Below are 288358 nucleotides of genomic sequence, written 5' to 3' on the forward strand. Positions count from 1 at the left end.
AATGAATACTCCCTTAGAAAAGTTCCTCTTATGCACAATTTTGTCTCACATATATCTTAAACTTAAATAATATCTAAATTGTCGTCTGAAAACTAATCCTCAAGAATTATTAAAAGTTTTCTAAATTGAATTTTAAAAAGTGGCTAATTGCAAATACAAAGATATGGAAATAAAAACGTGACTTAATGTGGTCAATTTCATGAACAGCAATTGTAATTTATGCTGAAATAAAAGAAACAAAAGTGAAAACATAAAAACCGACCAACAGTCTGACAACAAATGTCTTAAACTAGATGTCGCATGAGAAACCAGTGGGATTCTACTAAACGCACTTTCGACGAATGATTACTTTCGAAAGTGTGTCAGTTGATCAATATCATGTTCTGAATGGTAGAATGGATTATTGTTGTTGTGGGCTATCGCTAGCTGATAATCAGTAAATGTGAACATACAGAAGGGAGTTTGTTATGGTTTATTAGATTTAAGGTTATTATGTCAGATATAGTAATTTGTTCAAAAGGACATAACTCTCTGTCGTCGAGCGTATATGAATGATTTGTTTTTATATATGACTTTACTTTGGTAGAATAAGCTTAACCACCAAGACTGAGAAGCAATATCAAGACTACTTGATTGCACATTACTTATAAATAAACACAACTGAGTGTATAGTATGCTGAGAAAATGAGAGTTATGTGCATTTCATAATGTCCCATCAATGCAGACTCCATTACCGTAATAAACACGTTAAATGGTCTGTAAGTGTCAACAACACGTACAGATATGAACTGCATTATATCTTAGGGTGTTCTCTGATACACAGTCCACCACCAACAATTGCCATTCCAGTCTAAAGCTATAAGGCACATATCTACCATTAGCTCTATCGCCAGTGCTCGAGTCTACGTAGGAGCCGCTTATGGCGTTGCGTGCCACACGCGCGCAAAGGTTGTTGTGATCTTCACTCTGCCCAGTGGAGAAGTTGTAAACCAGGCTGAGAACAGACTTGTCTCTCGTAACTGTGTTCGGCTATCCAAGCATCTGATGAACGTTCGATCTTACAGTTACGATGCCATAGGCTGTGGAACCAATATCTCTAACGGCCGAAAGGGATGGGTCGTTGGCAAGGATGCCTATCTTGAGTGGTTGTTATTTAAGACAATAATCAACTACTAGACGTCCTGGTAAATGATATATATTTCGAATCCCTCCTTTGTGTGTACACAGACTTTCAGCTTTAGCCCCTGCATGAAGAGTATACAAAAGTGTTACTGGCTGGAAGTCCGCCAAAATGTTGTGAACTAATGTTGGACCAACTGTAGAAGATTCGTAAGGATGATTGGGCTATCTCAAGGCTGCTGCTTTCATAGGCTACAGTTCGCAGGAAAGTTTACGACGAACTGTATAGTTTTCGATCTCTCTGACACCTTTATGTTATAACTGTTTACCTGTTTTATCCACATATTTAAAAAACGAAATATAAACAGACCAGTAGAAAGCTCCTCCTCTTTAACTTGCTCCATACAAGTATAAAATAAAAAACAAGTTCCGCTCAACATAATTTTATAATACTGGATCTGAAATGGACTTGGCGTGATTTGGTGATTTCATGTGATTTACGTTGTGTAACGCTACTTCCTTGTATCCTCAGTGCTGCAGCTGAGAGCGAGATGAACAGGTTTGTTCAAACGCTTTGTTCTCCGATTTCTTAAACCTTGGTCGTTGCGCCCAGAATTCAGCACTTTGTAGCAATTAGCAAACTCATTTGAATATCAACTATTGTAGCCGTAGTTTCTTCCCTTTAATTATCTATCTATAGCTGTGTTGTAAATATTACGAGTATTTAGTTCTTGGTACAAACCGTCCGGTTTCATAAAAGTAACCAGGTATGCACCAATTTAAGTGTGTAATTAAATAGGGATAAAGTTTGTTCAAAACTTGCGGACATTTCTGTACCAAATTACAGAACAATTCCTTAGCTGCGTATGATTTTAATCTTGTGTTATTTATTATAAACAAAATGGCAATCTTGATCTTGACACGACTCAGTGAGTCTTTCTTACTGTTCTGCATTTTTTAAACTTTAAATACAAACTTTCGGCACCAAAGTGCTTTCTCTCTCCATATATATATTATGTTAGGGGTCGCAACTTACTGGTACTCACCTCTTCCTTGGCCCAACACTTGCCCTCTTTGCAACACCAACAGTACACATTTTCTAACAGTTGTCACACATTGTTTGCTCTGAAATTCCGAACGACTTTATGAGTAAAGTTGAAATACGGGTGCATGTACATATATATGTTTGACTAAAATTGGCCATAAATAAGTTTGCCTGATATGACTCAGGTCACAATTATTACGTCCGGTTTTGTACCCACAAATGTAGTCATTGTCTTTTGAATATCAACATTATGGTGTGCTTGTTTATATGTATATTTACGATAGTGCACAATGAATACTGAAGCTATGTTGATGGCCCTTAAGTGCAATTTGTGACACACTGCACGTTGTTTCGTTTACAGTCTAGCCTGTCAAAAATGTTCATCATAAAGATATGATTTATTAGAATTTGGACACACTGGAAAGTTCAATATTCACAAAAAATACAGAAAAAATAGTTGTGATCAGAGGCAGCATGTGGCAGTCAACTGAATCTCTTCATCGCTGATGGCATCATTCATCTGACGTATGCCATCATATCAGTTTAGGTTGTCAGGATTTGGTGCCACCACATCGAGCTTGTTCCAATTCATCCTGCGCGCTCTGAGGTTTAGAAGCAGCTGAGGTTTTGTCCGCATCCAGAGGGGTCAACGAGACGTGCCCATATTCGGTCTGGTTAGATTCAGTGGAGGTGCAGTGTAAAGGTTTAGCCATTACCAATGACTGAAAAGTTGATGATTTCCAAAAGAAATTATTTTCGATGACATCGCTTGCAGCTTTGGAAAGTTACCTGGGCTCGATACAGCTGCATCTGCCTCATCACAACCAATTCAGGCCCGGAACAAGAATTGCAGTTTTATTGGAAGCCTGAGCCGGAAGAAGTCCCAATACACCCTGTAGACGGTGCATGCTACCGACACTACCTAGCATACACTCGTTGCGGTGACCTCTGAGACCGCCAAAAAGATGAAACTCAGCGAATCCACGACTTAACCAGTATCAGCGGGTGTTATGGTAGTAACGCCAGAGTGGCTGGCTTGTTAACAGGGTATGCGAGCTGAGATAGTAATGAGTGGACGATACCAATTATTCATTGAAAGAAGAAAAGTAACTTAATGACGTCTTTACAAAATATATGATACATCCCAAGAGGTTACTGGAAAGGGTTTTCCACATTTAAAAAGCTGACAGATGCTGCCGTTGTCTCAGTTGATACTTCGAAGTATGGGCTCTTCAAGCAGGTCTTGTGGCAAATTTACCTTTCGAGGCTTTGTTTCTTACCGTGGCCACAATGTTATGTTACAACCCCAAAACAAGGCGCACCAAGCCGATATACTGTTTCAATTGCAGGCAGGTACATGTGATCTCTGACGGTGGTAGATAATGTAATCCGTTGACAAAGTGTCTGAGACAATGAACACAAAGAATACTTATATTGTTGCCGACTCATTTGCAATTATCTACCTCCATGGTATTTAAAGTAGCCCAAGCTTTTTCGGATTGACCCATGCCATGAGTTTATATTCAATTTGACCCCATTTTTGCTGTGACCGACTACATATTTTGCCAGAAGTCAGTCATCTACTATTCCATGAAGGGAAACCGTTCAGCCCTAGACAAAGAGCACGCTAAATTGCTCAGTCCACGGACAAGGCATTTTTTTCATTCAGCTGATACCGAGTTGCGGCAATACGTAGTATGCCCTTATGGTGACTCTGTCAGGAACTATCCATTATTGGTGTCTATCGGTGATAAGTTCATCTTGGTAACGATTAAAACCCCAATCTGGTGGTGGTCGCTGATAATAATAATAATAATAATAATTATTATTATTATTATTATTTAGGAGGATGACACATTTGATTATGAAAGAACCATCTGTCTTATGTTCCTCAATTTTTATTACAGATTATATTATAAAAAGTCAATTACGCACACTCAGGTATGCTCGCATACAAAATAACACACTTAAGATGGATTAATATGAATGAATACTATACTATACATAGTTACACACACGTAGTAATCTCAGAAGTCATATACACATATAAAAAAATCACAGATTCGCTTGGGAAAAAATGCTATAATTCTGTATAGGGAAGCTATATATATCATTCCAGCTGGCCGGGACAGAAAATTTACTGAGGTGTTAAACGAAGCAAGAGAAAAATGGAATTACGTACCTTAGGGATGAAGGATTCCCAAAAAAAACAACATAATGATAGAGTTAAAGAGTTTTTGAAGTTATTGGTTTTGGACCACGGAATCTGGATATCGGTGTAGTTGCTGATCGGAGATTATGTTCAGTATCAAATTATCTTATTTCACTTAGGTCAGAGATATCATCTGGAGAAACGTTTTTTAAAAGACTTATATGTCATGATTCCTTTAAATAAAGAATTAGTGTTTCTATAGGCAGTCATAATAGACCTGAAAAGTTTACATTCGAATGAGTCGTAATATGACGTTCATAACTTTTCGGTGACCCTTATCTGGATAGATTATAATTTGATTTTTTCCCAATATGATACAGCCGTTGCCTCTCAGTAGAAGTATTTATCCCAAAAAAGAAGTTCAAGCGACAGGAGAGGTAGAAATTTCGACTGTGATTGTTTGAGACATTCTTTTGACGATCATTGACATTATGCGATCGATATATGAATTCCATCTAAGGAGCTGATCAATGTAGATACCAAACATGTTGTTGAGTTTTAAAGCTAGGGACGTTTAAGCCATTTTGAGTGACAAGTAAATCCATGTTAGTGGGTTAACGCTACCTTGTTCCGATTATAAAGCAATTCATTTTCGTTAATATGCCTTCATTTTTGTTTACTCCAAACTGATATATTGTTAAGGTCACTTTGAAGTTTATTTTAATTGGAATCAACATATTTACCATGTGTGTGCAGTATCAGAGACCTGATTTGTGTTTTAATGCACTGGATACAAAGTTATGTCATTGATAAATAGTAGAAAAAGAAGAGGTTCTAATATACAGCATTGAGGTACACCATTTAAAATAAGACTTGAATCGGATGTGCATTTACCATTACAAACAATCTGATGCTTATTAGTGAGCTATGAAGCAAACCAAGTAACTAAGTATAAAGAAAACTTGTAGACTGATAATTTTCTAATGAGCACCTGATGGTCAACTAAATCGAATGCTTAATTAAAATAAATGAAATTGCGCCAGAATGTTCGTCCACTTCGATCACTAGTCTATAAGTCTTGTCATTGCAGTTTGACATGAACATTTTTGTCGGAACGAGATTGTAATTTCTGGAGTAGCTGATGCTTCTTGATATATCCGAAAAGATGCTTGCTAATCATGTTTTTCAATACTTTTTGGAAAGATAGAGAGAACGATATGGATCGGTAGTTCGACGGATCAATCCTTTCATTACCTTATGAATTGCGAATACTTTTAATAACTTTTGAAATTTACATGAAGTGGTACTACAGTTAATTACTTCACTGAATGATTAAGAGATTGGTAATGCAGGCATTTTCAGAATTTTGTGGTGAATTCCATCTAAACCCACCGATTTGTTGTTGTCTATTTTAGTGCCAAATAGTAATATCATCAGTTAATCCAATTAGGGTGATATTCAAAATAACATGATCGGGTACTCTTTCAATATGTTTATTATTGTAGGCTCTGTAACGGTAGACATGTCAAGTATGTGGGAAATATTATTTAAAGCGAGGTTAAATTGGCTTGTACTATCGTGATCATCAACATAACTAGTGCCATACACTATAATTTGATACGGACTCGTATGTACTGGTTTAGTAGCAGTTAATTTTCGCAAGTGATTCAAGTTGGAGCTGTTAACAGAATCTAGGGCTATAACTTTTTAAAAAAAATTAGCATTTGTTTTACAGTGAGTGATTTGACTCTGTTCCGCTACAAATTATATTTGGTAAACTATTGCCATTTATGATAGTAGTTTTATTTTCGTTGCGCCTCGTCGATTTCACCAGCATACTATTTTGGTTGTTTTGATCGTTCAATGCTTTGATTTGATTTGTTGTTGTTGTTGTGGGGTTTAACGCCATTTCTCATCACATGATAGGCTATACATGGTGACCAGTACAACTGGTAGAGGAAGAATCGCTGAAAACCCTGGCAAGAACTACTGGCAGGTGTTCTCACACACCCGCACCGGCCGAGTCCGAGACTCGAACCCAAGCGGACAATGGTGTGATGGAAGTGATATATCTAGGCGAGGACTTTAAACCACTCCGCCCTTCCGAGCCTCTCTTTTGATTTGTATGGGAGCGTATCTTTTTTAGGGTAGTAAGGAAACAGTGGTTTAGATAGACAAATCATAATCTGGTTCTGTTTGTGTGTGTGATTTGGATTTTTAACGTACCTTTAAATAATGCAGTCTTATCGCTAAGATGTCTGCATTGTGGCAGTTTATAGTGACGTCTAGCACTGAGGGATTATGCCGCAGACATGTAGCATGGTGTCCTACCCAGTCATATTATCCTGATACCAGTCCTAACACTAACCTCTTAATGCTGAGTGCCAAGCAAGGAAGTTGTTAGTACCATTTTTGTAAGTCTTTGGTATGACTCGGCCGGGGATCGAACCCACGAACTCTGTTTTAGATAATATTAACTGGCTAATATATTAAGACAGTTCAGATCGAAATTTCTTTTCGTAAATTTTATTTAAAGAATCTCTACTGCACATAGAATGTCAATTGATATTCTTTGCGCTCTGTTGATTAGAAGAAGCACATACCGGATAATCATAACTTATTGAGATACAGCGTCGGTTGGTTGTCTCCTTAATGTTGTCAAGATGGATTCTGTATATGTGGTCGATCGGGGTAGACGTACTCTCTGTTGCTCTTGTTTGAATATTGATAGCCAGTATTAGGGTTGTTAAGTTGTATCAAATGAATCAATTTAGTGTTAATATTGGGGATAAAATCAATATTAAAGTCTCACATTACAATTGCTCGTAAGTCTTAGTTCGTCGAGTTTTGTAAGATTTGTCTTACACTTAGGTTGAGAAGGTGCATATTTCTTTTTAAAGCCGAAGATGTACAATGTACATATTGTCCAATCGGTATAGAATCGAGGGCATATTTATTCTTCATTTGCGAGACAGAGGAAGAAACATTAAAACCTTGGCACGTAAAGTAAGAAATAATAGTTTGGACGATAAGACACTCAGAACATATATTAACGAGAACATGATTGAAAGAACGAGGATGGTAACTGAACTGACGCTAGATAAAAAGTATCGTGGTTTGATGTGTATGGTAGGTAAAACGATCTGCCAGTATTTGCCAATATGTCATCATAACGCATCATGTCCACATCCAGTTTTATAATAAAACCAGATAAAACGACCTCGTCTGCCTGGACGGGTAGGTCGTTGATAAAGGACTTGTAATTGATCTCAAACAAATTTGGGTCCAGAACTGTATCAGCATAATTTTATCCTACTTAAACATTAATTGTGTGGTATTTATTGAGGTCATATTTGTTCCATTCTGTTTTGAGACAGTCAGTGGTGGCATCAAGACATGATTTCACATGTAAATCACGTGAAGATTCTCCAGTGATGACTCCTTTCAGTATGGGTGATCATGTGATCAGGGTCTTTGTTGGCGGCACAGGGGAAGGACTAAACCGATTTTGACATTCCTGAAGCTATTCGTAATTTCTTTGGTGTGTGTTGCTTTGTCAGTTCCTGATTTAGTCCAGTTTTTCTGGATATTGGTTATTTTGTGTTCCGATATTAGCTTTTATCAATTCGATTACCCTTTGTGTTTTGTTTACATATGTTTCCTTATTTGTTTCAAATTTGTAATATAATGTCTGCCGTTTAATTTATTCAAGCTGCAATGTGGTTGATACATCATACACATACATGTGGTTTGTGATGCTGAATACTTGATCGTTTATATGTACAATTTGATTTGATATTGCTTGACAGAGTTTATACTTGGTTTAAAACAACATTATACACGCATGTAATAGATCTATCGACGTCAAGTTACTAGGTATTCTTCTACGCTGAGTACAGAGCCAGACTTCTACTGGGCCTGTTTTGTTAATACAGTTTTTTTTTCTGCTTGATTTGCCTATTGCTTTTGAGTTAGCTACATATATGTTAATTCTTAATATCGGTGCTATTTTATAGAGGTCTGGTCGATTCACCCCTTGAGTTTCGTTATGTCTCTTTCACTTGTGTCATACTGTCGTGCACAATGTTTGATGCATTCTGTTGCTTTTTTAGATTATTACACTATGCATCGATTCTATTTTCCCTTCGTCATCCAGCTCTGAAATAGCGGCATCACTTTCTGTGCCTGTGCAAGAAAGCGTGTTTGAAGGGGTTCATTCTTTCTCTTTTCGACGTACAGCTTTCGTTAAGTGTTGCCTCCGCTTTCGAGCTCTCGTAGGAGGTACCTCATAGTTGAACACATTGTAGATGTAATACTTTGCGCTTTCAAGAGATATTTGTAATGCTTTGTTCTAGAAATAAACATGTCAACACAAATCATGTCTTAAAGTTTGTTGAAGCAGTATAATTCGTTAAGAGAGAGAAAGAGGGATAACTGAGATAACCGATAAGGTATACATTTTTCCAAGTTTCGCAAGATCTGAATGCATTTTTAATGGTATAGAATGAATATCACATATTCTATATGTTGTGTTTGCAGATAAATTGTACTAAAATGCAACTCTAGGACACTCGCATATAATAGAAAGGAGTGGTTTGGTATCAGGAGTATATACGGTAATTTGCGCTGTTCAAGCTTGGCTACTGTCCTTACAATGAGTCGCCTTTTATTTACTGAGCATATGATATAGTGCGCTCAGTACGTTGAAACATATCCTTTGTTGAACAATGGACTTCAAACATAAATGACCTCGTATTGTTCAGGTGAAAATAACTCACTACTTCATCCAAATAAATAAAAATAACAAACAAACATAAAAATTAAACCGGCACATTTATCAAGCCAGAGTTTGAACGGTTACAACGTTTCCAACATAAAATAGCGTCTACCTCCACATTAGCTTTCAGAAGCAGAATTAGTCCGATCCGTTAAATATAGCCATCGTGAAGGTGAACAAATAATGATAAGCACGTTGTTCTCATGTCCCGCTGCAACACGTGTAGAAATGAGGTATGGCTGTCATTGTGTGCCGAAATTCTCTTGTTATCGCAGGAGGCACACAGAGTACAAACCGTGCTTCGGGTCTTTACTCACTACATCACTGTATCTATCTCCTTAGCCTTTCCACCCTCCTTAGAGCAGTTTTCTGTTGCACTAATCCTTGCAAATTCCGATAATCGTCTTGTTTGCCACACTTTGTAAAGGGCGAGCCTTTGTGTAATATATATATATATATATATATATATATATATATATATATATATATATATACACACACATATGATAAGATAAGATAAGAATTCTTTATTTCAGACTACAAAGCCCATATAAATTGAAATATAATTATAAAGTTAAAACATTGTAAACATAAAAGAACATATATATTATACATACAAGTATACAGATAAATCTACAACAATTAATTGTGCCATGCATTGTTAAGAATGAAATTAAATGGCACACTTAAAGAGTAATTTGTTCCATCTACTAATGATATGAGAATTTAAATGAATGTCATAGTTCCAAAGAGATTTCAATATACAGTTCTTACTATTAGCTATTCTTGTCATCATTGAGAAAACATACTTTCTCATTACCTCATCAAAACTGAATACATTATGATTTACAAACATGTTGGAGGCACTGTTCCACCTAGGAAGACCTAACAGAAAACGAAGACTATTATTATAACCAATAACTAGTTTTCTTTTCATACATTCACTAAAGTTTGTCCATAGAAGAGCACAATACATATTGCAGCAATAAGATTTGAATAATCTAATTTTGATATTCAATGAACAGTTCTTAAATTTACGTAGAAGCATGTTTGTTCAAGTACACACAAATCAGTAATGTCTCATCATATCTTCATTATCGGACCGATTGGATTTCAAAATATGACCCAAATACATATAACTGTTGACATACGTAAAAGCCTTGCCGTTAAGATGTCCAGGAGGAGGAGATGGTATTTTGAAAAAAGTTGGCTGAAAGACCATGCATACTGATTTTTTTGTATTATAGATGATATCATTCTCTAATGCGTATTGTTCAGATATCTTTAATAATTTCCTTAAACCTGTGATAGAAGGACTTATCAATGACATATCATCAGCAAAGCTAAAATTGTTAAGAAACAACACGTTTGGTGGCAGACGTAACCCCACGTAACACTGACCGAGCTTACGATTTAACTCGTCTATATATATATATATATATATATATATATATATATATATATATATATATATATATATATATATATATATATATATATATATATATATATATATTAAATAACAAAGGGGAAACAATACCCCCGCCTCACCCCATTGGTTACATGGAAAGCACTGGATATTACACGTCCCCATCGCACACAATACAACTGTTTGCCTTACCAGTTAACTAAAGTATGAACTATGTAGACAGGTATTTTAATATCAATCAACGTTTTAGAGTGTGTCCAGTGATTGACCCTATCAAATGCCTTGCTAGCGTCTAAAAAGCATGCAAACACTGGGCTGCCATTTTCTACATAATAGCTAACAGTTTCCTTAAAGGCATATATGCATAATTCTGTTGAATGCTGCTTTTTAAAACCAAACTGATTATCGGAGATTGTGACTTCACATCTTTGCAGTATGATGCATTCAAATATTTTTGAAATAATGGTCGTAAGAGCTATAGGTCTGTATTTATTTTTGTCCGCCAGGTTACCAATTTTGCTCTTTAGTAGCAGTATAATTGTAACTTTTGTGAAATCATCTGGTACAAAGTGATGCACAAACATACAATTAAATAAAATCATCATTAGCACATGAAATCTAGTATCTGAAAATTTAAAATGTTCCACATATAAAAAATCTGATCCTGGACATTTACCGCCTTTTTGTCTTGTAATTGCACTTTGGCTCTCAGATAATGTGATTACCTCAATACGAGCAGAAGGGGTATTCAATGCTGAAAGCACATGCTTCTTATTCGATTCATTTTTAACACTATTGAGTAAGTCTTCAAAATGAATTTTCCACAGCTTGCATATATTATTCTGACCATGGTTCCCATCAATGCTAATTGGTAGTTTATTGTAAGTTTGTAGTAGTATTTTGTTTAACTTGCTTCCAGAATTTACGTTGGTCGACATTTTCAAATTTTTGTGCTAGCGAGTCTGCTCTATGTTTTATTTCGTTCTTCTTACATAATCTAAGAGCATACTTAAAATGTGCTCTTGTTTTGGCGCATTTAGTTACTGAGATGGCCATGACGAGGTTTACCGTTATCATGCCACATAACGTAAGCATTTCGTGCAAATTCATGAAGTTCTCTGACACGGTCATTCCAGCCTGGTATAACCCGGTGACCGCGTTTGTATTTACTAGTCAAGCTATTATCAGAGCTCGACAAAGCTTTTACTATATCAGTATATAATCCATTTATCTGTTTCATATGCACCTGTTTATTGCAGCTGTGGTCATTACAGATCGCAACACAATGTGGAATCTCAGTCATGCTTAACAAGGATGCAGATGTCTGAGTATAATTCAGTTTTTCCTCAGAAGTAAGGTCTGATCAATTAATGTTGTATTTCAAGTCTAAGAGTTCATTGGGGCAAGAATCAAATCCGGGAAGCAAATCAGTCTTGATAGACATTAAAGTAGGACGATGGTCGGACCCTACTAGGGTGTGAAATATTCTCATAACACTTATAGCGGAATGAGCAGACTGTGTAGAGATACAATGATCCAACCAAGACACTGTATTGTGTGAACCACTGACGTAAGTAAAATTTGTTGTGCAGTCTACTATTAGTTCTAAGTCCGATATGATAAAACCATATTCGTCAAAATATAGGCGAAGTTCATCTCCAAAGGGAGTGGATTTGGGCGTATTAGCATGGTATGTATGTATGTATGGGAGGATGGATGGATGGATGGCTATATATATATATATATATGTGTGTGTGTGTGTGTGTGTGTGTGTGATTTGGATTTGTAACGTAGCTTTGACAATGTTTCAGTCATATCGCTACGATGTCAGCTATGTGGAATTTTATAGTGATGTCTAGCACTGGGGCATCATGCCACAGACATGTAGCATGATGTCCCACCCAGTCACATTATCCTGACACCAGGCCGACCAGTCCTAACACTAACCTCTGAACGCATTATCGGATAGGTGCGCATCATCCTACCTGTACACACTGCGGTTTGGAGACTCTTCCGGTAGCAACATGTATATGTTTTCTCCGTATCGAAACTTGATGCTATTATAGTACAAGACGTACATTAGCAGCTTTTTCATGTCGAGATCGGCTGTGAATGAAAAATTATATGGTTATTGAGCTTTAAGTTGGCCCTCTTGTTGTGGACCATCATCTTGTTACACTCAGGTACATTTCGAACTTGAAATGTTGCAACCAGCCGACTAAGATTTTCTTTCCCGCCTTTGGGTCTGACAAAATTCACCGGGACTTTTTCTTTCTGAAACTAATCCTTGTCTGGTCTGTGTTGAACTGGATGTTTTGGCCCACCCATGAATTCTGATTAATATTCAGCGTAGCAGCAGAGAGGGTGAACATACATTTTGCTAGAACGTCATTTTTGAAAAAATAAAGCTTCCTACGAAAACGAAAACTATAAACGTAAAAACGCCAAACCGTAGCATCTAAATTACCGAGAGTTTCTCTAATTGGATTAGTTTGTTTTGTTACTTTATCTTTGTCGTTAGTATTTTTCTAAGTTTGTATGTGTGTTTTGTTTACCCACCGGACGTTTCATTGAGGTCACACCCCCTCTGCTGCTATAATTAAATCATTATTATATCAATAATGGCACCGGGTGCGGGGTCTTATACAGCTTGATTAGCTAGAGAATTATTAGAAGCAATCAAAATGTTTTTATCTGTTCGTGATTCTCTTAGACAAAAACTTCAAGAACGCCAAGAAGCACAAGTTGAATATACAGAAGGTACATGAAGACTATTTAAACCGTTTATGAAGGTTGCTGAAAGAGTTGCAGAAGCTACTGAAACTCTTATTTCAGCAGTTGAGCAAACTGAAAAGATAGCAAAAACATATAAACAAACAAAAAGGATTTTAAGAGATCTTCCAGCTGAAATAACTGCTGCTCAACCTCAGCTTGAAGGTGCTGTAGGAGTTAAACCAAAAACGAAAAACCAAAAGAATTAAATTATTTGATAAATTTAATGAAAAAGTTGTTAATGCATTAAAAAAGCGAAAACAGCTAGTGACTTAGCTATAATTGCTGTTACGAGTTTTAGTAATAGAGATAGATTTTTGAAACCTGAATATGCTGATAAACCGGATTCAAGAGATGTTTGGGAAAGTTGGATATTTCGATTACAGAAAGGAAGTAAGCAAGCTAGGGCAGGTGATTTTGATTTTATTGCATATAAAGATGCAATAAGAGAAATGTTATAACAACTTAAAAAACAACCTAGACCTGGACTGTAATCGATCTTCAAGATAGATTTACGATGAAAGAGTTTAATGCTATTACGAATGCAAAACCAGAACAAGTTTATAATATTGCTTTAAAATATGAAAATGGGGGTAAATATGTGAGATTGAAATAAGTTGATTCTTTGACAGAAGATGATTAGGTTAGACATGTATATCTCATTTCTACTAGACGAAGTTCTCTCAAGGCTGATGATTCTGATTTTAAAAGATTTAAAAGAGGATTAGAAGAAATGGAACAACCTGAACAATCACGACAAGTTATAACTGAATATCGACCACAATCTCCTCCAATTCCTTTTCAACTTCCAACATCTCCTCCAATTCCTCCACGATTCTCAAAGAGGAGTCTATACGCGATTATGAGTTTTATTCTTACGATGCACGTGTACCAAATCAACGTGGTCGAATCGAATCACAAGTTCAAGATACAAGCAGATATTTTTTATTGATGTAGAAGGTAGATTTTCGAAAGCAGACGATACAACGTACGGAACTGGTGATCAAGTTGGTTTTGTTAATAATGGTGTTATGGCATTATTTAACCGTGCTGTATAAATGACTGACGGAAAAATATTAAACCATGTCTCGAAAATGTTGATATTGTTAGGACGATATTAGGTCTGGCAAAATACAGCGATGATTACTCGATATCAGCGGGTCCGTCAGTGATGTTCGCAAAAGATACTACTGATCAGCCTGAGAGTAGTAATGTAACACTAAATGCAGCTGGAACTGAAGTCGTATCGATGAACGAACATTTCAACTTAGGATTTGCCGCACGTAGATCAATGTTAAATGGAGAAGACAATTTTTCATGTGTGATTCCATTATCACATATCTTTGGATTCTGTAGAAATGTTAGAAAAGTTATATTTGGAGCTAAACACACTGTGATACTTGTGAGAAAAGCCACTGACAATGATGCAATCTGGCGACCTAACGCTGTTGATGCTGGTAAAGTAATACTAACAAAACTTACACTATGGATGCCAGTAATGACTCCATCGCTTGCTGAAGAACAAAAATTAATCTGTTTATGAATCCAGGTGGTAAATCATTGTTATCATGGCTGACAATGGCTACAGATAGCATTCAATGTAATGTGGCTGTGTTTTTTTTTACACGCCAAATAGCATCACAACAAGGAGTTTCTGCACCACGACATGTGTGTATTGCTTTTCAGGAAAATGCCCCAATAGATTCGCAGCAAAGAAATCCAATGGCATTTGACACACTTGGAGTTTCTGAAGTTACTCTGAGGATAAATGGACATCAAGAACCTTCTGAAGAAGTTTTGTTAAATTTTGATTAAAATCGTGCTGCACGTAAATGTCATCGGATGATGACATTTATGGGGCGTGATCAAAATGTTGACACTGGTTTGCAAATGTCTCAGCGGGGTATTCGCAACATTATATCCAATTTTTTACTTTTCGTTGGAATATTCAGATTTATTCAGGTAATCCGTTTTTGATATTCATTTTCAAACTCGTGTAGCTAGATGACCTGCTGGTGGTTACAGAGCAATTGCAGTCATACTTAGCGACAAAACAATGCTACTCGAAGGCGTTGGTAATCGAATGAGAGTTATTGACGCTCCAGTTGAGAACATGTAATTAAATCACTCACGATATTTATAAATGTCATAGCATCATGTTAACGTTACTCTGACTCCTAGTCATATTAAAACACTTCGATCAAGTTCAGCGGAGAATTGCGGATTAAGAATACATTAAAAAAGATCAAATCGCAGGTGGCCAAAATAAAGTATCGTTAAATGAACGTCAATTTAGCCATTTTAATAACGCCAAACAATCATGAATGGGAGTTCAGCTTAATCTTTCTCCCGGCGCTATTAAAAAGATCATTTACAACAAGCATTATAATTCCTCTTCTTGCAGCTTTACCAGCGTTAATAGCTGATGCAGCCCCAGCTTTAGCAAAATCAGCTGCACTTGGTGCTATTGGAACTGCTGCTGGAATGGCACTAAATAAAGCAACAGGGCAAGGATTTTAAAAAACGAGGAAGATGCCTGAGACTTCCAGGAACTCCTTGTCGATATGGAGAAGGTCTGAGACTTCCTTGAACATTTCGTTAAGTTTTCTAATGTCTAATTATGATTTAATCGAACTAGCCAAGAAACTGAATTTTAGAGGAGTTTTATGCGTGATCAATTACTAGAACAACCATATAATATTGAAACGGGAATTATTAATCTTGATAATAATTCTGGTCCTGGTACTCACTGGGTTGCATACTCATTTACTCCGCGCGGTTCTATTTATTTTGATTCATATGGGTTTCCTCCGCCTGTAGAATTTTTAATATAAGCATAAAACGTTCCATTTTGGTATTCATCATTGCCAACTCTAACACTTACTGATCCGACAATATGTGGTCGTGAAGCAATTAATGTATTAAATGGTGTTTCAAGATCTGATCTTCCTCCAAATAAAATTTTTATTGTATACACTAGCAGCAAATACAATGGTTGATATTACGGAAGATATTCTATCAAATACAAGAAAGAAAAGATATTATTGATTTATCAAATTACGCGACTAAAGATGAACTTGCCGATATTATGAACCTCTTTGGAGTTGACCGAAATGAAGTTGTTATTTTTAAGGATAAATACGGTGTATCAAAGACGAGTAATATCAAAAGGACTGACATAGTTCGTATAGTTCTCGGTGCTACTACGGATGATGTTCCAGTATTTACTGACGGCGCTATAATCAGAGACTCAAATATATCAAACGCAACTATTAAAAATGAAATTGCAAAAAGAGTTGCTAATCATTTACGATCTACCGATGATACAAGGACAGGTGAACTCAGCATGAATGGACATAAAATAGTTGTTTTCAGAGATCCACCATCTGATGAAGATGCCGCAACAACGAAATATGTAGACAATAAATATAATACAGTAGATGCTAAATTAACCAGGCTGCGAGCTGAGTACGACGTTCATGTAAATATGTTCTCCAAACATTCGTAGAAATGTTCGAAAACGTAATGAAATCGCAGAGGAATTCTTTGGAAGTCTGTGGACTGTTGATGTAAAACTCTCTGAAATTAACGCAAAACTGGGCGATATTAGAACAGCTATGTCAAACATTGAAACGATTAATAAACGATTAGGTGTTATGGGCGATCCTAGATAATTTTCAGAGTTAATGACGATAGTGTAGAGTAATATCGACGATATTAGGAAAAACCTAACAATGTTATATGTGGAATGCCTGATATCGTTAAAAAAATTAATCTGATTACAATTTCCCACAAGCAGATTATAAACGTGGTATACACAGTGTCATCAGGATTCTCAGCATGGTCACAGCAAAATAGCACTGTCAAACATACTGCAGAAGTCACTGGTGTGTATAGGCTGTCCGTCATTCAACCGATAGTTTTTTTCTGGAACCGTGTCTATTGTGTTAAATAAAGGAGACGAAGAAACATTAATGCTGGAATCGTTTGAAACAAACTTCACCGCAGCGTCTTATTGGTAATGTCTGGAATTGGTCGCTGAAACACCTCAGTTGATTACCAAACAGTATATACAATCAAGCACGTAAATGGCAAACAAAACTAAAAAATATCGTTGACGAATATATAGTAAAAGAACAAAAAATATCGCAGACGTGTAGTTTTCATTGACATAATTGTTTATTCAGCGTCTGTTGTTATTGCTGGAGACGGCGTATTATTATCAACAATCATCGCTAGTGATGGCACCAGCAGTTGTAACAATTTGTGGTTCAGCTGAGACAACAATTGCCGGTATTCTTACAAAAACAAAATTGCATGATTATATAATAAAATTATATACATTGACGTTAGCATACTAGAAATGAACCTCGTTATTATCAACAAGCCTTAGTGATTGCAAAATATCAGATTTTGAGTTCACGGAGATGATTAAAATCAACAAGGAAGTAAAGACTGATAGAATCCACGCCTGATTTAGAAAATCAGGATTTAAATAATCATGTCAACTCCAAACGAATTACTCCAACAGATTGTCGTTAATACGACTTTTTCAAAAGCTACAATGTTATCGGTAAGCTCAACTAATCCTGAATGTAATGTTAATTTTCCAACTGCAATTCCAGCGAAAGAAATGCGCTAGCACAATTACGAGCATACCATAGTTGGCCAAATATCAGATCAAAATCATTCCATGGATTACCAGCAAATAATTTGTTTGTATTTGCAGATAAAAATAAAGATGATGTAACTCCAGTTTGGCATGTTGTCGGAATTCCAACAGGCAGTTATCAGATCGAACAAATCAATGATGAAATCCAGCGCGGAATAAAATCTATATTCGAAAGAGAATCCAAAATAGCTATAACAGTTCATGAGTCAACTTTACCATCTGCATTTGTAATAAATTCTCCACATTACGTTGTATATGTTTATCAATCATCAATCAGACGTATTTTAGGTTGGAAAGAAATTCCTCCAGATTATCATAGACCACCAGCACCAACACGACATGATTATTTTACAAATGAGAAATTTTTTTATAAAAAACTCCAGAATATCAAAAAACTATATGGGAATACAGTGAAGATGTTACTGATCGTATTTTTTTTTACTATCATGAATAATGAGATAGATTATTATACTTCACCTGATAATGCTAATTTAGTAGTTGACAAAAAAATATCAAATCATTTTCCGACAATGTAAAATATGAGCACACACGTGTACTCGATGATCTACGAAATTTATTTTCCAATATTATACAATAGTATGATAATGATGTAAAACAACAGTATATTAATGAAACAATACAACATTTAGATCAGAAAATATCCGATCTTGAGTTTATTAATCAGCAAATCATCAAATTTTTAAATAAGTCGACGATATTTCTCAATCATTATAAAATAGCTAAAGAACAGTTATCAACGTCTGTAATACCAGAATTTAGAACTGACAAATTAAAAAAAAATCAGTCAACGATCAACAAAAAATTTCCTAAAATACTTGAATCATGGAGAAAAATAGCTCCACCAGCATCTCTTCTCAGATATAACTGTTGCGGCAGACATATTTCACCAGGAATTATAAATATAACTTCAACGATTGCAGTCAATGGCAGCTATCAAATCGATCTTGAAAAATTTAGTCAAGCTCAACAAGGATATATTTTATATACATTTTCACTTCAAAGTATCTCTTGAATATTTGATTCTAAATGAACATATTAATCCTGTTTACCTGCGTTGTCATAATCCATTATTATTAAGAATACATTTCAAACTTACTGACCAATCCGGTCACTTAAATGATTTAAGGATTGAAAACTTGAATATAAATCTATGCATAGAATCTTAATGATTTTTAATCATGTAGAGTGTTTTACAATTAATTTTTTAATAAAGAGGTACTATACAATGTACCAACATGTGATAGTTTTTATACACGACAAAGAGGTACTTGAAAACGCCATCAAAACAATAATAGCACCGCCCACAGTCAATAGAGATCAATTTAGTGTTAATATAAGTATTGACGATTACGGCAATGAAATTTTTTGTTGTTGACGCATGAACAATTAAATGAACTGCAGCGAGAATATATTATTATGATTACGTGCGATAGAGATCAGATTATGAATTATGCACATTCTTGTATTGAATTAGATAAGCTTAACAAATACTGTCTAATTCTTCAGATTGATGGGTATATTGCCATCAACTAAGATTTTAAAAAATTGTACAAATCAAGTCAAATTTTTATTTTTATTTTTCAGGTAGAATAAAAGTCAGAGGATAATTAACCACGACTTTGTCTTAACTTTCATTTTCATCAGTGACGTTGTCAATACTTTCAAGATCGGGGCCCCGAGTGGCCGAGTGGTCTAAAGCGCTTACCGTTCCGGATCACTGCCATCTCACCTCTGTCAGCGTGGGTTCGAGTCCAAGGTTCGGCTAGCGTGGATACGTGGGAAAGCCTGGCAGTAGCTTCTCGTGGGTCGGTGGTTCTTCCCTGGGTTTTCCAAGGTTCTTCCTCCACCAGTTATACTGGCCGCCATGTATAGCCTATCATGTGCTAAAAAATGGCGTCAAACCCTAGAACAACAACAACAACAACAACAACTTTCATGATCCTCTTTAGTATTTTCACTTTTGTCACTACTTTCACTTATAACTTTGTCATCGTTTTCATTTTCACGATTTGACATAAACGTTCTTAACTGCCTCACGCGCGTGTTAATAATTTGTATGTTTCGTATCCGTGATCTAGTTCTGATCTAATTTTCTCGATCACGCTTGAGAGAGATACGAACATTTTAACTTTCGTATCTTTTACAGTAGCCAAAGATTGGAACATAGCTTGCTAGATAATCTTTATTAATCTGTTATCTGCTGGTAGTGTATCTCTATCTTCAAATTTACGCGTTTGCAGTGATTCAAAATCACAAATAAGTTTTTTGGATCAAGTTTAAATTTTTTGCTGTCTTTTCTTTATTGCAGAAATAATATCATTAATATTTTCGTAATTCATCATATAGTATATATTTGTTTAAATTGTATTCCACATTGAAGACGATATAATACAATTGGTTAATATAGCACAAACACACATTCTAGATTACCACATACATATTTCACTTGTCTTAAATTCACTTCCAGTGTATTTCCAGACAGAAAAGACAATGAGTCTCGCTGTCTTTTATAGTCAAATAAGCTCATGCAAGTGTTATAGAAAATACTTTGGAAATTCAGTCATTTCTAGAGCACCTACTTAGGTAAATATTCCAGAAGATCACGTGTGTGAATATTCTGGAAACTACGTCATTCTGCGTGGTTGAATGTTCCAGAAGATCACGTGAGTGAATTATTCTGGAAACCTCGTCATTCTACGTGGGTTTATTTGACAATATAAGACGGCCAGACTCATTGCGTTTCTGTCAGTCTGGAAGTACATCAGAAGTGAATAAAGGTAAGTGAAATATTTTCTTGAATTAAGTTGTGATAATGATCACACAGATGGTCAAATTGTTATATAAAATTAGTTAGAATGATACATAAAAAAAAAAAAAAAATAATAAATATTACGTAGTACAAGCAAGGTAACTACTGAATTACGCTACCGGAGAGAGCTTTAGCTTGACAGAGTTATCTTCCTTCAACAATAATGAAAAAATATGTTTTGTTTATATTTCTTAGAGAAAGCAGATCTGGTAATATTATTTGCGACATACTGTATTGAAGACTTGCAAATATCGAAATAATTTCCAGCTTCGTCTATTGATTGAAATATAATTTCTTCACCAGTCTCTGTATTTATCGATTAAACCGCCCTTTTGACAAATATTTTACATCTACCAGTATTACCAGTTCTACAATTTTGGCTCTGTGTGATAGCTCGTAAATTATCTAAAGAGTTATTGAGTTTTTCTCCATCAATATGATCGATCAAAAGACCGTCTTCGATTACCCACCGGAAAAGTTCGTTTAGAATTTTATGACAAAGGCAATTTTTCTGTCCGACACTAAACAAGAGATAACCAGTATTATTGACATAACCGACTGGTTTTATAGTCGACAATTTCTGATTTCACCATCACGGGATACTTCAAATTTTTTGATGATACGAAGTCTCACAAAATATTTTTGCTCCATTTGTATAATAATATTACTTTTTAAAATTAGTATTAGTCTAAATTATAATTTTGAAAATCTAGCCAAATAGTCTTCAGGGTTTCTTATAACTTTGTCATTATTATCAGTATTACTTTTTTATCATAATATCTTTTGAGCTCTCTGTATATTTTACCACCACATTGCACACATAACTGATTTTCCTCTAACTCAAACAAAACACTTCAGACACGGTATTGGTCCTAAACTCACTTACCGTACACTTTGCAAATGATATCCGCAGAATTCTTTTACACAAGTCCTGTCACAAGGAGGGAGCTAGAACCTATCACGAACCAAATGCATTTGTTCTTTGTTTGTATGAATGAGTGTATATATATATATATATATATATATATATATATATATATATATATATATATATATATATATATATATATATACTTGTCTTAATTATAATATTAACGAACTGACGGAGTAAAATTAAGCCTTTTAAAATCAATTTAATCTTGACAGAATATCCCCTGACTTACCGATGCGAACTCTGGTTGATCCGACGAATAAATGTTTGATTAATACTATTCAAGACACCAAGAAAAAAATTAACAAAGATGGTGCATCTCATGTGTGATCGACGTTCAAAATCATAAGCGTCACCGATGGTGTCGACAAAGTCGTCGATGCTACAATGAATGACAAACAAGCGGCAACGATTATTAATTATCTCGACGATCAAAGATATTTTTCAGAGTAAAGTTTATTGTATTATCATAAACTTACAACACTTGGTTTATCAGTGAAAAATGTGACCCTGTCCTTCATAATGAAAAAATTGCCGTATTAAGTAAAAATTCCAAACTAGGAATGTTGTCTGGTATTCACAAACCGTATTATGAAAGAGCGTATCCTGTAACCTTGGTTATTTATGGAATTATCCGATAAATGATAAACCCAGCGTTAATAATCTAAAACCGATGAAATTTTCAAAAATAAATTGTGTTGCCGAAAGAGTAACGGAACATTTTACAAACACGATACGTGGAAATGGTTTAACGCATAAAAGAATAGACGTAAAATAATAAACGAGTGAGGAGAAATAGTTAATGATACCGGAACATCTGTCAAAGTCGTCGCTGAGCTAGGAAAGAAATTAAAATTCTCGATAATGGTAAGAACAATAACCGGAGAGATTTTTTTTTGTACGAAACAAAGTATAAATGGAAAGGAGCTTCGATTGAAATTATTGATCATATTGCGCATGCATGGGCTAATACAGTAACAATATTTCCACGAAATCGAACTGTTAAATTTTACGAAGGAGTTATCTGATTTTATTAACGAAAAAAGAATGATCATGTATCATTATGGTTATTTCAAAGTTCAGATAATGTATATTGTGATCAGATTGTACTGCCTAATGGAGATATTCATCGTACAGAATCTATCCATGAAGAAATGAAGAATATTGCGTTGAAATAAACCCATGACGACGCTGAGCAATTGCTGAGTTTTACCGTTCCTTCAGTTGCTGCTCATTTTGATAGAGAGAAAAATTCGTGGAAACCAACACGATTGTATTTTCTTGAAGAAATACAACGCAGTTGTGTCTAATACGGACACGGTGGATTATGGAATACTAAATGCGATTATAGAGATGTTATTTCGGTTTATATATATAGTTGCATGTTATCTGGGAAGTTTTCTTGGAATGGGAGAGTGTTCTAAGTATTTTGAGCGATTTGGACATCCCTCACACGAGATGACCAGAGTATGGATAAATGGACCATTACCAGATTTTGACCTAACTGGATTTGCTTGCCGAAGATCTTCATCCGATTTGTTATGTCTGGTTTGGCAAATAATTTTCAGAAAAAAGTGGACACCAAAAGTATTATTACGATATATTCTCGATGTAAAAATACTGATATCATTGATTGTCAGTGAACCAATTATGTCATATAGTTCGCAGAAATAAGTTTGGTTTGGTTACAAGTTTGGTTACCACAGCAAAAGAAATATTTTGATGATGAAAATTTCGATATGACTGATTTTGAGAATAAAATCGCAAAAGATCTAGGCAGAAAAACAATCGGTAAATTCACTCAAGGAGGATCATATGATCATAAACGACATTGTACAAGATTAATTATAAATTATGCTGAACTCTATTTTATAATTGCTGATACAACGAATAGAAACATTTATAAGTCGCAATGATGTTAATTTATCAGACGGAACTATATTAGGTACAATTGTGAGTTATATTGATGATGAGTAACCGCACTTTACTCATTTAAGATCTTCAATGCTCGCGTACGTTTCGATAAATCTTTTATCGATAATACTTGAATTTCTAAGTTTGCTGTGAGAGTCGCTACGGATTCACTTTATATCAATAAAAAAATACAGGATTGCTAGAACAACTACTTATCGGCACTTACGCATCATGGGGTGAATGGAGAATAAAACAGGAAAATATACCTAATTATCCGACGACATTGAAATTAACGGTATTTATTGCCTGTAACAGAATAGACCTGAATAGATGCGTGGATCGAATGATAACACAACACAATGTGATGAGTGATAAGAATTACCAAAAATGAATTAATAAAAATTATATATATATATATATATATATATATATATATATATATATATATATATATATATATATATATATATATATATATATGTATATATATGAATATAACAAATACAGTGAGTCTTTCACACTCCAAACATACGTCTCATTCAAGTACTCTCTCCAAACATTCACAAACAGGAAAACTAAAAATGATTCAAATAATCTCCTGGAATGTAAGTATGATTCACATAATCTCATGTAATCAAAAATAAAGATTTAAATAATCTTATGTAAACAAAATGGCTCAGTTGTACTAAATTGAAACAATCAATTGAAACAAACACGACTCAAGTCATTTACACAGCCGTATGATTTATATATATATTTGTAAAACTTGCAAAATGTGTCCACTGACGAACCACACAGCTCTCCCGCATTCTTGGGTTGGCCCTCACTTGTATTGGCCGTTCACACCCTTCATGGATCCACCACGCGCACAAGTTTACAAACTAGCGGTTACGTCTTCGTATGGTTTTGATGGTTACATCATGTTCCATATCGACACAGACTGCCAGACAGATAGCCCGAGAGACCCGCACACACCTACGCACCGATAGCAATCAGTTCTCCTAAATTGGGTTGGCCCACTCTTATTGGCTAAATGATATTCTTTTAGTTCCTGTCAGTGTTGTCGAGAGTACGTTAACTATGGACAAAACTCCATGGACGCTAGGATACGCAATGACGTTTCATTCATCACAAGGATTAACCATCTCTGATACAAAATCTCGGCAAAAAACGCAACATAACCATCTGTCGGGCTTGTCGATCAATGTTTGCAAACCCACGAGCATTTCATCGATAAATCTGTTCATGTTGTCCATGAAGAGCCGAACTCTTTGGCTCCTGGCGCTGCTCTTAAACATGACACTGTCACTGGTCACAAACTGGACGCTGGTCATTGTCGTGGAGCAGGCCAATACAGTACTAGCACTGGTCGCCTACGTGATGCTTGCAAGGATATTTAAGCTGACATTGGGCTATTTCATGCTACAGCTGTAGACCTTCTGCAAATGTGAGTGGAGTAACGTGACCCTCGCGCAATAACTGGGTAAGATGTTGTACAGGCGATAAGTCCATAGTGGTATATTGCATGTTAACTCCACTTTTAGCTAAGTGGCGAAAAATCGAATGCTCATATTGAGGCGGGTAAAAAATTTCATGTAAATAATTGCGAGGTGTCTATGCAGTTGCTAGTAAAGTCAGCTTATATCATTAATCAACTCAGCAAGCGTCTTTCTAAATTTTCTTTCCCGTCTTTTAATCGCAACGCGTCATGTGAATTGCCGATCATAAGTAACATATTTTTTATGTTTTGCTATAACTCTGTGCGTTGTGAATAAAGCGGTATGTTCCCAAGCATGGTTTTGGCAAACTCCACGATTTCCTATATTTTGCCATTGACACACATTTGGCACAGGTACAACGGCATCGTGCCTGTTGCATGTACTGTAAATATAATATTCTTTGCCTATAATTAGTATTAATTTATGTGGCAATATTCTTCATCGAGGGTTCCGTTGGTTGAGATTTTTTGGTGGGTGGGTGGGATAAAGGGTGGTCATTCTTCCCTTATCATCGAGTGCTTAATGCGCACTAAACTATTTCAGGCCGCTCAACCGGCAGGTTCAAGAGTAGATCAGGAGTAAATGTTGTTCCCCTGTGGATGTTTAGAGCCGCACACAGTGTGGGTGAGTAGGTGTGTGCGTTGAAGGATCGTCAGGCCGTTGGGAAATTAAAAATAATACATGCCAACGAATCTTTTGGATCAGGAAAAAAATATTATCGGAGAGGTTGGGGAGAATGATGGTGAATGGAACAACAATTTTTTTCACAAGATGATTTTAAAATGGTATTTTGCACATACGTTGCATCACGAGTACACTGGAACGCTCTGTATATGGGTAGCCAGTCAAATGTGTTACACCAATTTTATTTACATTAAACCTGAATAAAATCCAAAAGAACTAAATTTATATGCATCATAGGTAAACAATGGGTACAGTAGATGTACTTGATTAAGAAAAAACTTCTTTGGTATCAATTTTAATCTTGAAAAAGAAATCGTCTCCTGTAGACTTACAAATGTACAGATTCACTCGAGTTTGTTAAGAGCTGTTTTAAAGCGTCTACATGGCAGAAAAACTGAACATAGCTTGTGCTTTATACAGCGATTGAGGCATTTTAAAAGAATTTCCTCCTCTTCCTTCAACTGTTACTTCTATAACCACTACCTTTAATAAATGGAATATAGTGTGATAATAAAGAATGAATTCTGCTATCACTAGTAATAGTACTATTACTAATAATATAAAACTTTAATGAATCTATATATTAATATTGTTATTGCAATTATTATTATTATTATTATTATTATTATTATTATTATTATTGTATAATTATCATGTACGACATTAGAAACAACCTCACTTTTAATTATGGTGTTCTCCACTGGCAGTGGCACCCTGAAGCCTTTATTCAGCATGACCATTTTGTTCACCTTTGTATGAATTAACTGAAATTTGAAAGAATTTACACTGCACACAAATAACGAAAGATGATATGTTATGCTCATGACCTTTGTGACGCTCTATAAAAGCAAGGGATAAATGCTGCGCACTTTATTCGAACAGCCATCTATTAATTAATCTGTCCAAAGGTCCATTGTTTTGCCAGGTCTTTTAGTGTCATAGTAACGCTAGAAAACACACTATGATTCATTTATCACCAGGAAAACAAGCATACAAATATTAATTCTCTTTCAAACGGTAATAAATACGAGCACACGTGCACTTTTTCTATTTTTTTCTCTTTAGAAAATAAGTAGTCGAATCGGTTACTTCCCGAGACCTTGGAACTGACAGGGCCTTTGAAAATTAGTCCGATGTTGAAAAGAAAACTATTTAGATATTAACTTCTAAAGGCTTGCATCTGCTCTGCAAAGATTTATTACGGAAGCCCATTAGTGCAAAATCGATTTTTATTGCCAACAAATTTCTTAACTGACTGGCACGATTTTGCACTAATGGGCTTCCGTAGTATATAAATCCTTCTGTTTTATCAGATAACTGACGCTCAGTAAGTAGGGGACTCTCATAGTGAAAGTAGACCCTCATAGTGAAAACAGTCATGTGACTTTGGGTGAAATGATTGATGTGAGTGAATTTCCATATTACTCTGTCTCTCCATGATACACTTAATAGATACTCGTTAAAATGTTCATTAGACAGACAGATTGTCGTAAAGATATCAAATACAACATGGTTCTAGAGTATTTTAAAAGGGAATAAACTAGAGAAAGATGTGTGCATGGAAGGTATTTAACGAGCCAACAATTAATGTCTTTTAAAGCCTAAATACTAATTCCTCACAGATTGGCCAAACGAACGTATATCGTACTCATTAAACGGTGCATTACACAGTCGAACCGATATCTTACGGAATATGTGACAAAAGCAGGGACTACTCCACCATGAATTTGTTAAAGTTAGCTCCTTTTGTAAAATATAAGGCTTTTTATAATATGCCAATGTCTAATACCAAGTTTTGCCACCATATGATTTGGTCTTGGTGAGGGCCCTACTCCCACTCAAAACAAAAACAAAAAAAAACCCACCAAAAATCTTGTATTTTCAAAGTAAAAGTCGCCTTGAACAAGGCTTCAAGATATGTAACAATATTGCTCGCAGTTAGAATGCTATAAACATACTAGTGAAAGCAAATACACCACTGAATAATCGAATTAAAGAACGAATAACAAAATATTATTCCCTCCATGCGAAAAGTTACTAGATACTGTCTGTATGAAGAATTAACATCAGATATGGAAACCTCCTTTTATTATTGCGATATTAATGACAAAGCATCACTTCAGTGTCGGCAATTACTTCCAAATGCAACGCATCGAGGAAGCCGAAACTGCAGATAGAAAAGCGGTTTGGAGTCTCATGAAAAAATGTTGTTGTTGTGGGCTTAACTCCATTTTTGAGCGGATGGCGGCAACCATAACTGGTGGCGGAAGGACCCGGGCAATTCCCGGTAAGAACTACCGACCCATGGGAAACTACTGGCCATCTTTCTCTCACACTCACATGGACGAATGGTAAGATGGCAGTGATCGGTATTGGTGAGCGCTTTAGACCACTCGGCCGCCCGAGGCCCCCTCATAAAGATGAAAAAAAAGACAAACATGAATTGATTGTGTCAAATGGAATAACTAAGACGTTTATAGCAAAAGAGTAGTGTCTACATCAATCATACAATAAGCGATATGTGCCTATACCAATCCTTGAATTGGAACAGGGACAGACATATGTCTGTCTGTCTGTCTGTCTGTCTGTCTATCTATTTGTCTATCTATCCATCGATCCATCCGTCCGTCCATCCATCGATCCATCCATCTATCTGTCTGTCTGTCTGTATGTCTGTCTAGCTATCTATTTACCTACCTACATACCTACCTGAACTAACTAAATAGCAGCCAGAAACACAAGTATTGAGACCTCAAGAGCATTTCAAAGTATTCTTTATCTAGCAAAATATCTTTTGAGTAGAGAGATCGCAACGTGCGTATCACTGTCGGAGCGAAACCTTGTATGTGCTAACAGCTAGATTAAAATGTCAGTCAGCATCTTTGCAAGGACAATTGTACTAAATAGGAGCTGGGAAGATTTTTAAGCAAGTATAGTTGGGACTCCACAGGGAACATTTTTGTGGTATCGTCGATTATTTCCTTTATTGATTATATGCCTGTCGAAAATTAACATTTTGCTGCAAGGTAAAGGATGATTTTTATATTGAGAAGAAAATCTCTTTCTAAGGTGTGTCTCAGATGCATTTAATTCTTAGGTTATCTATGCTTGCCAGATAATAAAAAAAATGTAATACACCACGTATATGGCTCCCTTTTTTGTCGTTATTAAATGAATGAAAATCACGTTACACCCTCCCACCTGTCATAAGAGGCGACTAATGGAGGCACTATATTTGCTACCGTATGCGCCCCGTCGTGATGTTCCATCTAGATGGTCTGGAACATTTACGGAGTACAGTTTAAACAGTAAAATGTATGACCTTGTATTTTACTGACTTTATCCTTTCTTACCTTTATCAAATTATGCCGTTTTTAGTATGTTGTTTGTAGACTGGAATACCGCATTTACAACATAATGGCGACTTCCTAATAGTCTGCCCCTCATCGAATCTTTGATAACAGAATTCTGTGAAATGTCACTTGGAGCTAAATCAGTACTATGAGGAGGAAGTGGCAGGATCTGGATGATGTGATCATTTCAGGAAGTCTGTCACGACGCAGGATTTATGAGCCGGCGCGTTGTCAGGTCTCACTTGACAGAGTATCTGGTGAATTTTCATCCGACATGGAACTATTGAAGAAAATTGATTATAATTTTACACTGAAGATGCAAATAAAAACGAACTCATGATTTTTGTAGAACACATGCATGTGTGATTTTGACTGCAGCTATGAGGTTAATTTCTTATACAACTGGTGGCTTTTATATTCTTTCAATTTAAAAATTCGACCGTTAATTTAGATAACCTAATTCAAATCCCTAATTAATCGTTAACCTTTGTGTCAACTATCCAAGAGATACCTCTGCGTGTTGCATTATTCAATTTCCAGTCAGTAGGACCACTGGAAAAGCGCACAGAAATAGTTAATTTTATCATCAATCAGAATATCGACGTCTTTTTCCTGACAGAAACATGGCTAAAAACAACATCAGACGAAGCGTCCAAGTGCGCGGATCTAACACCCACCAGTTACTCCATCAAGTCGTTCCCCCGCCACTCTCGCGGAGGTGGAATTGTTGTCATCACAAAGAACTCCATGATCACGAACCAATCCATAAACATGGTCACATTGTAGACTGGATTCTTCATAGACCTGATGATAATATTCTACGTTCCTCCCTGGTATCCCACGAACTTGCATCAGATCACCTCTGCATTATATGCCATCTTGACGTATCAGTCCCTAACCCTCCATCTTTATTTTCTACTAAGAGAAAATTCCATATGATAAATAGAACCAAACTAATGCATGACATTCAAGGAAACCTAACAACTTGCCTACCTCCTACAGCAGAAGAACTCGAAAACTGCCTTCGTTCATTGCTCGACAAACATGTCCCAGCCACCAAGTGCAGATTATCAATTAAAAAGTGTTCTCCTTGGTATAGCAGTGTTAGGGACCAGCTTCGCACTGCTAAAAGAGACCGCCGTAAACCTGAGAGGCTTTGGCTTTCCACCAGACTCACTATTCCTAAGCAAATATATGAAGCCGCTAAGAAGAACGTCACAAACATGGTCCATGCAGCGCAATCAGCCCACTACAGTACTAAGATCATGGAACTTTCCATCTGCAAAGAGCTCTTCGAGATTACTAACAAACTAATGTCAAGGAACAAATGTACACCACTTCCAACTACCTTCTCTCTAGTCAGCCTTCCGGACCTGTTTGCAAATTTCTTCCGTGACAAAATACAAACCATTAGAGATAAGCTTGACAACACAATTTCAATTGACTCGTCGTCTCCATACAGATGGGATACAGAATTTTTGCGGCAACCAATATCAGCATTTGAACCTGTCTCTATGGATTTCGTACGTACAATCTTGATGACGAGTGCACCAAGGTCATCCAATTCCAAGATCACTGCTGCTTGAGTACTTAGATCCAGTATTGCCTTCGCTAACAGATGTTATTAATACCCCTCTCTCATCCGAGGAATTCCCATGATTTTTCAAAGCTTCCATTGTAAAGCCTCTGCTGAAGAAACCAACATTCGACCATAACGATTTAAAGAACTACCGCCCAGTTTCTAATCTCCCATTCATATAAAACAATCTTAGAAAAGGTTGTTCTATCCCAACTTGTATCTCATCTGAATTCAAACAGTCTTTTTAGCCATGTACAATCTGCATATCTCCCTTGCCACAGTACTGAAACTACTCTTTTAAAAGTAGTTAATCACATACTCTCTGCGTTGGATAGCGGAAAGATTACAGTCCTCACCCTCCTTGATTTGTCTGCAGCATTTGACACAATGGACCATGATATATTACTCCACCGTCTCCAGCATGTATTTGACATTCATGATACGGCCTTACTGTGGTTCAAGTGATACTCGGTCAACAGGACACAAATTTTGTCTGCAAATGGAATACACTCCAGCCCAGTTAATCTATGTTGTGGTGTTCCACAGGGGTCTGTTCTTGGACCTGTTCTGTTCATTATATACACTCAGCCGCTTTCAACTGTCATAGATCATCATTCAGTGTCTCACCAATGGTACGCTGACGACACCAAATCTAGCCGCCCAACTGAAGTTGATGCTACCTTCCAAGGTGTATAGAGGTGCATTTCTCATGTAAAATCATGGATGACATGTAACAAGCTACAGATGAATAATGATACAACTGAGGCCATTCTGATCACAACACAAAGACTTTCTCAGTCACATCCTTTACCTCAGACAATAAATATCAGTAACACCAACATTAAATTCACACAGTCAGTATGAAACCTAAAGGTGTTACTCTGGACAGTACTCTCACGTTGCACCAACATGTCAAGAACATATGCAAGGCTGCATATCTTGACTAAGACGTATCAGCTCCATTCGCAAATATATTTCAGCTGATGCCACTAAAACACTTGTATGTTCATTAGTACTTTCAAGACTGGACTATTGAAACTCAATTCTCTCTGGTTCATCTCAATGTCTACTTCAGAAACTTCAGAAAGTTCAAAACACAGCTGCTCGGATCATACTTAGAGTACCACGATCAGAGCACACCTACCCTCTGCTCTGTACCTTGCACTTGCTATCCATTCGATCCAGAATCAAACACAAAATTTGTTCTCTGTGCTACGTTTCACTGACGGACTCCAGACCAACATACCTATCCAACCTCATCCATGTGTATACACCAGTAAGATAGTACGCTCCTCTTCTGACAATCGTATATTCATTATTCCCATTACGAAAACGAAGTCGTATGGACAACGTTCTTTTACATACCAAGGCCCAGCAACGTGGAATGAATTGCCCACTGAACTCAGACACAAAAACCCAGTGATCCCATTCAAGAGTGCTCTTAAAACTCACTTATTTCGACTGCAAGAACAAACTTAAAGACCTAATAATGTTCCCTCTCTTAAAAAGTTTCAGCATGTTTTTATGTTGTTTTTTTTTTAAATTTCATGATGGTTTTTTTTGGTAATAATATCATTATATACGTTTTATATGTTACAGGTGTTGTCTAATGTTGTAAGGCGCTTAGAGCTTCTAACGATTAGGAGCTATACAAAGTCCTCATTATTATTATTATTATTATTATTATTATTATTATTATTATTAGTAGTAGTAGTAGTAGTAGTAGTAGTATTGTTTTTGTTGTTGTTGTTGTTATTGTTGTTATTTGTAAACAACATATTAATAGGCTAATTTGTGTCCACAGTTGTGTATTGTACTTTAAGATAATATTTATAACAATGTTTACATGGCCTTTTGAACTTTTGAAAGTTCTAGAATATGTTTACGTATTTGATGAGTAAATGTCCCACATCCTGGTCATTTTATTGTCTGAGGTTTTTCTATAAGGTTATGAGGTAAGCAAAATTCTTCATTTCTTCTTTAAGTTTAGCCTCTAAAATCATAGTTAGTTGTGTTCAGATATAATTTAAAAGGAATTATTTATTTAAAATGTATTCATTGATTTACAAAGTGCTCATTGACAAATGTGGAGTAAATTAATATTTTAGGGATTATTATTAATTTTTTAAAGGATATTTTGAATTATATCATTGTGATACATCAAGACTATTGGCAAAAAGCACATTCAATGCTGGAATTTATTCGGAACACTCAATACTTTTGGACCTGTGATAGATTATTTGGGATTTGGTTCACAAAAATATATGTTGCTTTTCTAAATCTTAAACTATTACTTATTTTCAGACCATGGAGTTGAAACATTGTTTACTGATCTCCTGGCGTAGGAAGGACATATCTTGAAGAAGGCTGACATGATGAAACATTTCTTCGCAGGGCTTACATGAGTAATCAGTGCGAATATCGGGTAATGTTGCGGTGTGTCGATACGGTAGGACTGGCTGGAACGGTAATGCACTGAGCATGACACGATGTCAAACAATATGATTTGGCTAACCTCTCTAATGGAAGGCAGCAGCTAAAGCTTACTTAAAAAAGGTCGATGTTGAACAGTATTGATGTAGATTTTGTAATTATTTCTTGATTGTGCACTGGTTTATTTGCCTGAATTACTGTGATGTTGTGAGTACTAAATTTGGAAGCGAATTTTCCTTCAATTTACGACTGGGTGTACAAGGAAAACGATTTGTCACTGATTGTGACATCGTTATAACTTGATTTACATGCGGCTCCTATTTGTGTTTGTGCATGCATTCCTGCCCCGATGATATGATTCGCTTGTCACGGATGCAGAAAAATCGGCCGTGATCTTGGCTGTCAGGTGGCGACAAATGTTCTTTGCTATCTCTGTGTTTCATGAATGTATTCTAATTCAAGGGAGAGACATTTTGCACCTGTACTCCCAAATGGTTCAAAATAATTATTTCATAATACCATTTCAGTCATCTTATAAGACATTGTCATTAATCACTGACTTAACAGCGTACTGGATACAGATTTTGGTCAAAGATTTCTCTGTACAACCCGAATTAAATTCGGTCAAAGTTTCTCGCATACCTAAGCAATATCTTATGGTTAATCCTTGTCAGGCAAATAATCGCTACCTTTCAATATTTGAGCATGTTCCAGTACATCTGTGTTATTGCACAGCCCATAAAAGCCCCTATGAATGGACATTTGTTAGTCACAAAACGCCGAGCCCTGTTGAGCGCCGCTACCTAATTCTAAGGGCAAGGACAAAGATAAATACTATCAGCATCGATCCCAACTTTCCTTGAATAATGTTTTCAAAACGTTCAACATAATTTTCTTTGTGCTGTTCTTCAATACCCCCACAACAGGAGGTTATTACGTGGATTGTTTTACTAAATATCAGTTCATTTGCATGCTAGAACTTTAAGTATATGAGCATTTTGTTCATAACCTCAATAACCTGATCAACGTTTGTATACGTGTCAAACATGATGGTTTTGTTTGATAACATTGGTGTACTTTCAGTTGTATCTCGTTCATCAGATTTTCTGCTAGCTGTAGGTCTCATTCCGGAAGAACAAAATGTACAGCTTCTTACTGAACGATGTTTCTAGATGAATACAGTTTTGTAGGTAAAGGTTTTGACAGCCAAAGCAACATATACACATTTACAACACTGACAGAATTTAAACGTACGTACACTGCTCTCACGTGCATGTTCCACTATCGGTCATATTTACACACGTTTGTAGAGATCAGACAATATTTAAAAAAACACAGATTGTGGAACCAAAGTTCTGAATGCTAAATAACGCATTGAATACAGATTTCTTGCGAGAGATATTACAAATCTGAGCTTTAAAATTAGCTTAAAATACCCTTTGCTTCTGAACAAAAATAAAATGTCCAATCAGAGGTGTGATAAAAATACCCCCTGCATACAGCAACATTAAAATCAAAATTGATGACCCTATGAAATCAACGTGTGTCCACGCGTATACCAACAGGGCTTTCACAAGGTGCAATTGTTAATTGCTGTTTCTGTTTGTTGTGGTAAGGGTTAGAGACCAGGAATGTTTCATGACTTTCGCTGCGATGACGTTGCTGAAGTACTACTCTCCTCAAAGCTTGAACATTTTTGCTATTGTAATCGAAACGCTAATCTCTGAGCTATCTAAACTAGATATAACTTCATTAACCTGTCGATTAGAAAAGGACAATCAAAATCGGTTAGTATAATCAGGACTTTTAAAAAACGCCGTTCATGACGGGAACCAGTCTGAATATTCCAGTTTCATCCATGTAAATCGTACAAAATCTTCCCATTCTGACACTTGGAAAAATATTTCACCAAATAAAAGTTTAATTTGGCGTGATACATCTTTAATCTATATGGAAATGTAACACCTTTACAGAAATGAAGAGGTATACAATTTTCCATAGATAGATAACCCAGCAGAGTAAATATGCATAATGCTTCCCATATGACAAATAAGCCTTCAAACACCAAACGGTATTCCGCAAAGGCTACTGAGGAATAGATAATATATTTGTTCTTAAATCAATGGTTTAAAACAATCTAAGTTAAAATTGAAGGTCGCCTGTATTGTTTATTCATCGACTATTCCAAAGCTTTTGATTCTATCGATGAAGCAACATTAATGAATTGAGCTAACAAGGGTAATGATGGAACGTTGCTGAAAGTTCTAGTCTCGGTATATGAGCATTTCCCTTCATATGGGGAGATATAAAGACAATGTACTGAATCTTTTAATTTTATTATTGGTACTAGGAAAGGTTGCACATTAGGTCCTGTTCTACTGTTAAGTCTCTTTATAAATGATTTTGTATCGAACTCTAACAAATATGACAAAGGGTATTTTTATTACACAATAATTATTTTATGCCATTTCTACGTTGCCAATTGTGCCGACATGGTAATGTTGGTACGCACAGAATACAGGAAATGAAAAACTATTTTCACTCCAATTCTGATAACGTCTTAAAAGCAATTTAATGCATTACTAATATTCAGTTACAAGTAAATCACTTCAAGGGTATTACTATAGTAAATTGCAGGATGTTTTCTCTGCCCAGTTTTGTAGAATAATTGATTCACCAATCAAACTATCTAATGCATGGCTAGAATTAGATATTCTGCTCATAAATTAGTTACTGACAAAGGACGGCAAATGATATCATTCTTAATCATTGTACAGACAAATAGAAGATCAATGTCAACTCTTTCTACAATGTTCATTTTATGCAATTCATAGAAATAGATTCATACCAGGGATTTTAGCGACAAATTCGCACGTGATTACGTCACTTATTCTTTGATCTACGAAACTTGAACAATTTGATCTATCGTAGCAGATTCGAGTGCATTGTTCTGCTGGCAGAAATGTCGGAGACATCGCAATTGAAACTTTAGAATGTCTGTTTGAGAGATAAAGTTGGGTTTTCTCCAATACAGAAGTTTACCAGATTTATTAGGACGATGAATAATATCGATACGATGGAGAAAGATTACCCCTCCTCCGAACAAAAAATAAATAAATAAATATATGTAAGATTCATGTTAAAAGGTCGTCTGTTTTTAACGCCTTCCTTTACCCAGACTGAATGTTCGCCAATCGATATAGTACATTATATCTGCAATAGTCTAACACACACACACACACACACACACACACACACATATATATATATATATATATATATATATATATATATATATATATATATATATATATATATATATGTGTGTGTGTGTGTGTTTGTGTGTGTGTGTGTGTGTTAGAATATTCAGGATATAATGCACTAAATTAAATCGAAAGGGACCATAAAATATGGGTAAGAGAATAGGTGAAAAACAGACTTGACTTTTTAGCATGACTCTAACAATGACATTAGTATAATCAAAAGTGTGTGTGTATGTATGTGTATGTGTGTGGGCGTGTTGGTAAAATAAAACCCATGAGCAAAGTATGACAATAATGTAAATACCCAATTTAATACTTTGTCGAATAAATCGGGGTAGTGTTGCACATAATGTGCCTGTTTAATTCCAACTTGACCAATACTTGTTTAACTAATTGCGGGAGTATTCCACATCATGTGACTGTTTAATTATAACTTGATCAGTACTAACACAAGGAAAAATTGGTAACACCATATTAAACAAAGAAATTAAAATTTCAAAATTTAAATTGCATGCCAGCAATAATACGTTCTTCAATGATGGCATTTTTTTTGAGCTGGTGATTTTACTTTTTTATTGCAAGTTACTATACATTATTAGTTGCTTTACGCCTTTAAATATCTGAAGTAACTGTATTGTCTTGTTGAAAATCTATCATCAGAAAATATTAAGTTTAATTAAAAGAATTGTGTATTGTGATATCCTTCTTACGCTTGAAAGAAATTTAACGCTTTCGGAAAACTGTTTGATTAAACATTTACCCATGGTTAGCTTGTTTGTTTCATCAAATTATATTTCCCAGTTTGATACATTCTGCCCAATGCTTCCCATGAGAATCTGACATTGATAAATAGCAGAGATATCAAATGAGACGTGTAAAGCTGATCAATTTAAAATCAGACAACTACCCAATTGATAATGGTTTATCAGATTTTAGGAACTCTACTGTTTACAAGTCTGACCAGAGTTTCACCAGAAACAAAGGCATCAACAAACATTAGTTCATTCTCCTCTTTACTGAACCAGATCTTTCGCGATATATATCAACCATTCTTTTATATCCCATATGCTGTTATTTGTTTAAGCTTTAGCACACACTAGTACTAAAGTTGTATTCCTACAGGGCCGCAATGTGCTTGGCTTATTAGTGTCATCAATCATCCCACACTACGTTTTTCGTGCATGCATGTAAACGTGCATGCAAATTTCAGTATTAGAAAATAAATTTGTTTTCATAAATATTCAAAAAGCGCGAGAATATTATGATACAATCCGTATGTACACGTGTACGCACTGAAAGGCATATGAAATATACATGCAAGGTCCTTGAGTGCATTAAAGTCATAAATATTAGACTTTGGTCAATGATAGCACTATGGGCGTAGATAGTGCCAACGCTTTTGGAATCTTGATCTCGCCTATTGTGGTGTGACTAGTTTATAGGAGTGATTATAAAAAGAATTTCGAATAACTCTTAAGTTCTTTGTTTCACAGATCTAAAAAATGGAGCACATGTTAGAAACAAATCCCTAAGTCATACCTAGCGTCTGTTTCTGTCCTTTCCCTGGATCTTAACCCTTAGGTCATACTATAACATATTGAAATCCCCACTTCATTTTAATATAATTGTATTATTGGGCAGAAAAGGCAATTCATTCATGCAGCTAATAATGCCCCTGGAATTTACCGCCTAAGATATATATATATATATATATATATATATATATATATATATATATATATATATATATATATATATATATATATATATATTAATAATTTCGTCATCCTATAGGTAATATACACATTTACTGGACATAAAAATCCATATATATGCATGTACATGACATTAAGCACTGGGTAATGAACTTGAAACTATTGCGATCGCCACCATTTAACCCTGTATAAGCTTGGTTGTCAAGAAAAGACGATCGTATGCATACAAATGACATTAAACAAAGGGTAACAAACTTAAAACCACTGAGATCCCCATCACTTTACTATATGTACGCTTGGTTGTCATTAAAAGAAAATCTTATGCGGGCACATTACATTGGCCTCTGATCCCAGTCAATCCACAGAGTCTTAGATCTAGTGTCATAGCTCGGAAACTACTATCTACATACAAACTCTATAACCATGTATATGTACATGGCATGGAAAGTCAAATCATACACCCAACTGACATTTGCCCTTGTGACATTCTGTGCCCTCATAGGCCAACTTAAGAGCTCAAATTTGGTGCTAAGAATGGGCCATGGAAGCGAGGAGAGAGGTAGTTTACACCTAAAAAGGAATTGTGGTTAATCTTGTATTTTGGCTGTAAATTGCACAACTAATCATCATACATTCCCAAACAGCAACGAAAACTAAACTTTATTAGAAATTCTGCTAACATTGTCTACATTGGCACTACTTCCCAGAAGTAATGTCTCCTCTGTATTTGTATCTCCATCAACATACATCTTAAATAAAATTGGCAGATAGTATAAGGGGACATAATTACAGCTAAGTACATGTGCGTTTTGCTGCTTGTCTAAGGAAGAATACATAATTTGACGCCGGGATAAGACCGCCATCACCTACGTATTCTGTACCTGCAAAATTTAAATTGTGCGTTTGCAACGTAAATATTATGAATAGAGAACCATGAGAGGGACATTTCAGTGGTGCCTAAATGAGATCAATAATGCTGAAGAAAACTCATGTTGTGAAAATTATCGTAAACGTGTCGTACCTACCTGTTTTGACAACGATTCAAAACGTTCCTCATTTTTCTCTAACTACCTTTGCTATCAGTCCTACTCAGTGTTTTCTCGTCACAACATTTTGCGGAGTGTGAGGGAGACTGGTGGACGTAATTTGGGTGAAAAGAGTGAACTAAAGGGATAAAGAAATCTTCGGCAGGTAAGAGCGTGTCCCATGTTATTTACATATACCTGTTATAAATGCAGTCTACCTTTTCCGATAACTAGCAGCAGCAGAGGGGGCGAACAGACCGACTTTGGAAGCGTCCAAAAACCGAAATAAGGCTTCTTTCGAGCTGAATATTTGCTTGAAATAAATGATTGAGGACTCCGATTAATTAGACCATTTATTTTTCTGATCTGAAAACTCGTGAAATTACAAAAAAAGGAACCAACTTGAGGTCATGCCCCCCTCTGCTGCTATTAACTTATCCAAATATTTTATCGAGTCCGATTCGATATCTTGTTCTAGGATCGTGCAAATTTATTGTTATAAACCCGTGCGGAGTAGTTTGCGCTCGTGAAAAGAAGTTTCTGAATTTAATTATATCCATGTCACCGCTGCACCAGGTTTGATGAATATTTCGCAACGTGTGTGTATCAACTCCATTAAACACAACTAAAATATTACAGTTATCTCTGATTACTTTTGGTATTTGTGTGTATCGTTGAGTAACATAAATGACATCGGTGGTTTTATGTCTACCACGGGAAAAAAATCCTAGCTGGATTTGATTGTTTGTCCAGCATCACATCATCGTATACAACTAAATTATTAATAAATCCTTCTATGGAATCAACTGATGGTGCTTCATCAATATCGGTTATAAACCCGATAACATCGTTATCCGCGTTTTCATTAAAATCCTTAAGTACATTATAACATCGTTGATCATCAACTGACCGGGCTACCAAATACAATTTATCCCACTTTAACCATCTCATTATAAGACTGAGTAACAACTGTGTCTTTCCACTTCCAGATGGTCCTAATATTATCATTCTGATGGAATTTGGTAACGCAGGATGGTGCTTGACAGGTTCTCGTTTTCTTGTCGTTGAGGAATCAATTATATCCATGCTATATAAAATATCCATGGATTTATATTGTGTGAAGTGCAGGATGCGTACCCCGACGGATACACTAACAACTATTACCACAAAAAATAACAGATCAGCGGTTACGGGTAAGTGTACGCGGTGTGGTATAAAGAAGTTTAAATTTATTCCCGGTGATAATTCAGGGACAAAGTCAGCGTTAAAAAAAAAAAAGCAACGCGGAGGTGATATTGCAGCAAAATTAACAAAATTACCCGGGACTACGTGGGCCAAAGACCCAGGAGAAAAACATCTACCAGGATATAATTATTGCGGTCCTGGTACTCGACTCGATATCAGGCTTGATAATCAGGATCAACCAAAACCAGGCGAGGAACCAATAAACGCTATTGATAAAGCATGCCATGCTCATGATGTTGCGTTTAAACGCAATGATCTACAACATAGGCATATTGCAGATGTGAAATTAATTCATGCGCTAGATTCTATAAAAAATAAAAATATCAAAGAAAAATTAGCTAATTGGTTAGCAAGATCCGCGATGAAAGGTAAATTAGCGCTTGGGGCTGGTAATATATAAATGGAATCGATTTATTATTCACCAATTGGATACTGGAAGGGTAAAGCAGCAATTAGTAAACTCGCTGATGCAGCAGCGGTTAAACATTCTACTGCTAAAGCGTGGTTATCCAAACAGGCAATATGGCAAATTTATCTACCGCCACCTAAGCAAATTCGATTTGCACATTTCAGTGTCAGTGTTCCTAATGAAGTTCTTCAAGCTGATATTCTGTTTTTACCACATGATACTGTGCGTAAAAAAAACGTACAAATACGCGCTAACTGTTGTTGATGTTGCAAGTAGATATAAGGATGCAGAACCGCTGTCAACAAAGACAGCTGCTGAAGTTGCTTCTGCGTTTAAACGAATTTATCAACGAGGTGGTCTACGATGGCCACAGCTGCTACAAGTTGATCCTGGCAAGGAATTTCTTGGTCCAGTATCATCGTTAATGAAGCAACATAATACCAAAATACGACGAGGACATACTGCGATTCATCGTGATCAGGCAATTGTTGAACGATTTAATCGAACACTTGCTGAGCGGTTATTTGGATATCAATACGGAATTGATTCAGGATACGAGATCTCGTGAATGGGTGGCAAGATTACCAAATGTGATAACTGCATTAAATGATGAGATTACTCGAACAACCAACATGAAACCTATTAATGCAATTGCAAGCGCGCACATACCTACACAACAACGTGATATTGTCCTTACCCCTTCCTGAACTTGCTAAAAGACACTAATAGATGTTCATAGGGGAAATATTTTTTTTTATTTTAATATATATATATATATATATATATATATATATATATATATATATATATATATATATATATATATATATATATACTAGATAATGAACTACGAAAATATTAATGATGTAATTGTTGCTATTAAAAAATTGGAAAAAGATGAAATTAATATATCCGATGAACTAAATCCTGAAAAAAATAGTTTCTGATTTTGAAATTTTACAAGAACGTAAAAACCAAGGAATACACACACTATCATCTGAATACAAGTTCATGAAACGGATTCAGGCGGCGATGTTCCGGTCGCTAGCTACCGTAGAAGATAATCAGGTGATGGAATTCGTTCCTTTCTCTGCCGCAGTAGAAAAAATTAGATTGGAGTTATCCCACGAGTACGAGGAAAAGAAAACAATTAGTACTCGCATAACACTATTAAGAAAAATTATGTTAGCGAGTAACGTAGCACAAAATAATTCTGGTGAAAATGAAAATGAAAGCTTCGGTTAACTGGGCCTGACCACATGTAGATCTTTGATCTTAATATTTTATTTTATCATAGATCTTTGATCTTAATATTTTATTTATTCTGAAATTATATCTATTCTGAAATATTATATATTTATTCTGAAATATTTTATTTATTCTGAAATTATATTTATTCTGAAATATTATATATTTATTCTGAAATATTTTATTTTTTCTGAAATATTTTATTTTTTCTGAAATTATATTTATTTTGAAATATTATATATTTATTCTGAAATATTTTATTTGTTCTGAAATTATATTTATTCTGAAATTATATTTATTCTGAAATATTATATATTTATTCTGAAATATTTTATTTTTTCTGAAATATTATATATTTATTCTGAAATATTATATATTTATTCTGAAATATTTTATTTTTTCTGAAATTGATGGGCTAGTTGGTACTCAGAACTAGGTAAAATGATCAATTTCGTAATTTTGATGGGTTAGTTGGTACTCAGAGCTATGTAAAATGATCAAATTTTCAGAAAAAATAAAATGTTTCAACATTTGTTATTTTTAGTCGATTTGTTAAGGAAAATTGATGAATTTTCCAATATCATCAGGTCAAACCTCAAGCGGTTATCTAATTGATTTATCGATAAATCTTTAAAAATCAGTAAAATTAGCTCAAAACATGAGATTTTTCATGCGATTTTTGTTAATTTATCTGGTAATTTTCGAAAAAAATGAGGATTTTTAACGATTTATTGATAAATGAATTAGAGAACCGCTTGAGGTTTGACCTGACGAAAAACTGTAATTTGACAAATTTTCCTTGACAAATCGACTAAAAATAACAAATTTGACTAAAAATGTTGAAATATTAAGATCAAAGATCTATGATAAAATAAAATAAAATAATAAGATCAAAGATCTATGATAAAATAAAATATTTCTGAATAATAAAATATTTTTTGGTAGTATTTTTTGCAAAACTAATCGATTTTGTTGATTTTGAGTACCTAAATACCCATCAAAATTAGCAAATTAATTGATTTGTATAACAAATAAAATATTTCTGAATAAAAACATATTTCAGAATAATAATAGGATATTTTTTGTAGTATTTTTTTCAAAGCTGATCAATTTGAGTACCAAACTACAAATCAGAGACACAATCTGATCGAATTCATAAGAATAAAATATTTCAGAAGAATAATAAAATATTTCTCTTCTGAATGAATTGTTTCAGATTATAATAACTATTTACAAAACTAATTGATTTGTACAATTTACACCATGAGAATCAACAATCTGATTAATTTACACGATTTTAAGTACCAGTCACCAGATCAGTAATAAAAAATATTTTATTTATTCTGAAATCTTTTATTTATTTTGAAATATTTTATTTATTTTGAAATATTTTATTCATTTTGAAATATTATTTTTTTTAAGTTGATCGAATTTAATACAGGAGTGTGCATAATTTAGAATCTGATCTCTGTTACAGATGATCGCGACAATATGTTCTCGACGGAGCTCATCTAACAGTTCTTGTGTTAATAAGAAATCTTCGTTTCCGTATTCATCAATAACTAAATTAACGTTAAATTGCTCTGTGTTTGGAGGTTGTAAAAACGCTGTTCTGATGTCGTTTTCAAGTACTTCTTTGTCATGTATAAAAACCCTCACGTGCTGGTACATTATATAATATTTACCTGATTAATTCATGGATCTTTAAGATTTCACATATAGATTTATAACAAGCTCTTCTTCACGTAGGTCAATTAAGCGATTAAGGTGGTCTGTGAGTTTAAAATTTATTCGTGTTAACATAGTATTATGACACCGCAGATAAACAGGAATGGTTGGTACTTGCACGATCAAATCCCCAGGGGGAACTTGTGGTGTAAACGTGTATAGGATGTATCCTTGTTGAGCCTGATTTGATTTTCCAAGATCTGTTTGATAACTGCCTTCGATTACGTCACAAACAAGATAGACTGCGATTGTCGATGTTATATTAACGATTCCCGGAGATACGTGTCTGCCGCCGCCGTGTGGATCATTATTATATCTGAGGACAGGCTCGGGTGGAGCTATTTTTTTTCCATGCATCGAGTATTTTAGGAAAGAACTCATCGATGATATCATTGACTGATTTTCTTAACTCGGTTACGTTATACCAAGGAAGTTTGAAATTCGGTAAATTCGCCTCTGGTATTCTAAAGAAGTCTAAAAATTGCTGCTTATATTTATTTTCATCGCTGTCAACATGATCGATTATCGCCTGAATTAATCGCTGGTTAAAATATTCCATGTCATATACGAGCTGATTTAATATCTCAATTTGTTTAATAATTTCGCTGCGTAAGGTTATATCAAAAAGATGTTCTTGGAAAAGTTGCCGTAGTCGCTGTAGTTGTCTTTTATGCTCTTAATCAATGAATTTGAAGTAATCATCGATCTCATCTGGACGTACATCAAAATATTTAGCTGTTCCTCTTTGGAGATTTTGTTCATAAGTAAAAAACTATATGATATTATCCTTACTGTGAAATTCAAATATACTACCCAACGTTGCGTTTTTTAGCTCAATTAAATTTTCCTCGTATAATGGTAAAACTCCGTGGCATGATTCATTGTCCGTGACATAATCAGACTTTTTTCGTTCTAGTACCTGTGCAGGTATTGGTGGTGATATTTCAGGCCGTCCTAGCAAGGATCTTATCGTGGACTGATAAATATCAACGACGTAATCAGGAGAGTTTATTTCGATTGCAGAAGACAGCGTTGGTTCATGAACATTAATCGATATTTTTGATTCTTTTCCTGTTATTGATTTTATTCTACTCGCAAATTCATCATTGGTTTGTTCGATCTCATAACTACCAGTTGGTATTCCAACAACAACCCAGTCAGGTGTTCCATCCGGTTTATTCTTATTAGCAAATACAAGTGAATTATTTGCTGGTGTACCATTAAATGATCTCGATCTGATGTTTGGCCAACTATGGTATACTCGTAATTGCGCTTGTGCAATTTCATTCGCGCGAATTGCAGTTGGAAAATTGATGTTAAATTCAGGATTAATCGAGCTTACCGAGATCATCGTGGTCTTGTGCGGGGTTGTGTTCGTCACGATCTGCTGGAGTAATTCCATCATTATTAATACTCGTACCTTTAATACCAGCACAGTTGTATATTTTAATCATCTCTGAAAACTCAGAATCGGATATAATTCCATCACTGAGACTCGCTGATAACAACGAGGATAACTTCGAGTATGCGACAGTTGCTATGTGTAATTTTATCATGTAATTGGATAATTTTTCATTAGTGCAAGTACATATTTTTTTTTTTGCAATGATATTAAGCACACCTGCAATCGTTGTTGCAGCTGAAATACAAATAGTCACAGCTACTGGTGCCATCATTGTCACCGCGGATAATATTATTCCAGCTCCAGCAACAACAGCGGATACCGAATAAACAGCAACGTCGATGATAGCTAATCGTCGCTGTTACTTTTTTATTTCTACTGTATATTGTTCGACTCGATCTTTCAAAGCTGCCTGCCATTCACGCGCTTGATTGTACCTAAATTTTTGAACGTCGATTGAGGTACTCATTATATTTTATGCAGTAACCAATTGAGGTGTTTCAGCTACAAATTCCAAACACCACCAGAAAGATGTTTTGCGTTTAATTTCTTATCAGCTGCTTCCAGAATAAATATTTCCTCGTTTCCATTATTTAATATAACAGCTACAACCCCGGAAAATTTATCAGTTGAATGACGCCATGGATACGTTGTAAATATTTCAAATTTTGCAGCACTAAACACAGACAGTCTGTACACGCCAGTGACTGTTGCGGTATATTTGATAGTTTTATTTTGCTGCGACCATGTTGCGAATCCCGATGATACCGTGTATACGATGTTGGTAATATGCCCGGGAGTTATTCCGGCTGGGATTTTAATCAGACTGGTTTTATTAATGATCTCAGGAATCTCCTCTACGATGTTTTGCTGTGTTTGTTTGATCGTGTCGATGTTTGTCTTGATATCAACGAGTTTTATGTCAATGGCGTGCGGAGTGCCGAAGAATTTATCTATGGATTCATCGGTTTTTTGAAAATTTCTTCAAAATCTTCCAAAAGCGCCAACGTGAACGTCATACTCGGCCCGCAACGTGGATAATTTACCGTCAACGGTGCCATAGTTGACGTCAACGTATTTTTTGTTGCTGCGTCTTCGTCGGATGTTGGATCTCTCAAAACTACTATCTTATTCCCGTTCATGCTGAGTTCACCTGTCATTATGTCACCGGTATTTTTCACGCGATTAGCAACACTTGCTGTAATTTGATCTCTGATGGTTATAAACGATATACTTGAATCCCTAATTCTGCCGCTGTCAATAAACACAGGTATATTGTCCGTAACTGCAACAATTACTCGTCGAATTATATCATTCCATTTGATATTGCTCGTTTTTAGTTTTCCGTATCGATCCTGAAAAATAACAACCTCATCTGGGTCAACTCCAGCCAGGTTCATAATATCACTAAGATCATCTTTAGTCGCGTACTTTGACAGATCAATGTCATCGGACTTTTTCTTAACGCGTGAAGAAGATCTTCCGTAAATATCAACCATTATAATCTAAGATCTCCTTAAAACGAAGCGGTTGCTTGTATAATCATGCACGACTTTGTGTGGCGGTTTGGATGATTTTGATATAGCGTTAAGTACATTAATTACTTCACGACCGCATATTGGCGGATCTGTCATTGTTTGTGTGGGTAGCGTTGAATACCAAACTTGCGAGTGAAGTGGTGAAACATACTTGATAAACTCACGCGGTGGAGCTAACCCGTATGAATCAAAATAAACGATTCCACGTGGATCAACCGCGTATGATACCCAATGAGTACCAGGTCCTGAATTCGAGTCAAGATTAATAATATCTGTTTCGAGTTTGTTCGGTTGTTTCGGTAATTGATCTCGCATAAAAACACCTCTGAAGTTTTTTTATTTTTAATCGTTTAGCAGCATCAAGTAAATCAAAATTTGATGCTGGAGCGTCTAACGAAGTGATCCTGGAAGACTCAGACCTCTTCCCCAACGAGATCCCGGTAATCTTAGGCCGCGTCCCTTTTTATATCCATTTCCTGTTGCTTTCTTTAGAGCCATTCCAGCAGCTGTTCCAACAGCACCTGACGCGGCTGCTTTTGCTACGGCTGGAGCGGCAGCAGCTATTAACGCTGGAATAGTCGCGAGAAGTGGAAAAATACCGCCTGTTTTAATTGAGTCTTTAACCGCACCCGCAGAGAGATTAAGTTTGACGCCTGTTTTTGATTGTTTAGCGCCGTTGAAATGTTTAAGCTGGCGTTCTGATAATGATAGTTTATTTTGACCACCCGTGATCCGATCTCGCTTTAGTGATATTTTTATTCCGCAGTTTTTTGCTGAATTTGATTGAAGGTTTTTAATCTGACCAGGAGTCAGACTGACAGTAACGTGATGATATGGCATTTTATGATTATACTCGTGTTTTTAAATAACATGATTAAAGATTTTCCACTGGTGCATCAACGACTCTCATTCGACCACTACCACCTTCAAGTAACATGGCTTTATCACTAAGTATAACCGCGATTGCTCTATAATTAACATTACCTGTATCTAATGTTGCTTTAAGATATATATCAACGACAGATTGATTTGATAGATCAAGATGCTCCAGTGAAAAATAATAAATCGGATAAAATTTTCTGAAATCATATTGTGATATTTGCAACCCAGTATCTACATTTTGATCATGAACCATGAATGACATCAAACGATGATATGCACGTCCTATATCATTTTGTGCATAATTTAGTTGTATATTTTCTGTTGGTTCTTGTTGTCCGTTTATCCGTAAGGAAATATTTGTGAGACCTAGTTGATCAAATATCATATGAGAGTGAGTTTGTGAGTTAAACGATTAGTTTCCTGAAACGCTATAAAATATGCCGTGGTACAGAAACACCTTGTTGTGATGCTATATGCCATGTAAACTGACCGTTAACGCCAGTTTGCATACTATCCGTGCTTGTTGTTAACCATGACAACAAGGATTTGCCACCTGTGTCCATGAAAGAAATCAACTTTTGTTCTTCTGCGATCGTTGGAGTCATTACCGGCATCCACAGTGAAAGTTTCGATAATATTACTTTACCAGCATCACCAATAGGTCTCCACAGAGCATCGTTATCATCACTCTTTCTTACAAGAACAACCGAGTGTCTAGCTCTAAAAATAACCTTTTTAACATTCCTACAAAATCCAAAAATGTGCGATAGTGGAATTGTACATGAAAAACTTCTATTGTCTCCTAGAGACATATTTCTACGCGCTGCAAATCCCAAGTTGATCCTTTCATTAGAACCATGAACCACCGGCGCCACATCAGCATCAGCGGTATTGAGATTGTTTCTTGGTCGTCTTATATTATACGGATCGCTTTCAGGGTTATTAGAATTATCTTTCACAAACATCATTGTGGGACCTGCTGATCTTGTATAATCATCAGAATATCTTGCTAGACCAATTATTGTTGTAGCAACGTCGACATCTTTCTGAATTGATTCAATATTTTTTCCATCGATCATATACGTGGCGCTATCAAATAATGCCATGATCCCGTTTTGACAAAACCAATTTTTACTGCATTTGCGTAATTAGTATCATCCGTTTTTATAATTGTACCTTCTACCTCAATAAAAGCCTAAGCGGGTAGAAAATATTTACTTGTGTCATGAACTTGTAGTTCAATTCTTCCACGTTGATCTGGTGTTTGTGCGTCATAAGAATAAAACTGATAATCACGTACCGATTCATCTTTAAGGACATGTGCTTCCATGTCAAATGCTGTGTCGGATACGCGCTTGAACATTTTATTGTAATTATTTTCGTCTAACACGTTGATTACCGCGTTCGGAAAATTCCACTTCGGGAAGTTCCACTTCCTGATATTAAACTTGAAATATTATTTCCCGATTCACCGAGTCCCCGATCTGCTAATGCTGCTAGTTTTTGATTTGCAGCTTGATTTATTATTTTACTTACGTCTGCGGGCATAATTTCAGTACTTGGTAATTTTACTGGTTGTTGTTTTTGTCTTATTAATCGTGCTAGTCTATCTTTGATCGCCGAGAACGCCTTACCAGCAACATTGACAATTGCACCAGGAGCTTTTTCACGAACAATATCAATAGCTTTCATCGATACTTGTTTTGCAATAGGCGCTGCTTTTGGGACTAACCTTGTAAATAATCCCTGAATAACTTCACCAAGTCCATCTCCGTAAATAACTTTATAGATTGGTAATCGTGAGTTTACCGCTTTGACCGATACGGATTTGCGATGATTATTGTGTACGATCATCTTATTTTATTTACCATTTATCTAATTGCGGTGACTAATCATCAACGAGCTCATCAATAAGTTCTCGGTAAACGCCAATATCCATGATACCACCTTGAAATAGTTGCCGACAAATATCAGCTGCTTCATTGGTTATTTCTGGTGAGTTATTTCCGGCACGTTTTCCCCCTATGAGAACTTCTAACCGTGACACGTCATTGAGGATATTATCAGGACAAACAAGATTATTTCCCAGACCACTTCCCGTTGCTCCTTGTTCTGTTGTCTCTGTGTCTTTCTTAGATAAGGATCTTCTTGCTTTTTTATTATACTTCTTTTTAAGTTTCGGCGAAGAAGACTGTTGTTGTTCTATCTGTTGCAGAGGTGGAGAAGACTGTTGTTGTTCTATTTGTTGCAGAGGTGGAGGAAGTTGATATAAAGGTTCCTGCTGGGAGAGTTGTTCTTGTTTTAGTCTCTCTCTATTAAGTCTTTTTACTTCTCCACTAAGACTTTCGTATTCTGGACCTCTAGCTTGTTTTTTGTTGTAATATACGCGATATATCCATCTAATAAAATTATCATCACTTACTTTTTCATGACGGGTTTTTAAAATACCAGATTTATTAAATATACCAAATAATATCATTTCGGGTAATTTTTTTTCTTCAGTATTCCTAATATCTTCGACAATCCCTTCGTTAAATCTTGCAATCAATTCTACGTTTTCTTTTACTGGTTTGGGTTCAGATCCAAGTTCTTTTCTCACGTCGGCGACTTCAGTACGAAGTTTTCCAATATTTTCAAGTATTTCATCATCGGCAGGTGGATGTTGAGCTGCAGCTATGTCACTTGGAAGGTCTCGTAAAATCTTTTTTGTTTTCTTGGTTCTCGCTGCTATTTTTTCAGTCTGAGCTGCAGTTTGTTCTAATACTGGAAAAATACCCTTTTTCCTTTTCTCAGCATCCTCAATATCTCCCCATATAGTTTTTTCAACAGCCGCTGAAGCTTTTTCAGTAGCTGCAGTGACGGGTTTAAATAGTTTTTCAGTGTCTTCTTCGTACTCAACTTGTGATTGTTGCTGGGCTTGTAGTTTTTTTTCTGAATGAATCTCTAACATGAAGAAGTTTTTTGATTGCTTCTAATCGTTCTCGAGCTATCCTTGCAGTATGAGATTCCGGATGTACCTTTTTATTATAACATAATGATTTAATTATAGCAGCAGAGGGGACATGACCTCAAGTTGGTTCGTTTTTTGTAATTTCACGAGTTTTCAGATCAGGAAAATAAATGGTCTAATTAACCGGAGTCCTCAATCATTTATTTCAAGCAAATATTCAGCTCGAAAGAAGCCTTATTTCGGTTTTTGGACGCTTCCAAAGTCGGTCTGTTCGCCTCCTCTGCTGCTCTAGCATTTAGAACGAGAGAAAAATCGTCACAATCGAGGTCATTAGAGAAATGCTGTTAGAGTCTTCGTCTGTTCTAGAGTACAACCTTCGAGACCCATTTGGAACATGTTGGTGGAATATCTTGCTGTGAGATACGCCGGTTAGGACAAATGCTCATCGAGTAATACAAGTTGAATCATTCATAACTGAACAATACCACTGACGTTTTATGACTATTTATTCACCAAATGTTCTCTGGGTAAGGCGATCCTGATGTTAGGTTTTAATGAGTTCAGTATATGCCATTATCAAAATCCATAAAAGCAAAACTGCCCCCACAAGAAAAGAAAAGAATCACACAAATAAATTAAGTTATGGCTAATTTCGAATGAATAAACACATACATGCATACACTTAACTGTACCTTATCTGTCACGAAACGATTGTGAGGGATCCTGTATTACATTCCATGACACCATTTAATCAACAAAAAGAAATAGGCATAACAAATGAAGGCTGTAATAACTTGCACCAATCGATTTACATTTTATTCTTAAAAGGCTCTTTACATTGAATTACTTCCGCTGAAAATGAATGCAAAAACTATACGCAAACAAAAAATATGCATACATATAAAATTAAAGCTTATTTGAAATAAATACAAAGTATTTCGCTTAAACGACTTCTGATGTTAATGAATAGAAGTTTTTGCAAATAATGAATAAAATCTGTATAAAATCATTTTTTTGCGATGTTTTGTGTATATGATATGAAAAGATACATTTAGCATACGAAAGATCATTATACACTTGCGCAGAAGAAATATTACATGATATCTTACGTAACAATTTGTGAATATTACATGTAAATTATTCATTGTCCAATATAAATTACCAATGTTACTTTTTGCAACGTTTGACAACTCAGACTTATTGTAGGTGTTCGAAGAAACGTTTGTTAGTTTAGAGGTGGTTTTGTAACTCATAGGAGGCTTGATTAGGCTATATATAGTGTACCTTAAAGTCCCTATCCTAGTGTGGTCTTTTACAGAAAATAAGAAAGAAGAAAAAACAATTCAGTCTATAAATAGACATGGAATAATATGTATCACAAAACAATATATCAATTCGTGTTTATAGCAGGTACTCTTTCCGCTACATGGGCTACTTTATAGTGAGGGTCATATTCTCGAGAATATAGCAGTACGTCAGTTGTAAATTACTGTCATTCATCGGCCATCTTATTTTTCAAAGGTACAATATTCGAAAAATAATTGAACCTATTTTCAAAAGAAATTTAAGTAATTCCGAATACTTTTTGTGCCACTGTAAGATATAAAAAATAACTGAGGAAAGTGCTGTCGGAAGCATAACAAAAGATAAAATCGGGTGGACGGACACAGAACGCACACTTAAAGAACGATGTTCGATGCTACAATTGTAAACTCGTAGGGAATTTGTCCTAAATGAAGACAATCTTGCAGCCTTGGCAAACTTACAGTTAGCCATTAGTTTTGCAGCTGACGCAAACTTTGCCCTATCTACCCAAGTAATGGTATATTTTATGATTTTAAAACGTGTTATTATTATTATTATTATTACTATTATTAAGATCTTGTCAATTATACCGACACACAACTGGTTTAATACATTTCCTTCAAAACATACTTGCATAATTCGACTGGGATATAATTTATGGTGACGATCTCTTGCCACGCTTTGTCTCTATCCCTTGTTCACAACTTAGAATTAGGTCAAAACATGCTGCCTTGTTCTTTATGTGTTAGACACAAGATGTTGTTGTTGCTATAAGGTTTAACGCCATTTTTTTCAGCACATGATAGGCTATACAGTATTAATGGTGGAGGAAGAACCCGGGAAAACCCCGGAAAGAACCACCGACCCACTAGAAGCTACTGGCAAGCTTGCTCACATACCCACATTGGCTGAGTCCGAGACTCGAACCTACGCAGACAGAGGTGAGATGGCAGTGATCCGTAACGGAGAGCACTTTAGACCACTCAGCCACTCGGGGCCCCTTATACACAAGAACCAGCTCATCTATTATTTCTGCACAACTTCCTATCGACATATCTCTTGTTGTAAATTGAAATAAAGAATCAAAAATCAATCAATCAATCAATCTCATTATCCATATAGGTAAGTTTGATAAGTCTTGCACTACCAATAAATTAATTTTGTTCCCTGACAGTATTCTGTTGTCTTTATCACAGCCAAACGCATTAATATTTTTAAATAGAAAAATTGAGAAAAAGTTAGAGACGCACATTATAATGGATTGATTGATAGTGAGAAAATGGTAAGACGGAGAACGGTACATATCAGTATAGAACTGGTATGCTTGAAGACAAGCTACATCACATGCACGCAGTATAAACCTTAATGCAGATGGGTTTGTGTCATCATGCTGCTAATTTAAACTATAGTCAGAATGAAATTCAGCTCGTTTAAAACGAAAATAAATCAAATAGTAAATATTTAAACGAAATTGGTGTCCTGTTCTTTTCTATAATGTAGTTATTTTTTGCTGTTCAACCCTTATCGACCCATCAAGGACTAAAAGCACGTGTATACGTGCACATTGAATCACTAGAGCATAATTACTTAAAAGTATAACAGTTACTTCATAACTCTTGTAAAACAAAAAGATAGAACCCTTTTTGTGGATTACACGTAATAGTTTGAATATGTTACGAATCTATGGTCTCAACTCATGAACAGAAAGTGACAAAACCAACAGGTTTTGTAAAATTCAATATCTAACTTGTTTTCCTAGGATACAAAGTGAATGTTTTCTTTAAAAATACTTACAGTAATGTGAATAAATCACAAATAGTTCTAAAAGTTCTATCACAAGTCCAAATTAGTAAATTTCCATTGAATTCCAGTCGTATTCCAAATAAGTTCCGATATTGAATGTATTAATGAGCCTTTAGCCTCGAATGTGTTTAATGCCAGTGGCCTGGATTGTGTCGATGTGCTAACAATCTTTTGATATATCACAATAACATAATCAAAAATGCCCTTATTAGAATTCACTATAATTCGAATTCAATGTTTCTGTCCACGAATATTATTGATGAGCACTTTATATTTCCAGTGAATAATAATTTGAATAAATAAATCTTCCAAAATGAAAAAAGCTGAACACAACAACTGATTCTGCTTCAAGATGTTCAGGCAGGAATTACTCATTTTAGATCAAATAATTTAAAAAGCAACTCCACTTAACCAAGGTCACAATTACCATTTTCTGAAAACACTCTGTCACTTTATGAAAACTTCCATTCTGAAAGTTTCTGTGGTCATCATCAAGACTATAAAAATGTTTACATCAATAATGATCTGAATATTTGATTCACACTAATAGAAAAAAGTTTAACTATGCATTATATTGTTTACAAAACTGTGTCCCTGTCCGGTACATAGTGAACTTGATTTTTGGACAAGGTCCAGTGCTAAATACAATGTATATAACATATAATCATCAAGAAAAGCCAACAACTAAAATTAGTTAAATATACATAACAAAGAGATTAGCTGAAAAACGAGACTACGCAATATTACAATTTATTATATGCTTATATTTCCCCGTTAACTTTACATTGTCAGAATTGTGCAGTATTACCCGATACTGAACCCGCGCACCAATACACATATAGCATTCACGTGCATAAAGGAACTACTTTCTGTTGTAAACAAACAATGGACGCAGACGCCAGCACTTTTGATTTGTAAACAAATCACATAAGCTCGCGTAAGAGGCGCTCATCGTTGTGGTTGTTTAAGTTTGTTTCTGAATGAACTAAAACAAATGTTTCGTGGACTGCCACATACCAGCTGCTTTGGCACATTCCGCGTTGTTACAATGTTTCGGATTTAGGCTAGCTATAGTATACAACAGACGCAAGAACAGGTTCTTACAAATAACATACAAATACAACTCATATACTGTCTTCTTTAGCTGGTGATAAGAATAGCAAAAACAAATATACTTACAGTTTTACATCCTGAAATTCCTCAGAATGTACTTTCTTAGTTCTGCAAATCCGAATTACATGAGCCATGTCATATGTTCTCAGTATTGATTACATATTTGGAAATTGTACTGTAATTTCAATGTCAAGTGCAATTACATCCTCCTTACTGCTCTCAAAATGAAATAAGCATTAAATTCCATAGCGTCTTTTTGATAATTGGAATTGAAAGACTACATATTTTCCCACATTATGATTTCAAACATTCATTGAGAGAAACAGAAACACATTTGCAGATGTCAACACGCTTCTCCCTAGCTTCTTCAATCTTATGTATTTCATATGGAATTGTCACATACAAATCCAGTCCATAATCACAAAATTTCGTAGAATCGAAAAAAATACCAAAATCTATTCACTCCAGATCAAATGGAAAAGTTATTGCAATGTACATTTATTCACAATATGACTCCAAATTTCAATTTTAACTAGACACGCCATTTTCTTTCGAAAGTTATGTCAAGCGCGCGACTGGGCGGAGTTATGTGCGCAGTAATAATGTTGTTGTTGTGTAATGGCGAATATGCGGTTGTGTATTTAGTTTGGAATACGGCATACATTCATTTACGTTGTATCTTGTAGTGTATTTTGTTTATATAATTAAGCGTTAGAAATAGGTTCAATTATTTTTCAAATATTGTACCTTAGAATAAAAAATTAGCATAGAATAAAAAGGTTACTGTATTTGTATGGGAAAATATGAACTTGTTTTGTCTGATGGATATACTGCACTCCCAAGGTCGTGCAGTATTCCATCCAAAAAATCGTTCATATTTTCCCATACAAATGCAGTAACCAATAAATATCGACCACTCCGGTGGCCTAAGTGGTTAGCGAGTCCGCCTCAGATGTGGGATGTCACGTATTCGAACTCCGGCCGAATAAAACCAAACACTTGTATAAAAAAAATCGTACCAGCAGTTGCCTCGCTAGCCGCTGAGCATTAAGAGGTTAGTATCATAACTGGTCGTGCTGGTGTCAGGATAATGTGAATGGGAGATCATGCTACATGTCTAAAACATGATGTCCCAGTACTAGACATCACTTAAAGTGCCACACTACAGATATCGTAGATATATGACAGAAAAATTGTTAAAGCTACGTTAAAATTCAAATATCACACACACGCACACCCATGCAATATATGCATATAGGTAAAAAGTAAAGCCTCGCAGAACGAGAGACGTGGGAGGATATATTTGATGGCATTAATAATCACGAGCAAGCACAATGAGATAATGTGATGAGGCATTCGCTTCTGAAAGACTGTACTGGAATGCAATGAAAATTTTCAGTAGAGATGTAGAAGATACGTCTCATATTAGTGAGGCCTAAAATGGTTCAATAACTCTGTCAGATATTAATGTCAAAACATGTCAAATAGAATTCTGCTTCAAATTTATTGCTTACAACATGTGCTTCAATATGACCTCAGACTACTATGTCTTTCTGAAGCTATGCAACTGTTATGAATTAAACCTTGAAAGATGGACAGATGTACGAACCCCTATCAGGATGCACGGACAGGGGTAATAGTATATAATGTATGAAACTTCCGTATGATAAAGTGGGGGTTGCAAGATGCTGTTAAAATAATCACTGAAATGTGCATTTATTTATGCCAATAACTATTTCAATATACCTCTCAAGCAAACATTTAGACTTACATTTCAGCATGAATTAAGTACATAAAAAGCAACAGTCTCCAAATCGTAAGAGTTCGTTGCAACTATGTCATTTTACCTAAACACTCTGACAGATCCAAAGATTCGTGAAAAACAACGATCCACTATTATGATGCATTATGAATAAACCTAAACTGGTTGAAAGAAATATCGACAAAAGCTGTCCAACGTTTCATGCAGTCGGTGATTTTTGCTGATTTCCCATTTGGCTTTACTGCAATTCAAGTTAAATATGTATATATTTTCAAAGATAACTGCCGTGTTGCCTTTTAAACCGAATCTATATATACATCGATCGTATCAGCATATTCAGACACAGGGACAAAATAACATGCCACAAGTATGCACCGTTTCAATATTTTCCCCCCAGCTTGATTAATTGTACTTGCAGCTTCAATCATACAAAGAAACCAAGAGGCGTTATCGATCGGCCATATAAAGTCTTGTTGAAAATAAAAGTATATCATGTGCAAGTAACTGTCTTGTTGTATTGTCTTATCTATCCATCATATATGCTAATTCCGCTGTGTGTAGATCTGTTTGTATTTTATCCTTTCTGCACATGTCTTTCCTGTCAGTCTAACTTAGGACCGCTCCGGCGGCCTAGTGGCTAGAGCATCCGCCTCAGATGCGGGAAATCGTGGGTTCGATCCCCGGCCGAATCATACCAAAGGCTTACAAAAATGGTACTAATAGCTACCTCGATTGGCGTTGAGCATTAAGAGGTTAATGTTAGGACTGGTCGGCCTGGTGTCAGGATAATATGGCTGGGTGGGACATCATGCTACATGTCTGCGGCACGAAGCCCCAGTGCTAGACATTACTATAAACTGCCGCATTGCAAATATCGTAGCGATACGACTGAAAATTTTTTAAAGTTACGTTAAAAATCCAAATCACACACACAAACAGACACACACACACACACATACACACACAGCACACACACACGCTCAGTCTAACTTAGTATCTTTTTTCATCAGTTGAATCACTTCATATGCTGTACATGTCTGTCTAGATATCTTCTTTCTAGTAATACACTTGTATTTATTAATATGACTCTTGTCCAATGGTGACGGTCCGAAGAACAAGATATTCCTAAAGATTAATGGACTTAATATTTAAATATAATATAATTAGGTCTCTAATTTGCTCTAACACAAATTATGAATGAAAACTCCTTTTAATAGTATGCACCCCTTGACAACTATTTATAATTTGAGAAAAGAAAACATGCTTTATCATCAAGAGATCTTTTCATATCCGATGACGGACTATACAAGAGGAAAAACTAGGCTGATAATTCATACAGCAAGGTGTTATAAACGTTAGAAGTCATGAGTACATGGCAATGATTAATTAGTTCCCACATTTGATATTCACTTTTCAAAAGTTATGTATAACCTTATTCTTCAAATGATGAAATTAATTAATGAATACTAATGTGTACAAACTTAAATATCTTGAGATAGTTTATTTTAGTAAACATCAATGTGTTTTAATCTACTTTAGGTGTTAAACATTTGCATATTTGTTTGATATTTTTTACTTGTTTATTTTTGTAACTGTTAGTAGTTTTTTATTTTTTATTCTGTCTGATTTTCTTCTTATTCTATGTTATTCCGGATACTTAGATGCGGTGTTCGACACTGTTCACTTACGACCTTTTGGAGCCTTGTTATCTCGGTAAATTGTCCGACTCGTAACATAAGTGTGGCGTGTGCAAAGCCAACTCGGACCACTCCAGATGGAATGCCCCAGTATGTATGGAAAGGTACTTATCTCCCATTTCCTTAACATGATATAGCCATCAGGGTGTTTAAAAGTGCCATTAAACCAACCCTGAAAAAGTTACGTTCTTTCTGTTTTTTGTCTTTCTCGTTTATATCAGAACTTAAAGATTCAACGGGCAAACAAGACAGTTCTTCAAATGATTATATTTGCCTCCAAATACACGTAATACACCAATCGCCGTATACGAAAATGCGGACAATAACGTACACGGTCGCCGCGTATACATATGTTCCGGATAATATATGTGTTTACACCATATGTGTACAAACAGTCCGCCCATATGCGGAAGGTCCAAACGTAGGTATATATATGCATATGATCAGATATAAATTACATAAATCTGTCAAATAAACTTCATTGTTTCTCATTCGATTTCTTAATAGTCACTTTTAATAGCACCACAGAAATTAAACTACATTTTATAACACTAAGCACATACTTTGATAAATTTATGCTTGAAAAAAATTACAAAATTTCCCAAAAGATTTACATCTGTAGCTTGTTTTGATATCTTGCACTACTACAAGGATTGCTGTATTATCTTTGTAAATTAATAAAGCAAGATGGAGTTTGATACAAATCAGACACTGGTTTTGTGGTATATGATCTTACACATCCATGTGTTACTTTCGGTGGCAGTCACTAGCATCCTTTGCTCTAGAAACCCTGTTTTTTCAATATAATATTCAGAAAAAGAGAAACGAAGATTAAAAGCGATAGAAAGTTAAGACAGGGAAATGAACACTAGTTTAAGTGTCTTCATAAGTGCCTTGTCGTGTACCAGGGGAAATAACTAGCGTTTTTACTATACATTTTATTTATTTTATTTTATTAATGTCATGTTTTTAATTTTATATATTATTAAAACTGTCGGCGTGGCAAGACTATATGTCTTCAGGCTGTACCTAGTTTCTCTGAGATTCAAGAGGTTGACTGCCAATGTACAAATACGCTGAATCAAAATAAAAATTCAAGTAGAACGGATGCTTCAGAGAGCTTGAAATATGCTATCTCCGTTAAGGAAAAAAATGGAGGGCTTTTATTCCATGCTGGGGCCGGAATGCTTTCGCCATCCCATACCCATTAGTGTCTGTTCCCGCATCAGCTTTCGGTAGCCTCGGACTCCAAAAGCTGTTTTTTTTTTCTTCTTCAAGAAGATAGTTTTGGTTCTGAAAGTATAGCCAGCCCCAAGGAGATATATTATTTTTCCTTATCTTTTTAACTATGTGCCTTACAACTGAATAATTCTTTAAAATAGAAAAAGGACTGCAAAAGATATGAGCTTATATAAAGTTTTTAAAGTTTTCAACATGTAGTTATATATTATTATTATTACTGCAATGCAAGTTGTCTTGATCCAGATTTTCTGATCCTGACAAAAAGACGTGATAGCAATCAAGATGCTATTTTTGTGATATACCTTTCAATTTGTAAATAAAACGATAAAATGCGCAAACCTGATTGAATGTTTTTTTGCATATTTGAATTTTTTTATGATTGAACCGTGTCAACAACAGTCACTTCCTATCACTACTGTCAGTGTTAGTGCGCGCGAGCGTGTGTTTGTTATTTTGATTTTTAACGTAGCTTTCAGGATTTTTCAGTCATATCGCTACGATGTCTGCAGTGTGGCAGATTATGGTGATGTCTAGCACTGGGGCATCATGCCGCATACACGCAGCATCATGTCCCACCCTGTCACATTATCCTGACACCAGACCGACCAGTCCTAACACTAACCTCTTAATGCTGAGCCTTAAACTATGCAGCTGCTAGTACAATTTTTAAAAGTCTACAGTATGACTCGGCCTGGGTTTGAACCCGCGACCTCCAACGTGGACGCTCTATCCATTCAGCCCACTAGAGCGGTACGTCATTGTTATGAACACTAATTTTTTGACGCAATGGGGCAGAAAGCCCGTGTATTTGACATCACAGGTGTTGTGCCAAAGAAGCTTTCCCCCGCGTCAAAATCTAGAAAAGCTTCTATCGTTACATTGTGAGGGGATCTGGCATGGAATGAAAACATTATTTTGACAATTATTTACAGCTGGATTGGAGGAATTGTTGGAACTTGATGACACACGTGTTAAAAACAACGCTACTCATTTCCATTTGTATGTGAGGCTACGGCATATTTATTTACTGTTGTTCTCTTGTAGAAAACATTGAGAAAAAGGTAATTCCATCTTAGTTTCAGATTTTGATAATATGGGGTACTTCTTTTGAGACTTGATGGTAAAATTCTTGTTTCATCCTTGTATAGAACATTGATAGGTATATAATAAATTAACTTATTTTGTGTAGCGTTTATATAACTCTAATCGTTGTGGAAGGTTTCTAACATGTGATTAGGTGGTTGACCTGGCAAGCAAGCACGAACCAACTGCTATCACGGGAGTGACATAGCCGGCCACTTCCAGTCTCCCCTTTGCAGTGGGTTTTACTTTGTTTCTCTCTTGTTCTGGATAACTAAAACTTTTTCCAAATCGAGCTCAAGATTATTTCCTCAAGGTGTGGACATTTCACACATAATGGTTTAAATGGAATTATCTTACATTCTTGTTTGATACTTCCCATGTTAGCCACCAATGTGCAAATAAGGAAATATTTTATATATCTGTTTCTTTTTTTTTCTTCATGCCTTTGTCATATCTTATTACAATTTAAGCGTGGCAGTTTATTTCAATGTTATTTTGATGTGCATTTTCTATCCTAAATCTTTGATATGTTTTTTTATTTTTCATAGTTCTCTTTTGTCACTGAATTATAATTCTACCTTTCTGGTATTTCTACAGATTTAATTAATATCTGATCTCGCCATTAGTTTCCAAATAGTCTAAATGCAATGTATATATACAGAATTATGTCATATTTTTGTCTCGTTTTATTATCCACAAGACTGGTTTTTATTTACAGTCCTCGTATGCTACGCATTTTACTATATAATAACATTTTGCACAGTATTTTATAGTCTGTATTTAATGGTTAGATAGATCGCCAAGTTCTGAGAGTATCTATCTTGTTCCACTTTCCTCTTGTAGACGATAGTTGTTATTCCTTCTCTCACAGATTTAGTATTTTCCTTATGAAAGCAGTGTTACGACTCTAACGATGAAATAGTGAATACCAGCAAGCTTTCTTATATTCAACAAATAAGTTATTTCCCAAGAAGAAAAAGTTCAAATTTAAAAAGAACTTACAGTTTTGTGAATTAATCCGAAATAGTTCTAAAAGTTCTATCGCAAGTCCAATTGTATGGAGTTCCGAATAAATTCCAATATTAAACGTGCCGATGTGCCAATAACATCGAACGTGCTAACGTGCCAACAGTCTTGATGCATCAGAATGATATTATCCAAAATGTCCTTGCATGAATTCACATTAATTCCATAATATGATTTAGTCCGAAAATATTATTGAAGACCTTGTAATTTAAGAGAATTAATAATTAAATCCTCTCAATTGAACACAACTAACATTGATCCCTCTACGAATGATGTTAAAAATATGGAATGGTTAGTTATGATATAATCAACCGTAATATAAAAACCTAAGACACAGTCTGAGAACCAGCAAGAGGACCAAAAGTCACATGTCCTTAAAATTGTCATGTTTATCCTACATGACATTAGTCATGCATGCCCAACTCCTATCCTCAGTTACGGATAAAGGTCAATCACACACACACACACACTATATATATATATATATATATATATATATATATATATATATATATATATATATATATATATATATATATATATATATATATATATATATATATATATATATATATATATATATATATATATATATTCATGAACAAAAGTCAACACACTGCAAATTAAATATACATAACAACATACATTATTATCTTCTCAGTTTCATTACTCAGGATCAATTCTATTTGAAATGTTTTATAATAATGTGTTGTAATGCCATCACTTCCTGGGTATTTATTCGTCTTCAGTTGGACTGTTACTATGGTTTCCGTATGGTGTGTTCTTTATAGGTTTGGATAATATTGATGGATTTCCTCGTTAACTGTATCTTTATTCTTCAATTTTTTTCTCATTTCGCACTTTTTTTATATACCGATTCTCAGTCTTCGCATCGTCTCAGTTCTTCTTGTTTATATAATCCTTGCCAGATGTTGCGGGTTCAAACACCGGTCCAGTCATACCACAAAGACTAGCAGCTGTCTCGCTTGGCGCTCAGCATTAAGAGTTTATTGTTAGGACTGGCGTCATGATAATGTGATATGGGTGGGGCATGACACTATAAACTGTGATATGACTAAAACAAAAAAAAATCTACGTAAACGAAAAAGAATTTAAATCACACACATACACACACACACACACACACACACACACACACACACTCCTTCCCCTTTTTGCATAATGTATAAAATCTCTGTGTTCTTATATTTTCTCTCTGTTCGATAGCCACATTTACTTTCATCAAGATTTCATTTGCTTTTTCTGACTGTTTCTTAATTTTAATGCTATTCGTATTCACTCTTTTCACGATTATTTTGTTTTATTTTACTAGACTGTTTACTTATATTAGCGATTTTTTTCTTTTGTCTCCCCTCCCCCAATCATGTCCTATTATATCTGTGCAGTTTTGTACTTTGTTGAATATATTTTATAAACCTCATTTAGGAAATCTATTACGTTTTATTATAGCAATATTAATTTTCCCTCGACATGTTTCCCATCATGGTCTCACTTTCATGGATATATTTGTTTCAATCAAGAAATGATCGAAACATATATAATTATATATATTGTACTTGTTTAGTGTTATACTACTTTCCTCCTTGTTATTATAATTATATGTTTATTTTCTTTTATTAGGATTTCTTTTCAATAAGATATCTAATTATGTTATATATTTTATTATGGACTTTCACAAAGATCTTTTAGTTTTGTTGAAGTCTGTTAATATACGATTTGTATCTCCCAATTAATGCTTTTCTTCCAGATTTTCTAAGGTCTTCCCAAAACAATTTTTCCTCTGCATAGTTCGTGCAAATATGTTTATAACACTACATTCTTGGATATGTATGTGTAATCCTCCCGTTGATATGTTGGTTTATATTTATCTAAGATTTTTCATAAACAATTTAAAGTACGATTGTATTTGTCACGAATGATATCCGTGTAAGTAGCTCAGCGAATATTTTCGTAAATCGTCTTTAAGGTAGATAAATTTACTTACCTCTTTTCGGGCAAGAATGCTTTCAATCCTGTTTTTTTTATTTTTTTTTATTTTTTTTTTGGACAAAGAATCATGAATTATTCAATACATGCTTAAAAGATGTGTTCAGTGTGCATGAAATCCGCCGTGTTGATACACGAATGCATATATTCGTCATATGACTGGAGCTGTGAAATGAAATCTCGTTTTCATCGACTTTATGCTACAAAATAAATACAAATATATATTCTATTTTGAACCAAAAATTCTTTGTCATAGTATGTAGGAACATCAGTTACATTTAATGTCACTACTATTACATTGGTCGTATTTGTTGATGGATACATGTATCTATACTTGCTTTTAATGCCATAATTCATTCATACGTATTAAAAAAAGTATAAATTGATTATATTTGTTCATAGATGCATGAATTTCTTATAGTGATCATATCTACTGACATATAGGATCGTTCGTGATTATTTGTTAAAATTCCATGCTTGGATCGGTTCCATCTAGGACCGCTATCACTACTGTTGAAATTTGTGCTCATGAGTACAGTGTTAAATAATTCATTCATCATTTACTGCTATTATAAATAAACATTTCATTCAAGTTATTGTGTCATGTGTTTTAAATAAATCCAATCTCACCCTGCTTCATCCTTTTCCAACGACACCAACAAATAAAAACTACAAACGTTAACAAAATATATATTTATATACAGTTGTGCTATTGAAACCCAAATCAACGAATACAATGGTAATATATCCCAAAATGGAGAAAAATGTAGATTTTGAGCTATTTACATTTCGTCAAATCGCGTATTTCAGCGCGTCATGAACATTTTCTTGCTTTCAGCTTGCCCGTAAGTAACCTATTTCCACTGAAGCAATAAAGGGGAGATAACTCGATACGGCAATGATGCTGATGGATGATAAGCCACATTTTATTATACAGCTGTAATTCAAGGAGTAAAGATAATGTGCTTGCGAAATTATTACTGAGATGTCATGCGTATTAGCATTTAACGAAACCTCAGTACAAAAATTGTCGTAGCTGCCGATTAAAAAGAAAGTTTGAGATATGTAAAGCAAGTAAAGAGCAAACATTTTGAATACAATCTAGAACATAATACTACATGTATTTCAAATAAATTCATTATCCAAGGCGCTTGGTGTGAGCGGTCTTGGGCGGCGAATCCAAAAACAAAGTTCTTTAGATTTTAGGTTTCGACTTTCATGGCTACATTTTTTGGATACGTTCATCATCCGCCTACATATCGTGTCTGGTGTTCACATTAACATCAGGATTAATCAGCTCAAATGAATTATTGCAAGCATCAATAAATAGCGTAGCTGTTAGCTACGGGATAAATGTATTTTATTGGACCTCATAGCATCAGTATATTAGAAGAGATTTTGTGGTAAAGCATTGTTTGCCTTAAATCTGATAGCGGATAAATACAAAGACTGTTTTCTTTACAAATATATAGTCTGTACAACATGACGTACTAAGAAAAAGCGCTTACTCACAGATAGAGTTACTGGTTGATGAGTGCGAAGGAACAATACAGTGCTGCGCGATTGTGGAAGAAAACATCGCTTTTAAACATTGTTTTCTTTTACATATATGATACAAAGGATTGTAGAAATGTCTCTCATCTTCATCCGTGAGCATCAAATAATTTGCATTTTCAGCCATTATTCCTCATATACTAGATTTGCGATCCTTCCCAACAAATTGCGTAACACCTGAATGCGATTGGCTTGTAATATTCGTGAATTGAATTAAGATAAACACAAAACCCTAATGGAATGTACTTAGGTGTTTGCATTTTCACATGATGGAATTGATTGTTGTATTGCACTATCATAAATTAGTTATGTGGCATGATAAAACTTTCAAAATCGCAATAAACAACATAAGGAACTTATAATTAATTAGAGTTGATCAGTTCAATTTTTTTTACAGCTGTCCCTTTTTCAGACGTTAGAACTTAGAAGGTTTAGGTACGGTAACATAGCCTCTTATGTTCAAATTTATTTTTTCTGCCCTGTACAAAAAGATGAAGAAACACATTTTTCTAGAAATATATTTATTCCTGTCATGCTGTCGTGTTTGTTATGACAACCAATTTAAAACTAATAATTCCAATGTAATAAACACCTTATACCCTTGCAATCATTAGAAAAACATACTGAAATTGTGTAGTATTGACCGAGGCAAATATGGTCAACATGTTCGTCTTTCTAAATCTTGGAAACCGTTACCGATAAAATAGATTCTCTCTCTCTCTCTCTCTCTCTCTCTCTCCAAGTATTTTATGCACGTTAACGAACATATTGAATACATCTTAAATTTTCTAGATGTCATCTTTTATTTTACTGGGCATCTATGAAACTAGCGAGCGTGTTTGTTTAAATTGTACTGTCATTGCCTATCTACACTATTGTTTGTGTATTCAATGCCTATTCTACGGCATAAAATAAATATACCGGTACGTCATATATCTTTTTCATATCAAGACCGACAATTTTTTTCTTCCCTATCCAGGCAAGTCTATATTCGGGTTTGCTCCAAGGATTCGTTATTTATCTATGTACTTTAAATTAAAAGAAAACATGAAAAAGGGTAGAGATTGTATTAGTACGATACTATATAAAGAAAGATGCTGTTGAGATCGATATCACATTATTTAATTGCAATATCTTTATTGTTGATTTTGAAGAGATGTTAATTAAGTGAAATAAAATAAATAAATACAAGGAAATACGTTATTTTAATTTACAAAGCCCAAATAATTAATTATATATCCAACTTTTAATTACATTAGCGATTACAAATGCTGGTAGATATTACACATGTAATATATATTGTACAATATTTACCAGATACTTGTTGTAAATTTCAATAAACTTAGGTACTAGTGTTGAAAATGCATTCAACCATTTTTACATTTATATTTAAATTGTATACTAGCCATTTGTGAAACATTATTTTGCACACAGATACAAGCGCATATAAAATGACTTCAAAAAAAAAAAAGAAAAAAAGAAAAAAACACGAACGCAAACATTTCATCGCTCAATCTATAATCCAAACCCAAACGATGAAGATCAAAAGGTTAAAGGCCACACACTTTTCTCACAGCGTTTTAAACTGCATCTACAGAATATCCGAGTTTTAAATGATTCAAAGTAATTAAATAATAAAATAATATCAATTCCTTGTTGATAAGATATATTTACCAGATACTTGTTGTAAATTTCAATAAACTTAGGTACTAGTGTTGAAAATGCATTCAACCATTTTTACATTTATATTTAAATTGTATACTAGCCATTTGTGAGAGGTGAGAGAGACAGAGGAATCATTTATATTTATTTACCTGCTTTTTATATAAGCAAGTATGCAATATCTCAAGGCACATAAGCACAGGTTTCATAAAATTAATCATAAATACTCCTCAAGTTCAAAATATTATATCATTTGTCTTGCTCTACTTCTGACAAACTGGAGATTTATGTCAGAGGAAAACATAATAGGTTGGTTGAAAATTTATTTCATACTCCAAATTGAATGCCAGGTATGAAAATATTATTACGAATAAAGTTGAGGACTTTCTCAGATTTGATGTTCTCAAAGTTTCCTTGGGAATACAAGAAGATTATCGGTAGGAGACTTCCTTACATTTTAATAGTATTTTTATCCTTGACACCTTCTGGATATATAGTTTTAAAAATTCTTGTTGCAAATAAAGCTATAAGAAACATGTAAATGTCACACGTGAAAACTGAAATTAAGATTCTAAGTGAAACTGAGACCTGTGCTATTTACTTTTATGGGGGCTGTTCAGTGAATTATCGAAACCATTTACGCTCGCTTGGTTCATATGTAGTCCCGAGTTTCGTCCATGGTTCTGGCATTTGCAATGTACAAATGTCATTAATGTCAGACTTCTTTAGGTTCTTCGGTTTACCTGCATTCAAGGACCCTTCGAGCCGTGCCTTTTACAGCGTATACTTTAAGATGTCAAAACTTGTTCATTAGCTGTATATAATAAAACAGACGTTAAAACGTGGCAACTGCCCCTCCAAAAAAAAATCTAGTCTCTGACACTCAGTCTTTCCATTCTCACATTCTTTTTTATATTCTTACCTGACAGTCACACGATTACCTACGAATAGGAGGCAAGTTCTTCAATCAGACATGTCCTGGCTTTTGGAGAACACTGTAAGTTATATTAGTCCGGTTCTACAATCAGACATATCCTGGCTTTTTGGAGAACACTGTAAGGAAAAATAGGCAAGTTCTTCAATCAGACATGTCCTGGCTTTTTGAGAACACTGTAAGGAATACTAGTCAGGTTCTTCAATCAGACATGTCCTGGCTTCTTGAGAACACTGTAAGGAATAATAGGCAGGTTCTTCAATCAGACATGTCCTGGCTTCTTGAGAACACTGTAAAGAATACTAGGCAGGTTCTTCAATCAGACATGTCCTGGCTTCTTGAGAACACTGTAAGGAATAATAGGCAGGTTCTTCAATCAGACATGTCCTGGCTTCTTGAGAACACTGTAAGGAATAATAGTCAGGTTCTTCAATCAGACATGTCCTAGAGAGTATTCTATGTATACAGAAGCCTTGATACTCTCGTTTTATTAATCTGTATTTCCTCGTTTTTGAAAAAATATAAATGTAAGATGCATTTATAGAGTGCATGCATGCCTATATGTATGTCTGTCTATCTGTCTGTCTGTCTGTCTGTCTGTATGTATGTGTGTGTATGTATGTATGTATGTATGTATGTATGTATGTATGTATGTATGTGTGTATGCATGTATGTGCGTGTGTGATCTAGATTTTTTACGTAGCTTTAACAATTTGTTAGTCATATCGCTACTATGTCTGCAGTCTGACAATTTATAGTGATGTCTAGCACTTGGGCATCATGCTGCAGACATGTAGTATGATGTCCCACCCAGGCATATTATCATTACACCAGGCCGACCAGTCCTACCACTAACCTCTTAATGCTGAGCGCCAATCGAGGCAGCTGCTAGTACCATTTTTGTAAGTCTTTGATATGACTCGGCCGGGGATCGAACCCACGACCTACCGCATCCGAGACGGACGCTCTAACCACCAGTCCACTGTATGTATGTATGTATGTATGTATGTATGTATGTATAATTCCGCGTACCTACCCTATGTGGGTATACGTGTCAATGGTGGTTTTTCATTTTACAATGCAATAAACTTATGCTATATTAACCATAATGAATAGAAAATGATTGACGTAACAATGGCAAAGCCAAGCCCGGTTTAAAGGTGGAGCAAATGAAGCAGTTTTCTACAATACCTGTACAAAATCTTTCACACGAGCACTACATGCGATGCAAATCGGATATTCGTTTGTCATTGTCACTAAAATGATCCTTAAAGCATATAAAAGAAACTGAAAGTAGGTAATGGAAACAACTTAATTATGGAAATATTAATCATTTCGGTATAATAAAAATAGTAAAAGTGACAATCTTTCCTTCACAATACAAAATTATATAGACACGAATGTAATAGGATATTAGGATACGAAATCTGAACTAATACAGCTCTGATTATATTTTTTATACGAGATTAATATGATAGAGTTTGTTTCATTTATTATACACTAGAATATTCATGCAGATCTAAACCTTTTCGTTCTTCGCATTCCCGCTCATGCTTTGACTTGACCCTATATTTTCCGTTTTAGTTAGTTGTTTTGCATCTCTTTGTATGATACTAGTATGCATCTAATTAGATAAGAAGAAAAGAAACAAGTCAAATTCACCTGTCTAGTTTGAAATCTATTATGATGATGGCGAAGAAACATTATGGCAAATACTCATCCAGAGATACCTGAATGATTTCGAGACAAAAAACACATTTCGAGTTTTTACTCCTGTTTAAACTTTCAGTTTTTCTTTTTCTGTTTTCATTTTTAAGAGTAAAACTAAGCAACAACTAAAGAAAATTCGACCATCGAATGCCAGTCCAACACGGGATATAAAAAATGACATAAAAATATAGCATATTCGCTTATAGCACCCACTGGACAAATAAATGGTCACTTAAAGCGATAGACAAAACAATGGCGAGGAAACCAGCCAGTAGGTAAAATATCTAAGAAAGGGAGTGTTTGACATATTTTAAAACATATTTGTAGGCCAAGAAGTAGAAAGAATGGGGATCTGGAGACCGGCACCTAAACAAGTATGCCCATGTATAAAAAAACTCTTAGAAAATAGAAACCTTATTCAAAAACAAATATCTAAATAAATGTTTCTTCAAAATCACGTTTGATTTTGTAAATAGCCTCAACAAGAGACCATGGGGGGACAGATATAAAACCCGTTATAATTTTCGAATCCAAACGGGTCATATCAAGGTTGCTTGCCCAGTAATTTGGCGGCAAATCTGCTAGGGAAGTTGATCCATTCCGGAATGTAGAGCAGGTGTGCAAGAGGTTATGTCCTTGTCTTATTCATACATGAATATTTTAGGGTGCCAGCAAGTGCAGCAGGGGAAATAGAAGTGGGAAGAAAGGAGGAAGTGGAAGAGTAGAAAGATGAGATTTGGAATACAGATGAGTAGAAAGGACAGACCAAGGGAGATTTACTCTCTTACAAACTGATCGTTGACTTTCGAATGACTTGTTATTGTGTTAGAGGGGATATCGAACAACAGTTGAACAAGGTGAAATACATGTAAATTTTATTAAAAAGAGATTGAGGACTTGCGTTAAATATATTTAATAGACTCTTTACTATTTTTTAGAAAAAAAATCTGGAATCTATTAAGTCTTGTGTTAGCACGTGTTTGCAGTGTCGGCTTAAGCTAACTGGAATTTAGAAACTACTTGATGCACACCTTACTGTCGTGTTGTTCATAATACTGTGGACGGATAGTGAGAAGTTGGAACATCAAAGTTGCCATGGGAAAGAATGATATTGGTTCTTTGGATATGGCAATGAGCGAAAATGATGGAATACAGATATGGAATGCCGATCACATTGCAAGAAAGACAGCCATTACAAAACTGATGATTGCTTCATTCCATCAAATGACATTATGCAGCTGAAGGGTCATAACAATATTCAATATGTGAACAGCTATGTTAGTGCGAACATAAAAACAGCCAGTCAAGACAAACATATTCTTTCCATTTATCAGTTCCACGTTCGTTTGATAAATGTCACAGTAATAAAGATTGCGACGATGAGTTACACCTGGCCCATAAAACAATTGTGGATGTTCTGCATAAATCAATGTGTCGGAAAGATCAGGCAACATTATAAATTTTACATTAATCATTAGTCCAGGTAACACATTGCAACTATAAACATAAACGCCTAAAAATATTTAAACCAGAAACAATTTGTTAAGATTGCACAGTCAATGTCAATATGCATATCACAATAAGTTTGAAATAGAGGTTAAATAAAAACGTTACACTTAATGTGCTTTCTGCATAAGTCCATTCAACGTTTGCTGATATAAACCGTGTAGAAATAAGAATCATTTAATGTTAAAATTTGATCGTATAATGTTTAACTTCATCTCGTCATAGCGATTGGGTGAAAGCGAGAGAAAGAAGGGATAATAAATCTAAACATGTTAACCTCAAATTGTTCCTTTCTATATCCTTGTAAATGACTCTATCTAACCTTTCTTTTATAAAATATATCATAAAACAGCTAACATGTGGCTTTGGCCTTATCACTGGCATTCTGAAGAGCTCGTGCTTGAAAACCTGCTCTAAACCCTGTAAAAAATTAAATATGGAGGCCAAAGATTTTCGCTTGATTCATGATTTTATGGTTCAAAACTAAAATCATTGTTTGGGAACAATGTCATAGGACAATACAATCATGAGTTTTGTGTTTAGTGGCTTCTTCACGAAATTCCACAACTTGAGTACACTCAAATTCGACATTTGCAAGCCTACAATACAAAAACAAATGAGATATATAATATTTCAAATTAAGGATAAATTTCAGTTTAACAAAGATGATACAAATGACAAGACAGTTTGATACAGTTCTGCCCAACTCAGCTATACGTGGACAGTTTCTGTCATAATTACCTCCCTTGCCTTGCGTATTTGACCAGTAATATTGGCAAAATATAATTTTATTTTTCATCTAAATTTGTATGGAAAAACAATCCTTCATAACAATGCAGACTTTTACATAACTGTATTCTGGTTGTTCTACTAATTTTCTATTAAAATTTAGTAATATGTCCAATCTGTATCGATGGAAATACACTCAATTACACTCAGTATACTCATGTGGGCAATTACTCAGTTACACTCAGTATACTCATGTGGGCAAATTACTCAGTTACACTCAGTATACTCATGTGGGCAAATTACTCAATTACACTCAGTATACTCATGTGGGAAAATTACTCAGTTACACTCAGTATACTCATGTGGGCAAATTACTCAATTACACTCAGTATACTCATGTGGGCAAATTACTCAGTTACACTCAGTATATTCATGTGGGAAAATTACTCAGTATACTCATGTGGGCAAATTACTCAATTACACTCAGTATACTCATGTGGGAAAATTACTCACTTACACTCAGTATACTAATGTGGCCAAAAAGCTGTTAGGACACACATTAGACCAGCTCTGCCCACCTAAACTAAATACTGATTTTATGTTTCTGACACACACCAAAACCCATGGTGGAATAAAACCTTTAAAGAAAAATACCAAAAAAGTCGTGTTCAGCCCAACCAAACTAGTTGTTGGTTATATGTTTATGACTCGCACAAATAACGTATTAATGGACACAAAGTTTGCAATACACTTTTACATTCCCCATTCTTTCTACTTCCATTCATAACCGATCAGTCCTGCTTAAATTTCTACCCAAACGTTCGATTCACTATGTTGTACCCTTCTAGATGTTAGTGAACTGATCTATTTGAGTCATCACATTTACAATGTTCAAGATAAATGAAAGATGTATAATAAAACAGCCAATTTAAACTGAATATTATTATACAGTACTTGTCCAGTACAGATTTTCCATTGACTTGCACTGTAGAAATTCATATTGCATTATTCAGTGTAAAATAACCTAAAACTAAAACTAGATAAAAACAATTTCCTATCAACACTTATTTCTTTAACATCATGTAAAAAAAACAACTACATTGAAATATGCTCTTTCAGATTTTGTTTAGTAATCTAACCGGTCGTGGTGGGACTGGGGGTGTGAATGAGGATCTCTTGCCGGAAAGGATGTACCTTGCACATAAATATGATTGGAAATTTCAGGTTACCTGGCTGCAACGAATACAAGAATACCCAAATACGAGCTGGGTACACATTATACTTAATGTTGGGTGCACATTAGGCTTAGATTTAAAACACTTGTTACTGTTTATGTATATTTAATTTGTATTGTTTGTTGGCTTTTCCCCATGATTATATGTTATGTACATCTATATTATGTGTCTGACATTGGTCACTAATCCTTTTCCGAGTTGGCATGCGCATCAGATCAGCTGATGTAATACGGTCGATGTACATGGGTATCGTTCAAGACAGCCATCGATGATCTTAAATTAAAAAGATCACTTTTGCGAATCGTTCAGTACAATATATGTTATTTCTGAAGAAAAAAATTACCAAATGTTTGACAATTTCATCATTTTGAATCGTATTCTTATTCAAACACCAATAATAATACATATCGATTAGCATGGAGCAGACAAATTGATTAAGTATTTTGACTGCGTCTCTTTTCAGCATTTTCTGAGTGAATACCGTACTGGGAAAGTTTTTCTCTTCTGTATGACTACAGAATGCAACATAATTGCATGGTTTCTGTTTATACACACACTGTGTCAAATGTAGTCATTTTTGGTAAGGTCCAGAAAGAGGATAAGTATAACAACCCACCAAGGCATCAATGCCACGTGAAATTCGACGTCGATACATGGACACAGTTACATTCATGCACTTCTTTCAACAATACTGCGTACGAAATTTTATATACGAATGATCATTGATTCTTAAAAATATAATCCACCTAATTCAATTTCAAAATATGAAACTACACACAGCGTTTCGATAAGTCAAAACTAAATAAGTTAATTTTAAAAAGTGGATAACTATCTTAGTAATGAACCGTATTTCCATGTTTTTATCTGTCGATGGCCATTCATCAGAATACGACACTCCCTTCTTAAATATCAGTGTATGATAAGACAGGTATGATATGATGATTTTAGGTCGAATTGCTCTATCAGTGTGAACCCATAAGGCATGTAAAGCTGTATATCAGTATGAACCCATACGAAATGTAACGTTGTAAGACACTGTATTAGTACTGCATGTTGAATATAAAAACTGATATATTTCTATTCCTGAATTACACATTTGGTGGAGAATTTTACCATTGCCTGTAACGAGACAGTATTTTACAGAATACAACAATGTTGCTTATTTAAGATGACAGTGTTATGTGGATATAAATACAACTACATCATGCCGTTTTCATTCATTTACCAAAAAAAGGAATCTGTTAAATAGTCTCTTATCAATATCTCCAGTGCCGCTGGTTTATTTTTAAATTTGAAAATTTACGCTCAATACCATTGTTGCAATCCACGGGCAACACTCTGCTATGCCCTTCTGTCTCTCGAGAAGGTTTTACTCGCTCTCTAAGTGATTGATTAGGTAGGTTCACGCAAATTTTGAAGAAACGATGAAATGTCTATACAGGCAAGTGTGTATATTAAAGGAGTCTGATTGTCTCCCAAGGCTTACAACGATGATTGGGTACTTCACCTTACCCGCTTCTGGCTGTAAAAACGGTCATAAACCATGTTGCACGCTATATTTGCATGATTTATGTTCAACAAAAAGCAAATTAATTATGCCGCATATAGCGTTAAGTTCACAACAATCTCTTAATTTTATGCAGCATAAGTTATCATTCATATATGATACAAATAAAAACTATTATATGACAGCAACTCAATCGGACGTTTTCTGATGTTCATCTAAAAGTTGTTGCAGCTGCTCGATTAGGTCATCAAAAATAGTTCGTCGAGAAAGAACTGGTTCATCAGGTAATTCGTACGGCATTTGAATTCCCATAGATTTAAGTTTTTCCACTACCTGCCTCCTTCTAAATCTAAGGGCTTCCGTTAACGGTTGCTTTCTGTCCCAAGCTGTTTTTGAATTTTCCACTTGAAGCATATCAATGTCTCTCTTTGTGAATTCTTCTGTTATTTCTACATGACCATATCTACAGGCATAATGCAGAACCGTGTTGTCCGTGAAAGTTCCTAATCTCCAATTGCTACTGTGGGCAAGCAATATATTGACAATATCAATGTATCCCCTCTGACAAGCAACATGCAATGGAGTTTTGCCATACTTATCTACGGCGTCAACTGTTGATATTTCGGCAAGGTAGTTTACCACAACAGTTCGCTCTCGGTAAACAGCAACATGCAGAGGTGTGAATCCATGATTCTCTGCAATATTTACCTTCGCTCCTCTGGAGACGAGAAGCTGAACAACATCTAAGTGACCAAAATTGGAAGCAATGTACAATGGAGTTTGCCCGAAACTATCTTTGATGTTGATCTCTGCGCCTGCCTGTAACAACATATCTGCGACATCAACGTATCCTTTTCTGGCAGCATAATGTAGAGCTGTAACTCCTCTTATGCCAGATCCTTTTTTTACTTTCTTAGAATTGCTAAAAGCTCTGTTATTGACCTGTGATCTATCATACTGGAGTAGAATGTTCACAATGTCTCCATATCCGTTCATAGCAGCACAATGAAGTGGAACATGACCTCGTCTATCCCTTCCGGCAGTTGGTGCACCCTTCTTTAGAAGAAGTTTAACTGTATTGCCAAGACCTTTATCTGCTGATAAATGCAGTGGTGTCTTTTGTAGCCTACTCATTTTGAGGAAGACATTAGCTCCATGATCAATCAAAGTTTCTGCAATCTCCTCATGCCTGTTCATTATTGCTCTTCCTAAAGGAGAGACTTTGTGTATGTCTATGACATTAATGTTGGCACCCTTTTTGATGAGGTACTTTAACATATCCATGTTTCCTGTTTTTGCTGCAATGCATAGAGCCGTGCTGCTGTTCATCATCTCAGCTCTATCATTAATGTCGACATTTTTTTCTTCAATAAATAGCTTAACAATGTCAAAATAGTTCCGATGAACAGCCATGCACAGACAATTACTGTCAATTACCGTTCCTGACTCGATCAATGTTTTGACCAATGACAGTTCTCCGGAACGCAATCCAAAGAGTAACGCAATGGTTTTCTGTGATGCTGCAAAATCCTTGTTCGAAATCTCATCGAGGATTCTCAGACCAAGTATATGCTTAGCAAATTGCAAGTTAATAACATTGTCGGCGGATGAATAATCTGAAGAGTGGGGAACAGATAAGGCATATGTAAAAATAGATATGTTTTCCATCCAAATGTCTCCACTATAAACAAACTGAATCATGTTGGTGCCGAAACCAAATATCTTATCAATTAATGCCTTTTCTTTCAACATGTTGACAAGTTTTGCAATAAACGCTTTGTCTTGCAAAATCTCATGTGCTAGCCAACCAAAGTACATATCTGCATCGTAATATTGTTTGGCCAACAATTCAATTGCATGTTGAATAAATCGGTCGGCTAAACAGGAATACAACCACGGTTCTACCATATGCACCATCTCATCGCTCGTTTGGTCGCCAACACGTAAGTATTCCAGGATGAAATCAAAATCACATTCTTGAAGTGTGAATTTCGGGTACTCGCGCATCATGATCATTCCCACCATATCTCTGACAGCAGCATGACCAAAGTCATAGGATCCATCCTTTTTTGTGTATGTTATAAAACCTCCACTTCCTGAATGACTGGCGTACGACTTTTCGATAGACCTCGAGTTTACGTCCTGCATATTCAGGTTGTGCAGCAGTGATCTCACCCCATCAGAGGACGATAGCCATTCTCTAGTCACCTTTTGACGTCTGTTTTGCATAATCCACATTACAGAAAATGGAAGAAACTCTTCTTCGCTGTCTCCATACAGTGTGTCTAGGCATTTCTTTAGAAAATGTAGTGGCTTTTTGAAAAACCCAGTACCGTGAATGTACAAGGAATCATGAAAGGCAAAGAGTTCTGCGCACTCTGGAAAACCAAGTAAGCCAGAATAATTCCGAACGCATTCACTGATAAAGTCCTTTGTCCAATTTCTGTTTCTACTTATCAGGTACTTTTCCAAGATCTGAGCCTTCTCCTGATCAGACAGGTCAACCGATGACAACCTAAGACAAAAATTAGACTGGAACATGTTGGAACGTTGCAGTTTTGGTCTACATTTTTCGAAGATGTGATCTCGCAGGGCTATTATGAATTTTGTTTTCTTCTGTCGAGCCATAGCCCACATGTCAGAGAGATGAGGCAGCCATTGATTTATTAATTCAATATTTAGATTTATTTCACCAAATATGTTGTCAATAAAAATGATGTCGAATGCGCAGGGGTCAATGTACTTCCAATCATCCGGGGACCTTACCACCAGACATCTTTCTGGAGTACTAGTGTACGAAATGACAGCGGCGGCAGTAACTGTTTTTCCTTCACCAGGGCCTCCACTCAGGACAAGAACTCCATTGTTTTTGAGAATATTCATAGCTTGGCCGAGATAACTAGTTTTTATGAAGTTATGGAGCTTCTCTTTCTTGATATTGCTCAGCCACAAAACGGACTTTTCTGGAATTAAGAACAGATTATGCTAAACCTACTAAATATCCAAATATAATTTCATAGCAATATAATGAAGCATACGATAAGAGGCATGTTTGAAAATGACACTTGTTTACAAAAATGGTAGTTGGGAAATGGAATGTATCTTTTAACCAGAATTCGAAGATGGTTTTTACACCATAGCAACGTAATAATGTAGATACACTAAAATTATCGATCATTGTGAAGGTAGTACAATAGACTGTAATGCTAACCGAGGCAGTGAACTGCTAATTCGTAAGTTACTGTACAGAATATTATATTTTCTGGACTGAAAATTATCCAAACAAAATCAACATCCCCAGTAGAATTAGGTAATCAAGACTTACTGTGTTTATTTAGATGTGAAGTATTGCATTTGGTTGGTGTATTGTGACTCCAAGATGTCTAACTGAATCGCAAGAGATATCAGATTAAGTGAAAAATATAAAAGAACATGCAAAAGACACTTGCATTTACGATAATATCATCTAAACTTTCCAAGGAGAGTCATTTGGTATAAAAAGAAATATATTCCATTAAACATACTGTACCCTCAGATATATGGCAGTGACTGGTTCAGAACCAAACGTATCTGTTTATCGAGAGTTTGCGTTAAAAGCATTAGGTTTTGAGGGGTTTCTATCATCTATGTTTCTTTGTAAACACTTTGACAGATACCAGGGTTGTTACAGCGCAGGCGTTCATAAGATATCATCTTCTGTATGGTATGAATAATGGTCTTTTAAGAGTGTTCAATTAATCGAAGAAAGCATGTCACAGCAATCGAGTAATGGTTCCACAAATTAGAAAAAGTGTGGAAATAGAGTAAACACATGAGTAAATGAGCACTTTACTTTTACGCCATGTTCAACATTTTAGAACGTATGTGGCAGTGACTCCGTTCCATTTAGAAATTACATTCATTCTTGAGCATCCTTGGTGTACGTTTGGTAGTGGTAGATCAAAAGGCACTGAAATTATAGCATTCACGTATCTGTAATAAATTGTATTAAATGTATATGTATATACCAACATCCACACACAATAAAAGTTTCCTTACATTGGGTGCAGCGGTATAGAAACTTCAGTACTATACAAATGAAAGGTGTACACAGACCTTAAGCAATTTTGAATAATTCATGGAAAATATGTTAGAGAGATCCAGTTTTCATGTACAACACATATTAAACCGTATAGTTACCCACATTTCTATGCGCAAATGAAATAAATGAACGCATTGACACTGTTGTTTTTTTAAATATATTTTGATGTTTTCTGGAAAGTTGGCTGTAGCAATCCCCTTGTAATGTCAAAGAATGCAATAGTATAGTTTTTTCAGATTTGAATGGTAAACACATTTTGTGAACAATTTTAGATAAATTCCGGAAAGGTAGGATATAATGATCCAGTTTTGTTTCTGCACGATACCTGCCCAATCCAATGAGACGCTTAAAGCCAGGATAAGATTGTTAAGCCATTTTCTTATTCTGGTAGATTAAGAGGCACTAGAACTGGGAGACATAGAATTGACCGATAAACAAATGTAAAGGAGGGACAAAGTAAATCATGGATATTACCTACTTCTTGAAGGAGGATGGGATACGTCAGACACATTTCCGATAAATACTTACTACGCATCATTTGCAAAACTGGATCCATATCATGACGTCTGACCAACTCATTTACTGTAAAAATACGTGAAAAACAAGTATTATTGTTTTGTTGATACATGAAGACTAAATGTAGTTATATAGGAGAAATCAATATTAATTATTCTTCTGTAAATTAATTTGTGATACATCAGACTAAATGTAGTTTTATAAATGAAAATCTATTTGAATCATTCTTCTGCAAATTAATTTATTTTTAAAATTATACACACGAGGGAGAGAAAGATAACGTACCCTTTTCTTCGATGGCTTTAGTTTGAGATGACTGATTGGCAACGACTGATAACAATTCACCATGCTTTAGTTGTTCTTCGCTCCAGATGGAGGTTGCGGAGAACTCTATTTTCCTCATGTCTTCTTCCATTTCATGCTGCCTTGTCACCATAGCATTAACCTTTTCACGTTCAACTTGGAGGTCATTTCTCACATAAATGATGTCACTCTCTACCCTCCTGATGACTTTCCCCATTTCCTCTTGCCGGATATCTACATGCTTCATCTTCTCATTCACATTAATTTTGTCATCCTTGCACGTGAGTTCCATTTTCTCTATTTTATCTTCAATATGTTGCTGAAAATGTTCACATGCTCTTTGTTTCTCTTCAAGTTTTTCTTGGTCTGCTTGCAAGGTATCGATAGCCGTGTTGTGGTTAGATATTTCTTTTTCTACGTAATTTGTTAAGTTTCTTGTGGCTGATTCCAACGTGGAAGTACGTTGGTCTATGTCTCTTAACATCATGTCTGAATCCCTCCATTTCATAAGAAGATCTTGATATTCGTTTTCCTTGTCCGGATCCCAGGGGTCTCTTTCGAGTCTATCTATAGAATCAGTGAGGTCAGGAATACCATTGCCCAAGCGAATCAATATCTGGAAATCGAGAATGGCATGGGCTTTACTCACCTAGCTCAACTGACAATGCAGTTTGCGTCTTGTTTAGTTTCCAAGCACATATCTGTATGCAGCATAACTCAGAATATTTACTTTTGAAAAACAGGTTGATTTATTGAGTTTAATTAACGTTTTTCAAGAATATAGATAAATGCTTCTCATTATAAAATTCATTTGATATCTCATTGTTATAAGGCATCTGAACTAGCATGATCCAACTGTGATTATCATTACAGGTTTCAGAGTGGTAGCAAACTCGATAGTCATGATCTCATATATTCTCATTCATATGCACAGATATTATTAAATATCAGATTAGACTCAAATTTAATATTAGCTCACGTACACAAGAAACAACCTCCTGCATTTTTAATGTAGTTTTAAACTACATAACTCGATCATAATCACCTAACTATATATTATATGATCCTACATAAAGTCGGGACCAGGGCACAAACTATACAGGGACGTGCATTCTAGAAGCAATTGAATGAAGTGTTATAGAACATCAATTGGAGAGCCCATTTTCTTCTCTCTCAGGATGACCTCCCTGGTTCAGACCAGGTGATTAGCACTCATCTAGTTACGCCAACTATGAAAAACATTGCTGTACTTTTACCATACAAGTGAAGCTCCCATGATGAAGTTTGAAGTGTCCCAGTATCAAGAAATGACCATTTGTTGATAATTCACTTAACAGTTTACTCAGATTTCATCACTAGTGGATACAAAAATGGTGTTGCCTCACCGCGTTCTACCATCATGCCACCTTTGTCTCTCAAAATATATTACCGTTCTGCCTCAGTAAGTCATATATATATATATATATATATATATATATATATATATATATATATATATATATATATATATATATATATATATATATATATATATGGCTGAGTTTTGCCTCAGCACGCTGTACCTCCAATAACTCGCCGGACTCAATATACAATACTAATATGGTAGGATAGCAGAGAAAAAAAAAGTATGGCCAGTCGAAACGAATGTGAGACAGGCTCAAACGGTGTCGTATTTATTTAGTTCGTACTATCATTAATATTCTGTCCAAAGAGTCTTTTGCCAGTCTTTTTGTATTCATTTATGGCATATGTGAACTTTCTTCCGAAGATTCTGCTGTTAAATGTAGCAAAGAGCACGAAGGCTCTGACCATGAGAGTCATCAAGTTTAATTTCTTCAAAGTGCGCGTAAATATTTCTTGTTCTGGTAGTCGACCATCTCTCCACTTCGGCGGATACACTGCATTTTGTCTTCTTGTTTTTCCTTAAAAATAAATCAATATTCAAATAGAATGCTAATGAAAAATAACGTCATTAATCAGGTATGAATAGCGGCGCGGTCTTGTTATTGACAAAATAGTGTATTATGCTGGAATTGCATTGGGAATAGGTCTCAAGTCAGGAAACTGTTGTTCCAATGGTTGAAACAACAACATTTAGTTATGACGAATTCCACACGAGCTTCAGCTTTTCGTCGTGTTATTATTTTGTTGTTGCTACCTTCTCGATTACAGTCTAAGTGTATGAACTGGACTATGCAGCTCGTATTTCAATTTTCATTGTATATTCACTGAACGGCCAATACTACCATCCTCGGGGAACATCACGCGCAGTTACTACTACACTGGTGTGGTATTTAGCGAAACGTCTTGAGTGATAACATTTCCTTCGGGATGTTTGGGTTCCCTATCACTTATGAGATTACATTATATTCTTATTAATGGTGCCTATTCGGTAGGCACCCGTTGGCAAGTTTACAGTTTTACAGGTGGTGCCATTGTCAGAAGAAAACCCTAAGGTATTGATGGCCAAAAGACCGGAAGCGAATGTAAGGCCAGCTGTAGTAGATTCGGAGAAGCCAGATTAATAACTAGGTCACGATCCTTGCAGCAACAATTAGCGTCGGACTATTTATATGTGATCATGTGGACAGTATGTTCTTGAATAGTTAGTAGGCATGCTAAGACGTTCTCAGGTGTCAGGCGTCTTAAATCATCTGCTTTAGTGTTTTGAGGGTGTCCTTTGTACTATCGACTGTTATAGACACCGTCATTATGTACTATGATTCACACTTCAGATGTCTGGCGGCCCATCACTTCTTGACAGGTAGTTAATCGTGTTAATGACATTAAGGATGGTATTTTCAGTCCTTAACGATCCCACCAGGTTTATGTAGTAGGGGATATTAATAGTACCTTTTGCTATCCCCTGGCAAGTGCATAGTGGTGCTTAAGCAGCTTTGACTCAGCGTCATAACGGCTGTCGAGACATGAAAAGGTCGTTGACAGTTTTTGCTCATGAAGCAGCATGAACGGTTGAAGACAACGGGCTCCCGAGGCTAAGTATCCAGTTAAATTTTGAAATTATGTTACCCACATAAAGGGGTATCTCTGTACGTAGTAGTGCAACAAAAGGTTAAGTTCCAAAAACTGTAAAAATGAATTGTACACAAATTAGGAAGATCAAGCCTTCCTAACAACTTATCACGACAAGATAAAATACAAAAATGCAAAGATTAAAATTCGTTAAAATGTATATAATATATCCGATAAAGATAACACATTTAAAATACTTGAAAATGATTACAGCTTATTGTTTAAATGTATTCTCTTTAAAGTTTCCGAAGATCATAGATTGTAAGTTTGGCGGGATACCTTTAAGGAGGTTGAACACGAACTCTACCCAGTTGTCAGAATCGAACTTGGACATACCGTTAATATACCTTTCGATACTTTATATGGTTTTCAAGCTATTCGAATATGGTAACGAGCCGCAATGAAGCTAGGAGAAGGACAGCGCTGAGTCTGTTGGGTAGATTTTTCGTGTGATTGACTCCTCGCTTTATAAAACTGCATGCTTTACGCTTTTGACAGCCTAAAGAGTCTGCTTGGTGGTCTTTGCAGCGCTTGGAGTGGCCTTGGAGTGATCTTGGATGGATTTATGAGGCAAAAAGATATTATTGAAGTCATAGGTGGCTTCAGCCTGTGCGAACTGATCTTTTTGTAGCATGTTGACAGCTTTTTGGTGTGGGCAATATACGTCTCAGTTATTCGTACATTGTATTGCATACTTGACATTTCGATAACTGACATTGGCCCTCTAGGCTTAGCATCAGGTACCACCTATTAGTCTTGCACTGCATATGTTTTTGCAGTTGTTGTGCTGACCTAAGGAGGCTAACGCGAAACAGTTCACACCTTATCATAGGCTGTCTGAATTTATATTGGACCTACGCTGGTCAGGTCTATTGTGGGGATGATGATGTTGTATTGACTTTACCTCATCAAAGAAGCGACGAAACCCGTGCCAGTCCATGTTGACGGCATATCATATGGTGTACACATTTTGCGGGTTATGACCTTTGGTATATGTGCGTAACGCAGAGCCATGTTTGCAATTCTTGTGCTAAAGAAACGTGCTGTTTTTCTTTTGTTTCTCTAGCATCGCGTTCTCTTTGACGATGACGTTGTCTTGGTCTCGATCCAGGTCCTTAGGGGTAGCGGTCTCTTCAACATTGGAGATGAACGCCACAGGGTCTTCAATAACGACAATCAGTACGTCATTTAGCTTTTCTCACGTGACATCTGCCTGCATCTTGACATGCTCCTTAGTTGTGGCGTTGTTGATTGCTGCAGGATGTCATATCATTTCTGACTGTCCACAATGGGAGCCAGTACCGTTTCATCCAGCGGGTTATGAGGTTCATGAGCAGCTTCGTTCTTGCACACTCACGGAGCCAGTTTACTGCGTCCGCATGCGGTCAGGTGGCAAGTTCTAAAAGCGTCACGACTATATTGGCTTTATTATAATTGTAAAGTCAAAGACGTTCATGAATTAAAGGATCGCTACACCTTTTAAAATGGTCGCATATTCTGTATATTGTAGGCCAGGAAAAAACAAACATAGACTGTCAGCACTCCAAAGAACTTTCACCGTATGCGAGATCAAAAACAATAATCATAATCGCGCGTGCCACTGCTGGAACATCACACGAGCACAAGCGAGGCTGTGACATCACCGTCATCCTTGAAAAGTTACTATCTTGGAACAGGTATCCCAGATAGAAGCATCTACCGTGCCACAGCTATTGAGAGTCAGGCGTAATCCTATTCGACTAGACGCCAAAGGTCAATTCAAACATTGCGAGGCTATCAATAAACTGTGTAGCTGTTATGAGAGAATTAGACAACCTGGTGTACACGCTCATCTACGACATCCACGAACGGAAACAGGCTGGTGTGTGACCTGATTCATGGCCTAAACTACATACAGGGCCCCGCAATAGCTGGCTTGTAAAATGTGGCATGAAGTCACTAAATATTATGACACGTTATTTTGTTCCATTGATTAAAGCATCGTTTTGAGCTGGCTTGTGAGTTGGGTGGTGGTGTTTCGGCTGAAGTACCTATGTTATCTTTACCACCAATGTCTAACCATTTTATACACTGAATACTGAGTGAAGTGTGGGAAGCCAGTGATGGTATGGAGGTACAACATACAAACATTCCAGATGCAAAACGGCAACACATTCTGAGGCAAGTCAAGCATCCAGTTCACTATTCGCTTTGCATACTGGTTCACCGCGCTGAGACACACCAACCTTTTATATTTTCTTCACCGTTTAACGGGTGACTAATCAATCTAGCGTTAGATGTTATTAACTATGGGGAAAACAGCAAAAGCTGCATAGGAAAATTTCCACTATTACCACATGCCCCTCGCCCTTCATCATGTAAAAAAGTAACAAGTAATTCAACAATACTCCAAGAGGGATCATGTTTAATTCATGACTCATATGAGCCTTAGAAAGAAAAAAAGTAAAACAACTATCCTTATAAAGCTGAATGACACAAAGCAAACAGCAGAATCTCCCAGGATCATCACATGTAGGATGTAGTTAAGAATAACTTTAACAAGGGACTCTGTTGTGAGTGGCATGAACAAAAATGGTCTTAGGAAACGAGCTCAATGTCATAGTATTTCTAGGATATCAATTGAGATTATCAATCAACGATGGAGGCTGTTAAGTTTGAAAGTTGAGTAGACTGCTTATTTTTGGTTAAGTCGAGATTTGAAAATGATGATGCTCTTTCAAGATAAGAATTAAAAACTATGTTTTTCAAGAACGTATAAAAAGTCAATGCACAACTTTTTGAAGCGTAAACGAAGGTCTGCATTTGTAACGAAATCACCTTTAAACTCGGAATTGTTCTGATTTAATTTTGCGCTTGTTATACAGGAAGAATGATAGCGATTTAGGCTTGCGGTAACCTCTATTGCAGTAACTTTAAGTAAGGTCAACCAACATGTAACTTTATTAGTCTCTGAAGACCTGATTTACTTTGTTTTGAGAGACAGGAATATTAACTGGTGGAAATTATCTGCTGGAGAATTGTTTCCATCAAGATGAATCCTTGTGTTGTGTTATCTTTACAGCTAGGACGCTTGAACAAACGGTTAGTTAATCTGCTAAATGATTTTAAAATGGCCTTCTACTTGGCTTCGTTGAGATAAATAAAATAGACATTCTGTTAAAGCGTTCTAAATCAATCGTTAATAAATATAGCTATGTACTACTTGTATGTTTAAGTCATGCCATGCTCTCTTCCCTGGAATTATGTCGACACTCTCGGTAGTGTCAAGAGGAATTATATCAACACTCTCGGTAGTGTCAAGAGCAGGACAATGTTTCTGTATATTCTCTAAAACCATATTTGATATATGTTAGAAATAAATATATTAAACATCAACAATACCTGCTTAATGTCAGTCTACTTTTTTTGAAATTCTTGATTGGAAAGGGATGCACTTGAGGAATGTTGCATCTATAAATGAAAGAGGGAACAAAAGTAATTTTCTACATTTCCAAACAAAAGTCGGTAAAATAAAAATCCCGTCACACGTTGTATTACATGTACATTATTTGACATTATAAAAAAGATCAGACAAGAACAATGAAAATCGAATATAGTCACAGTATCACTGGACCTCACTGATTCAAATACATGTAGTTTCCGTGATGACAATATTTCAAATTGTAAGCATTTCTATATAATGTCTCTAAGGAAAGGAACCATATGCAAGCTTAGTCTTGTCTGTCTTGATATTTCCGTGAAAAATGTTGTCTGATTTTACGTAAACATTTGTCAGAAAACCTGATGACATTGAATGATGCACAGTATTATATTTAAAGAGTTACACATATTATTACCCCCAGTAAATCTGCCCGCATGTTGATGTATAACAGAGGAGTCACAGTCACACAGGTTCACTCAGATAACACGTTAAGTTTGTTACAACTGCTACTGTTCAGGATGACTATGACGTTTTCGGACGCTTTTAAAGGAGTTAAAATTAAAAAGATCAAATGAACGATTAAATGAATTAATATAAAACCAAATTAAGATAATCATGGATAAGGTCACCAGACAAGAAAGCAATGCAAACTATATCACAGGGTAAATAATGACACACTACCTTTCTGTACAGTCCGAAAGATAGTATCAGACAAACGATGCCTTTGTTTGACTTGACTTCCACTGGAGTCAACATGACTGTTTCATTTTACACCATAGAGGTAAAAGACATATATAAACTACAGGAAGTAAAATCAATCAGTAGCACCTCATTTCAACCGTTCCGGTGGCACAAGTCGTTAGAGAGTTAGCCTCGGATGGGAGGTCGCGTGTTCGAACATCACTATAAACTACCAGACTGTAGACATCGTAGCGATATTCAAAAATTGTTAAAGTTACGTTAAAAAGCTAAATAACACACACAAGCATACATGCACACACAAACATATACGCACCTCATTTCGGAGGAGGCGGATGCGAACGATGTCTGCTTCTGGAGAAGTATCTCCTGGAAATGGCATGTTGTCCCAGCCGGTCTTTGGCTCCTTTAGATTGCAGATATTCCTTAGCAAGCATGTGAGTAGGCTGATATCAAAATGATCTGACGAGACTTCTTGTCCAGTCGATGGAGGATACAGTAAGTGCCATTGCTCTTCGTTTAGTTTTCCATTTCTTTTCATATCCCCGAGAATTTTCCTTATTTTTCCTTTACGAAGGCCATTTGATAATTCAGATGGTGGAAAAATTTGATTAAATTGGTAACGGAGAGCAAGTTGTCCTCCATCAATTAACAAAGCTATGGTCCTTGAGAAGTTCACTTTTTCCGAAGATGGTGCCAAAAGTGTACTACACGCCATTTGCACTATATTCTGAAAATAAAGACTGATATGGTAATCACTGAACTTTACTACTGGCAGTGCAGGTAAAGAGAAGACACAAGGCATGTAATTGCTGTCTTTAGAAAAATGTTTGCATGATTGTTTTCATGATTTGATAACAGAGTTTTCCCTGAGAATCTGTGCAAAAGTTATACGTATCTTATTTACATATTCTGTTACGACTCTATGGTCATAAACTAAGTCGAAGAAAGAAACAAAATCAAAACGTTTTGTAAATTTTAACACATAATTAATTATGAATGTTAAAAAATGCAAATTTAAGAGGAACTTAAAGTAGTATGAACTGAATCCAAAATAATCAAAAACGTTCTATTAAAGTCCACAAGAATGAAAAGTTCCGTATAAATTTCAGATCCACGAATATACGGGTCCGCCAACTATCATTATGTGTCAAAATGGCGTGGTCCAGAACTCCTTTGAATAATTTACAATAGTTGCAAAGTGTTATGGTCCAAACAGCACTATCTGTTTCCACCGAATAATCCAAACAAATATTTTTCCTCTCAGATTTTATCTAAATACGTCTGCAGACTTGATACTACAACAAGAACACAAGAAATAAAAAAGAACCCGATAGAGAAATGAATCTGCTTGCTCAGTTAGCTCCTTATATACACCTTCAGTAGTCTATTACGACTATGTAACAATATACTCCACGTAACATATCTTACTATTCAATCTAATATTTAAATACACCTATTCATGAGACCTCGTTAATTCAACAAGAAATAACTTAACTCTTCTAAGATACCACCTCACCGACCTATTCAATGGGAAAAGTCCTAAACTTGTAAACATATTTACTAATAATTTTACTATTAGTAATTGTAAACACGTACGTGAGCATATATGTATAGATCCTATTCATTTTTACGTTCTTTAATATCTTAAAATGGAATCTATGCACGTACGCTAACTCCGGGTACAGATAATCACTACAATTTACTGTCAGGAATTAAAAAAATACTCAAAATAGACAACATTATGTACCGGGAGTACAAAGAATATAGATATACATCAATGCATGTACACTAAGAGAAGCCATTTGAATTTAGCCATTATACAATAGCTCCGAGTCACGGATACACTATGCGGGATTAGTTTGAATGGGTCAGAATTGGGTCAGAATTCAACCACGTTATCGACCTTTTAGTGAAAAAATATTGCAGAAACTTAAGTTGCATTTCTAGTTGTGTTAGTAGGTTAAAACAGATAAATTATTTTATTGATAGTTAGTATAAATATGCTTAACAGAAATTATTGACTTTCACCGTGTCTGAAAGGAATATAAATATTTTATAAGCAATTTGTCGATATTCTCAGTTGATAAACGATAAAGGTCTTACGTTCTCATTAACAGTTAATATCTTAGTGTCTTTTAGAATGAACAAATTTTCGCTGTATAAAAGAAATGGCTGCTAGAGACAGATAACATTTACGAGAAAATTACCTTTCAGACAGCTCAAAACTACAACACTAGCTTGATCAAAAAAGTGGTCGTTATAGAAGGCTACCATGAATAGTCTAGAAGTCATGGTATCAATTGCTTTTTCTGAGAAGCTGCAAACAATCCCAATTGCTTTCCTGTAACTGCTACAGAAATAAGTTTAAACCTAACTGTCATGTTATATTTAGTTTGTATTTATAATTCAATAATGACACCAAAAATTTAACAGCGAAAGGTCGCCTCCAAATTTCACCTATTTTTTAATGGGTTTATGTTCCAAAGGCATCTCGTTTCCACGATGATTTTTTCTCGAAAATTAAAACATGAATCTTATGAAATTCAAAATTTGGTCATCTGTCGTACGAAAATCGGCTTGAAACTTTACTATAAGTATCATAACCGCCCCTTTTAGAATTGTCTTTTCAAACAGCCATTTTCTAAAGTACAATTGTTCATAATTGGTATTTGATCACGCTCATTAATATATCTCTCATTATTGTTCAAAATGGATATCACTTTGTGATTATAAGTCATGCAGTTCAGCCATCACTAGTGTCCACATAGTGCCAGTTGACTCAATAACCGACTAATGTCGATGAGTGGACAGTGGCATCGATTTGTCAAAAATCCATGGACTATTACTTGAAAAATCTATATGTAATATATGTTATTTAATTTTATTAATAAGTGTGGCGAGAGTACATGCATGATTTGTATCAATGTTCGCGTGGGCACAATCTTATGACATGAGAATGTATTCATAAATATTGGAAATATATTACAAGCACATGATTGTAGTTTGTAGTGCAGACCAGTAATATTGTTATGTTAATGTTAAGTTTCTGTCTTATTTCTCTGCATAGACTGGCTTTTGTATTAGGATGTATTAAATCAGATTTCACGTGCCATTCAATTACCAATGAGAAAATAGACTTAATCAAGAAATATATTATTCTGGCGTGCCAATATATGAAAGTGATATTTTACATTTCTTGTCGTTATACAAGAGTCAACCGAACGGATACTCGTCAGGGTGGAAGCTATTCAAATTATTGTCAGGTTGAAGTGCTAGCAAATATTTGAGAGACTTAACGTTATTATTCAAAGACTATGTATGCTTGTTATTGCATGGGACCGTGGATGGAGATGCATATAATGAGCCATATAATAGGAATTCACAATGGTGTAGCTTTTACATTGGCTTAATATAGGAAAGATTGTTTCCATCACACTTTAAAGTTCAATAACTAATTTGTATCATCTACTTACTAAATGCGACCCATGGTCTAAATAGTTATCATGCTATATTGCTTATCTGGACAGTGTTGGTACGAGTTACACTGGCGGAAAATAATATTTTTCTTAATCAATTAGTAAACTTTGAAGACCCATTAAGTTGTACATTACTAATAAAATTGAATTTGATGATGTAAAGTCGATGTCAATTACAAGTGCGATGGTACACATCATTTTTTGAGATGTACTTATGTTGAACAACCTCAGGACCTTCTAGTATGTCGTTGGCATGCTAGGGATCATCTGGGGTTGCTTTGATATGGACTACATACATTGGCTAGGTCGGAAGAACTTCACGTGTAATAGCTTAAAATTGGGTGCCTATAATCTCCAAGCTTTTGATTCACAAACAGAATTTGCGCGAAGATGTACCCGTTTTATTTCAACAATTATTGCACCATATATACTGGCATCAAATAACTAAACTAATAGTATGTTTATGATATTATGGAAAAGATTAAATCACTTTTTTGTTTAAATGTGTAATACAGATTTGTCAAAAATATTCCTAAGACATTGTATGAATTTTCAAATGCGTTTCCCGAGCATCATGATTAATTGATAAGCTTACTAATTATCTTGAAAGAACGACAATGTAAACTGTAATCAGAATGCAATAAAAAGCGTGAAAAAATCATTATTTGATATTGTGCAAGAAAACTTCAAACGGTTGAAGTCAGCCGAATCGCCAGTGAGTGCTTCTTAATTGATTACGTCACCACCGATAACAAAAATAAATACGATCCTCACATTGAGAAAGATACATACTGTATTAATATACTGGTAATGAGCGAGATTTGATGAACCCCTTCCAAGTCAAGAGAAGCGAAAACCATAAGTGATATATACAAACAATCCAAAATGTTATATATAAAAAAATGATGCTGCACATTTCTCAATTGGACTATGATTCATGTATAAATGAGCATGGAAACTGTGATTCAGTTAAGACAACTTGCTCAAGAGCATTAAATATGAATGCCAGCGGTATGAAAAAAAAAGAAACATAATTGTATTCTTATGACTTTCTTGAGAGTAGTCACGGTCAACTGCAAGGCAATTTCACGAAATGGCAGCGCACTATTATATCATGATTCCTACATGGGCCATGCAAGCTGAAATTGCGCAGGTAGTTAGTGATAAACACATACCTTTGCCAGTGAGGCTGCCACAAAATAATGATAATTACAAGTACATGAATGTAAGTTAAATATACGCTGAGTTGAATACAAGCCAAGTAAAGCCATGCTAAAATTTCTTCAAATATGCGTTAAAGAATCATGGCAGCATTTCAGCAAACATGTACGTCCGCGGTTAAGATGGAAATTATTGCAATATGTATTTGATTATGTCACTCGATGATAAATCTAAAATCACAAATCCTTGGATTTATAATGGTGGTCGTGTAATCTTCAACCGCTGAGATCCTTCATTATGAAATAAAAAGAGCGTACATATTTTTGAGACGATGGAAAAATGAGGCAATTAAGGGCCAGAATGGACTATGGATAGATGTTCTAATGCTAAGCAATTAAGGGCCAGAATGGACTATGGATAGATGTTCTAATGCTAAGCAATTATGGGCCAGAATGGACTATGGATAGATGTTCTAATGCTAAGCTGCATGTTTCCCCATTTGAATGGGCGCACTCGTCTGTGTTGTATCCTGTGGATGACAATGCAGACCAACCTCTGAAATATAAGCAACATCAGGGTAAATATAAGTTTGGTGACCTATAGTTCATCTATACAGATATCAGTTAGTTTGAACGACTTCATCCAGGCATGACTGTTAGTGTATTTATTTAGGAAAAACGGCCTGCATCCGATTTGGCAATCGATGTACACGTGCAGGCAGTTTGTATTAATTTGCTTTGTTTGCACATCCCATAGTCGTTATACATTTACGTATGGATCAGATATTTGCAACCAATAATATATAGGCATTGTAAGTACGACGATTAGAGAGTAATATGGAGACGACTCCTTGATAAGCACAACTATTACTGCAGTGGAATCAGTGAAAAGCCACAGTGCACTCTCATGCTAAAACCTGATAAGAATACTCTGAACTTTACTAAATTACAACAAAAAAGAAATGTACCGTGTATATCTTTTAGGCGGAATTTGAATGCTTGAGCATTCCTATCGGAAACCCTGCTTCAGCAACCGAAGTTTCCAGTGGCGCAACGCACATACAAATTCTGGTACGACATTAACAGTGATATCAGATACATTTATGTAGCTCACCTGGAGTAACCAAGCGTGCTCTCACAACAACCACAACGATTATCCTCTAGCACGTGAAGCAGTGTTGGTGCCCGGCGAATGGTTGTCCCCGTGTCAATGTCAGATTATGAATGATAATGTACGCATGTATACAGATTGTACAAAATTAGTACCTAACCTGGGAACTAAACACAACTATATAGTGTACATACGTAATTTACAATTATATCTTCAGCTATAATGTGTATGTGTGTGTATGTCATGGATACATCGGATGATTACGTTTCGTCAGAGCGCATCGATGGCCTCGTACAATCGAATGGTTACGGATCTGAGCACAAAGAATACGAACGAGTTTGAGACCAATTTCTTCACACTCATGAACAATGCTGTGTTTGGCAAGGCTACAAGGATCTTCGGAACGTATTCGCGTCGAACTTGTAGCTGGTAGTAAACAAGGCAAACTTCGAAGGTTTATGGTGGACTCATTGCTGTGCACTGTAAAACAAAATTGATGCTAATAATAATTAAGCCTATCTACGTTGTAGCATCAGCGATGGACTTATCTAAACATTTCATGTACGTGTTTTGTTGTGATAATATCAAACTGTGGCGTGGTAACAATGTAAAAGTATTGTACATTGCTGTATATAACACTTACTCGTAAGGGCTTGCGCAGATTACAAAATAAACCTTGGCGTTATTTCTGTGTCCGCGCGAACGACTGACAATTCCTCTCGCACAAAAACGTTTCCAAATATAAGCTGGACCTGGTTACCATTATAGATCTAATAAAGGAACCATACATTGTTGACACTTGATCGCTTTTTGCATGAAATCATTGGCAGTTATGGAGTTTGGTAAGTGAAACTGTCTCATTGCTGACGAAAAAGCACATATTACCAAATTTTGGAATCCATGTTATTTTGAAATCTGAACTTCAGGGTTCCTCTTGCTGTAAATGTGTAGTTTCCTCATTGAATCTTGAGTACAAACTGGATTTTTCAAACAATAGATTGTCCATTCATACTAAATTATTTCAACCGAGTGGTAGGCATGTATGCGAGCAAGTATATATGTAGGTAGGTTGGTATATAGATAGGTGGGTAGGTCTTGTTGAGTGTAACTATGTACTAGTTTGTGAAGGACCACTAGATCAAGAATCAGCCTTAGCCTTTCTGAAGACTGCTCTCAACATAATATACGTAACCACGTTGGTCCTCTAAAGCAAATGTAAACCTGATACAACGCATACAAGACAAAAATTACACAGAAATAAACAGGACAATAATTGGCAGCATCCTGATTGGACACAGCAATTCTTTCAGTAGCAAAGGTTTTAAAGGCATTCTGCATAATATTAATGGGCGCATACGTTGCGAACATGAGAAGCGCTCATTTCGGCTGGAAACCTTTTGGAGTCTGTTATCGTCTTCGTGTGTAGACTCCTTTGGCATTTCCCACAAAAGTAGTCCGTTTGTGTATGAATCACGTGGAGATTAACAGGTCAGTGCATGATGCCCTCACTAATATGCAATGTAATTTAGTCCATGAACAATGTGGTGGGGAAGTACCGCCGTGGGAAGGGGTCCAGGGACGAAGTTTCATCACGATGTCTGCTAAGATCTTGATCCGTAGAGAGAATACAGGTAGTAGCAGTGCATAACTCTTTGTGTTCTCGGAGTTCTAACCACTTTTTTCAACAACATCCACGAATTCGCCAGTAGCCAAATTCCCACAATTTTAAAAAATGATCTTTATGCCAATCTCCTAAACATTCTGTACTGATTAAATCAGGCCATTAAAATTAAAAGCAAAACCCATCACGCACTTGCACCTGCCAGTGTAAAGGCACAATATTCATTTATGTTCACTGGTTTGCCAATCGTAACATCTCTATTTGACCTCATCTTAAATTCAATTTCGGAACACTGTGTATCTAATATCTCAGCTCATTTTATAAGATGTTTTCAGTGAACTTGCAAGATCACGAATCAAACATCATCACACCTGAGATAAATGATAAGGAAATAATGAAACAATACTATAGCAATATCGTCTTTCTGATGTTGATCAATAATAATTCACTGTGCTAGATTATCTTCCATAGCTCCTAATGGGTCTCCTGGCTTGTGATCCTGATGACTAAAAGCCCTTTGAAATGGCCAAGATGATGATGCAATCACTGAATCAGAACAGTATATGTTCAATGACTTGTGGCCAGTATACCCCACCCCGAACACGTGTTTCTCCCCTACACTGCAAATATACTCAGTGTTGAAATCATAGATTACATTAAGCAAACTATGACATGGAGTTTCATGCTCACAGCTGAAAAAATTATACTGTGTCTCCGGAACCTTGCAGCGACCTTGAATCAGTAAATTCTTCTTCCATCCAACATTCAGCTTTATGTTTTCATAAATCTAGCCTGGAAAGGCATTTATATGCTGGAAGAGACGCTGACTGGCATTGGGACACTCACTGAGTCAATGACATTGCCGTATAAGCCAAAGTCTATGAATCATATTTTAATGAGCTTCTCTTCCCAGCATTAAAAAAACCCCAAAAGCAATGTAATATGACACCTAACAATAAAGAACTGACAATATATGTTGATAGTGAGAGGGTATGGCCATATCTAATGGCAGCGGCTCTGTAACCAAACAGGAATTCAACGAGTAAGCGAGTTATATTCGAAAAATCATGATCATGCTGGTTTCAAAGCTTTTAGATATAGGAAAACAGAAAATGCATAGTGAGATAGAGTTTAAATGAGTAATTTAGTACCTCAGATGAAACTATTGGCTACCTGCCTACCATCAATACCACGACTACTAAGTTTACAACTATTATTGCCTCCCATCAATGACAGGACTGCTAAGCTGACAACAGCCTCTAAAATTTGAAACCAGTAGAACTCATCAGGAGCAAGTATAACAACAAACAATCAATCTGCACATGTGTGGAAGACGTGAATGGCCTGGTGGAATATTTCTGCCAAAAACTCCTTTAGATCCTGCTGCAGAGTTCAGAGGTACAAGATATTTGGAATAGATTACTGTTGCCTTGTCGTCAAGAAAACGGAGATATGTCAATGTTTTGGATGTCATATATCGATATGGTTGAAATACCTCGGTGGCTTTGTTATGTGCTTCTTGTGAAGAAAGCTGGCGTTTACACCACAATGATTTACGGACTATCATCCCCTGACATTTTGCTTATGCCAAAGTGAAATACTTCATGTACTTTCCATAATGCCATGCTCAGATGACAATGCTTCCAGCGTAACACACAGAAGTGCACCAAAACTTCATCGATGGATAATAACATGTTTAAGTATCTTGCAACAATCCATTTTGAGCAAACCATTAAAGGCAAAGTAAACAGCAAAAAGCAGGACACTAGTTGGTACAAAAAGGTTCTTACAAGGCTCTGCTACTGTAAAGAGATATTAAATCACTGTTGAAAATAAGAGCGCCTTCCTGGCTAAGATGAGAGAAATGCTGCAATACAACAGATCTGATTTTCATCGTGCAGACGGTCACACACCAAGAGCTACAAAAGACTAGGATACGGTGCTAGTAGTGGTGAGTCTACTTCAAAGCTGGATACCTTTGTTATAGCCACAGCAAAAGCAGATCATCTAGAAATAAACTCTAATCTGATTAAGGCATAGAAGGAGGAAAGAAATGATATGCCAGCTTCGGAACGGAGAGGCTTGACAGCAACCCACCAATAAATACAGTACATTAATCAATAAAGATGAACAAGCTAAAAATCTGCAGCAATATGAGTTAGACGAAGAATGTGTAGAGCAATGGGGGAGATACATCATTTCAAATGCGGCCAGATCTGTCTTTTAGTCGCATCATTGTCACAGCACAAGGCCGAAACCCACAGATGGCAAATGTACTCTACCAACTTCATAGACCTTCGCCATGGACTTTGCCAAACTCAGAATGGTCCATTTGAAAGACCGACCAAGCTAAGTGAGTCACATGCCTGCAGAAGAATGTAACACAAGTTGAAAAAATGCGGGAAACATCTACCATTATTATCAATGGAATGACTGATGTTCAGAAGGTGAGAGGTGATCAAGCAGATCTGGTGAAGTAATCATGTTTCTGTTGTCCATGGCTTTGACAGGAGGCGGTGGATGTCGAGAAATGGGACACACACCGTGCGATATTTATAAAGAACAGTGAAAAGACGATTAGAGGTGATTGACATGAGCTACAGAGCATTACATCCTCGTAAATTTTAAGGCAGTGAAGACATTTCTGAGCCAAGCCATAAAAAATCACGCCTCGTGTCATTTTTCTGTGAATACAGGATGCGGTACAATCAGTAAAATTGCAAGCAAAGATAATTTAAGTGCTGCCAGATTCCCAAGTGCCTACATAGAGGGATAGAAAGCCTTTCAACGGTTGGGGGAGGATAACGATATGTCTATGGAGCTAATGAACCAATTGGAGACGTTTACATGCCTTGTAACTGCAGGCAAATCTGTTACAATGAAACCAAATTAATGGTGATATATATTCTGTGCAAAGAAAGGTGAAATTTAGAATCACCACTTGTCCCCATGAAGAGATTGTTGAAAGGAACATGCCATCGGACCAATTACTGGGTTGCGATATGAAGGCGTGTTTGCAAAATAACTCAGGAACGCCTGGAACAATACAGAGTGGCTGGAGGTGAGATCAGCAGGATGCAAAAATGCAGGAGGCAATCGACTAGATGGTGGGACAGCCGCCACTTCAGGCTGTACTGGATCTATTGGCCTGTAACAGTCCCCGGAGCTTAAAATGACCAAAATATCGCCTCAGGTGCACTGATATGTGCAGGCATTCTGACTGACAATAAGCAAGACAGGAGTTGAAACTAAACGTGATGGCAAATCCTCTGAAGAAGAGATATGGTTCATGTATCACATTGTTGTGATCAAGTGTATAGTTTATGAGCTTGGTTATATTACCACACATTGGTTGACAAGTTTTAGTAGTTTGTGTGAGATTAAACATATCCCAGTTGCCTTGTTAATGCTGTTATAAAGTCTGCAATGAAATGAGTGAAACAAAACTTATTCGACACAGTCAAGTTCTTACGATAGTCGAGTCCTTTGATATGTGGTGCACTCCGCCTGAATTAACAGAACTTATCACCGCCTGAGGCTAATCACCAGAAATCATCAAATTTATATGTATTTCTACAACTTCATTCGAGGTTGATTCTCGAGTTGACAGAAGGCACTCGGCATGTTCCGACCGTTCTGTGATGAAACATCGCAGTACTTTGTACATTTTGTTCTTAGTTTATTAACTAAGTATTGACATTTAACGTAATTGAACCTATTTAATTTCTTAATAGTAGGAATGATACGAAACTGAACATAAAACTTTACTCTTGTAACTTGCAAAGAATTTTGAGCTGTAATAAGTGTGGGCCTGTTACGAAATACCCGATAAGGCTCATTTAGTCTTCCATACTTTTCATATAATCAGGTTGTCTTGTTTCACGCGCCGTAATATTTCTGTAAATGTAATTTTTTGTCGTATCGCGTGACGCTTTTATTGTTCGCGTGGCACGTGCGAAATAATATATTATTGCGCACTACTATGTATATATCGGGTAGAGATATTGAAGGGCACAGCCAATATAGAGGGAAGCTCTAAACATATTCAGCTGTCGGGCAGGTGCCATTGTAATTTAGTTAGAGCCAAACAGTTGGGTGAGTCGAATGTTTTTTAGTCAACTCTTTTTATTATTTACAATAATTATTCAGTTTCGTAAAAGCACGTTCATTGTTGTATTATGTGGTCACATCGTTTATCGTATTTGCAATTCAGTTTATTAAGATATAACCTAGGCAATGTGGTAGCGAGTTAATTTCATCTAGTCGCTATCACGACTAATTTCGAAAACATATTATGTATGTATTAATGTCATAGCATTACGTATATTTATTTTTATTGCATAGCATTCCTATGTCATACTTCGTACCTATCGTATATTCTTAAAGTAGTTGCAACAAAACCCATTCCAATTAAATTAGACTATTGGAAAGGTGTTTATTTTCCATATTCAGCTCGCCGGTTATGAGCAGCAGGATGGGCTTGTGGATCAATACACTACTTGTTATTGTGCTTTACTTGTAGTCAAAACACTACTTGATTGGAAAATACATGTTGACACGACCTTCTCTCTGGCACTGTCACTTTCCCCTCCGCACTTGTACCCGTACGTTGGCACTGAATTGGTGGGTTATACTAGTAATGGTACACCAGACGTCATGGTATCCACAAGCCCATCCGTCGCTCTACCATCCATCCAAACTGAGCGAGTGGCCGAAGCCTTAGTGGAAATGTTTAGTAGGCTGGGGATACCGGAAGAGATTCTGACAGATTGTGGGTCACAGTTCACATCAGAACTCATGGCAAAAGTTAGCAGACTTCTATCGATCAAGCAATTATGGACCACTCCGTACCACCCAATGTGCAACGGGCTAGTTGAGAAGTTCAATGGAACACTCAAACAAATGTTGCGACGGATGTGTGCAGAACGTCCGAACGATTGGGACAGATATCTCCATGCAGTATTGTTTGCATATCGAGAGGTTCCTCAAGAGAATCTAGGGTTTTCGCCTTTTGAACTCTTATATGGCAGAACGGTGCGAGGGTCGATGAAAATTCTAAGACAATTATGGTCGGATGACGAGACAGATGACGAGATTCGAACCACATACCAGTATGTGTGTGATTTGAAGGACAAGTTGAGAGAAACTTGTGCAATAGCCCATGAAACGTTAAGGCAAGCTAGCAGTCGCGCGGCTCGCTATTATACTTCAAAAGCGCGCGATAGAAAATTCAAAAATGGGGACAGAGTTTTGGTTTTACTTCCGACTGATAGAAACAAGTTAATGTTACAGTGGAAAGGTCCATATACCATCGTAGATGAAAAGGGAGGTATGGATTATACTATTGATGTAGGTGGAAAGTCCCGCATGTTCCATGCTAACTTATTAAAACGCTATTACGATCGAGCGAATGCAAATACAGAACAGGGAATTTTAAACGTAGTCGGTGTAGCCATCATCGAGGATGATGAGGAACAAGAGTCCGTTCCAGGACTTAATTTGAATGGATTACTGATTTGCGAGATGGTAAGACTGGAATCAATATGAGTCCCGATTTGACGAAATATCAAAGAAAGGAGGCTCAGGATCTTGTTGACAAATACCCAGACGTATTTTCGGACAAACCCGGTCAGACAGATGTTCTAGAGCATAGAGTTGAACTTATGTCACATGAACCATTTCTGGTCAAGGGTTACCCTATGCCTCATGCATCCAGAGATATCATCGAAAAGGAAGTTGAAGAAATGCTTAAGTTAGGAGTCATAGAGAAGTCAGGCTCACCTTATGCATCGCCTGTCGTCCTAGTTAAAAAGAAAGATGGCACGAACAGGTTCTGCATTGATTTTCGCCAATTGAATACGCGAACGGTATTTGACGCCGAACCCATACCGGACGTAGAGAGCATCTTCGTACGTATGGCAGGGCACAAATATATTACGAAGCTGGATCTGAGAATGGGATATTGGCAGATACCGCTGTCGGTGGAAACGAAAGAAATGACTGCGTTCGCCACCGAGAGTGGATTATACCAGTTTCGAGTTTTACCGTTCGGGTTGGTAAACGCTGGGGCTAGCTGTGCAAGGCTAATGCGGAAAGTGATGCAAGGGCTGAAGCATGTGGAAACCTATATTGACGATATCTTTATATACAGCGATACATGGGAAGAGCATCTGCGCGATGTTGCCAGGGTTCTAGATCGATTACGTAAAGCTAAGTTAACTGTAAAACCTACCAAATGCAACGTGGGGTATGGAAGTTTAGAATGTTTGGGACACGTAGTTGGGAGGGTAAACGAGTTGAAACCCGACCCCAAGAAACTTGCAGCAATCAGGGAATAGGTAAATTCCAAACCTACCTCCATGGCCGAGAATTCAATTTGGAAACAGATCATCAGCCACTACTTTACCTCAATAAGGCCAAAATTAATAATTCACGGTTGATGCGATGGGCCTTGTCTTTACAACCTTACAGGTTCCGGATTGAAGCCATCAAAGGCACGGAAAATGTAGGTGCAGATTATCTCAGTAGAAATTGAACCATTCTGTTGACCATATCGCATTTCGTAACAGGGCCCCAATGTCAAAACCAGGAAGCTGAAATGGTCATTTCTTAATACACTTATATAAAACTGCTACTCCGTGCAAATGCAGATGTGATAAAATAACTACCTGTCATGACAAATTCGTCGTTTTGAAGGTATTAAACGAATTGAAATATAGATAAATATAAACTTTAAGTATATATCAATAATTTTTACCAACTAATATCAACACATTTGTCCTCATGTGTAAGCAGCTGGTCTTCATAACTAGAAACCTGAACATAAATTTAAATTTCTGACGTGAAAATCATTTAAAGGAGATGAAAATGCATTATATTTGCCCCCCCCCCCCCCATGGCTGTTTCACAAAGAATAAAAATGCACAGAATATTTACACAGTAGTTCATGTTTGCACGTAAGTGTCATCAAAACATTACAAAGTAGCAGCGAAAAATGATGAGGCAGAATCAGTTTATCTTACCTTTTCAACTCTATGGAGTTCTCATCGTCAAGATGAGGGTGTGGCGTAGAAGTACGCAGTATAGGCTCTATTCCATAGAGGTTTAGACTGCTGCTTAACAGGTAGGATATATACGTTTTCTGGCAATGTGCACTTATCGGCCCTCTTAATAGATTGTGTCAGTTGATGTATAGTTGTGCGACCGGCAACAAGCAAACACTCGAATTCGATCGCTAGGCGACAATGGCATGTAGGGTACATGCATTCTATTCATGTGATAAACTGACAAACTGTTCTCATTTAACACCACTCAAATGTAACTGTTCGCTCTCTCATCAAAGTGGTTAGGCAAGATAAATACTTCTTATCAACCAGGGTTTTAAGGCAAGAGATTATGTATGCATACTTAAATATTTAAACCGACAGGTACATGCATGTAGTTAGGAAGGCAGGTATATTTACCCGTGTAAGTGGTTAGGTCTGGATTGGTGCCACTAGGTGAGTTTATTAATGACTACATGTATGGGTACCTTGTCTTAGTTATATTGAAGGCTGCTCTGCAAAAATTCGACGGAACCAAATTGCTCCGGAAATGCAAATGTAAAACGAATACAACATATGTAAAACAAAAATTACACATGTATCAACATGAAAATAAATGGCTGCGTTTCTATAATGAAAGGATCGAACGTGATGGAACTTTCAACTTCGGCTGGTAACCTTTTACAGTATGTTGTCATCTGCAGTGGAGTTTAACATTTGTTGTATATAAGTAGTGAAGGGGGGGCGATATAGGGACAATGGGACTTATCATTAAAAACACCCCTGGGCCTGTATAGGAACTATGTAAATTTAACATGGAGAAAAATCGTGGGCCTGTATAGGGACAAGGGAAATTAACATGGAAATCTATTTTGGGTCAGTCTAGGGACAAGGGAAATTTAACATGGGAGAAAAAAAGAAATTCTAGGGACAAGGGGAATTGAACATGGGAATAGAGTTTGGGCCTGTCTAGGGACTAGGGAAAATGGAACAGGGTTGGGACCCTATTTTAATAGGGTCCCGACCTGAGGGGTCTCTATTTTTTTGTTTTAAAAAATAAAAAAAATAAAAAAGGGTAGGCAATTGAAAGTCAATCTCTTTTCGAGACCTATGAGTGGCCCTGAAAGGGGCCTTTGGGTTTCTTCTTCTTCTAACTCCTCCACTTCTTCCACCATCCCCTTATCTTTCCCAAAATTCCTTTCTTCTTCCTCTTCTTCTCCTCCTCTGTTATCCAGTCAGGATGGCACATCTCTCTAAATTTCTGTTGGATCTTCATCCAGTTGTTATTTAATCTTTCAAACTCTAATTTCTTCTTCTTATTCTCCTCTTCCTTTCTCTCTTTGCTCCATTTTTCTTTTATCTTCATCACTTCTACTTTCATTACCTCTCTAATTAGTTCTTCTGCTTTTATCAACTGGTTACAACCCCACTTTACGTACCACCAGTCAGTCCAATGAAAGCTATTTTCTAGGAAGCTCCTGACTTCTATGATATGATCCAAGGCTTCCTTTAAAGTACCTACTCTCACGTAAGGTGGGTCAATGAATCCTCTGATTCTTTCTACTTCTTCCTCAATCATTCCCCCTATTTGATCTTTTGCTACTCCAAGACTCTTCACATTGTTCAGGCTACCTTCAAATCTTCCTTCCTTATTCAATCTTTCTACTACATAAGTCCCATCCATGATCCCAAAAATAGCTATGTCTCAAATCGTTAAATAATTTTGTCACCTCCATCTTCTTTGTTTATTCCTTAGAATGGTGCGAACGACTAATACTGTGGGTTCTTATAGTGAAAGCGCGGACGTGATGGAAAACATCCCCTAAAACAAAATTGATCTTACCTAGATTATCACTTAAAACGCGCTGACGTGAAGGAAAACATTCCCTACTTCTCTCATTTCATATGATCTACTATCAACATACGTGAAACAGCAATAAACAAACCCCTAATCTACTATCCACACACGCAAAGCATTAAAATGAAACCCTAATCTACTATTCACACGAACCAACTTAAGCTTTTACATAACCCAATAATCTATTATCCACACAAACGTACGTGAGCGCTTACACACACACACACACACACACACACACACACACAAAACACACACACTCACACAAATAAAAAGAATAAGTGTTTATATTCACATTACTCTACATACACTCATTGGCAAATCAATTGTTATTTCTTTTCTAGAGTATTGGGTAGCCCTGAAAAGGGCTGGTTTTTTTTAGTTTGCTATGGCAATCTTTTAGTTTCTAAGAATGCGACGTCCTCTGAGGATAGACTTTCTGACGATAGGTCTGCTTCTTCGGAAAGAGAAGAAGAACTCTTTGGTGTCGATACGACAATCGACAAAGCCTCTGTCAGGTTCAGGTTGCTGCTGCTGCTGCTGCTGCTGTTGTTGCTGTTGCTGCTGTCTCTGAAGTCCGTACGTCTCTGTCCATTCTTCTTTCTCTCTATTCACTTCTTCTCTGAAGAGCTCTTCTACCAGGTCTTCAGCGACTTTTAACATTCTCACATTCTCTATCTCTTCTGGCTTCGGTATCAGACTGTGTCTGTCCCTATGCAAATTCCCGTAGGCTTCGTTTAGCTTAGCTAGTTTGGAGCACATCTTCGTAGGAGGATGAGTCGACAATGGATGGTTAGACTGGAAACTACCCCGGTTCTTAAAGTCAAAGCGCGGACGTGAAGGAAAACATCCCTCTACTGTTTTCGAGCCGCAACGTTCAATGAGTGTCATGAGAGGGATAGTAAGAAGTCAAAGAGGATGAATCAAGATTCTATAGCCAAACAAAAGACAAAGGCATTTTTTTCAAAACACATTTTTTTAATTCAAAATCACTTAACACTAACAAACAACTATAACACTTTTAATAATAATCCAACAATATAACATCAAACATTTTTTACAAATCACGAACATTTTTTTTCAATTAACACTCTACTTTAAACAGGGCTGAAAACGTTGTGAATGAAATTGTGATTTCCACTGTTGGAAGTCATTAGGCCATTGATGGACACTACGTTTCCTAGCTTGAGACAAAAGATAAGCATAATGGTCACAAAACCATTGATTTACTTTCACATCGTTTCTAGAAGAAGAATGAGGATCAAAATTAGTCACTAAATGTTCTAACGAATAGCCCACGCTGCGATGATGCAGAAAATACACACAGTACTGTCCACACACCAAGGAATCTGTGCCTTGTAATTTCACATTATTGAATCGGGTGGTCTGAGCATTTCTTCTCATAAAGTCAATGATATCGTCTTCCAAAGGGGGCAATCCATACGAATCAAAATATTCCACACATCCTTCTTGATGAAAGTAAACGGCTACCCAGTGGGTTCCTGGGAGATGACTGTCGTCCGTGTTGATGACATAAGCTAGATGGTCTTGAGGTTTGCGATGAGGGAGTTCATCTTTAGCACAGACGACAGGATTCCAAGAAGCCGTGTACGAACTGTGGTTCAAAAGGTAATAAAGTTCACAGGTATCCATTTGTATGGTTTTTTTCTTCACAGGTAATAATAAGTCGTCAATTCGATCCTGACTTTTTGCTTGAAAATGTCTGACAAATAACCGTTTCTTCGTTTCGTCTCCTCACTTTGATTCAGGAGAGCTTCGATACGATGGATCTCTTGAGTGGTTAATGGTGGACAAGAATGTTCACGCAAGTCTTTATACCACTGGTGCCACACGTCTTCGTCCGAGATGAGACTCCAAGCATCGTCCAGATACTCCAATTTTTCTTCTTGACTCAACATCAGGCATTTATCGTGTTGAATTTGACTGGGATGATCGTTTTGACATCCATAGCAATTTTTCTTGATCAATTCCGTCATTTTTTCGACCAAGTGTTTGGCAAAACAGGAGACTAAATGGGCTTCTTGTTCTGGCCATCTGGACTTCATCATGATAACTTCTTCTTCATTGTCTCCTCACATTCCATGTCTAAAGTTTCTCCACTTTGTAAAGAGGGATAACAGTCTTCCATGGTTTCTAATAGTCTAGAATGACTTCTCTCAAACTGTTGATTTCTGTCGTATTATCAAATTCTGCATACAGGATAACGTTCACCGTTTCATCAGGGACTCGGTTTGCAAACTGAATTTCCACACGAATCTGACCGGATTTTATAGGGTGGAAATGTCCCTCGTCGCTGCCTTGGTCTGGAGCGAAATCGAAAGCCACAAAGCATAGCCTCCTGCATAATCTTCGTACGTAATGCCGTGACTGGTATTGGTTCCTAACTGACCGGTAGCTTCGTACAAGGACAAGTACGACCTAAAGTAATTCTTCTTGTCAAAGTTAGGTTCGAAGGCTCGAGTACACAAGGTCTTGCCATCGCGACTTACTTCGATCTTGGACACACCAAAGTGTTGAAAGTAGAAAGGATTTTTATTGGCAGCTCCGTTGAAGGCTGTATTCTCGACGATACCAATGATCAAACGTTTGGGTAACTGTCCTTGGAACAGATGATCTTCGATCATGGATCTTTGCCCCTTGGGAATAGTGAAGGTTTTCACTTCTACGCGTCGTATCGGATACTTGGCGGTCGTTCTGCTCAACGTCTGACTGATGTCGTTACCCACTTTAGGTAACACTTCCACGCGTCGTACGTAGAACCTGGCTTCCTCGATGACAGTTTTGCAAGCAGTAGTACCTATCAAATGGAAAGCGGCACTGCTACGATTCAGTCTCAGGCGAACATTTACACCGTTCAGCAAATATTTCTCTTGCAACCACATGTCCAAATGCAAACGATCCATCAGTTCTAAACTCTTTCCATTTAATATTTTGTCTCTTCGTTCTAGAAATCCATCATTTTTTGGTTTAGTTTTATCCTTTGTATCAGTTTCGAATGTTTCAAATTCGCCCGCATCGTTAGCTTCCCATACCACACAGGCATCGAGATGGGTGTTCTTGGCGTCTATTCCGCACGTCAAGAGATTTTCCAGGTACGCTCGATAAGGGTAAGTATCCATACTGTTACTGACTAGTTTGTTATTCAAGTACAAGTCCACTCCACTGAACAAGGAATGCATGAAATTGTTGACGGGAGCTATTACCTCATCACCATCCAGGGGCGAATTGTCCTCATCGACAACTTTGACTTTCAGGTACAAGTAACTGCTATTCAGATCGATGTAATCTTCGGTCTGTCCTTTGATTTCAAACTCGATGGGAGCTGAGGCCAAAGAGGAGACGGGGTGAAATTCCACCCACTGCGATTCTTGCATGGTCATCATGGTGGGGGGCATGGCAAACAGATCCAGTTCCGACTTAGAACAAGCGCAAGATTCTCGGTGCATCATTTTTCTGTGTCTCAATACTTTAATCATCGAAAACGTCTAAGTCTCTGACGGTTCTTCTTTCCTTTGCCTTTCTAGCTTTAGACGTGTGAAGTCTGGTGAAGGGGTGTTTTCTTCGTCGTCTCTTTCTGCCTTGTCCTTGCTGAATGCCTGACTCGGTAGCGTGCAGGGCATTTATAGGTGTTTCTTGTCGGCCCAAAAGGTCTTTGCCCGTTTGCAGCAAGACATTTTTGCCTGCCCTCATGAAAGCTTCTTTGGGGTTTTGTTTGTCGATGATGACATTTTGGAGAAATTCTTTGCCTTGTGTCAGTGCCGCATCTTTCAAGGCGTGCAATCCTCGTGTCACCATCGGTTTCAAGACTGGGGCCACCGAACGATCGGCCGATTTTAACATATCTCCTAAGCCGTGTCCTCGCTGTCTAGCAACCCCTCGGTACACTGGATACATGACTTACGAGTCGTGAGAGAACCGTTTTCGAAAATGGAGTTTCACCGTGACTTTTCCTTTGGTGAATGGAATATTTTGTCCCAAATCTCCTTTTATAGCAATGTTGACCGTGTCCAAATAAGACTTACTGACAGGCAAATAATGAGGATGTACAAATTCGCGGTGGACGTGATAAGTGTTTCTACCTTCCTCGTCAGCGGCCGTGGCAGAATCCACTTTGAAAGGAATGACACGCAGTTACGGTACGGAGGTGTGTCCCACCACGTTATACTCCACCACATCGGATTATACAAACGTCAAATTCAGTCCTTGGTTCAGTTCTACCGGAGCACGAAATAACTTGCTAAAAGACTCGTTGTCGTAAACGACTGGCAATTCGTTTTTCTTGAGCATGACCATTCTCATGTCCATGTCTCCGCCCAACATGTCAAACAATTCAGGACAAAATAAAATGGACATGATTTTACGCCCCTCAGGAAATTTCATCAGGAAGCGACGAGCTGTTTTGTGGTACTCCAGGGTGACACTTTTATTGACACTCTCCAAAGCTTTCAGAAACACGACATTAAACTTGGAGGCTATGGTGCTGACCAAATGTTGACCACTAAAATAATAGCCTGGGGGAATGAACAAGTGATAGGTGGTGTACTTTTGATTTTTTGTGCCAGGGGTTTTCTTGTCATATTTGCTATGGGTATCCAAGTACTGTTGCAATGGCTCGTCATAAACTTCCACATCAAAAAAGTTTTGATTGGGAAGGACATTGAGGACTTGGGTCGGGTGAATGATTTCTACTAAAGCCACTTCCCAATGGGCTTCGTAATCTAATGGGATGGCCTGAGGTAGTTTGGCCGTGTAACATCACAACGTGTTCTTGGGAAACACCTCCATGGAACTGTCACTGGGTAAGGTTAAGTAAAATTGGTTTTGGTGACTCATAATTCCAGAGTTCTGTGGCTGTCTGAGGGGTTACTGGACGTCAGAGGAGTGCCTCCGCCCAAAATGGGGTTGTTGTTGTTGCTGTTATTGGAGTGGTGACTGGCACTGGCACTGGACACAAGGTTTCCGTGGTTCCCGTTCGAGGAGAATTTCAGGGAGGGATTGGGAAGCAGGTAACCGATGCAACTGCTCAATAAAATGGTCCACAACTGTTTGTCTCCTTGTTGCAAACTCAAATTGGCAATGGCTGCCCCGATGACACAATACACCACGAAGATTTGGCAGAAAAAGACAATTTGCGTTTTAGGCACACGTTCTCCACACCACACCCACAAGGGTTGTTTTTGTAAATCTTGCAGAGAAGAATTGGGTGAAGGAGGGGTCGACGTAGCTGAGTCTGTGCGAAAGGGCATGATGGTCACTTCTTTTTATTGTCTATGACTTGCGAAGCGTCGATCCAAGAATCAAAACTGGGTGGATATCCTTTCCAACGTACTTTGACTTCTTTGACACGTCGTTTTCCCACTTTACGGGTTCTGCGTTCGAGAATGCTTTCGATGTCGTACACGTCGTCTTCTTTTTTGGTCAAACGTTGTAACTCGGGCAAATAAAACGTTCCTTTGAGCACTTCTCCGTTCATGTCTTCCAATTTATAGACGGCAGGATGACGGCCATGCACTCGTCCAGTGACACGAAACAATTCGGTCGTTAAGTTAGGTAAGTAACCTTTGTCGAAAGTGCGTTTGGTTTTGCCAATGCGCACCCAATCTCCTACGGTCAACTCTCCACTTTTCTTGGAGACAGCCCTCGTCGGGGACGTACCAAACAGGCGCTCAAACACCAGCACTTTGTTCTCGGGAGTCACTTCTTGCGGGGCACGTCCAATGCTTCGTTGGTAAGATTGGTTGTACGCTTGTACCAGGTGCGGTAAGATGTTGATGTACTTCATAGTGTAGTGATGCGTAAAATATTTCCACATGCGTTCTTTCAAAGTGCGTTGAAAACGTTCCACGATGCTGGCTTTGGTTTCGGGATTCTCGGTGGTAAAAAAATGAATGTCAAGTTTCTTTAATTCTTTTTGGAAAGCTTGGTTCAGAAATTCGGTACCTTTGTCCGTTTGCCATCGAAGACGGTGACGACCGCTTTGTTTCAACACCCGTTGCAGGGCTCGCACTAACTCGCTGCTCGATTTGGAAGTCAAGGGCAGGACCCAGGCAAATTTGGAAAAGACGTCGATGACATGACTTCTGGAAAACTTGCGTCGAATGGGTTTGTGTAAAGTGTAGGTAGCTTGTTCTTGTAACCATCGTTGCACTTGAGGTAAAGGGAGACTTTTCAGTCGAGTGTTGGCAGCACGATACAATTTTTGAACTCCTGCGTAACCTGCAGGATGGGAGGGATCGTAGTAAATGCAGGCTAACACTTTTTCCATTTTTTGTTTGTTTGTGTGTTAATAAGTCACCCACTCTTCGGCGATGCTACTTTGGGTGGGACGAAAGGGTGGTTTAGAAACGGATTTACGTGTCCGATGGGCTACGGGAGTAGAATTCGAAGGTAGTGGTGGTGGAGGTGGCAATGGAATGGCTTTGGTCTTCTTTTCTTTTTTCACTTCTAGTTTCCCTTCTTTCTTTTTCACTTCTGTCGAAGGAGGAGTGGACATCATCTTTTTTACTCAAGCTTTCATTTCTTCTCGTTGGGATGTGGGGGACGGGGTCAACAAGGATGCTGTAATCTTACTTGAAATGGGAGCTGCTGACGGTGTTTGAAACACTTCTCGCATTTCTTCGTCCTCAGGTTTTCGTGGGGTAGCATCTCTGGTGACCCCTGGGGATGGTAGTAGTGGTGGTGGTGGTAGTGATGATGGTGCTGGACTTTTCATCAAGGTCTTAAAATCTTTCAGAGTGGGTAGAGCTGTTTCGTGTAAAGCTTTCTGGTGAAAGAGTTGCAGTCGTTGCAAGAGTTGACCGTACTTTTGCGATTTTTCTGTTTCGGACAAATCTTGGCGATCCATCAAGGACTGCAATTCATGTTGTAAATGGGACATCTCGCTCAAATGGGGATTGGGAGGTAAATGTGGGGTGTGTTGTTCTTGCCAACGATGGTATTCCATCCATCGTTTGTAAGGTACTAAAGCTAGTTTTCGTCCTTCCATGGGGTTGTCAGGGGTCGATTCTGAGATCTTGGGACTTCAGAGGGCCTTTTTATCTTGCTCCCTCCAGTCCTCCCAACATGGTTCCCAAGACTCCTTTCAGTAAGGGGCCTAACAAGAGGGGTAAAATGCCTCTACGTTGGACCAACATCTTCTTCTTTTGACGAATGGGAATTTTCTTTTGAACCATTTGGCGAAGAACGTGGCGATGTTTGCCTAAGCATTGTTTCTGGTGTTTGGACAAAGGGATCGTACCTTTCAAGACGTTCAAACAACATTCGCACACGGTATCGATGACCTCTTTGGAGGCTGATTGAATGAGTTTTTTTCGTAGGGATGGAGAAGCTTTGGACAGGACAGATAACATGTCCCCATGTTTGACTAAACATGGTGGCAGTCCTTTCCTTTTCTTTCCTTGGGGTTGTTTAGAAGAGGGATGTTTTCTGGAGGGTGACATCTTTGAGTCTTCAGGAGCACCAAAAACACTAATACCCCTACATAGTCACAGGCCTTTTTTATACTGGAACGCGTCACCACTGATTGTCTTTACGTCGTATCAATTTGAGGACAGGCATGACACGTCGTGCAGGGGTACGCAACCGACTAAATCGAGCCAGTTCTTGCTTGGACAAATCCAGTAAACTTTCTAACATGCCCGATCTTTCTTGAACTTTGATTTTGGGAGAAGGTACTTTGTGAGCAGCTTCCACTGCCACTAAATTGGAGGGTCCTGCCACTGGAGAAGTTCTTCTTGGGGTCATCAACGGAGATGTTCTTGGTATGATCAACGTCTCCAAGTACTCTTCAGTTCTTGGTGACATCAACGGAGAAGTGAATGAACCTGAGGCTACCGGAGACGCGGTCACTGCCTTTGCAGGTCGTGCTTTGCGAGTGTAAGGTTGCGTCCTGACCGAAGTGCCTCTCTTGCGACTAGTTTTCTTTTGCTGGGGACTTTTTCTCTGTTTCTTTTTCTGGGGGCTTCTTTTCTTTTTCCGGGGTGGTGTCTGGTAAGAGGAGGGTCCCGCCACTGGAGAAGTTCTTGGAGACACTGGTCTCCTTGGGGATCTGGTCTTGACACCGTGGCTCTTCTTCTTCTTGGAGCTTCGTTTGACTTTTTTCTTGGGGAGAACTTTGGGGGCATTAGGATCCCATCTTAAGAGAGAGCGAATGATGACCCCTCCTAGAGTACCGCTCCCTCCAGGTTTCAAAATGATTTGTTTTTTGGTTTGAGTGTCGATGCGGGGATCGGCCAGTTGGGTCAAAGCGACTTTGTTTCGATCAAAAAAGCGTTTGGTTTGATGAGGAATCTGAATGATCCCTTGGAATAACTGACGTGCCTTCACCGTGAACCATCGTAAGACTTCTTTGAGACAAGCTTCTAAGACACGAGCCCGTATTTGTGGATTTTTTTCTCGACTGATGCCATGCAAGGCACGAATCAATTTGACGGGAAGATGCTACTGAAGGGACGTCATGTTCAAACTGTGTGTGAGACAGACGAAAAGTGTCTGAGGTTTTCATAGATTTTTTTTGTGGAGTGAAGTTAAGTCGAGGACGGAGACGTGTACAGGACAGGCCCTCTGTCTTGGCCCCAGTGGTGAAACAAGTGGGTACGAAATCGCAAATCATTGGGGGTCGTAGGTTTCAAATCGACGAGTAAATAGGCTTGTGGAGTTTGAGTGGCATCGTCGTACGCCTGAGTCAGCCAAGGTGTCCCTAACTGTTTAGATAAGACTTGCACTTGCGATTTATCTCGAGGGCTTTTAAACAAGACCACGTAATGCGCATTGAGACTGATGGTGCAATGGGCTTTACTTTGTTGAAACAAATTTTGAGTGGTGTAAACGACACTGGCATTACGGTGATGCCCTTTGCGCGTGAACCACAGTTTAATTTCTTCTTCGTCTTCTCCTAACATGTCGTCAAAAATGACCAAATGGGTTTGACGGGAGTCAGAGACGATGCCGTCGTCTTCTTTAGGAATGCCTTCCACAAACACGATGGAATCGCCTTGACTTTCTCGCAAGAGGCTGTACGCCGATTGCCACTCTTGGTAACACCACACGATGCGTTGAGGTGGCCGATCGATCAAATGATGTTTATGTTCGATCAAGCGTTTGACGAATTCGGTTTTGCCTGAACCGCTAGGTCCAGCAATGAGCATGTTAAAGGGATGGCGAAGATACAAAGCCTCCCAACTGGCACGATCTAAGTGTTCGTCGATGACTTTGACAGTAGAGGAAGAGGGAGCAGAGACAGCTGAGGTAGCCGTAGTGTTAGGAATGTCACTTGTGACACGAAAACAGACAAGACAAGAGTTTATATACTTTTTTTCACGACACGTTTATTGAATGTTTTAAACTTGAACACGAAAGACAAAAATACATAAAAGCCAAAGGTTTAAGTACAACGATAAAAGGCACATGATAACCATCAACGTGGAATAAAAACAAGTGTCTGTACAACATGTTTTGGGTAATGTTCTGACCAGTTCTATAGGGGGTAAGGTCACACAAGTGTCCTCCCGAAAGGGTCTTTCAGGCATGTCCACAACAGTTCTGTCCTGGGTGACGGGTTCTTCTGGTACCGTCACTAACATTGGTTGAAAAGTGACTTTTTTCCTTGAACAACTCTCGTGCATACTGGGCCACTTCTTAAAACCCCCTTTTTTCCAGTCACGGACATCTGTCCAATGGGGGTGTAAGTCACAAGCTACACACACACATCGTCATACACGTCTTCGGTAGCTAAAAGTTGACGAATCTTTTTTTCCCGTAGATGTCGAGAAGTATCCAGATGAAAACGCAAGGCTTTGAGCAAAAGGAGTCTTTCGTGACCATTTAAGGCCATTGGGGTGGTAAGTAATGTTCGTAAAGAGTCCACAAGGAATCGGCTGGTAAACGAAATCCCAGAAAACAAGTCACTAAGACACACACCACTTGTCGACCCAAATTGAATGGATACAGTACTTGTAATAATCGATGGCAATGATCCACGGTTTGAATATGGTCATTGAGTTCCTTCCACGGAATCTGTTCAATTACATGTGACATAAGCCGTGGCATGGATTCCTGATTTTATAGTCCCTTTGTTTCGGAAGCAATAAAGGTACTTTCTAACTAGACATCTTCGTTCTCCAGTAGGGAATCTAAATCTTGCATACTGTAATCTACACTTCAGAGTTTGTCTAGATGTTTCGTCTTCCGCTAAGCAGATTCCACGTAACATATGTTGGTAATCCTTTAACTCGTCTTCCTCAATACGTTGCTCTAGGTGAATCTCGAAGTAACCAAAATTACGAACGTTTAATTCATTCACTAACTAAAAGTGTTCAACAAGGTCTGACCACTGAAACAATTTCTGACGAATCAGTCCTCTTATACCATTCAGGTACCAGTGGTTAAAGATCTGGTGACGTAACGGATACAACTGTTCTTTGCGTTTGACTTGTATTTTGACCAGCTCTCGGTAAATGTGTTCTCTCAACTCCACAGGCAAAGCACGAATGTTCTCTTGTAAAGTATCCATGAATAGGTCAGTCCGTACAATTCACAATCTTCTCCTAGAGCAAAAGTAATCCACATAGCGAGTAATTTCTGACCACTGCCATTCAGGGTAACGTCCAAGAATCTCACTGAACTCTTTTGATGTAAACGGTCTAGAGTGATATAATAGGACGAATGCACACTTGACCCAGAGAAATCTAACACACTGGTTGACTTTTTTCACTTTCCTCTTGTGAATTTCTCGGCACAAAAGTTCTACAGTCACCCATTGAGATTTCACTCTGGCAAACCCCTGCCAAACTTCCTTGTAAATCTTCTCTTGCAGTTCTTTAGGTAATGATTCAATATCGTTTTTGAAATGAAGTTTAAATACCGGTCTCTGTGATGTCCAACATTTCTCTCCTAGCCAATCTGGTTTCTTATTCGTCAACGACATGGTAAGTTACTTCAATGTCTCGGTCCCACTAAGGGTAAGTAATAACAATTCGATGACCATCGAGCATGTTCTACGTAGGCCGAATCTTGCGGTTCCCAGTGGTGAAGTGACACACCGCAACTGAAGCACTTGACTTTATCCCCTTCGCCCCAAGTACAAAAATCCGGCTCTGGCTAATTCTTCGGGGGTCGGTCCTCCCAGATACTTAGGCCATTTTCCTTTGAACGATTGAAGACGATTTTCAAAGTCGCAGTATTCCGACAAACGCACAGGAAACGAATATTCGTCTTTCACAGGTTCGTTTCGATGAGGGTTGGGTGACATGGACAGGAGTTTGCTCAGGGCTGGATGACATCCGTAGGTGGGTAGACGTGAAAGTGAACATCCACCTTTAAAACGAAACCCAGTAAAGTGTCCAAGAGGACAAGCGGCATCGCTTTCGCATCCCTCAGGTTTGACACGCACAGCATCACTTTCCATGATAGGGGTAGTGAGAACAAAGTTCCCACGATGCTTTACGGCATCGCTAAGGTCACAGCGTACAGCATCGTTCCCATCGCAAGGCTCACAATCGCATTCCACTTCAGAAGCCCCACACTTGAAGTGTGCCTGTCTGAACTTGTTTTGTGTTTCTCTGAAAGTATTCATCTTGTTCGCTTGGTCTTGGTAGTCACAATGAACTATCGATCTTGCCTAGGGTTCCTTTTTATATACAGACCAATACCGACGTGTCCATACGGTAAGTTGAAATGACTGGGAAGTCTCACTCGCTTCTGGTACACGATTTGATAGACTTTTTCCAGGGATCGACTGACGATGTGGTGAGTGGGTAAACGTACAATCTTGTTGGGTTGATAGGTGGTCACTTTAAAGTGTTCATCCTCTCCAGATTGCAAGACTTCTTTCAATACCCCAAAGTTGACCACACGACTGGTACGATAATTCAGAGTCAATTCTTTCACTTTACACTTCGTGTGCACTTCTCCTTGTGGGTCCGGTATTCGTAGCCGTAATTTTTTGGACCGCCACTGACGAAACTTAGAATCTTGTCCTCGGGATGCTCGTCTGTCCAGGCTCCTAAACGGTCTCCTTCGATGTCAGGGTGCTGTTGACTCGGGTGATGGATGTAAATGCAACTGTCCGTGTCAAAGTACAGGACGCGTTCCCCTAACAGTTCTAAAGCTTCGTACAATTTTAAGCGAGCATGAGCTGTCACGTAAGCCGCAATGATGACATTTCCAAAAGGGTCGTCTTGTACAAAGTCCAGATCTTCTTCGTAAGTGACCAAGATCAAATCCTCGAGAACGACGTCCACGTGTTTCATGAATTTGGTTTTGTCGTGAATCATCTGGAAGTAGCGGGAAGGTTCTGTCAAATACTCCGTCTTGGGTAAACACGGACGTTGAGCCATTTTACCCCACAAGCAATTTAACATCACTTTGGCAAACGATCGCCTGCCTTCGTTTTTCTCGATGTGATCTAAAGAGATGCCTTCTTGTTCCCGGTATTTCTCTTTGAATGTCTTTTGGTCTTCGGGAGTGAGACACCAGGAAGGATGGCCACTGGCTTCTTGTTTCAGTTTCAAAAAGGCATCCACGTAGTCGGCGAAAATGCCTTTCTGACTGGGGTCACCCTTGTGGTATTGTTGTGTCTTGGGAAAGTGACAAATTTCGTACACTTCTAACAGTTGATATCCCATGTCCAGAGCTTTGAACAATTCTACGCTGACCCACGTCCCCGTCAAGGCCCGTTCTTCCTGGGTGTGCTGGCAAGGTTGGTCTTGGTTGCACGTTTCGGCACAAGTACGGCACAAAGGAAACATCAGTTTGCCTTGACAATGGTGAGGAAACACGGGAAGGTACAAGTTCGTGGGAGGCAAAACTTTGCACTTGATCAAGCCTTCGTATTGTCGAATGTTTTTCAGGTCGATGTGTTCCGTGAACAATTGTGGGTGCCCTGCAGGAAAGCGACAATATTTGCACACGTAGGGATACAGCGAACACACGTCCAAGTATTTGATTTCTTCTCCTTTCTCTTCGTCGGCTTGGTACAGCAAACAGGTGGCATTGGTCCTTCCTCCGTACAAACTATCCCTCGGGTTCAGCGGGTCCATGAACTGGTAACTTTCCACGAGGCGTTTAAACTCGGGATCGGTTTTCAAACGGTGATCGTATTCATGTTCCCACATTTCCACCACTTGGTATCCTTCCTGTTCTAACTTTAGGCGTCACTGACAAGTGGCCTTGTACAAGTCTTCCATGGTTCGTTGTAAAAACTGATTTTTAGTGCCACGGTCAGGATAACAGACGGGACATCCGTGAAATAAGCAACCGTTAAACTCGTACACGATCTTGGGGTTTTCTAAGTCTCAGCCATCGACCGAATGCGTTCCGATGGTCTTTTCACCCCCTCCGTTGCGGGCATGCTGAATCCACTTGTCTTCCTTGTCGCACAAGTAATGTAACCAACGTAGGGCTTTGACCGAGTATTGACGTTTGACATAGTTGGTTGTTTGAGGACTGATGACAGCTACGGTGTTTTCAGGCATGAATCGTTGCCGGTACACTAAGGAACACGCTTTGGCAATGGTGCAAGCTTCTTTCAAAGGATCGACCCCTTCGTGTTCCATGAACAGTTCTCAAAATTTTCCACAGCAACGTCGTAAAATGTCCACGTCGGAACGACAATACTTTAACATTTCTTCCTCAAAGTCGAAAGGGTCCGAGGCGTGAGCCTGGTACCAAGCGTAGAAAGCTTCTCGTTGTTCGGTACGCATGTTGTCAGGGTCGTAATAGTGAGCCTCAGGCAAATGGGGTAGAACGGCGTGTTGATTGGCTTCCGTATTGAAAATGTGAGGAAAATAACCTTTAGCCATTTCTGTCATTCCAAACATTTTAGGCATTCGACTCAAAGGCATGGCCAAGTAACTCATCGAATCTTTAAACTGCACTTGTCCCACTTGCATGAAAATGATTTTGGCTCCGTTCAAAGTGACTTTAGGACGCTCGGTGCCTTGTTCCGTATAGTATCTCAAAAGAAACTGTCCATCGTGGCCGGAGAAATTGTGAGCCATCACTGTGGCATGACGATGACAATCTCCGTAACGTTCGATGTCCTCTTGGCTCCACGTCTTGTCGATGGGGTCTAAGACCCATTGGTCGAAATCGACTAACGTGTTCGGTCCTCGAAAGATTTTTTCACGCCCTCCGGGAATCTTGCTGCAGTAAGGGACTGAAGATAGGTTCCTGAATGCACTTCTCTCACGCTCGATGAGCCACGCAGAAATTAGGAATGTGAATACCGGTCTCTTGCATGCATTCGAAATCGAAAAAGATGAAATTGCCTTTCTTCTTGTGACCGTCCTCTTTCTCTGGTGGGGGTTGGTATTTTTGCACGTAGCATTCGTGTTCCAAGTCCACGATGTGGTGACAAATGTGACATTTGTTCTTTCCTGAACATGCGTGTGCCTTGGCATTATTGGTACGTATGCCTTGTCCACACGTAGGGCACAATCTCAGGAATTGACAAGCACATTTCTGCTGTGAACCTTGCGTCTTCAGATGTTGTTGGTAACAGGCAGGGCTGACAAACGTACGCAGACTAGCAGGACAATGCACTGGTTTTTGCCCTTCGCTCAGACAGGGTGGAGAGGCCAAACATCCTGAGCATTTCGATCCACAATGCTTGTGTTGCTCTCGATTGTTATAGCCATGGTCACATTTCTCACAGTAATAACTGTATCCCAGGAATGCAGTGATACTGGTAATGGTATCGAAATGGTCATCGTGATAATAGACATGAATGTATTTTCCATCCTTAAAGTCTTTCCCTCGAAACAACAGAGGTCCGCGCACTTCTTGAGGGTGCACTTTCAAGGTGTAGAATGGAGCTAGGACATCTTGCAATTTTTGCATTTCAGGAATGCCGCAGGGTGTGTCTTTGGACAGGACGGCTTGTTGCAACAGGAGTTCTGCTTCACTTCGTTGTTTGGCTCGGTTCGATTTTCGAATATTCTCCCAGTCTCTTTTCCATTCTGCCGTGTCGTTCTTGTCGGCATAGGTTCGTCCCACCACGATGGCTCGGGCTAAACACATCTGGTCTTGAGAATTGTGAATTTGGACGAGACTCTTTTTGGTGCTGCGAAGGTCGTTCACCAATAACACCTTATTGCGTTGTCCGGTCCCTTGAGGAGGAGAGACGTGGGTCGTGTCGAGTGTGGCTTTTCCATCGGTGATGTCAAACTGGTCATTGGATTGTTGCATGTGTTGAATCTTGTCCATGACTTTGGAAGCGGTCAATTCTGCAGGGCTGGTAAACTCGATCCAAACAGGGGATTTCAAACCGTCGTGTTGTATGGAGAGTCTCAAGCGATCGTCTTCTTTGGGTTGACATTGTCGCTTGAGTGTGGTGAGCAAAGAATCCCACACCCCAGTGATGAACCCTTCTGCTTTCTCTAACGGTACTTCGGACTTGAAATCTTTAAACTTCACCGTGTATTTGTAAGCCGTGGTTCTAAATTTTCTAGGGAGCGCTTTTCGGTCTCTCGAATGGAATAGTATTTTTCAGGGTTGACTAAGGGTGGCGAACTTTGTTTAGAGGGTTTGGATTCTGGTTCACTCATGTCCTCTTCAAAATCACTGGCATGAATTTGTGCCAAGACTTCAGCCCTGGTACGAGGCGATAGATCACGTTTCTGCCTCTAACTTTCTTCTTCTTTCTTCTCAAATGAATTGGATCGTTTCATCTTGAGTGCAAAACGTCAAATGACTCAAGTTTAGATACCATAGACTAATGTATAGTCATGGCAGACAAGTGTATATAAAAGGGTGTGTGTCTTGTCGTTTCACTATTCATTTCACTCTCAAACCGAGCACAACGATGGAAGAGACTAGCCAAATCGAACGTTTCATCAGAGCTTTGCGAGGGGTCATTAGAAAATTCTCTTCAGACCAGCCGACGGACTACTCTCCTTCCTTTCGAGATAAAAGTCAAGATACTTGCTATATCTGTCAAAAGAAAGGGCATTGGTCTTCAGAGTGTCCAGACCGTCAAAAAAGAAAAACAGGGGCTAGAAAAGACAAAAGTCAAGATACCTGTTATTATTGTAAAGAAAAAGGACATTGGTCTCCAGATTGCCCAAAAAAGAAACAAGAGGGGTCAGAAGAAGAGAGGGATTCTTCAGAGGAAGAAGAGGAGGAAGATAGCAGACAGGTGAAGAAAAAGAAACAGGAGAAGGAAAGAAGAAGGGAAGAAAGTGAGGAGGAAGAGGAGGAGGAAAAGACTGTGACGGTGAAGAAATTTAAAAAACAGAGAAAGTAAACAAAGAAACAGAAGAAGTGAATGTACTTTTTAAAGTGCTCTGTTGTGAATTGTGAATTGTATTGTAACTATTGATAATAGAATACATTAATTATATAAGGTAAGTGTCTTTGAGTTTTGATTTTAAATAAGAAGCTAAACTCACACACTCATATACACGTACTATGGGGTAAAATGTTTTTTTTTTAATTATTGGCAATTGAAAGTCTATCTCTTTTCGAGAGACGTGGGTGGCCCTGAAAAGGGCCTTTTATCTTGGTGTAGAGGTGAGTTTAAGCAATCAACTTTAACTGCCTTAAGCCTTTGCCACGGCCAAGGCCTACTTCTGATGATGATGATTGGGTTGAAATCACTAAGGGTGGTACGGTAGGCTTAGTCACAGGGTTGGCGTGTTTAGCTCGGGAAGGTCGTATTCTCTTCGGTCGTGATAAAGAAGTCTGATACATTTGTTTCGACTTCTTAACTCCGCTAAAATGTCTAACAGTACCGTGACCGTTTGATTTTCACCCTCTTGTTTCTTTGCTGCTGCTTGTTGTTGTTGTTGTTGTTTTTTTCTTAACTCTTCTTGCTGTTGTTGCTGTAGGATAAAAGCTTGTTCTGCTTCCTTTTGCCGCAGTATAAATTTCTCCAATTCTTCTTTCTGTCTCTGTCTAAAATTCTCCACGTGCGGTAATGAAGGTGACGAAGGTTCCGGAACAAATTCTTGCGAGGTAAGAAAATCCACAAAATCCCAATTTACCTCTTCTGAAAGTAAGTCCGGGTTCCCTTGGGTGGTCTCCACTGCTGGTGCACCCCAATGGATCGTTTTCTGAGTTTCCGTCATGTTGAATCACTGTCGCATGGATTGACACCGCACAGGCGCTAGCGATTCTATATAGACCACGTGACGTCACAGACTGTTCTCTTCGGATTGGATGCGGACTGCCTGAATTTTGTAACCCGTGTTTGGATTGGTCAATGAACTCAATCCGTTTCAATCCTTCCTCTACCTATAAATAAGCGCAGTTCACTGCATTGATTCACCTGTTCTCGGCGCCTCAAGATGTGGACCACAGTCGAATCATCCACCCTTGTTTCTTCAATGATGTTTAGGACGGACATGCTAATGTATGTCCGATCCAAGTGGACAGTTGTCCACAAGTCAGACACCAGTCTGTGGATACGAAGAGTCTATGTGGAAAGACAAGGATGCCTCAAGAGGACTCTGATTTATGGCCCTGCAGTAAGACGCAGCTTGAGGACAAGAAGATGCCGCAGATGCCCTTTATGTTAAGGGCATATTAACATAAACCCAAAGGTCCTTTTCAGGGCCACTCATAGGTCTCGAAAAGAGATTGACTTTCAATTGCCTACCCTTTTTTATTTTTTTATATTTTTTAAAACAAAAAAATAGAGACCCCTTAGGTCGGGACCCTGGGTCCCGACCCTGTTCCATTTTCCCTAGTCCCTAGACAGGCCCAAACTCTATTCCCATGTTCAATTCCCCTTGTCCCTAGAATTGCTTCTTTCTCCCATGTTAAATTTCCCTTGTCCCTAGACTGACCCAAAATAGATTCCCATGTTAATTTCCCTTGTCCCTATACAGGCCCACGATTTTTCTCCATGTTAAATTTACATAGTCCCTATACAGGCCCAGGGGTGTTTTTAATGATAAGTCCCATTGTCCCTATATCGCCCCCCTTCACTATTTATATACGATGTATTCGTTTTACTTTCACTTTGCCAAACTTGGTAACCAGAAGCTTAAATAATAGAACGAAAACAAATAGTTGTTACGAGGAGTCTGCAGTATGTCGAGTGTAGTATTTGCTGCAGGACATACAAACAATAAATAAGTTTCCATCTTTTTATATATTCTCTCTGTGGCGCCTTGAGAAATAAGTAAAATAAATCAAAAGAAACAAACAAAGTAGTTTTTCGAAATGTTGTTATACCCTCTGATTCCTAATTCAGTGATAAAAATACTGTTTTGGGCAATTTTATTTATCACAATCTACATCAGCCAAGTTCTAACTGGTTTAACTTCGAAACCTTAATCACTACGGTCTATGAAAACCTATGTTCAAAGTTATAAGTTAAATCCATTTAAAACTGGATTTATTTAGAATATATCGTTTCAATGAAGAACATAAAACAAATTAGAAAATGTGCTCGCTACATAATAACAAACGACATATGCCATGAAATGTCATTGACAATAGAACTATTTTAGTATGTGCGTTTTTGGTCCATAATAATGTTTTAACATTAAATCCTGTTAAAACCGAATTCTTCTTCTGTGAGGATCGGCCATCGGCAAGGAAACAATTGTTCAGATGCTGAAGTTGGACACCGTGGTAATAATCTGGTTCCCTACACCTTGTTTCACTCGCACCTCGTTGTATTGAACAGAGTTGGCTTGAAGAGGGATAAGGGTCAGTGTGCCATACTAACAACCGCAATAGCTGAGCGACGTTTTAATCGAACTGTGTTGTCTTAAAGAAAAATGTATGTTTAGAAACAACGTGCAGAACTAAATAAAAAGTACGAAAAATGTAAGGATTGTAATGAAAAACAAATTCTTCAAATTCTCTGTGTTGTTATTGAAGAGGATAAATGAAGACAAATAGGACAAAAGTTGAATAAAAGCGAACTAATGATTTAAGTTATTGATTTGTTTTTACTAAAATGACGTAGCCTACATTTGTAACGTTGTTTAACATTTCTGAAGAAGAATGATCTTATATTTTTGACTGTCGATAGCGATATATATTGTCAATACAAATCTGACTGTCAATAGAGATATATATTGTCAGTAAAAATCTGACTGTCGATTGTGATATATATTGGCAATACAAATCTGAACTAAATTCAGTTGCTTCATTTGGTATTTTAGCAACATCATACACATTACACTTCAAAAGAATCTATTTTATCAGCTACAAGACTTTGCAGTATTAAACATGCTATTGTTATATTTAAAATAGCAATTTAACAAAAATCAGTTTAAGTATTTCATAAAAGGATATTTTAGACGGTGATCTTGTCTTGTTCTTGACCACTGGGATGCTTGAAACTGTTAAAGTTGCTTCTAACGATGGGTAATAAATTATGTTTATTGTACTTGTTCCGGGCATTTAAGTAGTCAGAACCTATAACATATTAGCGATGTAATTATTGTTGTCATGATGTACAGTATAGTTTTTACGTTTATAAGTACCCCGTTTGTTTCATGTCACTAATGTTATTTTAGAAATCTTTCTCCATAGTTTACAACATCTTAGCCATAAACTCTTGTAAAATTCATTAAGTCTTTTAAATAACCTTCTTGAATTGTTAATTAAATTGTTTGTTGTTTTCACTACGCAGTGCTGATTTGTTTGACAACAGCTTGCGAGCCTCTTTTAGGCTCTTGTCTTCTTTTTTGTGGTTGTCATCTTTAGCAAGGATTTCGTCTACAATGCATGCATTTATACCCATTTTGTGGATAATTTTAAATAATATAATAGTTAATTGTTTATTAAGAAAGTAATTGATGTCGACCCCGAGGAGGAATTTAGCATCACATCATCGTCGTGTGATAAAAACATATTGCTTAGTAAAACAGTAACAATGACAGAAGAAATGCAGTTTTTATATTGTCTGCCCGTCAGCTGATCGCTGATAACGCGATTCAACCAAAAATCACCTGGATCTAAACCAGGGCTGTATAGAGGATATAACAAAGTCTGAATGACCTGCTCATTCAGAAAATCTGCCACAACGGCAGATTTACGTAAAGGTGTGTTGTCGTGGAGTAGATGGATACTTCGAGTATGGGTACGCAGACGGATGGTTAGGCAGTCATTCCGAGATCAGGAGAGGAATTAACGGAAAGTGAACCGACAAGGGATTTAACTTTATACAAATGTTTTCATTGTGAACCAGAAAAGTACTTTCCTAATCAGTGTGATTTCTGTCCACTTTGTAAATTGTTTTCAAAATATATGTTCTGGATAAGTCGTAATGTTATCAACTTCGTAATTCTTCTTACGTAACTATTTTACAAAAGTCGATTATAAATCAACATAGTTTAACTGAATCCAACGTGTTTGCAAAATGTTTACAATAGTCCAAAAGCACTTATCGTCATACTGAAGAAATGACTGAGTGATATTCAACTTGGGTTCGGAGATTCGGATTTTATTTTTAAGACCCAATCGGAATATTTATCCTAAATGTACTATGGGAATTTGCTATATAGAGGACTCCATGGATTTGCAGTAATATTTTGGAATTGTACGATGGCAAATTGTATTATATTCTTGCTAATAATTGTAAGTAAGTATCCTATATCTGCAATAAAAGTTATATTTTTATATATAAGAAATTAAATTATATATTTATTTATTGTTAGACATGGACACTTGAGAAGGATGATAACCTGCAGTAGTCTGCATGACTATAGCATGTATGTAATTCCAATATTTCTCTTTCTGAAATGCTTCATTAGTTCCTACTCTAATTAACGGTGACAAAAGTTGCAATGATCAAAATGAAGCAACGTTTTAGCAATTCTGTTTACATTACCGTCTATTCATTATTAGTATGCGGAGGTTTGTTATAATTTTAGGTTGATCCTTCTGATCAACGTATCTCAAACGCTTATAATATCAATATTTGTACAGGAAGTAAAACAAAAATTAAATTGTTAAACACATAGTCTTAATGACATTTCAAAACAACTTTTGATTTTAAAAATTTGATTACTGGAACATTTCCAAACAATCTAGAACTTATAATATGTTAGAGTGATGAACATTTAGCTGTCTCTTACAAAATTTGAGTGACTCATTCCTCAGGTGAGTCCTGGTATGTTTGAGAAACCTATTTTTAACCAAGGAAGTTGAAGTTCTTAATTTTTGCAAGGTTAAGCCAGTCTTTCATCCATACTCCTAAAAAAATATGAATTTGTTTAGCAGAATATTAGTGTCAACACATACGAGAATTATTTGGTGTTAATGCGCCTGTTAGTCCTACAATGTATGCCATCGACCTAGTCCTACAACGTAAGACACGTCATCCGATATGTTGTTCTGGGGGGTGATGAGTCTTACTGCCTAGCTAACGGCGCTTTATAGCATGTTTTGATGTCGACTAGCAGTGTAACGAAAGTCAGATTTTCAGGAATATCACACAACTGGCAACCAATAACGACGCTTTTCTACAAAGTAAAGTTATGTTTTTGTCAGACTTTACTTACCCTGATGTCTTTTCTCTGATAAATTCAAATTCTCACTAAAGAAATGGACCTGTTTTAAGGTTTTGTTGGCCTGCATTTCAGTTGGCCGGAAAGCGACGAAAGCTGGGAATGCCGAAATCAGGTTAAGTTGAAATATTGTTCGTTAATGAAACAAATAAAAATATATATTGCCAATTGGAACTGTAAGCAACATTCCATTTCATTCAAGAAACATATCCCCGACATGAACCTACTTAAACATACTTCGGCATACCTCAACTACCATCGCATTGCGACAAATTCAAATGTATGTCAATAGAGCATGAAAATGCATCCACTTGCTAGTGTCATGTTTTCATTCCATCAGGATAAAGACAGCACAGTAAGTATAATAATTACACATAAATTAGTGGAAGAGTGTTGATATAGGCTGCCAAGTGTGTGAGATATTCCTGAAACTTTGACTACTCGTTCCAATGTCAACTGACATCGGAACATGCTATACAAGGTCATTATTTGGATAGTAAGGCATAGCACTAAAACAAAAACATGTATTATGTCTTACATTGTAGGATTAGCCAACCACCTAGTCCTACAATGTATGACATATCTTGTGTTATTCGTGTTTTAGTACTATGTCTTACTGCCCAAATAATGGTCTTGTATAGTGTGTTCCGATGTCAGTTGACATCAGAACGAGTAGCCAAAGTTTCAGGAATATCTTGCACACTTGGCAGCCCATATCGACACTCATCCATAAATTGATGTGTAATTAATATACTTACTGTGTTGTTTTAATCCAGGTGGGCTCAAAATCTGACATTAGTAAATGGACACATTTTCATGTTCCATTGACATACATTTGAATTCGTTGAAATGCGACGGTAGTCAAGGTATACCGAAATATGTTCAGGTAGGTGCATGTGAGGGGATATGTTTCTTGAATGATACAAAATGTTACTCCTTACAGTTCCAATAGGCATACTATATTTTTATTCATTTCATTAAAGAATAATACTTCAACTTAACCCAATTTTGACATTCCTAGCTCCCATAGCTTTCTAGCCAACTGAAATGCAGGCCAGCAAAACCTGAAAACAGGTACATTTGCTTGTTGAGAATTTGAATTTCTTAGGAAGAAGAGATCAAAGTAAGTATAGTCTGATTAATACATTATAATTTAAATTTGTAGAAAAGGGCCAATATGGGCTGTCAGGTGTGTGAGATATTCTTTAAAAATTTGACTTTCATACAATGTCAGTCAATTTCAAAACATACTACACAGCGCCGTCATTTAGGCAGTAAGACCTTGACGCCTATAATAGAAATATAAAGGACTAGACATCATCCCTGATATTTATACTAATACTGAAGAAAATGTTTAGATAGCTTCATTTCATTCAAGATTATTATCATCCTTTAAACAGATTTCAGTATTCCCAGGGTCAGTATCTTACATTGTAGGACTAATACACCTGTATGAATTCTGAAGAAGACGAAGTGACTGAGAGAACTCGCCTGATGACTAGCCATGAGGAAACTACGCGCGCCAGAAGAGATTACCAGGAAATTGAAACAGGGAATAATCAGGTGGAAAATGGCAGGGTAAATATTTATGCAATATATATAGAGAGAGAGAGAGAGAGAGAGAGAGAGAGACATGCACATGGATTGTTTATACAACTGGATATTTCTTTTCTGCACAGATCAATCCAACAGGTATCTCTGTGACCCACAATTTTGAGTCAAATACATGTTAAATTCTCAAAGGATACACTGATTTTTCTATAATGCCTCCTCATGACATCTCATTTTCCCCCTGAACACTCAGTCTTTTAATACTCTGGTCAGCAGTAGCTAATGTGCAGAACAGCTAAAGGCTAGACTTAAGTACACATTCAGGCATCAAGCCAGTGTGACTAATTAACAGTTAACAATCCTTATCATTGGAGCAGTCCAGAATTGGTTATGAGTTGTGTATAAATCATGAAATTAATGGAAGCTTTCTCAGAGATTGATTTGGACAATATTGTGAAATCATCAATACACCATGATAATAATAACTGCTAAGTACATTCGATTTTATGGTGCACTGCAATATCAACAGAGCCTTTTTAAATGATTGCAGGAAAGTAGGTAGACTTGTAAAAATGAGTCAGCAAAATCTATTCATGTTTTGGGACACTGACCTGTGTTGAAAATGACACTAATGCCGACAAAGTGAATGAGAAAAACCAATAGGCTAATGTTCCATTAGACTGTTGATATCTGAGTATCAGTACCTAAAGTTTGTATAAATTCATCTTGACAAATTCACCTTTATTCCCAAGGGTCAGCTTTTAAGGCGTTTCAAACTGTTTACTAATTAACATATTTTATTTTGAAATATTATATTTTTTCCCAACACATACTAATTGTTTTATATATATATTCCTTCTTTGTTTCATTTAACAGTGGTAATTCATGTTTATATATTAGGTACATGATGCAGCCAGGTGTTCACTTGTGTTAGTTTCTTTGGTGGGAATGGAGATGCTATTTTACTTGCAGAGAAAGCTCTACAACATTCTAAATTAATTCTTGGGATTGAAACTAATTGTAGATAGTTTTATGTTTTGTAGTTTATTTCTTGATTTTCGTGTTGTTGTAGTGGTAAAAAAAATTTGCATGCATAATGTTTAAACTTTAGATTCTGTTTACTGAAAAATATTCATTTTTATTGTGATATTATAAACTGAAAAAAAATCAGTCCTGATGATATTAAATACAGAGCATGTGCTTTTACATTTTCCTTTCTATTCTTTTGAAAGTGAGGGACTCTCAAGTTTATGCCTGAAACTCTCAGAGATATGATAAACACTCCTGGGTAACCTGAGTGAAGAGTCCGCATCCCAAAATTCTGTTATGAATCCTGGTATAAATAGAAAAAAATTGTTCCAAATCCTATCATTAAGCTGTTCACTGATGATATTCCTTCATTCCATCCATTTATAATTGTCTCTGTATCTGTCCAAATGTTTCTGAAGAAAATCAACCTTTGTACAGAATAAATTGGCAAATTTTGAACTAACTACCAGGGGGGTATAACTTTTGGGGTTCTTCACCTGAGGTTCCTTGGAGCAGATGAAATACAAACAGTGCAACTGCAGTGACATTTTTTGAGTATTTTTTAAACAAAACTTTATAAAATCATTATAGCAGGAGGACATGTAAGAAATGTAACAGATGTAAAATTGTTTGGTTCTACACAGTAGGTCATAGTCTGGAAAGTGGGTAATTGGGATTGCATGGTGAAACCTAATAAAAGTTGTGGGGATTTGCCAAGCCAAGAAAGTAGAATGGGCTGTAGTTTTACTTTAGAGTATAATGATCAGAATACCTCAGTTGGTTTATTTTATGCATAATTACTCAGCTGATACCAGAAAATACGGGGGGGGGCCCTAGTGGCCAAGTGGTTTAAAGTGCTCACCATTCCGGATCACTGCCATCTCACCTCTGTCTGCATGGGTTCGAGTCCAAGGCTCGGCTAGCGTGGGTACGTGGGAAAGCCTGCCAGTAGCTTCTCGTGGGTCGGTGGTTCTTCCCTGGGTTTTCCAGGGTTCTTCCTCCACCAGTTATACTGGCCGCCATGTATAGCCTATCTAGTGCTGAAAAATGGTGTTAAACCCTAGAACAACAACAACAACAACCAGAAAATACCACACATCATTTCTTCTTTGAATACATTACCCAATCATAATACCTTAGGAGAACTCTCACTACCTCGCAGATTCAGCCCTCCCAGATACTACTTTTTGCTAAATGAAGCTAAAAGTTGTCATCTGACCTATTTGGTGGCTGGGCAGAATGATCTCCCCTCACATACAAGATGTAGCGGCACAAAGTAAGAATATTCCAGTTATTACTTCCGCTGATGCTAAAAAGCAACCTCTCATCACGAGAGACCTCGCAAAAGCCAGAAGCTACGTAGAAGATATGCCACTACAAGTTGGAGGAGTTTTTCACTTCTAAGGAAAGTATACTCTATCTATATTTCTAATTTTTTTTTCTCTTTTTTTATCATGACAAAGTTCTGCCTTTACAAGCTGCCACACTTTGTCATCATCACCCAGTTAGGTACCTGCATGTTGAGTCTAAGCAACTTCATTTGCTATACTTATTTTATACATGCAAGTCTCAAGTGCTTATATAACTCTGATATATTTATAATTTTTTTACAAACAGGTATGTATTTTTGAGTTTCTATCCAAGGCTTTAGTAGTGTTCAGATGCCATCTTTAATGTAAATAAGGGTACTTGTACAAGTGGTCTATAAGCCTTTTTGCTACAAATATTGCCTTATAATGGGTTTTGTCACACCTACTGTGTATGTCATACCTGCTGTGTGTGCCTCAGTTCTCTTTTACGTAAAGTTTTTTTTAGTGTAATGTAGACACTCTGGTACATTTTTGTATTTCTTCTGTTCTGGTCAGGCAGGTACAGCATAGCTGCCAAGTGTCCCATTTTTTCCATATTTGTCCTGTATTTTGGACCTGAATACGGGTGTACGTTTTCTTTGCAAAAAATACATTGTTTAATTTTAACAAATAATAAAAAATTTCCTTGCAATTTTCAGTTTAGAATGGGCACTCTGTTCCATTCTGATAGAAATGTATTGCATGTATATAGGAATACAGTTCTACAATATGATTGGTTCGTTTGAAATTGAGGCTACCATGCCTGTCTTTATCCATCATATTGGATTTTGCAAACAGTTACTGCTGTCATTGTATCTTATCTTCATAATATTCAACTTCTGATCATGTTGAATAGGAAAGCAGAATATTCAGAATTTACTTCAGGAAAGACAAGAAAACAACTGGAAGGACAATTGTGCTGTCTTGTTTAGATTTGTGAAACCTTCTATTAAAGGAGAAAACATTACATTTTGCAAATTGTGCTGTGTGATTGCATTATTGGGCATGGAGTAGGGATAACAGGCCAAGTTTAAAATTTCATCTCATGTTAATAAATATGGTATTTTTGAGAAGGTCAAAGCATTAGAAATAACAAATTAGCAAATAAAGTATACTCCTTTTCATGGGGTTTGCTCATAGCAGGTGCAAACAACTTATTTTATTGCCTGCAATAAAAAAAAGAATTCACCAAAAATGTGAGCATTTTGTGTACAGTGTATATATTGAAAACAAATCCAGTAATGGAATGTCTTTTTGGATTAATTAATGAAACAGTCACTAGAGAGTATAACCAGACTGTTCTTGAGGCATAATTTACAAATGTATGTTGTATATAAAAGGAAACTATGGGGAAATATGCCTCAGCCAATCCAGAATTTTCAGCTTTAATTACTCAGAATTTACAATTATGAGTTTATGCCCAATCCAAAAGCCTTATTATGTGTAAAGCTTGTTTTTATTCATGTTTTATTCATGTGAAAGTGAAAAACAAAAGGGATTGGTAACATCTGCCTTACTTTTCAAAAGAAATCTATCAAGACAATGTAACAAGACAATCCAGGTATTTATTCCTTCTAAATGCCTACCTGTATGAGAATTTGTTTAGACTAATTCATCTAAAAATATTGTTTTTATGACTGTAGGTTTACATAAAATAATTATTTTTCTCTAATATTTCCTATGAAAAGTTAAATACAGTACTGTACAAACGTTTTATTTTTGTTTATTTATTTTGCAGTTGCTTTATTGCATAGTTGGATTGTGTTGGCATTTTTTGTCATAACACTATTAACTTATTTTTAAACAGTATAAAATAACGATAAAATCACAGACAAATGAAGATGTTTATGCAGGGGGAATGGATGCTACAACAGCCTAAGCTGTGAGTAACCTGAAAAACTAATAAAGTTTCTTTTAATTATTACAGGGTGGGGGGGTCTCATTCTTCGGACAGAAGCAATCACATCTCATCTGTGAATATACAAGTATAAATTTGTATTAATCTTTTTTGCTTCTACATTAATTTCATATCCAAATGTATCAAGCAGGTTTTATACTATTTTGTAGCAGTAATATAAAAAAAACTGCTTTTTACTGGTACTGGTAGCAATGATATATATATATATATATATATATATATATATATATATATATATATATATATATATATATATATATATATATATATTCTTTGAATAAAAAGTTGCTACCAAAGGAGTCTGACTTTTTGTCAGTAAAGTATCTTATAATATACAGATAAGGTGATTTCATGTTGTCAAAGATTATGTTGTACTTTATTGATAAAACATCAGACTCTGTGCTTGCTACCTCTGCCAGGTGCTCAAGGGAGAGAAGTGACATGCATTTCCTGTTAAAGATGAGACTTAGGGTATGTTATAATACAACTTTATTCCCACGAAACAAAGGTAAGTACCAAAGTAATCTTGGCAAATTCTTTATTAAGATACATAAATAAAACCTCTCCCACTCTAAACCCTCCTTAAGCCACACATTTTGTGGATTTTTCATGAAAATTTTCTCTGAGCCATATCAAATTCTTACCAATAATGTATGGTTTAAAAGAAAAGTCAAATGGTTTCCTTTGCACAGGTTATGACATAAAACGTTACCACTATTCATGAAATTATCCAATCAAAGTTAAAAGAATGGGAGCCCTGTAAAGAGTGGTACCCTCTCTGTACAAAAATAGTAAGATGGTAACACTCAGCTAGACTGTTTTCAGTTATGTAGATGCCTTCAAATATTTTCTGACTAAGAGACCCAAATCTTTCATCTTCTTAAATGGATCCCTCTAGTTGTCATCACTACATGGAGGCGCCCATGAAATACAAGAGCATGAAAAAGCTAATAAACATCAGCTTGCTGCTTCATCATATACATCTCAGCCTGAACTTATGACATATATAAATACCAGACAGAACCTTGATGTAATTCGATCAAAATTCAGTTTATTAAATTTCTTTTAGAAATGAACCTTCCTCTTTCAGCTAATAGTGTTGCTGGTGATTTATTTCACACACGTTTTCCAGACAGTAAAATCGCAAAGGATTACTCGTATGCTAGAACGAAAACAGTTCACTGACAATAAGAAAATCACACAGAATTGAGATCATCAGTGAAAGTTGGTACATTAGAATCGATAATGGTTGGGGAAAAAAACAAGGTGTGAAAAATGCTCCTATAAACAACCTGTGTCTGATTGTGTTGCACTCTTGCACCTTCTGAATGGGCACCCGAATGGAAAATGGTGCCTGTCCAGAAGGTACAAGTGTCTCTACACTCTGTCATGAGAAGAGCCTCTTTACTCATTGGCTGTCTTGAAGTCACGGTTTATAATTCAGAGCATAGAGAGTTTAGTGAGCAACAGACCTCGTCCTCTTTGCCAGGTAAGACTCATGCATTACAGGGGACCGTAGCCTCACTCTACACAACCAAGATGATGATGCTTGTTCAACCAGTACCATCTTCTGTTCTACCCTACACGAGTAAACAGGAAGATTCTGCCTTCCAAACCTCCATGAGCTTTGTTATCTGATACAACACCATCAACAACATGCACCAGCACTCCAGCATCTGTTGATTTTACAACAAACAGATGGTTCTGACTTTAGTTATGTTCAAAGTCTGTGAAGGTACATGCTTTCTGGCCCACCTTCATCATCAGTTTGTTGGTGGTTCTAACATTTGCATTTCCACCAGCTAACCATTTGGAACCCTAGCATTGACAGTGTTCTTGCCATGTTGGGGATGAGATACCCATAATCCATACGTATGGATTGGATGGCCTTTGTTTGCACTTCACAGTTAGTGAGCAACATCGTTACTGTGACTTAATTGTTGGACTCTTGTTCCCACTCAGATTACCTCAGGGCATGCATGGGGAGTCAGTCTCAAGCTAACAACACAGCCTTTCTCCTCTGCCTTCTGTTTAATGTTTCGATGGATGAAGTCCGCTAACAAGCCATCAAGGAGACATGTTTCCCTCCCTCCGCAACCAGAGCATTGATACAGAGATAGTACAGGGAATCAACAAAAGGACCCATGGTTCACTCTGGACACGAACTTCTGAAAGTCATCCTGTCGAAGCTCCACCCATCCATACCATGCGGATTTAGCACCAAGAGGGTTATATTGTTCATTCCACACCTTTTTCTCTGTCCCACTGGCAAACAACTCTTTACATCTAGTCATCGGTTGAAGCACTTTCAATCCATTTATCCATGCCCCTTGGTTCCCATTGGAACACTAAAACATGTCTTGAATGATATCCATGGGGGAGACATTGCCATCACTGGGTTTAAATGGCACATGCCTTCATGTCTTTATTCTGAAGGCTCCCAGGATGTTCCTGCAAATTGCCTACGACATCATATATCAATTCAATGCACCCAAATTGAGGCTCACTATTGGCCCCGTGGTCTTCTCTTGTCTGAAGAATCGAGTAATGGCGAATGTCTGGACCATTTCTATGGCAGCAACCTCAGCTTGCCTGGACAACATCCTGCAGCAACATCAGTGAGTTAGCCCTAACCAGCCATGATAGCTCTTGTTACCAATCTCGACTTCTCATCAACAAGGAAAGATCCGACCTAGTAGCATCTCAACGATTTGTTCACCCATTTATGGACTTCAGTAAACAGGCACCATATTTTATCTCTCTCTGGATCAGGCATTGAAACAGCCCATGGTAGCACCTTACTTTTGAGGAATACCGTCCACACTGGATTGCTCCACGCAGCAGCAGATATCATGGTCCTAGGTTGCCTTCTTATGCATTGCTACTGTTTTGTTTTTGTCTGCATGAATAGAATCCTCAGGTTTGCCTACTGGACCATCCTCTTATCATCTGCACTCAGTTGAGGCACCATTGGTGGAATTGGGAGCATCCTAACCTGGCTCATGTTGGGTATGCATCTACGTGTCTACCCACTCGAGGTTACAGTCTGTACGGATGCAAGTACAAAGGGCTGGGGAGCCTGCCCACTACCCTCCTTTTGGGACACCAGTGGTGCATGTTCTCTCCAGGAACGACATCTTCATATCAATAACTCTGAAGAAGATGGTTATTGTGAAAGCCTTTTATTGGGGGCAAGAGTGCAAGCGAGTTCTCATTCTGTCAACTCTATAGTGGTGACTTATCTTAAGAACAAGGAGTATCTTAATCATACAAGGGTGACTTATCTCCAGCATGAAGGAGGACCCCAGTCCCCAGACCTTTGCATCATGGTGTGGGACTTATCTCAAACAACAAGGAGGAACTCAATCCTACAATGATGATTTATTTTCAACAACAAGATGGACCCCAGTCCCCAGACCTTTGCATTATGGTGTGGGACTTTTTGAAGTGGTGTTGTCATCAACAAGCCATACAGGTCCACTATTCCAGGACTCCTCAATGTCCTGACAGATCCTTCATCATGAAACAATTGAAACAATACAGAAGGAATGGTCTCTTCATCCCTCGGTTCTCACTCAGATCTGTACCCGATGATACCAACAGTTGTTGCGCCTGTTATCACCAGGAACGTTAACTCTAGGCCCAAAGCGAAATCTGTCTTGGGTATTGATCTAGCTGGATAAATAAAACACCTTTTGAGCCTTTTTCATTGGCATCTCAGGCTCTTCTTTTCATGCAAGACCTGCTTCCACATGGTATTAGCAACTGCAGCCGAATTCTCAAAGTACATGCCTTATCAGCAGACCCAGTTTACATGCAAGTTCAGACAAAACAGGTCAGTCTTATTCTTAACGGTATCCTTTTTCATTGCTGAACCATCTCTCATCCATGGGTAGTTAAACTTTTGTCATGAATCCTCTTTCTCATCTGGACACATCAACTAAAGACCACCTACAACACCCAGTCTAGGCTTTCAGGTGATTCATTAATATGAACCAAGCGTTGCATCGAGTGAGATCACACCTCTTTCTACTTCTCATAAAAGGACAGGAGTATTGATTGGAACAGAATATCACATCTTGGAGTAAGGGAGCTATTCACTCAACATATAGGGAAATAAGCCCAGCACAATGAACTTGTATGCACTTCAGCTCAAGAGGTTTGATCAGTTGCCACCAACCTAGCATCAGACTGAAAGTAATTGCTTACCAACATCATTCAGGCTGTGGGATGGATATTGGAGTCCACATTCTCTAGCTTTCATCTGCGAGATCTGTCATCCCAGAGGGTGCAGTTCGATCTGGTAGGACCTATATCAGCAGCTCAATAGGTCACACTTCCAGATCAGTTGACAGCTTCTTAAGATGTGGCTTCACAACTTCTGCTGGATTTGCAGGGGGGAAAACTTTTTTTCCTTTTAAAGCCGTGCCCCAACAGATGGAGTCTTCTCCAGTAAGGTTACCAAGAAGTTGTCTCACTATCTTAGGGGACTGGAGATGGTATCTCCTGGGAAAGTGGATGTAGCTCCCTCCACCCCTTACCTATTCTCCTATATTATTATGATTGGGTAACATATTCAAAGTAGAGACCAATTTTTCTACAGAAAAAATGTTTCTTTGAAAATACTTACCCAATCATAATACACATTCACCCTCCCTGCCTCCCTGCAGTTACATCCATAGGGAGCATGCCCTCCATTCCATTAAGAAATGGAATATTCTTACTCAGTAACACCAAGTCTTATATGTAAGGGGAGATCACTCTGCCTGACTGCCAAATAGCTCAGAAGACAACTTTTAGCTCCCTTTAACTAAAAGTAGTATCTGGGAGGGCTGGATTTGCGAGGTAATAATAGTTCTTTTAATGTATTATAATTGGGTAAGTATTTGTGAAGAAACATATTTTACTAGGAAAAATTGGTTTCTTAACAAATTACATAAACATAGGTTGTTCAAAATGTCCTAGACCACATTATTTTCTTGTTTGGTTTAGTGTTTCTTAACTGAAACTGTCTGCTTTTGCATGGTAGAAGTTTGGGATAATAAAACTTTAATTTTCTTTAAATACTCTGTACAAAAGTTTACCTTGCCTGGTACAATAATAAGTGATCATTCTTACATGTGTATTAGTTCATCAAATTCCTTGATTTTTTTAGGTGAATTCTACATGTACAGAAGAAGACACTGAAACGAGACCAGTCCCTAGACAGGAGAGAAGAGCTAGCAGAAATCGTGCAAGTTCTGAAAATGCAGAGGAAGAAGAGGAAACCTTGCAATATGGGGCAAAGCATGTCATTATGCTCTTTGTTCCTGTCACGCTGTGTATGCTTGTTGTGGTGGCCACCATCAGTTCTGTCACATTCTACACAAAGAAAAGTGGAACATACTTGTAAGAAAGAAGATTATTCTCAGAATTGTCAATAGTTTGTAACTTTCCAGTCTTGATAGAAAGCATTGGGGATATTGTGATAGTCTTTGTTTGTCCATCTGTTATCTAACTCCAAGGCCTCTAATAATCACTACGTGAAATCTCAAAATGTTTTGTAGTTATGTTGCCCTCGTGGTATATCATCATTGGCTTCATCCCTGGTGATACTTCAGCAGGGATGATATGTTATATATACAAAACTTTCAGTTATGTAGACACTTTCAAATATTTTCTGACTAAGAGACCCAAATCTTTCATCTTCTTAAATGGAATCCTGTAAAACATGCATTCTAATGACTTTAGCTTTGACATACGAGGTGAACGTGTTACATGCAACTTTGTTAGACCAGAACCATTTCCAGTTCAGATCTAATTTGTCTGTTGTCCTAATGATGCATAGCTAAGAAAAGATCGCTGGCAACAAAAGGACAGTTATTTGTTCACAATGGAGCAGGGAATTGAAACATAACTCAGCCTGTGTTTTCAAGTACTGCTTGAAGTGCACAGATAAAATTCATGGAGCCTAATATCTCTTTCTTCTAAACCATGCCTTAAGTACTGAACCATTGAAAATGCAGTTGTTTGCAAACACCATGAGAGGGATAGGCTGTGTAAGGGTCAATTTCAGCCCTTTAAAATTTGCCCTTCTCTCTTCCTTAAATAGGTATATAAATTTTATTCAGGACCACTTTTAATAAAAGGAAATTTACAATTAAATATCCAGTGGTTTTCTCTGTTGTGGTACCTACATTTGTGGATCATAGATATGTTGGCTAAAAAGCTCCTATCAAGCATGTTGCCAAGAAACATATTTCCTAAAATGTGCATAAATTATGTGTATATTTATAATTAGGTTCGGTTGATTACCTCTGACACCTATTTTTTCATTAAAACGTTTCAGTCAATCATTTATATGCTTAGTGCTGGCTTGCTATGAAAATCTTGCCAGAATTGCCCCAGAAAAGGTCATTTGTATATTTCTTGATAATAAAAAAAATCCCCAGCAAAATGTAAAGCATACACTTTGTGGATTAATAAATGCTGAATATTGTGACTGGGCATAGAGAAGAATTAAAAGTGTTCAAAACATCAGTGATGAATACTGTTTCATTTATGCGATATTCAGGAGAAAATTGTACTTTATGTTATTATTCATTTTAAAAATATCCCATATTATGATGATATATTCTGAACATTGATATGCAATTGTATCAGTTTTTTGAGAGGAAGAGTACAATATCAGTAAATTGTACAGCATGTGAGTCACTTGTTAAACATACATATCTTGGATTTATTACTTCATAAACCAAGGTTATCAGCTTTGATCAATTCATTGTCAAGATGACGAGTGAGTAAGCTGGCACTACTTTCTTTTGTAATATTAAATGGGTCTCTAGAATGTATGGAATGATAAAAACAAAAGAGGCATTATAGTTCTTACTCATTAAACTCATTAACCCCTGGAGGTATTTGTCATTTTCACCTGAAATGTGAGTAGGAAACACATTTTGGGTGCTATTTCTGAATATGTCCTAATACATCGACTTCCAAGAGATTTCCGGGTAACCTAATACCTAGTTGTGTTAGAAACATTGGTTTTCCTTGGCTCTCCCACTTGTGCATGAGCAGAAGGGTAAAAGTTGGAGTTCTTTTTTTCTTTTCTTTTAACAGAATCATCATTTTCTTATTGAGACCACTCTTTATTCCAAACGCCCATCTTATCCTACTTTTTGCAAAGGTTTACCTGTCTGTGTGCAGTTCAGACCAGTTTGCCTTAGATCTGAGGCCAAAAAGTCTAAAATTTGGACACAAAATTGGATTCCAAATATGGGCCAATTTTTGGTGTATAAAAAAAAATCGGTCCAAAAATTTTTGTTTTTCTCTGTGTTTCTTGTAGTGCAACAAGAACATCCAGATTATTTGGTATCATTGTAGAGCTACATCTGTCTACCTTTTTATAATACCACCCATTTCATTGTATCCTACATGACCTTGATGCTACAGAGCTCGAAAGTAGACTACTACCTCCTGACATGTAAACGATGCGCCAGGGTTTAATGAGTTAATCAGCATGAGAATAAATGAACTGACAGTATTGCAGATGAGCTTACTAATAAGACAGTTTAGTTTTATATTTTGGGAGTTATGGTAAATATTCACTTATTTTTCAGGATCTACACTCCATTTCATGATGCTGACAAACCTGGTGCTGATACAGGTACCAAGGTTTGGCAATCTCTGGCCAATGCAATGATCCTTTTGGGTGTTGTGGTTTTCATGACTATAGTCCTAATTCTACTATACAAGTACAGATGTTACAAGGTAATTAACCTATTACTGTAGGTCAGTCAGATTCTATAATATGTCAGTATCTTTAGATTGCTTACAAATACTACTGCAGCCAAAGGTTGGGGGCATCATGTAACCAGAAGTACACTGAAAACTTTTAGGACATTAAGACCCTATTTTTGTCAGGAGTGAGCCATATCTGCATGTAAGAACTATCGAGTACAATGCATATAGAACAAGATACTTTAAGTAATACAGTTGTACAGTAATATTGTGGGCTAGCGACATTTGCTAGAGAGATTGTCCATGATGTGTTCTTATGTTACAAAGATCTATTTCATGATTGGAGACCAGAACAAAATGGACTTTTGAAAACTGTCAAGATAGGACAGTTTTGCCATTCAAAGAAAGGCAACCTTTGAAGTAATAGCCTTAAAGTCAGAGATAAAAAAATATTAATTGTTATGATGAATCTGCAGTCATATCCTTGTTCAGAAGCTTTGTGAAAAAAAAGAGAAGAGTATTAATGGAATCCTTCACATGCAATAGTATAGGACAGGAAATTTTGTATTCCTTGGGTGGAATTTCAGAACACATCTTCTGAATTGTATGCACACAATGAATGGAGCTTGCACAAAGATACCAGTGAGATCAAGTAAAAGAATAAAATCTCGTTTGTACAGTTAATCAAGACTGACAACAAATAATTTTTTTGATTCCGCTTGATTTATGCTTCATAAATAATAACAAAAACATGAATTTAAAAGAAAATATCAATTGCTCAGAATCAGCCTGTATAACATGTATCTTAGGTAGATAGACCAGTGTGGCACACTAACTTCAACTGCTGCTCATTTTTAGATGTAAATAAATTGCAATTAATGGTTATCTTGATTATTGTGATACAATGCTCAAATGATCAGTGTTTCACTTTTAGCATATTTGTGCGTCAGGGATGCATACTGAAGAAAATTGACGTACACATTTGTTTTTTTGACACAAAGGATTCACATAATGTGATAAGGATTTATTTAATATCCAATGCTTGGATGAGGGATGGCATCATGGGATGCTTTGGATGAGGGATAGCATCGTGTATACATCAAGCATAGGCATAGTCTGGTTCCCTGCTTCGTATGCTCCTTGAGTTGCACTCTGCTATTTGTATAGCGGAGTGCAACACAGGGAGCATATGAAACAGAGAACCAGACTAGCATAGGCAATGTTATGACGGAGTAGCTTTCCCTAATCTCGGGAGCTCTCATGCGATTTCCATTGAGTTTATCAAGATGTCATCCAGATGTGTAACGTCAATGCTTGTTGCACTAGAAAGTGATCACCAGATTAAAACAATGTGGACTAAGAATCATTAACAAAGAAAGTGAAAGAAACAGAACACAAGGGAGTAACTGTGGATCTAACTTTAATAAAAAATGGAGAAAATGATTCACTTGACTGGAATACAGCACATCCATTATGATTACCTGTGTGACTTCTGATTGCATGATTGTGAAGACAGTAAAAGTGGATAATCATTTCATGACAGGGTTTAAGAATTTTTAAAAATAAAAGAAAGATCTTAAAGTTCAAGTGTAACTGATTAGAAAAAGATTAATCATTAGCCTTTTTGATTTTTGGATGAATGTGTTCTAGGATGAAGTACAGTGAAACTGATGATAGTACACATTTTATGACAGGCAGTGAATTAATTGCCATTTGGTTAAAAGTGAAGATCTTTTATATCAACAGCTCCTGTGGCCTAGTGTTAGAGCGTCTACCTCAGATACGGGAGGTTGTTGGTTAGATCCCGGGCCGAGTCATACCAAAGACTTATAAAAAAATGGTACTAACAGCTGCCTCGCTATGTGCTCAGCATTAAGAGGTTAGTGTTAGGACAGGTCGGCCTGGTGTCAGGATAATGTGACTAGGTGGGACATCATACTACATATCTTTGGCATGATGCCCCAGTACTAGACATCACTATAACTGCCACACTGCAGACATCATAGCGATATGACTGAAATTTTTTTAAAGTTATGTTACAAATCCAAATCACACATTCACACTCCATATTATATCATTATCTACAAATGCCAACATTTACAGGAAAATAGGCTCAACAGAGTTGTTATAGACTTTAGGGATTCACGTGGCTGTTGAGTTCTTTTTGATAATTATGACCAGAGCTAATTGTCAAGATCATAACACGGTCAACTAAATATAGCTTTTGTGAATTCAGACACAAAGAGAAGAGATATAAAATTTGAACAAAACTGGATACCACGTCTAAAAACTCGTGACAGTACATGTACAAAAAAGACATTTCATCTACGCCACAAAAGTTTTGTCTGCACGATTAATTTGCATTATAATTAGCAAAATATAAAATATCACAAAGCATTAACATATCGTCACATAAATGGAAAATTCAAACTTTAGAATAAAATGTGATTTGACTCAACAACAGTGGTGATAATTCAAGAGTTCTTTCCAGAAAAATTGATTTGGAAAGATTCAAATAGACAGTATTATTGAAGATAAAGAGAATATTTTGCAGCAGTGGGAAAATGGAGTAAATGAATAAAGAATAATTTAAAATGCCAAATGATGTATGTACCAAGGTTTTAATGACAATGTTTTTGAATGATTAATGATTTTGCAATGTGCATGCTAACAATACCCCATTCACATTTCACACTTAAGAATCAAGAACTATTAATGTATATTTACTTGAAGTAAATTTATTCTTAAGACAAGAAGGACCTATTCATAATTAATGTTTCTTTCAAATGAAAATATTAAATGCTTTGAAGTTGCATGTACCTTTCTTACAAGATACATATACACCACTCCCTTGATAACTTGCCCCCTGATAAGTCACTTATAATGTAGGGTCAGGTGGGGATCCATTTTTTAAACCAGAAAATACACCAAAAATTAATCCTATTTGTTGAACTTGAAAAAAATTGCGCTCAAAATTGGTAACAGAAACTTTGATGTATTGCTGGTTTTATCGTCGAAAACGGTAGATAGAACCTGGAAATTTTAATCAACACTATGAAATATCAAATTTAAAAATAGGTCATACATTTTGTTTACATTTTCTTTCCAAATAACATTCCTAGTACGTCGCAATTAATGATATGTAAGGAAATTTCTGTCAATGAAAATGTCACGCCCAGTGGAGGCAGTACTTTAATAAATGAATACAAATTAAATAATTTTTTAGTCAATTGAAATTTGTGTTCTAGTTCTATCTTTTAGTTCATTTTAAGTGTAATCATCATAAATGCAATGTGTCGTCTTAAAATTAAACGTAAATTGCATCAATCTACCATAACAGCTATGTCCGTGAGCGTTTCTCAGAGAACCTAATTAAGTGCCAACCATGTTTTGATAACTGACTTCCGGAAGTATTTGTTGTATTGTTGCACTGGATTAAAAGCTGGCCTCCTTTGTATTATCACATTAATTATGTCTTTTGAATTAAATAAAGGAGGTGGAATACAAGAAAAGTTAAAAGGCATGAAAATCTAACAAACTTAAAATCTGTTCGCTCATTTCATTTGATCAATCAAATACTTATGAATGTTATTGTGTATGAAACATAAACTAGCTTAAATTAACCGACTCTTTCATAACTGTGATCAAAGGTACAAGGCAGCCAAGCAAAATGAATGCTTTGTAAAATAAACAGCTTGATTTCACAGATACAGACCATTGTGGGCAGTGAGTTTCAAAGAATTCTTGAACTGGCACTAAGAGATATCCTCAAGGATGATAAGAAGTTTCATTATTACTTCCAGTGAAATCACGACATCAATATTGTACTAATTGAACAATACAAAAATTGAGTTTCAATGTAGACGATTGTCTCACAAAATAAATGTAGCGTGTTTTTGAAGGAAAGGAATCTATTTTGGCGGTGTATCAACAGTTTAGTTCCCTGCTGCCTGGGCTCCCGATTTGGCAGGATAATATTAAAAACCACTATGGGAACCAGACTCATCAAGAAAACAAAAAGCAGTGATGTAATACAGATTTTTTCGAGTACACATGATGGTTGTTGAAACCAGTTGGAACGATGTTTCATATGTTGGACATTTTGAAAATAAATGTTATTTAAACAAAAAACTTCATTAGAAAAAGCGCATTATTAAAAATTATTATTGACATGATTGTAAAATGAGGATTCAGTCAATAAACAGCCCAGTTCCCTAATGCCGCCACCCCCCCACCCCCACCCATTTTCTTGATGTCCAAGCGATTTTTTCCAATTTTTGGAGGTCCTTCGGTAACTCGCACCTCACTTATAGTGCTGTCTGTGTTTGTGGACCCTGTTGTGCACGAGTTATCAAGGGAGAGTTGTACTTCTCACAAATATCCCCCTCTGGAATGGCCACCTCTTTTATAATGCCATTTTCTCAGAAGCTGTGGCTATATAAGAGTGGGACCACTGTAATTGTTGATGATCTTTAAATTTGTTTAGTGGTTGGAGACTTTTGATTTAAACATTGGGAGAGGGACATTTTTGGGTTGTTTTGCACAACATTGAAATAACATCAACTTCTATTAAGATCCAAAGCAAGGTATAATTAAAATGGAAAAAAATCCCGCCTAACATGTCATTAATTTAGAAAAAAGAAATTGTATGTAAAAAATGATTGGTAAATTAGAAAAAGGTTACACATAATTTTTACAGCACAGATTTTCATGTTGAAAAAGAAAATTTAGGCATCTTTACACTTTTGAAGAATTATCCAGTTATCATTGCAATGGTGTCCAGATCCCACTGCAGTGGTATCCAAGTATCATTGCAGTTGTATCGAGATATTATGGCAATGGTTTCCAGTTATCAATGCAGTGGTATCCAGTTATCATGCATTTGGTATCCATATATCATTATAATTATGTCCAATTAAGATTGCAATGGTATCCAGTTATGAGTATTGTGGTATCCAATTATCATTACAATGGTATCCAGATAGCATAACAGTGGTATCCAATTATATTGCAGTATCACTGCAATTTTTTCCATTTATCTTTGCAGTTGTATCCAGATATCATTGCAGTGGTATCAAAATATTGCAGCAGTATCCAGATATTATTGCAATCATATCCAGTTATCATTGCAATGGTATCTAGATATCATCACAATTGTATACAGATATCATTGCAATGGTATCCAAGTATTGGTGAAGCAGTATTCATCTGCTGTTGGAACGATATTCAGATACTGGCTTAATTGGTTTTTTTGTCGTTGCAATTGTATATTTTATTGCTGCAGTAATAAGTTTAGTTCTGCAATAACAAAAATTACCATTACAGTGGTAAAATTGCTATTACACAGTAAAATATAATTTTACCATTGTAACAGTATTAATTATAGTTACAATGGTGACATTACCATCTCAACGATACAAACACCATGGCATGAGTATTTGAATATTGGTATTATGGTGGATGAATGAATATTATTGTAATGATTATGAATGTCATTGCAATGAGTTTAGTAATAAAATACCATTGCATCAACAAAATTTAGTATTGCAGTGATAATTTAATACCATGGCAATAATTTTTAGATATTGCAGTGGTATTGCTGGGTTTTGCCTCTGGTACACCATAGCTGAAAGGCTTAAACTTCAGAATGGTAGCAGTATGGTAAAGGATGAGGACATCTCTTATACAATCACAAAATACTTGTTAAATTAGTCAAGTCAGCAAATGTTAAATAAAATTTGTTATGATATGCTCAGTAAGAATTGTTGCTATTAAAATGTATTAACTCTTCAGATAAGTTGTCTGGTTATATTTTTAGAATTTTATGTTAAATTAATCATTAAATGGGATTATATATTTTTTTTGTTGCAGGTAATTCATGGATGGCTGATTGTAACATCTTTATTGCTCCTGTTCCTCTTTTCCTATCTATATTTAGGGTGAGTTTCTAAATAAACTTTATTTAACTGTTAAGATATTTTATATATAACATGATTTCAGTAAGTTATTTTTTTCATCGGCTGACATGGTGACATCTGATTTATGATAATTTAGAATATTGCATCATGTTAACATCATAACAGTTTTAGGACATCATACAGTTGAAATATCAAATCCATCATACTAAAGAATTTTGAATGTCAAAATCTGGAATGAAATCATGTAGCAATTGTTTCCATGAATATGAAGTTGTAAGAACCCGTAAATCTATCATATTGACATTTTTTTCATTAGTCACTGTAAGGTTTACTGGTTCATAAAACATCTTGTAATATATCTTTAAATGATACATAGCTCCAACTAACCATTTTCTTTTTCAGATTATGTTATCTAATCATAATACCTTACTACTACCTCACAAATCCAGCCCACCCAGTCTTAAATGTTTTAGCTCAAAAGATAAGGTTATCTGCCAAACTGCATGACACTAAGAGTGATCTGCCCATGATACAGAGATTGGTGCCAAATCCACTGAATAATTCAGTTACTGCTTCCAATCAAAGCAGGATGTGTGTCTGCTCTGTTTTGTCTTACAGATGTAGAGCATGGGCAACACCAAATGTAAGCTTTGTTAACATTGGAAACACAGGACTGACAACCACTCCACATGTGTGGCTTGCTCTCATTTCCAATTTACAAATATATGTCCCACTTTCTTATTATGGACAGATAGTCGATGAGCTGTAGTACTAGGGGTACTAAAGGGGAAGTGTAGAAGTACACCTTTAGGGATGAAGACATTATCAGTGTGTACACTTATGTCATGGCAGGGTATGACTGTTCTGTATGGGTATCACACTCTACACAGTTCATCAATCATAAAGTGATCCAAGCTATCATGGTCAGCAACAGCTCTGACTTCTCTCTCGCCATCACATCATGAGAACTCTTTCTTGGCAGAACCAGTAGGTCGTTTACTGCATTTGCTGTATAACCAATTGCCTTCATCACCTGCCACAGAGCAAGATTGAAATAAAAACAAACCTCTTCAGTTACTCTCTCACACTTAAGATGTACAGACTGGTTATGTGGATCCCATACCTCATCCCAGCTTAGTGAACCAGACAATGTCATGTTAGTTATGATGGTCCTGTTTTACACTGCCTTTACCCTTTGCACAATATTTCAGTACCACAGACGATCATCTGTTCTTAGCCACCAGACAAATGATCTTTGTCCAGTTTGCTATAGCCATGTAATACAGGCATTCTCATGGACCAGCCTAACCTACATAGTACCACAAGGCACTCACTGCAGATGATGCCAGGCTTAGTGCCTCAGTCCCCATATGGATGTGACTTAACTTTTTTCTCATGCCTGTGCCACTCAAAGGAACCTTTTCTTAGTGACCATTTGGAAGTTACCTTATCCCACTAACACGGTTGATTGTACATTGTAAGCCAATGGCAGTAGGCCTTTATTGAAACAAGATCAAGATTAAAAGCAAGCCTACTTAGATATTAAAGATTGGTACCACACAAATTTTTGTGCACATTATTTCTGTACCATGGTATATCATAAATATATTTTGGAATCAACAGTTCAGTGTTCTGGGGCAGAGGCCAGGTGCTTTTTTATTTAAATTCTGCCTGTCAGTAGCAGAAACAAATATCTTGCACTGATTTATAGCAAAATAACACCCAATTAGATCCATGGTACTATTTGGAAAAAAAAATAATTATCTTGAGAAAAAAGAAAAGAAATAAATTCAGCTCAAAAGAAAATCATAGCAGTCCCCCCACCCCACCCCGGCCCTAACAATTAAATGGCCAGTACCTCGTGTTAGATGATTTTTCTCTGTATTTGTGAATCATTGTATAAGTTGCAGTCTAAAACCTGTAACTAAAGTTGGGTGGTTAAGCTTACACAATTACTGATAATGTTAAAGACATTCAGCTGACATTAGAGAGCCTACTGATAGGAATGGGAAGTGTTCATACTGAAGCCTACAATATTCTAGCCACACTACCGATATAATAGGCATTTGAACTTTTGAGTGGGATGCCAGTGCCCAAGCAAGATATTTATCAGACAGGGCCAGTAAACATATAACACTTATTCAACAAACGAGGAAATATTTAGTGGACTTGAGAAATTAGGTATTGTTCAGACAAAAAACAAGTGCACTCCTGAAAATTGTAGGACAATTCACAGTCTTTCCAAGGATTATATATACTTAACACATTTTCCATACACTAGTAGATAACTAAAACATAACTTCTTTTTTAATCTGAAACTTTTCTGTTAGATGGATTTGGCCCTAATGTTTCACAACATTCCATCTAGCCACTACTTTGGCGTATGTGACACATGTCAAACCTGTGATTAAAGGATCATATAGGTAATTGTCTTTGTAACAGTCACCTTTAAATTGTGACAGATACAACCGTTTTGTAAAAATGATATTTTTTAACTATTTTGTCATGAAAGATGAAAACACACTGTTGAGATCATTGAAGATGTAAAAAGTTTCTTCTGGAATTTCTATTCATTCCTCTCTGATGGAAATTGCCAATGTATCGGTGAACTTAAAAAGTACCACAGGAAACAATTCTGCGATATACCATTAATACCATGCACCTCTATCATTTTTGTGCCCCATTACACACAGGATATGGAGTTACTACATTCTCATGCCTTTGTCACTCAAAGGGAATGCTCACTTAGTGATCAGATCCTAATCAGGACATTCTGTGAACATGCTGGGCCTCTCCTTTAGATAATCTTCTCCAGCTTCATTACAGATTGCACAAGTCATCGCCATTGCTACACACACCCAGTCACAATAAAGTATGCTCACAAGCTCAATCATCTTTATTTTGTCTCACTGACAAGAGGAGATTCTGCCTTCCAAGCGCCAATCAAGCTATTCTTTTGCTTGTTGCCACTAGAGTTTCATTCTCCTCATCTTCTTTCAGCAGCTTGGTCCAAAGTTACAGCATCTGTTGATGTGCTAATCAACAAAGACCAACTGGCATTAAACTTATATCATTGTTGGATTTTGTGGCTGACCGGGAAAGCATTACATACAGATAGCAGCCATGAATTTGCAAAGCCCTCCTCAGTAAGCACATCAGATACTGTCTTGCACAGTGTAATAGGGACCAGTTTTCTAGAGTACATATCCTGTAACCTGTTACAAACATGAGGAATTTTGCAAAGTTATGGAGGATACAATGGCCTGGTTCCATAACTATTGAATCAGACTGCATGAGGTCAACAGCAAAACCAGTCCTGCCTATTATGTTGAATTATGAGACAGCTCATGTTGATCAACATTCTGTATGGCATCCAAACATCAGTGCACTGGCATTCTCCAGTGACTTCTCAGGCAGGCACAATTTTTTAAAGTTTCTGACAGATCAGTGTCTAGCTCATTGACACCAAGATAGAAACTTTAGTTTTGTGGGTACTGACAAAAAAAACTTATAAACATTTGAGTGAGGATTCTTTTGAAAATCTTACGCTTAAAACCATTTTCCTTTTGGCCATTACTTCATCTAAAAGAAGAAGCAAACTAAATGCTTTATCATTTAAGAAGGGATGTTTAGCAATAATTTTCAGTGCGAATGATGGTTTCATTGTTATGTCAGCCAGGTTTCCTTGCAGAACAACCAACTTCCATCAGTATCTCTATCTCTGATAGAAATCCATTATATCAGTCATATCTCTTTTGTAGAGAAGGGAGAAGGATGGGTGGGAAATTGATAGTTCTCCCCTTAAGGGAATCAGCTGATATTTCAGCATCCAATATCACTCAAAGGGTTTTGCTTACCATCAAGAGAACTTATGCATATCTCACTGAAAGAGACTTTTTCTTCTTGAGGATAAAAGCATGTGAGTCAGGACTATCACTTCTTCCTGGGCATGTTTCAGTCACTCATCTTTAGACAATGTTATGAATGCTGAATATTTGCACTTACACACAAACTTCTCCTCATGTTACCTTGAGTTATTCGCAAACCAGAGCCAAGGTGTGTTTCATTTAGGTCATATAGCCACTGCACGATCACTGACCCAGGCTACTGCTGCATAACACCAGTTGAGTAACTGGGCTAAATTAATCTTTTCACATTTTACTCCTTCCAGCCCATCTATCTTACTGACAACTCCAGCTTAATAACAGTGGCCAGTAAGGCATTACTGGCAATATATTGTAGTTGTGTTGGGGAAGCAAAACTAATTTTAACCTTTTAACTATTACCTATCACCAGTGGATGTCACCCCCCCCCCCCCAACTCCACTCTGATGTCATTCATTAGCCAACATCCTGAAAAAGAATGTTGATGCACTATAGTGCACAGAACGATGATGTAGGTCTGACTGTGTCAGTGCAGACTGTTATGAGAAATTTCTAGAACAAGTTGATGCATCTATCACAGATGAGGTATTTCTGTTGCAGAAAGATAAAGCTTAATCAAAGTGACAGGTAACTGTTGTGTATATCTGTATAATTTATTTGTATTATTTTAATAATGATAGTTGTTGTAAGGGTCATTTTGTTAATGACATTTTTAATATTAATATTCCATGATTGTAGTTTGCACTATAAAGATGAGTCATTTGTCAAGTGCTTAGATTCATTCCTAAAGCTTCAACATACTTCTAGTACAAGTAAAAGTCACATGATCCAATTTCAGGACATGAGTCCTAGTGAAAGGCCAAGCAGACCTAATTCCTTATTTAGTCACTGTTAAAACAGCTGATTTGTTTACTGACAGAATGATTTTGAAATGCAAAGATGATTCATTCAAGCCTTATATTTTATTTTCCATATTGCATTTTAGTAATGTTTATAACAGAATTATTATGTACAATTAGGCATTCATAGTAGTAAACACTAGTGTTGAAAGTTATTCAGTTATATTGACAGGAATTCATTTATTTAATATAATCGTTTGTTGGAATTACAGTGCTTGAATCATTTAAGGTTACTTGGAATAATATCTGTCAAGGAAATACTCTGTATTTATTTAAAGACAGTGAGTCTTCTGTACTGTTGATACATCAGCACATTACTGACCATCATTTATAATACAGTTGGAACTCATGCAGACTGTAAGTTATTTTTAAATCTTTCACTTTGTATTTTAGGGAAATAAATTAATATTAGGGAAATAAATTAATATTAGCAATTATACAAAGCCGGTTGGTTTTCACTCTTTCTTATTACTATATACTACACAGTTGTATCATATTTGTATTATATAGCATTTAACCACCCCACAAATAACTACATTTTCATTATACATTCAGTGAACAACATTAGAAGAAAGGATCTTATTTGACCCAGAGTTCTTGGTTAACTACCCATTCCTTTTGCTATTAGGCAGATGTCAGGCAGATAAATGGTCTCAGGTGTGCTTGGATCTTTTGTCAGATGCAAATCATCTGAGTAAACTTCTACGTTAAAGGATGTAGAATTAGACTGCACTTTTTAGCAATGGTCGAGTGTGGATAGGTGAAGAAGGTATACAGTGAAAATAACCACAAATAGCTGTTGATAATGTGGGAATATGATGCTTATCAAAAGATAGTTAAATATTGTCTCCCATATTTTGCAGAGTGGTGTTGCAGGCTCACAACGTGCCCATGGACTACATTACAGTTGCCCTGTTGATGTGGAATTTTGGTGTGGTCGGGATGATCTGTGTCCACTGGAAGGGGCCACTAATCCTCCAGCAAGCATACCTCATCATTATCTGTGCCCTTATGTCCCTTATCTTCATCAAGTACCTACCTGACTGGACCCTTTGGGTTGTCCTTGGAGTCATGGTTATCTGGGGTCAGTTAAAATAAAGATCTCTGTTATTGTATTATGTATCTGTCATTACAGGTAGAAAATAAACATTGGCTGGAAATTGACCTTAGGCAAATTGATCATACCCATTAGTAATAGAAAGCATTTGTTATATCAGAGTATACAGGTTTGTACCCTATCATGCAAGGATTTCCTGTCTTGCCTACATATCATGGTGCCATTCACAATGAGACCTCACATTATACAGGACACTTAAAAATGTTATAAAAACACACAGTAATACAGTGGGCAGCTGAGGTACTGTTTCTTATAAGCCTTGTGTTTTATGCAGTCTTCACTGTACATGGTTTTGAAGAATTTCAAACGTGTTATCTTAATATTTTACTTTAAATTTGATCAGTCTAGACCAGGAGACAGTCAAGTTCATGAAGTTTATTTTGCTTGAAAAATAATTTTATTCATTTTCATGGATTTCAGTTTTAACGTGTTTGTGATAAATAACAACCCGAACCACAGAAGCCAAGAAAATTGGAACCCTATGAAAATTGGGGAATTCACAATATTTAGTGAAGTTAGATTTGACTGTAATAAATGCATCTTGCATTCTGAAAACTGACATTAACATATATTTCAGACCTTGTGGCTGTACTATGTCCAAAAGGGCCACTTCGCATCCTAGTGGAAACAGCACAAGAAAGAAGAGAGCCTATTTTTCCTGCCCTCATCTACTCCTGTAAGTGTATTATCATAACTGGGGAAATATGTAACTGAAATATTTTATTGGGATCTTTCAACAGCAAATCTACAGTAACACTAACCTAAACCTGCCCTATACAAGCCCTCTCTAACTTAACTTCTATTAACTTAAACCTTTTCTAAAAGAGCCCCTCTCTAACCCAGATTCCACTAACTTAAACCTGCCCTAAGCAAGCCCCACTCTAACCCAGCTTCCACTGCAGACAGACCACATATTTTGATCTCAGTAATGATGTTCTAATACTAATCTGTCATTTTTTTATACTTATTATCATTCTTGAATAACATATCATAGACTATCTAAATATGGTATAACAAGCCTATTTGGAAAGCAAATTACTGCAAGAATCTCGTGTTATCTGTCATGGCAGACGAAGTATGGTTATCATGAACATACCAATATAATTTACCTTATATAGGTGTAATAACTTTATCTTAGCCAAATTTCATGAAAAACATAATTCTACCTAGGTAGTAGATTTTAACTACAGTCACCTTTTTGTCTTTGACAATAGTTTTATTTTCTCCATTTCAAGTTATAGGATCAGTTCATAGCCATGACTCTGTCAAGGCTATGACATTGTAGCTACAAAATCCCATTGGACCAAATATAGGTTCGGAGTTTTTTTTAGTTGATTGAGATTCTCAGAGTTAACCAAAACAGCTATGTAATCAGTTATGTCCCTTTAGTTTTAACATTCTTTATATGTAATGGATATAATGATATTGTTTCTGTTTATATAATACTGTTAGTGTTTACACTAATTTTGTTTCACTAGAAGCATTGTTCCTAAAATGAAACTAGCGATAAATATGAGAGAACAAATCGAAAAAAAAAGTTGTTTTAGAAATAATTTGATGTCTTGTACCAGAAATAGATAATATGCAAATAAGCATAATCGTCATTTATTCGCACAAACACTGGCGCTATATTAAAAGCAATTAGGGGGCCTCGGGTGGCCAGGTGGTATAAGACACCTCTACATCTCATCTGTGTTTGTGTGGGTTCGAGTCTCAGCTCAGTTAACAGGGCTATATTTGAAAGCTTGTATGATTTTAACAAGAAATTGAGCTGACTATTCAAATGAATGTTGTTGTGATGTTAACACATCTCGTTTATTATAATTGGCAGAAGCAATGAATCTGCTAATAAGTGTTGTTGTGCCAAATAACTATTAAATTCCAAGGAAGCACCTAAATAAATCATTACAGAATTGCTTGTGGGCATTGCCAAGACAGTTGATTGACTATTTCATGTTTGAATGAAGAAAGAATGTCATGTTTATAATGATTTCATCGAAACAGAATTAAAATATAACATTAAACTATGTATTTCACTTGACAAGACTTGTTTATTTGCAGTTTATATTTTATTGTTGCCACCAGTAGGCATTTCCCAACATTTTTATTGATCAGTATTGCACATCATATATTGCTCTTTATTAATGGAATATTTTGCTAAAGAAATTTTTACCATTATAATTTCTTATTAAAATTTTTTCATGATTTCAACTCCTGTATTAATTGATAAAAACAAGTGGCATATTGGATGTTCCTTACTAATTTTAAGCACAGTTATTAAATGTGAAGAAGATTGGAGCATAATTTGCCTTGTCTATAAGAAAAGAACAAAGGGATCCACACCTGCCACCACATTACAAGCAGGTGTGTGAGCTATCCTGGCACACTTAAACAAGAGTTGGCTGTTGGAGGAATTTTAATGGCACTTGAATATTATTTACTTCATCATGCTGGGAGAATGGGACAGATGGTGCCTTTCCCAAAGACACATTGAGACAGCTGACCCAGGCTGACCTGGTGAGGTACTGAACTTATGGTCTTTGGATTATGAGTCCAATACTTGACCAAATGAGCTACTACATCTCTTTCTAAAATAAGGAAGCAATCTGTTTCTGCTAGACTGTAATTTCTTGTTTGCAAGTTGGAATACAGTAGAGAGCACCTGCTATTTATAATTTTGTAATTGTTTGTACAGCTACAGTAATTTACCAATCCATTCTGGGAGTCGAAGGTGATGGTGATGAAAAAGAAAAAAAATCGAAGAAAAAGAAGAAAAAGACAGAGACAAAAGAAAATGGACAAAGTAAGAAGAGTTATTGTTTATTAGACATTTACTACATTTACCTTCATATATTTCCTTATTTGCAATAATTACCATATTAAAATCTTGCCTGTGGATGGTGATGAGATATGATCCTCGCTTTTCTAGTGATGATGGCATAATTGTCAGTCATGTTAAGATTATGTTGTAAAATCTTAAGAGTTATGTGTCTTCCTATATTCAACTTTGTTTTAATATTCACTATATTTATAAGGTTGAATTGATAAAGTTTGCTGTATTGCCAGCAGAAGCAGAAAGCTGTGTTATCATAATGCTGTTCACTAGCCTGAAAATGCACTTCCTGAACCCTTTATTTCCTGTCAAACAATTGAGTAGAAAGTTACACCTGCCTGAAATTCTAGTCATATTTGCAAGAGAAGCCACAATGGACACAGCAGTTTATGTTTATTTACATTTATAATTGGTATTAAAAATGATTGTTGCATAAAAGTTTTGAAAACAGTAGCAGAAGAATCCTTTGCTCATTAGCCCAGGACAACTAGTTTTGGTTTTGGGCAACCAAGTGTAGAAAAGTGACAGCTCTGGTTTATTGTAAATGTTACAGTGAGCTGTCTTCAGGTCTTTTTTGTTGTTATTACTGACTGATGTTAATGTTTGTAAAATATCTTGATACCTACTTGGCAGGGTAAATCCTGTGTAATAATTACACTTCTTACCAGTTACCATCGATTTAGGGTTGGTTAATATGAGATGTCTTACTCACTATAAGAAGCTTCTTTTCTGACGCCAATAAGGGTATCTTAAAAAAACAACAGTTACCCAAAATAGAGACACCATAAGTATTTCTTTACTTAAAAAGACTATGCTTTTGTTAACCTCTTGCTTAGATTGATAGATACTTTAATTGTATATTTTTTCTGATCCATCCATATGATTCAAAGAATTTCAAATTAGTTCTTTAACTAACACAGGTATGGTTATATTCAAATGGTAATATCATGCATGTAAATGTCCAGAATGTCAAACTTTGCAGACACCATATTTTCAAAATTTGAAATGAAAATATAAAATATAAAACATTGAAGATGCAGTGTAAACATAGGAGTGTTTTACCCTTACTCAGAAACAGATGATTGACTAGGTGACTGTCAGACTGTGAAACTGCTTTGATTAATTTATTGCTTAGAAAAACTGAAGGTAATGTCAGTAAAACCAGACTATATGCTCCACGACTCATGATCATGCAGTTTCCTAAACAAAGTGGTCAGCATTTCTGACCTAAATTTCTTCTCATTTCAGTTTTATTTTGTGGTATTTTGGCCTTTTTTTCTTATTTTGGATGTAGTTTGTTCAGTCGTCAGAGCTGTAGCATCATTGTAAATGATTATATTCTGTGATTAAATTTCTGGACAAAACTTATTAATTTCTCTCACATGCATATCTGGGGGAATTATGGCCATTGTTGGTGTTTTGTGTTGTGTGTGGCATATTTACCATTCAGACTTTCAGATGTGAGATAATTTGAATGGATGTGTATCATTTTGGCAACACATATTGTATCAGACAATAAAATTCATGTTATAACTCTCCCTTACCAACAGTGCATAAATTATTAAAATTTAGGTCACAGTCACTGACAGATCAGATTCTTGTGACGATTAAGACTTTTATGGCTTTAGTTGATGTTATTAAACTATATGTCCATTTAAACAGATTAAGCAAGGTGATATCTGTGCAATAATTTAACCCAAAAGACTATCTGTGGTCAGTTACAATATAAGTTCATATGCAGTATGAAGGGATAATATAAAACCTAGTCAAATAAAAAGGTGTAAAACACAAAGGAAATTGTTTCATGTGCCTAAAATGTTTATTGATAACAAGCTTAAATACAGTACTTTTGAAATTAAAAGTGACTCTGAAGTTATCAAGAATGCTATTTTTTTCCCAAATACAGAGCACACTTTGACTCTAACACTTGAAAATGTACAGTATGGTCATCATAGGTACATGCATGAAAAGAATTACTACAGCCATCAATGTCCATGCAGTGAAGCAAATCCATCCACATCCATGCAATCTGCAGATGCTGTGGTCCATACAGATCTGTCATGACATGGTAGGCCACTCATGACTGAAGATCAGCACGCATATTAACGAATAAGCAAAATCAGATGATCAGTTATTTTCCTTAGTATGTTCAGTTATAATTATTGATATAAGTTGCTGGATATATCAGTGTACTAGAACGCTAGTTCTAAATACTTTCGCATGATTCATTGGTAGTTTTCTTAACCTGTAAACAAACTATACATTTTAAGGTTGTTGTTCAATGTGTGTGTTGTAGAAAAGTTATAAATGTCAACCTTTTGTGTTTCAATTATGGTGAAATTCAAATTTATTATTAAATATTTAATAAAAACATATAGCTGGGGGTGAGATTTAATTACAAGAATTATATGTATGATTCAGTAGTTTGAGCAAAAGAAGAAAAAATTCATCTGATTGGGGAAAAAATTATGCATTTTAAACACCATAGAATAGAATCCCAGTGACTTACCCCAGAGAATACCAGATACAGACATAATATAGAGAAGGTAATGAGTAAAAGATAGAATGTGTGAGAGATATGTGCAGGTAATTTCAGTTTGACTAAACTATAAGCTTACTGTTGGCAACGGGTTTAAGATAGCATGTATTTAATTTATTGTATGTGTTCATGAGATAGACATGAGAGGAAGAGGAAGAAAGTGTACTTGAAGTATCAGAACATTATTCTGAATTTTTACAGGGTTATCTCAAAGATTTGGCATAAAATATGCATTTATGAAATCTAAATTTAAAGGAAACAGTTAAGGCAAGCATTGAAATTAGCATAGATTCTGAAAAAAATCCACCATTTTCATGGCATTTTGATGTAATTACTTCATCCAGACTGCTTATTTCTTAAATATCAGGGATGTTTTGAACCAGTATGTGGTCAGATATGACCACTAGTACTAAAAATAGAATAACCTTATTACTTCTCTAAAAGTGTGACCGCTCCAGTGGCCTAGTGGTAAGAGCATCTGCCTCAGAAGCGGGAGGTCGTGGGTTCAAACCCAGGCTGAGTCATACCAAAGTCTTAAAAAAATGGTACTAACAGCTGCCTCACTAGACGCTCAGCGTTAAGATGTTTGTGTTAGGACTGGTTGGCCTGGTGTCAGGATAATGTGACTGGGTGGGACATCATGCTACATGTTTGTGGCATGATGCCCCAGTGCTAGACATCACTATAAACTGCCACACTGCAGACATCATAGCAATATGACTGAAAAATTGTTAAAGCTACGTTAAAAATCCTAATCACACATACTCTAAAACTGCTCAACAGAATTTGACCAAATTTGAATATAAGCAAACCACCTTGAAAGCATTTCAAATGTTTACAAGATGTGCCATTCCATTTTCAAATATGTCTGTGCTACTAAACTAAAAATGTAATTTGACCAGTTCTATCAGAAAGCTATATGGTTTTTGTTCAGTATTAGACAGTTTTGTGGGGTTTAAAGCCATTTATCAGGATAGGACAGTTTATTAATGGCACCAGTATATATTGTGGAGGAAGAATCCAGAAAGACCTTGGTAGGATCCACTGACTAGCAAGTTTTCTCACATGCCATGTTAGTCAAAGTAAGACTTGAATCTCTTTGGACACAGGTGTGATGCAACAAATGATTCCAGTGTGCTTTCAGCTGTGGATGAGGGTACAAAAGATAGAGTAAAGAAGTGTTTCCATAACATATGCATACAACAACATTGGAAGAAGTTTCTTCAGAAAGCATCCTACTGACCCATAATTGTTGAACTGCTGCTCTTGTATTTAGATATTTAATTTAGTGATGTCAGCCAGCTGAGTGATTTTGACGTCTCCACCACCAATCAAATTTTGTATGAACTGGTTAGGATGAAACACATAGTTGACTCTGGATTACCCCATGACACATACATATTCTTAATTAAAGTGCTTTCTAACACCATTTTGTAACATTAATTCTGAAGTCGCCAAGTTCTTAATTAAATAAAAGTGCCTCCTAACACCATCTTTTACCTTTAATTCCAAAGCATCCATAAGTAAGTATTTAACACTGCAAAGATGTTGCTTTATGATGATGACATAGATGAAGGAAATAAGAGTACCTGGAGAAAACTCCTGTCATTGGATGACAATAACTGATTCATATTCTTGCAAAAGTTAGGAATTCGCCCTGAAACACAGATATGATTGCAAAGTAAGAGTTTTACAATTGCATTATATTGTCTGCTATAGTCAAATTTGCAGTTATTTTGAGTAGTAAGGGATAAAAAAAACTCCTTTTCTTTCCATTTTTTAGACCAAAATACACATGGAGCAACAAACAATGAAAACTGTGAAGATGATGATGGGGGATTTAATGATGAGTCAGTAGTTCAAAGCTTTCGACAAAATCGTGATGATCAGCTTTCAGGCAGTATTGAAAACCAGAATGCACGCTCTGCAGTAAGTGCCCTTGGGATTCCAGGAAATGATCCTGAAGGTGAAAGCCAGACTAGAAGTAATCGGGATAGACAAGGACCAGAAGAAGAGGAAGAAGAAGAGAGTAAGATTAAAATATTTTTTTAAAATCATAATCACTCATAGGTATAAGAGAAAGTGATGGAAAATTTCAGTTCCAGTTGAATTCACCTCTAATTAAACTATGTTTTCACATAATTTGTAATGCATGTATTTAATATGTAACTTATTGGTCTCACACTTTCAAGCATAATGCAATTGGGTAACCCCGCTCCCCCTTTAAAATTTGTCCTGACCATTTGACCATCTAACCCTGAGAAGGAACATTGTGTAGAAATCACTCATTGTGGACATATCAATTAAGCATATCATATTGTTATGGATCTGTATATGACATTATTAAATTTTCAGACCATTTTGACTTTTTATAATCAGTATTTTACTTATTTTTTTTAACTTTTTGGACATTTTTAACAAAACCCTTGTCAGTGAAGTTACATGAAACAATTGTTAAACAGTTAACATTTAGTAGGCATATATTTATTCATATGTCTTTATATTGAATTGTCTTGGATTTATTTATCAATTAAAGTGTCAATTAACACCTTAACAAAGTAAAAGTCAAAGGTGATTTGGTTTAAACAATGTTTCTTTGTCAGACAGTCAGTACAGGTATAATTTTAGTTTGCCAAAAGTCCAACTGCTTGAGGGCTCCACAGATTAAATGGGGTTAGTTAAGGGCCACTTAATTGTTTGGTGAACAGTAGTGGGATAAATTTTAGAAGATTGCCTTGTCAGGTAAAGTATTTGTTTGCTACCCACCATTTGTCCAGCAAATGGAAAAATGGATGAAATTCAGTAACTGAATAATTGCTCCAAGGAAAATACAATAGTTAGCCCTACATACCTTTTGCTTTTTTTTCACCAATGTGGTAGTGTGTCAGCATACTTCAGATTGTTAGAATGAAGTATGTGTAGATAAGGCTCAAATTAAAGGATGCTGGTAATAACTAACCGTTAACATCATACTTCATATACATGTTTGGGAATCCAAGTAAATGAATGGCAAGAAAAATACCCATCATTTAAGTGTTACATATTTTCAGTCAAGTAAGTCTGACAGAAAAAAAATAATTTTTTAAAACATCAGACTGTCCTGAAATACTGTTATTTGGTGAAATTCTACAGAGTGGTTTACTGAAAGAATTTTTTTATATAATTTCAGTGTTTTCTTATTTATTACAGCATCTCTTTTTTATATTATATATTTTACAAATATCTTGCTGCCATGTTAATGAATTTGGAAAAAATTGTTTGATAAGAGCCATCATAATTTCAGGATCCCCGGTGTGTGTGTGTGTGTCTGTGTGTCTGTGTGTGTGTGTGTGTGTGTTTGTGTGTTTGTGTGTGTGTGTGTGTGTGTGTGTGTGTGTGAATCGAGGACATTCATGAGATCACACACCAACGTATTGAGGACATCCTTGGTTGGAAAAATGGTTAAATCTTGCTTCTACCAACTATTTTAGCCTAGAATAACGTAAAATCAGGATTTGCAAGAAGGTCCCTGTTTACATGCTTGGTGCTTTGTTCCCAATTTTGGAGTATATCTTTCCTCCACAGCTGGCAATACACACATCCGAAACCATGTCCCGATGGCCCGGTGGAAAACTTGTAGCCAGATTTCTGCTATCAAATTACATGTTTCAGAAAATCATTATCTCCCTTTAAATCCAAGCATCAAATACCAATAACTTAGCTAAACTGTAAGAAGAACAGCTGGACCAGGTGCAGATAACACTTCTTTATATTTTTATTAATATTTCATGCACATGAGACAATAGTGATGGGAAACTCACGATACATTCATGCTATACAAATCCAATGCAGGGAAATAAATCTGTAACATGTTGTATGAAAGGAAGTACATGAAACTGCTATTGGAAAAAAGATTGAATTCCTTGTATAGTTGTACCGAATTGAATAATTATCCGACACATCTGTAAAATTAAAACGTCCTATTTGTGGTGAGGTTTTACACACATAAAGATATTGAAAAGACTTCTTGATATGCATAATTTATTTTATGATTATTAAATGAACTACCAGTATATCCGCCACATTTCATTATTTGCCTACTTAATGTTTAAACAGGAGAGAACAGATGTGAATCTAGTGAAAGATCCTGTTATTATCATGAACTGAATTTGAAAGTTACACACATAGAACTTAAGTAAATGTACAGAAAGATAAACATAGTACATGTATCTAGAAGTCAAACATTTATCATCAAGATGATCAGTCCCAAGATGAAACATTTAATTACAGCAAAATGGATTTCATTGCGCTCTTAAGACCTGCCATTACACATGCAAGCAGTCATAAACTGTAGAATGCATTCAATGTTCTTTTAAATGTATATACTTACTTCATTTGGTGATTGGATGACTTTTTTTTATATATCATGAATTGTGCTTGTATCCATAGTTCTGTTGTAAACGAAGTCTTTTTAAAATAACACACAAAATTTAAACAACAGGTGTCAATCGATATTGTTTTCCCAAATTTAAAGATGTTTTTACCAATAGCCAAAATACTCAGGATGCTCTACTGGATCAACTTAAATTTATAACTTGAAAGAATATTTATTTAGAGCTGCATGAGACTGTAATATTCTTACTCGTCTTTTTTCAGTAAGTTTTACACAGAAGGCGAAGTGAAAAAAAAATTTAAATCAGCAATATAAAACACCTTTACTAGGTACCTTGAATTAGCAAATGTATAAACTAAATGATTTGGAAAGTGAACTGTGAGTATTATACCATTAAAGTGTATTATTTTTTATTCATGGTACCAGAACTATAAAACAGGATAAACAGTTTGTAAATATGTATTAGAAAATTATCCCCATCCACTAACTCTATAGATGCTTCCCAATAAGGTCATTAGCAGATGATATTCTGCCCATTTTACCTGGACGACGGGCAACCTGGCAGTTTCTCCTATATGTGATCACCAAAATTTACTTTATTTTAACAAGGCACACTGAAGCAAACTTAATGTATAAATTACAATTATAAATACTGACAGAAAGCTTGATTTACTCTTTATTCTATAATTTTTGTAAAAGTATCTTGAGATTAAGTGAATTTATTTCAACTTCCCAACACCATATAAAGTCAATGGTAAATCTGCCAGCTGACCACAAATATGGCAGATGATGACATCACTCAGGAACTATCATGTACATACATGTACTCGCATAGAACAGTTTGATCTCTGTACTTCACTTCTGGAATTACTGGACTTTACAGCTGTTTAGGAGATTTTAATTCAGTTAACATACTAGATAAGTTGAATTGTTGGTGTTGTTGTTTATAGTACTTTCATTATTCTGTGTGTTGGGGTTGATATAAAACACTATACAGATTACAACAGAAATAATGTTGTATCCATGATTGATTTTTTCAACCACAGGTGAAATACACAGTATGGTTAACACAAACATTCATTCCTATTTTCAGCATTAAATCTGCTAATGCCAGAGAGAGACAGAGAGAGAGAAGATTCGTATGTGTATTATGCAATGAAGATATTACTTTAGTTTGTCAAAAAGTGAATAGTCATTGCCAATAAGACCAGTTCCCTGCCATAAATGCTCAAATCCAGCCAAATGGTATGATCTTCTGAGTGGTGGATTAGTCTGAAGCATGTTATGTCATACTAAAGTCTAATTGCAGGACAATCAGTCAATCAATAAATTGATCAGTCAGTCAATAACAACAAGGTGTTTATTCAAATAGTAATGTAATTGCCCCAAAGAACAGCTGTAGATGGAACCCTTATGGAGGTTACAGTTACTTATTATGGTTATGTATCATGAATCATCCGTAACTAAAACGGTATTTCATATCGTTCATTTCTTATGACAAAGTTAGTCATATAGTTATTATACAATAGTTATTATACATGAGACTCCTATCCAAATCTAGACATGTTATAATACAGGTCGAGTAAAATTACTTTTTTGGTATCATAAAAGTATCAGTTTTCTGTATCTTTGTCTAACATAGCAGTGGATTACTTTCCCATAATTTAATGTTTTGTTCTAAATGTTATTTTTATAACTTTGTTAATTATAAAAATTCATGATATTCATGCAGAATGTTGTTGTCAGTTTGGATTTCAGATCTTGTCAGTTACACTACAATGGGTGCAGTATGTTTTGGGATTTTGCTAAAACAAAAGAAAACAAAACAAACAAAATAAAGGTGCAAATCGACCAGTTTTGTAACAGATAACAGTTTTCCTTTTAATGAATACCCCTTCCTTCTTGATGGACACAACAGTTTGATAAAAAAAAATGATTTTAATTTTAATTCAATTTAATTTAATTTTAATTCTAATTATTAATTTTTATTTTAATTATTACTTTTTCTCAAAGATTTCTGATAGCCTAATGCTTATTGACCAGTAATGAATCAACACAATGAGCAAATTGCTTATGCACATTGGACATGCATGCTCTCTGTGCATGGGGTCCTGAGTGGCCGAGTGGTCTAAAGCGCTTTCCGTTACGGATCACTGCCATCTCACCTCTGTCTGTGCGGGTTCGAGTCTCGGATTCAGCCAATGTGGGTATGTGAGAAAGCTTGCCAGTAGCTTCTCGTGGGTCGGTGGTTCTTTCTGATGTTTTCCCGGGTTCTTCCTCCACCATTAATACTGGCCACCATGTATAGCATATCGTGTGCTGAAAAATGGCATTAAACCCTACAACAACAACAACAACAACTCTCTGTGCATACCAGTTTCTACAATTTTTTTAAAAGAAACCAGACGTTATATCACTGAAGCATAGTGGTCTTTGTGTAACAAGGAGAACCTAAAAATCATGCTATTTACACCCAGGTGCTGGAATTGGTTTTATGTAAGTCACCTGTGACTTGAATCTTCAGTTTGATGTCTTTGAACTGAAACTTACTGCACAGGATTAATTTTAGTCTGCCTTAATGCCTGTGAGGTTTTGACACTGCAGTGACCTTATTTCCTGACTAACTTGCACGTGAACAATAAAACATAGATAATGAAATGTATCTTAAAGTGCACAGAACACATTAGGCATTATTAAATTTTATTTTCATGTGTACTGTAGTTTTCCTTCCTTTTGCATTGTCATTTACAATTATAAGATTAAAGTTTCTTTTATTTCATTTTTAATCTTTCAACATACTTTTAATATTAGTATTCATGTATACTTATCTGAAAAACAGTTAGAAAACTTTATATGTAAAAAAGACCAAACTGCTGAACAGAATTTTACAAACATTGGCACAAAGCTCACTAGGTACAGGGGCTTGCAATGTTGGACAAATGGTGCTGATATCCCTTCAAATATGGATAAAACTACAGAACCATGAGAAACCTTCAAACTATTATTTTCATAACATATTCAAGAACATTTGAAGAAATTTCTTTAGATATGGTCTCATTGACCCACATTTCCTGTCCAACAGCTCTTGCGTGTGGCTATTAGGCAGATGTCAATAGGTGAGTGCTCTCATCCCCACATGGGCTTCTTGTTAATTTGATTGTTGCATTACACATGAGGATGGGATGCACCTTCATGAATCCTTGATCAGAAGACAAGGTCACTTGCATGAAATTATAGCAGAATTATGTTAATTGAACATTTTGTAATAGCTACAGTAAGTCCTGTGGGTGGTGGGTGAATTTTCTTATGATGGCTACTTTTTTGTTTTGTATAGATGGGTATTCAGATATAAAACTTTGTGCATATTTCCTTTTAAATACAGATAACATATATCATACTTTAATTCTTCCTGCAAATATTTTGATTATGTTCCTTTTAATGTACTGGTGGGAAAATAGTCTGGCAGTCAAATTATGTATCAAATTTTCTTTCTTTATAGAATGCAGTGTAACAAAATTTAGTGCAGAAATGACTTCTCTTTATTTTCTTAACATGCAACTAGATTGTGATGGCTACAAGTTTAATTTTCTTCTTACAGGAGGTGTTAAGTTGGGTCTAGGAGATTTTATCTTCTACAGCGTCCTTGTTGGAAAAGCTTCTTCATATGGAGATTGGAATACAACCCTGGCTTGTTTTGTGGCCATCCTTATTGTAAGTTGCTTTGTATAATGCAGAAGAACATTTTTCAGTTTTTACTGGCATAGATGAGCTAATGCAATGGCCTGTTGTCCATCATCTGTCCATCCATTAGCACAAGTTATCAGTACTCCTCCAAAATTACCTGGAGGATTGTCTAGTTACAGGTCCTAAATGAAAATAGAGCTGCTCTGACATCCAAGATGGCAATCACATTGTTCATCTTTACAATCGTGTGACCACTTCATATGGAGATTGGATATCAACCCCAGGCTTGTTTTGTAATTCTTCTTCTTGTAAGATATGCTGCTTTGTAAACTGCAGAAGTATGTTTTCTTATTTTTATCTTTTTAGGTGTATGCTTTTAGGAGAATTCAACAGAATGAAAAAAAATAATGAACAAAATATGTTATAACATATGCAGATTTATACTTGGACATTAATTATTAGTGATCAAGAAAGTGCAGGCAAACCTTTATTTATAAGTTCTTTATCATTCCTAAGAAAATCTGATTTTTAAAGGTTTAGATTTTTTTGTTTGGTGTTTTACCACACACCAACACATGAAGGTTCTATCATGCTGAGACAATTAGAGTAGAGCACCTTGCCCAGGGGGATACACAATAGCATCCTTTCAAGATGAATCTGATGGCAGGGTTCACATTTTTCAATTCAGGTGAATCTCTGACTGTGCTACATGAATCAAACATTTAGATATGTATAGCTGATCAAGGTGAGAAACCTTTGTTTCTGGCATTTAGTTTTCCTGGTCAAAGACTAGGAGAGTGTATGCAGTGGGCCTTCATTGTCACTTGTTCCTGTAAATACTGGAAAAGTGCATGAAAATGCACAGCAGTCTGTCACAGGTGATTGAATTTTCAAAACAAAATGCAGTTCATTGGAAATCAATTATTCAATAATATAAAACAGAGAAGTAATAAATTAGTTTTAAAGTTAGAAATGATACCTTCCTGGATTATTACTTATGTTTTGGGTCACTTACATGTTCAGTAAGACCTCCAGCCATGTAACTTACTTGGTCATTATGACTTCCAGATGGGTGACTTAAGTCTTGACTTCCACTTGGGTCTCTTACATGTTCAACAAGACTTCCAGTTGAGTCACTTTTGTTTTCAGTAAGACTTCCAGTTGGGTTACTTATGCATTCAGTAAGACTTCCATTCGGATAACTGACATGGTCGGTAAGGCTCATAGTTGGGTCACTTAAGTGTTGGCCTCCAGTTGGGTCACTTACATGTTCAGGAAGCCTTCCAGTTGGGTCACAAACACGTTCAGTAAGACTTCCAGTAGGTTCACTTACATGTTCAGTAAGACTTCCAGTTGGGGCACAAACATGTTCAGTAAGACTTCCATTTGGGAAACAAACACAGGGATTGTCCTGGGCTTCGCCAATGTCGCAAATTGCGATTTTTTTTCCTTATTGGCGACAAAAATATCCCATCTGGCGATTTATTTGGCGACAGACTTTTTGGTTATTTAATTTGTACATACAATCATAGATTTGGACTGGATAAATTAAAAGGGAGAACGAAAGGAAGCCACAAACTTGACTAAGCAATGCACTGGAATCTATCTGTTACACAAACGTTCCTTTGTTCGTATTGACAACCCCATCTTTACAGTGCATTGTTACATCATAATCTGCTTATGCTGACATCTGGGCCGAGTACTGTATGCTGTGATACAGTCCATCATGTTACCGAACTATACCTACAACTGACCGTCTTCTGAAGACGCGAATAGAACAGATACAATTAATTAAATGGCTAATCCTTCTATTTTTTATTTTTACATATACCAATACAATAGTTTTGCTGAACCTTCATAGAAAACTGATAACCTTTGAAGTACCGACTACTGTGTATAAATGCAAAAATAATTATTTATTTCTCAAAATACAGGAGTGAAAGAATCCCTAAATTGGGTGTGAATTTATGCTTATATATATGGTCCAATATTGCCAGGTGTTGGCTCATGTAAGTTTCATTCGTGGGAATGGAGATCCTATTTTGCTTGTCGAGAAAATGCATACAACATTCAGTGATCATTCTTGGGATTTAAAAAGCAATTCACTACAAGCTTTGTGAAGCTAGCCAATGGGGGGGGGGGGGCATTTAATTACGGAATGCATGCAATCGACGGTCGCATTATATGTCACTTATCATACATTGCAATGTACAATCATAGGGTTTTATTATTATTAAAATGTCAACTAAAGTTGATAATGCATTGATTAGTCAGGAGTTGGCTGGCTTTGTGGCTTATGCTAGGGTTCAAGTTCTCAGGAATGGTATGGTGTATAGAGGTGTTAAGGACTTGATTCAGTTGGCAGTGCGATCCAGGGTAACGTACCCTTGCGCATCTGCGACTGCTGAGAGACTACTGGTGTCTGTCAGCACTGTAGACTGTGAACGTGGATTCAGTAAGATGAACCTCATAAAAACTGACATCAGAAATAAACTCTGCATCTCATCTCTCGAGAATTTAATGAGAATCAGCATGTACAGATGTGAAAAATTAGATTTTGAAACTGCATTCAACAAGTGGGCAGCCCTAAAATCGCGACGGATCTTCATGTAACACTTTGTTAATGCTTGTTGTAATTAAAGTATTAATTAACTCATCTTTTGTAATTTTCATAGCCTGTTACATTAATAGACTAAATTAACACTTGGAAAAATGTACACTACTTGTTCTGGCGACACTTTTTGAAAATTGGCGACATAATATTGAGGTTGGCGATATTTTTGGCGACAGCTTTTTAAAAGTCAGGACCATCCCTGAAACATGTTCAGTAAGACTTCCAGTTGGGTCACTTACATGTTCACTAAGACTTCCAGTAGGTTCACTTACATGTTCAGTAAGACTTCCAGTAGGTTCACTTACATGTTCAGTAAGACTTCCAGTTGGGGCACAAACATGTTCAGTAAGACTTCTAGTTGGGAAACAAACATGTTCAGTAAGACTTCCAGTTGGGGCACTTACATGTTCACTAAGACTTCCAGTAGGTTCACTTACATGTTCAGTAAGACTTCCACTAGGTTCACTTACATGTTCAGTAAGACTTCCAGTAGGTTCACTTACATGTTCAGTAAGACTTCCAGTAGGTTCACTTACATGTTCAGTAAGACTAACAGTTTGGTCATTTAAGTGTTGACTTTTAGTTGGGTCACATGTTCAGTAAGACTTCCAGATTGGGTCACTTACATGTATTGTAAGACTTTCAGCTGGGTCACTTGCATTTTCAGTAAGGCTCCTAGTTGGGTCACATAAGTGTTGGCTTCCAGTTGGGTCACTTACATGTTCACCGAGACTTCCAGTTGGTTCACTTACATGTTCAGTAAGACTTCCAGTAGGTTCACTTACATGTTTAGTAAGACTTTCAGCTGGGTCACTTACATTTTCAGTAAGGCTTCTAGTTGGGTCACATAAGTGTTGGCTTCCAGTTGGGTCACTTTATACATGTTCACCAAGACTTCCAGTTGGTTCACCTACATGTTCATTAAGACTTCCAGTTGGGTAGGGGTGACGGGCAAAACTAAGACTTCCAGTTGGGTCAATTACATGCTCAGTAAGACTTCTAGTTAAGTCACTTCCAGTAATAGTTCTTGTTGGTTCATGTATGTGCTCATGAGTACTCAGCCTCATTTGACATTGAAACTACAATGATGTTTAAATAAATATATACAGTCTTACTTGTGCTATTAAGGCCGAAGAAAAGTATAAAACAAGGAAGAGTCAGATACTCTGATTGGTCAAAAATGTCAGTCAGGTTCTCTGTATGGGATGTGATATTGTCAAGTGCAATTGCCCCAAGTGCTGTGTATGGGTATGGGGGCCAAACTATAAACAATTAGCTGCATGTTGTATTTATAGACCTGCAGTCCCTTATAATATTACCTTAAGACTTTCTGAAAGGACCCATTAAATATGCTATCACAAAACAGTACTAAAAGGTAAGAAATTCATTGAAGTCAATTCCAAATATTGCCTATCTAGGCTGAGTCCAGATCTGGGTTTACATAATAGACTCATTGAAGTTTGGCACTGATCCATTGAAGTTTGGCACTGATCCAATGAAGTTTGGCACTGATCCATTGAAGTTTGGCACTGATCCAGTGAAGTTTGGCACAGATCCAGTGATGTTTGGCACTGATCCAATGATGTTTGGCACTGATCCAGACTAACTTTTACAGCACCTACCTCACATGCTCTGATCCAGCCATCTTGTTTATATAAAATGCCTACAAAATCAAGCTTTGTTTTTAAACTAATACATTAAATGTCATACAATGAATGTAAATATATTTAAGGCAAGGGGGCAATCAGACTCCTAGTTAGCTTAAACACTGCAGCCAGAATTCTAATAAAAAAGGATAATATTCTTGGCTGTGCTTGGAAAACTGCAGCGAAAGTGACAATTACATTAATGGACAAATGGACATAATATCATCGCTGTGCGAGTACTGCCCACAGCAGGAGAGATTATTGCCACCACCAAATAAATTAAAAAGCACCAAAGATTATGTCTGATCGAGATCTAGAATGAAGTTATTGATCTCTATGGAGTTTGAAAATGCCATATCCAAAACTATACTGGAGGTTATTAAGGTCAGAGTATCCTTTAGAAATTTGTTACTTGAACACGTTGCCTTTTCTGCATCAGATCACATTTGTAAACTTTTCCAGCAAATGGTTTTCCAAGTCAACTCCGTATTTCATTACACATTAATGAACACTGGTCCAGCTTAACGGAAAAATGTACAGTGCCTTACTGGGAATTTCTTTTAAGGGTTGACCCTGCCAGTGTTTCTCAAAGAAAATTTGATGTTGGATTAATAGGTGAAAGTAATTTAAACCTACAAGATAAAGGTGAAAGGCATAAAATTATTTAATAATGAACAAGCAGAATGAATTTAAATTTTATTTTTAGCCATTCAAAAGACAGAGTATTAATGTTATCTTGTTGCCAGTTTGTCTAAATCCACATTTTTGAATGGTGTGCACTCGGAGTTCAGAATAACCCTTTTGATAAGGTCAAGGTCACCAGGACTAAAAGAAGAAGAATGAATGCATTCTGCATAAAAAATATTAGTTCAGCATCGTATATGTGGACCAAAGATGACTTGTACTGAGGGTAAGGAAGAAGCCTATCAGTTTTTGCAATAATTGCCCAGAGTTCATCTTCACTATGACTGAAAGAAGAAAAATTGTTTCCACACAATAATATTAGTTCTACATCACATACCTCTACCAGACTTTGTGGATGGCTTGCATAGGGATGAAGATAAAGTCCTTTGATTTTGTGGATTATTAAATCCAGGGTGGGTGAATAATGTGCTATTGATGGTATTCTTACATAAATAAGAAAATTTCAAATAGTAAGAAAGTTACAGAAATAAGACCAATGACTCCAAAACTGGTGTATATGAAATGTCTTCTCTGCTAACCAAGTCCACAAACTCCATCATCTTTTGTCTTTGCCTAGGCCCAGTTCAGAAAAAAAAATAATTATGACTTTTTATCTTGATACGGCTATGGTTTTATTAATATCAACTATCATGAGAAGAAAACGAAGGTCAAGACATCTTTGTGAATCTGAAGTAGGCAATATGTAACCAGATGCATTAGAGAGATCCAGCTTTCGAATTTTTAATGGTGGTCTGAGGATGAATGAGATGATTACTGTTTGCAAATTTCAAATCAAGGTATAATTAAATATAGCCTTATGCTCCTGTCCTTATGATGAAAAGCAGGAACCAAATATCCATGTTTCAAACCATCTAATACATTTTTCTTTCTGCTCTATAACTGTGAAGTCATTTGATATTAAGGGATGAAACTTGGTATACTTGTACATCATCACTAGAAAGTGTTTTTTACTACATTAGAGTTTATGGTCAAGATTATGGCTCATTATTATTTTCTTTTCCATCACATTTTCTTTTCTGCAATATAACTTTGAAACTTGGAATACTGGTAATCATCACAACAAGGTGTGTTATGTACCATATTGTGGGTTCTGTCATTAACATCAAGGTCAAAACTCAGTAGTTTTAGTTTTTTAATAGATATTCCCTTCTGCATTATAACCTTACAGCCAATTGAAATTAAGCGATGAAACTTGTTATATTTGTTCTTCGGTAGGTGTGTTGTGTGCCAGACTGGGCTTTCTATCTTCAAAAATAAGGCCATGGCACAATATTTTAAATTTTCATTGCATTTTCCCATAATCTCTGTAACTTTAAAGACACTTGAGATTTAGGTATGAAACAGTAAACATGCACAATATCAATAGAAGTTATGTCATGTACCACGTTGGGCAGTCTTGCTTCAAGTTTAAGGTCATGTCTCAGTATTGTGTGTTTTCCATCAAAGTTTCTTTTCAACTTCATGACCTAAAAGATCAAGCAGTGCAGCATGGTATTACCATATGTTTTGCTTCTCTTATCAGGCATCATATCCGTAAGGTGAATGTCATGGTGTTTTGATATTTTCTGTAACACAATCTTTTCTGCTTTTTAATTTTCAAGGCGTCTGGGATGAACATATAAAAGTTGGTATGACTTTTATATCATCATTAAAAGGCCTGTTGTGTACCACACTGGGTATTTTGTCTTCATGGTCAAGGTCACAGGTCAGTAGTTTAGGTTTCAGTCACATTTGGCCTTCTGGTTTCTAAATGGATGAAGATTGGTATACTTAGAGAAATATTATTGCTAGGCGATGTGTTGCATATCATTTCACAGGTCATGGTCACAGCTAAACATTTTAATTTTTCTTACCTTTCTGGTTTGCATCATAAAAACCATTTTGAGTACAATGATGAACCATGATATGCTTATCGGTTTGATGGCATTTGATGTCACAGACAAAGTTTTATCTCCAAGGTCAAGGTCCCTGATCAGGTTTTGTTTCCCATTACTACACTTTTACTCTCATGGTCTTTTAGACAGGGCAACAAAATTCTTTGTTCAGTGAGTGCACAGTAACTTTACAGGTCTGTTTTAAAGGTCATGGTCAGATTGCATGATTGTGGCCTCATCATTGTTGGTAGTGTAACAAAAATTCACTGAATTTTCTACTTTATAATTATTCTTTAATTTGCCATAACAAAGACTTTCACTTGTCAGCTTTCACCACTAATTCTCCACTTAATTGATTTCTGCTCTGCATGCCTAAGAGGACAAAATTAGTTGGGCAGTGATTCAAAATGTGAAATGGTCAAAACATTTCAAGTAGATTGCCATAATCCTATTAAACTTTGATTTGTTCTTTGGGCTCTGCACGGGTTTCGCCAAAACACTTTTAACATTATTTACTTTGTCCTGATAAATATATTGGCAGCCATCTTGAAAATATTATTCTGGCTACTGCACCAGAATGTATGATTGTATCAGTATGACCTTTTCACAGCAGATCCAGAATGAAAATAGTGCTGGCCTGACCTCCAACATGGTAACCATGGTGAACATCTCACAAATCTTGTTATCACTACTTCTTTTGAGAGAATGGTGGCAATGACATATTGATTTTCACTAAATTGCCAATTCCTAGTGGTTAGAGCATCCGCCTCAGATGCTGGAGGTCATAGTTCGATCCCCGGCCGAGTCATACCAAAGACTTACAAAAATGGTACTAACAGCTTCTTCGATTTGCGCTCAGCATTACAAAGTCAGTGTCAGGACTGGTCGGCCTGGTGTCAAGATAATGTGACTGGGTGGGACATCATGCTACCTGTCTGTGACATGATGCCCCAGTGCTAGACATCACTAAAAACTGCCACACTGCAGACATTGTAGCAATATGACTGAAATTTTTTTAAAACTACGTTAAAAATCCAAATCACATGCACACACACTCACAAACTAAATTGCCAATTAGCCTTGAATTAAAATGGTGAGGATCTGAGCCCCAACATGCCCACCTTATTGTGAACAAATTTGAAAGCCAGATCAGCTTGTCCTTGGGGTCATGTTCAAGGCACTGCTTCCTATCATTTTACATCATGAGGCATATAAACGCCATGATTGGTATATTTACAGATGAATTTTGACCAGACTCTGTTCTTTTGCTCATCTGTTTTCAAACAAAAATAACATTCTGACACTGATTTCAGGGTTTTATCTGACACAGTGATGATTTGTGAGCATGATTGATAACACAAAACAAATATGGATAGATTTTTTTGAAACCTAGTTTGTTGATGCATATTTAGAAGACCTTGATTGATGCCAGTTAAAATAAAATTGAACAACAAATTACGGATTAAACCAGCCTTTAAGTTAGTGGATATATATTGACAGTGTCCAAGTCAAGTTCATTGATCCATTCATTCAGTTAGGTCAAAGGTCAGGAAAAAGATGTTGTACTTATTCTTTGAATATGTTTACTAGACCTTCACAAAATATTTTTCTTTTGGTATGTTGGAATATTCAGCAATTAAAACATATAAAAGAAGGGAAGCAATTCTGACTTTTGTACAAACTTGTTTCAACCAGTAAAGTATCAGTTTCAGTTTTGGTTTCTAATGATTTACACCTTTTGAACACCGAAGCAGAGAATGCAAACTGTACAATAATGAAATTAAAGAATGTAGAGAAGAGTAACTTTCCAAAGACAAATGCACAACTTGGGGGCCCCAAGTGGCCAAGTGGTAAAAAGCGCTCTCCGTTACGGATCACTGCCATCTCACCTCTGTCTGTGTGGGTTTGAGTCTTGGATTCGGCTAATGTGGGTATGTGAGAAGCTTGCCAGTAGCTTCTCGTGGGTCGGTGGTTCTTTCCAGGGTTCTTCCTCCACCATTAATACTGGCCACCATGTATAGCCTATCATGTGCTGAAAAATGGCGTTAAACCCTACAACAACAACAACAAATGCACAACTTAAAATATATTTTGATACTTAACAAAGAAATTAAAATATTCTAATCCAAGCACAAATACATTTGCACAAAGAATGTATACATATCTTTAAGAAAACTCTTCTGTGACATCTTGCAATGTTATTGTTTTCCTGATTGAATCTTACGATATATGGATAATGCCTAATTTAAATAATTATTCACATTATGATAGTACAAGCTTTTCTTGCTACTGAAGTGCAATTAGACCACTTTCATATTATTTAGCATAAAAATACAAATAATTATAATTCACTATGCTCTTCTTAGCTGTTATCAAATAATTGTCATGTTTTACCACATCAAGAGTATTGAACAAACAGTATTTTTCTTGATCAAGTTGTTTAAGGAATTTAAGAAAAATGCCAATATATTTTATTGATTAATTTCTGCATAAAAATTTATCACTTCAGAGATAAAAATTTGTTTACAGCAATTGGAGTCATGGTCCTTTGTTTGGAATCTCCACCTCACATAGTCTAAAAGTGTTTGATGTCTACCTCTCATAGTTTAAAAGTGTTTGATGTCTACCTCACATAGTCTAAAAGTGTTTGATGTCTACCTCACATAGTCTAAAAGTGTTTGATGTCTACCTCACAGTCTAAAAGTGTTTGATGTCTACCTCACATAGTCTAAAAGTATTTGATGTCTACCTCACATACTCTAAAAGTGTTTGATGTCAACCTCACATAGTCTAAAAGTGTTTGATGTCAACCTCAACATAGTCTAAAAGTGTTTGATGTCTATCTCACATAGTCTGAAAGTGTTTGATGTCTACCTCACATAGTCTAAAAGTGTTTGATGTCAACCTCAACATAGTCTAAAAGTGTTTGATGTCTACCTCACATAGTCTAAAAGTGTTTGATGTCTACCTCACAGTCTAAAAGTGTTTGATGTCTACCTCACATAGTCTAAAAGTGTTTGATGTCTACCTCACATAGTCTAAAAGTGTTTGATGTCTACCTCACATAGTCTAAAAGTATTTGATGTCTACCTCACATACTCTAAAAGTGTTTGATGTCAACCTCACATAGTCTAAAAGTGTTTGATGTCAACCTCAACATAGTCTAAAAGTGTTTGATGTCTATCTCACATAGTCTGAAAGTGTTTGATGTCTACCTCACATAGTCTAAAGGTGTTTGATGTCTACCTCACATAGTCTAAAAGTGTTTGATGTCTACCTCACATAGTCTAAAAGTGTTTGATGTCTACCTCACATAGCCTAAAAGTGTTTGATGTCTACCTCACATAGTCTAAAAGTGTTTGATGTCTACCTCACATAGCCTAAAAGTTTTTGATGTCTACCTCACATAGTCTAAAGGTGTTTGATGTCTACCTCACATAGTCTAAAAGTGTTTGATGTCTACCTCACATAGTCTAAAAGTGTTTGATGTCTACCTCACATAGTCTAAAAGTGTTTGATGTCTACCTCACATAGCCTAAAAGTGTTTGATGTCTACCTCACATAGTCTAAAAGTGTTTGATGTCTACCTCACATAGCCTAAAAGTGTTTGATGTCTACCTCACATAGTCTAAAAGTGTTTGATGTCTACCTCACATAGTCTAAAAGTGTTTGATGTCTACCTCACATAGTCTAAAAGTGTTTGATGTCTACCTCACATAGCCTAAAAGTGTTTGATGTCTACCTCACAGTCTAAAAGTGTTTGATGTCTACCTCACATAGTCTAAAAGTGTTTGATGTCTACCTCACATAGCCTAAAAGTGTTTGATGTCTACCTCACATAGTCTAAAAGTTTTTGATGTCTACCTCACATAGTCTAAAAGTGTTTGATGTCTACCTCATAGTCTAAATGTGTTTGATATGTATTTAAAATGCACATTTAACTCTCTCATATTCTTTTGTAGGGTCTTTGTTTCACATTGCTTTTACTAGCAATATTCAAGAAAGCCCTTCCTGCTCTTCCCATCTCCATAACCTTTGGACTTGTTTTCAATTTTGCAACAAGTGAACTGGTACAGCCTTTCATGGACAGTCTAGCTAGTGAGCAAGTCTACATTTGATGTGATAAATTAACGACAACCAAATTCTAAGGAAGGTAACCGAGGACCAAACAACGCATAAAAGAAGGATAATTGTGATAAAAAAGAATGTTTGCAATTGATTCAAGACACTCAGATTGTAAATCTTATATAGTAGAATTTATGTACATTTGTATTGCCTATTATATCTATTTGACATGCTTTTGAGTTATTTGAACTAGTTATATTTTGAAATATTTTTTCACTTCAGAAATTGAAAAAAAGAATTTATTCATGTATAAGTAAGTTTTTGCAAGATGCATGATGACTGATCCCAACTCTTCAACCTTTGTGGTAAAAAACAATGGAACTGTCGGCGCTAATAATAGTGTATTACATGTAGAGGGCTTCCGTGATTACCAACCCAGTTTCGTACAGCTAAGAAAAATAGCAGTGGATGATTGAGGTTTGTCTGATAGGTACAGGTAAATTCAACCAATCGTTTATTAAAAATTTATGCATGGATAAAAAAATGAATTTTAAGTTTCTCATATATTTATTGAAACTTTTAAGAAGATGATTTCTGCTTAATTTTATACATGTTTTCTTTTAATCTTTCTAATTGCACTTGCAGTGATCTATGTTTTAGCAATAAATTATACTGGCTGTTATTGTGAATTGTCTTAAGGGCATGTCAACCAAGACAGTGACAGGTAGTAAGCACTGTGCCATGATGTTTTAAATGGTCTTGAGGTCAAGTCAACCAAGACAGTGACAGGCAGGAAGCACTGTGCCATGCTCTGTTAGCTTTTTAAGTAGAAACCATGTTCAGATAATACTAATCACATTTACTGGAGGTGGTCGAAAGTTTAAATTGCCAGTTATATCTTTCTCAGTGACAAGCACAGCTTGGTCGATGAGCAGATGCTTGAAAGGGGAAATTAAAGAAGAAATCAATTAGTACTTGCAAATTTATTGGTGGTAATTGAATCTGAGGATAGATCAGAAAGTGGGAAATCAGGGATCACACATTTTATATATAAAAACTTTGTTATATATAAAAACTTTGTGTGTGTCTAATTCTTTCATATATTGTATCAATTGCTAGGTCAGAATAAACAAATTTACTTTTATCTCCAACTTTCCCTATATAATAATATGACAAAATAAATGTATACATGAATTGCTGGCCCCTCATCTGCCAGAAGGTGATTACAATTTCAAACTATACAATATCTTTGTATTTATGACTAAGCCCAGTTTTTGGACAAAACTTGCATTGTCCATTTTTTCTTCTCTTCATTTCACATCAGTTTCAAGCAGTATTATGCAAATTGGCAAACATTATTATTCAGTTTGCAAATGTTTTTCATGTCAAAACAAACACCATATTTTTTTCTTCTTTTGTAAGTGAGCAGAGTTTAACATACTTTTCAGACTTTTGCCCTTTTGTGTAAATACATGTTAATATGTTTATTATTTGTCAAATATGCATCATTGAAATTTGTACTTTAAAGTTTAGTAATGTCAGAGTTCACAAAATATGATGATGAAGCTAAATAAAAGGTTAGTTAGATTTTAAAAAGTCTCTTTTATTATTTAATTTGTTCCAAGGTTTATTATTTTCTTACTTTTACTGCACTGGAACTATGTTTCTCTTTTCATTGCTGACAACTTATTTATCAAATATGACAGTAAGTTAGTTTTAGCTGTCCTAAGTTCTAATAGCTTGTGCAAAGCCAATCTTTATTGTGTTTGTCCATATGTTGTCCCTGCATTTTGTTGATAATAGGAATATTAAATTGGACCTGTTCATTGCTTCAGTGTCCAATCCACTTCTGTTTCTGCACAAAAATTCCCTTAACTATATATAGATTTGATCCAAATTTGGCATGCAGCTTGATATTTATGAGACCTTTGCTGATATTGACTTTCAACATTCTGTAGTATGGTTTAGTGCCATTATTATCAATAACTGTCAGACCTACCACCTTTCACTTGCGCACAAAATCTATCCTAATTATTAAATTTTAACCAAATTTGGTATGCAGGACTTGGCTGAATTCATTTGTCAGCTACGTCAATTGATGAGACAGTGGTTAAGTTCATTTATCAGTCAGCTACCTCATCATTCTTTAGCGGAGTTAAAATCCCTGATTGTCTGACACACCCACTTTCTTTTCTGCATAATTAATCCCATGATTATTATTTGTGTTTTAGCTAGATTTGTTATTAGTGCTTGAAAACTCAGTTCAGATGTCAGCATTTTACATAATTTGTCAGAGTTACAGACCTTATTGTCAGACTTCCCAGCTTTTGTCTTTTTCGCATAATGACTATACAATAAAAGAAGTTTTATCTTCAAGCAGCTGTTAGAGTGATGCATGCTTACAGTACTTCTCATAATTTTTCACAATCTTTTCGCTAATGAAATCCTTTCCGATTTTGGAGGATAATTTAGTTTTTGATGGTCAGAGCCCAACATAATAGGTTTTTTGTATCTTAAAATAATGGCATTTGTCTAGTGGAAGCTTTATTGTCATGTCTACATTACATGCATAGGAAGTTTGGTTCACTTTTAACAGAACACCACCACCACCAACAGTCAATGGAGTTGTACTGATCAAATAAAATGTAGACTTCAGCTTCGAAATGTTTGCATCATTTCTTGAACATCACATCCTGTGCAATTGTAGCAATTTCTACATACATTTATCATTTAAGTCTATACCTCTACCATGTGTAGTATAGATATTTATTTCATTCATCTTGTGTTAGAACAGTGATTGTAATGTAATACCTTCTAGCAGATATATGGGAGAAATAACAAAGTTACGTCTCCGTGAGGTTTTTAAATTTTTAATCGGCAGCTGTGATGATGATGAAATGAATCACCAGATGAAGAAGAAGAATGAAAAGAAGAAGACTACAGCACATACACATGAAACATATAAATAATTAAAAGTAAACGAATCTATCACACACGGACAATTCACAAAATGATAAGGCGCAGAATTATTATAAAACTTCCACAATGTAATTAATGAAAACTTGTTAGTACCATGTAGTATTTTGAGGTACAATAGTTATTTTCTTTGATACCATTTACAAGATATTGAGTAACATATTGCACCCATAAATGTTGAAGTTGACTCCTGGAGAGTCATTGGAAGAGTGAACAATGGAATAGGGAACTTGTTAATGTAATCGGCGTTTGCATGTTAAGCATGTGCAATGTAAGCAACTCACCATGCAAACCACAGAACAATACGTATGTGGACATTGGACACCACTGTACTGAATCTGTAACACCAAAATACCAAACACACACAACAACAATAACAACAGTTGGTTTACATACTCCTGGGCTGGGTTAAATGGCATCCCGACATTTATCAAGTAAAATCAAATTAAAACCACAACAAGATATAACATTTATGCTTGTACAAAAACAACTTTACTTTATACCCTTCTTATCTACCATAGTGATATTACTTTGACTAATCTAATAGATCAGCTCCAGTGGGATTTGAACCAACCCAATTCTTCCTGGAAGATCACTACCATCACATTTATTTACTATTCTAAAGTAACTGATCCATAAATAAATATACAGCTTTAATAAAATACCTGAGATATCAGATATAATTATTATACTATAATATGCTAGCTATCAAATATACATATAAATGAAGAATGTTGCCTTTCTTCATCAAGCTGAAATAAAATAGAAATATCAACTATTAATTAGCCTGAAATACTAGAAACATAGCAAATGTGCAATACTAATTAAATGGAGAAAAAATTATATATAGATATTTTTGTTTAGATAAAAAATTGCTTTAAATCAGGCTGTCTTCAAATGCTGTGACTAAAGGTGATACCCATTCCCCATCCCTGTTCGGTGGTTTACTGACTGCCAGACCTCCTGGGTGCTGGGGTATGTAGAGACAGGGTATTACTTGAGGATATGCCATCTGACCAATGGACAGTATCCTCCATACAAACTGTCTGTGTATTTAGTGAAGATGAAGTCTCTGATGCAGGGGTAGTCAGAGCAATCTCTCTTCTGGGGGTTACAGTGTCCTGCTGAGACAATCAGCGTAGCTTCTGAAATTTAACAATTTCACCAGGTTCTTGAAGTGTTATGCCAAAATAAACATTATTGGAAAAGTAAGTCATCTTTGTGATTGCCTTCAATAAATTCTGCATACAATAATTACTCACACAATAGCCAATGTGTGTTTCTTATTTAACTGCATACACAACCAAGCAGCAGATAATGTGGTGGTTGATAAAAGATTCTCACAATTTAATGAACATAAAAAAAAAAACGAAAGCTGCCAACATGTTTGCTGGGCTTGGCGGTGTTATTAGACGCAATCAGTTGACTAGTAAATAATATCCGCTTTATTAGCTGGAAATTAAAAGGGTATGAAATTGTACATGCATTCAGCTTAAAAAAATTATTCTAAAGTGACTGGTGACCATTGAGGGCCTACTGCACTTAGTTCTCTGGTTTTACATGTGTATGGTGTTTGCTTATGAACTAGTTATTAATTTCCTATTTTTTATACAAATATTTTACTGTAACGTTTATAGAAAAGCAAGTTCACATGCGCAAGTCGTTCTCTGCACTTTGCACAATGATTAGTAGTTCTCACACGTTTCTTTCAATATTCACAAAATCTGAAGTAAAAGTACATGCATGCTGAAAGCATGTGTTGATTGTTAATTATTCTTGCTGGAGTCGTTCAAATGAATAGGCATACAAGTGTTAACTATTAGAAATTTACAATGGATAAATGTACACAGAACCGCATGTGAGAAAATTTTTGCAGTATGAAATTTGTACAGTGTCTGTTCATAGACCCTGGAACATAATGAACCATACACATGCTTCGTCTTTCTTAACCTAATTTTGCTTTTAATTTTTCCCATTGAATTCAGACACAATGATCTCTGACAAAATTATTGAATAGTTGCAATATGTGTGCAATTTTTGCAATGGAATTACATTTATTATGGATTAATTGCAAGCCCCGACAGTGCAATATCAGACGGCAAGTAAACGATGTTAATACTTTGTTCATGCTATATATTAGACATTGAATTCAGACACAATTATCTGGGACAAAATTATTGAATATTGTAAATCTGTGTGCAATTTTTCAATGGAATTACATGCGTTATGGATGAACTGCATGCCGTGATGGCATGATAGTAAAGGGTGTTGATACTCTATTCATTGTATACATTAGACATGAATACATGTATATGTGCCAATGCGTTGTTCTCTGAAAAAAGTAAAATACTATAAAACCCAACATTAACGTGACCCCACTATTAATGTGATCCAATTGTTTGGATGCCAGTTATCATGGTATAGCAGGGTTCCACTGTATCTCATGGAACTATATCATACTAGGAAACAAGGCAACACTTCCAGACTAAGATCAGTTTCAGCAAACCACCTCTTTATCATGGAACCAAATAAAGAAATATTTTACAGAAGTTTTTAACATTTGGAGCCACTTATTTGGAACAGAATCCTTTAGGAAAGAGAAAGTACAAAAATATAAATGTATGTAATTAACACCTAAAAAAATGGATAAAAAGTGGAACCTGTTCAATATGACAAATATATTACAACTTAAATTATAAATTCTCAAATCTTCCACGTTATTTTCTCGTCATTTTTGTACTGTATATACACAGTGTACCTCTTCGGAACATGTTCGTACAAAATGTTCTGTTTATCATGCCATACATAAATTTACCTTTATTATCAAACTATGCTTTCTATATTGTGTGTGCAGCTATTTACGGTGTATGTAAATATGCAAATAATAGACAACCACAAGGAGGATTAGTTCCATGCAACTAATTAAGTCACCCACATTAAATAAAATTATTATTATCATTATTATTATTGTTGTTGTTGTTGTCTGCACATGCATAGGTGCCAATCAATCCAATAGAATGTAAACACCTCAGACTCTTTTTCTGGTAATTATGAAGTAATGCAACTTCATATCCAGAATATCCAGTCTTTTCTTGGCACAATTAGCATTTATGCTAGGCCAACACAATTAATCAATTAATTAATTGATATACGTGTGAAAATCAAGTTATGCAGTTGATTTCTGAAGGACATTTTACCACCATGCCATGAAAATTAATCTTTGATGTTGAATTTTGAGTTAACAGTGTGCTTAATCTCAACAGCATGTCAAAAATAACCAATTACTGGACGTTCCTCACCAGAAGAATAGGTTAGTCCATACATCCTGAAATGCTGCTGAACTTCAATTGCACTCTCTCTCTTTCCCAAATGACTTGCCATAGTCATGATGTATACACATAGTAACATTGTATAAATTGTCTAGTGCACAGAATGCATTTTTAAGAGTGCACTAGTTGGATCCATTTCAGAAAAACAGGATTCAGGTTTTTGTGTGGTTGACAGATGTCTGTTTGTTTCTACCCTAGACAAATAAATATAGCAACTGTAGATTCTTCTTTTATTCAATAATATGGCAAACGAATGAAAATATAAATCATAAGACATAAGCACCAATGATATCATGTAAAAGGATAATTAATTTCATGCTCCTTGGAGTCCTCCATCTGTAATAGTTGAAAAATGACGGAAAAACTGATTATTTATTGATTTACAGTTCCATACTCGAGACCAATTCTGGGTCTTACAGCCAGCCCTAGTTCACACATAGAAGGTGCTTGAAAAGTACACAATGATTGATAACTAATAATATAGTGAACTGAATACACATTCCTATTCAGATATGGTCAATCTTGAGATTTGTCTGACAATTTGTGACCTTGAATATCTAGAGAATATTTAAAACATATAAGTGTTTTACATGTCTTATTTTGGAAGACACTTATCATACTTTTCAAGAGTTCTGGCCGGTAGCAAAAATGTCAGGGAAAAACCCAGAAACTTGCAGCATATACCCTAATAGCTGTACATAAAATGTGTTACATCTCTCAGTGTGGATGCTGCAGACTGGATTGTGAACAGGATGACAGAGTAATGGTGTTTCAAGATCTCCCATCTTTTAGCTTTGTCAGGAGCTTTGTCAATATCAAACAATCCATCAATCAGGCCTGGGAAACTGCTCCCAGCATAGTTATCCACGCTACTCTCTGCAAGCAGAATATGCCTGGAAAAAGAAAGTGCATTTAGTTTAAATCATTTACCCATGCCGTATTATTTAAAACATAAATATTATGAGCAATTTTAAATAAGGTTCTCCTTGGCATTCATCGAAAATGTATTGTTTAAACTTATTTCAATATTTATAAGGGTTATTTTTGAAATAGCAATGTAATATTTTGCCAGATTCAGTGCAAACCATATCTTAGAGAATATGACAAGGAGTACAGCAGAGTTTAAAGTTATGCAAGTAGATTTTAGAAGAAATAAAAATTATTGAGTGATTTTTAGTGTTTTCCTACTTTACTTTTGAAGTATTTTAAGTGTGAAATATTCGGTGAGCAGACTGAAATGAAAATGAACATAAAATGGCACTGAAATGTCATAAAGATCATCTGTCAAATATGTCTGCACCAAATTTTATGTATTCAATATTAAATCTGAGATGGAAGTTGACTGTGACACATGGAAAATGACCAACATTAAGCATGCAAGAATGAATGGAAAAAAGAAAGAAAAATGAAAATACAGAAAAGTTACCTTTTCAATCGCCTTCCTGGTAGCCCAGCAGGGTCCAGAAATGCTCTATCCAAATTCATCAACTGATCGTTGATCATTCTTACTGCAAGTGGACTGGATGAATGAAGAAGATAATAGTTACTTATTTAGCGAAGCAAATATATACACCATCAACTTCTAAAGGCCTGCAAAACACAGCAGGTAGGGTTCCTGGTGACACCAATCTTTAATTAGTGACTTTCAAAAAAATTCAGAAAAGAGGACCATTTATTCAAAACTGATTTTACAAGAAATTTCAACATATTCCACTTTGACACTGACATAAGTTCATTTTGGAAACAAGGTAGAAAACCCAGAGAAAATCACTGACCTTGGGTAGGCAGTTCCACTTACCCTTGTATGGGTCATAATCAGAAATTGAACCCAGAATCGTAAAGGTGTAAAGCATGTGTCGTACTGCTTCACTATTCAGGACACTGATTTCCTCCACCAACATGAGTACCATATGCCAACACCTGTGTCCTCATGTGCAAACAAAATTGTGCAATCAATTACGGTGAATTTTTATCTGATACAAATATCTTAATTTTTTCCTAACCTCTTGTTTTTTAAGGGTGAGAAATTATACAAAATATGTATGGTTACTTGGTTTTAGGAAGGAGGAATTTGTCTTGGAAGTTTATACTTTGTGTTAATGAATGAAATAAGACAGTGTCAAACTATAATCAAGATTCTTGCATGCCCATTAAATGTAAGCATGTTACCGATTCATGTTTAGTCAAACCTTAAATAATGGTTTATATTATTTTTATTTTATGCTCTGTCCCTCTTTAGAACAAGCTTTTTCATCAAATAATACATGTACCATTTTAATAATTTTTATGACAAAATAATCCAGGATCAGTCATCTCTGAATGTAATAAACAACAAAGGTGGTCTTATTTCAAAACCTTCCATTAACCGTTTTCTCACTTACTCATTTCTATTGACAGTGTTAATGTTGTGTTGAAAATTCTCAACTTCAGTTGAGAAATTCTGTACCGCAATCTCCAACAAATCTGTAAAAAAAAGTATTTAATTTAATACCTTCATTTAGGCAGTTAGGAAAAGAGAAAGATGGTGAATGCAGTGGAGGTTTCATTATCCAGACAAATTAAAGATTTTATCTGGATAATTGTTTGCTTGTATAACAAATAATATAGAATATATTTTATTGCTTTATAGATAAAATCTAGGAATACAAATGATCAATTATCAAGATTTAAAGTCCTGTCTATATCTGTAAAAAATATTATTATTGTTAGACATAACAAAACTGCTTCAGCTTAAGGTGTATGGGGGTGGGTGGGTAAAAATGGTTGTTACATTCTGTACATCCCACTAAACGAACATGTAACAAATAGTTTATTTAGGCTACACTTTGTTCTGTTTATTTATGTTTTTATTTATCGTTGAGCAGCCATAATATTCTACCACAAACCAGTGGTGATTATAAAGGTGACATGTGTCTCTGATTAAGATTTACAAATAAATTTGGTTTAAGTTTTCTTATTCAACTATAATTTGCCTAATAGCTTACTAAGGTACCAGCAACCTCGAAACCAATGGGATAACCTCATTGGGAGGTAATGCATGTCAATCTGGAAACAAATGAGATAAACTCATTCGGAAGTATTGTATAGTAATCTGGAAACCAATGGGATAACCTTGTTGTGAAGTCTTGCATGGCAATCAGGAAACCAAATGGAAAATATTGGGAAGTGTTTGTATGACAGCCTGGAAACTAATGGGATAAGCTTGTTGGAGTGTGTTGTATGGCAACCTGGAACCCAAATGAAAAACATTGGGAAGTCTTGTATGGCAGAATGGAAACCAATGGCATAACCTCATTGGGAAGTATTGCAAGGCAATCTGGAAACCAATGGCATAAATTTGTTATGAAGTAATGCATGGCAGTCTGGAAACAACAGCATCAACAACATCATAAAGTATTGTATGTGATCATTCTTTTCAAGCATCAGCTGCAGGAGGAATGCGCATTTTAGACTCACAGACATACCCTCCCCATCATTTTGTAACAGGATAGAGGTCAAATTTGGTGACCATTCTGTCTTTCTGGGAACTTTCAGTGTACAGAGATGATAATTGTATCTAGCTTAACAGTATAACTGCCTTTACTGTCAAGATATCAAGTAAAATTGGACTGAAAAATATGATCCTTGCCCCATACTCAAGGGGTGGGTGGGAATTAAACATATCTCTAAAATATATTTGCCTATCTACATATATTTTGAAAGCAGATTTTAAATTGTAGTTCCTTTTGTATTGGTAAAAACTTTAAAGAAGCTTCATTATGCACAATTTGAGTCATGGATGGACAGGCTTGCATGATCCTGCTTTTTTCAACAAGTGGTAAGGACATTCCAGTATGTGATGCTGGAAGGAAAGCAGAGACAATACCTACGTGTACTTATTCCATTAGCGGATAATGTCTTGTTATAATCCTTCAGTAGTGTCTGAGTTAGCTCTTGAAGTGTCCGAGAGTAATCGGACACATTGAAAGGAATGATGACCGTGTCTGCCAGATTCCGTGCCATTTCAGCCCAAATTTGTCCCATAGCTCTGTGATACTGAAATATATATATGTGTCGTTTAATATTTTATAATGATGACAAATTCTTATGTCCAATATCGATGTCTGATAAGTGAATATATAAAATGACTTTCACCAAGGTTACAAGTAAAGAATTCATTTGTATCCATAAGAAAGCCCAAAGTAAATATGTAATATATCAGAACCGTTTTACAAAATACGTTTTATTTGCTTAGTTTCCTTTCTTAATAAATAGCAAGCAATGGGATAAATAGTAATAAGAAACTACTTGTGTGCAATTTATCAACAATTGGGGGAAAAAATCTGAGGAAACGTAAAGCAAGTTTGATGCTAGTAATGTTTTGCTTGATTTTCTGCCAACATGTGCAATTTTAAATATCTTCTTAGCAACAATAAATCCATCATATAAATCCATAATATGACAGCTCTTCCACACTGGATTGCCTTTGTAAAGCTCTGGAACTGGCACATCTGGATATGCAAGAAAGATGAAACATAGGCAATAACTGAGGAGTATGAATATTGCCACTCTGACAGGATGTTAGAGGCCATGTTAGGGTTTTTGACTGGCAAGTTAGCTATAAGTGCCAATTGTTCAAGCTGGTCAAAGGTCAGTTATCTACATTTATTAAACAGAGCGAGAAAAAAAACCTAATGTGCATAAGTTGATTTCTTAGAACTGAGTGTTGTAATGTAATGATCTTCCTCCACAACCAATTAATATGGATAGATAATCATTGTGATACCAAGATTCACCTGTTAATCAAAGCATCAGGTGGCCAACTAGCCAATCTATTAACGGTAAGAAGAATATGAGCTCCATGGCAACTACAGTGTGACCCGCTATAGCATGTTCCGTTATAACACAAATTCGGATATAACATGATTGAGGTGTGGCTCCCAAAATTTCATATACACTGTACATGTATTTTTTTCTTACACAAAAAAGTCTTTCTTAAAAGTACCAAAAAAAATTTAAAAGTTTATTATCATTTTGGGTTAGAGATCGCATATGAATATTACAAGATGATCATGGCATGGTTCCTGAAATTTTATATGTATTTTTCTTGTACATGAAAAAGTAGTTTTTTCTTCTTAAAAGTATGAAAAATAATTTATAAAAAGTTTATTCTGGGATCGTTGAGAGCTTCGCCAATGTTGCAAACTTGGATTTTGTTTTCCTTATTGGTGGCAAAATATACCACCTGGCAACTTCTTTTTATTGGTGACATTGTTGGCTGTTTAAACTTGTATATACAACCATTGGTTTTGAGTGGAGAAATTCAGAGGCCCCATGAAAGGAAGCCACAATCTGGATATAAAATGCACTGAAATTTATCTATTGTTACATAAACAAATTCTTTGTCCATACTGACAAACCATCTTGACATCTAGCATAAGTACTGTTTGTTGTGAGATATCTGCTTTTTTGTTGTTGACATTTCTGGTAACGTAGATCAACCGGACAAGGCATTATCTCATAATCTATCTTTTGTTGGATTTTTGGCCGCTCGCTAGTAATTAATATATTTACAAAGACTGACATTTGTATGTGGATGGTAAGTAATATTTATCTTCTTTTCACTCAGCAATAAATCCTTGTCATCAGACCAGAACACCTGCGTCTCTATTGTCTGTTGACCCACTGTTAAATTTCTGATGCATGCATGGAAGGCAGGATCACATTGCTACCACAAATGTAAACAGAAAATAATCTTACTTATTGGTTTATTCAATAGGCAGGGAGGAACAGTAACTAGAATGGTCCAAACGATGGCCAATTCCTTTTTAAAAATATACCCAGATAAAATTGCTGTAATTTCAAAGGAAACAGATTACCATTGAAGCACAGATTGTTATGAAAACGTACTCAGCAAATGGAAATAAAATCAGTCTCAATCATGCAATACAATTATTTGATGTTGCTACCACAATAAAAAATGGGCATCTGTTTGGTTCTCCAAAACTGGCCTTTAGCAGTGACTTCAGCAATGCATACACCCTTCATCAAAGAAATCTGACTAAAATCTTCAGTAAAACCAAATAACTTTTCTTCAAAGGAAGTCAGTACCAAACTTAAATAAAAGTAATGGAATCTGATGGATTTTTGCATTTTCCAACATGATTGGAACACGTTAACTGTGCTGTGAAAGTTTCCTTTTTGCAGGGAAAAAGTTTATGCGTACGAACGCTACCAATGGCAGCTTAAAATGCAAACTAACTTTTACCGACTCAGGACGTACTAAAAAGTAAATGTGCTTTGTCATTCGTTACGTGATTTGTTATGTTTTTCCAATGAATTCAGACCAATATGACCTGTGACAAAATTATTGAAAATTTTAAATCTGTGTGTGCATATTTTTGATGGAATCACTTGTATTGTGGATTCAATGTATATAATGAGATTTGCAGGTGAGTACACAGTGTTGATACTCTATTCATGCTTCACATTAGACATGTATATATAAACATTATTGATGTATATGTACCAACTCGTGGTTCTTTAAATAAAGTAAACTATTATATATACCTTCTCTGTTTTCACTACAGGTGTATTTCTCATTTAATATGCATCGATTTAAGACAGTAACTGTGCTGATGAAGCATGTATTTTACCACCCACATTTATTTTCAACCCCCACCCCCAGCAACTTTTTGGGGTACATGCATCATAATTTCTTCAGCTAACTGACCTGGTTGCTTATAATACGGTTCAGTCTATAACAAGGTCGGGTTCTATGGCTCCCAACTACTGTGTTATAGCAGGGTTACACTCTAATATTTTAACTAAGTAAGGGAAACACAGGATCATTTTTGCAATTGAGTTTTAACCACGTAGGTACAAAATGCATGCATCACAGATTGTACAAATTAACATTTCAGCTAAGTCAGAATTTGGAAAAAGTATTTAATTGGAAAAGGGGTCTTACATAAGGCTGCATTGACATAGACATGTACAAAGGGGTCCACTGACATACTGACATAGACATGTACAAAGGTGTCCATGGACATAGACATGTACAAAGGTGTCCATGGACATAGACATGTACAAAGGTGTCCATGGACATAGACATGTACAAAGGGGTCCATTGACATAGACATGTACAAAGGGGTCCATTGACATAGACATGTACAAAGGGGTGTATTGACAAAGATATGCACAAAGGGGTGCATTCACATAGACATGTACAAAGGGGTGCATTGACATAGATATGTACAAAGGGGTGCATTAACATAAGGTTGGACAGTTGTGTGGGTGTACATTTACATGCATCCTCCAAAGACAGAACAAGGAAAATGCATACATCAGAACACATTACAAAATTGTCTTCTTTGCCATCATCATTTTCATTATGATTATCATCATCCTCATCAGCTTATTATAATTATTATTATTACCTTAAATCCTTGATCTATCAGATGCTTGACTGCATAGAATGTTTCATATACTGAGTGGTACAATGGATAGGACGAGATATGAAATCGTTTCTGTGAAAACAAAAAACATAATGGGCAATAAAGAAGCTTAACTACCTATCCACCCACCCACTTAACTATCTATGCATTTATCTACCTATCATATACATACACCTTAATATACCAACAAGCCTTCTTTCATTCATACATACATATATATACATACATACATATTATTTGTCAGATTCTATGATAAAACAATTTTTGTATTCTACAATTTACATCTGTCTGGTCTTGATCTTCTTGGGAGTATTTAATTGAAACAATAAAATTATATCAAAGGAACTGCAAAGTAAATTCAGTTTTAAAGTAACAAATTACATATACTGTTGCAAATTTAATATTAAATGGCAAAGTAAAAGAAACAGACATTTATTTTGAACGTCCCAATACTTTATTCTTATATCAAAATTCGTTTCATCAAAAGATTTTTGTAAAGCCGTGGCATCAAATTGGTAATTAAATTAATGGTCCATGTCCAAACTGATAATCTGATAAATTTAGAATTGATTTCAGCAATATACATTGGCAATTAAAGTTCTTGGTAATTTAATGACAGACATTACAACATTAACTATCACAATATAGGTTAGCAGTTAATGTAGTAAACACCTGTATGACAGCTAATATAGCACTGACTGCAGCAATATAGTTTAGCAATAACTGCATTAGTACTTAATTGTCATTGATTTATCAATGAGCAGTAAATTTTAAAATATGTTACTAATTTGTGAAAATGATAAAGAGATATTGATCTCACTTTATGTCAATGAATAGCTTATTTTGATGATGGTTGTGACAGAAAACATAATGAAATGTGATATTAGATACATGTATGCAAATCATAATAAAACAAGAAAGGTGTAATAAAAAATGCAGAGTTGAAAAACCAAAGTATTGCAAATACTGTCCTTAAAATAAATCACACTATAAATTTATTCATTGAGTGTAATGTGTGTATTCTGTATGTTACTATTATTCAACCATTCATTGCCTCTAATGACATATGTTAAAACATTTGTCCTCTTTCATTAATATGAATGCAAAATACTAATGATATATGGGGGTGGGTGTGTGTGCATGTTTAGTAGTACAATAATTTGCATAATTTCATACTGCAAAATATATATTTTTCTCTATCATAGTGCTTATATACAAATGGTTTGGTTAGACTATACTCACTTCAAAGAGCAATGTAGAAAAAAAAATGAATATGTTGTCTAATTGTACATTCTTCAAAATTCCTTTTCAGCATAATTGATGTACTCTGCTTTGAGTGTATAAGCTACAATAATTGTCACTGTATATGGATAGTCATCATAGTGCTGCAAAATGCTCCATCAGTATTTCTGGTCTGAAAACATCTGCACAATTGTTTCTTTGTTTGTTAGTGTGTGTTTATTTTCTGGGTCACACTGAGGAATACATTATCATCTTAAGTGCTTCATGTACTGCACAACATGGTCAGATAAGCAGTTGTTTTGGATCATTATATTCATAGCATAATCTTATTAAGGCAGGTTCAGCTAAATAGATTTGGTTTAAATTGTTGAACCCATGTAGTGACCATTTTTCTAATGGTGTGAAATAATGTTTAAACCATTTTGACATTATGATGATAAGTATATGACATCTGACTGAAGTTTTTGGAGTTTAAATAATCACCACCCTACCCCACATTTCCTTGTTCTCGGGCATATAATAATGGTTTGGTTTGGTGTTTACGGCATAGCAACACAAGTACATTATTTTGTGCAGAGGCAACAGGCGTCCAGTACCTTGCTGAAGGATACACCACGATTTTGGATTTCAAAGTCTAGAATATTGAATGTGCTAAAGTTTGTGTTTGTCTTAAAACTTAGTACTTACACTATCATAGGTATAGCGTATATCGACGATAGGTACACCGAGCCTGTCACGAAAACCAGCATAGTCACTTCCAGAACCCGGAAGTTCAATTCTGTAAAGCATGAAGGTATTGTGTTACAGAGAAACATTCAAGACATATAATCCTAAACTTTGTCACACACATACACACACACACAATGGATGTATATATATGCACACACAAACAATGAGATATATAATTTGATCGTTGGCTGGTCCTGTTTAGCATTCAATAATATGAGAACAATTTATGCCATACTTACTTTGGTCGATCTTTATCCTCATTTGGCAAATAGTGCATCCATGTGTCATATACAGTTTTTCTGCCTAAGCTTATCTCTGTATCATTTGGATTTGGAACTCTTCTGGCTGCTTCATAGGTGATTTGAAAGAGCAGTGGTGTTCCAAGTGCTCGTAGTGTAGCATTACCTAGGATTGAGAAATTTACAACAAAAATTATGATTTTATCTTTCCTCATTACTAATGCAGACTTCTTGAATTTGTATTCAGATTTTTAATTTTAGGTTCCAAAACAAATGCACATAACATATGTGTAGTTTTATTCTCACAAACAGAATTTCTGAACTTGCAATATATCACAAAAGTTCAAAACATGAAAAATAATAATTAAGTAATGCATTTTCTTACAAATTGTAATTTTAAAATATTAAACTCACAAAAAGTAGATTACTGGTAAACAATTCCTACATATAAATATAACCCAGCCTCTGCCATTCCTACCCCTGGAGACAAAATCAACAGTGCAACAACTACAAGAATATTTTCCTCCAGCTGCAAGTGACAAAAAAGCACATGAGAGCAGACATTTTGGTTAACTGTGTGTCCAGCTCATGTACAGTTTCCACAGGAACATATCCTAAGAAATTTCAAACACAGTACCTGAAAAGGACATAGAGGTATGCCAACATTCTCTCTAATGTGCATGTTGCAAATACAAACTTCAACTTCCTTCTCTCAAAAGTTCATAATCTCTGTAGAGCACCCCCCATAAAGACCACATAGGAATTATCATATGATTTTAATTTGGTTGTGTAGCTGAAACATTTAAGTTACAAGTATGAAAACATGGCCAGCCCCCACCCACACCACATGATGAAATGTGAGCTGTCTTAAAAATGCATGTTACATTGCCTCAACACAGAAGCCACTGTTACACTGAAAGATGAGAAAATGAAACTTGACACAATTATTCATTAGATGCCACTAATAAATTTTACCATTTGAAAAGGGATTGAACAGACAAGGTTCATAGAGGTTAAAGGTCAGATGTTAATATGTTTGCTTATTCTTCTAACACTTGAATATGGAAGAAAGCAAATTTACTTTGTCATCAGTTATTTCTTACAGGGTTAGAAGCATATTTCTTTCAAAATTGTCAAGGTTTTTCAAGGTTCAAAATAATGCTTTTCAAGGTGTATTATTACATTGATTTTAAAGCATACATAAATGAAACTGTATGTAAACACAAGTTAATACTTACTATTACTCCATATGAGGAACATTTCTTGCAAATTTATTTTTTTAAAACAAAATACAACATGAAGCCAATAGTATGATCATTGATATCCTTCCCATTAATATTAAACATCCTATATTGGGGCATTAGAATAAAATGCCACTGAACCAAGTTCATTTTACTCTGTATACACTACACTATTTACAAGTTCCAAAATATTTTAGAGTGAATATTTCAGTTATTGTAGCTTGTCATCAAACTGTTTTTCAAGAGCTCCAAGTTGAGCGATTTTGTCCTCTTCACTTTTCCTCAAATTATTTTGATAAAGGAAATTTTCCTATGGATCTTTGCTTTCAATGCATAGTCATCATCAGCAGCTGTCATTGTCTCAATGTCTTTTTCAGTACCTTCCTTTCTTCTTCACTCATCCCCATAAACAAAAAAGGTAAAGATATTTGTTTTTCACATTATTGCTTATCTAAAAAGAGTGTATGGATATTTTAAACTATTTCATATTAGATATACATGTATAAATATTTCTCTCAGCTTAGCTGTATTCGATATTTTTAGATTTATCTTGTTCATTGCAATTATAGTCTATTTCCACTCAATCCCAAATTAAGACTATGTACAGTTTCTATTTTAAAACTTGAATCTCAATGTTCAGACATACCTCATTCATCAAAAATGATTTCATGCTGATGGCTTCTTGTTTTGCCTGTATTAAGCGCCATTACAAGGGTATACAAGGGTATATGGAGAACTCGCCCCAACGTATAGTACTGTCACCATTGTCAGGCGTTATAGCAGACTTCTTTGAAAGTTACCAATCACAAGATGATACAGTCATCTGTGTGGTGTCCAAGATAGTAAGACATTCATGCAGGCCAGATTGTTACATTATATAACAGCTTTTTTTTATAGTTTCCTAATATCCCTCGTAAGTTTTGTCTCCATCCATCAAAAGCAGACCGTTCATTGTAACTGTTTATTTAACTATTTATTTTCAATAAATGCCATTATTTTCAATGGAATTTAATCTTTGCCTCTTATTTTAGTAATATCTATTATTATATCAGCGAGTACCCTTTTTAATAGTTAACAAACCTTGGTTAGAATAACTGAAATACGTCTTGATTATCTGATGGCTTCACTCCGTCTGTTCTAGATTATATGCTGTACCTGTATAATAATTCTATTTTATTATGTTTGTCATTCCAACGTAATGGTGCAAATGTCATCATAGCAAAGTGTATATTCCTTTTCGATCATTTGGTAAATTTCGGTAAGTTCATAGCTATATGCAGTGATATCAGTATCATTGTCAAATTTGAGAGATCATTCTTTTCATCGGACATCTACTAAAACAACAGGAACAAAATTAATATTGTTGGTATCAAGGGTTCATTTATGGAAGTGTTTAGAAGTGATTTGATTGCATACAAAAAGCACGAGTCATCATTGTTTGTATCTCTGATATAAACATTTTTGTTTTTAACCCATTGTGACAAAATCTATGTAAGTCCCATGCGAGACTGATTTAAATTCATCTATGTTCAAATAAATGTAATTAATTTTATCAAAGGTACTATTAAGGAGTCACAGTAGTTTTTGAGTAAGTAGAATGTTGAGATAGACAAATAGATTGTTGAACACCTTTTCCTTGACTGAATATGTTCAGCGTGTATCCAAATATGTTTATTTTTTTATTCTCTTAGACAATCCTACTCTTGGTACTGAATAATGTGGGAAATATTGCCATTGTTTTCCATCAGTGCTCATCTCTGACAGTTATACAGCGAAACTGGCAAAAAATATTGGTAGCAAAAAGTATTTGTTTTGAAATCCTTACTTTAGATTGTTGCTGAACTCTGATATTTATATTGTAAAATTATATTAACATGGGTACTGGAACAATCTTCAGTTTTGTTCACTCTTTTTTTTTCTCCATCTTTGAAAAGTAAGAAATTATCTACCAAACGAAATAACATTAAAGACATGTTTACGCTTTGTCTAGCCACTGAAGTTGGAATCAGTAGCCAGCCATGTCGAAATGAATGATTCAAATTTAAACTACTGCTACATCTGGGCTTCGTACAATCGATGTTCAAAATGTACGACTGCACAGTGGCCAGTTGTGAAAAAATTTCTGTTCCAGCACAAACTTAGCAAAATTCCTTTTGGTTTCATGAAAGTCAAGGCTTTTTGAGGTATCCAGACAATATTTTGAATTTTCAAGGTGTTTTCAAGGCCTTGAGGGAACAATTAATTTTTCAAGGTTTTCAAGGTCCCCTACAGACCCTATTCTTAATATCATTACAAATGAATGAAAAGAAACATTTTCACCGTATCTTTCTTTCACTCAATGCAAGAGTTTTAAATTTAAGTTAACTTCACCTCTGTTTTAAACTTCTAATTCCTCTATAAGTAAGGTGACTGCACACACTACTGCCGCAAGGCATTATGTGTAAGCAAGAGCAAAAGCATAATTAGCTTATTTTCATGCATAACATCAGTGTTAATGTATCATTTTATTCATAATATCATGCATGGTGATATGAAAATATATAAAAAATAATTGCACAAATTTTTATATTTGTTTTAAGGTGGTGCTCTACAGTTTCATATTTTGCATAGCATTAGATTTTGAAAGAAAAATATTTTCCCAGGATTTCTTCATAGGTTATACTGGCTATTGCATGCTAGCTTGCCCTGCTTTCACAAAAGTTTATAATATCTGCAGAGCGCCCCTTATGCGTTCGTTCAGATATTGACCATATGTACAAAGATTCACAGTGATACACTGAAAACTGAGACTGTTTTAAGTCAAAAGATTATCACTACATCCAGCTATAAGACAGAAAGGGCAATACTCTGATAAGATCACAGGAGCAATGTAAGTTGTCATTATGTGCATTTCCAGAGAAAGACCATAACATGTGGATCATAACATGTATCATGTTGCACAGCTATACAACAAAAACCAAGCAAATAGTTGCATTCACCAGATTTGGTCATGTACTGCATTCAGCATCTTAACATAGGCAATAACAAGAAATGCTTTTTCCCCCTCCGGTGGCCTGGTGGTTAGAGTGTCCGCCTCAGATGCAGAAGGTTGCATGTTCAAACCCTGGCTGAGTCATAATAAAGACTTATAAAAATGGTACTTGCAGTTGCCTTGCTTGGTGCTCAGCATTAAGATGTTAGTGTTCGGACTGGTCGACCTGGTGTCAGGATAATGTGACTGGGTGGGATATGATGCTACACGTTTGCGGCATGATGCCTTAGTGCTAGACATTACTAAAAACTGCCACGTGATAGAAATTGTAGTGATATGACTGGAAAATTGTTAAAGATACATTAAAAATCCAAATCAGATGCACACACGCACATGCTCGCACACAGAATGCTTGAGTACAGTGATTTGTTGATATGCATGTTAGTGGACAATGACGATAACATGCACAATTATATTTCTTTGCTATGCACTGAAATCTGATACTAGTAGCAAATTCTTAAAATTCTCTCAGACACTGTATCTATCATTATGTAGAAAAAAAGCAGTTACACTTATAAAGTATTATTTATTTAGTTTATGAAACTTTATTACAAGTTGCAGGTCTAGCTATGTTCACATGACTGTGTGACAGAAGGAAGGTGGACAGATAAATGGACAGACAGACAAGTATACTGTGTTAATCAACATACCTTGGACTGCAATGTCAACATTCAAGTAGCCAACAGCTCTAGCACCAAGACTTTTTGTGTATTGCTGAAATTCATAAAAGGAAGTCATATTAAAATAGTGTATGATTGCACATGTTGTGCTGATTCCATTTAGTACATCCCTAAGGTCTAACTATCATATCTGCAATGAAGATGGAAGAAGATAAATTATTCAGTATGTTTGTACAAGCATAATCTCCTCCTTTTGTAAATATACCCACATAAATTATCACAAACTTTTAGTATGGCCTGACAATTTTATTAAAAATGGCTGGAAACGTTGACATTGTGACCATCTGGATTTATATATGGTATATGGATTCCGCATAACACTGGCACCACTCTGGTAGCCTAATGGTTAGAGCATCCGCCTCTCATGCGGGGGGTCGTGGGTTCGATCCCCGGCCAAGTCATACCAAAGACTTATAAAAATGGTACTAACAGCTGCTTCACTTGGCGCTCAGCATTAACAGGTTAGTGTTAGGACTGGTCGGCCTGGTGTCAAGATAATGCGACTAGGTGGGACATCATGCTACATGTCTGCGGCATAATGCCCCAGTGCTAGACATCACTATAAACTGCCACACTGCAGACATCATAGTGATATGAACGAATTTTTTTAAAAGCTATGCTAAAAATCCATATCACACACATACCCATATAACACTGTTTCTCAACTTTTTTTGCCTCAGTCTTTTACAATTATAAACTGATTTTCCAAACCTATATACTAAATGAGAATAGTATTACTTACAGGAACAAGCAAGGACAGACCTACATGTCCATCCAATGCCAAAAGGTTGAGTGAGTTTGAAACATAATGAAATAGTCTTAGTTTCATGACAATTCGTACAAAGTATGAAGAAAATCCATAAAGATGTTTTAAAAATATAAGTAAATTAATATAAACATAACCTTAATGCAAACTTTCTATGACTATGAACTTGAACCCAAGCTCAAAAAGGCATGCAAGCATGTCACAGAATGAACTGTCTTAGGTTCATATTATTTATTAATTGTATGAAGAAAATCTATCAAGAGGTCGAGGAAATATAAGTAAATTTGAATACCTGAACCAAAAGTTTAACACAAATTGTTATTACTGTGACACTAAGGTCATAGGAAGTTAAGTCACACATTGAACTATCTGAAGTTAGATTTATTCACCCGTGCATGAGACACCTTTTCTCACCCATGCATGAGACATCTTTATAAAGAGGTTTAGGAGATACAAGCAAAAGAAAACAAATCTATAATCTAAATCTAAATAAATTTTCAATGAATGTGACCTTGATTCCAAGGTCAGTGGGGCAAGCAATAATGTCATAGAATGAACTGTATTAGTTAATTAATTCATACCAAGTATGATGAGAATTGATCAAGACATTTAGGATATATAGGTCACAATAAATGAAGCCCCTTTGACAAACTCTTTTCATGCATATGTTACGTGACTGACCATGCCTATTAGGGTCAAGCCAGTATGTCATATAATGAACATAACTGCATCAAAATAAAGTAAATCTGTAAAGGGGTTTAGGAAATAAAAACATGAAAAATATGTAATCAAAACTTCAATGCACTGATTCTGACCTTGACACCAAGCCTCCAGGGGCAAGCTAGCATGCAATAGAATGAATTGATAAAATTTTCTAATGAACTACCACAAGTATGAAGAAAATTGATCACGTAGTTTAGGAAATATAAGCGAATAATGAAAAAAGAAAAACCGAAACCGAAACCTCAAAGCACAATTTATATGACTGTAACCTTTGACCCCTATGTACGCGTAATATGGGCAAGCAAGCAAATCATCCAGTGCATTGTTTTAGTTTCATAATGAATGATCACAATTATAAAGAACTGATATCAAGAGATTTAGGAGATGTTAGCAAATGAAAAGACTAAAACTAAAACTTGAACCCAAACTTTGTACGACTATGATCTTGATCCTAAGGGGATAGCAGGAATGTCACAAATTAAAATGTCATAAATTCAAATTGATTTGACCGAAGCATGAATACAATCCATTAAGGGGTTTATGAAACATATCAAAATTACAGCTTTAACCAAACATTACCAAACTGTTAACACCACTGTCACTGGAGTAGCGTCTGCTATGTCTCACTTCCCAATAATGTGGGATTAACAAAAAGGGCAAGTCTTGCACCTGCAATATAAGTTTCCTAAAGGTTTTCACAATATTTCCATTTATATATATGGAATTCAACATTTAATTGGTATTATACAGCCAGGATTGTGCTGACGTTCCCTAAAATCATATGCATGCATGCATAGACTCACACATACATATGACAGTATATTATATCAGCCTGTATACATACATACTAGTAAAATTGGTTGATACCTGTGAAATAATGCCATCCACTCATTTTCTGGATGGGACCATGCTTTTTGACATAAAATATTTATATTTTTGCAAAATCTGGATGTGTAATGAGATCTGTTTATACCTATAATGGTTATGTGAGATGTTTCACATAAATATTATTGCAAACAAAGGATAGCATGATGGGGAACCGGTTGTTTAAATTTTACAATCCCCCAACTTCAGGGGGAACAGGTTGTATAAATTATTCTGTGTCAAAGAAAGTATAGGTCTACAGGTCAATATATAGTATATCAATACTACTACTGCTATTGATAGGTTCTTCTGCCACACCAATCTAAAACAGTACCTTCTTACAGCAGTAACTCGGCGCCCAAATAGCCCGTATGAATATTTCAAAATGAAATAAACGAAACTCTTCCAACCTACTTGGTCAACTTGCACTCATGCCCCAAATGTTGTTCTTTAGCGGTAACATCCTAAATACATTCATACATTTAGTTATTTTAAACATGAAGCACACTGCATATTTTGCGATTAGATGCGGGAACTGAGTCTGAGAAAAATGTTTTTACTCAGCATAGGAGTGGAGAGGGCTGCTACGCTCACTCCAAAACGGCAGTATAACTGTATAATAACTAAAATAAAAACAGGACAGCGGGAAAATGGGGAAGTTATTTTTGTATGTAGGATATATATCTAGGTGTCAGAGCAGCATACGTTAATGTTTTTTCACAATGTTTTCTAACACCTAATACTGTGCATCTTGCCAGCAATAGAATTCGTCAGAGGTCCAGCGAAAATTACATTTTGACTGACATATTATGACAGGTCCATTTATGTACAACTTGGTTAAAATTTAAAGGATGCAAATGTGGAACACACACACAAAGTTACTAATCAATTGGCGATCGAAATTCGGGTTTGGTTAGGAAAGGAAAAAGAAACCGTGAGTGCATATTATTAGTCAATGGCCGCATTGTTATTAAAAAGAAGGTAACCAAGGATAATACTTATTTTTTTCATCTATCAAAACGTCAGTGTATTTGCCGATTCAGTTTTGTATACTAACTTCAATCCATTCCGTGGAACCAACGAGTCCGTATTCTTCTGCTCCCCAACTGCAGAATAGTATGGATCTACGCGGTCTCCAGTTTTCTGAAGGGAAAAAATGAAAACAATTACAATAAATGATGAAATAGATCAATTAAAACATCAATAATTTCAATAATGCAGCAGAATCTTGCAGTCATCTTAATGCTTGTCTAGCTGTTAAAAGTTTTTTGTTAAAATTACATGATAAGCGAGAGAAGTAAATAAGATATCTAAGGTTAAAGTTTGCAAAGATCGCTATAAAATTGTTATTATACACATACTAGTGTAAATAATTTGGGCAAATTCTGCATAAGAACATGAAAACTTGTAAAATCCCATGACTGAAGAGATAAGTACCTGTAATGCTGATTAAGAAGAGAAAATATAAAGTATTTAAAAAGTTTAAAATACAAAAACATTTAAAAACACTAACTGGTTTTCTTCATTTGTCCCATGGCCCGTGCAATTTCCATCATTACTGCAGTTCCGCTTGAAGGATCAAGTGCACCAAAGACCCATGCATCACGATGGTTTCCTATTATCACATATCTATCTGAAATATACATGAAAACTTAGAATATTCATTAAACAATTACCGGATATATAAGCAATAAACTTAACGGATTTACTGTCAAAAATAATGGCATCGTTTAAAGAACATCAGGTAAAAGCTAACTAAATGATGAAAATATGTCTGATGATGTTTGATATGATGCACATAGGTTGGTGTAACATATACATAACCGATACTAAATTGGTATGATACATTAAGAAACAGCTAAGCTACAATAGAGTGTGAGACCATTTGAACAGCAGCTCTGAATGCAAATGTAACATTCAGGCTAATCTTAGCTTATTTGCCAGTTGGGGTGATCGATACCAATTGGGGGTGGGAGTGACGAAAGGTTCATGATGATGACTGGCAAGATCTGGATTCCTAGAGAGAGAATTAGTGATAGCAGTGCATAACTCAGTGCTTTCTCTGTATTATCACCACATTTTCAACTATGCCCCACGCCATCCTAAATAGCGAGAAGCTAGATTTATGTAGGGTCTTGATATCAATGTCCTGAAAAGACTTTATTGGTTAAGTCATGGTATTTAAATTAAAAGCTAAGATAGTCAAGCACCTGTTCTTGCCAGCATAAGAAAAAACAGTCTGCTTATCTTCACTGGTTTGTTATTGACAGTCTCTCTATTAGATTTTTTAAATTAAATTTTATCAAACACTTGTTATTAATTAAAACTAAGCTAAAAGTTAATATAAATATTACATATCCTTTTATAAGATATTGCTAGTGCACTTTTGATTAAGTAATGTAACAGGGTCACTTTCAGAGATTTTGTAATTTTCCGGGTGCTGTATTAGTCAGTTTGTGAAAAACGAACTCCCATTTTCTTTTCAGTGAAACAGTGCATCATTAGCCTGCTAATAATCTCAATTTTTTCCAGATGCTTGCATGAGACAGTTATTTTATCTAATACAAATATCTCTTATGAGACAGCTATTTTATCTAATATAAACATCTCTTATGAGACAGTTATTTAATCTAATACAAATATCTCTTATGTACTATCCGCTTATTTGAAATGACAAAAGTTGATGTTGATGTTTTTAATATGTATTTATCATAAACTTTAGTTTGTTGATAATTTGCATTTACAATACATCTTTAGTAACTGCATCTTCTTTTTGTTTTTGTATGACTTGGTGGTTGTGAAGTAATTGTAGAAATTCTTTGGCAGAATAACTGTAGCTTCCAGCTTCAAGCCAAATAAATTCAAATCTCACAGTTCTCCTCATAGCCATTGTAAACTTCATAAAGTTTCAACAATGGCAGAAGCAGAGGGCAATTTAACCAGTCTATAAAGCTGTGAATTATGTTATGTGTGACATTACTAGGGTATCTCCATTAAGCAATCATGTCTCAGCTCAAGACATGATACTATTGACTACCTGCCTACCATCGATGTTGCGCCTACTGAACCAACACAATGTCTGAAATTTTTCATCAGTCATAACTCATCAAGAAGGCATTATAATTGGAAAATATAGTAGTGGCATGACTCAAGCTCTTTCTTAAAAAAAAAGCAGCAGAAATTGCCTGAAAGCACAAATAAAAGTATGACAACATTGTCCTTCAGATATGCACATTTCACACCATCTGCAATACCTTGTCAATTCCTGGAATGTGATTTCATAATGCTGGCATTCATAACGCTTGTATTGAGCCATGCATCAATGCAAAAAGCTCAGTAATTTCAGTTCTGAAACCAAAGGTTAAGAATGATAACATATACGGTATTCCTTCCTGTCGTAGGTTGGCACGATGACTCCTCAGAAACATTTTTTGATAACTCTCAGTCCCTTCCTTACATACAGAAATGTCAAAAGATGAGATGATATTGCAAAATCAGGACTACAAATACACTGCAAGCTATATTTTAGTACAAGCAAGTGCTTGCAAATTGCATATTAAGACAAGGTAAACTAAAGCAGCTACTAATGGGAAACAAATGAAAATAGCTATGCTTTTCACTGTAATGGCAAGTACAGTTGATTAACCAGAGTAGGTTTTAATTTTAATGCCCTGATATAATAAGTAAAGAGTGTATAGAGAATGGAATAAAAGCCTGGAACTATCATTGCAGAAATGTAGCTACTGACAAATTCAGAGTTATTCATTGCTATCAACTAATTGCCATCTCTATATATGTATGTGTGTGTGTGTGTGTGTTCTTGTGTGTGTGCATGCATAGGATTTAACAATTGCTAAGATAAAGAATTCAGCCGCAGACATGAAGGAAGATAAATCTTTCAAAATAAACGTAAATATGTAGTACCACAACATAAAATATAAAAAATATAAAAGATGCAAATTTTAACATTCTTTAACTATATATAACCAAAGGGGAAAGACTACATACAAACTTTGTACAATATAGGATCACAATTTGTTATATAAACTGTATTCCCTCAAAGTGTCCTCCATTTTCTCTGGTGGTACTTGATCATATAGTTTCTTAACTGAGTTCACATGAGAGAGAGAGAGAGAGATTCCCTAAATATATAACTCAAATGCAAGGCTAATTTTGCTGCTGATCGGCATTTAGCGTCACATGCTGATTACATAAAAGGCAGTTCTACAATAAAGACTCACATATATGTTAATTAGTGAACAGATATCCAGTGTATACCATGATATCTGAGAGGTATCGAGATCAACGCTGCAAATAAATCCTGTCCAATGTCTAGAAGTGTATTTTTGGCTAGTGAGCTGAGGTAATTCAGTGATCGAGTTTCAAATTCGTAATCCACTGGTATTGGGTTCAATACCTGCCCAGCCCAGCCCACGTCAGCTGTGTTTGTGTTAGTTCTACAACGTAAGACACATCACCCTATATTTTTGTTAGTGCTTGTGTGTGTGTGATGGCATCATCGCGATATCACAAATGCTGTACTTAAAGCACTCTTAAAAATGTTGCATATATAGAGTTGCTCAGTAAACAGCAATTGCTAAAATGACCTCGACTCTTGACACGGAAACTCAATCAAGAGGAGAAAATACTTTAGGCTATGATGTTTATCAACTCTAACAATTTCAGTAATACAAACCAGATACAAAAACCGTTGGTATGTAAAGTTCACAGTTATAGGCCTACATATTTGTAAATTTTTAAGGCATCTTTTTTTATAGTTTAATATAGGTATAGCATGCTATTTTTAAATTTGTTTCTATCTAACGCATTTTCATGTGTTATTGTTTTGTTATTTTGGTGCCTTCTTTGCTGACCCACTTTCCAGAATAAAAAGAAAACACCTCCAACATAATCCATGTTTATCATTATAAATTCTATGTTATCCAGAAACTTGTTATTTTAGGTAAAGGGAGTTCTTTGCCATAAGCATGCGCTGCAAAAGTTTCAGTATATGTAAGAGAAAACGTGTTTTTAATAACCATATAAAAATATATGTTACATCATGTTTTACATATAAGAAAAAAGAAAAGAAAATGTGTTTGGATTCCCATAGAGCAATATATGTGACAGCCTCTTTTACATAAAAGAGCTACTACACTTTTAAAGCATATATGTTGTAAATCCATGTTAAATATTCCGTATATAAAACATTGGCTTGACTTAAAAGTAGCAAATTTGCTCAAGTGTGACCTGACCCATATGTATTTAATATTTTGCATATGGATATGGAATGCATGTATGAGATTAACATATGTTTAACATTTCTAAAAGTTTGCAAGACTTCAGTGTGTGGATTGTATGGCAGAAATGAAATGTGTGCGAACTATACCTATATATGGTATAATTTGCACATGATGATGTGCAGTAACCTACCTGGCTCTACTTGACCACGAAGAATGCCAATAGTATTATATGTCATAACTTCTTCATTTCGAGTGGATATTTTAATATGAATTGTTCTGAAGAGAAGAAAGAAAAAGCAAATAATTTTTGGGAAGGTTAAGGCATAAGTAAGCTGATTATATTCACCACCAAGGTCTTCACAGTAGGGACCCCCCAATCCTCACCCCAAACCTAACAAACAAACAAACACCCCCCCCCCCCCCAATGGGGGATGAGAAGGGATGGGATGAAAAACAAAACTGTCAGGAGTCTACCTATCTTTTATATCAAATTTGTTTAGTCTCAAAGTTATCTGCTTTCTAAATTAAAAAATGGAACTTCAATGTTTTGATACAACAAGAATAAATACAAGGTCAGCTCTGTACGAATTAATCTTACATTAGTCATATCAAAAGATTCCCTACCACTCCCACCCCCAAAGTCATAAAAAGCTATCAAAGTTTTTATCTGCATGAGTGTATACAGTAGCATACCAGTGTTGCATTCCTGGAATTAGTATTGTTACATTTCCTTCTGATTCCGGCCAGTTTCTGGACTTTATCTGGGGCGGATCTGGGAAGGGATGTTGCCAAGGCGAGTGTCCCACTCCTCACCCCCCCCCCCCAACAAAAATAAAATACCATGAAACACAAATTTTAGACCCCCACTCTACCTCCCAGCCAGTTCTGATATTTTTATTCGGTAATATTGTGATAGAAAATTATATGAATATTTTCTAAATAAAAGACCTCTCATATCTATCCAGATATAAGGTGTGCGTGTGTGTGTGTGTGTGTGTGTGTGTGTGTGTGTGTGTGTGTGTGTGTGTGAGAGAGAGAGAGTTTAAAATACAAAAGTTAAAACTGAAATAATTTCTCAAGTCCAAATTTGTAACAATGCCTTTTTATTTTGAGGAAATCTATCATTGTACATTCATGTCCTAAAGTTTAAATGTCCTTATCTCCGCAACAAGAGTCATGCTATCTGAATGAAACATTTTGTAGTTCATATAGCAGACTTTATTATTTAAAAAAATTCAGACTGAATGGGACGATTTCCTAAAACTTTATCAAGGAATCAGGTACTTGGATATAGGAATTGATTGCCATGTCTATACTGTTTAAATTAAAAATAGATGTAATAGAATAAATTACAGCGAATCAATTCCTACGTTAATCCAATTAACAAAGGCAATGGATGAATAGAAGCTGAAATCAGGACGTTTGGAGTATGACAATGAGAACTATTAAAACACGCAAATCGTACCTGTTGCTCGTGCCAAATCCACCAAATTTGTATGTTACATTCAGTCCACCTTTCCAGCTATCTGGAACTTCTGCGCCATCAAGTGCTCTTTAGCAATAATAATAATAATAATAATAATAATAATAATAATAACAATATTCAGTTCATGAGAGTTTTGGTGCAGGATACTTCCCAATATGAAAAAAACAAACAAATAAACAAACTAACAAGGCAAAAAGACTATTTCAAAATATGTATCTCTCAAGTACAACATATGTTACAACAACAAGTTATTATATTCTTACATTAAAAGTGAGAATTTACGCTGTAATTTTGTTTTTAACTGACAGCATACATATAATGTTAAACACACGATTGCCACCAAGAACAATATCAATCTACAATAGGTATAAAATTATCAAGTTTTTGGACAGTTTTCTTTGAAATATAATTGTTTTGTAATTATTTATGAAAAAAGCAATCACCTTGTGCAGCAAGCATACATCCAAACTTCAATCATTTTCCAGAGAGTTCAGGTTAGAATTTAGACAACTAGGCTTTGTGTTCAGAGAAAAATACATATCATGTCTGTCACACGTTTGGTTTGGTTTGGTGCTTTGCGGCACATCAGCAGAGGTTATTAGATCTCACTGGACAGTTTATTTGGTGAATTTTCATCCAACAATGACCAATTACAGAAAAATGAGAATAATTTTACACTGAAGATACGAATAAAAACAAACTAAAGATTTTTGTAGAAAGCATACATGTGAGATTTAAACTGCAGTAATCAAATTAATTCCTGATGCAATTGGTGGTTTTTATACTGAACCAACACTGCCACCAACCCCTAAATTTTACATTCATTTTTGACAAGAAATAGCTATTTTGAATATTTTCCTGTGACAAGGCAGCTAAAAGAATCAGTATGTGCCTTATACATGAATAAAGTTCACTAGTACTATAACAAATGAAGATACTTTTCATCACCCCTCATCCACCTAGATTTTTAGATATTTACCTCTGTAGCAGACACACATAAATAATTAAGCCAAGTTGGCAGCTCATTTGCAGCCCAAGTTACGCATTTGATCTCCAATCCTCATCTGTGACAGGCAGTCACCAACAAGCCAACCTATTTCCAAGCCTAACTCAACGTAAATCTAAATCATGTTATAGATTTAGCTTATGTGCGAATTTATAAAGCTAGGCTTGTGATAATTAGGTTAATGCCTTTTACCTTAAACACTGGTGTAAAAATACGAAACTATCCAGTGAGATCTAAATGTGCCGAAGCAATCGGGATAAAGTGCCTTCCAAAGGACACACCACAGCAGCTGATTCAAGATGGTCTGATGGTAGGATACGAACTCGCACCCTTTTGGTTGTGATTCTTGTTCGCTAACCACTGAGCCACCCTGTCTCACGTTTGAACTGCTTGGACCTGTGTATGACTTCAGTAATTTAAATATGTATATAGAGCTTTTATATGCTTACTCCATAATATGTCTGGCAATGTCGTAGCCAATAGGATGTGCCGGAATCTTGGGTAGGTAAAATTCTAGATCCGATGCATTCTCTGCATATCTGTATGCCGTTTCTAAGAAAGAGAGGACTCATTAAAATCTCCAGAACATAATTATGCATGAACTGGAGAAGAAAAAAAAAACAGCGCATTTGTTCCAATAAAAATTAAGTACTTTGATGTTATTTTGAATTTTTTTTAAAAAGTCATCTGAAGAGAGAGAGAGAGGGAGAGAAATAGCCTGAGGGATTTGACAGTCATGACATTATTGTTAAATACACCGGATACATAGAGTACCTCTGACAAATGTTAATATTCAATGCACGTTGTGTCCCTGAATTTCTCCGCATACAATACATCTGGTATTGACTGCAATTAATATTACACATATTCTGATAGCAAGAATCTGTACATTTTGTATTCATTGCATATTTCCTCATATTTGCTTTTTTGTATTTATTCAAGTTTTCACGAGCAACAATGTTTTAAGTTTTCATATAAAAGCAAAAACCGGTTTCATTAAACAAACAAACAAACAAAGCCAACTCTCTGGTCCAAAAAGGGTACGTTCCTACGAATCACATCTCCCCCACCCCCTTCAAGGGATCGAAATGCAATGACTACACACATGAACTAAGCTCCGTCAGGTCTCACTGTGAAAAATAAATTACTACTGTGGTGGGGTGGTTGCACGATATTACAGACACTCTTTGACAGTATAATCGTACAGATTTCACCTTTTTTGCCCCCTAAACAAACAACAGTGGAAAATGTATTTCATGTAGGAAGCAATTACTGCAGTTCTCAATAAGTACTTCTTTTTTCAAACGGCTGCATGAACTAAAATTAACATTTGTACATGTAACTAAAACTTTATCTTCATGACACTCATATGAGAATTCTGAAATATTATCCATCATCTTACCAAGGGTGTTTTTATACTTCCGATCTTGTACTCATTCATAATCACACTATCAGTAATAAAATGTAGTTTTTCAAAGAAGATACACAAGTGAAAACAATAGATTATTTTATAATCATTGAAAAAAATAGTTTAAAATCTTATTAAAGAACACCCTATCAAAGCAAGTTTTTCAACAATATATTAAAGAATTCTTTGAATAAACACATGTCCGCTTTCATGCTAAATATCAATTATGATTGCTAACTATGTACTGATTGCTACTTTATTTTAAAAAAAATACGCATCTACATACCTAATATCTATTATCCACAACTCACATTTTTATAATATGTGAAATACTTGTGGGGAAGGAAGATTTTTTAAATTACCTTTATTACTCTTTGGCTTGATCATATTTGTTTTTAAGAACTTCTGTTTTTTAATTTATTTATTGCTATCTCTGTTCTTTATCTTTTCTGGTGTTCTTGCCGTAGTGTAATGAAAACCACGGTCCTCTAACGTGCATTTTAGGGAAGGTATCAGCCTTTAATTTATCAATATATCGTTATGCAATAGCCAGTTCAAAGGAGAACCTCTTACCATATAAATGTCCTAACCATGATGAACATAGTAAATTTCTCTTAAATTCTAATAATAGAAAGTGCAATTAAAATTTTATCTGCAAAGTATAAGGGATTGGAAATGCCCACTATGAGAAAAAAATGCCTTGATTGGGAATGTCCACGATGAGAAAGAATGTTTTGAATGGGAATGACCTTAGAGAGGAAGAATGAATTAACTGGGAATGCCCACAGTGACAAAGAATGTATTGAATGGGAATGCCCACAATGACAAATAATGTCTTGAATGCAAATGCCCAATATGAGAACAAATGTCTTGAATGGGAATGATCACTGTGAGATAGAATGTCTTTAATGGGAATGCCCACTGTGAGAAAGAATGTCTTGAATGGAAATGCCTGCTATGAGAAATAATGTATTGAATGGGAATGCCCACCGTGAGAAAGAATGTCTTGAATGGGAGTGAATACTGTGAGATAGAACGTCATATGGACAGGAAGTAAATAGTTTAGCAAAGATTTATGCCATTACGATCGCTGGAAAATAATTTAAGGGAATCCCAATTTAGTCGTTTAGGAATATAATTTTTGTGAATTTGAATTAAAAGTGCAATACATCAACTAAATCTTACAATTTTTGGGATGGTATCTTTACGATAATCTTTGGTGAAACTTAGCACATTGCAAGACCTTGGAATGGATCAAGTTAAAAAAGAACTTGAAATGACACAACACATTTGTTTTTGGAGAGACTATTTAGCGTCTGGATTAATGTTTACGAAAAAACAAAATTCGATTCTTTGAAAAATGCTTCAATCTGCCTATCTGGATAATTAAGATATCAAGGTTGCAGATAAAACCGCGTTTTTACAAATCTTGCTACAATAAAGTGTATACTGTATAAGTGATATTTTTGATGGAGTTAATTTAGTACTATTTAAAACTTCAGTATAAAATTTAATATTGGAAAGGAAGATCAGTTACTTTCTATGGGTCTTGGTAACAGTATAAAAATATCCATACAAAATCAATTAGCTTTTACTCAAATAATTCATCTGTGCATACTGTCCCAAATGGATACTATTTAAATGCATACCGTCCCAAATGGATACTATTTAAAAACGCAAAGAGATGCAAATATTTGTATAAATTCATAATAATAATATCTTAATACCTAAATCAAGACTGAAATGGAAAGTTCTCTTAAATTCGAACCCAGAAATATGGAAACTAATTAATAAAATTGTATTCAAAAGAACAAGTGACTCCAAAATGCAACGGTTCCAGTATATAATACCCAACATAATATTAAATGTAAAGATTATTGAAGTAAGATAAGTGTAATCCAAAACATGCAATGTAGTTTCTGTAAACAAGAGACACCATTCAAAATAATTTTTGGAATGTAATTAACTTTGTACCTGAGCAAATTATTCTGAGCGATATGTCATTAACCTGGGAAGGACTAAACTGCATAATATTAATAAAAATCACACACACACACACACACACACACACACACACACACACACACACATATATATATATATATATATATATATATATATATATATATATATATACTCAAAACAGAACAAAAAACAAACTCGAATGTACAAAGTCTCACTGAAATTTACAAAATATACCATCTTTTTGAATTTTACTTGGCAAAAAAACAAAACAATTGTGGTTACGATTCCACGATACATGGAGTATATTGAGTAAAAAGTATATCCTCAAAATATAACTAATTATACTCAGTGGTGCCAACCAGGAATTGAACCAACATAAATTATTAGAAAGGATGTTACTAATATTTTATGCGCGCTACGCAAATCCCAAAGACAATGTCAAATCTATCCATGTCTTATATGTTCTCCTCCTAACCTACTGTCTTCCTTGTTTTTATTCTTGCATCTTTTTCGACTGTTCTCTGAACCTCAAACAATAGTTGAAATACATCTGATAAATTACAACTGTTGTTGCTTTTTTGTCTTTAAGATATAATGTATTACCGTCTTTCAATATGATTTATATTTTTAAACGGTAACTCCAAGGCTCCCTAACTTTGGCGTCGTTATATATCTGAGGTAATAATAAATAAAATAAAAAGAAATATAAAAAATAAAATTATAAACCCCCGTGCCCAAACAAATCTTTAATTAACACTGAACGATCTTCCGTCTGCACAACAGAGTAAACAAACGTAGAAAAAATAATAAATATTTTTATTAAAAAAATATTCACTCGGTTCTTTTCCATTTAAATATTGTTCGTTTATGATTTTGAAGCACGCCTCATCTTAATTTCTTGTGTAGTTTATGTGTCCACGAAGTTACCTTAAAAGTAGTACATATACATATCTTGTCAAAGCAATGATTACCTTTAGACTTCTGAACCACTCACTTCTAAAATGGACCAAAAACGCAACATTTACAGAAAAGTCGAATAACATAGTTCAAACTTTTCTTTTCGTTTACGCCGAGAAATGCGAGTTATGTCTCTGGAAAATTATTTGGGGCCACGCACAGTAGGTTGTTACAGAAAGTAAACACAAGGGATAAATTTTACCAATAGCAGGATAGTCTGGAGTGAGAGGATCGCCGTCACCAATATAGACGGTGCCTCTTTGGGCACCTGAACCTGGAAGCCACCAATCTTTATCATACACTTTGGAATTGTTGAGGTCCGTGTAGTCCGCTGGGTCCGAAAATATAATGATTCCTGTGGCGCCATGTTTTTCGGCCAAGTGAACCTATAAAGTTGTAAAAGTTTCTGATTTATTTACTTTATATCATATGTTGTTTGTATACAAAGCATTATTATTCTTTATACGAGCCTAAACAACCACCACTCTTTTAAGAAACAGTAATGTAAAGATTTTCTGGCAGCCAATCAAACGCCCGTTATGAGCATCTGGATTAAGGCGAAATTGCATAATTTTACTTACCAATACCTGGTTGATGTTTTTATTTGTAAATTCACTCATGTCTTATTTCCATTCTGATATCTGTTTAATGTTAATCAAGTAGCACCGTTAAATAAAAGAAAAAGAATAAAATATATTCCTATAAATCGTTTAAAAAGTTTTTTTTTTCCTGTTAAAGGATCCGGATGCGCCAACGGTATATTTTGTCCATCAATTTTTGATTTACGAAGGCTAACAGATACACGTCGAAACTCATATTGATAATCATCATATAACATAAGACGGTTCCTTGATTGCATAATGGTAACGGCCGTGTACGTGCACGGATAAGAGGTTACCCATCTAAGGTGAGTAGTTTCCTTCTGTTCCACAGTTTTGTTTTCCTAAAAGAGCACCTTAGTTTTAGGCCAACAATGGAACAGTCTAGATCGCTCGATACGTGCTTAAGTACATGCTATACACCATTTAAGCCGTCAGTAATACTTCATATGGGTTGTGAGAACCATTTATACAATAATAGAACCGTCTAAAGTACTCGATACGTGCTGTTATTAGATGCTTTACAACATTGGAGCCGTCAAAAATACTTCATACGGGTTGTGAGAACCGTCTTTTACAACAATACAACCGTCTAGAGTACTCGATATTTGCTGTAGAACCTGGAGCTGTCAGAGAACCCAAATAAAGGCTTTGAAAACCTGTGGTATAACACCGGAGATGTGAAGAGTACCCAATACGGACTGTGAGAACCTGTTGTCCTATCGACGTACAGTAAGCTAATTACAGTTTAAGAATTCAGTATCTTATCTGTTAGCTGGGTTTACTTGGATACAACTTGTTGTTCTGGTCTCAGCTCGATAGTAGGAGAAGGCATGTTGATTTAGTTTCTTCACCACAAAGGCATTAAATACATTAAGGACCTAAAATGTGTGTGCTGCTCTTAAACAACAATATTTTTTTTCCATTATTTGGCCTACATTCTCCACTTTCCTGTCATATTCTACTGTTTAGGAGGCTGTTTGACTTGATTTATTATATCTGAGCTGTAAACCGATAATAAAAGGATATAACAAATCTATGTGATCAAGTTTCATAGTGATCATAAAGAATTCACTCAACTTACCTTGTCCCCTCGGAAAATCTTGCCGTACCTTGCAATGACAACTTTGCCTGACACATTGATAGAGAGGTGTTTCTGAAGATAATCATAGTCTTCCACTCGGCCATAGTTGACATACACGAGATCTCCCTTAATAGAAAATATTGGCAATTAAATTGTAGCTGTAAGGGAATGGTGAGACAAATATAAATATGATATGTGGCGATGTATAAATGTAATTTATGTGTGTGTGATTTGGATTTTTTAACGTAGCTTTAACAGTTTTTCGGTCATACCGCTTCGATATCTGCAGTGTGGCAGTTTATAGTGTGTGTGTGTGTGTGATTTAGATTTTTAACGTAGCTTTACCACTTTTTCAGTCATATCGTTACGATGTCTGCAGTGTGGCCGTTTATAGTGATGTCTAGCACTGGAGCATCATGCCTCAGACATGTAGCATGGTGTCCCACCCAGTCACATTATCCTGACACCAGGCTGACTAGTCCTAACGCTAACCTCTTAATGCTGAGCGCCAAGCGAGGTAGCTGTTAGTACCATTTTTATAAGTCTTTGGTATGACTCGGCCGGGGATCGAACCCACGACCTCCCGCATCTGAGGCGGACAAATACGACTTATAAAACATATGCACAATAAAAATATTAGAAACAATGAAACAATAAGACGTGTATGTATATACTTATAAAATATAAACTTCATCTAGATAACGTAACATTACAAAATAAGGAGAAAAATATGCCCTTCGACCACATTTAACAATACTGACTGTATTATTTACACAACATGTGAACATATGTATAGGAGGAAACCTAATGATTGTTAAGCATAAACCAGTGGTCCACTCTTGCATAATAACGTGTATCTTCGTTTATCTAACCAGGAAGGCTTGGCTTAATCTCACCTGAAATTATCCGACTATCGATACTGTGAGTAGAAATGTTCAGCAGAAATCGAAAACAAAAGGGCTATTAATTCGATGATCTCAGAATCTGTTTGAGTTTGACAAACAAAATTCGACTGCGTCACCGCCACCAATTTCAGGCGCAGAGAAATGTAATGTCGGTAAAACGTGGGAAAGACCTATCAGATTATACACGAAGCTTTAATGTACACGATACAATGTCTTAGCAAATTATGACGGACATTTCTCTCTTTACGTACAATTGTAAATCTCTGAACATAATTTCACCTGATAGCAACTTTGATTTTGTCATCGCTAAACGTTTTATAATTGTGAGCTGTTAAAAGCAATATCTGATACAATATGCATGATAAATCAGACACCACTCTCTCCGCGGTTATACCTATACTTAATCTCTGAAGGTTGTTGTTGTTGTTGTTTTAGGGTTTAACGCCATTTTTCAGCACACGATGGGCTATACATGGCGGTCAGTATTAATGGTGGAGGAAGAACCCGGGAAAACACCGGAAAGAACCACCGACCCACGAGAAGCTACTGGCAAGCTTTCTCACATACCCACATTGGCTGAATCCTAGATTCGAACCGCCGCAGACAGAGGTGAGATGGCAGTGATCCGTAACGAAGAGCGCTTTAGACCACTCGGCCACTCGGGGCCCCATCTCTGAAGGTACCAGTCACGAATTCATTGACATAACGATGCGCTACGCAAGAAGGAGGTTAGTGAAAGCATGTTCGAAGTAAATTGAAGACAAACATATATACCTTTACATCGCCCGGTGCCGAGTAAGCATTGAAAGGTGGCACAACTCCAGTTTTGTTTTCTTCCGGATTGATAATTTGTTCAGTTAATGGTGACGTGTACAGTACCGTCCCGTTGATAGTCAATAGCTCCACAAAGTTTGGGTCTCCATCTTTTGGGTAGGATAAAAGAACTCTGTATGGGGTTATTGTTACATGATCTAAACCCACGTTTAACCAGAAATCTCTCAATTCCTTAGCTTGCTTTTCATCTGCTGATGTTCCAGCAAGATGTGGTTCTTCTGTGAGGTTTCTGTGAAAAAATATTGGATAAAATATGACGTGTTCCTAATGTAATAGGTGGACATTGATTAAGATTCAAAGTAGCGTTTGCATCTGCCCATCTGATGAAGAGCAGCATCATCATATTGTACCGATAGTGTGCTCATACACTATTGTAGTTGTGTCCAAAACGGATAAGACAAATAATCTAGAGTGGCTTCAATATGCAGGAACGGCATTTTAACTTTTCTGCCGATTTAAAATCAAACTGCACGGTAATGCACCACATTATCGTATACAGAGCGTTAGAAACACCAGACTATGCACATGTACACAAACTTGTTGTGGTAAGTCATTAATAATAGAAATGCTGCTCTTTACAAAACGTGCTGTACTCAATAAGTACACGGCAAAACTCGTTCTGGGTCGATAATTGCGGATAGGACCAATGCAGCCGCTGCTACGCTGTCTCCGAAATGACAGTAAGATAAAAACTAACAAATTCCATTCGTATCACAACATATTACAATGACAAATACGAACAACAAAAGAATTTTAAAACAAACCTTTACATACCTTGCTCAGAAAGGTAAACTGAATACGCAATACAAATCGGAAAAAGAAAAAGAGAGAAATGATTTAGGTTTATTGCTTGAAAAACAACCCATTGAATATAATATCCCTTAATTTAAATATTGTATTGAACCACAATATATCGCAATAAAAACATTTCTTATATAATACTTAGAATATCATTTTGGACAATATCATCATTTAAAATGGTTTCAATGCTGAAAATCTAGATTTCTCCTTGTCTAGCTTTATTGCATTTATCAAAATCCTATTGCTGTATTATTTAATCTTATTTTATCCAAATTACCTTAAATACTTTTCAATGTTCTCACTATTTATTGTACGAATAAGCTCGTCTCCAATGGCGGGATCTCCGTCCTTGATTAGGGCTTCTGTAATACCTGGTAAGAAAATCCCATCTGGTTTTGGCTCTTTTTTTCTCTCCGGGCACATCGCCAAACGGCCAATTGCAATTCCGATTCCAAAACCAATGGCAGCCGTCAACAAGAAGACAGCGCAGATGCATCTCCTGTTTGATGTGGACTTCTTTTTGAACATGATATTTTCGGTTGATGAAAATTCTTGCATTATTTCGAGACTTTCCTGTTTTCTCATTTTGACTGCAATTTTTGGTTTGTCTCTAAATTCGTGGATGGAACCTCAATTATCCCATTTTTCAGTTAGATGTGGTTCATTTTAAACCCACTTATTGCTGTAAAGATAAAACTCACTGTTGATGTGATATATAGCTAAGAACTCTTGACACTGAGTTGACGACACTCGCAAAACAAGATAGCGTACTAAAACATGTATGCTTTGGCATACATTACATCAACACCAACATGTCAAAGACCTCATTAGTCCAGATGATAGTTTCCATAGGGCCCACTGGTATGAAATGCTTTACATCTAGGACTTTAATCCCACAGCCTTATAATTGTAGCTGATAGCGAGTAGTAACATCGGTACAAACACACCGAGAACTCCTAGTTCAGTATTATGTTATAGAGTTTGGAGGAAATACAGAATAGCATCACACCCACACACCCACACACACACACACACCCACACACACACACAAAGGCACACACGTAAAATATTTTTTCTTTCTAAATATGCAAGGTGCGCCAAATCTAACTTTTTTTTACAATGATCCATATGCCATCATTCCTGTTCGCACACTTTAACATAAATTATAATTCGTGCAAAACAGATATAAAACACAATATGCCCTAAATACTGTGTGAAGAAGCTACATTAAGCGACAAGTCCTAAGTGTCTGTCTGTCTGTATGAATGTCTGTCTGTCTGTCTGTCTGTCTGTCTGTCTGTATGTATGTATGTATGTATGTATGTATGGATGGATGGATAGATGAATGGATGATGGATGGATAGATGGATGGATGGATGTGCGCTGGCACGCATGTATGTGCGTATGTGTGTTTGTGTATGATTTGGATATTTAACATAGCTTTAATAATTTTTCAGTCATATCGCTACGACGTCTGCAGTGTGGCAGTTTATAGTAATGTCTAGCATGGGGCATCATACTCCAGACACGTAGCATGATGTCCCACCCAGTCACATTATCTTGACACCAGGCCGACCAGTCCTAACACTGACCTCTTAACGCTGAGCGCCAAGCGAGGCAGGTGTTAGTACCATTTTATAAGTCTTTTGTATGACTCGGCCGGGGTTAAAACCCACGACCTCCCGCTCGCACGTACGTACGCACGTATGTATGTATGTATGTATGTATGTTTCCGGTGGCATAAGTGGTTAGAGGGTTCGCCGCAGTATCTGAAAATCTCGGGTTCGAACCCCGTCCGAGTCATACCAAAGAATAATAAAAATGTTACATGCAGCTGCCTGTCTGTGCGTTCAGCATTAAGAGGTTACTTTTAGGACTGGTCCGCCAGGTTTCAGGTGGTACATGATGTTACATGTCTGCGGCATAATGTCCCAGTGCTGAACATAAGTATGCACTGCAAAAATGCAGACATCGTAGCGATATAAGTGACAAATTGGTAAAGGTACCTTACAAATATAAGTCACAAACAGACAGACAGACAGTCACACACACACAACTCTCTCTCTCTCTCTCTCTCTCTCTCTCTCTCTCTCTCTCTCTCTATATATATATATATATATATATATATATGATTTCATCTTATATTGCAGACCACTCCTGTGGCCTAATGGCTAGAGCGTCCGCCTCGGATGCGGGTGGTCGGGTTGGAACCCCGACATAATCATACCAAAGACTTATAAAGTTGGTACTAACAGTTGCCTCGCTAGGCGCTCAGCTTTAAGAGGTTAGTGTTAGGACTGGTCGGCCTGATATCAAGATAATGTGACTGGGTGGGACATCATGCTACATGTATGCGGCATGATGACCTAGTGCTAGATATCACTATAAACTGCCACACAGCAGACATCGTAGCGATATGACTAAAAAATTGCTAAAGCTACTAAATCACACACCACACATTACCTGATCCGTCCATGTAATATATATATATATATATATATATATATATATATATATATATATATATATATATATATATATATATATATATATATATATATATATATATATATGACTTACTTTATACCACAGCCCTATAATTGGAGTTGATAGTGACTATTAACTTCAGTACATGTAATGTACAGCGAGAACTCCCAGGTAAACATTTAAGAGTTTAAAGTTGTTTATCGTAGTATAAACTGTCAGTTGCCGAATCACACAGCAAATAACGCACGATAAACTCAGAAAAAACAACCTTAAACTCTTATAATTGCAATTATTTACTTTATTTTATTCATTTTTATTGTTACTTTTTAAAAAAGATATTTCCTATCAGTTTTAGAGCCTGTTTTAGCGTATGAGTTCTTGTTGAGGGGTCTGATAAGTAGCTATTTACAGAACATGGAATTTTCGATCCACAACGTAATAGATAGGTCAATATAAAACAAAGAATTATGCCAATGATAGGCGATCTAAGGCTTTGAACCTTCTACAGTATGGTCTTAATCTTTTATCTAAAGTGGCATATGTTTTCTGAGTAGAAGTTCAATATTTAAAGCAAAGGATGTCTTGTTTTGTTCGACATACGAATGACTCTTGGATCTGATGCTACCATAAGTTCATTGTGACTTAAATAAAGCCTGCAAAGTTTCAATAAAATAATCAATAAAGGCTGAGAAGAAAAGCAGTGACGAGCAGAATTATAAAAAGATCCCCTCTATTTCGACAACATTTTGACATTTTTCCCAAACATTAACCACAGAAAAAGTAAAGCCATATTGCATAACTCTGCGAACAATATATCTGTCATACAAAGTTTCAATAAAATCTCCCAGGCAGTTAGAGGGAACTGCAATGACGAAATGAATTCCTCAAATCCCCAACCCATCCCCTCTTTTCGAAAATATGTTAAAGAAAAGCTTTAGACGATGCTGATTCAGCTGTAAAATATATTGTAAAATATGTTTTTGGTGTAAATATGCATACATTTTAAAAACGAAGAGACATCTCTGAACTTCGATAACGAAAGATATACGTGAAGCTTATAACCACCATTCTAAATAGCATTATTGATGCAGTTATCCACTGAGAACCACATTGTGTTTAAAACATGTTCATTAGCTGACTGGATGACTGTTATGGTGGGAAACTGATTTGCCACGTCACAATAGCTATCAAGGATTTATAAGAGAACATACTGATTGTAAGAAAAGGTATTAGTGAAATGGAGGTCTTTTTCTTCTTTGTGTTTATGTTTTGATTCACAACTGATAATGATAAGATTTTCAAAATATTTCTTTGCAAGTATGAATCAGTGCAGCCTATTGTAAAGAAATGCTGTGGCCATGACATCATCTAGAGATTCGTTCTCTTGAGAACTGGGAGTCTATTACACCATTCCACTGCTTAACAAAGTTGCGACAAAACAGGAGACGGGACGATACACCTCCACCAGTTAGCAGCGATAAGGTCCTTTCGACGGTTAGATCTCTAGGAATAGTACATCGAAGTCGGTTAAAAGTGTACGACAGTTGCTAGAAAGTGTATGACACATATTATCCATTAATTAATTCGCAGTGTATTGAATTATATAACGTTTATAAACATTGGGAATTTGTAACCAAACGCAAGAGCCAAAGATCTAATTCACCTTAGTATCTGACGCTTGTAATGAAATTTGCTATTTACTATAAGATGTATGAAAAAGGTATTTAGAGACCTGATTAGACCATTTATTTCACAATATAAACTCAGTAGTAGTATACTTCTGTTTCGATGTGTCATCTCTCGAGGTCTTTTATAAATTATACAGATTTCGCTAAAGTAACGTGACAAACGTGTGAGATATTTAAAATGTATTCCAAAGTCGAAGTTTTCCATTTTCGCCAAAACAGTTTCGATCTTGAGCGTGGTAATCGTTTTATTTTTGATGGCCATTGAAAATATTTTGCTCATTGTACTGAGACTACTTTGGGCGCCTGCAGAAAAATCCGAATAAACACGAACTCGTTGATGTAATCGTAACGAAGTTATTTTCCCTGCGCCGCTGGTGTCACCGGTTATTATCTATATAGCTCTGGCTGCAAGTAGGATTAGTGTGCTTTTGAGAGTTTCAATTCCCACCACACCCAGGTCAATGGTTAATAATGCCAACGTGGAGTATAATTGGTCGACAGGCAGACATTGCCTAGACGCATCGGGGCACAAACACACTGACTAACAATAATTTTTCTTTACTGATACAATTTATGTTTTCGTTGAATATGCATTCCGGCGGCTTGCCACCACATTCACTAAAACTACACTAGCTGGTGTTAAACTCGATGTCGAGTAATGTGTCAACCATGTCCGCATAACGTCATTGATGGTAATAAGCATCGGGAACGAATTCGTTTAAGGATCTTGACGTTCTGGCCGTACCATGATTTTATCTAAAAATAGCAGAACTCGTAAATGAGTAACTTTGACAGATTCAAAACTGACGCGCCAAAGTTAATGGCTTTCGGCAGTGAATTTGAGAAGTTTGACTTGTTCTTTATTTCAGACAATTTCAACGCGACTTTGACTTCACAGATTTTCCCCAAACACGACATTGCAACCATTGTAGGTCCATCTTCATCTGGATATATCCGCGCACGCTGGCGAAAACGGAGTACAAAGTGTACTTTACACACATGCAGATACAACTGCAAATATTGACCAATGTCCATTAGTGGTTCCATAGCATCCTAGGCTATTCTCTGCGATGAGAAGAAGGGCGCTGGGTCGCGGTTTTATACGCGCATGGCAGTAGTGCTGAATTTCTTAAAGACATCTACGAGAAGAAACAAATAACTACGCAGGTACAGATCATGGTAGTTACCAAGGTTTCTATAAGCTTGAACATTCCAGGTTTAGTGGCTGTTTACCACACGCTATAAAGTCGTTACTCTGAAACATGCAACAATAACAAATCAGAACCCAACCGTCTGCGTGAATCTTTGTTTGTTTGTTCGTGTGTGTGTGTGTGTGCGTGTGTGTGTGTGTGTGTGTGTGTGTGTGGTAATTCAATTTGTTGAAGGCCGATATTCCAAGCGAGCATATTAACGGAGTTGTCAGTATTGAGTCGTTCAAACTTACCAGTGTCTGTAACCCGTACAGGGAATTCCATGTTACCAACTCAGGTTCACCCACGTTTTCTCAGTATTTTCAAGGCTGGCATTGTATTATCTTTGGCGGAATGAAAATTTGAAAAGATTGCCGATTCCAAACATTCGTAGCTTTTTTTCTCACATATTTATCACTGCTCGATCACTGCTCGACACGGAATTCACATATGTGCTCCAATACAACTCTATCCGTGATAAGGCTCGTACATAAAAACGTTAACATGAGCTTCTACTTATCTATAAAGAGTCCATCCTGAACCTGATTGAATGCAATAAGCGAGCTTCTCAAGAATTATTTCAAAACCTTCGATTTCATTATTGATGTCTACTGTGTTTTTGCGGTTCAAGATCATACGGGCACCACAATTAAAATGAAAGCGTGAAAGTTTGCATCATATGTCGCCTTTCATGGAGAAAATCGGCATAAATACGTCCAAAAAAAGAACACTGTTTATCTTGAACACGGAAGAGAGCAGTGTTGTGATTTGTTTTGCACGCTCATGTAATATTGTATAGATCCACATACGCATGTTTAATAGAAGCTTGATAGCGTCTCTACCTGATTTGTATTCTTGTGGGATGAATCCCCAGTAATCTGAGAAATCAACGAGCTTGTGCAACTTGTACTCGGGGACTAGTTGGCGACGATAATCAACAGCCTTAGACAAAATAGTAGCTGAGATACGACGTAGATTTTCTGAGTCGGTGACCGCAAGTGAGATTTAAGCCAGGGTGGCCAGTAAAGGAATTTTTTTATACGTAAATGCCCTGCTGGTTGGCAGTCAACCATGCTTTGTCGGGAATGGGAGATCTCATAACATTACAAATATATTTGGTTTTGGTAGCAGCTGTCGTAACCCTTTTCACTGGTCTCGGGCGAACGTTTTAAGTTCATTGCTCGTATAATAAAATTATCTAATTGTTTATTCGACTAATTCATTTTATGGAAAATTATGTTTACTTTCCCAGGGTCAGATATTGTAATCGCCTCGATCCTGAATATTATTTCATTGATTTCTGTATCCTTTTCGTTGGCAAGTCTTGGTTGGGGCGCGCTATAATTCGCGTCGCTTGCACAGTTGATTACGTGAATTGACTCCGATGCCGCATTTGAAACATGGTCTCCTCTCCTCAATTGCTGCTGTAAGCGACTTTTCATGCATTCTACCCTTTTCTCTGTCAGTACTTCGTGTTCCAGAGTATGCTTTAGTGGATAATATCTGATCGTACGACAATTAACCATAAAAATCTTTTCACTCATGATTGTAATTCTAAGCATCAGGTAGCATCTCATAGGCAACAAAGATTAGATCATTAGCAACCAATAGCTTTTTCGGCTCAAATAAAATTTTCCTGAAGCAGGTACTTGGTCAAATCACTTCATACTTGCCACGCCAACTCATAAGTTATCATCTACATTGTGCATGCGCACTCTAACGCGATCCCTAATCTGAATAACGTTTTAAATGGGTACTTCGGATGCGTATTTGAAAAATCATTCACCACATTTTAATCCTCTTTTATTTGACATGTTCTGTTAGTACACAATTGCACCACTACAGAGGCTATGTAATTCCCTCATCAGCCAACACGAAGGAATTAGACTCATTGCTGAGCTTGTGGGTGCGACGTTCTGTTCGGTTTTCTAAACCGCTCAAGTAGAATTAACAATATCCTAAAATTACTGGGATAAAACTTTCTTGTTGTTCACTGCACAACAGTAGTAAATAGGGGCACTTTAGCCTCAATGGGAATTAGCATTACAGACCCCCCTTGGGTCACTTTAGCCTCAAGGGAAATTTAACATGGAGAAAAATCGTGGGTCACTTTAGCCTCAAGGGAATTTAACATGGGAAAAAAGTCTTGGGCCACTCTAGCCTCAAGGGGAATTGAACATGGGAAAAAAGTCTTGGGTCACTCTAGCCTCAAGGGGAATTGAACATGGGGGGGGGGAATAAAGTGTGGGTCTATCTAGGGACAAGGGGAATTGAACATGGGATTTTTTTTTTTTTAAAATTTTTTTTAAACAAAAGGGGTAGGCAATGGAAAGTCATTCTCTTTTCGAGAAATATGGGTGGCCCTGAAAAGGCCTTTGGTTTTTTTTTCTTCTTCTTCTAACTCCTTAACTTCTTCCACCATCCTCTTATTTTTTCCATCATTCCTTTCTTCTTCTTCTTTTCTGTTTCCGGCATCCAGTCCAGGTGACCCATGGCTCGGAACTTCTCTTGGATTTTCATCCAGTTAGCGTTTAGTTTCTCTAGTTCTTCCTTTTTCTTTCTATTTTCTTTTTCTTTTCTTTCCTTTGACCACTTTTCTTTGATCTTCTTGACCTCTTCGGTCAGCACATTCCTCATTACTTCTTCCGCTTTCTTTAGCTTGTCTAAGCCCCACTTCACAAAAGACCAATCTGTCCATTCTACAATGTCTTCTAAAAAACACCTTACACTCGTCACATAAACTATCGCTTCTTTCAACTTACCCACTTTCACATACGGTGGGTTAATTAAACCTCTGATTCTCTTCTCCTCATCCTCTATCATTTCTTTTACAATATCGATGGCTAAGTGGAGGCTGGTTACTTGTCTTGAGACGAAGTCTTTTGTCACTGCATGCCTCCATTCCTGTTCAAGCCTTTCTGCTACATTCAATCCATCCACCATCCAATACCAACTTCCCATAAGATTGTTATACAAAGCTGAAGCTGCTGGCATCTTCTTGTTTGCTTATTCCGTAGAATGGGCTCCAATGGCAAACACTGTTAGTTTTATACTTAAAGCGCGGACGTGATTGAAAACATCCCCGTAAGACATAAAATTGATATTACCTAGATCATGACCAAACAACGCGCGGACGTGAAGGAAAACATCCCCCTACTTTCTCATTTCGTATAATAAAACCCAAACTATACTCTTCACATACGCTAAGAAACAATAAACAAACCCATAATCTACTATTCACACAAACTTACGTGAGCAGTTACAAACACAAATACAAACACAAACACACATACACTCACACTATGAAAAAAGAGTTAGTGTTTATATTCACACTACTCTACCTACACACATTGGCAAATTAATAGTTATTTCTTTTCTAGAGTATTGGGTAGCCCTGAAAAGGGCTGTTGGTTTTTTTTTGAACTCCAGATGCACCTATCTAATGATGGCACCTTCCTGGCCTGGCGCCACACACGCATCTTCTACTCCAGTCTTTCCAGTTGACTCGTTTGGCTGGGAGCGCAGAGGGAGGATGATTAGCTTCATCACCCCAATCCTCTGTCTCTGGTATCTTGCAAGCCATCCTCTCTCCTATTTTCTTTTCCTCCTCTTCCCTCTGTCTTCTCTCCTCCTCTTCCTTCTTTATTCTTTCCTCTTCTACTATAGCCTCCGCAGCCAGTTCATTTAACAGGCGCCTAACATATTCCAGATGTATCTGGAGTTCAAGAAGTTTGCTTATTCTGGTATTCATTCTGGTGTTGATCAATCAACAAGGGTAGCTAGATTGCCCAGCGAGTTTCAATTTAGAGTGAAAGCGCGGACGAGAAGGAAAACATCCCACTAAAAACATAAAATTGATCTTACCTAGATCATGACCAAAGAAACAACGCGCGGACCTAAAAGAAACACTCACTCACTTTTTTATGCTACCCATTCCTATTCTAAAAATTTTTTTCATTAATCACTTCAATAGACTATCCACATACGCAAAGCAATCCAATCCAACCCCCAAATCTACTCTCCCCACACCTCAAACAGCCAAAAAACAAACATCATATTAATCTACTATCCACACCAACGTACGTGAGCGGTTACAAACACAAACACACAAACACATACACTCACACTATTAAAAAAAAGAGTTAGTGTTTATATTCACACCACTCTACCTACACACACATTGGCAAATTGATGGTTATTTCTGTTCTAGAGTATTGGGTAGCCCTGAAAAGGGCTGTTTTTTGTTTTTTTGTTTGCTATGGCAATCTTTTTTAGTTTCTAAGAATGCGATGTCCTCTGAGGATGGACTTTCTGGCAATAGGTCTGCTTCTTCGGAAAGAGAAGAAGAACTCTTTGGTCTCGATACGACAATCGACAAAGCCTCTGTCAGGTTCAGGTTGCTGCTGCTGTTGTTGTTGCTGTTGCTGTTGCTGCTGTCTCTGAAGTCTGTACTTCTCTGTCCATTCTTCTTTCTCCCTGTTCACTTCTTCTCTGAAGAGCTCTTCTATCAGGTCTTCAGTGACGTTTAACATTCTCACATTCTCTATTTCTTCTGGCTTCGGTATCAGACTGTGTCTGACGCTATGCAAATTCACGTAGGCTTCGTTGAGCTTAGCTAGTTTGGAGCACATCTTCGTAGGAGGATGAGTCGACAATGGATGGTTAGACTGGAAGCAACCCCGGTTCTTAAAGTCAAAGCGCGGACGTGAAGGAAAACATCCCCCACACGGATTTCGAGTCGCAACGTTCAATGAGTGTCATGAGAGGGATAGTAAGAAATTAAAGAGCATCAATCAAACATTCTTATAGCTAAACAAAAGACAAAGGCATTTTTTTTCAAAACACAACATTTTTTATTCAAAAATCACTTAACACTAACCAACAACATTTCTAACATTTTTAACAATAATCCAAGATGATAACATCAAACATTTTTTTCTTCAAAAAAAAATGACAAACATTTTTCTCAATTCACACTCTACTTTAAACAGGGCTGACAACGTTGTGAATGAAATTGTGATTTCCACTGTTGGAAATCATTAGGCCATTGATGGACACTACGTTTCCTAGCTTGAGACAAAAGATAAGCATAATGGTCACAAAACCATCGATCTACTTTTACATCGTTTCTTGAAGAAGAACGAGGATCAAAATGAGCCACTAAACGTTCTAAGGAATAGCCCAGGCTGCGATGATGCAGAAAATACACACAGTACTGTCCACACACCAAGGAATCTGTGCCTTGTAATTTCAAATTATTGAATCGGGTGGTTTGAGCATTTCTTCTCATAAAGTCGATGATATCGTCTTCCAAAGGGGGCAATCCGTACGAATCGAAATATTCCACACATCCTTCTTGAGGAAAGTAGACGGCTACCCAGTGGGTTCCTGGGAGATGACTGTCGTCCGTGTTGATCACGTAAGCTAGATGGTCTTTAGGTTTGCGATGAGGGAGTTCATCTTTAGCACAGACGACAGGATTCCAAGAAGCCATATACGAACTGTGGTTCAAAAGGTAATAAAGTTCCCAGGTATCCATTTGTGTGTTGTTTTTTTCTTCTTCACAGGTAATAATAAGTCATCAATTCGATCCTGACTTTTTGCTTGAAAATGTCTGACAAATAACCGTTTCTTCGTTTCGTCTCCTCACTCTGATTCAGGAGAGCTTCGATACGATGGATCTCTTGAGTGGTTAATGGTGGACAAGAATGTTCACGCAAGTCTTTATACCACTGGTGCCACACGTCTTCGTCCGAGATGAGACTCCAAGCTTCGTCCAGATACTCGTCCAATTTTTCTTCTTGACTTAACATCAGGCATTTATCGTGTTGAATTTGACTGGGATGATCGTTTTGACATCCATAGCAATTTTTCTTGATCAATTCCGTCCATTTTTCGACCAAGTGTTTGGCAAAACAGGAGACTAAATGGGCTTCTTGTTCTGGCCATCTTGACTTCATCATAACTTCATCGTCTTTGTCTTGGGATTCTCCTTCCACGGTCTCCTTACATTCCATGTCCAAAGTTTCTCCACTAGGTAAAGAGGGATAACAGTCTTCGATGGTTTCTAGTAATCTAGAATGACTTCTCTCAAACTGTTGATTTCTATCGTATTATCGAATTCTGCATACAGGATGACGTTCACTGTCTCGTCCAGTGGCTTTGTAAACTGAAGTTCCACACGAATCTGGCCGGATTTTATAGGGTGGAAATGACCCTCGTCGCTGCCTTGGTCTGGAGTGAAATCGAAAGCCCACAAAGCGTAGCCTCCTGCATAATCCTCGTACGTAATGCCGTGACTGGTGTTGGTTCCTAACTGTCCCGTGGCTTCGTACAGGGACAAGTACGACCTCAAATAATTCCCGTCACCAAATTTAGGTTCGAAAGGTCGGGTACACAAGGTCTTGCCATCGCGACTGACTTCGATCTTGGACACGTCAAAGTGTTTAAAGTAGAAAGGATTTTTAGCGATAGCTCCGTTGAAGGCTGTATTCTCGACCATACCAACGATTAAACGTTTGGGTAGCTGTCCTTGGAACAGATGATCTTCGATCATGGATCGCTGTCCCCTAGGAATAGTGAAGGTTTTCACTTCTACGCGTCGGATGGGATACTTGGCGGTCGTTCTGCTCAACGTCTGACTGATGTCGTTTCCCACTTTAGGTAACACTTCCACACGGCGTACGTAGAGTCTGGCTTCTTGGATTTTGGTTTTGTAATTATCGTCAGTATCAGCCAATAAATGGAAAGCGGTACTGCTACGATTCAGTCTCAGGCGGACATCCACCCCGTTCAGCAAATATTTCTCTTGCAACCACATGTCCAAATGCAAACGATCCATCAGTTCTAAACTCTTTCCATCTTTGATTTTGTCTCTTTGTTCTACAAATCCCGCATTGTGTTCTTTGGTTGGATCAATTTTGAATTTTTCAAATTCGCCTGCATCGTCAGCTTCCCATACCACACAGGCATTGAGATGAGTGTTCTTTGCGTCTATTCCGTACGTCAAGAGATTTTCCAGGTACGCTCGATAAGGGTAAGTATCCATGCTGCTACTGACTAGTTTGTTATTTAAGTACAAGTCCACTCCGCTAAACAAGGAATGCATGAAATTGTTGACGGGAGCTACTGGCTCAGTGTCTATAGCATTTCCATCCTTATCTTGAACTTTGACTTTCAAGTACAAGTAACTGCTATTCAGATCGATGTAATCTTCGGGCTGTCCTTTGATTTCAAACTCGATGGGAGCAGAATCGGTCAATGAGGAGACGGGATGAAATTCCACCCTTTGGGATTCTTGCATGGTCATCATGGTGGGTGGCATGGCAAACAGATCCAGTTCCGTCTTGGAACAGGCGCAAGACACTCGGTGCATCATTTTTTTGTTCTTTCTCAATAATCGAAAACGTCTAAGTCTCGAACGGTTCTTCTTTTCTTGGTCTTTCTAGCTTTAGACGTGTGAAGTCTGGTGAAAGGATGTTTTCTCGTCGTCTCTTTCTGCCTTGTCCTTGCTGAATGCCTGACTCGGTAGCGTGCAGGGCATTTATAGGTGTGTCTCGTCGGCCTAAAATGTCTTTGCCCGTTTGCAGCAAGACATTTTTGCCTGCCCTCATGAAGACTTCTTTAGGGTTTTGTTTGTCGATGATGACATTTTGGAGAAATTCTTTGCCTTGCGTCAGTGCCGCATCTTTCAAGGCGTGCAATCCGCGTGTCACCATCGGTTTCAAGACTGGGGCCACCGAACGAAAGGCCGATTTTAACATATATCCTAAACCGTGTCCTCGCTGCCGAGCAACCCCTCGGTACACTGGATACATGACTTACGAGTCGTGAGAGAACCGTTTTCGAAAATGGAGTTTCACCGTGACTTTTCCTTTGGTGAATGAAATATTTTGTCCTAGATCTCCTTTTATAGCAATGTTGACCGTGTCCAAATAAGACTTGCTGACAGGCAAATAGTGAGGATGTACAAATTCGCGGTGAACGTGATAAGTGTTTCCACCTTCCTGGTCACTGGTCGTGGTACTATCCACTTTGAAAGGAATGACACGCAGTAACGGCACAGAGGTGTGTCCCACCACGTTGTACTCCACCACATGGGAATACACAAAGATCAAATTCAGTCCTTGGTTCAGTTCTACAGGGAATCGAAAAAAACTTGTAAAATTCCGTATTGCTGTTGATCTTCGGTTTAAAATTTGGAGCCATTTTTGTGTCTCCACCTAAAATATCAAACAAGTCACAATTAAAACTGATGGACAACGTTTGGGTATCCTGAAATTTCATCAGTAAGCGACGAGCCACTTTATGGTACTCCAGGGTGACACTTTTTTTGACTTTGTTCAGGGCTTTGCCAAAGGCTAACTCGAACCTGGAAGCAATGGTGTCCACCAAATGTTGGCCACTAAAATAAAACCCTGCCGGAATTTTCAAGGTGTAGATATTGAAGGGTGAATTGTTGGATGGTCTTGTGTCCCATGAAAACCCGATGTCATTCATGGCTTCTTGCAATCGTTGGTTCAGGATTTCGATCTCAAAAGTGTTTTGCTTTTCAGTGATGTTTTCGATTTGTGTAGGGTGAATCATTTCTACCAAAGCCACTTCCCAATGGGCTTCGTGATCTAAGGGGATGGCCTGAGGTAATTTGGCCGTGTAACAGCACAACGTGTTGTGGGGAAACACCTCCATGGAACTGTCACTGGGTAAGGTTAAGTAAAATTGGTTTTGGTGACTCATAATTCCAGAGTTCTGTGGCTGTCCGAGGGGTTACTAGATGTCAGAGGAGTGTCTCCGCCCAAAATGGGGTTGTGGTTGTGGTTGGAGTGGTGACTGGCACTGGCACTGGACACAAGGTTCCCGTGGTTCCCGTTCGAGGTGAATTTCAGGGAGGAATTAGGAAGCAGGTAACCGATGCAACTGCTCAATAAAATGGTCCACAATTGTTTGTCTCTTTGTTGCAAACTCAAATTGGCGATGGCTGCCCCGATGACACAATACACCACGAAGATTTGACAGAAAAAGACGATTTGCGTTTTAGGCACACGTTCTCCACACCACACCCACAAGGGTTGCTTTTGTAAATCTTGCACAAAAGAACTAGGTGAAGGAGGAGTGGTCGACGTAGCTGCGTCTGTGTGAAACGGCATGATGATCACTTCTTTTTATAGTCGATGACTTGCGAAGCGTCGATCCAAGAATCAAAACTGGGTGGATATCCTTTCCAACGTACTTTGACTTCTTTGACACGTCGTTTGCCCACTTTACGGGTTCTGCGTTCGAGAATGCTTTCGATGTCGTACACGTCTTCTTTTTTGGTGACACGTTGTAACTCGGGTAAATAAAACGTTCCTTTGAGCACTTCTCCGTTCATGTCTTCCAATTTATAGACGGTAGGATGACGGCCATGCACTCGTCCAGTGACGCGAAACAATTCGGTCGTCCAGTTAGGTAAGTAACCTTTGTCGAAAGTGCGTTTGGTTTTGCCAATGCGCACCCAATCTCCTACGGTCAATTCTCCACTTTTCTTGGGGACAGCCCTCGTCGGGGACGTACCAAACAGGCACTCAAACACCAACACTTCGTTGTCGGGAGTCACTTCTTGCGGGGCACGTCCGATGCTTCGATGGTAAGATTGGTTGTACGCTTGCACCAGGTGTGTTAAGATGTCAATGTACTTCAGAGTGTGGTGATGCGTAAAATATTTCCACATGCGTTCTTTCAAAGTACGTTGAAAACGTTCCACGATGCTGGCTTTGGTTTCGGGATTCTCGGTGGTAAAATAATGAATGTCACGTTTCTTTAATTCTTTTTGGAAAGCTTGGTTCAGAAATTCGGTGCCTTTGTCCGTTTGCCATCGAAGAGGGTGACGACCGCTTTGTTTCAACACCCGTTGCAGGGGTCGCAGTAACTCGCTGCTCGATTTGGAAGTCAAGGGCACGACCCAGGCAAATTTGGAAAAGACGTCGATGACACAAAATAAATATTTGTAGCCACGATTGTAGCTGGCCAAATGAGAGACATCGGCTAAATCGGCTTGTCATTGATGATCGATGACTTCCACTCGGGTGCGACTTCTGGCAAACTTGCGTCGAATGGGTTTGTGTAAAGTGTAGGCAGCTTGTTCTTGTAACCATCGTTGCACTTGAGGTAAACGGAGACTTTTCAGTCGCGTTTTGGCAGCACGATACAATTTTTGAACTCCTGCGTAACCTGCAGGATGGGAGGGATCGTAGTAAATACTAGCTAAGACTTTTCCATTTTTTTTGTGTTCGTATGTTAATAAGACACCCACTCTTGGACGATGCTACTCTTTTTCTCTTGGGGTATTTTCTTGGATTGCAATGCTTTGCGTGTGCGACCAGCAATAGGTGTTGAAGAGGAGGATGTCTGAGCGGGGGATATCGGTTCTTGTTTCACTTCTGTCTTCACTTCTGTCTTCACTTTCTTTTTCTCTTGTGATGAAGAAGGGGTGGTCATCATCTTTTTAATCCATCCAATTCTGGAGGTAGGTGGTGTTGTTAACTTGCGTACTTTTTCTGGTGGAGTTTGAAACCCTTCTTCTTCTTCTTCTTCTCCTTTTTCTGTCTTGGTCACTGGTACTGGTGGTACTGGTACTGGTACTGATACTGGTGATGGTGCTGGACTTTTCATCAAGGTCTTAAAATCTTTCAGAGCGGGTAGAGCTGTTTCGTCTAAAGCTTTTTGGTGAAAGAGTTGCAGTCGTTGCAAGAGTTGACCGTACTTTTGCGATTTTTCTGTTTCGGACAAATCTTGGCGATCCATCAAGGACTGCAATTCGTGTTGTAACTGGGACATCTCGCTCAAATTGGGATTGGGAGGTAAATGCGGGGTGCGTTGTTCTTGCCAACGATGATATTCCATCCATCGTTTGTAAGGCACTAAAGCTAGTTTTCGTCCTTCCATGGGGTTGTCAGGGGTCGATTCTGAGATTTTGGGACTTCCGAGGGCCTTTTTATCTTGCTCCCACCAGTCCTCCCAACATGGTTCCCAAGACTCCTTTCAGTATGGGGCCTAACAAGAGGGGTAAAATGCCTCTACGTTGGACCAACATCTTCTTCTTTTGACGAATGGGAATTTTCTTTTGAACCATTTGGCGAAGAACGTGACGATGTTTGCCTAAGCATTGTTTCTGGTGTTTGGACAAAGGGATCGTGCCTTTCAAAACGTTCAAACAACATTCGCACACGGTATCGATCACCTCTTTGGAGGCCGATTGAATGAGTTTTTTTTCGTAGAGGTGGAGAAGCTTTGGACAGGACAGATAACATGTCCCCATGTTTGACTAAACGTGGTGGTAGTCCTTTCCTTTTCTTTCCTTGGGGTTTTCTGGAGGGTGACATCTTTGAGTCTTCAGGAGCACCGAAAAAAAACACTGATACCCCCGACTTGGTCACAGGCCTTTTTTATACTGGAACGCGTCGCCACTGATTGTCTTTACGTCGTATCAATTTGAGGACAGGCATGACACGTCGTGCAGGGGTACGTAACGGACTAAATCGAGCCAGTTCTTGCTTGGACAAATCCAGTAAACTTTGTAACATGCCCGATCTTTCTTGGACTTTGATTTTGGGAGAAGGTACTTTGTGAGCAGCAGCCACTGCCGCTAAATTGGAGGGTCCTGCCACTGGGGAAGTTCTTTTTGGGGTCATCAACGGAGAAGTTCTTGGTGTGATCAACGTCTCCAAGTACTCTTCAGTTCTTGGTGTCATCAACGGAGAAGTGGATGAACGTGAGGATGCCGGAGACGCAGTCACCGCCGTGGCAGGTCGTGGTTTGCGAGTGTAAGGTTGCGTCCTGGCCGAAGTGCCTCTCTTGCGACTAGTTTTCTTCTGTGGGCTTTTCTTTTTCTGGGGACTTTTTCTCTGTTTCTTTTTCTGGGGGTTTCTTTTCTTTTTCCGGGGTGGTGTCTGATAAGAGGAGGGTCCCGCCACTGGAGAAGTTCTTCTTGGGGACCTGGTCTTTTTCTTTTCTTCTTGGGGCTTCGTTGGACTTTTTTCTTGGGGAGAAGTTTGGGGGCATTAGGATCCCATCTTAAGAGAGAGCGAATGATGACCCCTCCTAGAGTACCGCTCCCTCCAGGTTTCAAAATGATTTGTTTTTTGGTTTGAGTGTCGATGCGGGGATCGGCCAGTTGGACCAAAGCGACTTTGTTTCGATCGAAAAAGCGTTTGGTTTGATGAGGAATCTGAATGATTCCTTGGAGTAATTGACGTGCCGTCACCGTGAACCATCGTAAGACTTCTTTGAGACTAGCTTCTAAGACACGAGCTCGTATTTGTGGATTTTTTTCTCGACTGATGCCATACAAGGCACGAATCAATTTGACGGGAAGATGCGACTGAAGGGACGTCATGTTGACGTTGTGTGAGACAGAGGAAAAAGGGTCTGAGGTTTTTATAGATTTTTTATGTGGAGTGAAATTAAGTCGAGGACGGATACGTGTACAGGACAGGCCCTCCGTCTTGGCACCAGTGGTGAAACAAATGGGTACGAAATCGCAAATCCTCGGGGGTTGTAGGTTTCAAATCGACGAGTAAATAGGCGTGTGGTGTTTGAGTGGCATCGTCGTACGCCTGAGTCAGCCAAGGCGTTCCTAACTGTTTGGCTAAGACTTGCACTTGCGATTTATCTCGAGGGCTTTTAAACAAGACCACGTAATGCGCATTGAGACAGATGGTGCGATGGGCTTTACTTTGTTGAAACAAATTTTGGGTGATGTAAACGACACTGGCATTACGGTGATGCCCTTTGCGCGTGAACCACAGTTTAATTTCTTCTTCGTCTTCTCCTAACATGTCGTCGAAAATGACCAAATGGGTTTGACGGGAGTCAGAGACGATGCCGTCGTCTTCTTTAGGAATGCCTTCCACAAACACGATGGAATCGCCTTGACTTTCTCGCAAGAGGCTGTACGCCGATTGCCACTCTTTGTAACACCACACGATCCGCTGAGGTGACCGATCGATCAAATGATGTTTATGTTCGATCAAACGTTTGACGAATTCGGTTTTGCCTGAACCGCTAGGTCCAGCAATGAGCATGTTAAAGGGATGGCGAAGATACAAAGCTTCCCAACTGGCACGATCTAAGTGTTCGTCGATGACTTTGACAGTAGAGGAAGAGGGAGCAGAGACAGCAGAGGTAGCCATAGTGTGAGAAATGTCACTTGTGACACGAAAACAAACAAGACAAGAGTTTATATACTTTTTTCAGAACACGTTTATTGAATGTTTTTTTCAAACATGAATACGAAAGACAAAAATACATAAAAGCCAAAGGCTTAAGTACAAGAATAAAAGGCACATGATAACCGTTAACGTGGAATAAACACAAGTGTCTGTACAACATGTTTTGGGTAATGTTCTAACCAGTTCTATAGTAGGGGGTAAGGTCACACAAGTGTCCTCCCGAAAGGGTCTTTCAGGCCTGTCCACGACAGTCCTGTCCTGGGTGACGGGTTCTTCTGGCACCGTCACTAACACGGGTTGAAAAGTAACTTTTTTCCTTGAACAACTCTCGTGCATACTGGGCCACTTCTTGGGTCCAAGCCTCAAAATCCCATTCTTTCCAGGCACGGACATCTGTCCAATGGGGATGTAAGTCACAAGCTACACACACATCGTCATACACGTCTTGGGTAGCTAAAAGTTGACGAATCTTTTTTTCCCGTAGAGGTCGAGAAGTATCCAAATGAAAACGCAAGGCTTTGAGCAAAAGGAGTTTTTCGTGACCATTTAAGGCCATTGAGGTGGTAAGTACTGATCGTAAAGAGTCCACAAAGAATCGGCTGGTAAACGAAATCCCAGAAAACAAGTCACTAAGACACACACCACTTGTCGACCCAAATTGAATGGATACAGTTCTTGTAATAATCGATAGTAATGATCCACGGTTTGAATATGGTCATTGAGTTCCTTCCACGGAATCTGTTCAATAATATGTGACATAATCCGTGGCATGGCAACTTGATTTTATAGTCTCTTTGTTCCGGAAGCAATAAAGGTAATTTCTAACTAGACATGTTCGTTCTCCAGTAGGGAATTTAAATGTTACATACTGTAACTGAAACGTCAGAGTTTGTCTAGATGTTTCGTCTTTCTCTAAGCAGATTCCATGTAACAAATGTTGGTAATCCTTTAACTCGTCTTCCTCAATACGTTGCAGTAAGTGAATCTCGAAGTAACCAAAATTACGAACGTCTAGTTCATCATCATTCACAAACTGAAAGTGTTCAACAAGGTCTGACCACTGAAACAATTTCTGACGAATCAGTCCTCTTATACCATTCAGGTATCAGTGGTTAAAGATCTGGTGACGTAACGGATGCAATTGCTCTTTACGTTTGACTTGTATTTTGACCAGTTCTCGGTAAATCCTTTCTCTCAACTCCTCAGGCAAGCCCAAAATGTTCTCTTGTAAAGTATCCATAAGTATATACACTGTTTTTGGAATCCTTGGGTGGTGGCCAATAGCCTCGTTTACCTTTGTGCCCGATGTAATATCCACTCATAAACAGTTTTCTTATACTTTGAAACAGAACATAATTTAAAAACGGTTCAATAACTTTGCGTTTGCGTTTCACTTGTATTTTGATCAGTTCTCGGTAAATGCGTTCTCTTAACTCCACAGGCAAGGCACGAATGTTCTCTAGCAAAGTATCCATGAATAGGTCATACTAAACCCTCTTTTGTCTGACACAATTAATGTACTGTTTGCACAGACATGGTTTTAATTCATTGTCGAATCTAAATCGTTTAGTTACTAATTTACACGTTACAATTCGTTCAGAAGTTTCCTGTTTCACCAAGTTGACATTGTGTACAAGATGTTGGTAATTCGTTAACTCTTCCTCTGGAATTCGATGTAGTACGTTTACAATGTAGTAGATAGAATCGTCAATACCAAACCATTCCTTTTTAAAACCAGGGGGTCGTTGATCAATGTCTGTCCAATGGAACACTTTCAACTCAATCAGTCCTTGTATAGCATTCAGGTACCAGTGGTTCAAACACCGGTGACGTAACGGATGCAATTGTTCTTTACGTTTCACTTGTATTTTGACCAGCTCTCGGTAAATGCGTTCTCTCAACTCCACAGGCAAAGCACGAATGTTCTCGTGTAAAGTATCCATGAACAGGTTATGGTAAGTTACTTCAATGTCTCGGTCCCACTAAGGGTAAGTAATGACAATTCGGTGACCATCGAGCATGTTCTACGTAGGCCGAATCTTGCGGTTCCCAGTGGTGAAGTGACACACCGCAACTGAAGCACTTGACTTTATCTCCTTCGCCCAAGTAGAAAAATCCGGCTCTGGCTAATTCTTCAGGGGTCGGTCCTCCTAGATACTTAGGCCATTTTCCTTTGAACGACTGAAGACGATTTTCAAAGTCGCAGTATTCCGACAAACGCACAGGAAACGAATATTCGCCTTTCACAGGTTCGTTTCGATGAGGGTTGGGTGACATGAACAGGAGGTTGCTCAGGGCTGGATGACATCCGTAGGGGGGTAGACGTGAAGGTGAACATTCCCCTTTAAAACGAAACCCAGTAAAATGTCCAAGAGGACGAGCGGCATCACTTTCGCATCCCTCAGGTTTGACACGCACAACATCACTTTCCATGATAGGGGTAGTGACACTAAAGTTCCCATGATGCTGTACGGCATCGCTAAGGTCACAACGTACAGCATCGTACCCATCGCAAGGCTCACAATCGCATTCCACTTCAGAAGCCTCACACTTGAATTGTGCCTTTCTAAACAACTTGTTTTGTGTTTCTCTGAAAGTATTCATCTTGTTCGCTCGGTCTTGGTAGTCCCAATGAACTATCGATCTTGCCTAGGGTTCCTTTTTATATACAGACCAATACCGACGTGTCCATACGGTAAGGTGAAATGATTGGGAAGTCGAACTCGCTTCTGGTACACGATTTGATAGACTTTTTCCAAGGGTCGACTGACGATGTGGTGAGTGGGTAAACGTACAATCTTGTTCGGTTGATAGGTGGTCACTTTAAAGTTTCCATCCTCTCCCGATTGCAAGGCTTCTTTCAATACCCCAAAGTTGACCACTCGACTGGTACGATAATTCAGAGTCAGTCCTTTCACTTTGCACGTCGTGTGCACTTCTCCTTGTTTGTCCCGGTATTCGTAGCCGTAATTTTTGGGACCGCCACTGACGAAACTTAGAATCTTGTCGTCGGGATGCTCGTCTGTCCAGGCTCCTAAACGGTCTCCTTCGATGTCAGGGTGCTGTTGACTCGGGTGATGGATGTAAATGCAACTGTCCGTGTCAAAGTACAGGACGCGTTCCCCTAACAGTTCTAAAGCTTCGTACAATTTTAAGCGAGCATGAGCTGTCACGTTAGCCGTAATGATGACATTTCCAAAAGGGTCGTCTTGTACAAAGTCCAGATCTTCTTCGTAATTGACCAAGATCAAATCCTCGCGAACGACGTCCACGTGTTTCATGTATTTGGTTTTGTCGTGAATCATCTGGAAGTAGCGGGAAGGTTCTGTCAAATATTCCGTCTTGGGTAAACACGGTCGTTGTGCCATTTTACCCCACAAGCAATTTAACATCACTTTGGCAAACGATCGCCTGCCTTCGTTTTTCTCGATGTGGTCTAAAGAGATGCCTTCTTGTTCATAGTATTTCTCTTTGAATTGTATTTGGTCTTCGGGAGTGTGACACCAGGAAGGATAGCCGCTGGCTTCTTGTTTCAGTTTCAAAAAGGCATCCACGTAGTCGGCGAAAATGCCTTTCTGACTGGGATCACCCTTGTGGTATTGTTGTGTCTTGGGAAAGTGGCAAATTTCGTACACTTCTAACAGTTGGTATCCCATGTCCAGAGCTTTGAACAATTCTACGCTGACCCAGGTTCCCGTCAAGGCCCGTTCTTCCTGGGTGTGCTGACAAGGCTGATCTTGGTTGCACGTTTCGGCACAAGTACGGCACAAGGGAAACATCAGTTTGCCTTGACAATGGTGAGGTAAGACGGGATGGTATAGGTTCGTAGGAGGCAAAACTTTGCACTTGATCAAGCCTTCGTATTGTCGAATGTTTTTCAGGTCGATGTGTTCCGTTAACAATTGCGGGTGCCCTACAGGAAAGCGACACTATTTGCACACGTAGGGATACAGCGAACACGCGTCCAAGTATATGATTTCTTCTCCTTTCTCTTCGTCGGCTTGGTACAGCAAACAGGTGGCATTGGTCCTTCCTCCGTACAAACTATCTCTCGGGTTCAGGGGGTCCATGAACTGGTAACTTTCCACGAGGCGTTTAAACTCGGGATCGGTTTTCATACGGTGATCGTACTCGTGTTCCCACATTTCCACCACTTGCTATCCTTCCTGTTCCAACTTTAGGCGCCGCTGACAAGTGTCCTGGTACAAGTCTTCCATGGTTCGTTGTAAAAACTGATTTTTAGTGCTACGATCAGGGTAACAGACGGGACATCCGTGAAATAAGCAACCGTTAAACTCGTACACGATCTCTGGGTTTTCTAAGTCCCAGTCATCTACCGAATACGTTCCGATGGTCTTTTCACCCCCTCCGTTGCGGGCATGCTGAATCCATTTGTCTTCCTTTTCGCACAAGTAATGTAACCAACGTAGGGCTTTGACCAAGTATTGACGTTTGACAAAGTTGGTCGTTTGAGGGCTGATGACAGCCACGGTGTTTTCAGGCATGAATCGTTGTCGATACACTAAGGAACACGCTTTGGCAATGGTGCAAGCTTCTTTCAAAGGATCGACCCCTCCGTGTTCCATGAACAGTTTTCGAAATTTTCCACAGCAACGCCGTAAAATGTCCACGTCGGAACGACAATACTTTAGCATTTCTTCTTGAAAGTCGAAAGGGTCCGAGGCGTGAACCTGGTACCAAGCGTAGAAAGCTTCTCGTTGTTCGGTACGCATGTTGTCGGGGTCGTAATAGTGAGCCTCAGGTAAATGGGGTAGAACGGCGTGTTGATTGGCTTCCGTATTGAAAAAGTGTGGAAAGTACCCTTTAGCCATTTCTGTCATTCCAAACGTTTTAGGCATTCGGCTCAAAGGCATGGCCAAGTAACTCATCGAATCTTTAAACTGTATTTGTCCCACTTGCATGAAAATGATTTTGGCTCCGTTCAAAGTCACTATAGGACGCTCGGTGCCTTGTTCCGTATAGTATCTGAGAAGAAACTGTCCATCGTATCCGGAGAAATTGTGAGCCATCACCGTGGCATGACGATGACAATCTCCGTAACGTTCGATGTCCTCTTGGCTCCACGTCTTGTCGACGGGGTCTAAGACCCATTGGGCAAAATCGGCTAACGTGTTCGGTCCCCGAAAGATTTTTTCACGTCCTCCAGGAATCTTGCTGCAGTGAGGGCAATGACTGAAGATAGGTTCTTGAATGCACTTCTCGCACGCTCGATGAGCCACGCAGAAATTAGGAATGTGAATGCCGGTCTCTTGCATGCATTCGAAATCGAAAAAGATGAAATTGCCTTTCTTCTTGTGACCGTCCTCTTTCTCTGGTGGGGGTTGGTATTTTTGCACGTAGCATTGGTGTTCCAAGTCCACGATGTGGTGACAAATGTGACATTTTTTCTTTCCTCGACATACGTGTGCATTCGCAGTATTGGTACATATGCCTTGTCCACACGTGAGGCACAATCTCAGGAGTTGACAGGCACATTTCTGCTGTGAACCTTGCGTCTTCAAATGTTGTTGGTAACAGGTAGGGCTGACAAACGTGCGCAGACAAGTTGAACAAGGCACTGGTCCTTCGCTCAGACAGGGTGGAGAGGCCAAACATCCTGGGCATTTCATTCCACAATGTTTGTGTTGCTCTCGATTATTATAACCACGGTCACATTTCTCACAATAATAAACATATCCCAGGAATCCAGTGATACTGGTAATGGTATCGAAATGGTCATCGTGATAATAAACATGAATGTATTTTCCATCCTTAAAATCTTGACCTCGAAACAACAGAGGCCCGCGCACTTCTTGAGGGTGCACTTACAAGGTGTAGCGTGGAGCTAGGACATCTTGCAATTTTTGCATTTCAGGAATGCCACAGGGTGTGTCTTTGGACAGGCCAGCTTGTTGCAACAGGAGTTCTGCTTCGTTTCGTTGTTTGGCTCGGTCCGATTGTCGAATAGTTTTCCAGGCTCTTTTCCATTCTACCGTATCGTTCTTGTTGGCATAGGTTCGTCCCACCACGATGGCACGGGCTAAACACATCTGGTCTTGAGGGTTGTTAATTTGGACGAGACTCTTTTTGGTGCTGCGAAGGTCGTCCACCAATAACATCTTTTTGCGTCCAGTCCCTTGAGGAGGAGAGACGTGGGTCATGTCCAGTGTGGCTTTTCCATCGGTGTTGTCAAACTGGTCATTAGATTGTTGCACGTGTTGAATCTTGTCCATGACTTTGGAAGCGGTCAATTCTGCAGGGCTGCTAAACTCGATCCAAACAGGGGATTTCAAACCGTCGTGTTGTATGGAAAGTCTCAAGCGATCGTCTTCTTTGGGTTGACATTGTCGCTTGAGTGCGGTGAGCAAAGAATCCCACACCCCAGTGATAAACACTTCTGCTTTCTCTAACGGCACTTCAGCCTTGAAATCTTTAAACTTCACCGTGTATTTGTAAGCCGTGGTTCTAAATTTTCTAGAGGAGCGCTTTTCCGTCTCTCGAATGGAATAGTATTTTTCAGGGTTGACTAAGGGTGGTGAACTTGGTTTAGAGGTTTCAAATTCTGGTTCACTCATGTCCTCTTCAAAATCACTGGCATGAATTAGTGCCAAGATTTCAGCTCTGGTACGAGGCGATAGATCACGTTTCTGCCTCTAACTTTCTTCTTCTTCTTTCTTCTCAAATGAATAGGATCGTTTCATCTTGAGTGCAAAACGTCAAATGACTCAAGTTTAAACACCATAGACTAATTTATAGTCATGGCAGACCAGCGTATATAAAAGGGTGTGTGTCTTGTCCTTTCACTATTCATTTCACTCTCAAACCGAGCACAACGATGGAAGAGACTAGCCAAATCGAACGTTTCATCAGAGCTTTGCGAGGGGTCATTAGAAAATTCTCTTCAGACCAGCCCACGGACTACTCTCCTTCCTTTCGAGATAAAAGTCAAGATACTTGCTATATCTGTCAGAAGAAAGGGCATTGGTCTTCAGAGTGTCCAGACCGTCAAAAAAGAAAGAAAGGGGCTAAAAAAGACAAAAGTCAAGATACCTGTTATTATTGTCAAGAAAAAGGACACTGGTCTCCAGATTGCCCAAAAAAGAAACAAGAGGAGTCAGAAGAAAAGAGGAATTCTTCAGAAGAAGAGAGGGATTCTTCAGAGGAAGAGAGGGATTCTTCAGAGGAAGAAAGCAGACAGGTGAAGAAAAAGAAACAGGAGAAGAAAAGAAGAAGGGAAGAAAGCGAGGAGGAAGAAGAAAAGGAAAAGAGTGTGACGGTGAAGAAATTTAAAAAACAGAGTGACTAAACAAGGAGAAAGAAGAAGTCAATGAACTTTTTATTAAAGTGTTGTGTTGTGAATTGTGAATTGGATTGTAACAATGGATAAAAAAATAAATTAATGATATAAGGTAAGTGTCTTTGAGTTTTGATTTTAAAATAAGAAGCTACACTCACGCACTCATACAAAGACACGTACTAAAGGGGGTAAAATGGGGTTTGTTTTTTTTTTTGAGTTATTGGCAAATTGAAATTGTATTTCTTTTCGAGAAATGTGGGTGGCCCTGAAAAGGGCCTTTTTATTTTGGTGTAGGGGTGAGTTTAAGCAATCAACTTTAACTGCCTTAAGCCTTTGCCACGGCCAAGGCCTACTTCTGGACTGCGTAATGTTGATGATGATTGGGTTGAAATCACTAAGGGTGGTACGGTAGGCTTAGTCACAGGGTTGACGGTAGGCTTAGTCACAGGGTTGACGTGTTTAGCTCGGGAAGGTCGTATTCTCTTCGGTCGTAATAAAGAAGTCTGATACATTTGTTTCAGACTTCTTAACTCCGCTAAAATGTCCAACAGTACCGTGACCGTTTGATTTTCACCCTCTTGTTTCTTTGCTGCTACTTCTTCTTGCTGTTGTTGCTGTTGTTTTTTTCTTACCTCTTCTTCTTGCTGCTGCTGTAGGAGAAAAGCTTGTTCCGCTTCCTTTTGTCGTTGTATAAATTTCTCCAATTCTTCTTTCTGTCTCTGTCTAAAATTCTCCACTTGCGGTAATGAAGAAGGTAACGAAGGTTCAGGAACAAATTCTTGCGAGGTAAGAAAATCCACAAAATCCCAATTTACCTCTTCTGAAAGTAAGTCCGGGTTCCCTTGGGCGGTCTCCACTGCTGGTGCACCCCAATGAATCGTTTTCTGAGTTTCCGTCATGTTGAATCACTGTCACATAGATTGACTGCACACAAGCGCTAGCGAATCTATATAGACCACGTGACGTCACAGACTGCTCTCTTCGGATTGGATGTGGGCTGACTGAATTTTGTAACGCGTGTTCGGATTGGTGAATGAACTCAATCCGTTTCAATCCTTCCTCTACCTATAAATAAGCGCAGTTCACTGCATTGATTCACCTGTTCTCGTCGCTTCAAGATGTGGACCACAGTCGAATCATCCACCCTTGTGTCTTCAATGATGTTTAGGACGGACATGCTCATGTATGTCCGGTCCAAGTGGACCGTTGTCGACAAGTCAGACACCAGTCTGTGGATACGAAGAGTGTATGTAGTAAGACGCAGCTTGAGGACAAGAAGATGCCGCAGATGCCCTTTATGTTAATGGATACATTAACATAAACCCAAAGGCCCTTTTCAGGGCCACCCATATTTCTCGAAAAGAGAATGACTTTCCATTGCCTACCCCTTTTGTTAAAAAAAAAAATTTAAAAAAAAAAAATCCCATGTTCAATTCCCCTTGTCCCTAGATAGACCCACACTTTATTCCCGCCCATGTTCAATTCCCCTTGAGGCTAGAGTGACCCAAGACTTTTTTCCCATGTTCAATTCCCCTTGAGGCTAGAGTGGCCGAAGACTTTTTTCCCATGTTAAATTCCCTTGAGGCTAAAGTGACCCACGATTTTTCTCCATGTTAAATTTCCCTTGAGGCTAAAGTGACCCAAGGGGGGGTCTGTAATGCTAATTCCCATTGAGGCTAAAGTGCCCCTATTTACTACTCACAACCTATGTACAAAAGTAGGCAGTGTCATTAACTTCAGTTTGGAGTTATTTATTTCAATGAGTATACAACGCTCCGATGAAAAACACAAAATGATCAAGTAAATTTCTATCATCATCTATTTTTCTCGACAGAATGTAGATGTCAGGGTTACATTTATTCTACAAAGGCAAATCATTTCAGCGGCGGATATTGGTGAGAGAGGAAGAATACCAAAGTCGGCGATCACCAACCCTCTTAAAGTGATCGCGAAACAACCAGAACGTTTTATAGACAAACACTTCTTTACAGCTAGACAATTAAAACTATGCACAGGAAACGCTTAAAATGCAGGTGTTTATACGGACTTAGCACCAGAAGCCCCCAACCGGTGTTCCATCCCACAGAAGACCATTCGCCAAATTGTTTACTCTACCTATGAATGATACTTTACGATAATTCTGGAACAGCTCCTGCCCATAGTGATCTGAAGCCCCTCAATCTCCCTCCTCACTCCCAACAGTTATAATCAACTGGGAGAACGACTGTAACCAACGTTGAGTGTGTGGTGCTCGGCCTGGCAGGTGTAGGCATTGACCAGGTGTATCTGGAGCTCACAAAACAGCCCTTATCAGGGCTAATCAGATCTCTAGAAAAGAGAGATTAATCAATTTGCAAAAAATAATATTATGTCTATGTCTATGTTGTGTTTGTCCCTATCACACACTTGTCCCTATATAGACCCACCCACATTGTTTCATTTACTCCCTTGTCCCTAAATAATCCCAGCCATGTTCAATTTCCCATGTTCAATTTCCCCTTGTCCGTATAGTGGCCCACCATGTTAAATTCCCCATGTCCGTATAGTGGCCCACCATGTTAAATTCCCACTTGTCCGTATATCCCCCATCCTGTATTTGAATGGTTAAGTCCCATTGTCCATATATCGCCCAACCTCAGAGGCGTAGCTATGATATTTTGCGCCCGGGGACGAACTATAAAATTGGCGCCCCAGCCCCCTCCCCGTTTAATCACATTTTTGAATATTACCCTTGTTTACTTATTATAATGTAACGTTGTAAGCCTCATTTTGGCGTCCCTGTACCTTGGCGCCCGGGGACATATGTACCCCCCTGCCCCCCCCCCCCCCCCCAGCTACGCCTCTGCCCATCCTGTATTTTTAATGGTAAGTCCCCTTGTCCGTATATCGCCCATCCTGTATTTTTAATGGTAAGTCTCATTGTCCATATATCGCCCATGCTGTATTTTAATGGTAAGTCCCATTATCCGTATATTTCCCCCTTAGCTACTTAGATCCCTTGCCTGTAACTACGAATAATACACTGCTTGACCCTTCCACGTTTGTGTATAATTTGAGGGTTTTAATATGTGATATTTTTAAGCAAATATATCTATGCAAAATCCTTGCTTCATATTGATCCCATTGTACAGACACGACGTGAACTGGAGTTGTCTATCTCAAACACAGTACACCTCATGAATTCGTGGAATTTTGTATGTGGTCAGCCACTTTGAGGATAATCATCCCCTTAGTACATTATTGAATAGTGAAAGTTAATGTCATCTGTTACAAAACCATGTCCTTAATGACAGAGAAATCACATAGAAATGCCGTGTTTCACTTGTAAACATACCTTCGTCTTTATGGTACTCTTGTATTGTCCTGTTTCAACAGACCTCTATTATCCCTGAGTAAATGATCAATGATGCGTTGATTTTGAGGTTCATGTATAATGCACCTAATACACCTTGCGAGATAATGATATTTCTCTTGCTTACATAATTATACCATTTCATTGCGGGATTAGTTTGCATCTATTCTCTACAAACGAAGGTAAAACAGATAATAACAGATGACTGGGAAGTGTATTTTCTATATATCTCAAGTACTTCCCGATGTCAAAATTACGAAGAGTAGTGTCCCTTGAAGTGTCCTTGAAGCAGCGTAAAAGGTGCCAATGATATTGACAACAGATGACATCACTATGCGTTAATCTAACGTGTCAGTATTGCTAAAGAAGAGTCATTCCGTAATATTTATTAAGTGGTTGTTGAAGAAAATGAACACGCATACTAATATTAAAACTAAAATACGCAGTCGTAGTAGTTGTAGCAGAAGGAGGAGGTAAACAGCAGCAGCAACAACAACAACAACAACATCAAACTGTACAAATGTTCGAAAATTTGTTGTTCGTCGTCGCACTGTTGGAATCGGATCACAATTAGTACTTCCAGTTCAGTACCCAATGTAGTTCTACTCTATTTTTAGAACATTCTTTTCCTCTCTCATTTTGGTGGTGATAGAAGAGTTTTATTTATGCATTTTTGGTAGGGATTTAAAGGTAACTGTTTATTCTAGATACTATGAGCTCAGGTTATTGTTGTCTGTATGTATTTTGGCGACAGTGCACAGTGAGTAATAAGGTCTTGGTGATGATCCGGAAGTGAAATCTGTGTTCTGTTTACATGCTACTATGTTGACAGTCCAACATCTCAAAAAAGAGCAGGTCAACCTTTGACAAGAACTTCACCGTGAAGTCATCTTTGAAGGTATTTTAGATTAACATATGATTTGTATTGATTTTCACACAGTGGAAAGGTAAGTACTGAGAAACAAATGTAGAGTACATATAGTAAAATTACTTGTGTTTTATGTCCTGTCAGTGCAGTATTGGAGTAAAGTTTAAATTGGTATAAAATCTTTATTATTAATGATAGACACATGAAATTTGAATATGTTATGTATATTGACTTTGAAAATATAAGAATGCAATTAAAAATTAATTTTTATTTTAAAAATTTAAATAATTTAAAGAAAACAATATCAAAAAATAACAAACAAAATGCACATATATAATATTTTTTGGAATGATATTAAATGATATCAGCATGTAAATATTCCTACACCATATACAAGCTTTGTAATTCAAAATGAGACCTTCATTTAAAATACACATAGACAAAATTATATTTTGTACTGGCCATTCAAACTTTTTTTTTAGGGGTCCAAGCAGTTAATTTATGCGTTTGTGATGGGGTCACTTCCTGAGTAACACATATATGCTTGTATAGCCTTCAGTAATTGTTTATAAACATAGTCATAAGGTATTTAGTGAGAGGACAGAGATGAAAACTTTATACTAGAACCTACTCAGGTTCTCTACTAAATCATTTTAAATTGTCTGAGAATGAGATACAGGTCAAAGGGATAAAATATGCTTTATCCAGGTATATTTAGCCTTGGATGTAAGAAAACAACAAAATGATGTACGTTGAACACACAATGCATTCCATTTTATTGTTCAGTTTTGTTAAGATATTGATTGGTGTAGTGCAGCACTGTGGCCTATATGATGTTATGGGAATTCTAATGATCCATCTTGCTTTATGCATTATTAATTACTAATAATATTTGTTAACTGACACTCTAAAGATTACATAAGAAATATTCAAACAGATTATTTGAATTTAACTTTGTACAACTGATCTTAACATGGTTACATATCCCACATGAACATTGTACCTATAGTGAATCTGTAAGGCACATTTCTGGCTGTGTGCACTGAAAACATCCCATATTGTTATCTTCATCATAAATATGCCTATGTATGGTAACATATTTAAATTTAGTACTTTGACAGAGTGCGGTATTGTAACATCAGCTGATATCGGATTCCATTGAATCAATGAGCTTAATAATTGGTAACCAACACTCTTAAAAATACACTATAAATGTTCAAACAGATCATTTGATCTTAGCAAGTACATTGTATATGTCCCACATATGCAAATTTCCATCCTTGTTTACAAGTTTTGGGGATCAGAATTTCACATTTAGTTGATGATATAGGATCTATTGGTACCTGTAGTTGATATGTGTGGCCACATTTGGCTGTATTCACTTGCAATATCCAAAATTGTTATTTCCCTCATGATTAAGATTGCTTATAGTAATATATTCTAATTTAGTACATTGTCACTTGACTTTTCTGTATACTGGTATGTACTAATGTTTGCACCAATGATCAAACCTCACCGCCCCAACATTGCCTTAAAGTTTATGATACATAGTCTACCTGATTATTTAACCTGTAAATGGCTAAATATGCTTCTAGAAACCTCATTTATATTTAGGATGAATTTATCACTTTAATACATGGTCATTGCTTCACATTTCTGAGTGTCACTCTGTCATGTTTAATATTTTTCCCATGCTTGCAACCTTAATGTTATTTTGAAATCAAAATATTGAACACATTTTAAATTCATTTACCTACATCTTACTGTTTTCTAGAATTAAGTGAAACATATTGTATCTTTTCAGGTCTAGCCTGGTATCTGGAACAAAGTGTCAGAGTTGGATCAGCTTGGAAGCTCTCCAGTAGTCCGGTGGTGATAGCAAGGTTTCATAAGGACACGTGTAGTGTACTGCCGTAAGTGACCAAGATTAGTTCACATCACCACACTGATATATAGCACCTCAAAGACATAGCTTAGGTCTTCATGAGAGAGATTAGCACCATTTTTCAGTAAGGTAGAGCCTCCCTAGAAACTATTTTCCTATCCCATTGTCACCTTTTGTAGTTATCGACATTGAAATGGAATGCATTTTTGCTATAAAACATGGTAGTGGTCCCATCAGAACTTTAAATCTGAATGTGCTATTAGTTATGGAAACAACTGCCTAAGTACCTGACACAATAAATGTGAAACATAGCACATGTCATTGTTTCTTTAGTGTGTACACCTGTATGCATCTGGACATGCATATTGTGATTTACTGCCAAAATCACTATGAGCTATTTTGCTTCACTACCCCTGGGAAAAATGTTATCAGTTGTACAGACCCAAACTACCACTTATTTTAAATACCAATAATTAGTCAACTTTGCTGTCTAAAATTTGTCAAACTGTGTTTGAAAACTTGCATGAAAATTTAAGTTTTCAATAAAATTTAGTTTTTAAAATTTAAATGTTTATTAAAATTGCCATTAAAATCTAATTTATCAATATTTTTAGACTTCAAACATATTTTCAACAAGAAGAGGCAGCTGATCAGCTTAAAAACAGAAAATGCACAAAAGGTGCCAGTATTTGGTCATCTATAACAAAAAAAAGCAGCGATACTCGTGCATGATTCCCGCGCGGTGATTGGTGTAGAGATTGCCACGTGGAAATCTGGTTTCGTTGGAGAGATGATGATCCAGATAACGTTCATGGTTTCATGAGCGTTTTGAATGAATTCGTGCATGAACGCGTGAGAAGTCATCGGGACTATGATGTGGTTGGAGATCAATCACTGACAAACTGATGCAGCCTCAGCATTGGCTACTGGTGTTTTTTTGCCCTCACAAACGGACCCAACGATCATTCCAACCGATCTCATTATTTCATCGTTCGATAGGACTTTCGTAATGCGAATGCCTCATTAAACCTGCATAGATTGTGTTGCCCTTGACACAATTTCCAGTTTGAAAAATGTATCAGGTATTTTATTTTAATATTCCTATGGCTCACGAGGGGCTTTATTATACCCGACAATCTCCTTGAACACCCATGTGGATCATACTGTAGTGATTTGAATCCGCTGATATTTCCAACACGTGCTCACACCAGTTGAGGGTATGGTTAATTCGGCAAGTATAGGATTTTCAAAGATCCACTGGCGACGTTTTGATTAAATAATTGATGTGGTGGCTGCGGCTGTAGAATATTCTCAAGTGCCACTTTGACAACTTAGGCGGGTACACAGTTGCCTTTTACGAAGACTCCAACAATCTTTCCGATTACTCCGACGTCTTCTTGGAATAACCGCGGTTCCTCCAACAGTTCCTTTTTCGCTTTGGTTTGATGAGCCGTGTTTTAATCCAGCTAGGAAGGTTTTCATGTGCAGTTTTGTCGCGAATGTAAAATATCTTTGACACGTTTGAGGGCACCTATGAAATTATGGCTCAGTACTGGGTGTTTACGAGCAGCTTTGCAGCCTCGATAAGCATACTCTGCTGTAATATCGCTGGCAGGTTTTGACATTATATTTATAATGGTCGTTTAAATTTTTGCTTCAAGAACCGAACATACTTCTCCCCCCGTTCCTGGTCATTTCAATCGGCAGGACACTATATGGAGCTGGGGTGACCCACATAAACATGTTCCAAAACTTATCTCAAGTGCAATGAATGTTTGCGAGGCCATGCACGCCAACACCATAAAATTCAGATTACTTTAGGCATGTGTGCATGTCAGTGGGTTACACAGATCTCGTCTGTACCTTCTCGCGGGGTTGTCTGGTGTTCAGACATTACTTTGTTATACACGACATGGTTATTTGGGTCCATGCCAAGGTCATCAATCGCTGCGGATCCATCTATCTTGGAAAAGAAGTCGAAAAGAAGTTTACGATACGTCCTTGAGTACTTCATAATATTCTTGGTTGCAATCACGTGCAGCCGTTGCCACGTTAACCACCGAATTATCAGATTGAATTGCAGTGGGTTTTACCGGATCAAACCGCGCCATGGATTAATGCCAGAACGGAGTTTAGAAACATGTCAAAGGGCTTGGGTGGTCTGGGCTTTACCTTCGCAGAGAAATCAATGACTGTGAAATCTGCTTTTCTTTTTCTATATGCCATATCGAATGTCAATTGCTCTATAAGTCAATCATACATTCATTTTTTTATGTCATGCTGCATAAGAAAATCTTAGTGATAATCCACACCAGCTGTAACTCTTAATGACATTGCAGCGATCGCGGAAACTTGTGTCCGATGTGGAGTAAACAAATTTACGTTCGTGGATGGACGGCAAAGCCGTCGCAATTTCAGTTTCAATGGAACAGCTGAAAACGGGTTTTAGATAATACAAACTCTCTAGTGATATTGCTCCCATGTTAATTAAGCTAATGGCAATACAGATTACTAGGTATCCTGGTGAAAAACATATTTCTGGATACAGTTACTAGGGCATGGAACATGACTGGATATAAGACTGCCATCAAACACTCGATCTAAGCCCGCGTCGATGCTGCATGTTACCGACATGATCTAGGTTACAAAGCATCACACTGTATTCGTGCACGTCAGCGTGCTGAAATAGGTCTCATCCACGAATTGAAAGTAATTACAGGTATAGGCGTCAGAGAACGAATCACCAGCTGGCTCATCAAAGGATGCATTAGGGCTAGGATTCTCACTGAAGTTGGATCAGTCCACTCATTGGAGGTAAACCAAAAATATAATAAACATAGATAACTAAAGCATAGCTGACGAGAGGACTTTGTTTACCATATACTACGCTCTTGAGCAATCTCAAGAGATGGAGACACAGCATAACTGAGTCATATTCGCGCTGAACAAAGAAATCACAAGTGCGATTTGGTTAAAGCCCACCGAGGCATTTTAACAAAAAACCGTCTTGACACTGAACCGTAAAACACTTTGTAACCGCATGCGTTTGACCTACACGGAAACAATTTGGTTCATTATATGTATGTATTACGAGAGTTAAAAGACGGAGAAAGTTATGCTAGTGATCCGGTATGGCCCATGGATGCATTTGCGATGTTGGACCGGACAGACATTCCGGGACAACCAACACTCTACCATTTACCACATGTGGTGAACTAGAGGAGCGTCCACCAAATAAAGCATTTGTGTGAGAGAAGTGGCAAGTCATTCTCGCGATTACGGATATACCTCGAAGATTTATTTTGGGATCGTTCCCACAAATAGTACCTACATCAGGGAGTATCCACTGCAGGATATCCAGTGGGAAGAAACTCACCATGGTAAAACGGTATAGCCCCAGATAATATTTCTTGGACCGGATAGGACTAGCTGTGCCTGCGAATTCGCACCGCTCTAGTCGAAACTCCATTATATATGTTGTTCTATATGTCTTTCGCGACCACAACCCGGTGTACTCTTACAATCGTTTGCAGTCCAACCATAATCAAGTACAATTTAGGGCATAGCCCCATATTATTTTCGATTGGTTTGCCAGCGCAATTGTCTTCGAATTTCCCTACAACTTTCTAGTTAGTGTTATCGAAAAAATAATGATCCGTCGCATACTCAATGGTATCAAATTGTTTACCAGAGGCTTGTCTTCTATGTCACGTAGACATCAATGGTAGTAAAATGCATCAACAAAGAGTCTATATCCATGTAGTGTACAGCATCTTAATATTGTTGATGTACCGCGGTTTCATCTTGTTATAGTAGAACTCGTACATGAGCAGCATTGACAAGACTAGTACTGACGCAGCAACATATATGGTTTTGCCAACTTCAGTTTGGCTTTCGTGCGATGTACATCGAAGAGCCCACAATCAAAGATTTTATGTTACTTAAATCCCATGTCCGCAGTCAATCGGTTTAGTTTGTCTTGCTCGCTGTCCATGGCAAGGTCTAAGCGAATTCGTTTTTGAAGATTCCCAATGGATTTCCCAAATATAGCATCAAAGTCCTTTCCAAAATCATATGTGGAGGCAGTTTGCATAGCCGTATTTATTTCTATAGAAGTAACGCACTGGATCGAGCTTGTTCATACGCATGGCTGTATCACGGTAAGTCTCAGAGATATTAGCGATGAGTGGAGTTACTCGATGTGTGGCAACTGATGTTCATTAGACGTGTCCCATTTACTCATGTACTCGTATTGGTAGATTCGTTTACGAGTGTGCAAGGCGAACTTGGAACTTACAGCACCAGCGCCACCCTATCGACGACTGATTGTAGAACAATTTTGCCAGGAAATACTCAATTTCTGCTGCTAGGGTGTTCACCGTTTTGTCAAAGTTGGAGTTTAGAAACTGCAGCTAGTCAATATACTGCAGCTGAAACGTCATGCATTTTCCATATTGTTGGTGATGACGTTTATAAGCGCTTTCGATGTTGCTGTACACCCTTATTAAGTGGCCGATATACCCACGCAAGTTATGAAACACCACTGGAAAGTCTGTTTTGCAGGAATAAATTGGTATCTGTAGATTATATGTACTGTGTGCTGCTCTTCTGTGCGCACCATTGATATGGCAGCGATAGAGCGGAAAACTCGCCCATCATTGATGATATTCGTTTCTACAGGCCAGGGAAGCCTCTGACAGATTCATCGCGCTGTAACGTCCAAGGATTTAACTAACACCTCAGCGGATTCCTGGCTACGATTTAATATTGGTGGCTCAGTCGTTCGTCGAATCTGACTACATAATTCCAAAACCCGCATTGGACTTGTTCAGCTACTTGTTTCGTATTCATTGGAATCTCGCGACTGACGTCCTGGAGCGCAGCTTCCACGGGAATATTCACGTATTTGAAGTCCGCCTAGATGGCGTACGGGACTTTCATTTTGATTAAGATAGATAGATAGATAGATAGATAGACCACTGTGCTATGCTCTGTGAAATGGTCTTGAGGAAAAATCAGCCAAGACAGTGACAGGCAGAAAACCGTGCCATGCTCTGTTAAATGATCTTGAGGGAACATGAATCAAGATAGTGACAGGCAATAAGCATTGTGACATGCTCTGTTGGCTTTGTAAGTTGAAACCATGTTGAGATAATGCTAATCACATTTACTGGATGTGTTCGAAAATTGAAATCACCAGTGGAATGTTTCTGACTGACAAACCCAACCTGGCAGATGGTGGCTGATGAGGGTGAGGATGGGGATGATACTTTAAAGGGTTAATTAAAAACGAAATCGATATTACAATCAAATTTATTGGTGGTAACTGTGTGTGACGAGAGATCAGGGTGTTGCAAATAAGGGGGAGCACTGTGTATATGTCTGGAGATTTTCCTGACAAATTATGACCTTGAATATCTAGAGAATATTTGAACATAAACGTGATTACATTGCTTATTTTATGTAATTCTATCTCATACTCTTCAAGAGTTCTTGGCGATAGCAGAAAGTCAGGGCAAAACCCAGAAACTTGCAGGATATGCCCTAGTAGCTGTACATAAAATGTGTTACATCTCTCAATGTGGATGCTGCCGACTGGATTGTGAACAGGATGACAGAATAATGGTGTTTCACGATCTCCCATCTTTCAGCTTTGTTAGGAGCTTTGTCAATTTCAAACAATCCATCAATCAGGCCTGGGAAAATGCTCCCAGCATAGGTATTCACGCTACTCTGTGCAAGCAGAATATGCCTGGAAAAAGAAATACAATTTAAATACTTCTCTTTATCATACTATTTAAAATATAAATAAATACTTTGGGAAATTTTGAATAAGGTTCTCCTTATTATTCGTCTTTACATATGCATTTTTCTAATTCAGTGCAAGTCATACCTATGAAAAATGACTAGGAGTACAGCAGAATTAAAAATCATGCAAATTGCTTGTAGAAGAAGAAAAACCAACATGGAATCATATTGAACGTTTCCCTACTTTCATTTAGAAGTATTTGAAATATACAAAATAAGATGATTATGTGTTGAGGAGACTGAAATGAAAAACAATGAAAACTGGATTTGACTAACTTGCCACCACCCTCCCTACACACCTTCGCACCAACCTACCTAGTTGACAGTGAACTGTCACAAAGCACATATATAGTTGACAGTAAACTGTCCCAAGGGTCCTACCTAAATGACAGTGAACTGTCTCAAAGGGCCTACCTAAGTGGCAGAGAACTATCACAAAGGGCTTACCTAAGTGGTAATGAACTATAATGAAAGGCCTACCTAAATGCACTGAACTGTCACACGGATCAACTTTCGGATTTGTCTGCACGAAAGTGTAAGCATTATATATTAAATTTGACATGGAATTTGAGTGTGACAGATGGAAAATGACCACGACTGAGAGACCGAGGATGCAAGAATGCTTAGAAGAAAGAAAAATGATAATAGAGAGAGATAGAAAAAATTGCCTTTTCAATCGCCTTCCCGGTAGCCCGGCAGGGTCCAGAAATGCTCTATCCAAATTCATCAACTGATCATTGATCATTCTTACTGCAAGTGGACTGGATGGGTGAAGAAGATAAGAATTACAAATAGATTCACTGACCTTGGGTAGACTTTTCCACTTACCCTTATACATGTCATAATCAGAAATCGAACCGGGAATAAAAAAAGATGCAAAACATATGTTTACTACTTCACTATCCACAATGTTGATTTCCTTCACTAACGAGTGCACCATATGCAAACACCTACACCTTCATAAGCACATGAAATGCGTGCATGGGATTGAATAAATTGTGGCTCATTTATTCCTACCCTTTTATTTTTCAAGGGTGAGAATTTATACGAAATTTGTTTAGGTATATGGCTCTAGGAAGCATGATTTTGTCTCAGAAGTTTACACAGTGTAAAAATGATTTAAATAAGAAAGTTGTCAAACTATAATCAATATTCTCACAGTCCCATTAATGTAAGATTCATGTTTAATCAAACTTTAAATAGTGGGCTTTTATTGTCATTTTACATCCCACCCTTCTTTAGGGCATCATCCTTATCGTCCAATAATATATGTGCCATTTAAAAAAAAATGTACGACAAGATAATCTAAGATTGGTTCCTTCCGAATGTAATAAACAAGATGAGGTGGTCTTTTTTTGAGAAAAGGTCTATCACTTACTCGTTTTTGTTGACAGCGCCAAGGTTGTGTTGAAAATTATCAACTTCGGTAGAGAAATTTCGTACCGCAATCTCCAACAAATCTGCAAAAATATCTTTAATTTAGTACTTTCATTTGGGTCGGTATAGAGAGAGAGAGAGAGAGAGAGAGAGAGAGAGAGAGAGAGAGAGAGAGAGATGAAAAGGCAATAATTGATACATACGCGTATTTATTCCATTATCCAATAACGTCATGTTATAATTCTTCAGTAGTGTCTGAGTGAGCTCTTGAAGTGTCCGAGAGTAATCGGACACGTTGAAAGGAATGATGACCGTGTCCGCCAGATTCCGTGCCATTTCAGCCCAAATCTGGCCCACAGCTCTATGATACTGAAATATACAAAACAATATTTTATAATTCCAGCCAGTTCTTACATCGATTATAAACTTCTGTCAATTAAATATATTCCAGGTAAAATGGAATTTATCAAACGCATATGTAAAAAATTAATATGAATCCATCAGCTAAAACCAAAAGTGTAATATTTCAAAATTATTTACCAAATTTGCATTTTTATTTTCCTTTTAACGAATAACAAGCAATATAATAAATATTAATTAGAAACTACTCATGTACAAGTTATCAACAATCATCACCGGGGAAAAATAAATGTGATAAAAGCTGACGCAAGTTCGATGAAGTTGGGTAAAATTTGGAAGTCTGTCTTACGGTTTTTTTATGTTTCTAGTACATAACCAGATTACCGAGAAATATATTAGCTTCTAAAGAAATTTTGCTTGACTTTCAGTTGTTGGCAAAATGTGAGAAATTTTAAATATCTCCGTAGCAACAATAAATTCAGTTTATGATAACTTTTTTTCTTATTGGAATGTCTTTGTACTGCTACAGAACTCACACCTGGATATGTAAAAACGTTGAAATGCAGACAATAACTGAGGAAAATGTATATCTTTGCTGTGACAGGATATTATATGCCAAGTTATGTTTTTTAATTGGCCAGTTGGCTAAAAGGGATGGGTACCATATTCTACCCGTGCTGATATTATTATTATTATTATTATTATTATTAGTAATAGTAGTAGTAGTAGTACCTTAAATTCTTGATCTACCAGATGTTTGACTGCATAGAATGTTTCATATACCGAGTGATACAATGGATATGACGAGATATGAAATCGCTTCTGTGAAAACAAAAAACAAAATCGCTTCTGTGAAAACAAACAACATAACAGGCAATAAGGTAATCTAACTACCCACCCATCAATTTATCTCTGTTTATCTATCTATCTATCTATCTATCTATCTATCTATCTATCTATCTGTCTGTTTGTCTATATGTCACATACACGAACTATCTTCCTGCATGAGTACAAGCACATGCATGCATACTATATTATTTGTCAGATTTTATGATAAAATAATTCTGTATTCTACAATTTCCACCTAGCATTTTAATGACAGGTGTATTTAATTAAAAAAATAAAAACATATAAGGGGCTTAAAAGAGAATGTCATTATACATACATACATACATACATACATTATCAAAAGGCAAACGAAAACAAATATCCATTTATTTTAACATCCAAACACTTTGTTCTTGCATCGAAATCCCTCTCCTCAAAAGATTAGAGGAAATATTTTCGTAAAGCCCTGGCATCAAATTGGTAATTAAGTTGAATGGTCAATATGCAGCACATTATGTCCAAACTTATATTCTGATAAATTCAAGAAAATTTAGCATTGATTTCAGTTATTTACATTGGCAATTAAAGTTGTTGGTACTTTAATGATGGACAATGCAACATTAATTATCACAATATAGGTTAGCAATTAACGCAGCTAGCACTTGAATAACAGCTAATGTAGCATTGACTGCAACAATAAAGATAGCAACTGAAACCTCAGTTTCAATGAGCAGAACTGTTAAAACATGCTACTGTTTCTTGAAAATCATAAAAACATATTGATCTCACTTGATGTATATGCATATCTTACTTTGACGGCTGTATTAACAGAAAATGTACCGCTCCTGTGGCCATGTGGTTAGAGCGTCGGCCTCGGAAGCGGAGGTCGTGGGTTCGAACCCTGGTTGAGTCATACCAAAAACTTACAAAAATGGCACTAACAGCTGCCTCGCTAGGCGCTCAGCATAAGAGGTTAGTGTTAGGACTGGTCGGCCTGGTGTCAGGATAATGTGACTAGGTGGGACATCATGCTACATGTCTGCGGCATGATGCCTCAGTGCTAGACATCACTATAAACTGCCACACTGCAGACATCGAAGCGATATGACTGAAACAATTGTTAAAGCTACGTTAAAAATCATAATCTCTCTCTCTCTCTCTCTCTCTCTCTCTCTCTCAGAGAAAATGCAAATGATAATAACACAAAAGGTGCATACGAAAATCATAGTTGAAAATCTGAAGTATGCATGTGCATAAAAGTGACTACGATCTTTAAAAGAATTTACAATTTAAATTTATTCTTTGAGGGGAATGTGTGTATACGGTATGTTCGTAATATCTAATGAGATACAATGTTTGTGTTTTTATTTTAATTTTGTCATCTTTCGTTATTATGAGCGGTTGTTTGGATAATCATATTCTCAGCATAATCATGTGATATCATCAACAAAACATTGGTTTAAATTTCTTTAATCCATGTTCTAATGGTCAGAATTGACGTTACCTTTTTCATATTCTTACAATAAATGTATGACATTTTACTGCTGTTTTTATTTTTAAGTTTATCTCCGCATTTCCTTGTTCTCCTGCATATACCAGTGGAGGAGTTTGATTTGGTTTGGTGTTTTACATCACAGGTACATTATTTATTGCATAGGCAATTGAAGTAAAGTGCTTGCCGAACAATACACCACAGCGGTAGAGTGATTTCGTTTTGAGCATGATTTTGGATTTCAATGTGAATAATACGTATTGGATGACTGCTGTTGATAAAAGTTTGTTAGGGACTCAAAATGGCGGCGAAAGGTAAGCGATTGTTGCATTGTGGGCATTTGCGTACACAATCGTGACGTCTGTGAAAACAACCCATTGTATGTGCTAACGTTTGTGTTTTTCTTAAAACGTAGTACTTACCCTATCATAGGTATAGCATATGTCGACAATAGGTACACCAAGCCTGTCACGAAAACCAGCATAGTCACTTCCAGAACCCGGAAGTTCAATTCTGCAATGCATGAATGTCTTGTGTTATAAAGAAACATTCAAGGCAAATAATCGTAAGCTTCGTCACACACACACACACGCACACACACACACATACACACACACAGTGGATGCATATATATGCACACACAAACACAATGAGATATGTATTTTGATTGTTGGCTGGTCCTGTTTAGCATTCAATAATATGAGAACAATTTATGCCATACTTACTTTGGTCGATCTTTATCCTCATTTGGCAAATAGTGCATCCATGTGTCATATACTGTTTTTCTGCCTAAGCTAATCTCTGTATCATTTGGATTTGGAACTCTTTTGGCTGCTTCATAGGTGATGTGAAAGAGCAGTGGTGTTCCTTCTCCTCGTAGTGTAGCATTACCTAGGATTGAGAAATTTACACCAAAAAATATAACTTCATCTTTTCCCTTTAATAACGCATATTTATCAGACATTAAATAAGTTTCTATCCAAATTTTAAATTTTGGATTCGAAAACAAATGCATTGATTTTATTCTGGCAAATTTCTGATCTTGCAATACATCGCAAACATTTAAAGCATGACAAATAAATTCATTTAATGCCTTTTCTAACATGACAATGTACCACAAAAACTTAAAAATTAAAATTCATAAAAATTAGATTAATGGTTTGTAGTTTACTCAGTTAAATACATCTCTACACATAACCATCGTTCCGTCTAAGCGAATGGTAGATGTGTGCTCTATGCACGCTGCATTGTGCAAGCATTACGGCGATTTGAGCAAAATTTTTAGATCTTCGTCGATTGCGATGCGCGGGTATGTATGAGCATCTGCGCGGCTGCGCGCGCGCAGTTTACAGGGAACGTTGTCCATAACCCTATCCACATTATAGTGATGAACTCAATACTACATCAAAGTACAAGACTATTTTCATCCAGCTGCATGTGAAAAATGGAAAATAATTCTTACACAAGTCGGAAAAGTACAATGATTGACTGGCATATTCATTTTCATAGAATGCCTGTTGTATGTACACCAAGTATCACAAAAATCCATCGGTAGCCACAACTGCCCAGGGATTAAGGCTTTTGATTCGTCACCAAAACGACGTGGCTTCATTTTCCGACATCGGATAAGTCCAAGTGGGCCACCATGATGTCTTTGGATGAGGCACTTTACCCGACATGCCGTAGCATGATATATCCTATATTTTTTGCTGTACCATAAAACGGAAACAAACCATTCAACCTACTAAATCAATTAGCAATTGACAGAGTAATTACCATCAAAAGATTTGTCATATACTGCATCCATCTATATCTATCTGTAATTCAAGAACGGCAAGAAGATTAAAAATAATCGTGGGAGTGCAGTGATTGGTCGATTTGCACATTTTCAGACAATTCTCATAATATGAATCAAATATCACATAAATTCATAAAAACTCATCACTAAGTTCGCACAGTTCTGACATTTATTGCATCCAATGTAATGTATGTGAAGAAAGTGCAGTAACTCCGAAAAGTATGATAGTAGACATGTTAACATGTACATCTTCATTTTCTGATGATAACTATGTTATGTAGAAAGCTTCAAAAAAAGCTGCTAAAACATTGCTAGATTGCGCCTTGTACAACATCAAGTAATAAGTAAATAAAAAGGACAATACATTTTATTAAAATCACGGAACAAAGCTGTTTTCAATCTGTGTACCTTCAGATTATGACCAAACGAAGTATCAAGTTTCACAGCGATCCATCACAGACAGCAAAACAACTTGTGTTCACTATATTCTATCAGACACTGTATTCAAGTGCATAAACTTTTACGAAAATCGTTTGCGCAAAATGCTTTGTCCATATGCGTATGTTTAGACGTTGACGATAATATGTACAGAGTTTCACAGTAATACATTGAAAACTGAGACTAACAGTGTTCATATGATTACGTTAATCACTACATCCAGCTGCAAGTCATTATGGGCAATAATGAGTAACTCTAAAAAGATGTGCATTTCCAGGTAAAGACCATACAATTCACCATTCTGCACAATGACACAGCAAAAGCTGAAAAAACTATTTGCACTCAAACGATTGACATGCACTGCATTCAACTAATAACAAAAAGGGCAATACCAAAACGTGCTTGGGTACAGCGATTTGATTGGCTGATATGCATATTTGCAGATGATAACCATAACATGCTCTGTGTTTCATGGCTATACACGGACTAGTTGCATTCTTAAAATTCTGTCAGATACTGAACCATCTGTATGTATAAAGGCAGTAACCCGTATAAAATATTACGGGAGAACAGTGATTTGTCAATATGCGCATTTTCAGGTAATTTCCATAAATATTTATTTAATTTATGGGAAATTACTATCAACTACAGATTCAGTTGTGTTCACAAGATCGTGTGACAGGGCGTAGGACAGATGAACGGACGGACCGACACAAGTGCATTATGCTAATCAACATACCTTGGACTGCAATGTCAACATTCAAGTAGCCAACAGCTCTAGTACCAATACTTTTTGTGTATTGCTGAAATTCATAAAAGGAAGTCATATTAAAATAGTGTATGATTGCACACATTGTACTGATTCTATGTATAAAATTTAAACATCGAAGTAAAATGAGTCATTTAGTACGTCTCTAAGCTTTGAACATTGATATTCTGAGAAAAATGACTATCCTCTCAGATGAACGAAGAACATAAATTGTTTAGTATGTTCGTACTGTCATAATCTCCCTCTTTTCTAAATCTACCCAATTCATTTAGTACAAACATTTAATACGGCCTGACTATTTTATTTAAAATGGTTGGCAAAATTGATATTGTGACCATTTGGATTTGTATATGATACATGGATTCCACATAATACTATGTCTCAATTTATTTTGTTGCCTCAGCCTGTTGCAGTTATAAACAGATTTTCCAAAACTATATACTAAATGAGAATAATATCTCACAAAATTAGGAACAAGTAAGGCCAGTCCAGCATGTTCAGTGTCAAAGGGTTGAACTAGCTTGTCGTATAATTGATTGGCTTCATGATGATTTATACAATCGATGAAAAAAATCCTTAAAACATTTAAGATAATTTAAGCAAATTAGTATAAATGTAACTAAACCTTGATTCAAACTTTATATGTCTATAAACTCCAAAGGGCAAGCGAACTGTCGCAGAATGATTTGTCTTAGATTGATAATATTTTTGCAAAGAATTAAGAGAATCTATCAAGAGTTTGAGTAAATATAAGCAAATTTAAAAACGATCTTTCAGAATTTTCTCCATCGCCTAATACCGCACATCTTACAATCAATCCAACTTGCTACATGTCTATCGGAAATTACATGTTTCATTTTGACTGACATAATGTGACAGGTCAGTTCATCTACAACTTGGTTACAATTTAAGGGATGTGAATGTGCTTTACGCCTCCTATGGCAACGCATACAGAATTACTAATCAATTGGTGATCGAAATTCAGGTTTGCTTAAATAAACGGCGATATACAAATGCATCTTATTAGTCCATGACCAGTTTGTCATAAAAAAGATCATCACAGGTACATAGTCACGTCTTTATATATCAAAAGCTAATGTGAATTTTTAGCCGATTCAGTTTTTGTATACTAACTTCAACCCATTCAGTTGAACCAACGAGTCCGTATTCTTCCGCGCCCCAACTGCAAAATAGTATAGATCTGCGTGGTCTCCAGTTTTCTGAAGGAAAAAATAAAAACGGTTACAGTAAAGTATAAACGTTCAGATTAATTGAACGATCAATACATTCAATAATGCAACAGTAGTGTGGTCATGGATGCTTGTGTAGCTATTAAGCCATTTTTTGTTAAAGATATGTTCTATGTGAGATTAGTAAAGGAGACATCACAGACGAGAATCTGCAAAGATCAGTAAAATTATTATTATATATATACTGGTTTAAATATACTGGTCTAATTCTGCATAAACATACAAAAAATTGTAAGAAAGGTTATCCAAAAGTCAATGACTGAAGAGGCAAAAAACATAAAAGTTGAAAATACAAAACATTTAAAAACTAACTCGTTTTCTTAATTTGTCCCATTGCCCGTGCAATTTCCATCATAACTGCAGTTCCACTTGAGGGGTCAATTGCACCAAAGACCCATGCATCACGATGGTTTCCAATTATCACATATCTATCTGAAATATTTTTAAAAAACTTCGGTTATTCATAAAAATATTATCTGATATATTACCAATGATCTTAACGTACTTACTGTCACAAAATAATTGTACCGTTTCAAGAATATTTGGCAAACGCTTTCTAAATTATGAAAACTTGTATGATTATGTTTGATATGATGTACCTAGGTAGGTATTAAAAATACATACACAATACTAAACTGAGATAATATGTTAAGATAAAGCTAACTTACAATAATGTAAAAGACTGTTTCGACAGCTGCTCTGAACATAACGCTAATGCAACGTACAGGTTACTCTTATTACATGAGCCAGTTGGCGTGGTCGCTACCACCCCGGGGGACGGAGGCTCGTAATGATGTTTGACAAGATTTAAAAATTAGATGATAGTTTCGCATAACGATGTGCCTATATATCACCACATTTTTAACCACGCATCCGAATTAGCGTGTAGCTAGATTTTGACAATCGTTTTGCATGGTCTGAATATCAATGTCCTAAAAACGTTGTTTTGGTTAACTCGGAAATTTTAAATAAGGCGCTAAGATCGTCAAGCACATTTTCTGGCCAGTGTAAGAAGAAACAGTCCATTATATTCACTGGTTTGCTACTGGCAGTCTCTCTATTTGATTGTATTCTAATTCATTTTCCAAAAACTCGTTTTTATGCTAAAAACTAAGTTAAAAGTAAATCTAAATTTCTCCTCTCTTTTTATAAACTCTTCTTAGTGCATTGTGTATTAAGTAACATAACGGTCAATTTACGACATTTTGTAATTTCTAGGTGCTGTATTAATGAGTTTCTGATAGAACAGTGTACCTTTACTCGCATTTCCTTTTCAGTGAGAAAGTGCATCACTAGTATACTAATACTCTACAAATGCTAGCTTGATACATCTATTTATCTAATGCAAATATCTTCTTATGCACTATTTGCTCATTTGAAAAATGACAAAAGTTAATCCCGAAGTTTTGAATAGGTATGTATCCTATACTATATGCACATATCAACTTTATTTTCTTGAAGATTTGCATTCATGGTGTATCTTGATTAACTGCATCTTCTTTTTGTTTATGTAACTTGGTGGTTGTGAAGTAAACGTATAAGTTCTTTAGTAGTATGTCTGTAGATTCCAGTTTCAAACCGAAAGAAACAAAATCTCACATATCTCGTCACATTCAGTGTATATTTAATAAAGTTTCAACAAAGACGGAATCAGAGGGCAACGTATCAAGTCCGCAAACTGTGAATCATGGGCAACATTGATATGGGCTGCTCAGATAAGGAATCACGTCTCAGTTCTAGACATTGCTAAAGGTTTGAAACAAAGGGATACCCTAGATGTTCTACAACATGAAATTGATATTTGCCATGATGAAAATCTTGAAGAATCGGGAAAACAGATAAATAATGGTATGCCAACATCTTCGACTGAGCAAATATCACACCATCCGCAATTCTTTGTCAAGTCATGGTAAGTGATTTCATAATATTGCCTTCATGACCTTTGCATTGATCCAAACATCAAGCTACAAGGCTGAATAAGTCGAATTCTGAAGCCAAGATGTACCATCGTTTAGTTTGAGTGCACAAGTGTATATATGATGAGACTGGCCAGAAGGAATTCATCTCCTGAATGACAAGTAGCAGATGACACGGTTTCCTAATTTCTGGAAGAAGTAAATGACTGGATGAAAATCTCTGCCAAAGAAGTATTAGAATGATATAGATCCCAGACTTTGTAGAGGTACAAGAACTTTGGAAGAGATTCTCATAACATCATCATGGCAATGGGTATCTGATAGCATTTTGTATGTCATAAGGATGTGGTTGAAGATGTCCAACCGGTCTTGCAGAGTGCCGTCTGAGAAGGCAACTGGCAGTTACACCTCAAACGATCCCCAGTCCCTTGGTGTTTTGCTTATAACAAAGTGAACTGGACTAGATTATTTCCAGCCTTCGATTTCAGGATGTCAATGCTTCCAGTGGAACACCCTGATGTATACCGTAGCTTGGTGTATGGATACGTCTCTGATATTCAGACTCCATATAGTCTAGCAAGGTTCAGCCTTAAATCAGGTGATGTGGTGAGATATTGCATCTCATGAGAGAAATGGTGCAGGATACACAAGAGATTATATCTTTTTCAATGCAGACCTGCACATAGAAATAGTTGAAAATATGACCTTGCAGTGTCAGCAGTAATAAAGCTAATTCAAAGCTTGACAAAACTAATTTGCTGTGATTAGTATCATATTCACAGTAAAATCAGCTCATCGGTAACGGGCCTCTAATATGACAAAATCATATGAAGTCCGGAAGAAACGTTATATCGCTTTCAAAATTGAGATACATGAAAACATCACGCTAATGAAGAAATTCCATGACGGTATGAAAATGAGCAAACTGAAACCTTCAGCAATATGTGCAAGAAGAAGGAGGTGAAGAGCAATGGCAGGGCCATCATTGTGCAACCAGACAGCGAAATCTTTAGTCACATCGTTGTGTTAGCATCGCGCCGAAGCCTTCAGAAATCGGGTGTTTCCTCCCATCTTTTGAGACATTTTGCATGGACTTTGAATCGCTTCAAACGACCAACAAAGCTATTTAGGCCACATGTCTACAGATCAAGGTTGCATCATATGCAGGAGTGCCAAATCTGTCTGCCACGTTGATTGATGTAATGAATCTTTTCCAAGTGGTGGCTAACGATGAAGTGAACTTTTATGAAGAGCCATATTAGTACTGTCCGTGGCTCTATGTAAATCAGGAGTCAACAAATATATATGGTGATGGACATATATCAGGAAACATAAAGAAAGTCGCAAACATGATCATAGGGAAAGAGCATGAACCTCATCTACAGAGCATCACAGCCTCACAAAATGTCAGGTAGGGAAAAAAAATTCTGAGTCAAGTCTCAATAAGCCTCATCCATTTTAGATTAATAAGTGGAAGAAAGTAAATTACACTGAAAGGCTTTAGGATAAAGTGCTCTTTTCAAGTTCTAAAGACAAATGCTACATCAAAAAACAAACTGAAAGTAGCCAGGAGGTGACCGTTCTCAAGAAAGCACTAGAGGAAACAGACATGCAGATAACGCTGCTAACAAGGGTTACCAAGTAGTTGATATAACCTCAAAAGACACTGATGTGTTTGTGATATTCTTGACATTTTATGATTGCTTCGGGGCCCCATGGTTCCAGAACGTTAGCAGGAAAGCATTAACAAGAGTCCTTGACATTGAGAAAATAGCTGCTCTTGGTACAGATGTTTGTCGGATCCTGGTATCATGCACGCGTTTACAGAACGCCTCAGAATCAGTACATTTGCTGAAAAATGGAAAACTAAGTGTTCTCAAAATCCTGAGTGCCAGCAGACAGGTTCATGACGTCTTCTTACAGTTAGGGGATGAATGTAGTCTGTCTGAGAAAATAAAAGCAATCTGGAGCTCACATGCCTTCCTAATGCAGCAAAATCAATTACAGTGGAAACAAATGGATTGAGATATCACATATTCTGAAAACATATACGTGAGACTGAGAATTTGAGAGTCAATAACTGCACACACAGAGACTACTTAAACAAACACATGTATAATCTAGATCTATTTGCCTGTAACTATCACCGGAGCTACAAATTGCCAAATTGTGTCTGTTTGGCAAAAGGTCTTGCGCTTACATGTGCAGACTTACTGACTGACAATCTATCAAAAAGGGTATAAAGTGATGACAGTTAACCTGAAAAAGAGATAGATGATGATGATCGTGGTTTCTAAGGCATTGTTGCACAAACTGTTCTTCATTAAAGTGCTCTGCTCTCGCCTTTGTACTGTATTTTAAGGAATAAAGTTAAACCTGCAAAGAGATATTGATGAATCGCTCCATATAGCCAACCGAGTTTTGAATTGATTACTGGTGACACTTTAAGAAATTAAAGGATCCAAAAGAAAAGAGCTTTTATTTCTGGTTAGGGGATTTCTTCACTGAATGAGACGATTCTAGCTAAACTTTAAAATCTTACAGAACCAAAGGGAGATGTATACGAAGATCGCAACAATATAAACTGCATGCATCTTTTTGGTATTACTAATTACAGATCTAGCATGTCACTTTTAAATGTATGCCTATCTATCTATCTATCTATCTATCTATCTATCTATCTATCTATCTATCTATCGCATTTTCCTGTGTAAAGTTATGATATTTCAGTGCCGTCTTCATTGACCCATTTTCTTGTGTAAAGTTATGATAATTCAGTGCCGTCTTCACTGACCCATTTTCCTGTGTAAACTTATAATACTTCAGTACCGTCTTCACTGACCATTTTCCCTGTGTAAACTTCTGATACTTCAGTGCCGTCTTCACTGACCCATTTTCCTGTGTAAACCTCTGATACTTCAGTGCCGTCTTCACTGACACATTTTCCTGTGTAAACCTCTAATACTTCAGTGCCATCATCACTGACCCATTTTCATGTGTAAACTTCTGATACTTTAGTGCCGTCTTCACTGACCATTTTCCTGTGTAAACTTATGATACTTCAATGCCGTCCTCACTGACCCATTTTCAGAAAGACAAGACATACCATGCTTCTAAAATTAATATTGTGACCTGCTACAGTCATTCGCAGTTATAAAACTAAAAGTAGATACATTTCGGACTGGAGTCACTTGATTCTAAATGTTGATCACGTGACAAAATCCTCCTCTAAAACGGCGGGAGTTCCAATCCAGAATCTTGGTTCAACGCTGGACATTTTGACGTCCATGTAATTAGCGGGCTACTATATGTCTAATCCTGCAGAATTTCAGCGCCTGAAAAGTGAAGTAGTCAGTGCCCTGATTTCTGAGAAAGCAAGACAACATAATATCGGCTACCAAGAAAGGGAAGCACTCGAGGAAGTACTCGTCAACCTCAAAATAGGTGATTCAATTCTGATATCCCCGTGCGGATAAAGGTAAGGCAACTGTCATGACACTTTTGATGGATGAAAAGACACACCTGAAGTCATAAAAAGATCTCACCAGTTAATACAAAGCAAGTTCATTGATATTCTCAAAACATGGGGAAACACAATAAGATCGACAAAACGTTGCATAACCGTACTTATCTAACGAGTGGGGAGGTACCAAAGTTGTGTTGACTCCCCAATGTATTTTAAATAAACACACCTTGCGTCCTATGGTATCGGATGTTGGTTATATTACCTGTCCAGCATCTAAGTGCCTAGATGTGTTGGGTCCGATGGTTGGTCATGATTTTTCTCCCATTAGAAACAGTAGAGATTTTGTGCGAAAATTAAAGATTTGGAAGTCACGCATGGAATTTTTTTATTTATTTATGATGTGAGCGCCCTTTTCACCACCACACCTGTTGACAAGGCCTTGTTGGTCGCCCAAAATATAATGGAAAGATAACAGAGTAAAACAAGCACACTACTTTGGTGCTAGGGCAGATAACTGCTCTCTTGAAATGGCTCTTGGACACTACTTATTGTATCTATCAGGGAGGATTTTATCAAGAGAAGTTCTGGGCAGCACCAGTGGCAAATTTGTATATGAACCATTTTTAACACAACACTCTTTTCACTGCAGCTCATCTTCCTGATAGGTGGTTTCGTTATGTGGATGACACTTTCACCTTGATGCATGAATATCATAATGAAGAATTCACGGAGCCTCTCAGTTGATAAAGAGGTAGGGTACGGATAAATCTACAAATAATATGAAAGATTTGTTTGAATCTATTTCTGAAATACCATGTTTTTGTGCGTTGGATCTATCAAAGTTGCCACCTGTATCTTACAATTTTGTGGACATGCCAATGTTATTGAAGGACATAGAAAATGTGAAACATTCAGTGGAAATTCTTAAGTCAGTCCAGGCGGAGACGTTATGTACAATGCAACGTTTATGAGAATAACCTCTGCCATGTTCGACAGTCAAAAGAATATTGCCACCCCATGCTGGCAATTCGAACACAGTTCAATCTGATATTGTACTCACTGAGAATTTATCTGTAAACCGAGATACAGTACATCAAAATCGTGAGCTGACAAGTTAATCATGTATGTCAACGAGGAATATCCCTGAATCCAGTCGTTTAACAGTAAGAACCGTTAATAGTAATACACAGAAAGGAAGGTAATGAACGGGCTCAAACAGCAACGAGACTCAGATTAGTGCAAATAAGGTCTGCTCTGCTTTATGGGGTACAACAGCAGAAATGTAGGATAATAATAAATCAGATGACGGTGAATTAAACAGCTGCAAAACTGCAATAAAAATGGCTTCATCTTCACAAGACACCAACGCCCCAGACGAGGATTCGGAAAACGATAAAACGTTTGCTAAAGTCGCAAGTTCTCTGTGGAACAGCGACCTCTGTAGGGTAGCATTTGCACATAAAACATGGCGCACAAATCTGCATCACCCGTTTCCAAGGAGGCGGCGAAGTGTTATCATAGGAAAGGCAGCGTCATCAAACTTGCGTACAGTGCGTCCAATGCGACAGCGATGCATATTCGTGACAAGACTTTCCCCTGAAACGCAGGAATCTGACATTTCTTCGAATATTGAGCATTACTCCGGAATTAAGCCAATCCAGGTTGAAATACTACAAACGAAACATAATACCTATTGTAGTTTTATAATCACATGTGAAAACCGTACGCAGAATGCAATGATGAACGTGGATGCGTGGCCAAGAAGCGCGTTAGTTAGAGTCTACCATCAAAGTCGGAATTGAACTATAATATCCGCAAATTGGACTCAAATATACATAATGGATACTTTACGTATTTTTTAAAACTGTCGTTCGTTAACAAGAAATGTACAGAATGTAAGAACTTTATTTGATATTTCCGATATTTGTTTCTTACAAGAATTGTGACTACTCGAGAGTGAGTTAGGCTGTCTCTCATCCGTACATGACGAGTTCAATGTATCACGGGAATCGCCGATTGAATCTTCTGACGGTATTCATACAGGTAGGTTTTAAGGAGGTGTCGGGGTACTATACCGTAGATCTCTCGCAAGCATTATAGAAGCACAACACCTCGATGATCCCAGATTAACAGGTATTACTATCAAGACAGGGGATTCCTCCTTGCTTTTTGTCAATATCTATTTACCTTTTGATTTTGCGGAAAATTTGGGGGAATATGAAGATAATTTTTGGGCAAAGTATTTCTACTGTAGAAAATGCTAATAATCTAAATGCGTATGTGATAGGAGATTGGAATGCTAATACGCTCAAGCCCACACCCTTTGGATATGAAATGCGCCTATTTTGTGATGAATATGGTTATATCATATCGGACTTAAAACTAATAGTAGACCACACAATAACTTTTACTTACGTCAGTGATTCACACAACACAGTATCTTGGGTGGATCATTGTGTCACTACACAGTCTGCAAATTCCGCTATAAGTGATATGAGAATATTACATACCCAGTAGGGTCCGACTATGTCCTACTTTACTGATTATCAAGACCGATCTAATTCATAGATTTAATTCTTGCCCCAATGAAATCTTAAACTTGAAATACAATATAAATTGGTCAGACCTTACTGCTGGCGAAAAACTGAATTATACCCAGATATCTGCATTCGTATTAAACGAGATTGAGATCCCACATTGTGTTGTGAACTGTAATGATCTTGACTGTACTAATCAGGTGTATATGAACAAATTAATGGATTACAAACAGATATAGTAAAAAGCTTTGTCGAACTCTGGTAATAGCTTGACTAGCAAATCCAAACGTGGTCACTGGGTTATATCCGGCTGGAATGACTGTGCCAAAGAACTACACGACATTGCACCAAATGCTTACCTTATGTTGCGTGATAACGGTAAACATCGTCATGGCCATCTCAGTAACCAAATGCGCCAATTAAGAAAACAATTTAAGTATGCTCTTAGATTATGTAAGAAGGAGAAAGTAAAACAGAACAGACCCGGTAGCACAAAAATCTGAAAATTTAGACCAGCGTGAATTCTGGAAGCAAGTTAAACAAAATACTACGACAACTTCTAATAAACTACCAATTAGCATTTATGGGAACCATGATCAAAATAATATATGCAGCATGTGGAAATTGTTTTTTGAAGACTTACTCAATAGTGTTAAAAACGAATCGAAAAAGATGCGTGTTCTTTCAGCATTGAATACCCTTTCTGCTCGTAGTGAGGTAATCTCACTATCTGAGATACAAAGTACAATGAGAAGGCAAAAAGGAGGTAAATATCCAGGATCATATTTTTTATATGTGGACCATTTTCAATTTTAAGATACTATACTTCATGTACTTTTAATGATTTTATTTATTTGTATGTTTGTACATAACTTTGTTCCAGATGAATTCACAAAGGTTATAATTATACCGCTACTAAAAAAAAAACTGGTAACTTGGCGGACAAAAATAATTATAGACCTATAGCTCTTACGACTATTATTTCAAAAATATTTGAATGTATCATACTACGAAGATGTGAAGTCGAATCTCCGATGATCAGTTTGGTGTTAAAAAGCAACACTCAACATATTTATGCCTCTATGCCTTTAAGGAAACTGTCAGCTATTATGTAGAACATGGCAACCCAATGTTTGCATGCCTTTTATACGCTAGTAAGGCATTTGATAGGGTCATTTATTGGACACTTTTTAAAACATTTCTTGATATTAAAATACCTGTCTACATAGTTCATACTTTATTTAACTGGTATGGCAAACAGTTGTACTATATATGTGCGAGAGTGTAATATCCAGTTCTTTCCATGTAACCAATGGGATAAGGCAGGGATGTGTTCTTTCCCCTTTGTTATTCAATATATACATAGACGAATTCAATCGTAAACTAAATCAGTGTTACGCGGGGTTATGTCATTGATAATTCCTTCTATCTCAGGTTCAAGGAAATCATTAAGGATATGTGAATAATGCGCATTTGAGAGTGATATCATCTATAATACAGAAAGTCAGTATGCATGTTCTTTCAGTCAACTTCTTTCAAATTACCATCTCCTCCCTCTGTACATCTTAACGGCAATGTTCATACATAAGTCAACAGTTTTACGCTTTTGGGTCATATTTTAAATTCCAAACGGTCCGATAATGAAGATATGATGAGACATTACCGATATTTGTGTATTCGAGCAAACATGCTTCTACGTAAATTTAAGAAATGCTCATTGAATATCAAAATTAGATTATTCAAATCTTATTGCTGAACAATGTATTTTGCTCCTCTGTGGACAAACTTTAGTGGATGTATGAAAAGAAATCGTCCGAAAGCATGCGGCTAATGTTATCAACAAACCTTATAGCACCATCCGCTCAGTCTTGATAAATCCCATAAGCACACTCCTTTGAATAACAAGCACTCAGTTATCTATAAACTCCAGTGTGATAATTGTGGTAACTACTACTCTGGGGAGACGGCTTGAAGCCTTGAAACAAGAGTTAAAGAACATTTATACACCAACGGAGAATCCATGACAAAAGCTGGCGAAGATTGCAAAGAATCAGGGCATATTTGCTCTTGGGATAACATCAGAATATTCTTTAGAGAGAATACCATCATAAGAAGAAAAGAGGGAAGCTTCTGAAATCATGGAGGGAGAGCCAGTGTTGAACAGTGATTCCAAATTGTAACTTCCGCCTTTGTACGGAAGGATTTTGTCACATGATCAACATTTAGGTGATTATGCGACTCTAGTCCAAACGTTATTCCTCTGATGAAAATCTTGTGAAAAGGTCAAAAGCTCAGGAGTCAAAAACTTATTTCTTTTCAGAACGGTAACTAATTTTAGTTTTATATATATATCATCCTTTTTATTATTAAATATATATTATACATAGTCTTGTAATTTCAGGTAAAGGGTGCTTTTTGCCATACCATGCGCTACAAAAGTTGCAGACTATGTAAAAGAAAATATGTTTGGATTCACATATAGAAATATACGTGACAGCGTGTTTTACATATAAGAGCTACAACACGTCTGAAGCACATATGCTGTCAAACACATTTTAAACATTGCTGATATCAAATCTTTGCCTGATTCATATACCGAGAAAAAGTAGCTAATTTGTTCAAGTGTGACCTGACCCATATGTATTTAACATTATGCATATGGATATGGAATGCATGTATGAGATTAATATATGTTTAACATTTCTAAAAGTTTGCATGACTTCTGTGTGTGGATCTCATACATGCAAAATATGTATGGCAAAGATAAAATGTGTGGGAACTATACCTATGTATGGTATAATTTGTACATGATGATCTGCAGTAACCTACCTGGCTCTACTTGACCACGAAGAATGCCAATAGTATTATATGTCATAACTTCTTTATTTCGAGTGGATATTTTAATATGAATTGTCCTGAAAAGAAGATAGAAAGAGTAAATATTTTTTTTAATAGAAAGTTTAGGCATAAATAAATTGACTAAATACACCAGTGGGACGGGGATTTGGGTGTTGGTGTAAAACAAAGCGTTCAGGAATCTACCTATGCTTAATATCAAAACTGATTTACCTTTAAATATATCTGCTTTGGAAATAAAATGAATGGTAATTCAGTGTTATGGTGCGACGAGAATAACTACAAAATCAGTTTTACATAATTTTGAAATTAACCATAGCAAAAGTTTGGAAACTAAATTCCCTCTCACCCACTCACCAAAAAAACCTCCAAATTACGGAACAAGTAAATGAAACTCAAAGTTTAGGTCTGCATACGTGTATACAGCAACTTGCCAGTGTTGCATTCCTGGAAGTTATATTTCCTTCAGATTCTGGCTAGTTTCTGGATGTTTTCTAAGGCGGATCCAGGGAAATGTTGAGGCAAAGGCGGAGCGTCCCCCATCTTCCATTCACAAAAGCTGAGCGTAATATGTATTCCTTTTACAGTTAGATGTTTAAAATGTGTACTGGAAACGCTTGCACCACAGAATCACTTTTATGTATTCGCCCTTGGATCCCCAACCGGGCTTAAGTCCCACAGACCTCTTGCTTAATTGTTTACTCTCTCCCTAAACGATTCCAAAGGATATTTCTGGATCCGCACGTTTTCGCCCATAAAAATAATTTTTCATATTAAACTGCAATGTAATTTCATTATTCTTGAAATGGCTCTTGATAATATTATTTATCATTGCACATTATTGTTATTATTTTATCCTGATATTATTTTTCTACGCTTAATGCGTATTCATTCCATGACCTCCATCATTTAATTAATAGTGCTAAATTTGAAAACATAAGCGGTAAATGATATTCATACGTGAACATATTAGCGCCGAACTAGTACAGGGGAAACTAGTTAACAGCCAAACCGACAACTCGTGTTACTCCTGATATATTTTTCTATTCATCAAACCATAGTCATCGTCTCTGCGTTCCACCAAACCGAAGCGACTGCACAGAAAGATCATAACTTCATAACTGCACTAATTTTGCCGGCCCCGACATCATTACGCTCACCTATAATTTACAGATATTTACCGAGATATTCGAATCTACGACACATTCCGTTATTAATATGAGAACAGGGGCAGACGCAAATGTAAGTTTTCTATTTAACTCGAATGAATTCTTTGAATCCTGTTGTACTGATGAATTACATATGTATTTGCAAATACGTATTTAATTTTAAATCCATGATTACAAAACTTGCGGGCGAGTGATTGAGGACGGCTTTTGTGGCACTCGGAGGCGATAGTATGGTTTAATATATAGCCATATCGAATTGGATTTGACGATTTTCGCAATCTGACTGCCACATTGTTGTGATCTAATAAAATACAGTACGTAAAATATATTCCTAAGTTATGCCAATTAACAAAGGCAATGGATAGAAAGAAGCTGAAAAATAGGGCGTTTGAGGTATGATAAACAAGCAGTAAAACGCGTAAACCTTACCTGTTACTCGCGCCAAATCCACCAAATTTGTATGTTACATTAAGTCCACCTTTCCAGTTATTTGGAACTTCCTCGCCGTCAAGTGCTCTGTAATAATAATAATAATATTAATAATAACAACAACAACAATAATAATAATAATAATAATAATAATATCAGAAAAGATTGCGTGCTGGATACTTACTAATAATAAAGAAAGCAAATAAACAAGCGAATATAACCCTTTTATACTGTTTTTTTTTTTTAAAAGAGCGAGACAAGCTTGACTAGTATAACCGTAATGCAATAAAAGGAATTTTCATCATCGATTTACATAAAATATAATATTGTCAAGTTTTGGGACAGTTCTCTTTCAATATAATGGTTTTGTAATTATTAGGAAAAGAATGACTACCTTAAAAAAGCAGGCATTTATCCAAAGTTTAATCATTTTCCAGGAAGTTCAGGTTAGAATTTGAACACCTAGGCTTTGTGATCAGACTAAAAATATATATCATGTCTGTCACATGTTTTTACTGTTTAAACAAGTGTATGACCTTAACAATAGTAAATTTGTCTTTTGTGTTTTCTGTATGCTTACTCCATGATATGTCTGGCAATGTCGTAGCCAATAGGATGTGCCGGAATCTTGGGCAGGTAAAATTCTAGATTTGATGCATTCTCTGCAAATCTGTATGCAGTTTCTACGAAAGAGAGAGAGTCTCATTAAAAATATGCAGAATATAACTATGTATGAACTGTAATATGTTTACATTTTTGTTCCAGTAAAATTAAGTGCTTTAATGTTATTCTGAAAAATATCGCCTCAGAGAGAGAGAGAGAGAGAGAGAGAGAGAGAGAGAGAGAAAGAGAGAGATAAAATATAATCTGAGGGATTTAACCACCATGAAAGTTTTGTCAATACGCATAGATTACCTTTTTTCCTCTCTGAATTCCGATAATCATGACAAATAGAAAAGGATGAGACCTTTTCGCAGAGAAATTTCATTTACACAATTCTTGTAACTGGGAGAACCATTGCAAACGTAGCTGCTTATTCAAGTTAAAAACGAGTAGATCATGTCTCTGCAATCCGTATCTAAAATAACTTAAATAAGTATTACAAAAGTTGCAAAATACGTTATACTTTATTCAAGCATTACAAAAGGGAAAACTAACTTATTCTTCATACAATGCTTTGTACTTTATAAAAGTATTAAAAAGTCCCAGACCGTACATAACATGTGTATTTAAAATGGCCCATAGCATTTTTAAATTAAAATATTGATTTCTTGTGTTAAAATACGCACTGCTTATTTAACATCGTAAGGAAAAAATGAAGTTTATGACAAATTGTATATGCTGCCAAGTTTTGCCGCGAGCGAAAAAATATACAAAAGAAAGAATTCTCCCTGAAATATGTACCGTTCATTCGTTTGAAAATACATATGTTGTATTGTTATTAAAGACTAGTAACTGTGGGGAACATAAGACAGATGATGCTGTTTCAGTAAACAAACTACATAACTCAAACGTTGCCTTTTATCTTTAGTGATGTCATTATAGAACTGTCAATGCACGAAATTGTAATACAACAGCTCATTGGTTCGGATAATACGAACAACCTCTACACATTGAAAAAGGCATTAACTAAATATTTGCGCTGAATGACTTTCCTTCCTGCACAAAAGGGTTGAATGTAGAAAAAATATAAGAAATATTTTTAAAGTATAAGCAAAGTCCTTTCTCAATTATTGTTCCTTACTGATTTTGAAGCACGTCCAATTTAATGTTTTTGCTGTTTATGTGTCCAAATAGGTAGTTTTCTTAAGACGTCGTTGCTATACCTATCTTTGAATCACGCGAAAATCCTACTGAAAAAATCTTGAATACCTTTATACTTCTAAACCGCGGACATTTAATGATTCTAAAAAGTAACAACATATAAAATGCATATAACACAAATCAAGCTTTTCTTTTCGTTACGTTGAAACGCCATCTCTAAAAAAATTACCAAGGGCCGCACACACTAGCTGTAAGCTATTCTAGCAGGTAAACAGAAAAGATAAATTTTACCAATAGCAGGGTAGTCTGGCGTGAGAGGATCGCCGTCACCAATATAGACGGTACCTCTTTGTGCCCCTGAGCCTGGAAGCCACCAGTCTTCATCATACACTCTGGAATTGTTCAGGTCCGTGTAGTCCGCTGGGTCCGAAAATATTATGATTCCCATGGCACCATGTTTTTCGGCCAAGTGAACCTTTAAAGTCGTAAAATTTCCGATTTATTTATTTTATATAATTATTTCCTTAGACACGACGCATTAATATACTTTCGATGCGTCTACACACCCAACACTCGTTTAAGATACAGTTAAAAACGTATTTACTTATTTTTACTTATCAATACTTGGTGGACTTCATGATTTTAAACTCGCCACAACCTCTTTCGATCCAGATCTTTTATAATGTAAATACATATAGCATTTTTTTTATAGAACGACACTAGCGTAGGAACAAGGGTTATTCACAAAAATCTTTAAAAGGTTTTCCGCTTAAAGAAACCTGCGAACCAAGCGCCGAGTCCAGTATTTGTTCCATCAAATTACCAAAGCTAATAAATAAAACATAGAAACACATCTTGATGATCATCACTTAGCAAAGAACGGTTCTTGGATTACATAATGGTAACGACCAAGAGGTCACCCACATAATGCAAGTGGGTTCCTTCTGTTATCGAACTTTCTTTACCTAAAAAAAGTACCGACAGTGGAACCGTCTAGAGTACTCAATACGGGTTGTAAGTATGTAATGTACAACAAAGGAGCCGTCAAGAATACTTCATATGGGTTGCGATAACCTTTTGTGCAGCAATGGAGCCCTATCGAGTAATCAATATTGACAGTGAGAACCTGTTGGTCAAGATTAGAGCCACCAAGAGTAATCAATGTGAGCTGTAAGAACCTGATGTATAATATTGGAGTCATTTATGTTACTCACTATCGACTGCGAGAACCTATTATACAACCTTGTAGCTGCCTAGAGTACCCAATATGGGATGTGATAACCTGTGGTACAACACTGGGGCCTGTTATATAATGGACGTACAGTAAATACAGTATCGACGTTCAGTAGCGCTTGCTGTTTTTACTTGGATACTGAAACGTGATCTAATCTCAGTTCGAGAGTAACCAAAAGCATTCTAATTTAATATCTTCACCACAGAGACATGAAGTAGATTAAGTACTTAAAATAGGTCTGTTGGTTGTAAACAACAATTAAGCATATTTATATTCTTTAGGTGTCCTAGTTTCCCCATTTTCCTGTTATTTTCTACCCTTATTGACTAGACTTGTATGTCTTAGTCGCAAACCAATTATAAAATTACATTCTAAGTCTATGTAAACAAGTGTCATAGTGAAAGTAAGGTATTCATTGAGCTTACCTTGTCCCCTCGGAAAATCTTGCCGTACCTTGCAATGACAACTTTGCCTGACACATTGATAGATCTGTTTGTCTGAAGATAATCATAGTCTTCCACTCGGCCGTAGTTGACATACACGAGATCTCCCTTGATAGAAAATATTGGCAATTAAATTGTAGCTGTAATAAGTGTAGGATATGAAACAATAACACGTAAAGGTATATATTTATAAAACATAATATTTCATTAGCGTAAAGTTAAAATTATAAAACTAGGAGAAAAATGCACTTCAACCCTATATAAAACAACTGTCGATGATTACGATGCATATATCAAGTATCGACTCTCGCATTCTAAAAAGTCGCGTCATTTATCTGACCAGGAAAACTTCAATTTATCTCATCTGAAATTATCAGATTATTGATCATGCGAGTAGTGATATTTAGTGGAAACCGATAACATAAACTATATTAATTCGACGATCTCTCAGGCAAAGGTTTCTCTCAGAATCTGCTTCTTAAACGACATTAGACAGCGTCACGGCTACCACTGTCATTCATGGTCAGTAATGTAGTTTAAAATATGGGAAAGACCTATCATACTATATACAGAAGGCATCAATAATGCACACGATATATTGATTTTTTAAATTATGAGGGACATGTTTCTTTCAAAATCTAAGAATGTGATTCAATCTGTTAGTAACTTTTTATTTTGTTTTCGCTAAAAGATTGATAAATGTGAGATGCTTTTGCACTTGAAAAAGCAATATCAGACAGAATATGCACGAGATCACACACACACACATATATATATATATATATATATATATATATATATATATATATATATATATATATATATATATATACACACACACAAGATCTCAAAAATCCCTCTCACAAATTCATTCACATAACATCGCGTCACGCAATAAGAAGGTTGTTAAAAGTGTGTTCGACATAAACTGAGGACAAACATATATACCTTTACATCGCCCGGTGCCGAGAAAGCATTGAAAGGTGGGACAACTCCAGTTTTGTTTTCTTCAGGACTGATAATTTTTTCAGTTAATGGTGACTTGTATAGTACTGTCCCGTTGGTAGTCAATAGCTCCACAAAGTTTGGGTCTCCATCTTTTGGGTAGGATAAAAGAACTCTGTATGGGGTTATTGTTACGTGATCCAAACCCACGTTTAACCAGAAATCTCTCAATTCCTTAGCTTGCTTTTCATCTGCTGATGTTCCAGCAAGATGTGGTTCTTCTGTGAGGTTTCTGTGAAAAAAACATTGGATAAAATATATGACGTGTTCCTAATGTAATAGGTGGACATTGATTAAGATTCAAAGCAGCGTTTGCATCTGCCCATCTGATGAAGAGCAGCATCATCATATTGTACCGATAGTGTGCTCATACACTATTGTAGTTGTGTCCAAAACGGATAAGACAAATAATCTAGAGTGGCTTCAATATGCAGGAACGGCATTTTAACGTTTCTGCCGATTTGAAATCAAACTGCACCGTAATGCACCACATTATCGTATATAGAGCGTTAGCAACACCAGGCTATGCACATGAATAGCGGAGAACTAGCCATAGGTGTCAGGAGAAGTCGCCCCATGGTGGTCGAAGAAGTCGCCCCACTTCGCCTGGAGAAGTCGCCTCAAGGATCATATATAGTAATTCTGAGATGTCGCCACATGGTTGTTAAGGCTTTATTTATTGCTGTTTATCTTCAACTTAATAATTTATTAAATCAATAAAATTTGCAATTTTTCAACTTTTCCATTTGATCAACTCCGCTTCTGTACTTAACGAAAAATAAGTGTTAACTGTCCCATTTGCTCTGCTCTTTAAATCTATTAGATGCATTTTATTTGGAAAAATAGAGAGGGTGTAAGCATGATCTAATGTCTGCAGTTTTATATATGAAAGGGTTCCAACCTAATAACCTAAGTCGGGAAGGATTAGATTGTATTATGAAAGGAATTACATCTCTATATTACATTCTGCTGTGTTTAAAGCCTCATGTTGGGTATGATTACGGTCTTTGTTCAGCGCAGAATCAATTATATGTGTAGGATAATTTCTATTTTGTAAATATGTTTGTAATTTAGTCAATGAATTTTGTAATTGACATTCATCTGAAATAATGCAACGGTATCTTTTGGGCTGGCTATATGGTATACCGTTTTTACATGACATGGGATGACATGAAGAACATTCCACATATTTGTGGATATTAGTTTCCTTGATATGAATATTTGTAGAGACAGTAGTTATCAATATTCTTTATTACATTTACATCTAAAATTGAAATATGCGTACCAGATGCAGCATAAGTAAATTTAATCGTCAGGTGAAAATGATTTAGGCGATCAATAGATTTTTTCAGTTCTTCATTTGAATGCTTTCAGATCATAAATATGAAACAAAGAGATGAATTAAACTTTTCGTTTTGAAGAAAATCCTTTTCTACGTTACTCATGAAAGGGAAGAGTATGAAGGAGCCATATTAATACCCATTGCCGTACCCATTATTTGTATGTAATTCGTATCATTAAATTGAAAATAATTATTTTCTAAGATAAGTTTTATTATTTTACAAATATCTTTACTAGATTGTGTGCTATTATTAGGATTGTTATGAAGAAAATATTTACACGTTTCAATACCATCTGCATGCGGAATGTTGGTACATAGTGATGTTACATCTAATGATACCAGGTTTGAAATTATCAGATAGCTGCGGAATAGACTTCAACTTTTAATAAAAGTAGTTGTATCTTTAATGTATGAAGGAAGTGATTTCATTAAAGGTTGTAAAACACTATTAATAAATTTGGATAGGTTTTCAGTGTACGAATTACAACCTGATATAATGGGTCGTCCTGGAAAATTAAAGGTAAATTATGGTTAGGATTTATATTAGTTTTGGGTAATATGTAGAATTGAGGTGTACGTATGTTAACAGGGAAAGCATCAAATTCCTCATATACGGAATTATTTTTAGCGATCTCATTAATGCATGTTGAAATTTTTTATTTAATTTCTAAGTGACGGCTCTTCAATAATATGTAGTATCTTTCATCATTTAGTTGACGTTCAGCTTCTTTAACATAAGCGTCCGCCTCGGATGCGGGAGGTCGTGGGTTCGATCCCCGGCCGAGTCATACCAGAGACTTAAAAAATGGTACTAACAGCTGCCTCGCTTGGCGTTCAGCATTAAGAGGTTAGTGTTAGGACTGGTCGGCCTGGTGTCAGGATAATGTGACTGGGTGGGACATCATGCTACATGTCTGCGGCATGATGCCTCAGTGCTAGACATCACTATAAACTGCCACATTGCAGACATCGCAGCGATATGACTGAAAAATTGTTAAAGCTACGTTAAAAATCAAAATCACATCACATCACATCACATCTTTAACATAATCATCTTGATTCATGATAATAATAGTGTTTGACTTATCATCCTTTTTAATCATTATACTCTCGTCATTCATTAGATTATATAAAGACTTAATTTCGTCCTTAGATGTATTACTATGATATTGTGTTTTATGATTACCAGTAAATATCTCTTTTGTGATCGCATATATATATATATATATATATATATATATATATATATATATAAATACGAATCACGTAAAAGATGGTTTAATTCTGTTATAAAAAGGTTACATGGGTGACACGTTTTGGGGTGACTTCTCCAACCCATTGGGGCGACTTCTCCAACCACTCTGGGGCGATTTCTCCAGATACTTTGGGGCGAGTTCTCCATTGGGCAAGTTCTCCGCATACCTATGCACATACACGTAAACATTTTTTTAAACACATGTGCACACAACTTGTTATTTTAAGTCATTAAAAATAGAAATGCTGCTCTTTACAAACGTGCTGAACTCAATAAGTACACGGCAAAGCTCGTCCTGGGTCGATAATTGGGGCTAGGACCAATGCAGCCGCTGCTACGCTATCTCCAAAATGACAGTAAGAAAAAAAACTAATAAATTCCATTCGTATCACAACATGTTACAATGACAAACACGAACAACAAAAGAATTTTAAAACAAACCTTTACATACCTTGCTCCTCGTCATTGCACAGAAAGGCAAACTGAATACGCAATAAAAATCGGATAAAGAAAATGTCAGCAAACCGAATAAGCGGGAGGAGGAAATATTCATTTTCCAAAGAGTATATTTAGTTACCTAAATGATCTATTGATGCAAAGCATTCCGCACAGAACACTCAATATTTAGAGAAATGATTTAGGTTTATTGCTTGAAAAACAACCCATTGATTATAATATCCCTTATTTTAAACATTGCACTGAACCACACTATATCGCAATAAAAGCATTTCTTATATAATACTTAGAATATCATTTTGGACAATATCATAATTAAAAATGGTTTCAATGCTGAAAATCTAGATTTCTCCTTGTCTAGCTTTATTACATTTATCAAAATCCTATTGCTGTATTATTTAATCTTATTTTATCCAAATTACCTTAAATACTTTTCAATATTCTCACTCTTTATTGCACGAATAAGCTCGTCTCCAATGGCGGGATCGCCGTCCTTGATTAGGGCCTCTGTAATACCTGGTAAGAAAATCCCATCTGGTTTTGGCTCTTCTTTTCTCTCTGGGCACATCGCCAAACGACCAATTGCAATTCCAATTCCAAGACCAATGACAGCCGTCAATAAGAAGACAGCGCAGACGCATCTTCTGTCTGATGTCGACTTCTTTTTGAACATCATATTTTCGGTTGATGAAAATTCTTGCATTGTTTCAAGACTTTCCTGTTTTCTCTGTTTGATTGCAATGTATGTTTTGTCTTCAAATTCGTGGATGCAACTTCGATTAACCCATTTTTCAATTAGATGTGGTTAATTTGAAACCCACTTATTGCTGTAAAGATAAAACTCACTGCGGATGTGATATATAGCTAAGAACTCTTGACACTGAGTTGACGACACTCCCAAAACAAGATAGCGTACTGAATCATATATGCTTTGGCATAAATTACATCAACACTAGCATATCAAAGACCTCATTCGTCCAGATGATAGTTTCCATAGGGCCCACTGGTATGAAATGCTATACATCAAGGATTTAAATCCCACAGCCCTATAATTAAAGCTGATAGCTAATAGCGAGTAGTAACTTCAGTACAAACACAACAAGAACTCCTAGGTCAGTATTATATTATAGAGTTTAGAGGAAATTAAGAATAGCATCACACACATACTGACACACAGACACACACACACGCAAGCACGCACACACACATACATACATATATACATAGACACACACACACACACACACACACACACACATATATATATATATATATATATATATATATATATATATATATATATATATATATATATATATATATATGATTTCATCATATTTTGCAGACCACTCCTAGTGGTTAGAGCGTTCGCCTCAGATGCGGTTGGTCGAGTTGGAACCCCGACATTCATACCAAAGACTTGCAAAAATGGTACTAATAGCTGCCTCGCTAGGTGCTCAGCATTAAGAGGTTAGTGTTAGGGCTAGTTTTCCTGATATCAAGATAATGTGACTGGTAGGACATCATAATACATGTCTGCGGAATGATGCCCCAGTGCATGACATCTCTATAAAATACCACACTGTAGGCATGGTAGCGATATGACAGAACAATTGTTAAAGCTACGTTAAAATCTCTCTCTCTCTCTCTCTCTCTCTCTCTCACACACACACACACACACACACACACCTATTGTGCAACATCTTCAGCTTGTACCAAAGTTCAGCGAGAACTCTCAGGTCAACATATAAGAGTTTTACGTTGTTTTTTTTCCTGATTTTGTCGTGGTATAAACTATCAGTTGCCGAATTACACAGCAAATAAGGCCAGAAGGTCGTTATGTAATGCAACTGACTATGAATACCACGATATTGTTTTATTCATTTTTATTGTTGCTTTTATTTCCTATCAGTTTTCGAGCCTGTTTAAGCGTATGCATTCTTGTTGAGGTGTCTGGTACGTAGCTATTTACAGAACAGGGAATGTTCGATCTTTAACGTAATAGCTAGGACAGTATCAAACAAAAAAGTATACCAATGGTAGACGATCTAAGGTTTTGAACATTCCGCAGTATGGTCTTAATCTTTTATCTAAAGCGGCATATGTTTTCTGAGACCAAGCTCAATACTGAAAGCAAAGGAAGTGTTGTATTGTTTGACATACGAATGACTCTTGGATCTAATGCTACCAAAAGTTCATTGTGTCTTAAATATAGCGTGCAAAGTTTCAATAAAATAACCAAAAAAGTTTGAGAAGGAAAGCAGTGACGAGCAGAATAAAAAAAAAAGATCGCCTCATTTCGACACCTTTATTAACGTTTTTCCCAAACATTAGCCACAGAAGAAGTAAAGCCATATTGAGAATCTATGCTACAATATATCTGTCATACAAAGTTTCAATAAAATCGCCCAGGCAGTTAGAGGGAGCTGCGATGGCTAACTGAATTCCTCAAATCCCCAACCCTAACCCCTCTTTTCGAAAATATGTTAAAGAAAATATTTAGACGATGCTGATTCAACTGTAAAATATATTGTAAAAATATGTTTTTTTGGTAAATAAGCACAAATTCTAATAACGAAGAGCCATCTCTGAACATCAGTAACGACAGCTCTGCATGAAACTTTATAACCACCAATCTAAATAGCATGACTGATGCAGTTATCCACTGAGAATCATGCTGTGTTCAGTTGTTGTTGTGGGGTTTAACGCGATTTTTCAGCACATGATAGGCTATACATGGCGGCCAGTATTAATGGTGGAGGAAGAACCCGGGAAAACCGCGGAAAGAACCACCGACCCACGAGAAGCTACTGGCAAGCTTTCTCACATACCGTTGTGTTCGGAACATATTCATTAGCTGACTGGATGATTGTTATGGTGGGAAACTGATTTGCCACGTCAGAATAGCTATCAAGGATTTATAAGAGAACATACTGATTGTAAAAAAGAGTATTAGTGAATTGGAGATTTTTTTTCTTTTTTGCGTTTATCTTTCTTTCGCTTCACAACTGATAATGACAAGATTTTCAAAACATTTTTCTGCAAGAATGAATCAGTACTGCCTATTGTAAAGAAATGCTGTGACTATGACATCATCTAGAGATTTCGTTCTCTTGAGGACTGGGAGTTTATTACATTGCTTAACAAAGTGGCGACAAAACAGGAGACGGGTCGATACACTTCCAGTTGTTAGTACAGATAAGGCCCTTTCGACGGTTAGATCTCTAGGAATAGTACATCGAAGTCAGTCAAAAGTGTACGACAGTTTTTACAAAGTGTATGACACATATTATCCATTAATTAATTCGCACAGTGTATTGAATTACATAACTTTTATAATTCTTTGAAAGTTTAAACCAAACATAAGAGCCAAAGGTCTAATTCACCTTAGTATCCCATGCTTGTAATGAAATTTGCTATTTCCTACAAGATGTATGAAAAAGGTATTTAGAGACCTGATTAGACCATTTATTTCATAATATAAACGCAATAGTAGTATAATTCTGTTGCGATGTGTCATCTCTCGAGGTCCTTCCTTCTGTTATAAATTATAAAGTTTCCAAAGACGTAACATAACAAACATGTGAGATATTTAAAATGTATTCTAAAGTCGAAGTTTTCCATTCCCGGCTAAACAGTTTCGATCTCGACCGTGATAATCGTTTTATTTTTGATGGCCATCGAGTATAGTTTGCTCATTTAATGAGATTACTTTGGGAGGCTGCGGGAATATACTAATAAACACGTACTCGTTGATGTAATCGTAACGAAGTTAATTTCCCTGTGCCGCTGGTGTCACCGGTTACTATCTATATAGCTCTGGCAGAAAATAGGATTGGTGTGCTTATGATAGTCTCAATTCCCACTACACCCTGGTCAATGGTCAATAACCTCAACGTGGAGTACAATTAGTCGACAGGCAGACCTTGCCTAGACGCATCGCGGCACACACACACACACACTGCCAAACAAACATTTTTCTTCACTGTTACAACTATCATGCAATTATAGAAAATATATTTCCGGGTAAAATTTATGTTTCCGTTTAATATGCGTTGCGGCGGCTTGCCGCCATATTCAACTAAACTACACTAGTTAGCTTTAAACTCGATGTCGAGTAATGTCTCACTTATGTCCACATTCGTATAAGGATCTTGATATTCTCGTTGTATAGTGATTTTATCTTAAAATAGCAGAACTCATAAATGAGTAGCTTTGACAGATCCAAAAGTGACGCACCAAAGTTAATGGCTTTCGGCAATGAATTTGAGAAGTTTGTCTTGTTCGCTATTTCGGACAATTTCAACGCGACTTTGTCTTCATAGATTTTCCTCAAAAATGACTGCAACCATTGCAGATCTATGTTCATCCGGATATATCCACGCACGCTGACGAAAACGGAGCGCAAGGTGGACTTTACACACATGCCGATACAACTGCAAATATTGACCAATGTCCTTTAGTTGTTCCATAGCATCCCGGCGATGAGAAAAAGGGCGCTGGGTCACGATTTTACACGCGTATGGCAGTATTGACATCCACGAGAAGAAACACATAACTGCGCAGGAACAGATCAGGGTAGTTACCGAGGGTTATAGAAACAAATGAGCCTTCGACATCGTTCGAGTGCGAGTAGTCATCGACTGAAATGCCTTGGAGGGAGAAATATAAGTAAAGGGCCTTAATCGATGTCAACTGAGTTGCAGACAACTTTTTCCAGTTTCTCATGAACACGTACTGGTAGATTCCTTTACGGGTGAGCAGCTTGAACGTTTCAGGTTTAGCGGCGCCGTATCGAAGAGTGATTGTGAAACAATCGTGGGAAACTTCGCTTTCTATCGCATGGTTGTTGGCCAGTCTACCCAGGCTGGAATGGATGGAGAAACGTTAGCGATTAAATCAACTTCAGCTGGTTAGGCCGAAACCTTATGTATGTTTCATGTTATTGGGAATGATACTTATTTCCGCGTTTGATGTTGTCGCGACTCATTATATGAGTAAATGACCTGCGCAGGTTGTGAAGTACAACCGGAATTCATGTTTTGTCAGGGTAAATTCGCAGGTGCAGGTAGCATGCGCTGTCTCATGTTCTTCTGTACTCACCAGTGATGTGACGGTGATCGCGAACTTTTTCATCTCTTGAGCTGAAAGCTCTATCACCGATCCATAAATGAGACTCCGCGGAAAATTCAGAAATGTCATCATTGGTCATAATCATGTCGGCGGGCGAGGAAAGCTGTTCTCAAATACATTTAACGCTAACCTTGAGTGATTCATCAACCGCGGCTTAAGACTGGCGGCTCAGTCATTTCGCCTAGTAGCAGGGAGGCTGAGCCCACCACGGTTTTTCGTCTTAACAGAATCTCTATTAAAAACCTTTCCGATAGAAGGCTTATTTCACAAAAATAAACCCTTCCAGCCAGAAACATGATAAATGACTAAATCATCTTTTCCGCTGGAAGGGTTTATTTCGACACTGGCTGATAACTCGCTATCGAAAACTATTTCGTGACCGAGTTGACGCCGACGAAACACTCTGTGGTGCAGTCTCCCTGCTGCTAATCATGCTAGGATTTTTAGTTAAAAAATGTATCTAACCCAACTCGATACCGGGTTCGAGGGTCGTGTAAATTTATTGTCACAAACCCATGCGGGACACGCTGTGCACGACTAAAGAAATTTCTGAATTTGACGAGGTCCATATCTCCGCTGCACCAAGTCTGATGGATATTTCGCAGCGTGTGCACATCAACTCCGTTGAACACCGCGAGAACGTTACAGTTATCTCTGATCACTTTTGGAATTTGTGTATACCGTTGAGTCACATAAATGACATCAGTGTTTTTATGACGCCCACGGGAAAATATTCTCGCCGGGTTAGTTTGCTTATCCAGCATAACATCATCGTACACAACTAAGTTGTTAATTGACCCATCGATGTCATCTACGCTAGGCGCGTCATTGATATCAGTTATGAACTCAACTATGTCTTCGTCGCTCCCAATTGCTGCTTTTGCACTTTCGTTGAAATCTTTTAACACTTGATAGCATCGCTGATCGTCCACAGATGGTGCTACCAAATATAATTTATCCCATTTCATCCACTTCATTATCAGATTCAACAACAGCTGTGTTTTACCTGATCCGGACGGTCCTATGATGATCATCCTGATTGAGTTTGGCAGCACGCTATTATGTTTCACAGGTTCTTTTGTCTTCGTCGCGGAAAAGTCAGTGATTTCCATTTGTATACAAATAAATAATATTATGGATTTATATTGTGTGAAGTGCCGGGCACGAACTCCCACGAACGACCTAACAACAATTACGACAAAAAATAATCGACAGGCGCTCACAGGAATATGTGCTCGATGTGGCACAAAAAAATTTAGATTTCAAAAAAAAAGTTTAGCGGAGGCGACATCGCAGCCGGGCTTGGAAAACTCCCTGGAGCTCCCTGGGCAAAATATCCCGGAGAAAAACATCTTCCCGGATACAACTACTGCGGCCCCGGAACCAGACTTGACATCAGACTTGACAGCGAAAATCAACCAAAAACTGGCGAGTATCCGATAAACGCTATCGATGCGGCTTGTCATGTTCATGATGTAGCTTATAAAAATCCTGATTTGCAGCAACGACATATCGTGGATGTGAAATTAATTCATTCACTAAACGCCATCAAAAATAAATCCCTCAGAGAGTCACTCGCTAACTGGTTAATAAGATCCGCAATGAAATCTAAACTAGTATTAGGCGCTAGTAATTAATAACAATGCAAGCATCTCCAATGGAGTCGATTTATTATTCCCCAAGCGGATACTGGAGAGGTAACGCAGCAATTAATAAACTCGCCAAGTCAGCGTCGGTAACAAGAGAGGTTGCCAAAAATTGGCTATCGAAACAGGCAATATGGCAAATTTATTTACCGCGCCCCAAACAAATTCACTTCGCGCATTTCGATGTTAGTGTACCCAACGAGGTTCATCAGGCCGACATACTATTTCTGCCACATGATGTTGTTCGTCGAAAAACGTATAAATACGCGTTAACAGTGGTTGATGTTGCCAGTAGATACAAAGATGCGGAACCGTTAACAACTAAAACAGCATCTGAGGTTGCTTCTGCGTTTGAAAGAATTTATCGGCGAGGGCCTACACCACAAGGTGGTCTGCGATGGCCGCATCTGCTACAGGTTGATCCTGGCAAAGAATTTCAAGGTGCAGTATCATCGTTGATGAAACAACATAACGTTACCATACGACGAGGACATATTGAAATTCACCGTGATCAGGCAATTGTTGAGCGATTCAATAGAACACTCGCCGAAAGATTATTTGGATATCAGTACGCGAAAGAATTTATACAAGATGCGAGATCGCGCGAATGGGTTGCAAGATTACCAGGTGTGATAACTGCGCTAAATAACGAGATCACCCGAGCCACTAACATGAAACCTGCCATCGCGATCACGAAAACACAAGGTGTTTTTCAAAAAATATACGACATGATTCTTCAACATTGGCAGCGCCGGCGCCAGTGCTGGGTAATGTTACAGTTAGATATTTATACGAACCAGGCGAACTTGAAGGTGGTAAACGAAGAGCGACTGATCCCATTTGGAGTGTTACCACACATAAGATATCCACCGTGACAAGATCCACTGGCAGACCAGCAATCTATAGATTAGATTCAACTGCTCCTCAACGCGGATTCACCCGTGAGCAACTTCAGGTGATTCCCGATAATACACAATTACCGCCCAAATCACTGAGGTGATTCGATCAACTAAAGTGATTCACTAGCTGCAGCGGCGCCTCTGCGTCTATTACACTCAAGACAGGTCAACATGATATTTTCACGTGTGTGGCCAAGGTTGCTATTTTTTCTGTCTAACGTAAACTGTCTTGGGTCATTTTTCGGATATCTCCATAACATTCCACAATTGCAATTCACGCAGCGATTACGTTGTTGTCGTCGCAACTCGACGATGAATTCAACGTCCAAACTAAACTCCCGATTATTTTTTTTGTCGCTATGTTTGTAATCAGTTAATTTTTTTCTTATCGTGTCGATCAACACTGACTTATCGGCGGCCGATGCCGTTGTCGTATCTAACACAATTCTTCCCAGCTGTGATATTCTTCGCACTCTTGACGCGGCCAGGTAAACTAAATTTGACCACTCGATGCGATCATCAACAATCCAGACTTTTGTGTCCTCAATGGTTAATCCCTGCGCTGAGTGAATTGTCATAGCGTATCCTAACATCCACGGAGATTTATCAGCGGCAAGTGTAGCGTCGACAACACAGATATCAACTAACACAATGTCATTTAGCACTAACTGCTGCTTTTCCGATTTTCCTGGAATATCGACATCGATATTTTGTAATCGTGTATCTGTTGGTCTATAACATAACGGTACCGGCATCATGGGAAATTTTTCTTTGTGCAGCTGAAGTAATCGCTGCTGAAGTGTGTCTCTAACCGTTTTCCTACTCGCCGTTATAAGATCGCTCGGGGTCCACGTCGTCAGGAAGTCTTTCATTGATGTCCTCGGAATCACCTTGCGCATAACCACGCACTGAGTTTTATTATTCTGCAACCTAATCAGCTTTTTAAACTTCTTTAGTCGATCATCAAGTGCTCTGATGTCGTCATCGATTTCTTCGTAATAATCAACAAAGTTCTTCAGCCAATTATGTGGAGATTCACCTGTAAACGGCGGTGGTTGACCATGATCACCGCACATAATAACTGCAGTATTTTTCGTCAACAACCACTCAAGAAACATCTTCAGTGTATTCAGCGGTACAGTGTCTATTTCATCCCACACAATTTTCT

General features: G+C 36.8%; 5 protein-coding genes across 13 annotated transcripts; 1 reads left to right on the forward strand and 4 right to left on the reverse strand.

Annotated features, from left to right (window-relative positions):
* Positions 1-70350: 70350 nt before the first annotated feature.
* Positions 70351-82736, reverse strand: LOC149804561 (uncharacterized). The gene is made up of 5 exons (XM_089933089.1): positions 82682-82736; positions 81179-81291; positions 79352-79985; positions 79079-79132; positions 70351-77432 (listed from the first exon to the last, which is right to left on the reverse strand). The coding sequence occupies exons 1-5, from the start codon at positions 82734-82736 to the stop codon at positions 74659-74661; spliced, it is 3630 nt and encodes a 1209-aa protein (XP_089789215.1). The 3' UTR covers positions 70351-74658.
* On the reverse strand, positions 79850-101054 carry LOC149804562 (E3 ubiquitin-protein ligase DZIP3-like). Of its 4 annotated transcripts, none has more exons than XM_089941592.1 (5): positions 100916-101054; positions 92537-92752; positions 86839-87252; positions 85784-85852; positions 79850-79985 (listed from the first exon to the last, which is right to left on the reverse strand). In XM_089941592.1, the coding sequence occupies exons 3-4, from the start codon at positions 87238-87240 to the stop codon at positions 85799-85801; spliced, it is 456 nt and encodes a 151-aa protein (XP_089797718.1). In that variant the 5' UTR covers positions 87241-87252; positions 92537-92752; positions 100916-101054; the 3' UTR covers positions 79850-79985; positions 85784-85798. The 4 variants fall into 4 exon arrangements, with proteins under 4 accessions (XP_089797718.1, XP_089797710.1, XP_089797727.1 ...); XM_089941584.1 differs by lacking the exon at positions 79850-79985 and adding an exon at positions 80095-81291; XM_089941601.1 differs by lacking the exon at positions 79850-79985 and adding an exon at positions 80095-81291 and having other exon boundaries at positions 92524-92752.
* LOC149804563 (presenilin-1-like) lies at positions 97885-175597 on the forward strand. Of its 5 annotated transcripts, none has more exons than XM_089941555.1 (11): positions 97885-97988; positions 125723-125863; positions 135288-135520; positions 137731-137881; positions 143723-143790; positions 149416-149636; positions 150247-150345; positions 152365-152472; positions 156825-157070; positions 163012-163124; positions 173899-175597. In XM_089941555.1, the coding sequence occupies exons 2-11, from the start codon at positions 125738-125740 to the stop codon at positions 174052-174054; spliced, it is 1521 nt and encodes a 506-aa protein (XP_089797681.1). In that variant the 5' UTR covers positions 97885-97988; positions 125723-125737; the 3' UTR covers positions 174055-175597. The 5 variants fall into 5 exon arrangements, with proteins under 5 accessions (XP_089797681.1, XP_089797697.1, XP_089797670.1 ...); XM_089941571.1 differs by lacking the exon at positions 97885-97988 and adding an exon at positions 100999-101016; XM_089941544.1 differs by lacking the exon at positions 97885-97988 and adding an exon at positions 123667-123888.
* A 4925-nt stretch (positions 175598-180522) lies between these two features.
* On the reverse strand, positions 180523-242903 carry LOC149804564 (N-acetylated-alpha-linked acidic dipeptidase 2-like). Of its 2 annotated transcripts, none has more exons than XM_089941508.1 (19): positions 242750-242903; positions 241549-241743; positions 213823-214227; positions 212685-212973; positions 211006-211131; positions 209525-209708; positions 205442-205544; positions 203966-204052; positions 202691-202776; positions 198771-198890; positions 198315-198400; positions 194875-194938; positions 189953-190118; positions 189672-189762; positions 187725-187814; positions 184176-184341; positions 182688-182769; positions 181733-181825; positions 180523-181199 (listed from the first exon to the last, which is right to left on the reverse strand). In XM_089941508.1, exons 3-19 carry the CDS (start codon positions 214128-214130, stop codon positions 180992-180994), a joined length of 2349 nt encoding a protein of 782 aa, XP_089797634.1. In that variant the 5' UTR covers positions 214131-214227; positions 241549-241743; positions 242750-242903; the 3' UTR covers positions 180523-180991. The 2 variants fall into 2 exon arrangements, with proteins under 2 accessions (XP_089797634.1, XP_089797626.1); XM_089941500.1 differs by having other exon boundaries at positions 241531-241743.
* A 7918-nt stretch (positions 242904-250821) lies between these two features.
* LOC149804565 (N-acetylated-alpha-linked acidic dipeptidase 2-like) lies at positions 250822-280700 on the reverse strand. Its single transcript, XM_089941522.1, has 17 exons — positions 279935-280700; positions 276403-276691; positions 275437-275562; positions 274069-274252; positions 272594-272696; positions 272014-272100; positions 270389-270474; positions 259953-260072; positions 259525-259610; positions 258361-258424; positions 256111-256276; positions 255808-255898; positions 253798-253887; positions 252909-253074; positions 252707-252788; positions 251997-252089; positions 250822-251272 (listed from the first exon to the last, which is right to left on the reverse strand). The coding sequence occupies exons 1-17, from the start codon at positions 280213-280215 to the stop codon at positions 251065-251067; spliced, it is 2322 nt and encodes a 773-aa protein (XP_089797648.1). The 5' UTR covers positions 280216-280700; the 3' UTR covers positions 250822-251064.
* Between the last annotated feature and the right edge of the window lie 7658 nt (positions 280701-288358).

This window comes from Sinohyriopsis cumingii, chromosome 2 (genome assembly GCF_028554795.1).
Source record: "Sinohyriopsis cumingii isolate HCF-2022 chromosome 2, ASM2855479v2, whole genome shotgun sequence".
Taxonomy (NCBI): domain Eukaryota; kingdom Metazoa; phylum Mollusca; class Bivalvia; order Unionida; family Unionidae; genus Sinohyriopsis; species Sinohyriopsis cumingii.

What these genes read in the sequence shown, in the direction of transcription:
- LOC149804562 (XM_089941592.1), bottom strand. Translation starts at nt 87,240, where the DNA reads ATGGCGTGTAGTACACTTTTGGCACCATCTTCGGAAAAAGTGAACTTC. An exon ending in TCCGCCTCCTCCGAAATGAG is followed by an intron (nt 85,853 to 86,838) that starts GTGCGTATATGT and finishes TTTCATTTATAG; the next exon opens with ATGCAACATTCCTCAAGTGC.
- LOC149804563 (XM_089941555.1), top strand. Translation starts at nt 125,738, where the DNA reads ATGAATTCTGAAGAAGACGAAGTGACTGAGAGAACTCGCCTGATGACT. An exon ending in TGGAGTCATGGTTATCTGGG is followed by an intron (nt 149,637 to 150,246) that starts GTCAGTTAAAAT and finishes CATATATTTCAG; the next exon opens with ACCTTGTGGCTGTACTATGT. An exon ending in AGAAGAGGAAGAAGAAGAGA is followed by an intron (nt 157,071 to 163,011) that starts GTAAGATTAAAA and finishes TTCTTCTTACAG; the next exon opens with GAGGTGTTAAGTTGGGTCTA.
- LOC149804564 (XM_089941508.1), bottom strand. Translation starts at nt 214,130, where the DNA reads ATGAGAAAACAGGAAAGTCTCGAAATAATGCAAGAATTTTCATCAACC. An exon ending in TGTTGACATTGCAGTCCAAG is followed by an intron (nt 190,119 to 194,874) that starts GTATGTTGATTA and finishes TCTCAATCCTAG; the next exon opens with GTAATGCTACACTACGAGCA. An exon ending in GAGGATAAAGATCGACCAAA is followed by an intron (nt 189,763 to 189,952) that starts GTAAGTATGGCA and finishes CATGCTTTACAG; the next exon opens with AATTGAACTTCCGGGTTCTG.
- LOC149804565 (XM_089941522.1), bottom strand. Translation starts at nt 280,215, where the DNA reads ATGCAAGAATTTTCATCAACCGAAAATATGATGTTCAAAAAGAAGTCG. An exon ending in AATATTGAAAAGTATTTAAG is followed by an intron (nt 276,692 to 279,934) that starts GTAATTTGGATA and finishes TTTTTTTCACAG; the next exon opens with AAACCTCACAGAAGAACCAC. An exon ending in GTTCAACTGAATGGGTTGAA is followed by an intron (nt 258,425 to 259,524) that starts GTTAGTATACAA and finishes TATGAATTTCAG; the next exon opens with CAATACACAAAAAGTATTGG.
- LOC149804561 (XM_089933089.1), bottom strand. Translation starts at nt 82,736, where the DNA reads ATGTCCAAGTTCGATTCTGACAACTGGGTAGAGTTCGTGTTCAACCTC. An exon ending in TAAACTTGATGACTCTCATG is followed by an intron (nt 79,986 to 81,178) that starts GTCAGAGCCTTC and finishes CTCGATTTCCAG; the next exon opens with ATATTGATTCGCTTGGGCAA. An exon ending in TAAAGCCATCGAAGAAAAGG is followed by an intron (nt 79,133 to 79,351) that starts GTACGTTATCTT and finishes GTATTTTTACAG; the next exon opens with TAAATGAGTTGGTCAGACGT.